The sequence below is a fragment of the Panulirus ornatus genome, chromosome 21 (genome assembly GCF_036320965.1).
Source record: "Panulirus ornatus isolate Po-2019 chromosome 21, ASM3632096v1, whole genome shotgun sequence".
NCBI lineage: Eukaryota > Metazoa > Arthropoda > Malacostraca > Decapoda > Palinuridae > Panulirus > Panulirus ornatus.
In genome coordinates this window covers 5,357,745-5,646,102 of record NC_092244.1, presented here as the reverse complement: position 1 = coordinate 5,646,102, position 288,358 = coordinate 5,357,745, and the positions used below count along the sequence as shown (strand labels likewise).

General features: G+C 41.9%; 13 protein-coding genes across 26 annotated transcripts in view; 8 read left to right on the top strand and 5 right to left on the bottom strand.

Moving 5' to 3' along the window:
* Window positions 1–38,085, top strand: part of LOC139756311 (uncharacterized) — a 58,757-nt gene extending 20,672 nt beyond the window's left edge. Inside the window, exons 1-8 of one of the 4 annotated variants that reach the window (XM_071675609.1) lie at window positions 21,581–21,771; window positions 27,815–27,972; window positions 28,714–28,882; window positions 29,892–30,089; window positions 31,076–31,320; window positions 33,212–33,418; window positions 34,388–34,583; window positions 35,633–38,085. In XM_071675609.1, the coding sequence (XP_071531710.1) occupies window positions 21,725–21,771; window positions 27,815–27,972; window positions 28,714–28,882; window positions 29,892–30,089; window positions 31,076–31,320; window positions 33,212–33,418; window positions 34,388–34,583; window positions 35,633–35,780 (1,368 nt within the window). In that variant the 5' untranslated portion in view covers window positions 21,581–21,724 and the 3' untranslated portion in view covers window positions 35,781–38,085. Of the gene's footprint in view, window positions 1–21,574; window positions 21,772–27,814; window positions 27,973–28,713; window positions 28,883–29,891; window positions 30,090–31,075; window positions 31,321–33,211; window positions 33,467–33,682; window positions 33,775–34,387; window positions 34,584–35,632 lie in introns of those variants that run through there. The other 3 variants (XM_071675610.1, XM_071675611.1, XM_071675612.1) reach the window with 3 other exon arrangements.
* A 1,892-nt stretch (window positions 38,086–39,977) lies between these two features.
* On the bottom strand, window positions 39,978–48,170 carry LOC139756313 (uncharacterized). The gene is made up of 8 exons (XM_071675613.1): window positions 47,967–48,170; window positions 45,449–45,603; window positions 44,241–44,412; window positions 43,049–43,225; window positions 42,126–42,367; window positions 41,485–41,694; window positions 40,866–41,058; window positions 39,978–40,500 (listed from the first exon to the last, which is right to left on the bottom strand). The coding sequence occupies exons 1-8, from the start codon at window positions 48,005–48,007 to the stop codon at window positions 40,353–40,355; spliced, it is 1,338 nt and encodes a 445-aa protein (XP_071531714.1). The 5' UTR covers window positions 48,008–48,170; the 3' UTR covers window positions 39,978–40,352.
* Window positions 48,171–49,635: 1,465 nt separating this feature from the next.
* fzy (cell division cycle 20 protein fzy) lies at window positions 49,636–62,751 on the top strand. Of its 2 annotated transcripts, none has more exons than XM_071675608.1 (13): window positions 49,636–49,798; window positions 52,383–52,585; window positions 53,121–53,222; window positions 53,456–53,564; window positions 54,817–54,934; window positions 55,176–55,275; window positions 55,610–55,738; window positions 57,090–57,242; window positions 58,003–58,220; window positions 58,557–58,691; window positions 59,953–60,078; window positions 60,370–60,487; window positions 60,934–62,751. In XM_071675608.1, the coding sequence occupies exons 2-13, from the start codon at window positions 52,447–52,449 to the stop codon at window positions 61,110–61,112; spliced, it is 1,626 nt and encodes a 541-aa protein (XP_071531709.1). In that variant the 5' UTR covers window positions 49,636–49,798; window positions 52,383–52,446; the 3' UTR covers window positions 61,113–62,751. The 2 variants fall into 2 exon arrangements, with proteins under 2 accessions (XP_071531709.1, XP_071531708.1); XM_071675607.1 differs by lacking the exon at window positions 49,636–49,798 and adding an exon at window positions 50,410–50,738.
* Window positions 62,752–66,559: 3,808 nt separating this feature from the next.
* Window positions 66,560–94,644, top strand: Cand1 (Cullin-associated and neddylation-dissociated 1). The gene is made up of 20 exons (XM_071675605.1): window positions 66,560–66,708; window positions 68,393–68,562; window positions 69,282–69,495; window positions 71,421–71,713; window positions 74,311–74,473; window positions 75,281–75,430; window positions 77,513–77,621; window positions 78,684–78,823; window positions 80,536–80,696; window positions 81,940–82,145; window positions 82,518–82,672; window positions 83,504–83,764; window positions 83,909–84,077; window positions 84,376–84,512; window positions 84,970–85,130; window positions 85,526–85,724; window positions 87,274–87,531; window positions 89,644–89,832; window positions 90,078–90,322; window positions 93,197–94,644. Exons 1-20 carry the CDS (start codon window positions 66,667–66,669, stop codon window positions 93,465–93,467), a joined length of 3,693 nt encoding a protein of 1,230 aa, XP_071531706.1. The 5' UTR covers window positions 66,560–66,666; the 3' UTR covers window positions 93,468–94,644.
* Window positions 94,645–96,219: 1,575 nt separating this feature from the next.
* Window positions 96,220–105,590, bottom strand: LOC139756309 (uncharacterized). The gene is made up of 6 exons (XM_071675606.1): window positions 105,273–105,590; window positions 102,942–105,037; window positions 102,023–102,124; window positions 100,216–100,332; window positions 99,060–99,173; window positions 96,220–96,560 (listed from the first exon to the last, which is right to left on the bottom strand). The coding sequence occupies exons 1-6, from the start codon at window positions 105,445–105,447 to the stop codon at window positions 96,360–96,362; spliced, it is 2,805 nt and encodes a 934-aa protein (XP_071531707.1). The 5' UTR covers window positions 105,448–105,590; the 3' UTR covers window positions 96,220–96,359.
* Window positions 105,591–107,510: 1,920 nt separating this feature from the next.
* On the top strand, window positions 107,511–123,237 carry LOC139756306 (facilitated trehalose transporter Tret1-like). 3 transcript variants are annotated; one of them, XM_071675604.1, is made up of 11 exons: window positions 107,511–107,614; window positions 114,159–114,513; window positions 116,449–116,596; window positions 117,258–117,420; window positions 118,029–118,150; window positions 118,471–118,605; window positions 119,918–120,106; window positions 120,470–120,567; window positions 121,003–121,142; window positions 121,639–121,777; window positions 122,079–123,237. In XM_071675604.1, the coding sequence occupies exons 2-11, from the start codon at window positions 114,388–114,390 to the stop codon at window positions 122,259–122,261; spliced, it is 1,443 nt and encodes a 480-aa protein (XP_071531705.1). In that variant the 5' UTR covers window positions 107,511–107,614; window positions 114,159–114,387; the 3' UTR covers window positions 122,262–123,237. The 3 variants fall into 3 exon arrangements, with proteins under 3 accessions (XP_071531705.1, XP_071531704.1, XP_071531703.1); XM_071675603.1 differs by lacking the exon at window positions 107,511–107,614 and adding an exon at window positions 110,322–110,415; XM_071675602.1 differs by lacking the exon at window positions 107,511–107,614 and adding an exon at window positions 113,267–113,419.
* Window positions 123,238–125,163: 1,926 nt separating this feature from the next.
* On the top strand, window positions 125,164–155,715 carry LOC139756302 (uncharacterized protein F54F2.9). Its single transcript, XM_071675596.1, has 10 exons — window positions 125,164–125,408; window positions 135,763–135,864; window positions 136,425–136,643; window positions 138,930–139,042; window positions 139,285–139,450; window positions 140,619–140,744; window positions 141,630–141,727; window positions 148,108–148,261; window positions 151,531–151,695; window positions 152,240–155,715. Exons 1-10 carry the CDS (start codon window positions 125,265–125,267, stop codon window positions 152,498–152,500), a joined length of 1,548 nt encoding a protein of 515 aa, XP_071531697.1. The 5' UTR covers window positions 125,164–125,264; the 3' UTR covers window positions 152,501–155,715.
* Window positions 155,716–155,860: 145 nt separating this feature from the next.
* LOC139756304 (uncharacterized) lies at window positions 155,861–164,022 on the top strand. 2 transcript variants are annotated; one of them, XM_071675598.1, is made up of 5 exons: window positions 155,861–157,537; window positions 157,796–157,969; window positions 159,838–160,045; window positions 161,792–161,890; window positions 163,229–164,022. In XM_071675598.1, the coding sequence occupies exons 3-5, from the start codon at window positions 159,838–159,840 to the stop codon at window positions 163,528–163,530; spliced, it is 609 nt and encodes a 202-aa protein (XP_071531699.1). In that variant the 5' UTR covers window positions 155,861–157,537; window positions 157,796–157,969; the 3' UTR covers window positions 163,531–164,022. The 2 variants fall into 2 exon arrangements, with proteins under 2 accessions (XP_071531699.1, XP_071531698.1); XM_071675597.1 differs by lacking the exons at window positions 155,861–157,537; window positions 157,796–157,969 and adding an exon at window positions 158,029–158,734.
* An 84-nt stretch (window positions 164,023–164,106) lies between these two features.
* On the bottom strand, window positions 164,107–187,384 carry LOC139756305 (protein CutA homolog). Of its 2 annotated transcripts, XM_071675599.1 has the most exons (7): window positions 187,237–187,277; window positions 176,998–177,079; window positions 170,569–170,723; window positions 168,571–168,630; window positions 168,300–168,345; window positions 167,248–167,340; window positions 164,107–167,105 (listed from the first exon to the last, which is right to left on the bottom strand). In XM_071675599.1, the coding sequence occupies exons 2-7, from the start codon at window positions 177,019–177,021 to the stop codon at window positions 167,046–167,048; spliced, it is 438 nt and encodes a 145-aa protein (XP_071531700.1). In that variant the 5' UTR covers window positions 177,022–177,079; window positions 187,237–187,277; the 3' UTR covers window positions 164,107–167,045. The 2 variants fall into 2 exon arrangements, with proteins under 2 accessions (XP_071531700.1, XP_071531701.1); XM_071675600.1 differs by lacking the exon at window positions 176,998–177,079 and having other exon boundaries at window positions 187,237–187,384.
* A 716-nt stretch (window positions 187,385–188,100) lies between these two features.
* On the top strand, window positions 188,101–197,032 carry LOC139756301 (uncharacterized). Of its 4 annotated transcripts, XM_071675593.1 has the most exons (8): window positions 189,032–189,107; window positions 189,743–189,850; window positions 190,183–191,291; window positions 192,904–193,040; window positions 193,289–193,391; window positions 194,182–194,352; window positions 195,534–195,684; window positions 196,131–197,032. In XM_071675593.1, exons 2-8 carry the CDS (start codon window positions 189,844–189,846, stop codon window positions 196,352–196,354), a joined length of 1,902 nt encoding a protein of 633 aa, XP_071531694.1. In that variant the 5' UTR covers window positions 189,032–189,107; window positions 189,743–189,843; the 3' UTR covers window positions 196,355–197,032. The 4 variants fall into 4 exon arrangements, with proteins under 4 accessions (XP_071531696.1, XP_071531693.1, XP_071531694.1 ...); XM_071675595.1 differs by lacking the exons at window positions 189,032–189,107; window positions 189,743–189,850 and adding an exon at window positions 188,101–188,205; XM_071675592.1 differs by lacking the exon at window positions 189,743–189,850 and having other exon boundaries at window positions 189,008–189,107.
* A 7,268-nt stretch (window positions 197,033–204,300) lies between these two features.
* LOC139756300 (uncharacterized) lies at window positions 204,301–223,148 on the bottom strand. Its single transcript, XM_071675591.1, has 3 exons — window positions 222,902–223,148; window positions 209,347–211,481; window positions 204,301–208,640 (listed from the first exon to the last, which is right to left on the bottom strand). Exons 2-3 carry the CDS (start codon window positions 209,380–209,382, stop codon window positions 206,256–206,258), a joined length of 2,421 nt encoding a protein of 806 aa, XP_071531692.1. The 5' UTR covers window positions 209,383–211,481; window positions 222,902–223,148; the 3' UTR covers window positions 204,301–206,255.
* A 2,072-nt stretch (window positions 223,149–225,220) lies between these two features.
* LOC139756299 (uncharacterized) lies at window positions 225,221–238,905 on the bottom strand. Of its 3 annotated transcripts, none has more exons than XM_071675589.1 (7): window positions 238,819–238,905; window positions 232,809–232,977; window positions 232,550–232,680; window positions 231,827–231,952; window positions 228,930–229,039; window positions 227,623–227,759; window positions 225,221–225,912 (listed from the first exon to the last, which is right to left on the bottom strand). In XM_071675589.1, the coding sequence occupies exons 2-7, from the start codon at window positions 232,950–232,952 to the stop codon at window positions 225,682–225,684; spliced, it is 879 nt and encodes a 292-aa protein (XP_071531690.1). In that variant the 5' UTR covers window positions 232,953–232,977; window positions 238,819–238,905; the 3' UTR covers window positions 225,221–225,681. The 3 variants fall into 3 exon arrangements, with proteins under 3 accessions (XP_071531690.1, XP_071531689.1, XP_071531691.1); XM_071675588.1 differs by lacking the exon at window positions 238,819–238,905 and adding an exon at window positions 234,987–235,123; XM_071675590.1 differs by lacking the exons at window positions 232,809–232,977; window positions 238,819–238,905 and adding an exon at window positions 234,987–235,036.
* LOC139756297 (uncharacterized) overlaps window positions 236,066–288,358 on the top strand; it is a 185,963-nt gene continuing 133,670 nt past the window's right edge. The window contains exon 1 of the mRNA XM_071675575.1: window positions 236,066–236,318. The gene's annotated coding sequence lies outside the window, so the exon portion shown is untranslated. The remainder of the gene's footprint in view (window positions 236,319–288,358) is intronic.

The window sequence follows — 288,358 nt, the reverse complement described above, 5'->3', positions numbered from 1 at the left end:
AATAGTCAGACTTGTTATGATCGTAATATTAATCATCGCAGTTTTATGGAGGTTTAGATTAATAAGAGGAGGGGGATTGATCTGGTCACTCAGTGTGAACCGTAAGCCTGAGGAAGATTAATGTTAGCGGGTGTGTGTGTGTGGTGCGCGCCAAAGCCTCGGAAAATTCGAAGGGCAGGCTCCTGCCACGCAAATTTGAAAGTCTTCATTTACTCTGAAGAATATTGATGCATTCAGCGTTCCATCCTGTGTGGATACGAAGTATGGGTATCTTTGTGTAAAGTGATCTGAATTGTAGATTTCATTAATCTCCTCCTTGTGTTTGGTGGTTAGAAATGACCACCATTTGGCAAGGGATTGGCGCGTTTTACCATTCAGGTTAGCAGTCAAACGGTCGATCGGTCGGTCGCTTCCTCGCTGATTTGAATATCCTCCCCAACCTGAGACGCTGGCTGTCCTTCCAGCTGAACAGCGCCATCCACCTTCATCATCCTCCACCCCTCCACGTAGCTATGCCCCACCATTCACGCCCTTTTAAAGTTAGCCCGAAATGTAGTGACAGTATGATGAGGTTTAGTTTAATGCTTTATCTATCCAGTTGTACTAAAAGCGTTTCTGTCATAAGTATTGGTGGAGGGGATATAGCAAGAGAGGTGTGTGGATGCACGCTTCCTGAGGCAGGTGGAGGAAAGCATAGAGCATATATCAGAGGGTGACAGGTGGACCTTTGATAGCATGGTGAAGGGCACACAGCAGGGGTTAGGTGGAGGCAAATATACAAAACGAATTTTGTTTTTAAAACTTTATTTGTCTAATGACGCAGCATAGAGTGGATACATTGGTTCACCAGTCCAGCCTCACACTATACGCCGCCAGTGATGCTAGGCTCCACACCGCTGCCCACACCAACCACCCCCAGGCTTTATAGGTAGATATATGACACTAAAACAGGATTATATATATATATATATATATATATATATATATATATATATATATATATATATATATATATTCATTTTCATTTCATTCAAACTGTTCGCCATTTCCCGCATTAGCGAGGTAGCGTTAAGAACAGAGGACTGGGCCTTTGAGGGAATACCCTCACCTGGCCCAATTCTCTGTTCCTTCTTTTGGAGAGATGAAACGTTTTTGTTTTGGTAGTAATGGAATGAATGAGTGAAAGAACATCCTCTGAATAAGGAATGAAGGAAATGTAAAGAAGATGCAAAGCATTTGCGGATAACACACACACACACACACACACACACACACACACACACACACACACACACACACACACACAATCAGCTTAATGATGCCACCAAAACATGGGGCTCGTCTAGGCACAGAGGAGCCTATTATCCAATTAACTCGAGTTTATGGACGATTTTTTTTGCATTGAAACTCACGCAGGAGCCATTTTGGGTAGGGTTAAATGCCCATGTTGAACACAGGAGCCGCAGGTTTGAACACAGAGTTCGAACAATGAAGCAGAGGCCTGAGGTGCGATTAGAGCCGTGAATACACAGGGAAGAGGATTCAGTAGCACGAATAAGGGAGTAGAAGACAGTGGAAAGAGGTCTAGACCCGAAATGGAAAGATGTAATCCCTTGAACGCAACACATCAGATGCTTGAACGCTTGTTCACCGTTTGAACGCAGAGGAATGAACACAGGTGTTAGAGGCTTGAACACAGGTGTTAGGAGACTTGAACACGGGTGTTTGAGGCGCTGATCACGGGTACCGAGTTTCAACAAAGGGACGGGGCGCTTTATCTTGGGTGGAGACTCTCTCTCTCTCTCTCTCTCTCTCTCTCTCTCTCTCTCTCTCTCTCTCTCTCTCTCTCTCTCTCTCTCTGGTGTGACATGTACTTACCAGCTCCACCTCCCCTCCTCCTCCTCCTCCTCCTCCCCTCCTAGCAAGGGGGAAGGGATGGAGGGGTGAGATCCGCGCTCCATTAGTCAGAGGGATCTGTCTGTCCCCCTTAGGCGAGGCTGAAGGTGACGTAAGTCATCACACGGCCCAGGGGAGGCGCGGATATTAGGGGGTGTTGGGGCGGTGGAGGGAGCCACCAGCAGGACTCGAGAGGAGAGAGAGAGAGACAGAGGGAGAGAGAGAGAGAGAGAGAGAGAGAGAGAGAGAGAGAGAGAGAGAGAGAGAGAGAGAGAGAGAGAGAAACTAGATTTGCCACGAGGCTGGAGAAGCGCGTAGCGCCCGCCACCGCAAGACGGGTAGAAATACACCACTTGGAGATGAAAAAAGAGGAGGAAAAGAAGAAAAGGAGGGAGAGAGAGAAATAGAAAGAGAGGAGATATACGATATATGACATCGTCTTTATGCCCAGTTAACAGCTAGTGGAGGTAAGGAGGAGGGTGGGTGGGTGGGGTTAATTAGATAAGACGGTGATGAAGGAAGTTGTGTTGGGCTGTTGACGGCCGCCAGGGAACGCAGGCGTCGTCGTCATGATTACCTTGTTTCCGGTTCACACTCTGGCTCACGGTAGACCTAAGTGACCTCTGACCTCCCGCTGTTTCGGGGTTTGGGGGTTGGGTGTGTGCTGATGGTTGGGTGTCGGGTTTACGTGGTCTGGTGGATGGGTGGAGGTGGGGCGAGGGGTCAGTGGCCCACTAGGGGTGGAGGCACAGGTGGTGGGAGGGAGGGAGGGGGTGATGGGTGGGGGGTGGGGGGGGGGGGGGGGGGGTAACAGCTCCATAATGCCCCACATCTCGAGGCTTTGGACGCTTTCAGAAAACGAGCCGAGCGAGTAATGGGCTCAATGGGATCTTATGAATGAGCGTCGGGAACTGACGTAATTCCTGCACGTCTATAGCGGCCAGGTGTGTGTGTGTGTGTGTGTGTGTGTGTGTGTGTGTGTGTGTGTGTGTGTGTGTGTGTTAACAGAGGGAAGGCATTCCTTATAACTTATGGCGCGACTTGGACCTGGCTTAGCTAGATGGAGGAGGAGCCTCTCTTAGCTTGGTTTAGCTAGATGGAGGGGGTTTGGGAGGGAGGAGGGGAAGCGGATGAAAGGATAACAAAGGGCAACTGAGAGAGAGAGAGAGAGAGAGAGAGAGAGAGAGAGAGAGAGAGAGAGAGAGAGAGAGAGAGAGAGAGAGAGAGACTAAGGAAAGAAAAGGAAGGGAAGCTAAGGCTGAGGGAGGTAGGGAGGGATGGAGGTTGGTAACGGGATCAGCCACGGCAGGAGAACCCGATCTACTCCCACCTCCGCCTCCCGGATGACTGACCAATTGATGGCGTCCAGGGCTTGGCTGCATAGCGTTGACCGACCTCCTGTGGTGCGCCCGAGTGCACAACACGACCTCCCTACAGTACCTCCAGTGGGCAGCCACGACCCGTGCACGACTCCCCCAGGGGAAGCCAGTGGCCGGAGTCCCACTAGCGAGGCGTTATGAGGGGCGGGTCACCTTCCGTTGACATCAGATACTTGTATATAGGCGGTTGGGTTACTTGTATTTAGGCGGTTGGGTTACCTTCCCCTTAGAGAGAGAGAGAGAGAGAGAGAGAGAGAGAGAGAGAGAGAGAGAGAGAGGTTCTCAACAGCGTCATTAGACGATGTCTTCTGTAACCATCCCGGCCTCGACCAATCATCTAGCTGCGTCTGTCACCAGATGTCAACCATCCCTGGGCCCTCTGGTGTGTATATCTGTCACTATAGGGTTTTCCTCCCGTCACTTGTTATATATTGCCCGGCTGGTTTTCGTAGACCCCTTGGCTCGCTATGGAGAGGGGTAGGCGGCAGAAACAGATAAGCAGAATGGTACACAGGATGATGAAGGAGTCAGAAATAACAGACAGACATCTGATTCATGTTACCTCTGACGGAGCTTATAAAACTAGGGTTAACGAGGCTTGGCCGCCTCTACATGAGTGCTACAAGGAGTGTAGAACTAAGGTTAATGAGGCCGGGGTATTTTACGTGGGCTGTACAGGGGTTATAGGACTTGAGTTAATGAGGCCAGGCTGCCTTTAACGCCACCCTCTGCGCATCTGTCTTACAGAACTAGTCTTTAACTTCACATTTGCATCATAGAGAGACTATACAAGGCAGCATCGGAAGATAATACACGAGGATGACTTAACAACGAGCAAATTACGTGGTAGGGTAATCAAAAGGAGGCCTTCGTCGTGAGCAGAGACATTATCCCTTATCATCATACAGTGCCTCACACGGATCAGTTAAAGAAAATATAAACATATAAATAACATCAAGAAATTATGATCTGCGTTAAGCAGCGGATGTGAGCCGAGTGTCCAGGGGCAGTGGTAAGCCGTCTCTACTTCATATACATCATTAAAAGATGTAACAATCATGTAAGAAATATGTCACTAGTTCTACTGTAACCATCGTTAATGTTGTCCGAAACATGATTCACTTTGAATTACGTCTTATTCTTTATTTTCTATCATAACTTTTTGATATTGTGTGTACATGCACTCTGGCCATGGTGGAAATTGTTTACGAAAAAAAAAAGGAATTGGAAAGAGTTATAACAAATATTGAACCCAGAATTTTTATTTTTAAGACACATGTCTCCCTTTCAAACACATCCGAACCATATGCAGTAATCCCAACTATTTGCTATTTTTTACCAATAGTTGAACAGAGCTTTGGGAACCTTTGTCCGTTTCAACTGACGTCAGTAACAGATGAACTTCTGCTTTATGATTGGCGTAAGCATTAATGACGTTGGGCCTGCAGTTCGTCAATTTGTTGGAGGGGCTGTGACGTAATAACTCTGCTATTGGCCGATGAGCCTTAGGCCCTTGTGACGTGGTTCTCTACGATTGGTTAAAGGCTGAAACACAAAGGCGGGCAGATGTTTATAGTCTCAGGAGCCTTGCCACAAAGGCTGAGAGCTGCTGCTGCTGCTTCCACCGCAGCTTATGCTACTACTACTACTACTACTGCAACTACTACTACTACTACTACTACTACTACTACTACTACTACTATTCACGACTCTCACCGTCGTGTTCACAGTTCGCGCTCAAGACGCCCATGTCAGGTGTGGTCATAGGAGCGTGTGGGAAAACTTGTACAAAGTCGACCAGCTCAGGATTTACCGCTGAAGAGTCTTGCTTCAGCTGGTGAAGGAAGTGGTCCACTGGATGACTGACTACTGTGGTGCCTGTTGACTCCAGGTCACCGTCATTATTCGACATTTACCTCCTGTCTGATTGATCCCAAGGATTCGAACAGTATGAACCCCTGATTGACTTCCTGTGACTTTTGAAACATCACGTCTCTTTTTATCTCCACACCCTGCCGACGTATCCTCCACACCTGGGCGTGTAAGGCCGTCCGGACGTCCAATTAGAAATTCAGACGACGCAAGAACACAGAGAGAGAGAGAGAGAGAGAGAGAGAGAGAGAGAGAGAGAGAGAGAGAGAGAGAGAGAGAGAGAGAGCCTAACGCCATAGTACTTCGACATATCAGCGACTCTCACAAGTAAGCCTCAGGTTGTGGGGGGTTCAAGGAAGTGGCGGATGCCCTTGGCCGCCAGGCTTTCTATGAGTTCAGTAGATGATGATGGCTCGACCTCCCTGGGAATACTGATGAAGTACACAATGCTTCACACCTCCGGCCTCTGAGGTATATCATATTCCCAACTACAGGACGCCATTGTTTATGTTTTCCTAGGGTATTTATAGTCTTGCCAACATCTGTTGCGCTGCTACGTGTTTATATATATATATATATATATATATATATATATATATATATATATATATATATACACACACACACCTGGCCCCTACTCTGTTCCTTCTTTCGGAAAATAAAAAAAAAACAAGAGGGGAGGATTTCCAGCCCCCCGCTCCCAAATATACTTGAATATACTTGAATATAAGGAATATACTTGATCACGCGCAAAATTGTGATCCTTTCAAACAATATATGTATATATATATGTATATATACACGAATATAGTGCATATGAACGCGCACTTCCATACAACACACAAACCTCCAACATCCAGGATCGAACCCGGGACCCCTGCGTGGTAGGCGGGAGTGCTACGGATAGGCTATGATCAGAGCCTAGCGGTAGCACTCCCGCCTGCCATTTCCAGGGTAAGAGAGAGGGGTGAGGTGTCAAGATCATGGTTGAGAAAGCTGAAGAGTGTGTGATGATATGGTTTGGACACATGGAGAGGATGAGTGAGGAGAGACTTGAAAAGATATTCTTGTCAAAGGTGGAGGAAACGACTGAGGAAAGGGATGGTATAGGTAGCGTAGGACTGCAGGAGGTACTTTAGAAAGGTCGTGTGTAACACCAGTACCTCAGACTGACCATGGTCATCCAACTTGGCTTCGACTGGGACCAAGAGCTGCGGAGGTGTTGTCTCGCGGCACCGAGACGCATCGAGGGCGAGGCAGATGTAGGCAGGCAGGTGTACAGCCAGACACAACAGCTGCACAAGGTCGACCAGTCGGGTTTTCTCTTCTCTCGTACAGGATACGCCGGGAAGGCCTCTCTACTGCCGTAAGCTGTAATCTCACCGTCATGTCCTTCACCTCGATGTATCTGAGTTGATGCTGGGTTTTTTTTTTTAACTTTGATTCTCTCTCTCTCTCTCTCTCTCTCTCTCTCTCTCTCTCTCTCTCTCTCTCTCTCTCTCTCTCTCTCTCTCTCTCTCTCGTAGTAGTAGTAGTAGTAGTAGTAGTAGTAGCAGTAGTAGTAGTAGCAGTAGTAGTGGTAGTAAGTCGTGGTTTGTGTCATCGTAAGTCCCCCAGGGGACACCGGTTGCCCGGCTCTTGTTGGCAGTGTTATGGTGAGGAAGGGAAGGGCGCGCGCGCGCGCGCTCTCCCGCCAAATCTTTGTTGTCGCCGCCGTGTGTACATCAAAACATAAACAAAAGCGTCCGGGGAGCCAGTGTAAACAAGCGCCCAGAGACCCGGTGTAAACAAGCATCTGGGGACTTGATCTAGACCCGTAGACAGGGGGAGGGGGATAAGTGCTGGGACGATGATAAACAGTGGCGATGGGTATGTAGACACTTGTGTAAACAGATGTGTACCGCACATGTGATAGGAAATGGGAGGATGGTGGTGTATTGCGGGTGTGGGAAGTGGGTCTCCCTACTGCTGGTTGACACACACACACACCAGGTGGTTAGATGTGTTGTCCTTGGGTACCAAACATTATGGGTCCTCTTACAGCATCTGATACACGTGTTTATGTATATGTATTCAGACATTCTCTCTCTCTCTCTCTCTCTCTCTCTCTCTCTCTCTCTCTCTCTCTCTCTCTCTCTCTCTCTCTCTCTCTCTCTCTCTCTCTCTCTCCTGCTTTACTACCCCCGTCACCATCCCTAGGGTGGTCGTGATCAAGGGTCGTGCCGTCGTGCTCAAGAATCAATCGTACCGTCGGTGCTCGAGGGTCGTAGCGTGTCGTACTGCCTCGCTCAAGGGGTCGTACCGTCACGCTAAAGGGTTGTGCCAGCGTGTTCATGAGGGCCATTCGTTCTCTCCACCCTGGAAGCATGGATGTTAGCACCACAGCTGCTCTGGACAGATGCCCGGCATGCAGCTGTTGCTGCTGGACCTCCTCCACCCCACTAACCAGCCCCAGCCAACCCTCCTTCCCCCCCTCACTCCAACCCATTCCCAACCCACCTAAGAGCAGCTGCATGGTGGGGGGGGGGGGGACGATTCCCACAACTCATGCCGTACATGGTGAAAAAAAAATCATGAATGAACCAGTGCCCTACTGGAATGAACCAGTTCGAAGCTCGTGTGCGTGTTTTTTTGTGTGTGTGTGTGTGCATCTGCCGTAGAGTGGTGGTCACTTGTGTTGGAGGGGTTTGGTTGGGTGAGAGTGTCAGAACACCTGCTCACACCAGCCATCATCCCGGGGCACATGATTGGCCACAGTTAGAGCGGGACTATATAGCTTAGTGGTTGATTGAAACTGTTCCGCGTCAGTCACACTCTCTTCTCTTCTCTTCTCTTCTCCTCTCCTCTCTTCTCCTCTCTTCTCTTGTCTTTTCTTCTCTTTTCTTCTCCTCTCTTTCTCTCGCTCGCTCGCCCACTCTCTCTCTCTCTCTCTCTCTCTCTCTCTCTCTCTCTCTCTCTCTCTCTCTCTCTCTCTCTCTCTCTCTCTCTCTCCTCATACATAGGAGTAATACATTACTAACATGAACATATGGCGCCTCACTTGCCGCTCCGAGACCTCTGTGATTACCCCCATGAACGATCGTTAACTGCTAACAACCCATTCTCGTAATACTGTAAGGGAGGACATGGTAATTAACTCGCAGTCGTCATTTGAGTCAGTGATTCCAGTAATTAACTGCATCTCTTTGTGACTTGAGCAGATGGCGAGAGGACTGCTCTCGTTGTCGTCCAGAGGAACGTGGAACATTGGACGACCTCGCCCAATACGACCTAGAACCACCTCGCCCAATACGACCTAGAACCACTTGGCTCAAAACGACCAAGAACCACTTGGCGCAATACGACCTAGAACCACCTCGCCCAATACGACCTAGAACCACTTGGCTCAAAACGACCAAGAACCACTTGGCGCAATACGACCTAGAACCACCTCGCCCAATACGACCTAGAACCACTTGGCTCAAAACGACAAAGAACCACTTGGCGCAATACGACCTAGAACCACTTGGCGCAATACGACTTAGAACCACTTGGCTTAATACAACCAAGAACCACTTGGCGCAATACGACCTAGAACCACCTCGCCCAATACGACCTAGAACCACTTGGCTCAAAACGACCAAGAACCACTTGGCGCAATACGACCTAGAACCACCTCGCCCAATACGACCTAGAACCACTTGGCTCAAAACGACAAAGAACCACTTGGCGCAATACGACCTAGAACCACTTGGCGCAATACGACTTAGAACCACTTGGCTCAATACAACCAAGAACCACTTGGCGCAATACGACCTAGAACCACTTGGCTCAAAACGACCAAGAACCACATGGCGCAATACGACCAAGAACCACATGGCGCAATACGACCTAGAACCACTTGGCGCAATACGACCTAGAACCACTTGGCGCACCACGACCTGGCGAAGGTACATAATCGCTATCGCTTCTCTTTTTTTTTTTTTTTTAACTTCCCGGTCGCTTCCGCCATGGTGACGCTCACGACGCGCCATCGCCTCCTCCTGTAGTATTACCGCTGCGTCGATTGTGTGTGTGTGTGTGTGTGTGTGTGTGTGGCGGGCGATCGAATCTGTCGCGTCCCGCCCATTGGGTCCAGCGGCTGCCGGGGCTTCCAGCAGACACGCCACCGCCGCCTGACGTCCGCTTCCCTCCCCAATTTCACTTCCGTCTTCCGGTAATTGGTTCCTCTTTCACCCTATTAAATTTTTTTCCCCCTCGTAATTTTTTTTGTGTGTGTGTCCATTTTTGTTCCTCCTGCTGTGTTCCATTTCTATTCGCTCATGATCGTTGCCTCGACACGTTTTCTCTCTCTCTTTGTTAAGTGTCTAAGCTGTGGAGATCTTTATACAGTGTTGTGTTGCGCCTTCTTGAAACACTCTGAGTTCCGGTGTTCCCGAGCGAGCTGAGCCGCTTGTGTTACTTAACACGTTGACTTACTTGTGTTACTTAACACGAAGACTAACTTGTGTAACTTAACACGTACACTAACTTGTGTTACTAACACGTACACCACTTTAAGTTATCTAACACGTAGACTAACTTGTATTACTTAACACGTACACCTTCTTAAGTTACTTAACACGTTAACCCACTTGTGTTACTTAACACGTTGACCCACTTATGTTACTTAACGCGTCGTGCCCCCTGTTTCACTTCACACTTTGAGCTCCTTTCTGTTACTTAAAAAGTGTATCATTCTGTACTGTTGCCATGTCTGTTTCATCATTCATAAATTATAGAGTATTAGATGATGTGCCACACTCTCTCTCTCTCTCTCTCTCTCTCTCTCTCTCTCTCTCTCTCTCTCTCTCTCTCTCTCTCTCTCTCTCTCTCTCTCTCTGCCCTCTAGCGCATACACACACACACACACACACACTCCTTCCGTAATCATTTTTTTACGGTAGTGGAACGGGGGTTACCCACTTTCCCGTCATGCCCTTGTGCGCGAAGCGAGGAGGGTGTGTGTGTGTGTGTGTGTGTGTGTGTGAACGGCAGCTGCTGCTGGCCTCATTCTGCCCCTTCCATGTGCCACGTGCCCGTCCCTCACTCCTGCCACGTGCCCCCCTCCCGGGAAAGCTCATACACGCTCGCGTCACCATTCCAGATGGCGAAGCAGGATTCCCACGGGCCATTGTTGTCCCTGGTCCTGACACGTGTTCCGGGGGCTGGGCTGCTCTCTCTCTCTCTCTCTCTCTCTCTCTCTCTCTCTCTCTCTCTCTCTCTCTCTCTCTCTCTCTCTCTCTCTCTCTCTCTCTCGCTTCAGCTGTGCCAACCCCCCCCCCCCCCAACCCTATATTTCCCTCCCGCCATCTTTGTTCGGAAGTTTAGCCCCAGCCACCGTGCATGCGCACTGTTGCCTTCGAGAGCTCGTCTGTTAGAGTACAATTCTCGGGTTCGTAACTCAGTTGTCAGAGGAAATTGGTCACGTGATGGGTTCCATCGTATGTCGTCTTCGATGACGTTTCCCTAAGGGAAAAAAAAACTAGGAAATTCTTTGATGGTCAAATGTTTATATATGAGGATAACTATATTAGATTGGAAAAAACTCATGTGTGTTCTTGCTTATGGTTGTGTCGTACCGTCGTGCTCAAGGGTCGCACCGTCGTGCTGAAAGGTCGTACCGTCGTGCTCAAGGGTCGCACCGTCGTGCGGAAGGGTCGTACCGTCGTGCTCAAGGGTCGTACCGTCGTATTCATCAAGGGTCGTTCCGTCGTGCTCAAGGGTCTTACCGTCGTGCTGAAGGGTCATACCGTCGTAATCAAGGGTCGCACCGTCGTGCTCAAGGGTCGTACCGTCATGCTTAAGGGTCGTACCGTCGTAATCAAGGGTCGCACCGTCGTGCTGAAGGGTCATACCGTCATGCTTAAGGGTCGTACCGTCGTAATCAAGGGTCGCACCGTCGTGCTCAAGGGTCGTACCGTCGTGCTCAAGGGTCTTACCGTCGTATTCATCAAGCGTCGTACCGTCGTGCTGAAGAGCTCAATTCATTTTGAATTAATTCTCACCTCCCATCCTTCCCCTTGAAAGGTGAGTGAGTCAGTCTCCTAAACAATTAGTCCAGTATTATTGAACGAGAAACACTGAAATGTCTCCCTAACCTTCTTTCTCTCTCCCATTAGGAAGGTCATTACAAATGTTTAATTACCTGTATGTACGGCAGATGGAAGGGGGTTCCTACACTCGTGGGGGCCCCAGCATCGTCCAGGTGTCGTCCAGGTATTAATTAGCGACACGTCCTGTACTACATATACGTGGCACGTATGGTGAGCGCAATGCTACCAGTGTGTTCGTTACTGGCGTGGAAGAACGAAGCTACGCACTGATGGATGTCCAACTGTTTGGAAAGAGGCGAGGCAAGGCTAAGCTTGGCTAGGCTAGGCTAGGCTAGGCTTGGCTAGGCTTGGCTAGGCTGGGCTAGGATAGAATAGGCAGTTATAATTCGAGGATTATTAAGTTATTTTTTTTTCTGTTGTTGTTACTTTTAGTTCGATGTTAAGGCTATTTCATCAAGTTAGACCATCTGTTTGTTTCGTTTGGTTAAGCTAAGACAAAGAATGTATATATAAATATATATATATATATATATATATATATATATATATATATATATATATATATATATATATATATATATATGTGAGCAGCGTCATCCGAGTTCTGCAACACGTAACATTCAACAAGTGTTTTCCTCACTATGTGTTCACAGTGATCATATTGTTTGATGTTGAATGTACGTTTCTGATCAATAGTTTTGATGACCATTGCTATGGCCCCCCAGCCGCTAGATGTCACCACACATCTTCCGTTCTCTCTCACCCTCCCGCCGAAAGGTGAAGTGCGGTGAGCTCTACGGGCAAGCTGTTCTTATACTCTCTCTCTCTCTCTCTCTCTCTCTCTCTCTCTCTCTCTCTCTCTCTCTCTCTCTCTCTCTCTCTCTCTCTCTCTCTCTCTCTCTCTCTCTCATCATCATCTATTTCATCACATCTTACACAAAACATTGGAAGCCATTTATAAGATCTCATTTCCTCCTCCCCCCAACTCACCATAACCCCTCACTCCTCCTCCCCAACACCCACCTCCCCACTCCCCTTAAAACCCCCTCCTCCTTCCTACCCCTCCCCCTCCCCACCCTATGTACCCAGCTGTCGTTTCTCTCCCCGCCCTCCATTCCCACGATTCCCGCTGGGGTGCCGCGCCCCCAGCACGTGCAGGGGGCGCGTGCTGAGTCCAGGTGTGCCTGTCGCCTCTCGCATCTGCTTATCACTGGGACGTGAATGAGCCACTTAAGTGCGACATCAAGACCCTTGAGCACGATGTTACGACCCTCGAGCATTAAGGTACGACCTCTCAGCAGTATGCTACGACCCTTCAGCAATATGCTACGACCCTTCAGCAATATGCTACGACCCTTCAGTAATATGCTACGACCCCTAAGCGCGACAGTACGAGCCTTGAACACGACCTGACCCTTGAAGTTCTACAGGGCCGTACCGGCGTGCTCAAGGGGTCGTACCGGCGTGCTCTAGGGGGTCGTACGGTCGTGCTCAAGGGGTCGTATAGTCGTCTTTCATGGAGTGGTGTTGCAAAGTCACGACCTGAACATCTGTCCGTCGGCTGCACAACACTGTGACACCTGTGGTCATTGTGAGAACACCTGTGAACTGGCTGATTCAGACAACTCGTATATTTTCCTTTCAATATCTTTTTTTCCCCTAATTTACTCAAGTATCTTTTAAACATCTGCCTGGCGCCATGTTTACATAGATGTTCGATATTATTCAACTCTAAATTGTAATGTCTTATTTTCTATAGCTGTGCAGCTAAGCGTTAGCTGTGGTGAATGTGAGCTGTGCAGCGAAACGTTAGCTGTGGTGAATGTTTGTTGAGGCAGCTAGACGATAGCTTTGGTGAATGTTAGCTGTGCAGCTATCCATTAGCTGTGGTGAATCTTAGTTGTGCATCTAGGCGTTAGCTGTGGTGAATGTTAGCTTTCTGGCGTCGTCCCACGCAACTTGAAAGAAATGGTGCTTCATTCTCGTCATTCATTGAAGAAATGACACTGGAAGTAATGCAAGGTATTGCAAATAAGGAGATGTCATAACAATATACATATAGCTGATTCGAATGACCTAACTTAGTAACTTACCACAACATAGGTTATATAAGTTTGATGAAGCTGACCTGCATCTATATCACTGCTATACTGGTTATATGAGATGTAGAACTGACCTGGTGTCAACTCCTCCCCTTTTCACAATAGCTTCAACAGAAGGCAAACAAGAAACATTGTACAGTGAATGATTATTATGCAGTGCAACATGTATATATATATATATATATATATATATATATATATATATATATATATATATATATATATATATATATATATATATTGTGCAGCGAGCAGAATCGGCATTGGGTACTTTAAGGAAAGAGTCATTCGAAGTTAGTGCAGTCATAGCAGACCATTGTGACTTCCAGATAGATAGATAGAGAGAGAGAGAGAGAGAGAGAGAGAGAGAGAGAGACAGAGACAGAGACAGAGGAGCATAAACTCAAAGGCGAGGTGGAAGGATACTTTTCAGGCTTTGTCCTACTCGACGTACGTGTAGGTCAGGAGGGCATTATGTAGGTCAGTGTGTGTGTGTGTGTGTGTGTGTGTCCTACGTCATTGGTGGCAAATTGCCACTCCTTCAGGAAGTCGTCATTCTCTACGTCATTCATTATTCACATACTGTCGTGAGTAATGATTTGTGTTATAGAGATCCGCCGAATTCTTCATCTTCCCATTTTTAACGATTATTTATCACTATAGAAAACTTTATTATGTTTAGTTTTTAGGGAGGACTCGTAGATTTTACTTTTGGCAAAAGTAGCTAACTTTTCTTTTTGATAAGCAAATTCAGGAGAGTAATTGATAATAATACTAAAGGGTGTTTCCTTTGTCTCCGTTTCAATTTTCGTCTATCGGTTTTACTGTGAAATCCATTTTTTTAGATGAGAGATTAGATAATTGTTATATTTCTCTCTCCATTTTTCTTTCATAAAGCCAAAAGTAAGTGCTGAGTTATATGGCCAATAGCTGTATGATGGATTGTATTATTAGTGGTAGTAGTAGTATCGTTATTTTATTAAGTGTTTATTTGTATACCGATTCGCATTTCTTTATATGTCATTCAGTATTCCATTTCGATTCCGTTCCTCCACTCCTTAAACGGTATTCGACTGTCCATGTTTCTCATTATTGTTGTATTTTGGGATCTTCCTCAGTTTCTAATCCTCTGCCTTTCCTTTGTGTTCCTCATTGGTTATGCTTGTTTACTGTCTCTTGAGTATGTCGTGTGTACATTTGTTTTCAATGATGCTTTGGCCCTACATTCTATCCATTGCAGACGGTAAAGCATATGAAAGGATGTTTGTAAGAATTCATAATTCCTTTTACACGATGCTTCATCAAAGAAAGCTATGTGCAAAAACTAGGGAAAGAAAAATTTACTCAAATCTGCTCTCTTTTTTCTTCATCGACGAGGTTTGCAAAACTCAGTCTCCACCGCCTCTCTCTCTCTCTCTCTCTCTCTCTCTCTCTCTCTCTCTCTCTCTCTCTCTCTCTCTCTCTCTCTCTCTCTCTCTCTCTCTCTCTCTCTCCGCATTTCGACATCTTTCCATCCCTATCCCCCTTTCCTATCCTCGAACCTGTTCTACGTCTGACCTGTTATTGCCAAGTTATATCCCGTTCTCTTCTCCATTCCTTTATCCTTCCCCGTCCTCCCCACAATAGCTGCTCACCCAGTGGTTCAGTACCCGGTGACAGGGCGTCAATAGTTCAATGTAGGGTGTTAGGGCGAGACTGAATAGGGTTATTGTAGTTCCCCAGAATTCCTGTCTAGCTTGAACATAGAAAATGGTCAGAATAAGAAAACGGGAACAGCCTGATACAGCGGGGACTCGTACAGTTTGTTGCTAACATATTCAGGTAGTGATGATACACACGAATTAAATGAACTGTTCGTTTAAACATACGTTGACAAAGCTTTTCCCTTTAGTGAACTGAACACAAACGGTGGGTCGTCCAGACTTCGTAAGTGATCAACTCCATAATGCTGGAATTCGGTTGTGAACCCCGGGTGCCGGGTCTGGAACGCGGTGCCCCGTGAGATTCATGGGTCGCAGTGCTAACCAGTGCACTGCTTCGAACTCGTATGTCTACTGCTTTGTTTCTGTGCGTGTGTAGAGAGGTCAATTGGAAGGCAAGAACACAGGAAACTGCAGGAGACCGAACAGTAGTGTGGGAACATCTGCCGATGGTGACGCCTTACAAATGCTGGTGAAGGGCTTTGTGCCCTCTCCAAAGGGCCGTCCAGGTCCTCGTTCAACTCAGCGGAACAAGGCACAAGGGAGAGCCAGTCGACCGTCCAATGCCCAGCCCATAAACATCCTACCTACTCCCTCACATGTTTCGTGGCCGCCTTGATGTACTGAAAATATATTTTGCAAAGGATTTTGTTTTCAGAATTGACGAACGTATACTTGTTTGGTTAGGAGGAACGGATGTATACTTGTTTGGTTAGGAGGAACGGACGTATACTTGTTTGGTTAGGAGGAACGGACGTATACTTGTTTGGTTAGGAGGAACGGACGTATACTTGGTTAGGAGGAACGAATGTATACTTGCTTGGTTAGGAGGATACGCTTTGTTGTTGTTCATCGAGCATCTCATACGTAATTACCTGGTACGTTCTTTCCTTTTTTGATACATGATCGCCGTTCCCCCGCGTTAGCGAGGTAGGGACAGGAACGAAGAAAGCGTACATCCGCTCAAATTCATTCTTTAGTTGTCATGTTGTGCAATGCACTTACACCACAGCTCCCTATCCATATATTCAGGCCCCCCAGAATATATACCTTGAACGCTTCACATGCCTTAGTTCAGTCTACTGTCAGCATGTCGACCCCAGTATACCACATCGTTCCAATTCATTCTATCCCGTGTATGCCTTTCACCTTTCTTGCATATTCAGGCCCCGATCGCTCAAAATCTTTATCGCTTCATTCTTTATCATCACTTTGGTCTTTCCGTTCTCCTTGTTCCCTCCATTTCTGACAGATATCTTTGTCAACACACCCTCTTCTGCTCTCTCAGCCACACTCTATTACCACACATCGCTTACCCTATCATTACTTACTCGATCAAACCACCTCACACCACATTTCATTTCCAACATATCCACCCTCCTCTGCACAACCCATCTATGTAGCCCATGCCTCGCGCCCATATAGAATTATGCAAGGCCAATCCCCATTTCTTCCCGTCCACCCCCCCCCCCTCCAAACACACACACATACACACACACACACACACACACACACCGGCGAAACTCTTCCCCTCCACCATCCCCCCCACCACCACCACTCCCTGCCCCTCCTTACACAAGTGCCTCTGTCCCATGTGGTTAGCCATCCGTATCCTGATTGGCCGAGGCCAAGAAGGTCCAGGTACGGCGAGAATGTCACTGAGAAGTGTGCTGTGATTGGCGGAGCAGCTGACCAGGTGTGTCGCATTGTGCCGGTGGTCAGCTATTGTGAGTCTCGGTTGCGCAAGTGATTCCCTAGTGGGGAGGAGTGGGGGGGGGGGGGGGGTTCGTCTCCTCTTTTATGCCACTGGGCATTCTCCTCCTCGGATGGTCTCTTGTGTTGTTGACTCCGGGTTCGCGACAGCTGTTTTTGGGGGGGTAAAGCGAAGGGTCGGTCGGTCGATTCTTGAGCAACGCACGGACGGTCCCACTCTCCTCACGTCTCGTAAGTTGGTGGTTAAAAACCTGTGGTCGAGAGGGACAGTCCCTGTGCTTCAACCCCATTCTCTCTCTCTCTCTCTCTCTCTCTCTCTCTCTCTCTCTCTCTCTCTCTCTCTCTCTCTCTCTCTCTCTCTCTATCTATCTATCTATCTATCTATCTATCTATCTCTATCTATTTTTTTTTCTTCGTGTTAATTTTCTTCCCGTTTTCAGTTTTTGTTGCTCCAGTTTTCTGTTTTCCATTCATTGTTTCTAGATATCCCCGCTGGATGGGATTATCTTCCCCCTTCCTTTCCCTCTTCTCCTTCACCTCCCCCTCCTCCTCATCATCATCATCTTCATCATCATCCTTCTGTTCCTCTTCCGCACCGTTACTTACCATCATCTTCACTACTGAGTTGTAGACCAAACCCCTTCTTCACTACACCCTCGATGAACTGAAGGGGGGGGGGGGGTTTCACTGTCATCACGGTGCCTTTACTGTATCACTCCACCACCCTGCTGCTGACCGTTACTTGACTACATTGGAAACCACCATTTAAAAAGTAGGTTTAGTCTACGGCGGTGAGAATGTTCCCAACTTTCCTAAATTTACCATTTTTCACATCGTGCAGTTGTGGGCCACAGACATCTCGGACTCTGAAGACTTTTCATCGACCCATGGACAATATCCTTTCATGGCAGACTATACTTTTGGTCATCCTCTTCCTACTTCCTATGCGTTTCGTCGATATTTGTTACCTCAGTAGCAACGAAGACCTCCGGAATCAACTCTACGAAGCCCAGAAATACCAGAGGGTATTGTATAGTATACCATTTCTGAACCTCTTTGTGAAGCCTCCAGCCTATCTTTACGTCCCCGTGGATTTTAGATTCCGGGATTGCATTGCACCTTTGGTGAGCTGGATCATAGATGATATACATGAACAGCAGCGTCTTGTGAGGGAATTGAACGAATTGGGACGTCTGCCAAACCAACCGCCGTTTTCCCTCACTCGCATGCTTCCATTATGGTTGCTGTATTGTCAGGTCATCGTAGCCATGTTGATGAGCTGTTTCACCTTCTTCAGTCTGCTTGGCGACATCCCCTGTGTGTTGGAACCTATCTTCAGGACGCTTCTAGAAGTCTCACTGAAACCAAGGGACTAGTAACAGAGGGGATCGCCTGACCCGACTCGAGGGACATCCGCCTCACCGCCTACAGTAGTGCGGGTCACGCCATCACGCGCGCTCCCACCAACAGCCAAGCCCAGCCCAATCTGGCAAGGGTATTTTCGTGCCCGCCAAAGGTTGCACTAGCGTCACCAGCGCCAACTTCTGAAACTGGTACGTCATGCCATAATGTCCAAGGAGCAATACCCTCATAATATATGGGAAAGGATGATGCCCAGTGCAAGGCAGGTGATGTATGGTACAGAAGACTGCGAAGAGCACTGTTGGCACAATGCCTTCGACTTCGAGCACAATTACCCTTGCGAGACAGAGAGCACTGGCACAGAGCTCGACTCTGCCTTGACAAGTGTGGATGAATCGACCTTCCATTATGATCATGATATCCTCAATCGATACCACAGGCTCGATAAAACATGTGCAACGCGAATGGATAGAGGAGGGCCTATTGTCCAACACGTGATGGCATATCCTTGCTATATGGGAGAACATGATGGACACAAAGTCGTCATCTACGCCCTGAGGAGGAAAGAGGAACGTCAGGATTTTGTCAATCAGAAGGTGATGATGTGTGCCCTGCAGGGGATACCAGGAGTTCCCCAACTTTTTGAGAGTGGACGTAGTAATTTAAACCACCCCGTCTATGACCAGTACACCGTCCAGTACTGTGAAGGTATTCCCTACGATAGAATTAAGAAGATGGGGTATCTCTGCACCTGCGCACACGCCCTTCAGAAGTTTTGTTATCTGCTGTCGGAAATGCACAAGAGGAGAATGGCCATGGGCAAAATCAAAGAGAAGAACATCATCTATGACGTCGAACACGACCGTATGTATAACATAGACTTCACCAAAGCTCTGGAAGAGACCGATTTGGATGACGAGAGAGAGTTCGACAGATACATTCGCGAAGATATCGAGGCATTATTCCTTATAATCAAATCACTGAGGAAATTCCCATGCATAAGGGATCTCAGCGCTGAGGTCAAGCAGAGTCTTGAAGAAAAGAATCACATGTCGTCCAGTGAAATATCTCGCAGGCTGGAGGAAATACTTGCAAATAAACCGCTCCCAACCCCTTCCGAGAAACTGTTAGCCGAGAATTAACCTTGCCCAAAGCGCCCCTTGGCTAAGCGGGTAAAGAGCTTCGTCCGTAAACGCCTGTTCAATACAAAACCCAAAGAATGCATGACCGTTTGCTATCTGGACTCGACCCCAAACCTCGGGCCTCGTCGGAGGGCACTCTCGTGCAAGAAGCCTTGAAACTTGAAGGTTTAGTGCACTTGAGCGTGCAGCAGGAAGGCCTGTGTCTCTGTCTGTCCGGAATAAAAGATACCTTCTAACTTTTCCCCGTAACTGTGTGTATATATATGTGGGGTATCGTCGTGGTCAAGTTGTTAAATTATTTCATTATTTCCTCAAAGCTCCAGTTTCTATTAACTTGTTCCCGTCGTTGGTCAAAATGGAAAATTGTTAGTTTAGGTTTCCTCAGATTCACATTCTATCTTGATCATTTCCAAGGCACTAGGAGTGCTCAACTAACCAGGTTGTTTCGACTCTGCTTGATTAAGTATATCATCTCTGCCTCCCAGGGTCTGCTCCTGAGACCATGGTATCTATGATATCTTAGTTATGCAGACGATAACAAGTATCTATCTACGTATTTCCCTCTGGACAGTTAGTAAGACTTTGCTTATCAAAATCTCGTGTCACATATCACAGACTCATGATCCATATTATCAGACGTGTGGGGTTTTTTTTTCGATAGGAGTAAGAAATATACGGATGTGAGGTGGATCTCTGTGGTTATTGCGGTTAGCGTTGCTGACCAGGACGCATTCACGGGCTGCCCTTCAAAGGGTCAGGTCAAGGGCCAGGCCATCATACCCAAGGATCGTACCATTGAGCTCATAGGTTGCACCAACATGCTCAGGCGTCGTAACATAGTGGTCATGGGTCGTACAACTGTGCTCATGGGTCGTACAGACGCACTTAAGGATCGTAAAATCGTGTTCAAGCGTAGAAAAGGATATGGGAGCTGGACCTTTCAAAACATCTGCGTAGCTTCACTCCGTAAGGCATTTGAGAACTTGAGTAATGCGTGACGTGTCGACTTTCTTTTTAATACGTAATAAGGCGACAGAGGATCTGACATCATCAAGACGGTATCCCCAGGGTCATTTATCTGATGTGTTCACACCGATGGGTTCTTCTCCCACCCACCCCCTCCCCCTCCCTCCCACACCCTCTCAACCAATCATGATGGTGTGTATCGTCATGACCTTCCCTCTCCACCCCCCACCCCGCAACTGTGTTTCCCAGTCTGGCACGGTTCTCAAGACTCCAACGAGATAAGGACTAGTTAGATGTAATGATGTTTACACTGTGGTTGATGTAAGGTCAGAGAAAGATTGGAGAGGAGGGATGGATCACAGATGGATAGAATGGGTTTGAGGTGATGGTGTTACGGTGGGAGATTTCAGTGCATTGTTCAGTACGTAATAGCTAAAGAGTGGATGGAAGCAAATAAGGTCATTCTTCGTCTGTTCCTGCCTCTACCTCTTTATTCGGCCCTCTTCCTGAAAGCTTTGTCTCCGAACCGATGGGAACGAAAATGTATCATGGTTACATACCCTCATTTTGGCACCTCTTTTACTGTTTCGTAGCCTGCAGCACCAACTTGACTCTCTGATGTCTCTTTGTGATAAGTATTTGGCAGATTAAGAAGGGTTTAGTAAAACTTCATCAGTCAAGATGATATTAGATTTTTTTTTTTTTTACTAAGAAAAGCTTTGATAAGTTATATATTTTGGTATACCCTACACAGTTTTCTTTGTCGTCCATCATTTTAAAGTTAAGAGAATATCCGCATCTTATTTTTGTTAAACATTATTAGCTTATACTTCATACCTGAGTTCCTAACTCCCAAGACCTGGGCTTCGAAATTTACAAATTTGCAAAAATATATGGGTCACAATCCACGGTCTGAATAAAGTATTGAATGAGTCGCCATCAGAAGCCTGTTTATAGAAACTGGATTGTCCATCTGGGAACCATACAAGACCCAAAAGCGCAAACATGTCTTACCTTATTATTAACTTTACCGCATTTTAACAAACTATTCTCCCCAGCCTCATATGGCTAAACCTAAGATGGACTCTGTTTGATTTTAACCAAATGGATTAACCGCAATTATACCCAAAAAAAAAATCACCAAAACGACTAATTGAAAAATAATTCAAATCTAACCTAAACTTACCTAGCCTAAACTATCGTAGTATTATTAGCTAGTTTGTAGCTGTGTTCGTGTATGTGAAAGCAAACATTCTGCCCTGGCCACCGGCCCAGGTGCAGTGTGGTGGTGGTGGTGGTGGTGGTGGACGCGGGCTCTCTATCAGGCGTCTCATGAAATGAATGCCTGTGGACTATCAGTCGGAAGGGTAGCCTAGTCCATCATTCACTACCAACCCGATCACACGTCACATCCCCAACTCTCCACACCCACACCCACCTCGCATCCATTGTCTTCGTATGATTTATTTAGTTCATGGTTAAGTCGTTGTAGAGGACCTCTGCAGAAAGGGAGAAAATATGTCTCTCAGAAAGACGGCGATCTCCACCATCTCCTTAAGTGTGAGGTAAGTAAGTGTATGGCTCTCTCCCGTCAACACCGCAACCTCTGTATATCCTCGTTTCAATCACGACACCAAAACAATCCAAGTTTTCATGGATTATCCCTCATTTCATAGTGTTTATCAAAGAGCTGCTCATTACATTACCTTAATGATTCTGGCGACCTCACAGACTTACTGTATTAACCCTGGACGCAACGGTGATATCCTTCAGCCTTTCTCCTTATTCCTTAAGGGTCAAGACAAATGCCAGGTCATAAAACCAAAGGTCGTACCGTGATGCTCATAGGCTAAACTCTTATTATTATTTTCTTTGTGAAATATGACGTTCTTAGTTCCATTTCATTAGCGCTCAATAGTCGTATCAACGCCGAAATGTGCAGCAATATATCATTACAGTCAATAATTCTTCTTATTCAGTGGATATTATGCCGAGAAATTTAAATCCGTGGATTTTTCGTACATTAATTTTACAAACGAATTAGTCTCATAATATGATTAGAATTCTCACTGGTTTTATCTATACACACACGTGTATCGTAATTCCAATATGTACATAATAGTGAGGATGCCGTGCTTCCTGGCAGGTATTCGAAAGGCAGTGACATAAGATGGATTAGAGGAAGGAGGGGCCTGGCCCCAGGTAATTTAGGGGGCCCCCGAAAATGAGAATATCCGACTTGATGTAAATCATCGATTTTCTGGAGCACTGCTCACATATCTAGGGTGGTTCTTCCCACATCTATTTACAAGTGAGGGTGGAATTAGAAGACCCTCGTCTCATTAACCCTCAAGGCATCACCTCCCTTCAGCCATTCCTTTGTGTACGTTGCTAATTTGCTGTTCTTTCCCTGTTTTGCATGTGTTGTTTTGGCAACTGCTTTCGTGAGCTTTCTGCATGTGTCCTTTCCACCAGGGTTTGGGCCCGAGGCACGCGTATAGCTGCTGCTTCCGACAGTTTCTGTGTGGCGACCGGCCATTCGAGGAGTGACCGTTATGATGCCTCCTTTCTTGGAACATCCTGGGCTGCGGAATCCTCAGCCTCCCTTCATCTTTCCCTCCTTCTGTAGCCTTCTCTACCTTTGAGTCGGATCTAGAAACGCTAATGAAACCCTGAGTGGTTTCTACTTTCTTTTCTCTTGTTCTTTATGCCTTTATCCCGAGGCGGCCTCGCCTAGGGGCACGTTCCGCCCCCTGCCTTGCCACTCATCATGGAGATGAAATGCACAGCATATACAAGATACATGGACGACGAATGACTGATCGAATACTAAGTAATCGAATGCCCTTCGTCTCACGGTGGTAAGCAGGGAGGTCCCCGGTTCGAGCCTGGCTGTTGGAGGTTTGTATGTTGTATGAAAGTGCGCGTTCCTGTGATTCATGCCCAAGGATGACCCGTCTTCCCCAGCGGCCGTACCGTCGTGTCCAAGGGAGGATCAGAAAGACCCACTCCAGAGTTCAACTATGTCCCATTCGCCCCCAAAGATAGAAAGAAAAAAAAAATACTATTACTCATGCTTCACACTGTGCTGTCTCCTCTATCGACGTCCTCGCCCCTGGCGCATTTTTGCCTAGTTCACCGTGACCCCTACGAGGTGGAGATAAGATAAGGGAAGCCTTATCTCCGGCCTAGACACTCATCTTACCCATCGTGCTGACCTTGCTAATGAAACGGGCATTTTAAGATCGCTGTCGCGTTAACAGGTCATGTCCCCCTTAATCCCGGGTTGGAATATAATAATTTCGTTGTGTGCCGTGCATGCACCGTTATACGAGAGAGGTCCTTACGGCTAGGTTAGGTGATTATGTATCAGTCGTTATCTTAGCATACCACCACCTCCGTGTACCAAAGTCGTTATATTTGTGGTTGAAGATATATCGACCACTACAAGGAAAATCACAACAGGGTTAGTGTGGTAGGCGTCTGCTTCTTGATTTTACGGTTGCTTTTTACTTTTCTTTATCGCCAAACTCGCCTTTAGATAAATAAATGAGGCTATCTATAGACGTAGGCTTAAGGAATTTTTTTTTTCTTTATGAATGTCAGGTATCAAAAAGAAAGTTATCAATAAACGTTAGTTTAGAATATTTATATAACTCCAAAAACTATTAACCTAGGCTTTACACACAGGTTCTTTGTAATTAGGGTACTCTTGTTAGTATGTATGTCAACCACTTGCGAACACCTGGCAGTTCCAAACCTCCCCTGGGGTGCCATATGCTCGTCCAGCTCAAGATCCGGTCACATCACAGCCCTGTGACTACCGTCAGCACACGAGACGAAATGTTTGACCTTTGAATGACGGTTGGAGTGCGCATAGCACTACGATTTAGTTTGTCTTCGCAATGACGGCAGCTAGATCTAAGCGTCGAGTCTGAATTCAAAATTCGCTAATATTTTGACAAACGTATTGAGAGAGAGAGAGAGAGAGAGAGAGAGAGAGAGAGAGAGAGAGAGAGAGAGAGAGAGAGAGTGAAGGAACCTTATTGATAGTTTACCTCAATTACTTTACGCCAGGTACCTCCTGCTTATGGATTAATCCTAAATGGGAGGATGAACAGCAGGGTTAGCTGTGGGTTGCCGAGCCAACATCTGAAGTTTGCCAACATTCAGTGTTAAATGTGGGACCTCCTGTTACCTCCATCTCTCGATAAGATAACACCTTTAAGACGCTGAGGCTTAAGTTAATCTTCAGAGTAGCCTAATTGATCCCATGGTATGATTGTCGCAGCTTAATTGATCCCATGATAATGATTGTCGCAGCCTAATTAACCCTCAATGATAACATTTCTGGTAAAAAGACCACAGGAAAGATGATATAATGAATCATGGCAACTCCCCCACATAGCAGAAGGAAACCTCAAAAGAACCTTACAATTCCTAGAAGTCGTCGGTGTAGATACGACTAAAGTCATCTAAAGTGTTGAGTAATCACTGGTTTTAGGTCCCTGATTGGCCGTCTCCGGCTTGTTACGGTTATCGGAGGGGGGAGAACCAGTCGGTGCACATTTGGTTGTTTAGTGACTCCTGTGACGTTGACAATATCTTCAGTACCTGATCAGTTTCACATTCAACTACACTGATGCCTGCTTCCACGCAGGTGAAGTCCTTGAAAAAAAAAAAAAGGAAAGGAAAAAAAAAGCCAAGGCTGAGGCGCGCCTAACAACGGGGTAAAAGCATTGGTGTGGACCAAGATTATTATTATGACTGCTCACGCCACATAAGACTTCGATCGTATAAACAAGTTGTGCGCCGGGAGGGATGGTGTACGATTCTTTTTCTTGATGGCTGGTTGATTATTTGGGCTGTTTGGCGTGTTGACTGCCAAGGTTCGTCAACATCTCAAGTTTACAACCACCAACCGAGTGATTTTTTTTTTTTTTAACGCTTTTGTGGGACGGTGTTGAAGATCATTCTGGATCGATACACGCTATCACTGTAATGAATAAACGGATTCATATTCAGCCTTTTTTTTTTTTAGGAATGATAAACAGATGAACGCGTGGTTTGTACAGCGCTGCATAGAGGTCTAATGATAGGATAAATCCTATATATATAGATCGACTGAAACCTATCTTAGAATACCCGGTTAGCTAACTGCTCGCTTTCCTGAGGAGTTATATCTTGATCTCAATATCCATAGTATTTCCTTGTTTTATTTTGTTGTTCTTCAAATATGTATGGGAGATAATTCGCTTGAGTCTCTTAATGTATGGATGTATTATTTGTTGCACACATTTCCATACACACTCAGCCTGGTTCCCTCATTAACTTCGGTCATCTAGTTGGACGCTGCTCAGAAGCAACGTGTGCATAAAGTGGTACCACATCAAACAACTTTTCGATTTGGGAAACAAAATTGTCCCTTTACATATTTATCAGTATCCCGTGCTAAGCTCTTCTCCATTTCATTTTCTCCATTTCCTCCGAGTAAATGTAAATTGAACCTATCAGCTGGACACTGTACAGTGGCCACTGGATAGTAAACAATCAGCCTATTACAGAACTAGTCCAAATTTGCTGTAAACTTGTGGCCTTGGAATAATCTTGATCTTCAGGATTTTTTTCTGATAGTGATTATCATTTGACGTCGATACCTTCATTGACCGTTGCAATGAAGAGGCTTAAAACCCAGATAACCAGCCATCAAGCAAGCATACCCTACCTCACATTCGTCTAGTGCTGTGGCGAGTTTGTCTTGCTTACGTAAGGAACATTTCCACTTCCAGGCAAATGCATGTTCCTATGGGGAAAAGCCATCTCCTATCCCCTGGGAGACCAGGGAGTATATTCCAAGCATAAACTCAGAACAACCAGGCGTTATGCTTTATAAACAAAAAATGGTGTTTTCCCAACCGGAGCGATGTGTGTGTACGGTTGCCGAGCTGATATTTTCAACAAAGCCATTGTTGGCCAAGAGTGCGCGCAACGTCCGAAGCAAAAAAGAATAACCTCTCCAAACATTGTTTTCCGCTGATTATATTTGGAGCAGGAGCCCAGCTTCAACAATATGATACATGATCTTCGCTGACACCTAAGTCATGCATTGTATGCCAAGTTCCTGACTCCATTGTGGGTCAGGGGATTCGAGGTTAGACCCGACCGTATTTTACTTACGAAAATGTCCCCCATACTCCAGGCGACCTAGTAATCTAATTTGGATGTAGGGCTCTGATTATCAGGGATGATACGCCTATCAGATTAAGTTACTGGATGTAAGATTGTAACAGTTAGGGTCCTGTATGAAGCCACAATATTCACAAGAATTCCTGGTTGCTTTGTAGTATATTCATACGTAACGCGATACAGTACACGTATCATCGGTGTAATGCTTACATCATTATCTAATAACCATACTGTATTTGATATGGAGTCATCTTAAAAGATGATATCCAGGGAGATCTCAAGACCATGTACAGACGCTGGATGGGTGAGGCTGAGCCAGCAAGACAAGTGTGACCAACCAGGAAATTTATATTGCTGTTCGCCGTTTCCAGCCATAGCAAAACAGCGTCAAGAACAGACGGGAGACAGCGACAAAGTATAATAAAGGAAAAAAAAAAAAAAAAAAAAAAAATATATATATATATATATATATATATATATATATATATATATATATATATATATATATATATATATATAAGATCATCATGAATCTATTATCAGTAAATATGTATGAAATAAAAGACAAATACTTTCATGATATGTAAAGTAGCGTTGGATGCTATCGGGTGGGTTCCTAAGTAGTTTATTTTGTTTTGCTTCGTCTCAGGTAACAGATAAGAGAGTGACAAGCCAGCTCAAGTGTTTTGATCTTGTTATTTCTCAATTCAAGTGTAACTTTAAGATGACCATATCTTATCTCACAGAGAGAAAAAGAAGCGAGTGAAACGGATGGAACTGCTATAATAAGTTGGCGAGTCATAATGTGAGTGGCAAGGCTAGCTTAGCTGAGTCTTCGTCTTCCCTTAGAAACGACGCCACATTTCAAGTGATTTTAGTCTCTCTCTCTCTCTCTCTCTCTCTCTCTCTCTCTCTCTCTCTCTCTCTCTCTCTCTCTCTCTCTCTCTCTCTCTCTCTCTCTCTTAAATCTTGACTGAACTAATGAGTAGAATGTAAGTAGTACTGTGTTATTTGTTCGTTCTGTAAGAGAGAAAAGTTGTTTCATATACCCGTAATATGCACAAGGGTGCTGCTATCTTTCGTTATCCATTTTGAAATCTGGGAAAAGTGTATGCAGATAATGGTTATCAGGATGGAGGGGGGGGGGGGTTGGTTATTGCTCAAGTAATGACTCCCAGTAATAACTCGTCATGACGTCTGTCAAGGCCATACACCACAACTGCACACCGAGGCCAAGTCTCCTTTGATGATACCACCTTCCTCGAACGACAGCGTCGGCTGTCTGTTAACAGTGATGCTCTCTCTCTCTCTCTCTCTCTCTCTCTCTCTCTCTCTCTCTCTCTCTCTCTCTCTCTCTCTCTCTCTCTCTCTCCTGGTATTATTTTTTTTATCATTTTTTTTCCTCATGTTTCACCTGGACAGTGGGAATGGTGTCGGTGAGGGCGCGTCCTCCCTGGCTCTCGATGGAGGCGGTGAAGTGAGGAAGAAGGGCCTCAGCCTGTCCATGACGTCGTTCTTCCTGGTGGCCCAGATGGCCGGCGCTGGGTTCCTGGCCCTACCCAGGGCCCTGGCTGACGCTGGTGGGTAATCACACACACACACACACACACACACACACACGTGCTTCACCACGACGGCACGACCCTTGAGTACGAAGGTACGGCCCTTGAGGATGAGGGCCTGCCCTTCGACTACCCAGTATGGCAGGGTCATGCTGTCGTGCGGAAGAATTCATACTTTGTGTTCCTCTCTCTCTCTCTCTCTCTCTCTCTCTCTCTCTCTCTCTCTCTCTCTCTCTCTCTCTCTCTCTCTCTCTCTCTCTCATCTATCTATCTATCTATCTATCTATCTCAGCTGCAGTGCTCGTGACGTCTCTAGATGTATCTCTGGGTCACGTTTGCTCGCTTTCCTCGAAATCTTTTGTTCACTTTCTTTCTTCGTCCATTCAGTCTTATCCTTCTTGTCGCTTCAAGCTTAATTTCCTTTCATCTTATATACCTTTCAGTTCCCCGTCCGTCATTATTAGTTTCTCTTGCAAGTAAAGCATGTCTTTAGCGTCCATTGTCCCATCTGTATGTTTTATTAGGGTCGTAACTTTATCATATTTACCTTTCAGTAAAGTTGCCTCCTTTCCTTCGCCAAGTTTGTCAACATCAATTGGGTTTTGTTAAAAACTGGAGGTAACACAGTTTTTCTTCACGTCTTTAAACCTTTAAGACTCCATCTCTCTGCGTAAAGCCTTTAGAAATTCGAAGGTTTGAAAATTTCGGACTTCGAAGACAGGTAGTTTACGATGTCCTCTTCGGCGCCGCCCCTGGCAGGTTGGTTGGGGATTCCGATGCTGTTGATCTTCTGCATCAGCGTGGCCTTCGCCGGTACCCGCCTGGGCAGGTGTTGGGTCATCCTGGAGGAGCGATGGCCCGAGTACAGGGAGCCAGCCAGACAGCCTTACATGGAGATCGCATACAAGTCACTAGGGAACACTGGCAGGTGAGGTGTGTGTGCGTGTGCGTGTGTGTGTGTGTGTGTGTGTGTGTGTAGCAACAAGATGGTGTAATACCTTCTCTAACTTTTGCCTGAATGTGAATATATATGCTCATTATCTTTGTTTTGTTTTTTGAGGTCAAGAATTCATTTTCTGCATTTTCTCAAGACGAATTCTTTTGGAATTAGAATCCTTTGGTTGCGAAGGCATGACCTGGTGAATCTGTGGAATCAAATTCCCTTCAGAACTAAGTTTGGACCGTCATCCGTCATGGGTCGTACCATCGTACTCAAGGATGGAACCGCCGTGCTGAAGAGCTTAGTATATACACGACTGTAATAAGGTCTTGTGCTGTAACACTGTAATGGACTGTACAAATATCCTGGACCATAAAAGTGCCTTGGACTTTAACACTGTCTTAAACTGTAGCGGTGTAATGGATTGTAACAGTGTTCTGACGTGCATCACTGTAATGGACTGTAATAATATAATGGACTCTAACATTGTATTAGAGTGTAACAGTCTCTTGTAATTTAACACTGTAATGGACTGTAACAACAGTGACCTGACCTGTAACAGCGCCCCTGAATCCTGAATGTAAACAATGACCCGAAGTGTAACAGCGTAATGGACTGTAATGATGACCAGTGTAACGATGTCGTGGAGTGACCCAGTTATTCGTGAAACATTATTTTGATGTTTGTTGACATTACTTAGTGTGAAGCATGTTATGAAAACTTCATTTTATTGTATCTTTTCTTCCTTCGCTGATCTGAAGTTTTTCCACAAGGTTGGAGGAAGACTTCGTCCCCCCCCCCTCACGTTCCCACCCACCCCGCCAGTGGCCACTTCTGATACCCACCATAGTTGCAGTCCCCCCCCTCCCCCCTGACCCCACTCACGCCCTAGCCCCCACACCCAACTGAAGTATTTTGACCCTTCACGTTTGACTCACCTCACATAGTCTCAGTCCCTCTCTTCCGGAAGTTAATGCTGTGGTGTCGTGATGGCCAGGAAGGTGACGCTGTGGTCCGTGGTGCTCAACCTCTTTGGGAGCACCACAGTGTTCATCATCCTCATCTCCGAGATGATATCGGGCGTCATCTCGAGTCTGGAGGTGGGAGACTGCACCATCACCAAGTGCCAGCTGGTGATCATCGTGGGCGTCTGCATGATCCCCATAACCTGGCTGGGCACGCCCAAGGACTTCTGGTGAGTGTGGGAGGGAAAGGGGGTCTGTCTACCTGGACTTACCGTGGATGCAGTGCGACGCAGTCGCTCGTTATCCTGGCTCATCTAATGGCTCTAGATACCCAAGGTCACTAATCTTACCTTGCCGGGTAGATCAGTATGGGGGATACTCAGAATATGTGCCTCCGAACCTCAGCAGGGCTGGCCAGGGTCGTGCGTTTGTGTGATGCGTATGGTTAAGTCATGTTGCCTATGAAGGCCCCGCCCCAAGTAAGGTTCCAACCAGAGGCCTTTGAAATCTTAATGCCAAATACTCTAGCCATTTCCTAATGGGTCGTGGCTTATCTGTACACCGTCTGGCGGTGTCCTTTAGAAACACAGAGCCTTGAGTAACCTTCAGGGAAAAGCTATCCTAACTATCATTACCATCATCATCACTACACCCAGAAGCACCGCCACCATCCATCACCAGCATCCTACAACCAACACTTCACTATCATCTCCACCAGTCGCCAGAAAACAACACTGATAATATCATCATCCCCGCCATCGTGATCTTCACCATTATGACTATTATCACCACCATTTGCACAATAGCACCATCACCACCTTATGCAACCACCATACACATCACCACCACCAGATAACCACCATGCACCCACACCATATCACCGCCACCACCCTCACCACGTAAACACCACATACAATAACATTAGTATCATCACCATATGACCACCATACACCACCACAAACACCGCATCACAACAACGTATCCCATCGCTCCACAAGCTGGTACCACCGCCTCACTATCACCACCGCATCACCCTCACCACCATATCCTCACCACCGTGTCCTCACCACCGTATCCTCACCACTGTATCCTCCTCACCACCGTGTCCTCACCACCGTATCCTCACCACTGTATCCTCCTCACCACTGTATCCTCACCATCGTGTCCTCACCACCATCAATACAGTAACGGGTGTGATGGCGAGTCTCCCTTCTAGGCAGGCGTCGGTGCTGGCCGTCGTGTCTACCCTGGTGGCCGTCGTTGTCATCATCGTAACCATCTTCGTGGAGCGAGACACGCTGCCGGAGAACCCGGTCTACCCGAACCCCACCGTTACTTCCTTCTCCCTGGGCTTCGGCGCCATCCTCTTCGCCTTCGGCGGCGCCGCCGTCTTCCCCACCATACAGAACGACATGAAGGATCGCTCCGAGTTCTGGAAGAGCGTAATCGTCGGATTCCTCGGTACGACTCGTCCTACGGTGACTCGCTGGGAGGGGAGAGTGTGGAGGGTCGGGAGGCCAGTAGTCGGAGGGAGTGTGGTAAGGGCTGCAGGTGGGAGGGAGGAAAGGAGAAACTGGGAGGTAAGTGATTGCAGGTGGGTAGGTGGGTGATGAAAGTGGGAGGGAACTGACTGTAGGAGGTTTTATGGTTGGTGGATGTAAGATGTGTGAGGGAATGTGTGGTTGGAGGTGACCTGCTTCTGGCATACGAAGTTGAAGAGGTCATGTGTTAGTAGGTCGTCTGTACGGCAGGTCATGTGTTAGCAGATCGTTTGTATGGCAGGTCATGTGTTAGCAGGTCGTCTGTACGGCAGGTTATGTGTTAGCAGATCGTTTGTATGGCAGGTCAAATGTAAGGCATATCATGCATCAACCTTTGTTTAGTACCAGTTCTACACTCGTGGGGGGGTGGTCTCATCTCACGAACTTTCTCTGCCATCAAGTGGCCTTTCATGCCCTTGTAAAGTAGCAAGTCTTCACAGTTTCCTTGTTGAATCTCTTCCAGCCATCCACCACAACAACAGTTCTTTGTGTTCTTTCTCAGCTTCCTCCCTAGTCTTGTCTAAGTCTCTGGTTCCTCCGGTATTGCATCTCGCGCACACCTTCTCACTGTCAACATCGTCCAAGTGATGCAGAAACCTGAAGGCTGTAATCATCCCCCCCCCTCTCTCTCTCTCTCTCTCTCTCTCTCTCTCTCTCTCTCTCTCTCTCTCTCTCTCTTTTCAGGGACCCTCTTACCTGCTCTTTCATGAACCCTCTCATGAGATTGGGTGAGGTGGCGAACTTGAGTCATCCAGTTTTGGTTTGTGTTGTGGACACCTTACCAGACATTTCCTTACCCGAATACTTGAATGCGATTGTGGTATTTCCCAGCAGACATGTTCGCCTCTGTCAGAGTTCTCCTGATATGCTTCTCTGGCGACAGATTTAGACACAGTGTCGACACTTGGGTGTCTTTCACACATAGATTCCTGGAGATTACATCCCTCTAGCATACAATCCCACCACGACCTTCTATCTCAGTGTCTTCTCATTACCTTACACTTGCACTGAATTTCAATAATCCTTCATTACAAAACATTTTAGAATCTGTCCAGGTCCCTCCTTCAGTTGAACGAATCGTTGCCACTTCCTTACTTCTCTTTTATGATCTTTGCATCCTCTGCAAACATGTTTAGGGATGAGTCTAGCCTCTCGGGGAAGTCATGTAGATACCTCAGAGACAGGAGTGGACCCAGGACAAAGCCCTGTGGCATGCCACTGACGATCCCAGAGCATTTCAAGATTGTTTTCCTCACCATCACCCTCTGCTCCCTTCTACTATGGTAATCTGTCCGGTGAAGGATGTGGCAAGGAAGGTCGTGTGTATGATAGGATGATTGGTCTTGTGAATGGCGTGGTCATGTTTACAATAGGTTTTCTGTATGGTAGGTCATGTGTACGATAACCCTTGGACAATAGCATGTCATGTGTCCGGTAAGTCTTGTGTATGGCTGGTCATGCTTACAGTAGGTCTTGTGTATGCCTGGTCATGTGTACGATAGCTCTTGTGTGTGTGGCCGATCATGTGCAGAGGCTGCTTATCAGAGGTTCTGGTGTGGCTAGTATGTGATAGTGATATAGATTTAGGTTTCTTAGATTCCATGTGAATATAAGAGAAACCTGCCGGAAACAGAGTGAAACCTCACTAACCCGCTGCTGCTGATGTTCATGGCATGGACGAGGCCCTGGCGATGGTTGCTTTGAGGGCAGACTCAGAGATACGTACTTTAGAGCAACGTCCTTGGTGTTTACTTTGTGGTGTCCCTCTGTCGAGGGAGAGCGTTAACTGCTGCCTTGACGCCCTCCTTCAGGAATCCTGGCGATGTACTTGCCGGTGGGAATAACGGGCTACGTCATGTACGGCAACGAGGTGGATAACAACATCCTGCAGGCGGTGGACCCCAGCATCCCTGTCATCGTGGCCATCGCCCTCGAGATCGTCAACCTCATGTGCACCTACATCATCAGCCTGAACCCCGTGGCCCAGTCTGTGGAGGAGATCCTCAGTATACCGGACAGTGAGTACCGCCACTACCCCACAGGTCTTGACCGCCACTACCCCACAGGTCTTGACCGCCACTACCCCACAGGTCTTGACCACCACTACCCCACAGGTCTTGACCACCACTACCCCACAGGTCTTGACCGCCACTACCCCACAGGTCTTGACCGCCACTACCCCACAGGTCTTGACCGCCACTACCCCACAGGTCTTGACCGCCACTACCCCACAGGTCTTGACCGCCACTACCCCACAGGTCTTGACCACCACTACCCCACAGGTCTTGACCGCCACTACCCCACAAGTTCTAACCACCACTACCCACAGGTTCTGACCACCACTTCCCACAGGTTCTGACCACCACTACCCCACAGATTCTGACTACCACTACCCACAGGTCCTGACCACCACTACCCCACAGGTCCTGACCACCACTTCCCACAGGTTCTGACCACCACTACCCCACAGGTTCTGACCACCACTTCCCACAGGTCCTGACCACTACTTCCCACAGGTCCTGACCATCACTACCCCCACCATCATCCCTACAGGTCCTGACCACCACTAGCCTCACCACCGTCCCTACAGATCCTGACCCCCCCCCCCCACCTAATCCCTACCATCATCCTTACAGATCCTAACCGCCACTACCCCTTCCATCATCCCCTCAGACCCTGACCGCCACTACCCCTTCTGTCATCCCCTCAGACCCTGACCGCCACTACCCCTTCTGTCATCCCCTCAGACCCTGACCGCCACTACCCCCCACACATTACCACTAGCACGTTGGACGGACAGTTATATAACAGAAGACATGATGATGTACGACGCTGTTACCTACTGGAGGATAGTCATAGCATCCTATGTTCATAATCTATATAGAGACATGGCATTCAGGCAGAGGCGACGCCCCAGCATCACCACGTCCGCGAGCAGACACACACACACCCCCAGTGACTCCCTCCACCATCCCGCCCCCACACAGATTTCGGCTGGAAGCGATGCCTGCTGCGAACGGCTATGGTAGTGCTGCAGATGATCATCTGTCTGGCGGTGCCGGATTTCGGGCTGATCCTCAACCTAATCGGTGGGTCGCTCATCACGCTCTGCACCTTCATCCTCCCGCCACTCATGTACATGAAGCTCATCGACCAGAAGAGTGAACCCGGCTGGCCTGTGAGGTAACATCGCTGCTGTTCAACTTTCTCGTTTCGACAGGTTGTGGGTGACGGCAGCAGGCCAAGGCTAGGCTAGAGTAACATTCAAATGGTGTGTCGTCTAGCCCTGATGAGAGCCATTTCCCTTCCTATCCTCGGGACAGGACAAGGACAGGCATGGCGTACACCGTAGATGATAGCGTCATGACCAACCCCAATGAGTTCTGTCCATATAGATCGCTTTATTTCTTCAGGCCAGAGGGCCAGTATTACCCTCCCGGTTCCTTCAGTTCTGCCCCCCCCCCAAATCGGTGTTTGCCTAACCTCATTCCACAAACATTTGAAGACAGAGGACTATATTAACGAGGCGTTTGTTGTCCCCCTATAAAGCAATCAGGATTTCATATCATAAACGTTGAAGCTCAGCTTAGTTAGGTTAGGTTGGGAGTGCGGGCAAGTAATTAAAGTCGCGCTTTTCGTGCGTCTTACAGACTGGTGTCGCGTAGAACAGTAGTCGCTGCTTAGATTATAAACTGTTCCAATATAGTCCCTGTGGCCTACTGTGTTCTAATATGGTCCTTGTAGCCTATCATGTTCCATTATGGCCCTTGTAGTCTACTGTGTTTCAATATGATCCTTTTAACCTAATATGTTCCAACATGGTCCTTGTAGCCAACAGTGTTTCACTATGTTCCTTGCAGCCTACTGATATTCCCATATGGTCCTTGTCACCTTTATTTCAGTACGATCCTTGTAGCTTAATATTCTTTATCCTAATATGTTCCGATACGATCCTTGTATCTATTAGTGTTCCAAAATGGCTCTTGTAGCTTATTAATGTTCCGAAATGGTCATTGTAGTTTCTCAATTTTCCAATATGGTCCTTGTAGCTTATCAGTGTTCCAATGTGGTCCTTGTAGCTTATCAATGTTCCAATATGGTCCTTGTAGCGTATTGATATTCCAATATGGTCTTTGTAGCCTATTAATGTTCCAATATTTTCCTTGTAGCTTATTCAAGTTCCAACATGGACCGCGTAGCCTACTAATATGTCTCTCCTGCTTCCTCTCCAGGAGTATGCCACGGTGGGAGAGGATTTACCTGGTGGAGATCATGATTGTTGGAATTATCGGTGGCATCTCCTCCACCATCTCCGCCTTCCAGGCCATCATCACCGCCTCTCTGGATCAGTCCTGTTTCATCGAATTCGGTTGTTCTTAGACGGGGTCGTACTCCGTTGTGCTACTCCCACACTTTCCCTCCGACATGCCAGGAACTCGCTCGCTCCTCATTGGTTCCAGTGTGTCGCCAACGCTACGTTAAGATCAGTGACATTCCTCACTCCGACGTGGGTCCCATATCGCTCCGATGAACCAGAGATGTTCGTCTACAACCCCAGTATCCATCCCCCTGCAGCTTCCCGCCATCATTCCGGTGCCCCAGGAGCGTTCTGCCGTCACGCCCGTGTTCCAGGAGCGTTCCACCATCACTCCAGCGTCCCAACATCATTTCAGTGTCCCAGGAACGTTCTACCATCATGCCAGTGCCCAAGAAGCGTTCCATCATCACTTCAGTGCCCTACTGGCGTTCCACCAACCAGCCCGGTGCCTCAGGAACGTTCCCCAGCCACCCCAGTGTCATCATATTAGTGTGCCGATTGTATTGGTTCGTTTCACTGTCCCGGGAGCCTTCTGTCTCTTTAGTGCCCCAGTTGCAACCCAGAATTAGCAGTGTTCCAGTAGCAATCTCAGAAGTATCAGTGCTCCAGTACCATTCCAGAATTACCAGTGTTTCAGAAGCATCCCAGAATTACCAGTGTTCCAGTACCATTCCAGAATTACCAGTGTTCCATTCCAGTGTCCCAGTACCATTCCAGGATCATCACAAGTCGGCCAGTATCACTCAGGTTGTTAGGATCGATCCTCTGTCATTTTCCAAGGGTTTCAGCCCTTCGTGGACCTCTTGGATAACCCCAACACTTAGCAAGGATATATTCAACTGTTTTATGCAGTCAGCGGCACTGACCTTTGTGACCTGGAGTGTGAAAACTGATACTAACACTCAGCTGAATAAAAGATAAGTTTTATCAGGGGATGGAGGTGCCATTGTAAGAAAAGGTAAGTTGAAAACTTAAGACATTGTTGCGGACGTGGAGGGGTCACGAAGGAAACAGAAAAGACGTAAATATGAAGAGTATAGAAAACGTAGCACCTCGAAGACTAAAGTGGTCTTTGAACTGTCTTGAAAACCTCAAGATATTTTTTTTTTCTTCAATCAGTGGTTATAACGTGATGATGTTGACGGCCTTAATGACCCACCCCAACCCTGGCCTTTGTTGTTCAAGTCCTGTACCCTAAATAACCAATCACAGCCACCTCAACGCGTCTCCCGTCCAATTGAAAGCCTGGCAATCCATTTAATGAGATGATCCAACCAGCCGAAATTTCAAGACACCTCATCAGTCACTGCTCTTCTGTACACTCTACAGTGCTACTCGTTTATAAACAGTATGATATTGTACATTGTATAGTGTTGATTGTTCAGTACACTTTTGTACTCTTGATTGTACAGTGTTAAAGCTTTTACTTAATCCTCATTTATATTTTCGGTTTTTTTTTTTAGTTCATTGCATTGCAGTGTTGTACATTTACAGTGTCATTATTTCTCTTTTCTGCAACATTGTACATTCTACACTGTCATTAGCACACTGGTAAATTGTTGTACAGTGTCGTTCGTACATTACTTTCCTTTGGTGTGCAGTGTTATTGGTTTACTATACTGTCATAGCATGCATTGTAAAGTGCCATTTATTGCACTGCTATCATATACATTATACATGGTCATTCATTATACTGTTATAGTGTATATGGTGCAGAGGCATTCAGTACAGTGTACGGGGGTCATTCATTTTACTGCTATCGTGTACAGTTTACAGAGTCATTCATTATAGTGCAGTGTTGGATGGGTTATTCATTACACTATTATAGTATACATTATAGTGTTATTCGTTATATTGCTGTAGCGTACGCTGTACAGTGTCAATCACGCTACTTCATTGTATATTGGACAATGTTATTCATCACATTGTTACTCTGTGCAGTGTATGGTATTGTTAATTTCTTACTCACAGTTGTACACTGTACGATAATATAAGCTCATTAGAGTGCTATGTTGTACATGGCATAGTCTTAGTAGCTCATTGCATTATTACATAGTACACTGTGCAGGGTTATCAGTTCATTCCATATGTACATAGTACAATGTACAGTGTTATTCGTTCATTTTATATATAAATAGTATTTTGTACTGTTCTTAGTCCATTACATTAGTACATTGCAGTGTTATTACAGTTCATTACATTAGTACACAGTAAGTTGTGCATTATTACTTCACTACATGAGTACATAGTACGTTGTATAACGTAATTAATATATTTCATTAGTATATATTACATTAGTTATTAGTTCATTACATTGTAACAAATTACCATGTACATTGTTATGTTCAGTAAATATTGTACAAAGTACATGTATAGTGTTATCAGTTCATTACGTTATTCAGTAACTCATTATACAGTGTTAGATATTTTACAAAATACATTGTATAGTATTATCAGTTCATTACGTTATCCAGTAGCACATTGTACAGTGTTATTCACTCGTACAGTACATTGTACATTCTTACTGGGTCACACTGCTCGTAAGAAGAAAGATACTAAATGTTTAGTCCTCGTTCATCGCCTTCAATCCGTGTTCATCCTTCCCTTCACTCGCTTGCAGGTATCATGTTCCGTGCCATCCATAACAGCGTTGCACGACTCGTCCCACTGAGCTATCCATCATCAAGGCCGTTTGAGAACCTGTCTCAAAAACTGTCTTGCAGTTAGAAAATTGGCGCCGATTCGAATTACGGTTCAAGGATAGGAAGTCGCGTATTCTTAGGTATTTTGAAGGCGACCGCAGTCGCTTGGTTCAGTGTGCATTCATGCACACTCTCCAGGTCTATGTCGTCCTAGGACTTTCAGTCTGGTGGGGGTTTTTTTCAGTAAAAAGCGTGTCCATAGTATTTCTCAGAGGGTAAGAGAGGAAGGCTGATGAAGACTAATCCTCACAAGACTCCAGTGAATCTATTTAAAGCATATATATATACTGGGGTCGACGTGCTCTCAATGTGAAGCATGTGAAGCGTCTGGGATAAAGCATGGAAAGTTCTGTGGGGCCTGGCTGTGGAATGGGAGCTGTGGTTTCGGTGCATTATACATGACAGCTAGAGACTGAGTGTGAACGAATGTGGCCTTTGTCGTCTTTTCCTAGCGCTACCTCGCGTGCTGGGGGAGGGGGTTATCATTTCATGTGTGGCGAGGTGGCGACGGGAATGAATAAAGGCCGCAAGTATGAAGTATGTATATGTGTATATATGCATATTTTTGTGTATGTATATGTAGGTATACGTTGAAATGTATAGGTATGTATATGTGCGTGTGTGGACGTGTATGGATATACATGTGTATGTGGGTGGGTTGGGCCATTTTTTCGTCTGCTTCCTTGCGCTACCTCGCTAATGCAGGAGACAACGACAAATTATGGTATATATATATATATATATATATATATATATATATATATATATATATATATATATATATATATATATATATATATATATATATCCGTTCATTCAGAAGTCTGATAAGACGATTATGATGTTGTCGTGGTTCACCCACCTTGATAAACATTTCTCAGAAGTATCTTATCCTGACGCGTAACACACGTGATCGGGATCGCAAAAGTTCTCCTCTGAATGATAAGAAAAAAATATGTATTCACAAAGTTTTACTACTTTTTTTTTGTTATACTAATATAGCATCTATAAATACAGTAATATATGTCCATGTTATGACTTATGAACTGACACAGTTTCCTCCGATGTGATATATTTCATGATTATCTTCGCTGCTTTCTTGACAAAGTCAAGACGTATTACGACATCTGTGCCCCTCCCTTGCAGCCAGGGACATCCTTAGCTCGGGCGTTGCTACTGATGTAACGTAACCCTGTCTCAAGACCCCAGTGAGTCACTTCCCACTCGACGTGCACCATTTTTACGACCCCCTGAGTACGACGGTACGACCCGGGTAGGATGGCCTCAGTGCCTTTCACTTGACCCTTTAAGGGCAAGGTGCTGCTATCATACACTTCGGATACACCTTTATGCTCAAGGGGCGTACCGTCATACTCATGGGCCATACTATCGTACCTAAGGGTCGTACCGTCGTACTCAAGGGTCGTACCGTCGTACTCAAGGGTCGTGCCGTTGTACTCAAGGGTTGTACCGTCGTACTCAAGAGTCATGACGTCTTACTCAAGGTTCGTGCCGTCGTACTCAAGGGTTGTACCGTCGTACTCAAGGGTTGTGCCGTTGTACTGAAGGGTCGTACCGTCGTACACAAGGGTTGTGCCGTCGTACTCAAGGGTTGTGCCGTTGTACTCAAGGGTCGTACCGTCGCACACAAGGGTTGTGCCGTCGTACTCAAGGTTTGTGCCGTTGTACTCAAGGGTCGTACCGTCGTACACGAGTTGTGCCGTCGTACTCAAGGGTTGTGCCGTCGTACTCAAGGGTCGCACCGTCGCACACAAGAGTTGTGCCGTCGTACTCAAGGGCTGTGCCGTTATACTCTAAGGTTGTGCCGTTGTACTCAAGGGTCGCACCGTCGTGGCCGAGCTGGTCCGTTTTAAAGCCGGAGGGCAGCTCCATCAGACCTCACACAGTCTAGGGTCCTTCACACACACACACTTATAAGCTGAAGTCGATGAAGCAGGATAGGCCTATGGAGTTAGGGCTGAGGATCTCCTTGAAGGCGACGACGGTGGTGGTGACACCGCCCACTACACCCACCGCGACGATCATCCACAGCAACACCCGCTCCCACACCTCGATCTCTCTGAGAGGTGCGGGGAGAGAGAAAGAGGGGAGGGAGAAAATGAAGTAATTGCTCGTTCAGGAACGGGGCACTAGAGCTATTATCTGTGATGAGACTTTACCATGGAGCAAGAAGGATGGTAAGATCGAGTGATAACTATAGGAAAAGGGAGCCTATATGTACGAAACATTATGACCGGGAGACGTTGTGAAGGATTGAAATGGCAAAATAGACAGTGGTTATCATTATACACAACTGTATGTTAGAACGTACATGGAGTTATCCTTGTCTTAGCAACGACAGCAAACTATTGACTCAAAGCGAAGGCTCTGGCATCCGCAAGACACCAGACAGACGCTCCATAACAAGAGCTGACCAATATTTACCTCTTAGGCCAGTTAGGGTTCTTCACGTCCACGAGCTTCGCGTACATAAGAGGCGGGAGGACGAAGGAGCAGATGGTGATGGTGGAGCCGCCGATCAGGTTCAGGATCTTCCCGAAGTCCGGGACAGCCAGACCGATCACCACTTCGAACACCAAGATGGCCGACCGTATCAGGCATCGCTTCCATCCGAACTCTGCCAAGAGGTTGACATTACCTTGGACCAAGCTATAGCTTAAGATAGAGAGGCTGTAGTTTCGTTCAAGAGGAGTGGTTGAAATTACGTAGTATATGGACGAGAAGGCTAGCAGCATAATTTACCATTTTATGTTCATAAAAGATACGAACGCGTTAATTGTTTACACCACGTTAACGGACATAGATGCGAGAGTTAAAAGATGATCAACAAGTTATCAAAAAAGATGATTAACAAGTTATCTTTATACATAAACCTTCTTATTTGCAAGAAATTATCATCAAGTGGTTTTTAAAGCAAGAAAGTTGATGAGGAAGAAAGAGGTAAAGCCAATATGTTCACTAGGCTCGACCTCAACACCTCGATAGCTCAGTTGGTAGAGCGGTGGACTCTGTAGAGGTTGCAAAAAACAGCTCCCCGACTCACTCATCTCAATACCGGCCATGTCCTCAAACATCTGACCGATCGGGTTGAAGCTGATGATGTATGTCCCCAGGAGGTTGATGACTTCCATGACTATGGCCGCCTTAACGATGCCCTTCGACGTGTCCACCGTCAGCAGAATGTTGTCGCCCACGTCGATCCCTTGTACCGCGTACCCTGCCGCTGTCACCGGCAGGTACAACGACAGAATCGCTGGAGAAGGAACAAAGGAAGTTGATGGACCGGGTAGGTTTGGCAAGGTACAGAAATTGTCTACAAGAGGCTTAGAGTGAGATGGTATACAGTGTAACTGTGGCACTGTCTAATTATGGTTGTTTGGTAATACAAGGAGGTACTGTTCAGAAAGTAATTGGAGATTTCACAAGGAGGCAAGAGACAAAGCAATGAGACAGGGGCTATGGGAATAACATGTGGTGCAGGAAGTTACCGTCCAATCTGACGGTTTCGGTACGTTAGTTTGTGTCTAGACAGATGGCTAGCTATAGCACAGACCGGTCGTTACGAAGTAAATGAGTGGTAAGGGAACAAACAAGTAATCATACGGCATATACAGGCAGTTCTGTCACTGTCTGTATTTCCTGGGGAAACGTATCTCATTGACCCACTTCATGGATGAACCTTACCAGCGAAACCGAAGACGACGCTCTTGCCGAACTGTGAGCGGTCTCTCATATCGTTCTGGATGGTCGGGAACGCCGAAGCGCCTCCGAAGGCGAAGAGGATGGCCCCGAAGCCGAGGGCGAAGCTGGAAACGGTGGGGTTCTGGTAGAAGGGGTTCGGGTGTTTGGGCTGCTCGATCAGGACCTCGACGAAGATGACGACGCAAGCCAGGACCGTCGACACCACCGCCAACACAGACGCCTGCCTGCAACAACAACAACGCCGAGCGGTACAGGGAGACTCGTAGCGCAGTTACGTGTCCCTCAGTTACGTGCGGGGAGGGAGGTGTACGCTCGTGGGGTCTCGTCTCTTGAACCTTATTATCATATGACTTTTTAACCTTAGATACAGTGTTGTATGCCTGTATGATACAATCATCAAAAAAAAGAATCGTTTAAGATGGAATATAGGATTTTATGAATATCATAGACTAGAAATGGGGGCTGAGAACCTTTAGCTCTGCAAAATTTGATTTTCACCAGATACGCGACGTGGATGTATCCCCATACTCCTCTCCGTCGGTGTAGGGCTTAAAGGTAATGATAACAGATAGATAGACAGGTGGCTATAAGGATAGACGTAAGAAATTACATGAACGTGTGCTACAATGCCACACTCTACAGTCATGAGACCTTACAAGGACTGGATTTGTTTTAGAGTTCGAATTGGAAAAGAAAACCGTTTGTCTTTTGTCGAGCGACAGTTTAACCCAACGTCTGCGCTCGTCAAAGACAGGGATTGTCTCGAGCCATTAGCCTGACGTGAGTGTCCTCAGCTTACCTGGTTGTGGCCTAAGTTTACACGAGTCTTTTAGCCAGTTTTACCTCAACATCCTTAGCCTAAGGGATGCCAGCCAGCACTGTCTCACGTCCTGCTGGAAGCTTACCAGAAGTCCTTCGGCGTTCCCAGCCAGGTGCAGGGCATGAGGACAGCCCCACAAACCAGGACCCACTGACAGGTGGACAGCTGGGTCACAAGAGCCGCCATGAAAGACGCCAGCAAGATGAGGAAGACTGTCGTGCCGCCCACCAGGGTGATTGCCACACAGAGCATTGTGATGCGCCTGCCAGGGGTAGGACTCCGTCAGGAGGATAGCTCGTGAGGTACACAGAATAGGAAACAATAATGATGATTGTAAAAGTGTACGTCCCAAATGAAAAAATACTGTTTGTTAATTCATTATGAGTACTGATCCGCATTAGTTATTTGCAATTACAATATAACAAGAGTTCCTCTGCTAGGCATGTAAATTTTATGTTCGAGAATCATGCTGTTGCATTTTTGGAATATCTAAGCAATTACAGTGATTTTAAGAACTTTCACTTTGAAATAGATCATTTTTTCAGCTTAATTTAGACGCTCATCAATCATTCATTGTGCATTTGTATTTAAGAATTTGAATAAAAAAAAATTATATATATATATATATATATATATATATATATATATATATATATATATATATATATATATATATATATGGATGATGTGGCAGTTAAGTGTATAAACTGGGATCGTGGTGTATCCAGTGGGACTGAAAACAGGAGCACCTAGTCGAGTTGTGTGCTGAAAAAGGACTGGTTACTGGGGGAAATCTTGGTGTAAGAAAAGGTCCATATACATAGGTGAGTACAGTGCTGTTCACTGAGCGTTATTAGAAATACGTGCTAACAGACAGGCATGTGCCGAGATAGGCAGCATAAATGGGATGTCTAATCATTTCGTGATGACAGCGAGCGTGAAAGTTTGCAACCTTCAGAAAAAGAGGAGATAACACACACTTGACAGAAGGGGTGAAAGTGAGCGAGCATGTAAACCAGGCGTGCGTGTAGATACCAAGAAAGACTGGGTGAAGAGTGGCATAAAGTGAGAGTTAATGAAACAAGGAATGAGCAAGAAAACAGGAAGGTATTTAGGGAAGCAGTGCTTACGTGTGTGGCATGCTACCCAGTGTGTGTGTGTCTGTGTCTGTGTGTCTTGTGTGTGTGTACAAACAAACCTGAATAATATATGATGATCCAAGTATAAAAAATGAAGTAAATGAAAAAAAAAAGAGAAAATCCTGGACACTTCCTGACCTGCCATGTATGCCGAGTGCCCTATAGGCTATTTCCATGTAAGGCTGACGGCAGGCGCCCTTGTACTGCTCGGGCCACCGCTCCTCCAGGATCACCCACGACCTGCCCAGCCGCGTGCCGGAGAACCCGACGCCCACGCAGAACACAACCATCATGATCAGACCGAGCCATCCTGTGGAGGAAGGAGGTCAGAGAAGACCTGTATGAGGGAGGATGGGTTGGCCCCGGGAAGTGACGGAGCCACAGGAGCCTTCTGCAGCCATACTGACCCACAGAACCCATCTGAAGCCAAGGGCCGTGTCTGTAGCCAGAAACGTGTCTCATGGAACAACGGAAACAGACTCCCTCATCTTTCTATACATCGACAACACTATTGTGGCCTTTGGTATGACCCTTACCGGTCAAGCCAAAGGTCAAAGACCCTCACACGATGCATTATACCTAGCACCAACACACTCATTCACACACACGCACACACACACACACACACACACACACCAAGATAGTATCTGGATTAAAAAAAGCTGAGTTACCGGGAAAAGTGGAAGGCTTTTAGATTGTCCACCATGGAAGAGAGAAAAGTGAGAGGTGATCTGATCATAGTCTTTAAAGTTTTTAAAGCAATGCGATGATGTACATGGTGAACAGCTCTTCAAAAGATGCGTGGAGGAATGAAATAACCTGAGTTATGAGACAGTGAATGTGAACAACATACACAAGTTCAAAAGGCTGTATAATGGTGGAGAAATTCAGAGACGGGGCCACGCGAGTGTACAACTCCCTCATACGTAACGTACACGTTTCGGGTAAATAACAAATAGGTAATTACCCACATATACTTAAGAGAGAAGACAAGACGCAGCCAGCCTGATTCATTGGAGGAAGAAGGAGTGACACACCTAGAGATGGTCGGAACACTCAGGGACGATGCCGCTGTATTACTCACACAACAATATTGACACACAAGGCACGGTGCCGCACCCCAGCGACACACACACACACACACAACACGCACAGAAACAAAAGTGATTCTGTACTTAGCGACGCAACACTAAGAATACAGTTAAATTAGCGTACATATTAGGGGCGCAACACAAGGAACACAGTTATCATGCCACAGTTAGGGTAGCCAACACTAGGAACACATGTGAGTTATCATACCACAGTTAGGGTAGCCTAGCACGAGGAACACTGGTGAGTTATCATACCACAGTTGGCGACGGCATTGGGTAGCGAGAGGAAGCCAGCACCAGCCATCTGAGCCACGAGGAAGAAAGCCGTCATGGCAAAGCCGAGACCCTTCTGCTCCCCTTCCTCGCCCTTTGCTCCTGCAGGTGCCGACGCCTCCTCCATACTCATCTTACTGCGGGAGTGGAAGGAACATTGTTGGTTATAATGGCTCTCAGGAGTTTGATGGTCGCTCATCCAGATACACAGACTGAAAACGTCGGACATAAGTGTTAGAAATTAAGGTGAGGGGACCCAGGCTTGCACCTGCCGTGGTAAGGGAGGTCAAGAGCCGCGCGCCGACACTCGTCAGGTCTTGTTCGATCAACAGTACCTGGAAAGCCGGACTGCACCTAGCGGCCCACTGGTGCAAGGAGCTCAACTCCATCCGGCCAGGAACTGCGTAAAAGAATATTTCTCAACTAATATATATATATATATATATATATATATATATATATATGATACGAATTCCGTTTAACCTCTTCAGCAAGAGATTACGAGCTGTCCAACAGGACGGTGCAATTCTAAGGTATGATAAACAATGTCAGAGGCCAGACCATTCTACGCAAGGGTCGTATCGTACTCAGGGAGTCAGTAATACGTAGTCGGTGGTTAAATCGAACACCGTGCGTGAAAACCTGCTGATATGGTCCCGCATCACAGGGCTAGACCTGTCGAAGGTCCGTAAAAGACAAAGAAAGAGACCTCAGCTCCGCCGGGATCATCCCGACCCAAGCCTGAGCAACCCTAGTGGTGCATTGATGATAGACAGGCAATTCCTCGTAGCAGGAGGCCAAACAGGTGAAGAGTCGGATATAGTTATGGGGAATCTGGCGGTTCATATTCGAGGCAGAAGAGCGAAGTCATAAGGGAAGAGAGATTTTGAGCCAGATGGCGAGGAAAGGCAAGATCTGTGAGACCAACGGCAGGTATTTTTGTACTAAGTTAATCACAAATACATTCCTCAGATCTGGAACGATGATAAAGGATTATAGTTTTTGATTTGGTGGTGCAGAGGGAACGCAACCGTGGACAATTGAGTTTCTGAAGGGGAAGAAAAACAACGAAAGACGTCAACAGACGGTGTTCTGGAGTAGGGAGGTTGAACTTGAGACTTCGAATGCTGCAGAGAGGAATAGAAAACGAGCCGGTGTGAGGAGCAGCGTTAGAAGAGACGAAGCAAACCCTGACACGGGTGATGGATGGCCAAGGTGGCCCCGAGAACCATCCAGCTCTCCTCGAACGGTGGCGCCTCTCCACTTCGGCTCCTGAGAATCATGGGACGGGTCCGCTGCTTTGGGGAGAGGAGAGAGAGAGAGAGAGAGAGAGAGAGAGAGAGAGAGAGAAACCTAGAGTAGGGATTAAGAAGCAATGTGCGTTACGTGTTGGCAGGTGTTGTGTATGAGATGGAGTGGATGTGGGTTTACGGACTGGAGCATACATTGGGTCAGGGTTGGGAACGTGACAAACAACGCAGTGTTGTTTCACTGGGTTGTTATCATTAACCTTCCTGATACTCCGACGGTAGTACATCCTCAGACGTTGGATACCCGCCATAGATAAACATGCTGACACAATACGCGAGATAGACTATCAGCCATTATTAAGAAATAAAGAAGTGAAGATTCCAAAACCCTAATGGTATATATACATATTCTGTGGCGGTGTTCAGTGTTACTTCAGCCACTCGTCCGTCCGTCCAGTGTTGCCGCAGCAGTCCAACGGTAGGAGTATCACGATGTAAAGAATGAATACCCGAAAGCTCTTGCCAAAAATGCCTATGGGGATTCCCACACCCGGGATCCCTGTTGACCTTAAAGTGTGTATTTACTCATTCTTTCTAGGTACCCTAGCCAGGGCCTATGAGGGAGGGGGCGGTGCAGGGGGTACATCGTACTCGAGCCCGAGGGTCCAAAAGGGGGCCCCGTGAATTTCCTGGGATCTCAGAAAATGTTTGCATATGGCTAATGGAGAAGGAAAGGGGACCCCGAATGAAACGTTGTACCCCCAGATAAAATTCCTCTCAGAGGCCCTGACCCTCGCACATCTAGATGGCCATGAGACATTCCTCCTCCGAGAATGAGTTCATTTATCTTTAACCTTGAGACACATTCTCCAGCCATGTTAACTCCATTATACCTGACGTAATACGAGCAAGTTACACCTTATGACTAACGGTCATGACTAGCGGTGGGCGACACGGGCAGGCTCTCAGACATCAGAAGGGTTAGCATGATCCATTCTCAACCTCCCTCGACCCATGGCTGGCTTCACCATCTTCCTGTTTCCTTCATCATTCTAAACTTGTTGGATCCCACAGATACTCCACAAGCCTTGTTTGTAAATCGGAATTATCATACTCATGCGATTCGATTTTTTTTCTTCAGTACTTTTCGTATTCGGGTTTGAACTGAACAGTGTATTTTCATATGGAGGCAGAGTAGCAAGTTAAGCAAAAGAAACCTAAATGAAAAAAAAGAACGTTAAAAAACTTACTTAATTTCAGAAACGGTTGAGACTGTTGATCCTTGAGACATGGTGGACGAACGGCTATGTAGATGACCAACCCTCAGAATATCGCATGAGTTATGTAACCCTTAAGAAAATATCAATAATATTCAGAAGTCGCCTAACATGGAGGTTAAAAGTCTTGGTCTGCTTAGGAGGACTGTGAGGGACCTACTGGCTCGAACTCTTTACATGAATCGATTTCTTATTCTTATCGACAACGCTGCCACGCTGTATGTTCAGAGGCTGATAAAACACGATTATTGTCTTTCTTTGTGGTCGTAGGTAAGGCTTCAGGTGGACGCCTCGCGAGGAAAATGACGCACAAGTGACTCACATAGGTCCTCGAGTGCATGATGCAGAGCACCCGATAACGCCATTCCATATGGATGTTCGAGGTCATCTTCGACCAGTTATTGTACAACGTCTTCTCAAAGTCTCGTTTGGATCCTCGACTTAAGCCTCGTATATTTATTATCCGTTGGATGCCATTAGGACAGCAAAATCATAAAAGAAAAACATTTTTCACTTAGTTTTCGTTCGAAATTGCTCTGCACCGAAATCTGTCAATGTTTATTCAAATGTAAAAACCTTGATCTTATTTTTGGTTAATCTTCAACACACTTGTTTTCTTTGACAAGTAAACACAGTCATGATATTTTGACTTTGTAGGTCCAGAGGGTTGGAGAGAAAACTGAGAATAATTCTATCTAGACTGTTGGCTTGAGGGATTAGGTTTAAGGAGGTGGAGTACTTAGGAAGGTTTGCTGCAGAGCTTGGAGTGGTGAAACAAGACAAGGTCACAAAAAGAGAACAAAATGTACAAGGAATAGATAAAGAGAGTGTACTATTGTTCTCCCCAAGTGTTCTTTAAACATTATTTATTTTACATCTGCATTTCCTTACACACACACACACACACACACACACACACACACACATACTATATATATATATATATATATATATATATATATATATATATATATATATATATATATATATATATGCACTTACCACTGTTACTCAATACCAATGCATTCTCGTCACAGACGCACGTACATACATCACTACACTTTAAGAGATGTGAGAAAATGTGTGACTGTGGTCAGAAGTTCAAGGTACGATGTATATAGCTGAGGCCAGCGGGTTTGAAGGAAATACATGTAATATGACAAGAAATGTGAAGAACACAGCATAACCTACACTCGTGTTTCGCGACAAATAGGGTATCTACTGACTGAATCGCTCTCAGTCTGTATTGTTTTATTAATCAAAATAGCATGAAACAGAGACCCTGCTAAGATTACCTGACGCCATGACAGGTGACTAGAGTCGGTAATAACCAGATAAGACAAAGACTTTATCTTCTGACATATCAGCTGACCACGCAACGGTCAGCTGATAGGGTAAGTGTTAACGTTCGTTAGTTGGTTGGTTATTTAGCTAAGGCTTGAGGTCTGCCGATTGCCAAGGTCATTCCTGTTGTCGCCGTCAAATAATATCAACTTAAAGAATTACGATGATTGTGTGAAAACCTATATATTGGTAAATCACTTTAATATTAAGATATGTGAAATATAGGCTAGAAATACTCATACTACTATTATCGGAATGGTAATGGTTTTTATGATAGTGGTAGTGATAGTAGAAATGATAAAACTTAGAAATGATCATAGAATCGTGTTATATAGACGAAGCATTACTAGCAAAATGAGAATCCATGATGCAACAGCGTGGAAGCTGACATCCACGGTAATGCAGGCCTTCACCGTACACTAACTGAGCGAGTAACACCCTCTTAAGATCAGGCGCCCCAGGTGAGATTACTCCGTTGTGGTAAAGTGAGAGTTGACTCTGAAGTGAGAAGATGAATGCAGTGTGAAAAGAGGACAGGAACCCCTTCTGGAAATTAATGTTTCACTTGAAATTTGACGTGGGTTGAATGATATGTATGTACAGGTGAATCTGAGTGAACAAAAGAAACAGATACTGTAATTATTATTTCTATTATTGTTATTATTATTATTATTATTGTTATTATTATTATTATTTTATTATCATTATTATTATTATTATCATTACTATCATTATTATTATTATTATTATTATTATTATTATTATTATTATTATTATTATTATTATTACTGCTTCATTTTTTAGTTTGCCTTTCTACCGAAATTAAGTTCTTTTTCATTTATTTGGGTGGATCAGTTGCATGTTGGCATGCAAGTGATATGGGAATTAACTTTGCAAAACTTGGGTCATAAACCTTGAGAACTGGTAAAGGGCGTGGAAGCCCACGTCCCTTCGAGGGGGATGGAATGGCTGAGTTTGAATAGCCCGCAATATCAAATGATGCCCTAATGCAACATCTTTTCCCTTCATAAAATAAAAAATTTTACGTTTGTATGAAGCATATTAAGACTAAAGATTTTTAATAACCTTTTTCTTAAAGTTCTGCATAAAAAAAACTATTTATACATAGGATAAATGATGTATGTTATAGGTTCTCGGTTGAATGTTTACTTCCTTTAAAATACGAAGGTAAGTCATTTAAATGTTGAGCAGCTGGGTTAAGTATGATTTGCTTGAATATTATGTCTTGTGCTTTGTACCTCTGGGTTTCATACAGTTGAATATTAGAGTTACTAGAGTGTCGTGCTGGTATAATAGTTGAGCTGCTGAGAAAAGCTTTGAGAGAGGAATTAATCGGCCAAACCCTTTGTCGACTCCACCCCCTCACGATCCTACTTCAACGTAAGTACAGCATTTCATATTTGAATGCAAACCTGAATATATCTCTTTATATATTGAAGGTACCGGGAGCTAGAATTCAAAGTATTAAGTAGGTAATTTACACCTTTATTAAGATTAATTTTGGGAACCAGTTAAAGAAGCGAGTTACAGACCACAATCCAGTGAACTGTAGACGATGAGTCTACAGTATATGGTTTTAAGATAGCTGGTGACTGTAGGTGTATTATAACTGGCCGTAAAGTATTACCCTGTTAAACAAAGTAATGGCTCTCATTAATTATTTTTGTCTCGCGGAAATGCTTTCGGCAATGGCTGCCCACATTCATTCATTTATAAATTTGGAAAATTGTTATATGGTTCATAAGTAATGATTGGATGTGGTATATTTGATGGGTGCATCTTTATGTATGGATATATTAATAAAATCACAAACTATTTGATCAGATTTTTTTGCCCAGGTTGATTATGGTAGGTTAGAAGAAAGAAATGTAGTAACCACACAAATTACCCATCCTAACCCAGTTTAACTAACTTAAAAAAGTGTTTTTTCATAAACATTTATATATATATATATATATATATATATATATATATATATATATATATATATATATATATATATATTGCACCAGAATCAGAGCCTACCATCCACAGATCAATTCCTTGTTGCTATAAGCTTTGAATATTCGGTGATTTTCTTCTGCAGTGCTGATTTAGTGTTTAGAGAATACAATAACAGTTGCAGAGCATGACCTGGAGAAATATACTGTACTCTGTTGATCAGTGTTGAATTAAGTGATGAGAATATTTTAAGGAAAAGGTTGGGTTGATTGAGTTGAAATTAGATAATACATTTTAATAGAATCAACAGGGCCTACGAAAACCTCACCTCCCCTCCATAGCAATCAAGATTTATCATACTTTTCAGTATTATAGTAAAAAAATATGTCAGTTGAACATTGCCAGCAAATGCAAGATACGATTAGCAGCCATGCAATTCTTAGTAGTTTACAAATTTTATGTTAGTATGTTTCTATTTTCATTTTAGTTATTGTTTTTTGTTTGTTCTATTTATAATTCATATGGTTATTGCCAAATTTTGTATATATCACCCCCACGTTCTCCCTGACACACATAACCCTTATTTTATTATTTGATATTGTTAAGTTAATTAAAATGCTTCAAGTCATCCTTAACATGAGATACCCTTGATTCTGTATTGTATTAGGTTAAAGACCTGCTTATATTTACGTTTGCAGTTACACTATTGGATTCTTCATCATGTAATTGTTTATGAAATGCCATACACTTATTATGCACTGATGTGATTTGCATTGTAAATGCTTGAAATACAGACTAGGACTAATCACTGTGGTACTGAGTGTACTGCTAGATATTTTATTCCTAGCAACTGGGATGAAGGAGTGTGGATCTACCAAAAGCTGTATTAGGGAAGGCTAAGGATAAGATCATTTGCAGTATCCTGTTAAGGTTGTCTGTCATCAAGTGCTTGCCTGCAAAAGGTTATGGGATTCATTTGATTGAGATGAATGTTGTGCAATATGCTTGACACTATTTGATTATTATGAATATGAAAACTACTCCATTTCAGATTAATGCTTGATATCCACTTTCATATTTCAGAAGTAAAAAGAGTTAAGACTCTCTAATACATTAATAGAAAGTAGCCCCTCTAGTCAGTGGAAGAATGTCACATCTGCAATTTGATGCAAATTTGAGAGAGGCATTAAGGATGGACGGAGAGCTAACACGAGGCCCTCTTCCACGGTGGCAACGAAAAGCTCAGGAGCAAGGCATCAACACACTCACTGTAAATAATGAAAACAGTAAGAAAAATGCTTTGACATGAGTATGGAATTATGAAAATAACATATAGGTTCAAACAAAATTTATTTCAATATACTAGGCTCTCTCAGCTTATTTGATTTGCTATAGTGTAATGTCTTAAATGTTTGAAAACAGTGGTAACTCAGTACCTTCTCACTCGGTCCCTTTCTTTCACATTGCATCAGGTAGTAGATGGTAGTCAAATTTGTCCTGTGGTGTCTGGTAATGTACTGTCATATACTTTCATCCAGTTCCGTAGAAGCATTTAGAGACAGTTGCATGAAGTTTGAAATTGAGAAAATGATTGTTAAAGTATCAATGAAGTAAATATCAAAGTATCAATGAAGTAAATGAAGTAGATTTTGATGAAATTGGTTTCATTTTGAAGGTAAGGGTTGATGAAAAACAATATCAGCTTTATATATTCTGTATACCATAAAGTCTTGATCAGTGCATCAGCTTGTACATCTATCACTTAAATATCTTTATGGGTGAAATGCAAATGACATTAAAATCCCTGTTAAAATTTTTCAGGTGTTTTAAATGTTTCTGATGCCTGTAGTCCACGGTCAGCTAAAACTCCACACAGTGGTTCCTTCATTGATGGCAAAAGCCCTGGATGGGGTAAATCTCCTGGTAAGTGATTTCATAATAACATTGTGTGATTTGTGTAGGAGGAGAACTCAATTTGCCTAGGGAGATAATAAGACAAATTTGACTAAATAAAGTCTTTTGTCAGACTTGAGTACAGAATAAGACAAATTTGACTAAATAAAGTCTTTGGTCAGACTTGAGTACAGAATATTTTTTTCTCATTCATTATATATTGATCATTTGGGTTATGGGCACTGTATAATTTTTTACTTCAGGGAGAGGTAAATCTCCTGGCCGAGCCATTCCCAAGTTGTCAGTGCGAGCACCTGGGCAAAAAACTCCAAGCCGCAAGACCCCAACAACTCCACGCAACCAACAGGATAGGTAAGTATGAGACAGTGATGTAAGTAAAGACAATGAACCTTCATTGTGATACGTTTAGCTGGGGGAAAAGATAGATTTTTTTTATTTACTCCTTTTTTTTTTCCAATAGCAGTAAAGACCTGGTGGATTTTTGGTCATGCCCCATTTTTTCTTTTTTATGATGAAGTGGAGCATTGTGGTTTATGAGAAAATTAGCATGATTCAATTGGCTAAGATTATAGAAATTTTCATTAATTCAAACAGTGGGTGATTATTTTCTTCTTAACTCAAAGAAAACAACCACACTGAGTATTTTGATTGATGGCGCTAGTCATAACTCAGGTCTAGATATGGTGATAATGATAGCTTCTCTTTTTTTAATCCCTTCATGAGGGACAGAAGAAAAACAAATGGTCTTTACAGACATCCAGTTTCTAGCTGTCATTATGTTGTACTGAAATCAGTCTACCATTCACAGCCAAGCTCCACAGATAACTCTGGTTCATTCTACTGCCTAAAATGATCAGACTGAGCCCATTGACAGCACTTAGCCCAGCACATACTAAATCAATCTAGTTTTCTCCGTCCAACAACTTCCTCTCACCCTCCTGTATGCCCAGGCCCCAGTATTGCAAAGCCTTCTTTATTCCATCATCCCAGTGCCTCCCCAGTATCCCCTATCCCCTTGCTCCCTTCACTTTTAACATGGAGTTTGGTTGTCAGCCTTTCCTCTCATATTATTTCCATGTACTTGAACCATTTCAGCACACCCAGGGCAGCCATTGCAACCAGATCATGGTCATTACCACACTTCTAATTAACAAGGGACATTTCTAAGATGATCAACCCTCCTCATCAGAAACATCAGTGGAATAAACACCAAAACCTTCAAAAGGAGACTGGATGATCAGCTAATGAAAATACTGACTCAACTAAGAATATGTGATAACAGATGTGTAACTCACTACCCTGCTGATGCGGGAAATGGTGAGCTTGTATGAAAAAAAAATGTGTAACTATAGAAGATGGCATCCTTTTCATCTAAGCTACATATGCCATGAGTGCTTCTTTCTAACTCTGCCTAAGGCCAAATCTTGTCCTAGGTGCTTTCCATCTATCATTTGCCATCTTTTCAGCTCTTGCACCTTATTCCCGATCTCCTGCCACATTCTCTTGCACTCATTCCAGTCACTGTCAATGATTCTTGTTGCTTTAGGATGAGCCTTATCAGTTTTTGGCGCAGAAGCCACGAGAGATTTAATACACTTTTCAGATTTATCCCCAACCGGAGCACAACAGACTTAGAACGCTCACATCATCTGCTGGTCACGAGCATGGAGGCATCTGGAGGAGAGAAATCTGGTGAGAATGATGACTTGTCACTCCAGCAGGTAAGCCCATGTCTAGCTTTGAGAGCTGCTGCTTTTTTTGTTATATGAACACAAGTGATTTGGCTTTGAAAATTATTATAGGTATGCAGATGGCATATAAGTATCTTTGTTCCTGTCAGATTTTAAGAATTTTTGTAAACAATTTTGGATATTATTAAGCACACCAATTACCAATTATTTCAAGTTTTTACCTTGAAATGCTATTGTTTTGAACTTTGACATCAGATTGAATACTTTGCAGAGAGAATACCAGGAAAAAATGTCTGAAAATTTGAATGATGGCCAAGTTACGCAAACTAGAATTTTATCATTCAAAAGTAAAGCTCCCCAAGCAAAGGAAGGTGGGTTTTCTTAGGTATTCTGTACCAACTCAAGCTTTCTGATTACCTATAAATATAGAAATAGTCACTGATTAGATCGGTTAATTCTTTTGGTGCTCTGTAATGCAATTGTGTTGCAATGTAGGGTGGTACTCTGCACCACAGGTAATTCCAGCCATTGTTATAAGTTTCTTTTGGACAGTGGCTTGAGTGGACATGTGGAAATGAGTCATTGCTTTCTTTGTTCTTAATGCTACCTTGCTGAAGCGGAAAAAGTAACTGAGTTAGAGGAAAAATATATAGATATATGTTATTATAAACAGTAACTATTTAAACATGTTCATTATATTTCCAGGTTATGTAAACAGCCATAAAGTGTTGTATAGTGCAGGAAAGCCAGTGCTACCCAAAGCTACATCAACAAGACACATCCCTAGTGTTCCAGAGAAAGTCTTAGATGCACCAGAACTTGCAAATGATTATTGTAAGTTGACTTCAAATACAAATTAGTTGTCTGTTATTTTTTTTTTTTTTTCTTGCCAGTGCAAGCAGGATTGGTTGAGCATGAATGTTACAGGGAAGAGTTTAGAGGAAGTGGAGGTCTTTAGGTGTATGAGAGTGGACATGGCAACAAATGGAACCATGAGAGCTGAAGTAAGTCAAAGGGTGAGTGAAGGGGCAAAGGTCCTTTGGGCACTGAGGAGTGTGTGGAAGGAGTGATGGTTGTTTGTTAGGGCAAAGATTGGTATTATTAAAGGTATAGTAGTTCCAACAGTGTTGTGTGGGTGCAAGCCTTGGGCCCTAAGCCTGAGTGCAGAAGAAGGGAAGTAGTTGGATATGTTGCAAATAAAATGCTTAAGTACAAAATATGTAGGAGGGTTTCTTATATTGAACGATGATGATGTAAGGCATAGTATAGTAGTTAGTTCAGCCTGATTGAGAGCTGACCAGGGACTTTTTTTGAAATGGCATAGACATTTGAAGAAAATGAGTTAAGAAAGACTGACAAAGAGGATCAGCCTGGCAGAAGTGAAGGGAGTAAGATAAAAGGGAAGACTGATAAGGATGTGAGAGCTTGAAGTGATAGAGGCTTTGAGTTGTCAGGACTTGAGCATTGAGGAAGGTTGAAAGGCTTGCATAGGGTAGAAAAAATTGGAGTAGGGTGGCGTACGGGGAAGCATGTTGTAATGTGCTGAACTTTTGTGTATGAAACAATCAGGGGACACTGCAAAATTCGTGTGTGTGGCATGGTGGTGAATGAAAGGTTCTGGTTTCGATGACATATAGTGCATGTGAGCTAGTATTGTTTTTCATCTGTTTTTGGTTATATCTCACGAAAGCTGAAAACTCTGAAAAATAAGAGAAACTCTATTTTCATTTTTGTATTTTCTTTTCAAACGTTTATATTTTTAAAGATTTGTGGTGAACCAGACAGAATTTTCTTTGCAACCTTTTTAAAAAAAAATTGTTAACCCTGATTTCTTTTTATCAACATCAATCGATAAATATCGACTAGCTAATCTCTCCAAGTAAGAAAATTAGGTGAGAGGTGCTTAATTGTGAAAAAAATTATCATTGAAGAAAAAAGTGTAAACTGGATATGGAGAGAGTTACTACAACACTGTCTTTGAAGTAAATGTATTGGAATAGGATTAGAGGTAGGGTGAAGGTAAAGTGGCAGGACAAAATGAAGTGCATAAATGAAAGATTTTAGATGAATATTAAGAGGGATACATATGAAAGTCCTAAGCCATGCTTGTGCAAGTAGGAAAGTATCTTTAGGGCATGAACATATAATTGTATATCAAAATGTCATATTAATTTATTTTAAACAGATCTTCATTTGCTTGACTGGAGTATGAATAACCGCTTAGCTGTGGCTCTTGGTAGTTCTGTCTATATCTGGAATGCTGGTGACGGATCCATCACTGCCTTAGCTCAGCTAGAACACCCAGATTACATTTGTTCTCTGTCATGGATTAAAGAAGGTAAGATTTCACATGTACTTTGGTTCTATAATTTGTATATATGAGGAAAACCCTATTAGGTAGATTTTTTAGTTTTTAGTTGTTGTTTTTTTTCTTAATGATTTGAAATAATTTTATTATAATAACATGCAGGATGTTAAATCTTTTTACATATCTACAGTTGATCTAGCTTCTTGATATGTGTGTTGTCATCCACTGTGTCAAAAATGAATAGAATAATATGACAAACCCATACAGAACAGAATGGTCACCTAGAAGCCACAAGCAGCTAGGACCTACGCAATAAAAGTGATTTTCCCAATACATTCCCATCCCAACATGTTTAGTACTCAAATCTTTACAGTTACACTGGACCCTTACCATCCAGACCACTCCATAACCAACCACCAAATCCCAGTTGAAATAAGATACTGGCCCCAGACTCACACTTCAGAAACTTGCACTCAGATACCCCTTCACCCAGCTAACACAAACATGAAAAGAATATGTACAGCCTGAAGGGATCCACGCTTGTGTTTCCTACTTTAGCAGGGTATCAGAGTATGCAAATGAATAATCAAAACAGCCATTTTGATTCAAGTAGAGTGCTATTTTGTATCTCAGAGATGCTGGAGCTTCTGGGGCTGTGAATCTTTCCTTCTATGTTTCAGGTTTTTTTTTTTTTATTAACACCCCATTTATTTCTGTATCTTTTCATTGTATCTCAGTATTAACCACTTAAATCTAAATTACATATAATTCCTTTCTGTCTTACGTGCAGGAAATGTTCTCGCCATGGGTATAAGCTCAGGGGTGACACAGTTATGGGATGCTGCACAACAAAAGTTGGTGCGTACCATGGCAGGTCATCAAGACCGAGTCACTACCCTGTCTTGGAATTCATACATTCTCTCATCTGGCTCACGATCTGGGCAAATTTTTCACCATGATGTGCGTGTTGCTAACCACCATGTAGCTACCCTTTCTGGCCATGTACAGGTTAGTTCAGCAAAGACTTCTTAGATAGATTTTACATTTTCTTTTTGTCATCATTGCAGTATCTCTCTTTTCTTTATCATTACAGTATTTTGAACTCCAATCCCATTTACAATCAGTGGATTTAACAAAAATACCTCATGCACTATGAGTGCATAATCTATTCAAAAATATGAAATCTTTCTCACATATACTTTACATTTTAAGTATGTAGTGTTTAATATATGAATTTTATACTGAATATATCTGTCCAAATCATATCTTATGTAAAATAATTTCTGGGTTAAAAGTCATATACCATTCATAAAACATGATATTGTCCTACCTTCTTATAAATAGGATGTGTGTGGACTGAAATGGTCTCCTGATGGTCGACTACTGGGCTCGGGTGGCAATGATAACCAAGTAAACATCTGGGAGAAAGGAAGCACTACCCCACTACATACATTTACAGAACATCAAGCTGCTGTCAAAGTAATAAAGAGAAATCAGCTCACTGTCTTTTATCATGAGATGTTTGTCAAGTTCATAAGAAGGAAATGGGTAATGTTTATGCATGCAGACCAGTTTTGAGAACACAGTGTGAAAAGCAAGAAATCTAAAAAAAAAGTTTAAGGAAGTGCTTTTATGGTATGAGTGGATGGATGAATAGAATATAATGACTGAGGATATTATTAATGAAACAGTATAGATAGATTTATGAAGTTGGAAGATAGTAGAGAATGTTCAAGAGATGAGGTCCTGTGAGTGGAAAACTCCCTCCCCATTCAATACAAATATGTGATGTTATGAAAAAAAATTCATTAAATCCTCCCCTTTTACTATCACCTAAAAGCAGGAATCAGAGCAGCTGATTGGGGATTTTTTCTTGAAGGCTTAGTTACTAATGCCAACTCACTAAGGTGAGAAAGACAAGCATGTATGAAAAGTATGGTTGTTTTATCACTAGGGACAGAGGAAGAAAAAGATTCTATCCTTATAACTCCCTTAACTGAAAAAGCAGGTAAGAATGATGGGAGTGAGTGACAGGAATTCTTCCCTCTAATATTTATTTTATTATACTTATTCGCTGCCTCCCACATTTGCGAGGTAGCGCAAGGAATGAGACAAAAGAATGGCCCAGCCCACCCACGTACACATGTATATACTTAAACTCCCACACAGGCACGTATACATACCTATACATTTCAATGTATACATACATATACATACACAGACATATACATATATACACATGTACACACTCATACTTGCTGCCCCCATCCATTCCTGTCGTCACCCGCCACACATGAAATGGCACCCCCCTACCCTTGCATCTGCGAGAGGTAGCACCAGGAAAAGACAACAAAGGCCACATTCATTCACACTCAGTCTCTAGCTGTCATATGTAATGCACTTCCCTTTATATTTCTCTATATTTTACTTGCCTGCTTTTTCTAAAGAATGAGGTAGTATAAAGATAGCTGTGCCTTTGAGTGAAAATACTTGCTTCTGTTCCCATTCTTAAAGAAATATCATTTGATCACTCTGAAACTATGAACAGAAGCCAGTTGAGTACTTTTCCTTCACAGTTCACTTTTCTAAGGAATTAGATACAGTATTGTGTTATGTTTGTTTGGACTTTCTGTGTGTACATCCAGCCACTCTTATTAACAAGAACAGAGTCTGTATCCATCAGACTATATGTCAGATTTCAAAAAATAACCTCCAGCATAATCCATTTTCTTTCATTCAGGCAGTAGCTTGGTGTCCTTGGCAAAACAATATGCTTGCCACAGGAGGTGGCACATCTGACAGAACCATCCGACTCTGGAATTGCACAACTGGAACCTGCATAAAGGATGTCACCACTAATTCCCAGGTTGGGTTACGGTCATATTTTAAAGGGTAGCTACTTTGCTCCATGGTATTAGGTTTCCCAGCTCATTGGCATGAATTTTTTTGGAACTTAATAGTACTGTACGTGGTTCCAATTTGCTGCCAAGTTATCTGAAAACAAAGAAAAATCTATACAAGGGGTGGAATTATAAAGGGATATCCAGATAGTTTATCTCAGAGGTTCCATATAAGTCAGCCACTTGTTTAAGATAAAAGAGTGTATGGAACTCAAGATTTAAAAAATTATTCATTTCAGTGTTGACTATTGTTGCAGGTTTCTTCAATTCTTTGGTCATCTCACTACAGAGAACTTATATCTGGGCATGGCTACTCAAACAACCAGCTAACTATTTGGAAGTATCCAACCATGGCCAAAGTTGCAGATCTTTCTGGTAAGTTATTGTTCCAGTAATGATGGTGATTATGATGCCATAACCCTGTGGCTGTTCTGATTTAAACCTTTGAATATAATGTTGACCTCAAGGTAACTGTTGCATTCTAACTGATAGAATGAAATGACAATCTCTTGGTGTAGGAAAGTTGAGTTTAATCATGTATCACAATAATTACAACTTCCATCCTAAATTGTAACGATGACATCATTCCCATCATAATGAAATTGAACAAGAAATGTTGAAGAAATGTGAAAATTTGCTTTTATAGTATAAGAGTTTAGGCTCATAATCAGGTTCGTAGACTTTAGACTCTGTTTCATGTTTTCATTTTAACACTCAGGAATATTTTCTAATATGATTTAATCCACATTAGTGAATTCTAGTTTTCATTTCATAGTATTTTCTCAGCTAATGTAGATATTTGGTTAATTGCTTCATTTTAGGTCATACTGGTAGAGTGCTAGAATTATGTTTATCACCTGATGGGCAAATGGTGGTGAGTGCAGCAGCTGATGAGACAATTCGTATGTGGAAATGCTGGGCAGTTGACAAAAAGGACAAGAAGCAGATAGAAGCCAGCAAAAACCATCCCATCTCAGTACTGGCCCGTACAATTCGTTGAGCTATCGTATGATTCTGTTGTTATATTCTTCATTCATCTGTCGTAACCATGCTGTCCCTACTTACAGGCATTAATGAATAAATGTGCTTCTCATTTGACATGGATGGTTTATCAAGTTTTAGAGTAACATGGTATGCATGATTCTTTAGTATTTATATTATTAGCTAAGTATCCATGTCTGTTTTTCAGTATTATATTGTTATGGCTGAGTGGTTCATTCTTCATCTAAAGAACTGAAATCTTACACTTACAATTTCTAATGTAGGTTTCTCATGGACTTCGAGAATCTGAATCACTTTTGGTCTCATGGGTTTCAGTGGTTCCAATACTGAAGCAGAACTTGTATGCAGCTGATAGATATTACTTATGCATCCTTGGTTACTGATCGCCAGAGAACTTAGTTCAAGTTTGGTAAGCATTAAGATTTTTCAACTGGTAATGATTAAACTGTTTTTGAAAACAAACTCCAAATTACCAAATGATTTATTTACAGTACACTGGTGAAAACCATTATGTAAGATCACCTGATAGTTTCATGATTTTCACATTTGAACACAAAAATGTTATTGTCATTCATGGAACAGCATCACTGAAATTTGATTGTTATGTTGTAATGACGAGATATCCTTCATTGTACAAAGATTAAAGGCATTTCTTGTTACTGGAAGTATTATTTATGATATTTTATGCACTTTATCAAAGATCATTTCTAAGATTTGACATGATAAAGGAAAGTGGAAATTCTGTGGGATGTTACTGGTGTAGTGCTTTTATAGCCATGTATCATTTCTAAGGTATGCACTGTTTTACATTAATGAAACTGTATTTAATTTATATAGCTATTTCTGATTCATCCTTAGTTTCCTCTTTACGAGAACAGTACTTGTATCCAAAATCTGTTTCTTCAGATACTAAGATCACTACTTGCTAAGTTTCCAATTGTATGATATTGTGTGTGGCTGGAAGCATTGAGTATAGATTCATGAAATATACTGTATTGTAGACTTTCATTTTTTCTCTAAATCTGAAACTTGATTAGTGAGAGAAAAATCTTTATCAAAAGTAGTCAGTCCTTGTGATATGAACAGAAATGTTTGTTATAAAGTGAATAGTTGTCTTATTGTGATTTATTGATTTTTCATGTACAATCTGTCAAATAACTAGTAATGTAGTATGAGATATTCCTGAATAACAAGAGACCTCAGTGCCTTGTTTTTCACTTTACTGGAGATGAATGCATTTATATATAATGTACATGGGGGCTTGTACAGATAATTATTTTTTAAGTTGTGTAAGGGTTCTTAGCTCTGTTTTACATTGTTATGAAATTTAGTGATCTTTAATGAAAATGACCATGAGTTTATATGTTACTTTTGATTCATGTTTGCTGTACTTTTATTGTATGCTTCATATCATCCATGTGCAGGTTGGAATGTATGCTCCCAAATGTTAGCATTGTGGAATGACATGAAATTTTTCCATAACCTATCATGTTCAATTCTGAGGTATTATGTAACTACTCTGTGGTGAAGCAGATTTTATTGAAATTTTAACAAAAGTGAATAGCACCTTTTGTTTACATATTTGGGAAAAATTTTCTGATTTTATATCATACTGCAATAAAGCACTTGAAATTTTATATGTAATAATGGTATTGAGAATATCCCTTACTGCTTGTCTGCAAGCCAAAGCATCTCTAAAAAGCAATTTTTACGTGTTTAATGACAGATCTCAAATGGGCAAATGATTTCTCATTAACAAACTTTCATTCACATATATTTGCAGTCTCATGCAATAGCAATGTAGTGCAGCTTCATCTGCTCACATCCACTCTGTAGCTGCCGTATATAATGCACCAAAACCAGGATCTGTCATCCACAGTCAAGCCCCACAAAACATTCTGTGGTTTCCACTGCCCCAGCTCATATACTGTGGTTCAGTCCGGTGGTAGCATGTTTCTCCCTGTACACTACAATGCTCCTATTCATTCTAGTCCAAGCATGTTTATCACTCATGAATGTTCAGGCTCCAAGAACTCAAAGCTCTTCCACTCCATTCTTCCATCTTCTCAGCTTCCCCCTACCCCTAGCTCCCACTACTTTTGACACATTGATCCTCTTATACAGTTTCTCTTTAATCATTCTTTACATGTGTACATACTATCATATTCTGCATGATCAATCCTGTCCTTGGGTATTTGATTATTAGCCCATTCACCCTTCATTTTTTTATATTTATGGCCAATGACACATTCATACAACATTGAGCTGGCTGCTTGTGTACCCCCAACACTAACTAGACCCCTCAATACTCAGCAAGCTGCTGCATCACATGATTATTGTGTGGCCATTGGCAGACAAGGGTGGGCCATTTTGATACCTGCTTCTTTACCTACACGTCAAAGCTTTGGATCACACTACCTTCTCATGTCTTTCCCAGTAACTATGACCTGGCACATTTCAAAAGACAGGTCTTACACTTTCTGAAAAATTCCTAAATACTTTCCCTTGTCTTTGTCCATTTCATAATTAGATTTGGACATTTGTCCATGACTGGAGCCTTCAACATAAAAAAAGATGCACTCTCTCATTTTTGCCCTAACAGATAATGACATCTTTCACACACTTCTCGGTGCATTCAGGATCTCAACTCCATGTCTCACTCTATGACTTTCATCATCTTTCATTCTCTAAAGTTTCATATGATGCCAAGTTGCCCTCCAAATATTTGAAGCATTCCACTTCCTCCAGGTCTTCCCCATTCAGACTTATTCTCACACCATCCTGTCTCATCTCCATGTTGCATTACTTCACCTTTTATTCTATCTATCTTCATCTCTGATGCCTGTTCCCTCATGGAACTCCCTCGAGGGTGTGGCTATGGCAACAGCATCTCCATAACTAGTAAACTCCTTCTATTTACATTTACTTTCAACTTTTTCCTTTCACACATTTTCAAGCTCTGTCACCAGCTTTTGGAGTTTCTTGAGCTTGCCACCACAGTCATGTCATCTGCAAACAGCAACTGATACAATCTCAGACTCCCCCTACCTTAGTATACCAAAGACCCTTGCATCCACTAATGTCATCACATCTATAATCAGATTAAATACCCCTGGCAACATCACACATCCTTGACAAAGACACACCTTGACTGAGAATCATTCGTTCTTCTCCTTTCCTATATGCACTCATGCCTCTGTCAATCAAAACTCTTTACTGCATTCAGTAACTCCATTTTCCTCATACATTCGTTGTATTTTTCACAAGTCCTCTCTCTTAATCGTATCATATGCTTTTTCCAGAATTATTGGTGACAGATACAGTTAATTTCTTATAAGGATTTTTTGCATATTTGTTGAAACAAAGACCTGGTCTACCCATCCTTTACCTCTCCTGAAGCCACAGTGTTCCTACTAACTCAGTTCTGTGCATGCCACCACCCTTGGTCACTATTCTCCAATACACCTACATATGTAGAGTGTCCTTATGCAGAGGCAAGGGGGACAAAAGTGAAAGCTTGAATTAGAAAGATATAAATCTGTTGAGTGTACCTAGTAAGGTGTACTCGTTCTGCTGGTCCCTCAGGCACCTCACCTTGGGTCATACAAACACTGATTACCCAATCAATAACAGTGTGAACCAATATCTTGAGGAACTTGGTTGCATTCCCATCCATTCATGCTTTTACTACCTATATCTTTTCAAGCCATATGGCAGGACTTGGTGACTTCATCTAAAGTGCATCACATCCCCTACCCTTTTATTCTACTTCTATTGTTCTCCTCACTCTGTTCATCTCCTTTCAAAGCATTTTATTATTCTCCCAGAAATTTATTGATAGGTTCTCAACCCATTTCTTAATTTGCTTCTTTCCCTCCTGTATTACATTCCAGAAATAGGGAGGTATATTACCAATACTACCTTCCTGGGTATTGGGAGGGTTAGTGATGGCTGTGTATGTGCCAGCTCTTCAGTGGTTGTCAAGCTGCACTCTTCTGACTCAGGTAGCTGTCTTTTCTTTCTATCTCACTCACACGTGGACTACTGGCATCAGTCCACAAAAGTACAATCTATCCTTGTCACACACAACACTTGACAAGACTAACTCACACAGCTTGTTCTTCATAAGTCTAGATTTTTCTGCGATAAGTGCCATGTGCTAAACCTGCCTTATGGCGAAATGGTAAGAACAGTATACCGGAGGAGACATTTAGGTGAACAAGTAAGTAAGAACATTACAAGAGCATTAGGTAGAAGTAGTTAGTAGGAACATTTGATTTGAGCATCTGCATATACTGCACTAGATTTGCCCTGCCAGTGGCCTTTTAAGGTGAGGCAAAAAGCTAAGAAGCAGCACTGGAGCTCACTAATTATGGAGACTACTGCCATGGCCACCTCCTTTAGGGAATCCAGAAAGGAATAGGCATCATAGATGCAGACAAAGAACGGAGGAGAGAACCAAATGAGAACCTTTTATCCACTAAGGCGCTTTCGTCTGTTCTGGATGCTACTTCACTCATGCAGGAAATAGCCAACATGGATGGACAAAAAAAAAAAAAAATCCCATCTTGTATTACTTTCCGGGAGGAAATGGAAGAGCCAAATGTGTATCTTTTCTCCTCAAAGGTTCAGTCGTCTGTTCTCGATTTTACCTCGCTCATGCAGTGAAAAGCAATTAAGTGTGAAAGAATATATATATATATATATATATATATATATATATATATATGTGTGTGTGTGTGTGAATGGTAACTAAGGTGTAACCAGGTTCCCCCTGCAAGAGGTTACACTGCAGGTAAAGTCACCATTGGCATATGAAAATGGCACCAATTTTACTCTCGTAAAGAATACTTCCCACGTATTCCCTGCGTGTCGTAGGAGGCGACTAAAAGGGAAGGGAGCGGGGGGCTGGAAATCCTCCCCTCTCATTTTTTTTTTTTTTTTTTTTTTTTTTTTTTTTCCAAAAGAAGGAACAGAGAAGGGGGCCAGGTGAGGATATTCCCTCAAAGGCCCAGTCCTCTGTTCTTAACGCTACCTCGCTATTGCGGGAAATGGCGAATGGTATGAAAGAAAGAAAGAAGTAAAGAAACAATGCATTCAAGTTTCTCATATATCAGAGATATTCCCAATATATCCGTTACCGCCAGAATAATGATTAATATCCCCATATGAGCTCTTCATTCATAATATAATCAAACGATGATTATTGGCACATGCCTTTCCCTCCGAGTGCTTGAATTTGCTCAAAAATTCAAAGGTGCCGCCATAAGCGTCGCCCAATGAGAGTTGTTTGTTTTGTGGTTGTGATGTATTAAGAAATGTACTTATAAAAATAATATTGAACTCTTAAGGAGAAGTTCACATAGTATTAAATATTAAAGAGATTAAAGTTGATCAGCAAATCGTGTCCTTAATATATCAATTAATGATTATTCATAATATGAATGTAGTAATTGCCAACTTTGCTTGGAAATGCATGTCATCGGCATCGAGGAGGAGGTTGGACTGTGATTGAAAGACTGCAGTTATATATTTCGACATAAACCACGAAAATGGCGAGTGTTTCGTACCACATCGCCAATCTTTTAGAGAAGGTGAGCCATGGCAATATATCAAGATAACCATGGGAGATATAAGTGTTTGCTGGAGTCAGATATGAGGGCTGCCATGAACCCCCTCTGTAACTGGCTCTTTCTAGTGTCTTGTTTGTTGTTACGGGAGTAATATTTTTTTGTTACTGAAGTAAAGGCATTTGATACGAAACAGTCATGTCTGATATCCAGAAAAATATAATAACGTGGAAGGATGATTCGTAAAGAGAAGCCCATGTGAGATTAGAGAAGAGTAGTGTTTGACTGACGTGTCTTATCACATAAATAAAATAGAGGGAAATATGGTTTTGAGAAGTATCATACTCTTGTGTTTTCTGAACAGACGTAAGATTGGACACTTTTATTGAGATCACATTTTACTGCATCAGTTTAGTGACCAGATAAACACTGCTACTTATTCCTTCAAAACATATCGTGTATTGTTCCGTATATCTGCATATTTTTATTGTGTATATGGCCACATGAGTGTAAGAGTATCTTGTTGATTTGAAAGAAATTCGTATCAATGAACTAATCATACTCAGTGGAAGTGAATTGGAGTAATACTTTTTATCTAACGGATTGTAAAAGTGAGTGTGGGGAGGATTATGATGAGCATGGAAAACGAAGGTTACAGGAATAAGGGAAGTGGTAGAAGTCCTATTTAGCTTTGCATGGCTGAAAACTTCATATATTGAGTGGATTCTGTAGCACCAGTATAGTGATTAGAGAATACAGCAACAGTTCCTGCGCTTGATTTTGAACTGTATGTTTTATTAAAGTGTTGAAGGAGGCGAGAGTAGTCTTGATTGAGTACACCGAGAAAAGTCTCGATTCATATAAAGGGTAAAAGTTTATAGTACAGTTGTAAAATTTTAAATAGTACCCTTGAAATTGTCACATAGCTTTTCAAGCAGTCGAAGTTTGATTGTTCATTATTCTCGTCGAAGTATACTGGTCACACTTACACCCATGAAAATACTGCTGAATGACTGCAAAGGTACCATACTACAGACAGAGTGGCTGTGATCCCCAGTTGCACATCTGCATAATGTTGGTATTTTTCCATTTTACATTTCATCTGCTAAGTGAGGTTTTCCTTGGTTTTATCGATTTTCTTCGAGTGGTAAAGTAACTTTTATGTTAAATGACCTCACATTTCTTAGATATACATAACTGTCATTACAGTTTCAGCTGCAAGTAGAATTTTGAAAAAATTAGGTCCATATATTGAGGAGAAAATTATAGAGAGTTTTATCAGATGTTCTTGAATTTATGTTTTATGTTTAACCTCAATGAGGTCATCCATGGAGAAGTCTGGTAGATGGTGGAGTCATACAGACCCTTGTGCCAACCTCGGTTCCCACCAATTGCGAGGTCACTTGGCCCCATTCCATATTTCCTCCTGTTCTGTATACATGTATCTATTTTCCCCCTCTGTAACTAATCCTCTAAAGGTGTGGTAATACATGAAAGTCCTCAGGATGCTCATGTTTCCTCTTCCTGTTAGTGTTTCTGCTTATATTTTTTACTGGCATAACTTAGATCTTATAAGCAGACATGTAAGTTATTGTTAACATATGCTCTACTGCATTAAAAACAGATGTTGCTACATGATATGATCATGTGTAACTAAGGTATAAAACCTTGAATGACCCATTCCTCTCTTATTTTCGCTAACTTTCAGATGACAAGCACAGACAAGGATTATCGTTTTATGGCAACAAATGATTTGATGACAGAACTACAAAAAGACTCAATCAAGCTGGATGATGACTCTGAACGCAAAGTTGTCCGGATGCTGCTTAGACTATTGGAAGACAAGAATGGAGAAGTACAGAATTTGGCTGTCAAGTGGTGAGTTTTGTTGGGGTGACTCTACAAACATTTAAAGTTCCATTTCAATAGATAAGATAAAAGAGAACTCTCATGCTTAAAACAGTCCATGGAGGGTTTCAGTGTTATCCAGGTGGTACGCTATCAGACTTAAGGAACAAACTGACCCCAGAGAGAAAAGTGAGTTTTAGAGAATGTAAAACTTTCTTTCTGTGGCGGTGTCCCACATGCAGTTTTCTTGGTTTATGTCTCCCACCCTACCTTCCCCTCTCTTTCAAAAGCTTTTCTCTTAACTAACATTAACATGATCAGGATAACTTTAGTATTTTCAGAATTATGGGGTTGTCATTGTGTTCCATTATGTCTACCAGTGGGACAATAATGCCATTGTTGAGTGGAGGTCAATGATTGGCAGAAAGGTATACCCAGACCGTGCTGTGAAGGCCAGTACTGCTGAATATGTGGATAGTAAGGGGTGAGAGGCATTTCTCACCAGGAGTCAGAGAGCTTGAGGTTCCTAACTCCTGGGATCCTAATTACAGATTTCTTCAAAGCTTGCACACTTCTCCACAGAAAGAAAAAGTTTACTATTCTTTAGAACTCACCATTGTAATGAAATCGCTTTCTTCCAATTTTTGGTTTTTACATTCATTATTAGGAATAATGAAATTTTTTTTAGAAGTATATTTGTTTTCTGAAGAATACATTTGAAAATATTCATTTTTTCCCATTACTTACAGTTTGGGGCCACTAGTAAACAAAGTAAAGGAGTTCCATGTGTATTCCATTGTGGAATCACTGTGCGATCACATGGTTAGTGACCGGGAGCAGCTACGTGACATGTCTTCTTTGGCTCTCAAGACAGTTATTAATGAGCTGCCAGCATCATCAACTGCACTGGTGGCAAATATCTGCAAGAGAGTGACTGATAGATTATCAGAGGCAATAGTTAGGGTTAGTTCATAGTGCTCAGTAATTTTTGTATCTCCTTGATTACTGTTTCTAAAATATTTCTTTAGTCTTCAAAATTTAAGGTATTGCACTTAGTTTGCATTATTGTTAAGTTCAACAGAAGAGAAAATGATTTGTTCCTTAGTAAGGACACTCAAAACTGCTTCATCTTACCCTTTGTCCTAAGCATGTGTTGGGGAGTTATTCCAGGACAAAACTGAAAAAAGGGAGTACCAGAGTCCCTCATACAACAGCAGCTCTTAGAGAAGTATTTCACTATAACAACATTCAAAAACTAGGGTACCGTTCTCAGAATAACGTTAAGGTCTTGTAATGGAAGTTTATTTTTTTTTCAAGTTATATTTTTTGTTATTATTCTTGAACGCTTAAAATCCCATTCCATTCTGTCCGATTACCTATATGGTGCTTGTTGTGCAAGGTTTACCAGTGGTTTCTCTTTTTTGATTCACCTTTTGTCCTCTAAGGGATTTTGTAAATCTTTAGTTGTAGCCTTCAAAACCTCACACTGAATATATCTCCTCTAAATTTGGACTTGTGCAGCATTACACAAGTGGGAAGCAATTGTTTGTTTAAATCCAGCTCTTAGCTAATGTTTCTTCTTTTGTAACTTTTTAAATGTCACTTAAATCCCTGCACAATTTCAGAACTACAGTCCTTCCAGCCAGTAACTTGAAAATGTTGGGCATAACCGTATCATCCAATCTGTTCTGGAAACCTAGTATATTCATAAAATATGCTTCCCAAAAGTGCCTTAATTGATTCTCTTGTAAGCAACTACTTTGTATTCACAGTTAATTTATTCACCCCAGTATGGAATACTGCTTGTGTGTTTAAGGTGGATCATCCTCTACCTCTTTATTAGCTAGATTGGAATCAGAAATATGCAGTTGCTTGCTGCTTCCTATGATTGTGTTGAGACTGGCCCAAACACTGACCTATATGATGCTTCCTTCTTTCCCTGAGTAGTGATGCTTTGGCATTACTGTCCATCTTTCATCTCTCCTTCTTACTTAAACCTCACCATTAATAACCAAGTCTACAAACATCTGAGGAGCTGTGATTAATTTCTTTTATAATCTTTTTCTTATACCCTAACCCTATTTTCTTTTCACCCTAGATGGCTGTGATTGGGGCACATCTTGCCCATGAGAGACAAATAGTAGTAAAGCTGATCCCTCACATAGTCAACTATTGCATTATTATTACTCTACTGCACCCCATTCCCAATGTAATGGTGTTGATTAAGTACATAAAACCTCTGAAAATCATTCACACTCATATCCACAACTTGTGCTTTGAGGTCCAATTACAATATAAAAGAAGAGATGAATCTGAGATTGAGACAGATGGTCCTGTTGCACCTCTCCTTTTCAGTAGCCCCATCATATGTTCACAAAATCTCTACTCAACCACCATGAGCAATTATTACAGCATTCTCTGAAAAGTGTTGAAAATTTTAACACTTTTTTCCATTTTTGTATTATTTTTTAATTTTCTAAATGTTGTTCTATGTATTTTTAGATTTTTCAGTTCTTTTTTAGAGTGTGTTTAGCCCAATTTTTTTTTCTTCAGTACTGCATTTCTAGTTACCCATGAAAGTCTTTAGAGAAAGGATTTCAATTACTGGAATTTTGTTGAAGGACCAACTTTTCAGGAATATATCTAATCCTTAAGTAGGAAATACTTGTATTTACTAATAATGATTTTCAAAGCACTCTCTGTTTCATGTATTTTAGCAAAGATTTACCTTATTATGATTATATAAGCTTGAGGTATTGCAGTGGTGATAAAATCTTTCTCGTCAGAATCATTTATATGACAATAGTTTATAAGTTCTGTTTAAACTTGTCATGGCTATTCTAATAACTGGTAGATAATTGTATGATTTACTCTTATATCCTTCTCAGCAAGAAGATGTGAGTGTACAGTTGGAGGCGTTAGACATCTTAGGTGATCTTCTTGCCCGGTTTGGCTCGCTCCTCGTCTCTTTCCATCCCAATATATTAGATGCACTGCTACCGCAACTGGCCTCACCACGTCTTGCTGTTCGAAAGCGCACTATTGTAGCCCTCAGCCACTTGGTAGTATCGTGTTCACCACAGATATATGCCAGGCTTATGGACTTCCTTATTGAAGAACTAGCCAAGAACTCTTCCATGTCAACCACTAGAACATACATCCAGTGCATTGCAGCAATCAGGTATGGATTATATGTGATGTATGCTTGTATTTGAAATGATTGATAAAAGGTTCTTGGTCAGGGAAATGGATAAGTACTTTTTTCTTTGCATCAGTTAAATGCAGTACCTGGGTGGATTTGAATGAAAAGTCTTATTAACTGTAGTTAAAAAACCTGCTAATTGAATTATTGTTAACAGGATTTCTCTTCCAAGTGTTGAATGTTTAGAAACCTGTAAATGTTTGCTAGGCAGACAAGTTAGTCACTAAATAAGTTGATGGTAGCCACATCATTGTTAAAACTTATTATTACTTACAGATATGTATGGGTAATGTACGATGTATTGTCTCGTATATTTCACATAAGCTTTGTTTGTCATGCTTTCATTAAAGCTTTTATATTTGTATACAACAGCAGTCTTCATTATTCTTGTACTTTTAAACTTTGAATATTGTTTATTACCTATATTGCCTATATTGTGCTACCTCGCAAACGCGGGAGACAGCGGAAGAAAAAAAAAAAAAAAACCTATATTGTCACATTCTTCCTGCACTTGGTTGTTAGCTGTGTCAGATTTTATCATAATATAACTTTGATAGCAGGGTAGCAGTTTTGTCTCAGAATTGGTTGTCTCTACTCAAGATTTTTGAGAGTCTAATTCTGTGGAATTTATGTGGAAAAACGATGCTTGTCAGTATATAGTCGTCACTCTGTGTTCATCGTAATGTTGATTATTGTCATGCTTTTTAATCTGGTAGGCATAATGTATGAGTTACTTAGATCCTTCTCAGAAGAAGATATGAGTTACGTTGGAGGCGTTGAAATTAGTGTCTTGCATGCAGGTTTGCTCGCCTGGTTAAGCATGTTAGTGCCAGATCGAAATGATTCAGTGATGTAGTTGGGCAGTGGCTGTACTCACTGGCCTCACTAATTTGTGTTGAGAGGGATTGTAGGCGCAATTGGTAGTATCGGTTCCACAAGAGTAATCAGGTATGTTGGTGAGGAGCTGGGAAGTAGCAGACTTTGTTCCTGTAAACTACAGCGCATACATCCAGTGCTTGCAGCAATCAGTATGATTAGTGTGATGTTGGTAATGTGTTGATGAGAAAAGGTTTTGGTAGGAAATGGAATAAGACTATTTATCTTTGTCAGTTAAGAGTAGTCAATGGTGGATTGGATGAAGTTTTAACTGTAGTTAAAAAACGGGCTAATTGAAGTTTTGTTATCAGGAGTGGATTCTGTCCAAGTGACAGATGGAACCGTGAAAGTGTTTGGTAGGGGAGCAATAATTATGTGAGCTTGAGGAGCACATATTGTTAACAACTATTATTCGAAAGCAAATGGGTTGTTAAGAATGTTTCCTACATAGTTGTCAATTAGCTTTGTTTGGTCATGCTTTATTAAAGTTTTATTGTATAGGCAGCAGTCTTCTTGATTTGTATTTGGAAATTTGTTGTATTGTTTGATCAGTAATATGCTATAGTTAGAGAATTCGGAAAAACGGGAGACAGCGGAGAAAAAAAAAAGAGGTTTTTGTAATTTTGCATGCATGGTGTGTTAGTGGATGAGATTTAAATGAGATAATTTGTAGCAGGTAGCAGTTTGAGTCTCAGAATGGGTTGACCAAATTTTTGGAGGTAAAGATTGGTGGAAAATTTATGTGTGAAACGCATGACTGTCAGTGAGATAGCGTCAGCCTGTGTAGAGGTAATGGTGTTGTATGCATGGATTGAGTGTTTGAGTTTTAATCCAGTTCCTGAAATAGTCTTTAGGCATATAGGTGATATTAATTGTTGTTGTTGTTTTCAATTTTCATAATGATTTTTAGTTTACATTTACAAGAATTTTCTTGGTAATGGTTTTGATTTAGTAATTCTTCATCTGAGATGTTGCAGTTTGGTATTTATACCAGTTTTAACTCATACCTCTCTTATGGTAATTCATAATTAGCTTTGGTCAGCCAGACCAGTTATACACCCATATACATAAAGGCACACGAATGTAAAGCTCCCTTTACAAATAGTACCAGTAGGTAATTAATTACACATGCATATGTGTAGTGGTTAGCATTACTGACCATGAGTCAATACGGGCCTGCATGCGTTGGAATCCAAGGCACAGCAGTCACCCTGCACTTAAGCCAGTCTTTCATCCAGGTCATCTTGAGTGCTGCAAGTGGGCTAGAAAGTAAGAAATATTTTGAAAGTATTAACAAATATTAAACCCAAGTTAGATCATACATCATCAGTTTGGTCATTTTGAATACAGAGAATTACAAATGAAAATTAGAATGGGCACTTCATCTAACAATAAAGGGTTACTAGGTTTATTTGATAAGGAAATCATTGGCTGTTTACATAATACAAGCCACATTATTCTCTTTTGTATTATAATCTGAGACATTAGCATATTTTGTCTGCCAGATGTGATATGAGGAAGTGTGGTTTAGATATGTGTTTTCATAAGTTATGTAAAATTGCTGCTGCTTAAAAAGATTTAATCATCTTTTGAATTATATTAGTAATTCCATTATTTAGTAGTTGATTGAGAACATGAGATGATTTACTGTGAAATGGTTCACAAGTTACAGTTAAAGGCACTGCTGTTATTGATTACAGCCGTCAAGCAGGTCACAGATTTGGTGAATACTTAGAACGTGTGATGCCCCTGATTGTCCAATATGTAGCTGTGGATGATGATGAACTACGAGAATACTGCATTTCTGCTTGTGAGGCCTTCACATTGCGCTGCCCTAAGGAGATCACCCACCACCTACCAACAGTATGTATGTGGCACATGCCACTATAGAGTTTTTTTTTCTTTCTTTTTTACTATGTACATTTCTCTGAATGTTTAGGGCTTTCTTTGTATCCTTATATTAGCACTTTCTGGGAATGGATTTAATACTTTAAGTTAAGAAGTACCTGTATGTATTTTGTTATATTTATTATTTTATACATTTAAACTTGATTCAGGGCAGACTCTTCACAGAAAATAGTAACTTGGTATTGGCTAAAAATAGTGTCCCCCTTTTACTATTGAAATTTATCTTTAAGTTTAACAAATTTGCTCATGCTTTATGTTTAACAGATATGCCTCTGCTACTTTTTCCAGGAATGCTAGTCTAATTTAGTGTAATTGAAGCCCATCTGTGGCTGGTCACTTATGACGGGAACTTTTTTTGTTGATTCTGTTATTGGATTAAAAGTACTCAAATGCAAGTCGTATTTGTGTCTGGTTTTTCCATTTTTCAGAGAGATTGAACCCTCTTGTGGTTCCAAGTTTACTTTATCTTTTGATTTTTTAGTCAAGTGTATATTTTCCTCCCCAAAAAGATGTAATGTTGACCATGCCTACCATAAACTATGTATTGAAGCTTCCTAAGTCAGGAAGTCTCAAAGAAACTTTGGTTTATTAACTTTAGGTTTACTGTTTCCAATCTGATATTCTGTTTATTACTACTGCAGCCAAGATTGTTCAAAATAACTGCTGTGAACAGTAGAAATTCTGAAACCAAAGTTTGCTAATCATGAGAAAAGTTGAAATCACAGAAATGTAGACTGATTGTTATTGCTTTTGCTATTTCAGATTGTAGAAATGTGCTTGAAATATATCACACATGATCCTAACTATAATTACGATGATTATGAAGATGATGAAGGGCATATGGACATGGATGAAGATGATGATGGTGAAGAAGATGATGAATATTCTGATGATGATGACATGTCCTGGAAGGTAAGGTATTTTCTTGTTATATCATTTCATATCATTTGAGCTGTCGGGGCCTGAACATGCAGGAGTATGAAAGGCATGCAAGGAATTGAGTGAATTGGAACAATGTGGCATACTGGGGTCGACTTAATGTCATTGGATTGAACCAGGGCATGTGAAGCGTCTGGGGTAAACCATGAAAAGTTTTGCGGGGCCTGGATGTGGAAAGGGAGCTGTGGTTTCGGTGCATTATACATGACAGCTAGAGACTGAGTGTGAATGAATGTGACCTTTGTTGTCTTTTCCTAGCGCTACCTCATGCACGTGCGGGGGAGGGAGTTGTCATTTCATTTGTAGAGAGGTGGCGACGGGAATGAATAAAGACAGCAAGTATGAATTATGTACATGTGTATATATGTATATGTCTGTGTATGTATATATATGTATACGTTGAAAGGTATAGGTATGTATATGTGGATGTGTATGTATATACATGTGTATGTGGGTGGGTTGGGCCATTCTTTCGTCTGTTTCCTTGCACTACCTCTTACATGGGACACAGCGACAAAGTATTATAGAAAATGATAATCAATTCAGTCCACTTCATTATATCCCATACATACCACTCAACCTCATGAATGTTCAGGCCATGATATCCCAAATCCTTCTTCCCTCCATCCTTCCATCTCTATGTTGGTCTTTACCCGGGGAATTGACAACAAAGGAAGTGTGCAAGATGTTAATTTAACAATGCAAATGAGTATTTTGCTCAAATGCAAGGAAAAATCAAATGAAGTGTTTAACCACCATGATGATAATACAGTCACAGATACTGCAAAACCAGAAAATGATATAAGTAGAGCATTTGATGAGCTAAGAGAGGATCCCATCTCTGAGACCAGATGAAATTCCAGCCATTTTCGTAAAGGAAGACAAAAAGAAAAAACTTCTGAAACTAGTTATGTTACTGATGAAACAGTCTAGACAAAAGGAAAACTGCAGACATCCTCTTACTCATCTGTCTCCATTCATCCTCTCTGTGTGTCTGAACCATTTCAGCTTATTATGTTCAGGTCTTTCTATCATCCTGTGTTTACTGTCACACCTCTCTCTTGCACAGTCATTTCTTACATGATCAACCTTCCTCACACCACTGCAAGATTTTCGTTTCTGATACATCTATTCTCTTCTTTCCTTTTGCATTTAAGTTCCATGATGTGCATCAGTACAACACTGTCAGACTTACCCATCATTTTCATATGCCTAGGACCTTATTGTTTTTCCCACCCTTTGACTTGCTTCATGAAGCCCTTATGGGGAAATCCATCGTTGCATCCACTATCAGGTACCTGAAGTACTGCATTTTCTCCAGGTACTCCCCATTCAGACTTAAATTGAAACTTTCCAGTCTTAAGCACTTGCTGTAGCTCATTGCTCTTTTGTTCATGTTTGTTGTCAACATTTTCATTTCACACACTCCCTGACTCAGTCACCATCTTGTAGATCATCTCTGTAGTTTGCTTCTTGAGCCATGCATTTATCTTTTATATTCTCTATGCATTATATACATTTTATTTTTCTTGTTTGCTGTTACTCATGTTAGCAAAGCAAAGTCAGAACAGACAAGGAATGGTCTCATTCACTCATTCAGTCTCTAGCTGTCATGCTAAAAGGAAGTGAAATATGAAACAAAGACATTAATTTTAGTATAAATTGTCTTTTTTAAAGGAACTTCCTTGAAGTCTGTTATATGTAAAGTGTTAAGCATGTGATTATTTCTTTTGGGATTTGATGAAAGAAAATGTTTGTTCATATTAGAATACACATGAAGATATTAGATGAAAATTAATCCCTATATATATATTGTGGGAGCGGGGGGCTGGAAATCCTCCCCTCACGTTTTTTTTTTTTTTTTTTTTTTTTTTTTTTTTTTTTTTTTCTTCCAAAAGAAGGAACAGAGAAGGGGGTCAGGTGAGGATATTCCCTCAAAGGCCCAGTCCTCTGTTCTTAACGCTACCTCGCTATCGCGGGAAATGGCGAATAGTATGAAAGAAAGAAATATATTGTGAAACAAACCCTGAGCTATGGAATTGCTTGTTTACCCAGGTACGACGTGCATCAGCAAAGTGTCTTGAGGCTGTAATCTCAACTAGACATGAGATGTTGATCGAGTTTTACAAAACAGTATCTCCTCAACTTATTAACAGGTTTAAAGGTAAGTCCTTTGTTTGTTTTTTGCTTAGAGATCAACCTATATGTAAAGATTTTGTACACTTGTACTTCGAATGCAGAAAGTATCTTAAGTTACTGTAATATATAACAAAGAAGCATCATTACAGCATGTGAAAGTTTCTTTTGATAGTTTTATTTCTGTGCACCTTTACTTCTCCTAGTGAATTGAGCTAGCATCAGGAACAAATGAACATGTGTTTATTTGTTCAAAACCAGGCTCCAACCACCTCACGTGCCCTGGTTCAGCCCATTGACCTCATGTCACCCCTTGTATATCACTGTGCTCTATTTCCTTTTATTTCCTCCATGTTTAGGCCCCAAGCCTTCAAAGAATCTTCCATTCCATCCTTCCACCCCTCATTGGAATCCTACTTTTTTGTTACCCTCATGTGTGACATGTATACCATCTGAATGTTTCTTTATTTCAAGGACAGGAAGTAAGTATTATTTAGGACATTTGTAGATTTAGAGACATGATGGCAAATTCTAGTAGCCTGAATGATGGAGATAGGAGTGTTGGCTGCCTTTGGTGAGCATTGAACACTGAGTCTGTTTTAGTGATATTTGTTGCTTATAGTTGGTGTTGTTTTGACCCCTTGTTGTTCTTAATTTTGCCCATCATTAAGTAATGATAAATTTTTTATTGTCAGTTGCTGCTTTTAGTGAGGTATTGTCTCTTTAGCACAAAGGTCTTTTCATGACAGTTAAGTTTCTCACCTAAAAATAGAGTGATTATTTTGTCAGTTGGTTAGTCAGCCCAAAATTAGATTCATAACGACTTGTCAGATGTATGCTTTGTTCCCATGTTTGAAAACAAAAGGAAAAAGTGAATGATCCAATCAAAGACGTATAAGTGTGTTGAGCGTCCATGATAAGGCTGTTCATAGAATTGATGATTGTTAGGGTTGTGTTGTGCACAGAACAGTGATTTAAGGAGTAATGTTGATTCAGAATGGGTAGAGGTTGTATGGAACAAGTGTTTGTTATGAACAGTTTATTTGAAAGTACACATATATGTATTCATTTTTAACTGAACATCCCACAGAGCGGGAAGAAAATGTTAAGGTTGACATTTTCCATGCTTATATGGCACTACTGAGACAGACCCGTCCCTCGCTCAGCCTCAGTATAGACCCAGATGCCATGGAGCAGGAAGAGGGCACTATTTCTATGCTAAAGCAACAGGTGAGAAGTTACCTTCATGCCATTTTGATTACCATTTCACTGTTAGCTGAATGAAGTACAACCACCTGAATACCTTACTCAGTTATCATATGAATATCAACTCCTTTTGCACAATTACAGATGAGTGGAGTACTTTCATAGTATTTTTTTAAGTCCTCATCTATGCATGTTATGAATTTGAAGAATGGAACTAGTCAAATAGTACTTTCATATCAGTATTCCACTGAGATGGTCTTTTAGCATTATATATATATTTCTTTCCTATGCCAGTTTGTCCCATGAAGAGTTGAGATTTTTGGATATTTTGAGGGGTTACAATTTAAGCATTTGGGAGCTATCCTGTATCAGTTTAGTTGTACAGGAGAGATAAGGGAGAGAGCAGTACAGGGTAGAAGAGTCATGGGATCCCTTATAAGAGTAATGAAGGGTAGTGGTGTAAGTATGGAAGTGAAGAAAGGATTGAGGAACAGCATTACCCACCTGACCCTGGCCTATGCATCCAAAACATGGACACAGATTGAGTCACAGAGGTCAAGACACAGGCTGTGGAAATGAGCTGTTTGAGACGATGTGGTATGACTGGATGGATTGAAAAAAGAAATAAGGGGTTGTGGGAGAGATTTGGTATGACAGGGAATGCAAACTTCATGAATTGTAGAGTGGGTGAAACATAATACTTTGAGGTGGTTTAGGCATGTGGAAAGAATATAAGGTGGGGAGTTTACAAGGACAGCATGATAGTATTATTGAAGGGGGAGCATGATAGTATTATTGAGGGGGGAGTATGATAGTATTATTGAGGGGGTAGCATGATAGCATTATTGAGGGGGTTAGTGTGAGAGAAAGACGACTGGTGAATGGGGGAACAGAGTGTAAGGTTCTGAAGGGAGAGAAATGGAGGAATAATGAGTTGAATGGTGTATGTGAGGGAGACATGTAAGCATAGAGATAAGTGGAGACTGTTTTGCCATTGCCACCCCTCCAGTGGGAGTTCGTGGAGGGACTTGGCATTGGAGGTATAGGTACATAGATAGATAGAACTTTCAGACTCCTTGTCTTAGCGTTGGAATAGCATAAATATACTTCATTTGTCATTATCCACCAACCACTGATGGTGGCAGCTTGCTCATTTTGGGCCCACTTTCAACCAATAAGAGTGTCCCACACCAGTGATATTACCATTCCACTTCCTCAAGAGGTTTGAGCCACCCAGCAGCTCTTGAATTCTTTATGTTGCATGTAGACTGGATAGTTTGTCTGTTTTCTTCCCTTCTTTTTCACCCTTCTGTGGTTCAGTACCTTTCTGTAGTTTTTTTTAAGGATGTTGTGTATTTTAGATGTACTGTGGTCAGAACTATAGGATATACTTATTTGTTTATGCTTATTGATATGGATATATGGTGTTACTGGACTGTGCCTGCTAGAGGTTCGACTACAAGTGAAAAGTCACCTTTGGCAAGGCTGTATCATTGGCAGTGCAGTCTCTTTAAAGGACTTCTCTCTCCAAAGGAGTCTGTGTTTTCTTGCTTTTGCAAGTAACTCAGTCTTGGGCTAAAGGAGCTTTTTTTTTTCTTTCTTTCTTTCTTTTTTTTGTGACTTACTGACGCAGATGAATGACTTTTAAGTTGCTCTTCAAGTTTAACTGGTGGTCATAAAAGTGATCATTTTTCTGTAGGAATTAAATTCTACAACTCTTTCATATCTTTTTTAAGGTACCAGCACTGGTCAAGTCCGTACATAGACAAATGAAGGAAAAAAGTATCAAAACCCGCCAAGGTTGTTTTGCACTTTTAACAGAACTAGTGCAAGTATACCCTGGGGCCCTAACACACCACATCCCAGCACTCATCCCTGGTATTCAGTTCTCTCTTGGGTGAGTATGCTGAGGAAGGAATCATGAGCAGACTGATAAGGCATTGGCATTTATATCTTTATCAATTGAAATATAACAAGGATGTTTGTAAGTGTAATTTTGTTTTGTCTTCACACTTCAGGAACCTATTCTAACACACACATTAGTGCCACAGTAAAGAAAATTAAAATTTAAAGATACTAAGAGTTAAAAAACAGTGGACGAATAGGAAAAGAGATTGGAAGAAAAAGGCAGCGAAGTAGTGGAACAATTAGAAGGAAAAAGATAAGTAGTACTAACATAGAAGTAATGGAGGTACATAGAAAAAACAAATATTTATTTGAAGAAAAAAGTTCAAAGCATAATATGTAAAGAAATGTACTATTTGTTTACATGAACGAAGTTAAGAATAAAAATGAGGTATTGGACCTTGTAAAGAAGTAAACGGTTATGTTTAGGGTTAAGGACAATTAGATCAAGGAAACAATGACATTATGAGGTATTATGGCATACAAGTAGTGATTATGGTTTAATCTTGTTTCCCATTCATGCAATCACATGTGAACTATGCCAAGATATTTTGATTCCCACAGAATATTTAACCTCGATTTGGTTGTGAATGCTCTATTTTAGTTTGAATTTTTTCCTTTTATGTCCTGTGTTACATCATATTCTGTATATCGCCTGTATTTTAGGAAGACGTTGCATATGTTGACAAGTATAGCAGGGAACTGTACTGTAATGTCACAATGCATCCAATATTATGTTAAGTCTGTTAACTTAAATATATGATAGATTATGGTACTACAAATGAAACTGAAATGTGTTTATTTGTACATTCTCTATTTAAACAAAAACCACTTCTTTTTCTTGTTTGTACACTTTTCTTTGCAACACAGGAGTTATAGAAGACCCTTTTCCATAGTGTTGGTGAGAACACTGATAGTGATAGGAGCACTAAACACATGGTGTTTATGATATATTAGCAAGCATTGGAAATATATAGGTAATGAAGTCACTAGAGTAGCTTGTATTAATGAGGTCAAAGTGATAGATGAAATCACTGGAAATGATGAAATGATAGCAGCTGGAAGGACGTAGTGTTGTTAATGTGGAAAGTAGTAAATTCCTGGTAATATTAATGACATAGAGCTTTACTAGCTTGGAAGTAGTGAAGAAATTATTGCTGTCATTATTGATATGCTGTAATATTATTGAGGTTTTAAATTTACTTGCTTGCTCTGATAGTTTTTCTTTTTTACAGTGATAAAAACAGCAGCAGTAACATGAAGATTGACACCTTGGCATTTGTGCACTGTCTTCTGGTTCATCATAGTGGAGAAGTGTTCCACCCTCACATTGGTGAACTTCTTCCTCCAGTGGTGACTTGTGTTGCTGACCCATTTTATAAGATTACAGCCGAGGCTTTACTTGTGTTGCAACAAATCGTCAAGGTCATCAGACCACTTGGTGAGACAGAGGAGTTATTTGCATAAGCAGTAATTGTTTGAGCTCTGTTTTGATATTCCTTCATATGTCAGAAAATGAGACAGAGGTAAAATTTAAGTAGGAAGAAAAGTAAATTATATATGCAGATGAATGAGATCAGGAAAAAGAGAAAGTAAATTAAATGTTTTGGTTATAGTAAGGGAAGAGTTATTACTAGATATTAGAGTTGAGTAGAGTGAATTATTAAGCATCATGACGGTGAATTTTTTTTATACATGGTGATTGCTAGTTTTATAGCACAATAGTGTTCTGGTATTCACATATGACATTTATGTTGTATATATATTTTTGAAGAAATTTTCAAGGTTAACAGATGTATGTTTCATTTGCTAGACTTGGCTTCATCTTTTGACTTCACTCCATACACTGGTGACTTGTACCACTGTACACTGGCAAGATTAAGGGCTGCAGATCTTGACCAAGAAGTTAAGGAACGAGCCATTGCCTGTATGGGACAGATTATTTCACACCTTGGTGATCATCTACAGGTAGGTATATAATGTTCATATAACATGTGAAAATTGTGCCATTGAGAATTTATCCTTCATATGTTTACACATCATGTAAATTCTTTAAAAGGTGGAGACTAGGGTGCACACTCCCCATTCTCCTGGAGATTTAAACCTAATACATCTAATCCTTCATTCCATCCTACCTTCTCCTTGGTGTCCACATCTTCCCATCCACCTTCAGCTTTTGACATGTACATTCTCTTAGTCTTTCTTATTTCATCCTATCCACATTCTTTCTTATCTCATCCTATCCACATTCCATACCAGTTCTGCAAACACTGGTCAGCTCTTTCAGTCGGGCTGTTCTTACTACGGTACTCATTTCATACATTGTCATTCCTTACATGATCAACTTGCCTCTACATTATTGTTTCCAGACATTTTATTTCCAACATACCCCCTCTTCCTTTCTGTAATGTTCTTGGTCCAAGACTTTTGAACATACCCATACAACTCTGTCATACCTTCAGATATACCCATCTTTGCACTAATAGACACCAACCTCTTGTTCACATTCCATAATGCACCCAGGATAGTCTCCTAACCTCTTTTAACTCTTTTCAGCCTCTGGGGCTCCATTTATTGCCATGTGCTCTCCAAGACACCAAAAGCACTCCTTTTCTTCTAGATCATTCCCATTTAGACTAACATATCATCCTTTCTCATGTCTGCTGAACTTCAGTACCTAATTTTTGTTCACATTTCCTCTACATTCTGTTCACACATTTCCTAAACCTTCAACAGTAGCATAGAGAGAAAGGCAGACTTTTTTTTCAGTTATTCTGATTTGCAATTTCTTGTTCTCAGGGAGAATTGGGGACTTGCCTACCCATTTTTCTGGACCGATTGCGAAATGAGATCACCCGCTTAACTACTGTTAAAGCACTCACAAAGGTGGCAGCTTCACCTCTCAGAATTGATCTTCGACCCATTCTTGGAGATGCATTGCCAGTGTTAGCTTCATTCTTGCGTAAGAACCAGAGAGCACTGAAATTAGCAACATTGACGCTCCTTGACACATTAGTTACTAACTATTCTACTGCACTCAGCCCTCAAATGCTTGATAAGGTAAGTATTTTTACTTTGTGTATGCTAAATTCATACGAAATAATTTTTAGTTGTTCACATCATTAGTTTTGGGAGAGTCCCCTTTCAGTTAATGTATCGGATGATTGACATGCAAACAGTTTCAAATATTCCTTTATTTTGCAGGTTTTGGTAGAGTTGCCTCCATTGATAAATGAATCGGATCTTCACATTGCTCAGCTGTGCCTCACTCTCCTCACATCTACTGCTAAATTACACAAATCATCCCTTGCCAATTTTCTGCAACTTATTATGCCTGATGTTATGGCTCTTGTTAGATCACCATTGTTGCAAGGTAAATATGAAGTTAAAGTATTTCAAAGTAGCATGGCTGATGCATCTTGACTAACTTTTTTTTATGGAAATATCTTACAATCTGCAACTGCCACTTCTTTTAGTTTTCTGTGATTAAATTGAAAATATATGTGTACACCTTTATGTTGGAGCAGTTGACCATTCATTCTGATGAGAGGTTGTATGTTGGACTTGTGTCTGTCTGTGTTTAAAGGGCTGGCTAAAGACTTCCTTAGATGCATACATTATATTTCTTCTCCATCCTGTTTAGTATTTAACGATTCACCGCATGTTAACAGGAGGAGCACTGAAGGCCATGCAAGATCTTTTCGAGGCAGTTGTACGTGCTGGACTACCAGGTTTAGGTTACCAGGACATCCTCAATCACCTTCTTGCTCCATTGGTCTCACCTCAGGCTGCAAACATACACAAGCAGGTAAGAAAATCTGATTATTTAGATCCATTTGATTGCTCACCATGGATCTTTTATACGTGTATAGAGTATTTTTTAAGATTCTTTTTGTTGTAGTAAATTTGCCTACAACTAGAAAATGCCATTGCTATGGGTAAATGCTGTTGCTGTTGGATTTGATACATGAGAGGGAGAATTGAGCAAGCAGTCATAGATCATCCAAGCCTACAAATGGTTAGATGTAATTTGTGATTGTAAAGTATATATATTGAGTTAAAGTAATGTTTCATGGTGTATGTTAAAAAATAATTGCTCCATAGTACACCTGTATTTGCTAATATTTGCTTACATTATGGTTATGGATGTGGGAAGAATATTATATGGCCCTCCAGTTACTATGTACTTGTGATGCAATAAGCTCATTAATGTAAGTGAAACTGATGGTTAAACTGATAGTTACTATTATCATTTATTTTGACAGGCATACCACTCCATGGCAAAATGTGTCGCAGCTCTAACCCTTACACACCCTGGCGAAGCAGTTGGTGTTGTCAATCGGTTTCTCATGGATGTTACTAATCCTCGGTCACCAACAGTTCAGTCTTTCTCCCTCCTTGCCATTGGAGAAATTGGAAAGCACATGTAAGTCTTAAATTGGGAAGATAGAAGGATAAAGGTTATGATAGAATATATTAGACCTAGGGATACTTCAAAAGATAATGCGAAAGGAATGGTTAAGTATCTCATGCAAAAGAAGCATTGCGTGTGTGGAGGACCTCTGTGGTGTAGTGGTTAGTGTTTCTAACTGTGACACACACAGAGGCCACCCAGGGTCATGCACATAGATTCAGATCCTGGCTGTGGCAGTCAGTCCATAGTCAACCCAGTTGTTCATCCGCCCATAAGGGTTGGTTGATAAGATGACCTTGATTAGAGCCTCAGTTGCCCATGCCATTTCAGTTAACGTGGAGAAAAATACGTAATTATTTTTATGCAGCTTATCAACCACAGATTCTGACATTCTTGTAATCTTCCAGTGATCTCAGCAGCATCCCACAACTAAAGGATGCAGTAGTGGCATCATTTAGTTCTCCATCAGAAGAAGTAAAATCAGCTGCTTCATATGCTCTTGGCCACCTTAGCTGTGGGAACCTACAGGAATATCTTCCTTTTGTCTTATCAGAAATAGAGGCAAATCCCAAAAGACAGTATCTTCTTCTACATTCACTAAAAGAGGTGAGCAGTCTGTGTTATTAAAATAATCTATTGATGGTTTATTTTTTATTTTGTACTATTTTATTTGGATAAGTGAATCTGTGATAAGATTAAACCCAAGGGACCCCTGTGGTTTAGTCAAAGATGATTCTTACTGTAAGTGATAAAAATTTACTGTCATCCTTTTATATCTTTTGAAGTGTGCAACAGAACACTTTCTGGCCTTCACTGTCACTATCTTTAACTGACAAGAAACCTATGGGCATTTGAGCCCCTCACTCGACTTTGCTGGTCTGTATTGGTGTAATTTAATCATGGGATGACCTCATACCATAGCAAAGTTTGACTGCTGTAATGATATCTGCATAAGTTTACAACTGGTTTGTCTCTTTATTCTAACAAGTATACTTCTAATTTTGTTGTAATTGTTGTCATGTTGACTGTGGTCTGGCCTAAATAGGTAGTATTAAATGTGACTAATTTGTAATGTTTTGAAATGTATTTGTTTTTATTATTAATCTTGTTTATTGGATGAATGGTAATTGGTTGCAGGCAAAACATTTTCAGGTATAAAGTATTCATAGCTTTTGTACTTTCATCCTGTTCATGCCTTTTCTTCCTACCTTTGGTCATTTTACAAGGGCAGTGAGATTAGAAAGGAATGATTTTAGGTAGGGATTTTCTGTGGCATTAGGATATTTAAGTTGACTCACTCCCTCCTTCAGGGTTGCTCCTTTGTACTTTTGTAAATAGTGTTTAGGTTGAAGGCCTTTTTTTGGCAGTCCATGATGTATTTATCCACATGATCACAGTTTAGCCACTAACACCAATCTGTTTTTGTTGGAGTATTATATTTAGTGCTTCAACCTGTCATTGATTAGTTTGCAGTTGTAATGATGCACTATTAATTACTCAAGAGACTTTTTAATCTTATTTTATAAGCCACTAACCTATATTCTGTTTTAATAGTCTAAAAATTACAACTAAAGTCATAATACACAATTTCCCTTCTTATCATGAAATATGACTATAATCCATAGCTGTCAAAAAATAGTTTTTACATTCCACATGATATCCCAACCCTCTCCCAGCTTGAAAATGGCACTAGGGTCCCTTAAGGTGTTGCCTTGCTGCAGAGGCCGACTTACACCTCATGCAAATGTGACCCTTCTTTGTTCGTTCCTGTTGCTACCTCACAAAAATGGGAAACCACAGTCAAGCATGAAAAAAGTGTGAAAAAAAACACACACACGTGTGCTTTCCTCTCTCTTGTACTTTTTATTTATTCAAGGGCCCTGAAATGGAGAGGGTATATATCATTAATCTCCCCAATCTTTCAATTTATATATGATTGCTGCAGAATCCCTTTCTTTAATAGAGTCTTAGAGTTACTTAAGGACTCCTTTTCCAGGAGCTCTTACTTCTTTAAAGCTGTGCTCCTTCCCACTCCAGATATATTTACTGATGCCCTTGCAAATTCGGACAGATTACATTTAAGTATGGTAGGCAGAGGCAGTTATTTTGTAGAATTTTTTCCTCAACTTGCTAAGAAATTGTTGTGTTCTTTCAGATCATCAGCCTTCAGAGTAAGAGTGCAGAGGGCGTTAAGGTCCTTCAAGGTTTTGTGAGTGACATATGGACACAGCTTTTCCGACACACAGAATGTGTAGAAGAGGGAACTCGTAATGTTGTTGCTGAATGTTTAGGCAAATTAACGCTCATTAATCCTTCTGCTCTTCTACCTAAGTTGCAAGAATCTTTGAAAACAGACTCGCCAATGATGAGAACCACCATAGTCACTGCCATCAAGTTTACCATATCAGACCAGGTAAGGGTTTTAGACTGACTTCTTTTTTTTTTTTTTTTTTTTTATCTTGTCAATACTTTGCATATTGAAGAGCATCAGAACTTTTAGTCATAGGTTGTGTATGCCTGGACATATATGCTTATGTAACTACTTGTTTTTAATCACATGTTTATTCTAAATGATGAGGGAGTTTTACACACATGGAGCCCCGATGCCTGAACAGTCTCTATCATACTTCATAAATTTTTGCATGGTACCTTCATTAACTTGCAGTTGCTGTCCTTACACCTCTCACTTTCCTTTCTCTAGTAATTTAACTTCTTCATCCCTCCACTCTTATTTACCCCCTCCTACCTTTTACATACCATATGCTTCACCTGAACATTTAAACTGCTCCCAGGCTTTTCCGCCTCACTTTGTTCCATTTACCTTCACCCTATGCCATTGTAAAGTCAATCCTTCTTGGTGATTCTGCTCAGAGCATCTTTCTTAAGCTTGCTTATTGTCTTTGCTTTTTTTACTTGTATTATTTCATGTTTTCCTAAAATTACTACAAATTTTAGTACTCACCTCCACTGGAAATGATCAGACATTCCACCTGCTACCCTTCTCAGCACATTCACATCCAACAAATTTTTTGTGTGACATTCATATGTCACATAATCCAATAATGTCTGGTGTCTCCTCACCCCTTTTGATTTTATATACCTATGTATGCACCTGTTTTAACCCTTTAACTCCTCCATGAGGATATCTGTGTGAATTGGGCTACTTCCCTTCATAAATTTATGCTTTAAGTTTCATGCATGTGAAGCGTCTGGGGTAAACCATGGAAAGCTGTGTAGGTATGTATATTTGCGTGTGTGGACGTATGTATATACATGTGTATGGGGGTGGGTTGGGCCATTTCTTTCGTCTGTTTCCTTGCGCTACCTCACAAACGCGGGAGACAGCGACAAAAAAAAAAAAGAAAAAAAAAAAGTTTCATGCCTCTGTTTCAATGCCACCTGCTGAACTTGGGTGTCTGCTGAGGAGGCATACTGCAATAATTCCTCCTTACAGTCATGCCAATGACATCACATTATCTTGAGTTTTCTAGGAAGGAAATTGAACTACTTTAAACTAGATTTTGAGGACCAGGGAGACGATGATCTTGAATTACTTAAAGTTGGTGATATGTCTTCGGATCATGTGGAGAATGATCTTATTAATACTTCCTGCATAGAAAGTTGACCAAGAGGCAAGAGAAGGTGTTGCTTGCAAAAGTGGAAGCAGCATTGCCAGTATCTACCTGACCTTAGCAACATTGCATGACTGACTTTTGTGATATGCTGTTATGAAAAGAGTTATGCATGAATAGCATTGATCGTAACAGGAAAATATTTATTATATTTAAAGGTACACTGTTATGATAATTAGTAGGTGTAGGTAGAATTAATTATGAAACGTGCAATGTCACCTCAGTTGACGTTCAGGCCTGACCCAGTTTTTAGCTCATTGTTCCTTGGTCATTTCTGGGTTTTTAATGTGGGAATGAAAAAGATTTTAATTCAAATACTCTGAAGTTTTTCAAACTGGTTTCATTCAGTGCCAAGGTGTAATGTGTGGTTGACAGTGTCAGGGGTCTGCCAAAGTCTTCACCAGGAGTCTTATTGTGAGTTTAGAGGGTGTATATTTGTAAACTAGTTGTTGTGTGGAGTGTCATATTTTTCTAAATTTCTTAAAGATGATGATAGATATTCCTATTGAGTCAGAATACAAGGTGGTGATTGTCTACCCAAATTTTTTGTTGACTTGCAATGTAATTAAGGCATGTTTCTATGCAGCCATTTTGATTTCCAGTATGATCTTAGAGACACTTCTTTCTTTATTCAACAAATGTGAACCGTTGAGACAGTTGCCATTCCACTCACCATCCAAATAATGGTACTTGTATCTCTTTACGACAGAAAGAATCTACGATTTAGAGAAGACCAGAGCTTGTTTCAGTTGTCTTTATTAGGGTTACTTATTTCTGTATCTTGGTTTGAGGGAACGAGAAAATAAGTTTGTCTTGTTAATTTTATTTTTACATTGCCAGCTTTGTCTTTCATATGTATAGAAATAAGTTTCATATATAATTTTATCTTCCAGCCAACTGCCATTGACAGCTTACTTCGACACAGTATTGGTGACTTCTTATCAACGCTACAAGATCCAGATCTTAATGTTCGTCGTGTTGCCCTTGTTGCATTCAATTCAGCCGCCCATAACAAACCGTCTCTCGTACGTGACCTTCTTGACACAATTCTTCCGCAACTTTATAATGAAACTAAAGTTAGGGTAAGTATATGATCATCATTTCCACAATGTTATAGTGATACTGATGCTAGAGTAAGCACTGGAATGTGCAAATGTACATTGACCTTTTTCTGGAGAGGTGTTTATATGTGTTTACATTTTACCAGTGTGGGACTAAGTATGCTTGGTATATATATAAAGGTAGATTATTGCTGTGTTTATAGTATTCTGCAGGAAAATATGAACAAATGCAAAATGTTAATCCTTTCATCTCTTCTAACCCACAGAAAGAACTAATTCGTGAAGTAGAAATGGGTCCATTTAAACACACTGTTGATGATGGCCTAGATATTCGTAAGGCTGCATTTGAGTGCATGTATACTCTCCTGGAAACATGCTTAGATCGTGTTGATATATATGTCTTCTTGGAACATGTGGAAGGTGGTCTTCGGGATCATTATGACATAAAGATGCTCACCTATCTGATGTTAACACGACTGGCTCACTTATGTCCCCAGGCTGTGCTACAGAGGTACGTATAATATTGAAAATCTTCAAGGGGATACTGTTGGACAAGGGTATGATATCTTTTCATCATACAGATTGGCTTGGTCTCAAGGCCAGACACTCTTAAAAGGCTGAACTGTTGCTAGGATGTACCAACCGTTTATTCACTGAATCCGTCATTGTTACACTTGTTTTTAGTTTTGAGGAGACTTCCTTGGCTTCATATATGCAGTACTACAGGAATCCTTAAAATTGTAGATAAAATCTTTGTTAAATTTTATCTGTGTTTTGTATGAAGACTATGCCCGTCTTTATGGAACTCTGCTTCTGTCTTTACTGGGTCATTCACACTTGAATTTATGATGTGTAGCAGCTGAGTAAAGTATGGTGTGAGAATTGTATTGTGGTGTGAAGAAACCATTTGAAATGTGTAGCGGTGAAACTGTAATAGGGTGGCATGATCATGCAGAATGTGTAGAAATGATAGTTTGCTCCGGATATACTGTACATTTAGACTCAGATTTATGAAGTTTCAGTCAATAAGTATTTGTAGTTACAATGAAAGAAACTTTGTCCCATGCTTTTGTTTATGAATATATATCCAAATTTAAATTTTTTCATTATTTTGTTAATTTTTTGTTGCTTTAGAAGATGACACTGGGTTTTCTGTCCTGGACCAGCTCAATTTGCAGTATAGGTAGTGCTTGTTTATTGTCATTCTATCTACCTATCTTTATCTCTGATGCCTGTTCCCTTTGGAAAGTCCCTCAAGGGGGTGACCATGGCAAAAGAATCTCCATAACCAGTGAACTCCATTGCTGCTTCATATCCTTTAGTGTCCCACCCTTAACAGGCCATGGAAAGAGGCCATCTCTGGTGCAGTGTTTCTAGAGGTTCCAACATAATGTTCCTGTTGATTCCTTTTACATAATGTTCAAACCTACTACTGTACCTGATACTCCCTCCTGCTTGATGTTTTAGGTGGTAGTTCCTAGGCTGCCACTGACCAGGGATTATATTACGGTACTACCTGCTTCGAGGGTTAGTGACAGCCATCACTTCATTGCCATCAAGTTGCTCTCCTCTGACCAAACCAGTTGTCTTTTCATTTCACCTACATGTGGACTGCTGGCATTCTTTCCACAAACATGCAGTCTCTTCTTATCACACATAACTTGATAACAGTCAACTGACACAGCTCATTTTTGTAACTAAATTTTCTTGCAGTGAGTGCTATGTGCTAGCCCTGCCTTTCAGCAAAATGGTAGGAGCAGTAGGTAGAAATAGTTGATAGGAATATTGGTCAGGAGCATTAAGTGGAAACATTTGGTAGAAATAGAATTGTCATTTATCCATATGATAAGTAAAACATCGGTAAACATAAGCCAAAATCATGGAGGCCCAGTGTTATAAGAGTGTTACGAAAGAAGGTGAAACCTGTAATATCTTGAAGTGAGCATAGAGTAACTTGCATTATTTAAAGGTAAATGTATATAAACTCTAAGGTTTTGTTTGTTTTGATTTGGTTCGATTTATCAATAATCCATTGTAACTGAGTATATGGAAAATATTTTTGTTTTGGAGGTAACGTACAGTACTTCATTAAGGACAGCTATGATATTGTAAAGACAATTATTGTGGCTTATAAGTCTACCCTCAAACAAATACTGAACAAGGTACTCCATGCCTTACTTCTACTTCAACATATAAAAGAAGAAATGTTGTTCCAGTTATTGAGTTCAAGAAAGATATGATTTCAAAGTGAAAAAATTTGAAAATTTCATACAGAGTAAGAGAGCTTATTCTGAATCAGGTGGAAATAATTCCAGGATCACCTAGTCACATCATTCACCTACTGGTCAGAAATGGGGTATGATTGAGGTGTAAGCTACTCTTCTCAGGCTTATGATCTGTCATCCATGTATACCTCTGATGGCTGTTCCCTCCTGGAACTTTCTCAAGGGGGTGGCCACGGCAATAGAGTCTCCATAACTAATGAACTCCAGTGCCACTTCTCAGCCATTAGTGCCTCACCCTTAACAAGCAATTGATAGAGGACAACATAATACTCAGTCTTTTTCAGGTTTTCAGCAATGCTTAGGTGTTTTCTAGATCACTTAGCAGATAAAACTCTGTTAGTAACCTTATCTGCAATGATATTATACAAAAGGCCCTTGTACCTTAGAAAACTGCATTTGCTTAAAAATACAGGCATTAAGTTTGCTTGTGTTGAGCAAGTGGGTGCTTATTGAAATTTCTACTTAGATTATCAGTGTAAATGCACAAATGACAGCATCATACCCTTGAATTATTGTAAAAGTGAATTTATGTGTGAAGAGAGAACATTATGATGAACATATAGAGAAAATGCACCAAAATGCTGCACAAGCTTTCATGTGTTTTCCTGCTCAGCATCTCAGACTGAGATTGGAAACTAATGGACGATTCTGTTACATTCCAAATTCAGTTTAATAGGTTCCTGACTCACTGGACTATTGCATTGTAATGGACTTTTACAAAAATGTCCATTAGATACCAAAGTTTATCCAGAAGGGTACGAAAGTCCATGAGAAGTTGAATTGCAACCCAGTAAAGTCTGATAGAATGAAGTTTACCATAACCCCAAATAAAAATTTCTGTGAAGTGTAGTTTTTGAAGTAAAATTTACATCTATAAATGGATAGAAAAAATTTACAGCAAGAATACACTAATGGGAAATGATTATTTGAGATTTTTCTTAAACTATGGAAGGAAAAAAAAAGGGAGTGTTTTTTAACAAATAACTTCAGAAAATTAAAAAAAAAAATTCTGTCAGATGGTAGCTCTCAATTGCTACTCTGTTCAAGCTTGTTGGTAGGCATATATTTCTTACTTGCTAATTATAATCTTTTGGTTTCAGACTTGAGAGATTAGTTGAACCACTGCGCACAACTGTTACAACAAAGGTCAAAGCCAATTCGGTCAAGCAGGAATATGAGAAGCAGGATGAGCTCAAACGATCAGCTATGAGAGCAGTAGCAGCCCTCTTAACCATCCCAGATGCTGACAAGAACCCCCAGCTTTCAGAATTTGTTGCTCACATCAAATCTACTCCAGAACTCCAATCTCTTTTTGAATCAATCCAGCGAGATGCATGCCCTACACATGATGCTATGATGGATTTGAGCTGAATGACGCTAAAATATGCATAAGGTGTTATTCATGGTGGATCAGACTCAGATCGAATTATGCATACAAGGCTGCTCATGCAGAATTTAAACATGCATGAGGAACTGTATGTATGTTGTAAAAATGGATCCAAGTTGAATGAAACTATGTGCATATATGCAGTATCATATTCATGGTTGAAACTGTTATGTATATTTTATTGTGTTGTTCATAGTGGATCCACGTGGAATGAAACTGTGTCGTTTTATTCACGAACATGCATGAAGTAATCATGCAGTCCACTGCAGGGTTTCTTCTAGTGATTAATTCACCAGAACCAATTCAGAAAATATTGTTTTGTTTGAACGTTGATTAAGTTGGAATGATGCAGAAGTCTCCATATGTTGTTAAGGCCATTTGGCAACTTCAGTATTTACAGTCTATTGTCTTCATTTATTTGAAAATCTCAAGTGAATTTATAATTCTGGCCTGGACAGAGGAATCTGCATGAAAAAAAGGAAGCAGTAGCAAGAAGTAGTTAAGGAGTGTACATTCTGACAGCTTCAGGATGCATGAAATCCTATATGTGAAATATTTATATATTGGACCCTTTGGAAGTGAGCTTTTCTAGATACCACCTTGGATGCAGATTTGCTGTTTCCAATTAAGCTCTTCAAAAAGCACTAAGAAGCCTGTGATGATCCCAGCTTGCTGTGTTCTAGTATGCATCTGTAGCCTTTTCATTAATATCATATTTTTTCATCCTTTGCCTTTGTTTTTAGCCTGTTTAGAGATTTTTATGTGGCAGATGGTTTTGACTTATTTAACTCTAAAAATAATTTAAGTTAATTAGTTGGACATTTATATGAATCAAATTTGGTGCCAGTGGTAGAACACTAAATACTGGGCATTACTAGAACAGTATTGGAACACAAGTGGGGCATATGATAGTGCCAACAACCTATGTCACATGCAGAGTATCAGGTATACTGATCTGACCCCAATGGCAACTTGCATATTGTAACTGTAAATGACCTTCTGGTGTCTTACCCCAGTTTTTTTCCTTCTGATTTTTTTCAGATGTTTCCTTCATCCTCGTATTAATTTGGACCTAAATTTCCCAACCATTTTCTCCGTTTGATGTTGGTAATTGGTCTGTTTATATCTACATTTATTACTTGTAATATAGTATGAACTTTCTCATTGTGTTTCATTTTTTTTTGTAATCTGTTCCCCTTCAAATGGATTATACTACTTATGACTGGATGTAAAGGGAGACCATGATACACCATTGCAATATTTCATTTTCAGAACAAGAATAATATAGGTAAGAAGATGGCACATCTAACCCAGGAAACTGGATATCCCAACCCTTACCAATTTGAAGAATGGAACTAGAAATTATAGTAAAAAAAATGTTTCCCTGAAAAGTGCATTTTCCCTTAGAAGATGATAAGCTACAACTACCTTCACAAAGTGTGCAGATTTCTTAGGATGTCTCTTTCATTCTCTGTCACATTAAACTCATTTCTCATTTACATGGAATTGGTCAAATGCACTTATGCATCTTTTTATGAATTTTGCAGAACTGGCTCCCAGCCCTAATGCCACATGTTGATAGTAGAGCTTTGATGTCCAATTCCCTTAGTAAACTTGCAAACCTGGCATAGATTGATGTAATAGGATGTATATGATTGAAGGTTTTAGGAAGAGTTGCTTAGATAGGTGATCTGAACCAGGGCATGTGAAACGTCCAGGGTAAACCAAGAAAAGGCCTGAGGGGCCTATTTGTGGATCGGGAGCTGTGACTTGTTGCACTGCACATGACAGACAGAGAATGAGTTTGAGAAGATGTGGCCTTTTTTATGTTTCCTGGCGCTACCTCACTGACACGGTGTGGCAGTGCTGTTTGTTTACTCATTTATTTATTTTCCTAAAACATGCTCACCATTTCCATTGTGAGCGAGGTAGCACCAAGAACAGATGACAGGGCCTTACAGGGAAAATTTCTCACCTGGCTACTTGTTCTGTTCCTTTTTTAGGAAAGTGATACAGGAAGAGAGGATTTCCAGGCACCCACTCCCACCCCTCTTAGTTGCCTTCTGTCGTACAGGGAATGTGTGGGCAGTATTCTTTCTTTCTTTCCTATCCCCAGGGATGATAAATATATAGAGAAAATGATCGAGTACATTTTTTTGATGACCAATATATTTTATTTCCATGCTATTTCCCAACCACATTTTCAAGACATGGTTTATCAGTAAAATATGTAGGTTATCAGAGACATTAGAAGCTCTAATTATATTTATCAAATTGTAACCATGGCCATAGCTATTCTCAGGCATTGAAACTGAAAGCAGACTGCTATCTCATCTTTGATTGGTATGATGATCCAGCAGCCAAGGTCATATAGAAAACTGAACTGCATTTTTTCCCTGAGATACCAGTATATCTAAACCAACTGCATAAAGGTTTTGTGGTTTCAGGGATCTATTGTTTAATACTCTGTTTGCTGCTCTGTATAGTTTTGTCACCACCTAGATTTAATAAACTCCTTTCTAGGTAAGGATGAGAGGTACATACATGTGTAGTTTTCTCTCCAGGCTTATTATGTTTCAGAGCCAGGCTGCTGCATATGTTCACTGAGATGCTGATGTATGAATGTACAAGTTATAAAAAGATTTCACCATCTTTTAGATAACTGACATAAAAATACAAGCCAACCAAGAATACTTTCCTAAACATCTAACTGATCTATATTTCCTTTAATTTATGGACATTATTTTATTTTTTCCCTTTTACAGTAATTCCTTGGTTTCTCCGACATTTTTAACTTTTAAGCCTAACGCAAACAGTCCAATATAACCATTTTTCCTTCTTTTGAAAGTCCTTTGTGTTTTTTCTTCTGCAAGGCTTTAGTCACAGAGGTGAGGGTAGACATGTGAGAACTTCCCATAGGGACAGGCTGAGGCCGGGGGGCCTTGCTGGTACATGGGCTTGCCTAACATGTTACCCTGAGGGCCATAGTTACACACATACACCCGAGTGGTGCCACCCATGAAGGGTAGGTAGTACACTGCCCCACAGCCCACCTCTCGCGTTGACGACCATACCATCTGCCAAACACTTCAATGTTAGCATAGACAGGCATTAGCTACTTTGCTGCGATTAAGTATAGTAATATATATATATTCATCCCTGGGGATAGGGGAGAAAGAATACTTCCCACATATTCCATGTATGTTGTAGAAGGCAACTAAAAGGGGAGGGAGTGGGGGGGCTGGAAATCCTCCCCTCTTATTTTCAATTTTCCAAAAGAAGGAACAGAGAAGGAGCTAAGTGAGGATGTTCCCTCTAAGGCTCAGTCCTCTGTTCTTAGCACTACCTTGCTAATGCGGGAAATGGCGAATATGTATGAAAAAAGTATGTATATTTATTTATTTATTTATTTATTTTGCTTTGTCGCTGTCTCCCGCGTTTGCGAGGTAGTGCAAGGAAACAGACGAAAGAACGGCCCAGTCCACCCACATACACATGTATATATATATATATTTTTATATTATTATTGTACTTAGTCGCTGTCTCCCGCGTTATTAGGTACAGTAGGGTTGAGGGTCAAGTCAATTGGGAGGTAAGTTTGAATGGAGAAAAACTGGAGGAAGTAAAGTGTTTTAGATATCTGGGAGTGGATCTGGCAGCGGATGGAACCATGGAAGTGGAAGTGAATCATAGTGTGGGGGAGGGGGCGAAAATCCTGGGAGCCTTGAAGAATGTGTGGAAGTCGAGAACATTATCTCGGGAAGCAAAAATGGGTATGTTTGAAGGAATAGTGGTTCCAACAATGTTGTATGGTTGCGAGGCGTGGGCTATGGATAGAGTTGTGCGCAGGAGGGTGGATGTGCCGGAAATGAGATGTTTGAGGACAATGTATGGTGTGGGGTGGTTTGATCGAGTAAGTAATGTAAGGGTAAGAGAGATGTGTGGAAATAAAAAGAGCGTGGTTGAGAGAGCAGAAGAGGGTGTTTTGAAATGGTTTGGGCACATGGAGAGAATGAGTGAGGAAAGATTGACCGAGAGGATATATGTGTTGGAGGTGGAGGGAACGAGGAGAAGTGGGAGACCAAATTGGAGGTGGAAAGATGGAGTGAAAAAGATTTTGTGTGATCGGGGCCTGAACATGCAGGAGAGTGAAAGGCGGGCAAGGAATAGAGTGAATTGGATCGATGTGGTATACCGGGGTTGACGTGCTGTCAGTGGATTGATTCAGGGCATGTGAAGCATCTGGGGTAAACCATGGAAAGTTGTGTGGGGCCTGGATGTGAAAAGGAGCTGTGGTTTCAGGCATTATTGCATGACAGCTAGAGACTGAGTCTGAACGAATGTGGCCTTTGTTGTCTTTTCCTAGTGCTACCTCGCACACATGAGGGGGGAGGGGGATGGTATTCCATGTGTGGCGAGGTGGCGATGGGAATGAATAAAGGCAGACAGTGTGAATTGTGTGCATGGGTATATATGTATGTGTCTGTGTGTGTATATATATATGTACATTGAGATGTATAGGTATGTATATTTGCGTATGTGGACGTGTATGTATATACATGTGTATGGGGGTGGGTTGGGCCATTTCTTTCGTCTGTTTCCTTGCGCTACCTCGCAAACGCGGGAGACAGCGACAAAGCAAAATAATAATAAAAATATATAAGAGCAAGGTTATTAAGTACAGTAGAGTTGAGGGACAAATCAATTGGGAGGTAAGTTTGAATGGAGAAAAACTGGAGGAAGTGAAGTGTTTTAGATATCTGGGAGTGGATTTGGCAGTGGATGGAACCCTGGAAGCGAAAGTGAATCATAGGCTGGGGGAGGAGGCAAAAGTTCTAGGAGTGTTGAAGAATGTGTGGAAGTCGAGAACATTATTTCAGAAAGCAAAAATGGGTATGTTTGAAGGAATAGTGGTTCCAACAATGTTATATGGTTGCGAGGCGTGGGCTATGGATAGAGTTGTGTGCAGGAGGGTGGATGTGCTGGAAATGAGATGTTTGAGGACAATATGTGGTGTGAGGTGGTTTGATTGAGTAAGTAATGATAGGGTAAGAGAGATGTGTGGTAATAAAAAGTGTGGTTGAGAGAGCAGAAGAGGGTGTGTTGAAATGGTTTGGTCACATGGAGAGAATGAGAGAGGAAAGATTGACCAAGAGGATATATGTGTCAGAGGTGGAGGGAACGAGGAGAAGTGGGAGACCAAACTGGAGGTGGAAAGATGGGGTGAAAAAGATTTTGAGTGACCGGGGCCTGAACGTGCAGGAGGGTGAAAGGCGTGCAAGGAATAGAGTGAATTGCAACAATGTGGTATACTGGGGTTAACGTGCTGTCAATGAATTGAACCAGGGCATGTGAAGCGTCTGGGGTAAACCATGGAAAGTTCTGTGGGCCCTTTTAGTTGCCTTTTACAACATGTGGGGAATACATGGGAAGTATTATTTCTCCCCTATCCCCATATTGAATTAGCCCAACAGCCTAATGAGTTGCCTATCCCTGGACTAGCTTATGCATAGAGTTTGTGTGTGTATGTATCATGATGTTATACAGTATGATAGATGAGTATGGTGAAGGCTCACCTGTCCATAATGGCCAATATCCACACCTTGATTCCTAAGACTGAACTTTTTCACAAATGATTTAGGCATGTGGGCTACTTCATCATACCAGTGCTGGATTGCTTGACTCCAGTTCTGTTGAAGAATAAGAAATAATTGTACCTAAGTTACGACAAAATCATCTGAAAATAGATTAAAAGTGGATTTATGTAGAATATAAATTATCAGATTTACAGTTATATTTGTCAGTAACACAACAAGCATCCACATGCTTAACCTGCTGAGAATGAAGCTATGACTATTTTAGCACAACACAGTAATTTTAGTATGATGGCCTTGACTAGTTCCAGTAAATTCAATGACCCTCTTTCAAACCTATGGCTAATACCACTACTCAAGTTGTCATGCTTAAAGGCCATATCAATGAACTCAAAAGTTTGATCTCTCCCAGCAGTGTGATCAGATAACAGAAGTTAGGTCTTGCTTACACTAGCAACAAAGGGTATTTTCATCACATAATACTCAGTTAGTCATCCACAGCATACATGTACATACATACAACATTTACTGGCAACACTTTACAGCTGGTAACTTGACAGAAGCCTCAAACAGTCCAATACCACACTGCAGGAGAGATTTAAGATGTAGGAATAATGGTATGAATGCTGCATTGTAATGTTACCAGGTATTTATAGTGCCCAGGGAATATATATCAAAGGTGGTGGGTTCGATGCCAATTCACCCGTTCCACCTACAAATACCTCTTCTCTTCTTTTACTACAGTTCTTTCTATTACTCACTCATTCCTCTCTATCAATTTATCTTCCAATCTTTTTATCTCTTCTCCAACCCCTCTCTTTCCCTCTCCCTTCTCCCCATAGTCCACCTCATATTTTCCTTCCAATCCTGTTCCTTTACCTTTCTCACCCCAACACTACATCCACAAATTCACTCCTTCCTTTTCTTTTCTCTCTCCTCTATCCCACCTCTCTCCCTCTCTCTATGTCAGTTTCCCTTTCCCTTGTATGTTTAACTGGCTACAGTACCATATGCCACCACCTGAATAATTTCACATCTTTCCACCCCACTGTAAGGGGACCAGTACTTACTGAAGTATAGTAATTGCCCCAATACTGAAGGGGGATAAGGACACTACATCACTGTGAGATGTACTTACAGGGGCGGGGTCATTACCCCACTGGTAGTAAAGGTTTTGCCCCACTTCGTAGTCCCGGGAGCAGATCTTTCGCTCAACTCTGCCGTCGTGGTCAAATATACATTGGTTGGCCCAGGCCTGGTGAGAAAGCGAGAGTATCAGTTAGCTTCATTGTAATTAATGTTTGATAACTGACAAGAAGACAGGTGCCTTTGAAGATTTTTACCTTCCGTTTTTCTTTTCTAGGAATGGTTCTACTCATGTCAAGCCCTGAGACACAACATTTTCGTTTGAATCCCAGCTCGGTGAAGGATGGGCAGGGATGGCTGGTGGTACAGTTAGATTATGGGCTATTGTTAACGCCTATGATAATCCTACTTGGGTAATTTGTCATAGAAAATTGATCCATAATAAGTACCCATTCCACAATATAACTTGTTCAGTAGGAGGATATTACATGGAAGAGAATCTTGGTTCAGACTTATACCCCTTGACCTACAAGATGATGACCCTTGAGCACAACGGTACGACCATTAGGGCTGGTCCATAAGCTGACCCATACTCAAGGATCATAACTTGCCCAAGGGCTATACTGTTGTGTTCAAGGGCTATACTGTTGTGTTCAAGGGCTATACTGTTGTGTTCAAGGGCTATACTGTTGTGTTCAAGGGCTATACTGTCGTGTTCAAGGGCCATACTGTTGTATTCATTGACCAAAGGCCATACTGCTGTGCTCTAAGGGGTTAAGTTACAGCGTAGGGAAAAACGAGGAAACCATATATAGTACAGCACTGTAAGATATTAATTCCATGTGGTGAGCATTTGCTGGGCAGGAAAGTATGTGATGACCAGTTGCTGTACAGGAAAGTATGTGATGGCCAGTTGCTGGGCAGGAAAGTATGTGATAATCAGCTGCTGGACAGGAAAGTATGTGATGATCAGTTGCTGGGCAGGAAAGTATGTGATCAGTTGCTGAGCAGGAAAGTATGTGATGACCAGTTGATGGGCAGGAAAGTATGATGACCAGTTGCTTGGCAGGAAAGTATGATGATCAGATGTTGGGAAGGAAAGTATGTCATGACCAGTTGCTAGGTAGGACCCAAGCAGCTGACACAGCTTGTGTGATCTAAGGAGACATGCTTCTGCCCACACAACATTTACAGAGATCCACCTCCTCTCAGACATTTCATCAAGGCTGCTTAGGTCGTCTGATTTAATATCTCGAAAGCACATCCCCCCGCCTGTCTGTCTCTCCGTCAAACTCTCCCGTCTTCTTCGATGGCTCTGTAAATTTAACCACTTCAACTAGGAAACATCTGATTGTCTTATATAGATAGATACAGCAAAGGATATTTATTAGTAATGCGGGCCTCAACAAGCGGCAAGGTGTGCATTCGGAGTTTTCCTTTGATGCAGGACGACCCGGCGCCCAACCGACAAAACGATAGCTAAATGCAATTTTCTCGGAATCAGTCATTACAGAGGACGCCATCAGACACTTAAGATCTTCCTACTTAGGTTGACAATACTACAAAGTGCCGAACAAGGTATCGATCCCGCTGTAGACAAATAGTAACCTAGTTCACCACTGCCTCAGGGTACTCGTTGTTTCACGGCAACAAACCAAGGTACCCAAGTGGTGGGCACGGTCGCATCTCTTTCCTCCATTGCGAAACAGGTAATGCATGTGATGATTTAATGCACTGGACAGTAGTATACACTCATACTTCCAAACATCTATAAGACAACGGTCTGATAGCTTTGTCAGGATGTGAACAGAGGTGTGTTCAAAGTGTGGTCGGGGGGGGGGGGGGGGGGGGGTGCTGACCTGAGCCACAATGGCAAGTTCCTCGTTCCACCTCAGGACACACATGTTGGAGGCATGAGGCTGGGGTCCCGGGTCGCCTCTGCTCTCCTCCCCGCTGGCAACCTGTGAGGGGAATGAGTGAAAGATAAGCTGTGATAAGAAAGCACAAAAGCATATGTATGTACCTCTACGGATGAGAGGTTTGCTTCAGTCATATGTCATCCTGGGCACATATGTCGGCTCCATTACTACCATCGTTTTAACCTTATTTGTTCTCGTTCTTTTTACTTACTGATTTCTGTATGTCAGTTGAACATTGTTCTTTTTTCGTTATTCATATATTTGTTTACACACTGGACATATCTCTTCACTTTTTGATCATCTTATTTTCCTGTTCACTTACCCACTCATCTGTATCATCAATCAGTCATCCATCAGTAAACCTGTCCATCCGTACGTTCACCTACCCATTCATCCAGCCTTTTGTCCATCTACCTAGCCGTCCGTGTCCATCCCTCCATCTATTCATCTACAACATCCTTTTTTTTTTTTTTCTAATTCAAGAAAGTCAGGTTGTTGGTGGGTATTTGCCCCTGGTGACTTGTTCAGGCCAGGATGTGGGTGGGTGCCCTTTTAGCACTGCGACTCGCTACCCAAACAAGACCTGGGTTTGAATCCCGGACGGGGCAGTCGGTTCACAGCTGTTCATCCTATGAGGGCAGGTCGATAGACGGGTTACCTGACGTAACAAACAGCTTTCAGACTATAAACATATACATACTCACAACTTCTTCAAGCATATAATTGCAGATCTTGGGCACGAAGGCATAACCTTTGACCTAATCCCTAAGGGTCAGGTTGAAGGCCAACCCATATCATACCCAAGGGTCGTGCCGTTAGAATCAAGGCTCACATCGATGTTGTCACGACCTAGTCTAACCTTGGCTCTCAAGATGTTGTGTGTGTTGAGGATCTCCTCTTGTTCTTCGCTGGTGATACCGGACTTGCTGATGACGCAGTCCGTGTTGGGCTCCAGGGTCATGCTGTGGAAGGGGTCGAATGTCGAGTAGTTACAACGGGGCTCGTTGGTAAATGGTTCCTTTAGGTGTGGGGAACTTGGGTCTGTTGGCTCGGGGGTAGTTGGTTCTGCTTGTTTGGGGGTTGTTGATTCTGCCAGTTTGGGGGTAGTTGATTCTGCCAGTTTAGGGGTGGTTGGTTCTGCCAGTTTTGGGGTAGTCGGTTCTGCCAGTTTGGGGGTAGTTGATTCATTTAGTTCCGGGGTATTTGGTTCTTTTGGCTGGAGGGAAGTTGGTTCTGTCGGTTCGGGGTTAGTTGGTCCTGTTGGCTTAGGGGTAGTTAGTTCTGCTGGGTGGATGGTGGGTGATTCTGTCTCCCGGCGAGCAGTTGAAAGAGATGCGGCTGAAGCCGGGTGTTGGAGGGGGTCTGGCTCTGATGGTTGAACCCCAACTGAAAGCAGATCATAGAAGCCAGGCGAGTAAGTGGTCCGGTGGGTGGTTGATTGTGGTGCGTACAAGGCATTTGTTCCTGAAGTATGAGGAGACGTAGTTGATGTATGAGGAGATGTAGTCAATAGATGAGGAGACGTAGTTAATGGATCAGATGTAGTCAATACACGAGGAGACGTAGTTAATGGATGAAGAGACGTAGTCAAAGAATGAGGAGACGTAGTCAATGGATGAGGGGACGTAGGTAATGGATGAGGATTAGACGTAGTTAATGAGTGAGATGGGTGAGATGTAGCTGATGGATGAGATATAGTTGATGGTTGAGACTTAGCTGATGAATGAGATGTACCTGATGGATGAGATGTACCTGATGGATGAGATATAGTTGATGGATGAGATGTACCTGATGGTTGAGATTTAGCTGATGAACGAGATGTACCTGATGGATGAGATATAGTTGATGGATGAGATGTACCTGATGGATGAGATGTACCTGATGAATGAGATGTACCTGATGGATGAGATGTACCTGATGGATGAGATATAGTTGATGGATGAGATGTAGCTGATGGATGAGATGTAGCTGATGAATGAGATGTACCTGATGGATGAGATGTACCTGATGGATGAGATATAGTTGATGGATGAGATGTACCTGATGGATGAGATGTAGTTAATGGATGAAATGTTAATGGATGAGATGTAGTTTCCTCAGATGGATGAGATGCGTCTGGTTGGGACTTGAATGTGTCAGGTAGCTGGCATGTGGCCACTCCTTTTAAGTCGACGCTAGTAGAGTGAGGTATGTGATTCCTCAACCAACTCGGAATGCGAAAGAATAATGGGTTCCCTGAACTGAGGGACTTCGGATCCACAGACTCGAACATAGTCTTTGGGAGATTCGGGTCGAACGCCTTCTTAGACTCGGGTGGAGAGGGCTTCGGGGGACTGAGGTTGAATGGGTTATGCGACTGCAATATAGGGGACTTTGCATGACTGGCATCCAATGGGTTTCGCGAGTGGGGGGTATGCCGTGATCTGGGCTTCACGTGCGCTTTATTTCCGTGGTGGTTGGTCCTGTGGGCGCGCTGTAGTGCTCTGAACACACGAGACTTGATTGCTTTGAGTCGCCAAGAGATGTGTGAACCTTGAGGATGGTGTGGGGTGTGGCTGGAAAACGAAGACGCTGGCTCCGTCGTTGACTCCTCAGAAGATGCACGGCAGGGAGACGAGGACGCTGGCTCCGTCGTTGACTCCTCAGATGATGCAAGGCTGGAAGACGAGGACGTTGACTCCTCAGTAGGAGCAAGGCTGGAAGGCGAGGACGCTGGCTCGGTCGTTGACACCTCAGGAGGGGTGTGGCTGTAAGGCGAGGAAGATGGCTCCGTCGTTGACTCCTCAGTAAGGATGTGGCTGGAAGGTGAGGAAGATGGCTTCGTCGTTGACTCCTCAGTAAGGGTGTGGCTGGAAGGTGAGGAAGATGGCTCCGTCGTTGACTCCTGAGTAGGGGTGTGGCTGGAAGGTGAGGACGCTGGCTCCGTCGTTGTACCTTCAGCAGGCAGCTGACTGCCTATGAGCATACAGTTTATCATCAGTAGCAGTAAAGGATAAACAAGACTAAAAGTAAGAATTACCTGGAAAAATCCAAAATTTAAAACTAGAAGTCCATGTGAAGACAAGAGGCTCATGTGAAGACTAGTACTTCGTGATGATTACTCTCCTAGAAATCATAGATTACTCATACAAAGACAAACAGTTAATGAAGAAGACAGATAGACAGAGACAGATGACCGTCATTTACTTACCTTCACAGCGGCAATTTGGCATCAAGAAGGTGTCCAGGACAGCCTTGCCTCTGGATTGTTGGCAGCTGATGAACAGGCAGTTGTCATTGAAGCTGGCCACCGTGTCGCCTATGTTCTTCACCTTACGGTTGTAGTAGCAGTGGCTAGCCCAGAGGCGGAGGTAACTGAGGCCCATATGGACATGCTGCTGACTCCCTGCCCGGCAAGGAACCTCGAAGTTGGCAGGTAAGTGGCAAGAACACTGCTCTCGGGTCTGGAGGACGATCTTGGCCCCGCTGCCACACACCAGGTCACTACACGCCTCCGGTATCTTCACCACAATCTACCAACACGAGGACAACAACACCTGATCATCTCTGACTGGTGAGCAATGTTTGTTATTGTTAATATACTGTCTAATTCTGGCGGCCTCTTTCATGGCATTCACAGGTGAATAAGGCTCATCACAGAGCATGCATGTGATTGCACCATAACTTGAAAGGCAGTGAACAAATACTGATAGTCTATAGGCCTAAAGCTAAAATGATTAACGATCAGTCTACAAAAGTAGAAGCTTATGAACGATCGGTCTACAAACAGTAAAAGACTATGATGACTGTCAGAAGCCTATCTGTGATGATGAGCACGGCGATATATGCTCAAGCGACTACCAAGAGCCTTTGGACAAATACTACAAACACTAAAATATTTCAAAGTCTAGAAAGCACATAACTGGTGTTAGTACCCCAAATGAAGGACCCTGCAAGAAAAGGAAAATCAAGAACACATCGCGAAGAAATGTAACGATTAACGTGTAACACGTAACGTGTGTATGTGTAACCTTTAAGCAAGTTACTGGGAGAGACGGGCAACCAACCTGGCCACTCTCGTAATGCCTGCCGTTGTACACACATTGCGGCTGGTGACGCACTCTGCTGCGACTTGAACCGTGCCAGAATGCCTCCACCATCATTCCTGAAAAAAATATTCCTTTAAGTGGCACCTACACCGTGTCGTATCGTATGTCCTTCTTACCTAAGTTCACAAGCGAGTCATTCCGTATCACCGTTCAAAATATGAGCAAATTTTCTTTGGCTCAAAGCTTTTCTTATTTCAAGACTACGAGCAAAGACCTCCATAACTCCCCATTCTACTGAAAGGTAATTACACCATATACGGCACTAGATTTACAAGTTCCATCGTAGGATTGTGGAGCTAGAACTAAAGAAAGGCGTAGCTCCGAGAAATAGTCGGGTGCGGGGAAATTGGTTGTGGGGGAGAAACATGAAAGGCAGGGCAGGGTTCGATGCTGCAAGTGACGTTCGTGAGGCTGTCGAATCGGTCGACCATCAAATAGGGGTATCGTGGTCACCATGTTTTCAAAACACGGAGACGCCCTTTATCCATGCATGATGCGATGATACAGGTGTTTCTTTTCCTGCCATCAGCTGTAAGGGTCATACCCTGTTCCCTCCAGTGGTGTTGTCTTAGGCGCCCTGTTATCAACGTGGTTAATGATGCGTCGCCCCAGGGTGCACCTATTCTGACCAATATAGCATACATTTTGGGCTGCACAGTTCCTACTCTCACGGGGGTTCTGGTAAAGCACATTGGCCTTAACCAAAATGTCCCTAGGGGCACTGGTGTTGTTGCGTATGATGAGGCTGGCTAATAGGGGGCTTTTGTAGTAGATAGCAACTCAGGTTTTTGTGTTTATTCGAAGGGGTACAGGTTTTTGTTTGACTGTTTTTTCATCCTGTTTGTCTGATACAGTGAGTGTTTTACGATAGTGGACGGTCAAGTTGTTCTGCTGCTCTGGTAGAAGTGGTGACATGTACCGCTACAAAAGGTTCCTCATATATGGCATGAAATTTTTATTCGAGTAGCTATTCTTGAAAAGGATATTCTCCCCTCGTCGTGCTTCCCATTCAGGCCAATCAAAACGTGGGGAATCTACAAAAGCATCTGTTATTCACATGGTATTTGACACAGTTATTAATTTATGATTTAAAAAAAAAATTGTTCCCCGCATTCAGAAGAGACCAATGTCAAATAGTTTTCCTAACACGATCTTTAACACTTAAATCTTTGTCATTAATAAATACTTTTATGAAAAAGCTTACACAATTTGTGACTTTTCAAGAAGAATTTATTCTAAAACTTTAAGGTTAGCTACGTCAATAAATATCACGCACAATCGAATGCATATTTTATGACGTCACATGTAAATATACCCTTCCATGTTTCATACGACTTTGCCAGAAGTTGCAACTGTTGATATCGTCCGTCATAGGTTCAAAAGCGAGGACAGTATGTGATACCACACCCCTCCCTACAAATTACACGCAGTGTGCATAAATCAAGTAAGTTTGGCATTAGGTATTTGCATTTCTTGTTGAAGTTCAGTGTCATATCTTGTTGGGGCATGATTAGAGTATTGAAGCAAAGTCCTGTGGTAATATGTATTAAAGCGCAGTTTTGATATTTGTACGTAAAGTGTAAGGGTGACAGGTTTGTTGTCGTCTTACAGAAGCATTTTTGTGGATCTTACGTTGATATCGTTTGAGCAAGAGCGGAACAAAAGAGGGCTTTGATGAAATTGATGAAAAGGTGTAAGGTGCACGTTATTCACTCCATGAGCAGTCTAATGAACTGTACATATTTTTTGTCGTTAAAGTTTCGGTTGGTTGATATACTGATTTGATGTCCCCATGAGTAAGATAGAAGGGGTATGCTAGGTTAGACACGGTGTATCATTCAATTCCCCCCCCCCCCCCCCCCAACTTGTCAGCAAAGTCAACTCACCGCACAACTGTAGCAGGAACAGCAATAGCTGGAGCAGCAGCAGGGCTCTGATGCTTGCCATGGTCAGCATACGAGTGCCGCTGCCTTACCTTCAGCCCGATTTATATACCCGACCAGGCCCTTGTTGCATTTTGCTTTGGGTTTTGCAACCTGCCACGTATGGTTTATTTCGTATTCTGGTTCCATAAAACGTTTAGGAACCAGTCCTTTCACGCGATACCATTCTGACAACCTAGGAACGATCGAAAACTCGGGGATCAGGGGATGTCAGGCAGATATCAGAGAACGATAATAGAATAAGTCGTTAATCAGTTGCAAAATCTTTAGAGAAATAGTTTACAACGAAGACGCAATCCCTGTCGGATGATACATTTTGGAAGTTGGTGGGCAGCGGGTTTGCTTGGTGTAATGTTTTTGGGTCACTGATCCCAGGGCCGACTCCCACGTATATACACTTTAATAAAGACATGGTACATATATACAAAGTTAAGAGACAGGGCAACAAAAATGTAAAGCACTTTTCCCGTAACAATATTGATCACACGGGTGATCAGTGTTGCGAGCCAATAACAAACCGCGACCGGAATTATTTTTCTTTCGTAAAGGAACTACAACCAACTTTGTTAAATGTTGAGAAATAGAATTACGCTTTCAGCAACTATGATTTTCTTGTCAAAATTCAAAGTGTTACTGGACGCCGGATCACACCTGTACACCACAGCTCTGAATCTGTGACTTGCAAGAAAATATCATCATGTGCCAGTTATATGAATTACATCATTGACTTATCATATGTATGAGGTAATTGTTAGGATGGGTTAAAGTTTAGTTTTCAGGTTTTTATATCTTCAATTAAATTTTAGGGATTACCTAGTGACATACCTGTCCAGAAATTAAATATGCACTGAGGTTACAAGTTGAGATCTCTGCTGTAACTAAAGCTCCTGGTCATTGCTATAGACAGGAAGTGTATGAGACATGATGAGTGAACAAAGACCCTTAGAGGAACTGGAGTAAAAACACGTACGCCGTATGAGTTAAGCCTTCATAACATCCTTCTGGGCCGTGTTGCCATTTGTGATCATGAGGCATTCTCGCCGACAGTCACATGCGCGGCGTTGGAACGTACATTCGGTCATTGTGCAAGACGTTAACTTCCTGGGAACGGATGCTACATGAATCGGGGTCGTGAGTGTAGAGAGAAGGATTCCTAGGTTTCATGAAATGTTCATCTTCAAAGTTGTGGGCATGACAAGTTCGGGTGACAGTTGTGCTCTAGTGCTGGGTGAGGAAGAAGCCTATTTCCCACTGGGCTGAACTCCGGCATTTTGAGCTGATGCTTCTTGCTGGGGTTAACTTCCGACAACTTGGCAAAGAATTTCTAGCTAGTGAACGAGGTCATAGCCACGAGATTATGAATAGGTTGGTAGTCGAAAATTATAGTTCCTTGTACAGTGAGCACGATAGGCCATGAACCCCTAGCCAGGAGAATTAGCACACACGACGAATTGAAGGTTTTTGTTTTAAGTGTAGATTACTGCCGGATGTTACGCCTTCGTTGAGTCTGTCCCTCGTTCCTAGTTACGTCCAGAAATGATATGCAGTAAATGCCTTGGGTTTCTTAACCTTCTTTTTTTCGCCTGATGATTGTTTGTTATATTGGCAAATATCGAGGTAGGAACTAATTGAGTGAGGTGCACATAGGACATTAAGGTTATCACTGCACGGGAAGCAGGTGTAGATTTACGCACTCAACGCAAGCCATTCTCCCATCATCAGCATATAGGAGATTTGGCAACACTTTTTTCATGAGAGTAAGAGAGCTGATCATTGCGGTTCCCTGACCATAATCATCCGGTATTCCCTGACACTGCTGCAGCTTCCGGATGATTTCCATCCAAACTGATCTGAAAATTTCGACACCCATGAGTGAGGTTTCTCGTGTCTGTGCACAGATGAACGCTTAATTAACACATCTCTACATCATCCCACGGAACTCTAGGATTTGCTTTTCGGTTTTGCTTTAGCCTAGGGCTTGAGGGATTCCACCCCAGACTCATCAAACGCGATGTTATTAAAGTGATAGGCGCCATTATATAAAGATATAAGGTTTGTAGAAAGGGATGCACCATATTCACTGTTGATCCAGAGAATCAAACACTTCACAGAAATATTAATGTGACTCGCTCGCTGTATACATTAAAAAAAAAAAAACCGTAAAATGCTACATTTTATATTGTCACGTCATTCCAGTTAATGTGGTCATCCTGAACTTGACTCAAACTGTACTGCAGATAACCGATCTTTGGGAACCTCTCGCGTTGATGAGACCCATTTAACAGCTGGATTTGGAAATGAGGTAAGTGGGTTTCACTATAAACACCATATTTCTATTTAGAATTTAGAATTCATCCTTGTACGAATGTCTGCGGTGCGTGTTATGTGTTCTGGCCCACTGGCCGTCTAAACACTTACTACCAAGTCATGTACTTGCTTCCTTGACTGTTAGGTGTGTGTTGCTTTATCTGAGACGAAAGTACCCGGAGGGCGAGGCTTGCATTATCATGGTGCCTGTCACGTGACGAGGTTCACACGCACACACTGCCCTCCCCGTCGTACAAGATGAATCTCTCTCTCTCTCTCTCTCTCTCTCTCTCTCTCTCTCTCTCTCTCTCTCTCTCTCTCTCTCTCTCAAACCTTACTGGGAAATAGTCGCTGTAAGCTTGAACAGCTTACTGAACTTTCGTTTGATTACAGTTTATAGTGACAGCAGCAGTTCTAGACGAGTAAAACAGTCTTATACCGAACCATGTTCTAGATAAAGGAGAGCAGTTCAGATTAAATCCATTATATGAGCAAACACCAACCCTTGTCACTACTGTACTTTATGAGATGATTCAGAAAACCAAGAGATCGTCCTCTCTCTTAATGAAGTGTAATTGGCTAGCGAGACGAACACCATTTGTGATGACTTCTGACCCGCACTTCACAGTCATGTCCGGTGGGATAAGGCTTCGAAGAATCCAAGGTTAACCACACTTAAGTCCATATATATATATATATATATATATATATATATTGCAGAGGATGGAACCATGGGAGCGGAAGTGAATCATAGGGTGGGGGAGGGGGAGAAATTTCTGGGAGCCTTGAAGAATGTGTGGAAGTCGAGAACATTATCTCGGAAAGCAAAAATGGGTATGTTTGAAGGAATAGTGGTTCCAACAATGTTGTATGGTTGCGAGGCGTGGGCTATGGATAGAGTTGTGCGCAGGAGGGTGGATGTGCTGGAAATGAGATGTTTGAGGACAATGTGTGGTGTGATGTGGTTTGATCGAGTAAGTAATGTAAGGGTAAGAGAGACGTGTGGAAATAAAAAGAGCGTGGTTGAGAGAGCAGAAGAGGGTGTTTTGAAATGGTTTGGGCACATGGAGAGAATGAGTGAGGAAAGATTGACCAAGAGGATATATGTGTCGGAGGTGGAGGGAACGAGAAGTGGGAGACCAAATTGGAGGTGGAAAGATGGAGTGAAAAAGATTTTGAGTGATCGCGGCCTGAACATGCAGGAGGGTGAAAGGCGGGCAAGGAATAGAGTGAATTGGATCGATGTGGTATACCGGGGTTGACGTGCTGTCAGTGGATTGAATCAGGGCATGTGAAGCGTCTGGGGTAAACCATGGAAAGCTGTGTAGGTATGTATATTTGCGTGTGTGGACGTGTATGTATATACATGTGTATGGGGGGGGGGGGATTTCTTTCGTCTGTTTCCTTGCGCTACCTCGCAAACGTGGGAGACAGCGGCAAAAAAAAAATTATATATATATATATATATATATATATATATATATATATATATATATATATATATATATATATATATATGAAACTGTAGGTCCAAAGTGCACTTTCCTGTGGTTCGTACCTCTTCCGGGGAGTTACATGAGACAGAAGACTTAGTATATATTGTAATGAGTGTCTAGATACCGTTACTACACAAGCATTTCTTTAGGGAAATATTGTAAGCGGTTTCCTGTCTTGTCCACATGAAAAGATTTTATGATTTGCAGACCCAAAGACAAAAATACTTGTGTACCAACGGCATCTTAGCTCCGTCTCTTATATAATTATGTATTGACTGTTTTCTCAGTTCGAAGCTGCAGAGGTTCAAGTTCCTTTGTAGATTTATACAACAGCGTAGTATCATATGCGAAGTTTGGTATTTTCTGTTGTAGCCCATTATTTTTTTCACTGATATATGAAAGAGCACCGTCCCCAACACCGATACCTATGACACGCCATTTTTGACAAGTAGCCATTCTGGTACTTGACTGGCTGCTGATAGCCATCGAAGCTACACATATCTTTTATAACACGGCTCGTTTGTTGCACACGTTCAGTACTATTATAGGGCGATAATGTTTAGAATTAATGCTTCACTCCTACGGTGGTGATACTGTGAAAGACATGTAAGGGTAATCTTCAAGTTCTGTTACCTCTTCAAGTGACATTTCTGCTGGATTGAAGTCTAGATATGTTCAAGTGAAGTCCAGGTCTTTCATGATGTAGTTCAGCTCCAAAGCAGAGGCCATGAAAAATACTTGAGAAATGCATTCATCACCGTGTAATGGAAAACCTTTCTCTAAGCCAGAGTATGCTAGCGAGCAACGAATCAGGGAGGAAATCCTTTGGATGTACTGTCACCTTGTCCCTTATATTTGCTCTGTAATTACACACACACACACACACACACACACACACACACTGATATAACCCAGTGTACACACACGTAATTTAACACACAGGATCCTAAAACATATTGATAAATAAAGGTTTGTAGTACACTCTTAAATAGTTTAGTTGGCAACTGCATACGAGTGATAAGAGGCTTTAAGTGTTGATATACTGGCTGTTTCATGATAATACCTCCATACTGTTAAACAAACGCTTATGCACAATTGCACTACAGATTTGAGCCCTGCTATCTCGACCTTTAAACTTTTATCACCTAGAATTCAAAGCATTTACCTGGAATTTAGAAGTCAGTCCCCGAGCCAAATTCGTCTTTGTTGACAGACCTACTTGAAGATAAAAAAAAAATATGTCGCCTTCAGCCTACGATGAATTAACAGTAAAGAAATATGTAGCCTTCAGCGTAGGATCGACGAATCTAGCAACATCAGGCGACTGTGAAGCGAGACTGAATCTCCGCCACTTTTTTTTCGGGGGAAAACTCAGGCGTAGAGATACGGTCGTGATGCGTTAGTCGAGACCCAGAGGTCGTGTGTGCTGCATGTGAGGAGCTCGTACACAGGCCTCGACGACCTTAAAGGGTTACAAGGATATTCGCATCACGGACATGAGAGGTAATGTGTTGAGGAATATTTATGGTTGTGTAGGAGGTCCTAATAGCGCTTCTTGCCATCGCTAAAAGCTATTGTGATTCCCCCTTTTGCTCATGTGTATCAACGCCTAGCACACATTTATTAGCTCGTTTAAACACAAACTTTGCCCGCCTGGTGACATTTATTGACAAACAGTATGGACCCATTTAGTTATCTTTGCGATGTCCCTTCGCATGAATTTAAACACTGAAACCTGAACGATTGATAAATCAGAACGTTACCTAATGGCTAATGCTATTTTATCTTACCTGTCAGTTATTTAGCCGACTAGTCGGTACAGGTAGATCAGACTATTATTATAACCCATGTATTTTCGACGTTGTATGTTTTCCATGTGTCACCTGGGAGTTACGGTGAGGTAGGATAGAGTTAGGAGGCCGACGTTTCCTAGAAGGGATTACGTAAAGTAACATGTCTTCTGTTTTGACTTATTGATAGCGACGGATCCATGCTTTGCCGCGGCCCCGACATACTGCAATCAGGTCTCTTTTCTGGTATGAATGGTAGTGTTTCCACAGACTTTTCTACCGTAGAAAAAGTCGATGAATCCAGTAATGATGTGGGAATAAAGAAAATGATAAAACTGTGTGTAGAATATTGTTTGACTCCGACGACTAATTGGAAAAATAGTCTTCGTTTTGCTGAAGATTACAAGATACTTAAACTTCTATTTTCAGATCTTTTTCTTTCATTTTCACAGGTAAATGAGGAGACGGAGGGAGACACTAGATGATGGCATGAGAGAAAGATAGGAGGAAGAAGGACAACACAAAGAGACGCAACAGAAGAGGCAATAAATCAGTGTCAGAAAGAAGAGAAATAGGGTATAGTATAAAGGAAGTCGATACTGTTATCGACTCGGATCACCTGCTGCGTAGACCTAGCTACTTTATCAGGAGCCGGGTTCACTTTGCCTCACTCCGACCGCCATGGAGAACATGAACGAGGGTGAGCACCATTTGGCTGTGAGTGAGTCCAAGTCTCCCTACGGATGCCATACCACGAAGGGCGAGGGCGAGTCACCCCGTGCCAGGCGGCGCCGACTCCTGCAACAGGTGAGCCACTGTAGGATATTAGTTGCTTATGACAGTCATACGAACAGGATTCTTTGTGCATGATAGTTCTGTTCCCGTTTGAGCACTTCGGTACGACTCTTGGGTGTGACCTTTGACCTGACCTGTTAGGGGTAGGTCACCGGCCAGGCCCTCTTACTCAAATGTCGTAACCGCCGTGCATATGAGTTGTATCATTGGTACATGTGGTATCGTCTCGAGGATGACTTGAAGAACGTACCGTTGCACAGACATTTTGCAGGACTGTGTTGTGGTTTGTGTTTGAGGCCGATGGCAATGTCAATATTTCAGTGACACCTTCCACACTTGTAGTGTTCCCAGACATTCAGTAAATCTGATTTTTCTGCTGCTGCTCAGTGAAGAGTACATTGGGTTACTGACGCGTTATGAGAGTTGATGTGAAGGTTGAAAGACTGTTCAGCATTTGTCACGGATTCAGGCTGTGGTCGAGGTATTCCTCCAGTCCTCACAGTTAGAGGGACATCAAATTATCTCTCACAGTCCCCCCCCCCCCTTATCCCCTTTTAACCGTTATTAAGATCGTGATCTGTCATGCATTTGGCATTACAGCAATGTCGACTGCCGAAGTCGCGACTGCGCTATGGAGATCATAAAGAACTTGGCCTCAAGTCATGACGTTCCTCCGTTCTTGTGATCGTGGTCCGACTCAGCTGACTGGTGAACAGCTGTTCTTAAACTGTTTTTGGACGTTCGTGCTTACTGCACCGAGCGTGGGTTGAGGATGTGTGAGGCTGTATGCGTACCTGATCCACTCCCGTCAATTAAGGACAGAATTAGACTTTAATGATAAGCATTCCTCAGTATCGTATTGTTAATAAAAGTGGCAATGATAAAGCGTGAGTGTCTGTGTATCACACGGAATAACACAGCGTCAGCATCTTGAAGACTATTTGATTTTTTGAAGGTTTACAGAAACTGGACATAAAGGAGGGCCATATATGTTTATTACCATGATTGTGATACATTCCTGCCGTGTGCTCGAACGAAACGTCAAAGCCAAGGCCTTGGAACGTTATCAGTAACGAAAGATTACTGAAAAATCATTGATGATAACCTCAATACCTGTGACGCTATTACTTTTATGGGACGATTACATAAGCTGGCCCGTTAACAGTAATAAAACATTTTGTGATTATTTTTGCGGACGACTTGATAGTTCCCGGGTATAACTCTGGACCCCCTCCTTCTCACAGGAACAATACGTTATGCAATTCTCCCATTCCCCCTCTTACAGTAGCACAGTACAGTCCTCTGCTGCCACAACACAGCACAACCTTCAACATCACAGTTACAGCTAAAGGCCCAAGGTCACCTTCCCAAAGCTGTAGTTTGCTGGCGATCTCATGAAATGATATGATCTATATACTAAGGTCAGAGGAGTGTAACTGGAGCCACTCGGAACAGAGAAAGGGGCCAGGTGAGGATATTCCCTCAAAGGCCCAGTCCTCTGTTCTCAACGCTACCTCGCTAATGCGGGAAATGGCGAATAGTATGAAAGAAAGATATATATATATATATATATATATATATATATATATATATATATATGTGTGTGTGTGTGTGTGTGTATTCTAAGGAATCACATTGGAGCGCGTGATCTAGTATATGCACATAACCATGATATATATATATATATATATATATATATATATATATATATATATATATATATATATATATATATATATATATATACTTTTCTGCAACTTAGGTTCCAGTTCAAATACCTTTTGGCATCTCTCTCGTGTCTTCCATTCTCTGTACTGGGCTATACCACCTTAGCCGGGTTATTTACTTCTGATATGGATGTGATATATATCTCTATTGTCTCTTGATGTCTCTTGAACCATCCATCCTCTGAAGGATCATGTTTTTAAAGCCTCTTTGTGTGTGTAGCTGGGGAAGGTGATGCGTGCAAGCCTTGGCATGTGTCTGATTGGTTCGCTGTACACCTTCCCGTCCGTCCTTCTGAGCGACGCCACCAGACACAACACGACCATCTACGGCAACACCATCTCCTTCGACGGACGCCAAGATATGATAAGTAAGTATCGTAACTTCCCCACGACCCTTACGACATGGCAGGTGAGTACCGTGCCTTCCTTACGACGTAGTGGGTGAGAACCATAACTTCCATGCGACATGGTAGGTGAGTACCATGCCCTCCCCTACGACCTGAGAGGTGAGTACCATAGCCCCGAGGACGTTGTAGATGAGTACCGTAAAACGCCGTCCGAAGATCCGGCAAGCTAATATCAAAGGCTCTCTAAAGATGGTGGAAAGTATCATAAAATTCCAGGACCTGTTGGATGGGCTGGTACCATTGGCCTCAATATATGTGGTATTGTGTAATACAACTGCAGATAGTATGAACTGTATTATAGTACACAACCAGGAATCCTTCATGATGTAATGTTGGGGAACAAACTTACCAACTCTTTCATATACTGTGTAGGCGTTTTATCAATTCTATATTTTTCTTTCAACCACCTGAAGGCTGGCTGCTGGTGCCACGTTCGACACCACAGTCGCCTCGTGTGTTCTGATGTTAATTTCCCTTACACAGCACATCCCTGAGAGGGCCAGTGCTGGTAGGTGGTAAATACGAAAGCAGAGGAAAGGTGTTTTGCCAATGTCAATGTCTTCCTAGGACCCGAGACACCGTCGTAAATCGAAGTAACTCGCAGACCTACCTCTCCCTACAGGTAGCTTGGTATTGCTGGGTTCTCTCCCGGGGACGTGGCTGACGGGGTTCCTGTCCATGAAGCTGGGTCGAAGGTTGTCCATGATGACCAACGGGGTCCTGGGGGTGGCTGGCTGGCTCGGCACGGCCCTCTTACCCTCAGCCACTGGGATACTCGTGGCCAGGTGGGTATACAGGGGACTTACTTGTGGCCAGGTGGGTATACAAGGGACTTACTTGTGGCCAGGTGGGTATACAGGGGACTTACTTGTGGTCAGGTGGGTATACAGGGGGTGTGCTTTTAGCCAAGTGTTTACACAGATGTACCCTTAACCAAGTGGGTATATACAGGGGTGTACTCGTAACCAAATAGGTATAATAGGGGGGTTTACTCCTTGCTAGTTGGGTATACAAGGGTTTACTCGTAGTCTGGTGGGTATAGAGAGGTATACTCCCAGCCAGGTGAGTATAAAGACTTAAAACCATTCCACGCTCCACTATACATGTGTATGTATACAAGCCAGCTTGCAGTATATCTTCCTATGACATCAACAGTCAGCAGTTCTGGGAAGGTTACAAAGACGGGACGAGCAGAGGCCACAACATGATGCAAGAGACGCGTGTTAGAAAAATGTTGTAATGCAAGAGACGCGTGTTAGAAAAATAGTTAAAAGTGCCTTTGAAGTACATAAGAGTGAATGAATCTTTGTGTTTTGTACTGATGTACTTTTCTTATCATTTTACTGTAGACGTTTACCTCATGAATTCTTCTTTTTTTGTGTGAGGGAGTCAGATGTGTGTCAGGTCTTGCGGTGGGGGGAATGTCCGTGGCCGTGAACGCGTACGTGGCGGAGCTGTCTGACCCAGAGGTGCGGGGCATGATGTCCATGGCCCTCAACCTGGCCATCATGTTTGGTATGTCCCTGGCCCCTCAACCTGGCCATTATGTTACACATACACAGTATCTGGCCATGATGAAATGATATCATAGAAAATAAAGTTTATAGTTCTTTAGTAATCCAATGATTCTTTTTGTGGACAAATAACTAGTGTCAAAAAGTGATGAAATAGATGACTGACAATGTAGGTGCTGAGAAAGTTGTGAATAACCTTACTTAATATGTAAAGAAAATGTGAATTAATGTCGTATACGAACCTGTAGCCCAGAAAATGGTGGATGGTAGGTATGAACGAACGGTCGCGACTCACTTGTTTCCCCTCCGTCATACTGGTAGGTCAGCTGCTGACGGTGAGTATTGGCTACAACGCCCGCTACTTCCTGGTGGCGCTGTTGAACACCATCATCCCGACCGCCTTCATCATCTTCCTCATCTGGATGCCGGAGAGCCCGTCAGTACTCGTCCTCAGAGGTGAGGCTGGAGACAAACCTCCTCCCTCATCATCATCATCCCCTCATGAACGTTGGTGAGGTGAGAGACCCTCCTTCCTCCTCCTCATCCCCTCATGAACGTTGGTGAGGTGAGAGAGACCCTCCTTCCTCCTCCTCATCCCCTCATGAACGTTGGTGAGGCGAGAGAGACCCTCCTTCCTCCTCCTCATCCCCTCATGAACGTTGGTGAGGTGAGAGAGACCCTCCTTCCTCCTCCTCATCCCCTCATGAACGTTGGCGAGGCGAGAGAGACCCTCCCTCCTCCTCATCCCCTCATGAACGTTGGTGAGGCGAAAGAGACACTCCCTCATCATCATCCCTTCAAGAACGTTGAGGCGAGGAGGACCCCCCCCCCCCCCCCCGCTTCATCATCCCCTCATGAACGTTCCTGCTCTTGTCATAATGCTTGTCGTGAGGTATAAGCCTCACGGGGCGCTCATAATGTACCGCAGTGTGTTAAGAGTATTATTACTGTGTGCAGTGTAGACATGTCAGTCGAACTCTAATCTTAGGCACCAATAGACGGATAGATACACTAACAAACTGACAGAGTGGTAGACAGGTAGAGGTATGAGAGCAGAGTTCATGTTCTTAGGTGATTTTGTTTGCCTGATGTATAACGCTGGGAGCCAGTTAGTCTAACCTGACTCACGCAGGGGGTCAGGTGAGGTTGAGAAGACGTGGGGCAACGGGTCATCATCACTTGCCACTTGAGACCATTACTGGACGACGTACAAGACCATCGATGGTGACTGTGCGAGAGATGAGTAGACCGCCAGCATTCCACATACTGTACAGCTTCGGTAGATGCTATTCGGTCATGCTCGTTCTACCCTAAGTGACACGTTTCACTGCTGAGTGATTGTATGAATCTTTAACTCACGACAGTACTGGCTCTGGTCTGATAAGTGACATCACGACGTTTCTTTTTTTTTTTTTGTATAAACGTGACAGGTGACGTTAAGTGACGTGCATTGGTATCATGATGACAGGCGACCTAGGGCATATTATGGTACTGATCCGATTGAGTCAGGGGTGGACATGTTTTGGGCACAAACGTGACATATGAGGCTTCCATATCCACAACCCTCGTTGGCTGGATTCCAGCGATTCTTATTCGTAAAGATCTGAACCTTAGGAATGTCACTGTCATACATATTACAAGATATTCCTTACTGAAATTTGTCGTACATCTTGAGGTGTTCATTGTTAATGAGTTTTGATAGGAGACAGTTCCAGTTCTGGTGCGGATCTGACAGAGAGGATGACATTTATTGGTAGGAACTTTCCAGGTGAGGAGGAGGCGGGGTTGGAGGTTCTGCTGGAGCTGCGAGGGAGGCACGCTGATCTGAAGGCCGAGGTCAAGAGCTACAGGGACATGAACGCTGCCTCGGAGCGGGCCTGGAGGTCGTTGCTGCACCCGCCCGTTCTCAAGTCCCTCGCCGTCATCTCCACTCTGTTCTTCTTTTCGTCCTTCTCAGGTACCGTCCGTCACTAGACTCACTGGGTCCTGTTATCCTTGACCATAACGGTGCTACCCGTTGGCCTCTGACCTGACCTGTGAGAGTCGGGTCAGAGGCCTAGGCCAACATAGCCAAGGGTCGTACCGTCGTCTTCAAGGGCCTTACCTCTCCAGGTGAGTGACTGTGACTTGTCATACATGTTTCATATAGTAATGGCCAAGTAATGTGAGTTTGTCCATCACATGTCCTTTGCTTAATCTGTTCTCCACACGACCCATAACTGAACCCCTGTCTTCTCTACACCTAACCTGTCCTTCACATGTCCTACAGCTGTACCTGTAGTGCTCCTGTAGCTATATGTGCTTCCTCCTGTACCCCCAGGGCAGTTGGTCATCACCGCCAACGCGTCCAAGATATTTGAGGAGGCGGGGACGAGCCTGGACGGCAACCTGTCTGCCATCATCGTCATGGTAGTCCAGGTGAGGGAGGGAGGGACTCTACCCTTCAGTCTGCCTCTCGCCTTACATTACCATCACCAAAGTTATATTTATGGCTGCTGAGCACACAGCTGTGTGACCCCTTGAGTTTAATAGTCTGACCTATGACCTAACCCTTGAGGGTCAAAGGTTCTCTTAAAAGAATCATCCTTACCCATATTTAAGTTTCTTGCCAGTCATACTAAATTTTGTCGTCGCAATTATTCCAGTCAGTAGTGTATGTTATGAAGGACCAGGGATTCTGGCCGCCCCCGTTCACTGGTGAGAACCACAGTAGAGTAGTCTGGTCCTGTTGCCTTTCTCAGTGGATGAGACGCCTGGATGTGTCTGAGCTGTGTCGAGGGGTAGTGGTTGAACTTCAGGGGCGTCCCTCCTGCAGACGCGGACCTAACCGAAATTTCCTCTCCCATCTTACAGATAGTGGCTGGCATCTGCGGGTTCTTCCTCTTGGACAAGCTCGGAAGAAAGAAAGTCCTGTACATAGGGTTCTTACTCATAAGTGTCTCGCTAACCGTCATGGCCACGCATATAGGCAAAACGCAGCAGGCCTCAGCCAGGTGGGTACTGGGGCGATCATCCCTCCGTCAGGTGGGTACTGGGGCCGCCAGCCTTCCGTCAGGTTGATATTGGCAGGCCAGCGGATGGAATGAAAATAGAGTGGGAGAAATGCAACATTAGCTAAGGAGGTAGGGAGATAAACAGAGAGGAAGGGAAATAAACTGAATGAAGAATGCGTGATGAAAGAATAAGATCAAGATACAGGTGATGAAGAATAAAGAATTGGTGAACGAAGTATTTAGTGAAAAGAGGGATCTGATGAGGTGATAATTGAAGATATTAAATGGGAGGAAGTTCAGTTGCACAACGAATCGAAGTGCCACTACGTTGATAGGGAGGTTATGATGTCTTGTTTAAACGGTAAGGTGGAAGCAAGAGAAACATAGAATGAAATGACATGTCGTGAAGAGGAGAGAGAAAGAATACTGTGAACTTAATGTCTTGCTTACTTATGGGTCTCATCACACTACACTCACTCCCCTTCTCGTTGGACAGCGACGATGGGGTTGAGATGGCTGGTGGATGGTTGCCCCTGGCCTGCCTGGTGGTGTCGCAGATTGGTTCCTCCTTAGGTGTCAACGGCGTCCCCTTCCTCCTCAGCCAGGAGTACTTCCCCACCGCCATACGACCCCAGGTAAGGCATATAGTACTCCAGGTGTGGCTTGTTCTGCCTTAAGTGTGGCTTAGAGCACCTGGTCCTCACATCCGATGTCATTCATTGAAGCCACATTGATCCTCCCTGTGCCACCACCCACTCAAGCACACTCCTCCATATAACTAACCAGGTACGCTAGACAGACTTACGACACGTCGGTAATTCGAACACTCGCTCGCCTCCCCTGCCCTTATCACCACCCGTGGCCTGGTCACCACGCCCTCCCGATCCCTGCCTTGGTCACCATGCCCTCACCAACGTCTCTCTGCCTCCTCTCCAGGCCAACAGCGTAACCCTGACGATGTGGACGGTGGCCACCTTCTTGGTGCTGCAACTGCACACAACCATGGTGAAGGGCCTCACCCTGGCAGGCCTCTATGGTTTCTACGCCTCCGTCAGCGCCCTCGCCATCCCCTTCATCGCCTTCTGCATCAGGGAAACTATGGGAGAGAATGTCGGATAATGACGCTTCCACCAAGATTCTTCAACTACTTTCCTAGTTCTAAGTGTGTGTGTGTATATATATATATATATATATATATATATATATATATATATATATATATATATATATATATATATATATATATATATATTTCATACTATTCGCCATTTCCCGCGTTAGCGAGGTAGCGTTAAGAATAGAGGACTGAGCGTTTGAGGGAATATCCTCACTTGGCCCCCTTCTCTGTTCCTTCTTTTGGAAAATTAAAAACGAGAGGGGAGGATTTCCAGCCCGCCGCTCCCTTCCCTTTTAGTCGCCTTCTAAGACACGCAGGGAATACGTGAGAAGTATTCTTTCTCCCCTATCACCAGGGATAATATATATATATATATATATATATATATATATATATATATATATATATATATATATTATATATATAATCTGGTGTTCCCAGATTCCACCTACTTGTGGAAAGTCGCCTTCGGCAAGGCTTTATCATCGTCAGCGGACGCAAAGGCACACAGTTTAGTCAAGGAACATCTCGCTGTAAATTTTAAAGGAGTCCATCATTTCCCTGCTTCTGATTGGAACGCAGCCTCCAAGCTACAGGAAATCCCCATAAAAAGAGTCTTTTGTTCGTACTTGCATGTAATTGAAAGTTATTTTTTACTGTATTATTATTAGTATTACTGTTGTTATCAATGACAGAGGTTTCTTGGAAGTTAGAATTTGTTGATTTAACCACGTTAGCAATAAGGTTTGGGTTTTGGACAAAAGTACCTGCGTTTCATACCTCCAGGGGGCTTTCAGCTGTATCTTTGCGGCCTTAGTGCAAATATCACTTCACATCCGTCTTAACGACTACAGGCTGAGCAGAATTTTGTATTACGCTTAATTGCTAAGTAATTGAGTGTATATACTTTTATTTTTTGATGCAGTATTCATGTAGAGATTCTTGTGAAAGCGTTTTGTAAGTAAAGACTGGATTTCATTGTGTATTTTCAGTGTCCATAAAAAAAAAACATGGTGTACTCTTTGTATGTTTCCAAGGTCTGCTGTGGGTATAAGCATATAACGCTCTCAGGGTGAAACCATCCTATATCTGGTCCGTGAGCTTAGATTTATAACGGTGTGAGCACCAGCAAACCACTTCAGTGTGCCTCAGGCTATCTTTTGGAAAGAATTTTCTTTCTTTACTCTTTCTGCCACTTAGGGAATTTGCTTTTGGGCGATGCATTTATTTCACCTGTGATTGAAGTTGGCTGGCTCTTACCTTACACCTCATCAATGCCTTGCCGTATTCAGCAGACCAAGACCCCATGGAACCAAATCATGACCCTAGACAATGCAACTGCTTCATATTCACCACCCAAAGCTACCCCTCATCTGCTTCATATGCTCCATCCTAAACTACGCCTCATCTACATAGTCATCCACTTTTTTAAAACCAATTATAAGAGAAAAGAAAGCTCTAAGAATAGTCACTTGCTGCCAAGCAACCACAAACACTTAACGTTTGAACTTGTGCATGCCACCACCAATTTGATCACCTTACTTTTACCTAGTACTCTGATTCGAGCAGTGATGGAGTAGTAGTAGTGTCGGAAGCAGTGACAGTGACAGCAATAGCAGCTGTAGCAGTTGTAGTAGTACAACTGGGAAAACATCTAGAGCAGTATTCTAGCAGATGTACTCATAAAAATTGTAATGGCACTACTCTAGAAGTAGTATAATTACATATAACTGTTAGTAGTATGAATGTAGCAGTAATAGAATAAATAGTAATTTTAACGAATTGGTTAATAACTAATGGTCTTGGCAGCAGCAGTAGTAGCTCAAGTAGACAGCAAATGATAAAACTACATTCTTTTATTTTATCAACTACTCGTCAAATAAGATATGAAGATGACCCTCCATTATTACTAGACCGACGAAAATTATTTCTTTTCCAGGTGAACATAGTAGTGTGGGTCATCAATAACCATATGGTCTGCCCACGTATCATTCTAGCTGTAGGGTATTGAAATAGGTCCCTGGAACCGGCAGAGGTTCCCAAAGTTTGCAGGTTCAGGAACCGTGTTAGCTGAGTTCCCGCGAGATCTGTCGATTTTTCTGTTTCATTCGTTATGTAGAAGAAATTAGTCTCCATTTTTCTCCAAATTGACATAATTGAAAAGCTAACTTGATCGCGTGTCGCAATATCTGGCTTGAACTCTGCACTTTCGGTTCCCCATACTGAACACGTGAATTTACTCTCAATTCCTGGAACACATCGAGAAAAAAAATTCTTTAACAGATTATTAGTAATAATTTATTGGGCAAGCATAAGGAGAATTCCATTCAAAAGCCCACATTCGAATTTTAGAAAGCTGTCAGTGCTTCTCGTAACGATTAAGACTGTCATCGTACACCCGGCACATACGTGGCAAAAAATATTTCACATACCTATACGTACATATGAACATTCATTTTCATTAATCATTACATTTGTTAAATAAACTGTATCTATAGGTTGATATGTAGCTTTCTGAATCCGCATGGATGTCTTGTTATTGCTGTATGTTTGATTATCGTGCATTCCTATCGTAGTGATTAAGGAGGCAGAGATGTAGATTGAAGTAGGGGGAAATTTATTGTAGCTAAATACTGAAGTCACCAGTTAAAATACAGAGACCAGAATAAGGTTAAAGACATCATATGGCGGTGTTTTATTATCAGATTTGATGAGAAAATGGTTTCATTACCGAATGTTCAACTGTATGATTTGTCTTAATCTTAAATTCATGTTTATTATGAATAATACTCGTGACATATTGCCTCAAACTCTTCAATTCTGGTTTATTTTCAGGAATTATTAAATCACCTTAAGTTTGTCGATACGGTAAAAAAAGACTGAAGGTACGATAGTTCAATGTTTACAACAACACAGCTGGACTGAAGCAAGGTGGATGCGTGAGGTTGAGTTTAGGTGGGGCTGTTTGAGTTTAATCGTTTTATGACCCCAGATCACGCATAAAAATGTCATTTCCAATATGGTGTTGTGTGGTGGTGGTGGTGCTTACGGCACCCACAGTAAAATGCTGGGACACAGAGGAGATGGAGCTGTTCGATGTGGTGGAAGAAGTCGATCAAAATTTTTACGAAGTTCTCGCAATATCCCAGGTGAGGTTTGTGGTAGATGACAACACATTATTATTGAGACAAGTAGTTCAAGAATAGCATATGTACATTACAAATATGAAGTGGCAAAAAAGATAGTCCTTAGGAGATTTCAAAGTAATTTGATAAGTTTAAGAGGAAAGAAAGTTAGATTTGAATTAACCTGAAAAGTAAAACATTGGTATTTCATTACATTTGATCTCAGCCGCTTTTGAAGCTGTACATAAAGCTGTTGGTAACAAAATTCAGTGCTGTAGTTCATACGGTAGCTCACACCTGGATGACACAAGGTGGAGAGAACTGATTTAATTATGACAACATATGGTTGATTTAAGCTGTGTACCAAGGATCTTGAGGACTGTTTTTTGATAAAAAACTTGACATTTGTGCAATGAAAGGAGATACAGTTTCAAGTCTTCATAAGTCTAGGTGCACAGAAATGTGAGGGAATAGCAGATACACCTGGATCCATAGTTTAGAACTGTGGTGGAAGTGGGTCAAGAAGGTAGAGTAAAAACTAGTTTACAATGTGTTCTAACATTACAGTGTAGGAGTACCTCAAAACAAATTTCAGCATATCATTGATTTTGTATCAAGATGGTGATTTAGCACATGAGGAAATCAGTAAGACTTATATGATCATACTTTAGATCATCATTCTTATTCTACATAAGTTGGTTGTTAGGATGACTTTGCAGGTCTGTGAAGATTTGGGGTTAATATTAGAATTGGCCAAACTCTTCAAGAAATCAATGGAACCTGTGTTAAGTTTTTCAAAAATTTATTGTAATTTTTGTTGTCTTACACGAAATATACCACCACCACTATTATCATCTATTGTGTTTTGCCTCATGATGAACACTTCACTAAATGGGTTTCCTTGCAGCCACATGGTAAAGAATATCATGAATGGTTGTGTGTTTTCAATGAGCAACTTGTTTCAATGAAGACTGTTCACAATGTGATGGGGCACAAGAGACATAGATGTTGGTATATTTCGACTATAACTCAAGATTAAAGATAAATATTAGCTTGTAGAGGAAGTTATTTGGAGTTTTGATTAGTGCAGATTATTTTTACATGTATTTCCCAAACTTTTACTAGAATTAACCCTACGTGTTCCTTGATTTCTTGATGTAGCATAACCCTCCTCACTGTCAACCTTCTTTTTACGATTATAGAATAAAAGATAATGATCCATATATGATGTGCCTATCTTTTTAAAGATATGGTAAATTTGTAGTTATACTCTGCATTGTAAGCTTGGGGCTTTGATGTTTCATTCTGTAATGCTGGTGTAGTGTTTAGGGAATATAGTAACATTTGTGAAGCATTATATGTAATTGATTAATGTTAAATAAGGCAATAGTTGTGAGGGTTATATATATATATTAGGGAAAATATTGAATTAATTAGTGTAAAAGTCAGTAAAACAATTGCAAAAAAAATCAACTGAACATTTGAAAACCTCACCTCACCTCACATAGTAGCTGAAATGTACTGTATTGTAGAAATATTACAGTATGAAATGGTATGCTACAGGGGACCAAATGGCTGCTCAGTCTGTCAGATGTTTATTGACTTTATGCAGAATTTGCATAGTGCTCAGTCATGAGTGTGACTAGTGTTTTTTGATGAGAATAGTGAACATCAGAATATATCCCAACTGCATTGAGGTTAGGGGAGGTTTTTTTCAGGTTCTGCTGTTTCCTGTGATGCATAGGTTATTTACATGTTTGATAGCTGTGTTTGATAATTGTTGATCGCATTTACTGGTGATGCAGTGATGAATATGTCACATGAATACAGAAGAATATAGAATATAGAAGAAAGTTAAGAGTAAATGTGAATAACAACAAGGTTATTAGGTACTTCTCCGGGTACTTCCTCACACATGTCTCCTTCCCAAGCTCACTCATCTCACCATGCTCTTCACCCGTGGACTCTTAGGCATATCTTGATCACGCGCAAAATTGTGATCCTCTTCATAGGATGGGGGAGGGGGCAAAAATTCTGGGAGCCGTGAAGAATGTTTGGAAGTCGAGAATATCTCAGAAAGCAAAAATGGGTATGTTTGAAGGAATAGTGGTTCCAACAATGCTGTATGGTTGCGAGGCGTGGGCCATGGATAGAGTTGTGCGCAGGAGGGTGGATGTGCTGGAAATGAGATGTTTGAGGACAATATGTGGTGTGAGGTGATTTGATCGAGTAAGTAATAATAGGGTAAGAGAGATGTGTGGTAACAAAAAGAGTGTGGTTGAGAGAGCAGAAGAGGGTGTTTTGAAATGGTTTGGTCACATGGAGAGAATGAGTGAGGAAAGACCAAGAGGATATATGTGTCGGAGGTGGAGGGAACGAGGAGAAGTGGGAGACCAAATTGGAGGTGGAAAGATGGAGTGAAAAAGATTTTGAGTGATCGGGGCCTGAACATGCAGGAGGGTGAAAGGCGTGCAAGGAATAGAGTGAATTGGAACGATGTGGTATACCGGGGTCGACGTGCTGTCAATGGATTGAACCAGGGCATGTGAAGCGTCTGGGGTAAACCATGGAAAGTTCTGTGGGGTCTGGATGTGGAAAGGGAGCTGTGGTTTCGGTGCATTATTACATGACAGCTAGAGACTGAGTGTGAACGAATGTGGCCTTTGTTGTCTTTCCTAGTGCTACCTCGCACACATGAGGGGGAAGGGGGATGGTATTCCATGTGTGGCGAGGTGGCGATGGGAGTGAATGGGGGCAGACAGTGTGAATTGTGTGCATGGGTATATATGTATGTGTCTGTGTATGTATATATATGTGTACATTCAGATGTATAGGTATGTATATTTGCGTGTGTGGACGTGTGTGTGTATACATTGTGTATGGGGATGGGTTAGGCCATTTCTTTCGTCTGTTTCCTTGCGCTGGCTTGCAAATGCAGGAGACAGCGACAAAGCAAAATAAAATATATATATATATATATATATATATATATATATATATATATATATATATATATATATATGTCAGTTTGTGTATATATATGTATACATTGAGATGTATAGGTATGTATATTTGCGTGTGTGGACGTGTATGTATATACATGTGTATGTGGGTGGGTTGGGCCATTCTTTCATCTGTTTCCTTGCGCTACCTCGCTAACATGGGAGACAGCGACAAAGCAAAATAGATAAATATAATATATATATATATATATATATATATATATATATATATATATATATATATATATATATATATATATAGGTATTCCTGGTAAATTATATGGGAGGGTATTGATTGATAGGGTGAAGGCATGTACAGAGCATCAGATTGGGGAAGAGCAGTGTGGTTTCAGAAGTGGTAGAGGATGTGTGGATCAGGTGTTTGCTTTGAAGAATGTATGTGAGAAATACTTAGAAAAGCAAATGGATTTGTATGTAGCATTTATGGATCTGGAGAAGGCATATGATAGAATTGATAGAGATGCTCTGTGGAAGGTATTAAGAATATATGGTGTGGGAGGAAAGTTGTTAGAAGCAGTGAAAAGTTTTTATCGAGGATGTAAGGCATGTGTACGTGTAGGAAGAGAGGAAAGTGATTGGTTCTCAGTGAATGTAGGTTTGCGGCAGGGGTGTGTGATGTCTCCATGGTTGTTTAATTTGTTTATGGATGGGGTTGTTAGGGAGGTAAATGCAAGAGTTTTGGAAAGAGGGGCAAGTATGAAGTCTGTTGGGGATGAGAGAGCTTGGGAAGTGAGTCAGTTGTTGTTCGCTGATGATACAGGGCTGGTGGCTGATTCATGTGAGAAACTGCAGAAGCTGGTGACTGAGTTTGGTAAAGTGTGTGGAAGAAGAAAGTTAAGAGTAAATGTGAATAAGAGCAAGGTTATTAGGTACAGTAGGGTTGAGGGTCAAGTCAATTGGGAGGTGAGTTTGAATGGAGAAAAACTGGAGGAAGTGAAGTGTTTTAGATATCTGGGAGTGGATCTGGCAGCGGATGGAACCATGGAAGCGGAAGTGGATCATAGGGTGGGGGAGGGGGCGAAAATTCTGGGGGCCTTGAAGAATGTGTGGAAGTCGAGAACATTATCTCGGAAAGCAAAAATGGGTATGTTTGAAGGAATAGTGGTTCCAACAATGTTGTATGGTTGCGAGGCGTGGGCTATGGATAGAGTTGTGCGCAGGAGGATGGATGTGCTGGAAATGAGATGTTTGAGGACAATGTGTGGTGTGAGGTGGTTTGATCGAGTGAGTAACATAAGGGTAAGAGAGATGTGTGGAAATAAAAAGAGTGTGGTTGAGAGAGCAGAAGAGGGTGTTTTGAAGTGGTTTGGGCACATGGAGAGAATGAGTGAGGAAAGATTGACCAAGAGGATATATGTGTCGGAGGTGGAGGGAATGAGGAGAAGAGGGAGACCAAATTGGAGGTGGAAAGATGGAGTGAAAAAGATTTTGTGTGATCGGGGCCTGAACATGCAGGAGGGTGAAAGGAGGGCAAGGAATAGAGTGAATTGGAGCGATGTGGTATACTGGGGTTGACGTGCTGTCAGTGGATTGAATCAAGGCATGTGAAGCGTCTGGGGTAAACCATGGAAAGCTGTGTAGGTATGTATATTTGCGTGTGTGGACGTATGTATATACATGTGTATGGGGGTGGGTTGGGCCATTTCTTTCGTCTGTTTCCTTGCGCTACCTCGCAAATGCGGGAGACAGCGACAAAGTATAATAAAAAAAAATATATATATATATATATATATATATATATATATATATATATATATATATATATATATATATATATATATATGCGCAGGAGGGTGGATGTGCTGGAAATGAGATGTTTGAGGACAATGTGTGGTGTGAGGTGGTTTGATCGAGTAAGTAACGTAAGGGTAAGAGAGATGTGTGGAAATAAAGAGCATGGTTGAGAGAGCAGAAGAGGGTGTTTTGAAATGGTTTGGGCACATGGAGAGAATGAGTGAGGAAAGATTGACCAAGAGGATATATGTGTCGGAGGTGGAGGGAACGAGAAGTGGGAGACCAAATTGGAGGTGGAAAGATGGAGTGAAAAAGATTTTGTGTGATCGGGGCCTGAACATGCAGGAGGGTGAAAGGAGGGCAAGGAATAGAGTGAATTGGATCGATGTGGTATACCGGGGTTGACGTGCTGTCAGTGGATTGAATCAGGGCATGTGAAGTGTCTGGGGTAAACCATGGAAAGCTGTGTAGGTATGTATATTTGCGTGTGTGGACGTGTATATATATACATGTGTATGGGGGTGGGTTGGGCCATTTCTTTCGTCTGTTTCCTTGCGCTACCTTGCAAACGCGGGAGACAGCGACAAAGCAAAAAAAAAAAAATTATATATATATGTATATATATATATATATATATATATATATATATATATATATATATATATATATATATATATATTTATATATATATATCTTTCTTTCTTTTCTTTCAAACTATCAAAATCTTTTTCACTCCATCTTTCCACCTCCAATTTGGTCTCCCACTTCTCCTCGTTCCCTCCACCTCCGACACATATATCCTCTTGGTCAATCTTTCCTCACTCATTCTCTCCATGTGCCCAAACCATTTCAAAACACCCTCTTCTGCTCTCTCAACCACGCTCTTTTTATTTCCACACATCTCTCTTACCCTTACGTTACTCGATCAAACCACCTCACACCACACATTGTCCTCAAACATCTCATTTCCAGCACATCCACCCTCCTGCGCACAACTCTATCCATAGCCCACGCCTCGCAACCATACAACATTGTTGGAACCACTATTCCTTCAAACATACTCATTTTTGCTTTCCGAGATAATGTTCTCGACTTCCACACATTCTTCAAGGCTCCCAGGATTTTCGCCCCCTCCCCCACCCTATGATCCACTTCCGCTTCCATGGTTCCATCAGCTGCCAGATCCACTCCCAGATATCTAAAACACTTTACTTCCTCCAGTTTTTCTCCATTCAAACTTACCTCCCAATTGACTTGACCCTCAACCCTACTGTACCTAATAACCTTGCTCTTATTCACATTTACTCTTAACTTTCTTCTTTCACACACTTTACCAATATATATATATATATATATATATATATATATATATATATATATATATATATATATATATATATATAATGAAAGTATTTTCCTTATTTTCAGTAATTTAAGAATATTTTTACGGTACACATGAATTGATGTATATGACTGTGTATGTATATATATGTGTATGTGTGTGTATATATATATATATATATATATATATATATATATATATATATATATATATATATATATATATATATATATATATGTACATTGAGACGTATAGGTATGTATATTTGCGTGTGTGGACGTGTATGTATATACATGTGTATGGGGTTGGGTTGGGCCATTTCTTTTGTCTGTTTCCTTGCCCTACCTCGCAAACGCGGGAGACATCGACAAAGCAAAATAGAGTATAGATAAATAATAATATGTATTATCCCTGGGGATAGGGGAGAAAGAATACTTCCCACGCATTCCTCACGTGTTGTAGAAGGCGACTAGTGGGGACGGGAGTGGGGGGCCAGAAATCCTCCCCTCCTTGTATTTTAACTTTCTAAAATGGGAAACAGAAGAAGGAGCCATGCGGGGAGTGCTCATCCTCCTTGAAGGCTCAGATTGGGGTGTTTAGATGTGTGTGGATGTAACCAAGATGTGAAAAAAGGAGAGATAGGTAGTATGTTTAAGGAAAGGAACCTGGATGCTTTGGCTCTGAGTGAAACGAAGCTCAAGGGTAAAGGGGAAGAGTGGTTTGGGAATGTCTTGGGAGTAAAGTCAGGGGTTAGTGAGAGAACAAGAGCAAGGGAAGGAGTAGCACTACTCCTGAAACAGGAGTTGTGGGAGTATGTGATAGAATGTAAGAAAGTAAACTCTAGATTGATATGGGTAAAACTGAAAGTTGATGGAGAGAGATGGGTGATTATTGGTGCATATGCACCTAGGCATGAGAAGAAAGATCATGAGAGGCAAGTGTTTTGGGAGCAGCTGAATGAGTGTGTTAGTGGTTTTGATGCACAAGACCGGGTTATAGTGATGGGTGATTTGAATGCAAAGGTGAGAAATGTGGCAGTTGAGGGAATGATTGGTATACATGGGGTGTTCAGTGTTGTAAATGGAAATGGTGAAGAGCTTGTAGATTTATGTGCTGAAAAAGGACTGGTGATTGGGAATACCTGGTTTAAAAAGCGAGATATACATAAGTATACGTATGTAAGTAGGAGAGATGGCCAGAGAGCATTATTGGATTACGTGTTAATTGACAGGCGCGCGAAAGAGAGACTTTTGGATGTTAATGTGCTGAGAGGTGCAACTGGAGGGATGTCTGATCATTATCTTGTGGAGGCGAAGGTGAAGATTTGTATGGGTTTTCAGAAAAGAAGAGAGAATGTTGGGGTGAAGAGGGTGGTGAGAGTAAGTGAGCTTGGGAAGGAGACTTGTGTGAGGAAGTACCAGGAGAGACTGAGTACAGAATGGAAAAAGGTGAGAACAAAGGAGGTAAGGGGAGTGGGGGAGGAATGGGATGTATTTAGGGAAGCAGTGATGGCTTGCACAAAAGATGCTTGTGGCATGAGAAGTGTGGGAGGTGGGTTGATTAGAAAGGGTAGTGAGTGGTGGGATGAAGAAGTAAGATTATTAGTGAAAGAGAAAAGAGAGGCATTTGGACGATTTTTGCAGAGAAATAATGCAAATGAGTGGGAGGTGTATAAACGAAAGAGGCAGGATGTCAAGAGAAAGGTGCAAGAGGTGAAAAAGAGGGCAAATGAGAGTTGGTATGAGAGAGTATCATTAAATTTTAGGGAGAATAAAAAGATGTTCTGGAAGGAGGTAAATAAAGTGCGTAAGACAAGGGAGCAAATGGGAACTTCAGTGAAGGGGGCTAATGGGGAGGTGATAACAAGTAATGATGTGAGAAGGAGATGGAGTGAGTGTTTTGAAGGTTTGTTGAATGTGTTTGATGATAGCGTGGCAGATATAGGGTGTTTTGATCGAGGTGGTGTGCAAAGTGAGAGGGTTAGGGAAAATGATTTGGTAAACAGAGAAGTAGTAAAAGCTTTGCGGAAGATGAAACCGGCAAGGCAGCAGGTTTGGATGGTATTGCAGTGGAATTTCTTAAAAAAGGGGGTGACTGTATTGTTGACTGGTTGGTAAGGTTATTTAATGTATGTATGATTCATGGTGAGGTGCCTGAGGATTTGCGGAATGCGTGCATAGTGCCATTGTACAAAGGCAAAGGGGATAAGAGTGAGTGCTCAAATTACAGAGGTATAAGTTTGTTGAGTACTCCTGGTAAATTATATGGGAGGGTATTGATTGAGAGGGTGAAGGCATGTACAGAGCATCAGATTGGGGAAGAGCAGTGTGGTTTCAGAAGTGGTAGAGGATCAGGTGTTTGCTTTGAAGAATGTATGTGAGAAATACTTAGAAAAGCAAATGGATTTGTATGTAGCATTTATGGATCTGGAGAAGGCATATGATAGAGTTGATAGAGATGCTCTGTGGAAGGTACTAAGAATATATGGTGTGGGAGGCAAGTTGTTAGAAGCAGTGAAAAGTTTTTATCGAGGATGTAAGGCATGTGTACGTGTAGGAAGAGAGGAAAGTGATTGGTTCTCGCTGAATGTAGGTTTGCGGCAGGGGTGTGTGATGTCTCCATGGTTGTTTAATTTGTTCATGGATGGGGTTGTTAGGGAGGTGAATGCAAGAGTTTTGGAAAGAGGGGCAAGTATGCAGTCTGTTGTGGATGAGAGAGCTTGGGAAATGAGTCAGTTGTTGTTCGCTGATGATACAGCACTGGTGGCTTATTTATGTGAGAATCTGCAGAAGCTGTTGACTGAGTTTGGTACAGTGTGTGAACGAAGAAAGTTAAGAGTAAATGTGAATAAGAGCAAGGTTATTAGGGACAGTAGGGTTGAGGGTCAAGTCAATTGGGAGGTAAGTTTGAATGGAGAAAAACTGGAGGAAGTAAAGTGTTTTAGATATCTGGGACTGGATCTGGCAGCGGATGGAACCATGGAAGCGGAAGTGAATGATAGGGTGGGGGAGGGGGTAAAACTTCTGGGAGCCTTGAAGAATGTGTGGAAGTTGAGAACATTATCTCGGAAAGCAAAAATGGGTATGTTTGAAGGAATAGTGGTTCCAACAATGTTGTATGGTTGCGAGGCGTGGGCTATGGATAGAGTAGTGCGCAGGAGGCTGGATGTGCTGGAAATGAGATGTTTGAGGACAATATGTGGTGTGAGGTGTTTTGATCGAGTAAGTAATGTAAGGGTAAGAGAGATGTGTGGAAATAAAAAGAGTGTGTTTGAGAGAGCAGAAGAGGGTGTTTTGAAATGATTTGGGCACATGGAGAGAATGAGTGAGGAAAGATTGACCAAGAGGATATCTGTGTCGGAGGTGGAGGGAACGAGAAGTGAGAGACCAAATTGGAGGTGGAAAGATGGAGTGAAAAAGATTTTGAGTGATCGGGGCCTGAACATGCAGGAGGGTGAAAGGCGGGCAAGGAATAGAGTGAATTGGATCGATGTGGTATACCAGGGTCGACGTGCTGTCAGTGGATGGAATCAGGGCATGTGAAGCGTCTGGGGTAAACCATGGAAAGTTCTGTGGGGCCTGGATGTGGAAAGGGAGCTGTGGTTTCGGTGCATTATTACATGAAAGCTAGAGACTGAATGTGAACGAATGGGGCCTTTGTTGTCTTTTCCTAGCGCTACCTCGCACACATGGGAGAGGGGGATGTTATTCCATGTGTGGTGAGGTGGTGATGGGAATAGATAAAGGCAGACAGTATGAATTATGTACATGTGTATATATGTATATGTCTGTATGTGTATATATATGTGTACATTGAGATGTATAGGTATGTATATTTGCGTGTGTGGACGTGTATGTATATACATGTGTATGGGGGTGGGTTGGGCCATTTCTTTCGTCTGTTTCCTTGCGCTACCTTGCAAACGCGGGAAACAGCAACAAAGCAAAATAAATAAATGAGTATGTAAATAAATGAATATATATATATAAATATATATATATATTCATACTTGCTTGCCTTCATCAATTCCTGGTGCTACCCTGCCCCACTGGAAACAGCATCGCTACCCCCTGCTTCAGCAAGGTAGTGCCAGGAAAACAGACAAAAAAGGCCACACCTGTTCACTCTCAGTCTCTAGCTGTCATGTGTGTGTGTGTGTGTGTAGGTAGTATCACTGTAGAAATGTTTCAGGTGTTTTAGCCTGGAACTAAAATTAGGTGTATTGCTAAGCTATGCCTTAACATTTGTATTTATTAAATTCTTGTTTTTGGTACCGTAGGATGCCACATTGGCAGAGATAAAAAAAGCATATCGAAGACTGTCATTGCAACTCCATCCTGACAAGAATGATGCACCCGATGCTGAGGTTAAATTTCGGCAGGTAAGATTGCCCAGTTTTAACGTATAGAACCTTTTAGATTATTGTCCAGAGGTATCTTTGTCTGCTAAGCCTGATATATTCAAGGTATTTAGGAAAATGCAGCTACCATGTACATGAAAATGGAGATATATTTAATGATGAAATTGCCATAGATGAATGGTATTTTTGGTGAATTTTTCCTGGGAAAACAAGTTAGAATGATTGATTCTTTCATGTAGTGGCAAAATTGGTTTAAAGTATGAACGGAAATTATGGGGTTGAATAGCTGAATGATTATTGGAAATGATAATTTGTTAGAAAATTATTTGATTAGTTTAGGTAAGATTTGATAGATTCCAACGTGAACTTTTAAACTCCAACTTTAGAAATGGATTTTCTAACTGCACGGCTGTATTTTCTACCATCCCCAACATACATTTGAACTTGAGACATTTCATGTTTGAGACTCTTGAGATTTAGGCTACATTCTTGACTTGCAGCACATATTTTAAGAAACAAAACTCTAAATACAAGGGGTTGAAACTGCTGTCTTTCAGTGATGGATTGATTTTTTATTTTAGCTTGTGTCTGTGTACGATATTCTGCGTGATGAGGGGAGGAGGGCACGGTACAACAGAGTGCTGGTGGAAGGATTACCTGATTGGCGTTCACCAATCTACTACTACAGAAGAGCTCGCAAGATGTCTTTATTGGAGATTTCTATCATTCTTACTGTTGTTATATCCATCACTCAGTACCTCATGGCCTGGGGATCATATATAGATAAAAAACAATGCATGGTGAGTATAATATAGACAAATTAATTTTTGTGTTTGCTGCTGAAAGTCCACTTTGCTATTAATAAGGCCTTTGATTATGATTTCTGATCTGGATGAAATGCTTGGGCTGTTGCTTTTGAAGTTTGCCTTTACAGTTCATTTGAGATGGAATGATATCCAGGTTATTAAGATGGGTCAGTAAGAGGACCTTTGAAAATTTGATATCTTACCTTTTTTGGCATACAAAGAGGGCAGATAAACCTTCAGAGTTGTACATGAACAGTACGTAAAACTAATACTAAATTTTGCCTTTCAAGTCTAAAGGTAGCATATCCATGCTTAACAGATGAGTTTCATCTGTTCATGAGTTTTCATCTTCTCAGACTCTGTACAGAGCTCTATTGGTAACCATTCAACACAATATTCCTTTTTTTCTTGGGTATTTCTACAAAATATAGTGTTATGATAAGGTGTATTATGATGAGCGACAAAGCAAAATAGATAAGATAAAAATTATTTATATATTTATATATTTTGCTTTGTCGCTGTCTCCTGCGTTAGCGAGGTAGCGTAAGGAAATAGACGAAAGAATGGCCCAACCCACCCACATACACATATATATACATACATGTCCACACATGCAAATATACATACCTATACATCTCAACATATACATATATATACACACAGACATATACTTACATATATACATGTACATAATTCATACTGTCTGCCCTTATTCATTCCTGTCACCACCCCGCCACACATGAAATAACAACCCCCTCCTCCCGCATGTGCGTGAGGTAGCGCTAGGAAAAGACAACAAAGGCCACATTCATTCACACTCAGTCTCTAGCTGTCATGTATAATGCACCGAAACCACAGCTCCCTTTCCACATCCAGGCCCCACAGAACTTTCCATGGTTTACCCCAGATGCTTCACATTCCCTGGTTCAATCCATTGACAGCACGTCGACCCCGGTATACCATTATATTCCTTGCATGCCTTTCACCCTCCTGCATGTTGAGGCCCCGCTCACTCAGAATCTTTTTCCTCCATCTTTCCACCTCCAATTTGGTCTCCTTCTTCTCCTCATTCCCTCTACCTCTGACACATATAACCTCTTTGTCAATCTTTCCTCACTCGTTCTCTATATGTTACCAAACCATTTCAAAACACCCTCTTCTGCTCTCTCAACCACACTCTTTTTATTACCATACATCTCTCTTACCCTTTCATTACTTACTCGATCAAACCACCTCACACCAAATATTGTCCTCAAACATCTCATTTCCAGCACATCCACCCTCCTCGGTACAACTCTATCTATAGCCCATGCCTTGCAACCATATAACATTGTTGGAACCACTATTCCTTCAAACATACCCATTTTTGCTTTCCAAGATAGCGTTCTTGACTTCCACACATTTTTCAACAATCCCAGAACTTTCACCCCTTCCCCCACCCTATGATTCACTTCCGCTTCCATGGTTCCATGTGCTGTCAAATCCACTCCCAGATATCTGTATTATACTTAATTGCTGTCTCCCGCGTTAGCAAGATAGCGCAAGGAAACAGACGAAAGAATGGCCCAACCCACCCACATACATATGTATATACTTAAACACCCACACACGCACATATACATGCCCATACATTTCAATGTATACATACATATACATACACAGACTTATACATATATACACATGTACATATTCGTACTTGCTGCCCTCATACATTCCCATTGCCACCCCACCACACATTAAGTAGCACTCCCAGATATCTAAAACACTTCACTTCCTCCAGTTTTTCGCCATTCAAACTTACCTCCCAATTAACTTGTCCCTCAACCCTGCTGAAGCTAATAACCTTGCTCTTATTCACATTTACTCTCAGCTTTCTTCTTGCACACACTTTACCAAACTCAGTCACCAACTTCTTCAGTTTCTCACCCAAATCAGTCACCATCACCGTATCATCAGCGAACAACAACTGACTCACTTCCCAAGCCCATATATATATGTGTATTCATATTTATTTATTTATATTTTGCTTTGTCGGTCTCCTGTGTTAGCGAGGTAGCGCAAGGAAACAAATGAAAGAATGGCCCAACCCACCCACATACACATGTGTATACATACACGTCCACACACATATACGTATATATCCATACACAGACATTTACATATATACACATATGCATAATTCATACTTGCTGCCTTCATTCATTCCTGTCGCCACCCTGCCACACATTTATTGATGTGACTGATTGAAATATGTCTTTCAAAGCACAATTTTTCTTAAAGGAAGAAAGTTTGATGAAGAAGTATAAGATTAAGGATAGAAAGAAAAAGAAAGCAGAAGACCTGGAGAACATATCACTGATGGAAGAGGAACTAGGTCAGATTCCCAAGCCAAGGTATGTTTGCCGATATTGATGTTGGTAGACCCTTGGAATAAATGAAGTCGATATTAGGCTTTTTAATTGCCAGTAGATGCCATTGGTTGAAACATAAGATATTAAAGCACTCCTGCTTCACTCTGAGTTCCCTCACCCCCATACTTTGCTTTGTAATATAATTTTTTCTGGTAATGCTTTGATATATCTATTGATATAGACTTGCACTGTATAAAGTCATTATCTTTTAACACTTTTCTCAGTTGGTGGAACATTCTACCAGTACAGCTGGTGAAACTAGTTGTTTTTTTGGTGACTGGTGGTCCTGGAATTGTTCGACAAATTTTAGCAAGCATAAAGGAGGAACGTGAGAGAAAATTGAAAGAAAAGAAGGAGCAGGAGGAAGAAGAAAGAAGAAAGCAGGAAGAGGTATGATTTATAGATACCATTTTAATTCTTTTTTTACTGTATGTGGTCCTTGTCACTTCAGTCAAATATATTGTACTGTCTCCTTCCATATGATTATTTTCATGTGTTTGCATCAATTTTACTCATGACACCACATTTCTCTTCAGAAATCTTCACTGTATGCATTCTTCTTGCCTTTCAGAATTTACATACCCCTATAGCATTTAGTATAAATACATTTCACTACTTTTTGTGGCAAACACTGTCAAACCTGGTTCACATTCTCTTTCTTGATGCTCCTGAGAGTTGCATCAGTTATCTCCCTTTTACTGTGTTCTGACATATCTCACAAGAATGTGCTGTTGTGCTGTGTAAGAGTATTGTTCAAGTTTTTAATATTAAGAAAAAATGAAGTATAGCAGACTCTGTTGTCCTCAGTTGCATTTACTGCATTAGAAATAGATAATATATACTAAGCTAACATCGAAAATAAGAAAATTGTTATAATAAATTCACAGGTACAAATAAAAGAATTCATATTACTAAATGAATTAAGATTTAAGAAATGTATGATACTTGTTAATGTATCCACACAGATGTAAATATATGTAGGTCATTGAACACCAGAGTTTTGTCACTGTCGTAGAGTTTGATACGTTTATGACCCATAAATGTGAGAGCGTGGCCAAGACAGATCAGGAGATACACAAGATTTGGTCAAAAGATTTGATATCACTTCAGTTTCTTTTTTTCTTTTTTTTAAATTTTTTATGTAACAACTCTTTCAATCAGTCCACTTTGATGTATTCTGAGAAGAACTGCAGCATTTTTTACAGTTACAGTCAAACAAACAGTTTTGATGACAATGTTTCCATTTTAGGTTACCCAGGAAATACTTTTATTCATCATAATGTATCTTGAACAGCACTCTCAGTCACTAGTAAACTTCCTTTCATAATCTTAATTGTTATATAATCATGATCCACATATTAATCATTGAATGGTGACCAAATTTCATTACCTTTAAGTGTCAGGTTGATGGACAAGATTTTGCAACAATGTCAGGGCTTGCACATTGCACTCATCACTTGTATATGTGTGTGCATGTAAACACACTTTGTATGTGTATATGAATTTACATTGATTTCTCCTAAAGTAAATGTGCCATTTTGCTTCTGTAACTATACAGGAGGAAAAGCGTAAAGAAAAAAAGGCAAGTAGAAAAGAAGGACGAAAGAGAGTGAACATACTTCCAGACCTTTCAAATGGGGAATGTGTATTAGAAGCTGTGGATGGACTAGAGTCTGATAGACAGGTGAGAAATATTTGATACCTGCAATCCTATTTTTATGCTGTTTCTTGCTTCTATGAGTTAGCATCTTCAGGAACCATATACGTTCACAGTACACCTTCATAAACTCAGAAATTATATATTTATTTATTATACTTTGTCGCTGTCTCCCGCGTTTGCGAGGTAGCACAAGGAAACAGACGAAAGAAATGGCCCAACCCCCCCCATACACATGTATATACATACGTCCACACACGCAAATATACATACCTACACAGCTTTCCATAGCATATATAGCATATATACATATTTATTTATTTTTTATTTTACTTTGTCGCTGTCCTCCCCGCTAGCGAGGTAGCGCAAGGAAACAGACGAAAGAATGGCCCAACCCACCCACACTAAGTGTATTAGTGAGATATACTTCTTATCATTATATATACTCAGTTCTTGCATCAGGAGTACCTTTTGTCTTTATGGAACTCCCACAGTGCTCAGGAAACTGGCCATATCCACTACACAGGACCATAGGTCATAAAGCAACCACATCCACTCTCTAGCTGTCATGTATTGTATGATTAACCAAAACTAGAGTCCCCAGGTGTTACTGGATTTTACCTGCTAGTGGTTACATTGAGAGCGAGGAATCATCATTGGTAAGGCTTTATCAATAAGTGGATGGAAAGAAGTATGGTCTTGTCAAAGAATTTTTCACCCCAGCTTCTAGTTGAATGGGCAGGAGCCCCATAATGTTGGCCCTGGGATTGTATCCTGCTGTACATCAGTGCCAATACAAAAATGCATGCTCTTAAGCCTTGACACTCATCTAACATAAAACTTTGTCAGATTTATAATCTTATTTTGGTAAAATGACTGATAGATAGAAATGAATGATTATGATCTTTTCAGAGTGTGAGACATGTAAAACCAGTCTCTTCTATTCCGGTCATCACTGGTGGTCCATGGACTGATGATGATTTCAGTGAACTTGCACGTCTTATGGCTAAGTATGAATGCAATCTCTATTTTGTATATACTTTTTATATCACAGCATTGCATATTTGAATTTGGCATAACAAACCTGAAGTTTGAGGCTATTGACGTGTAATATTTATGTAATGAGGAACTTCTCATTTATTATATATAAATCAGACTTAAGCATTACATTTCCCCTTTTTCCAGTTTGTGTATCAAATGGGATATTCTCAGTGACCATGATAGTATCTGTGAAGACTTGTGGGGATAGGGGAGGAAGAATACTTCCCATGTATTCCCTGCGTGTCGTAGAAGGCGACTAAAAGGGAAGGGAGCGGGGTGCTGGAAATCCTCCCCTCTCGTTTTTTTTTTTTTTTTTTTCTTAATTTTCCAAAAGAAGGAACAGAGAAGGGGGCCAGGTGAGGGTATTCTCTCAAAGGCCCAGTCCTCTGTTCTTAATGCTACCTTGCTAATGCGGGAAATGGCGAATAGTTTGAAAGAAAGAAAAGAAAAGATCTGGTAACGATAGTGTATCAGTTCCTCTGATGCTCATGTTTTCCTTGACTTGCTGATGTATGAAATTTCCTCAATACGCTCTGAGAAATTGTATTTTCATCACTATTTGTCCACATTGAGAATTTAAATTCCCCCAGTCTACCTTTTTATGATTATAAGCCCCATTATTAACATTTTACCATTTCTGAGAAGTGCATGTATTACTGCTTCATTTAGCATCCTGACTCTTCATTGTATCATTGTATAATGTTTGGAGAAAAATAGTTACAAGAGGTTGACAAAGAGGATACATGTGTCAGAAGTGAAGGAAGCAAGAGAACAGGGAGACCAAATGGGAGATGGAAGGATGGCATGACAAAGATTTTGAGTGATCAGGCCCAAACATGCTGGAGGCTGAAAGGCGTATACACGATACAGTGAATTGGACCAATGTGGTGAACAGAGGTCGAAGTGCTGTTATTGAATGGAACCAGGGCACGTGAAGCATTCAGGGTAAACTATGGAGAGGTCTGTGGGGCTGTGGTCTCAGTGCATTATGCTTGACAGCTATAGAATGGATGTGAGTGGATGCAGCCTTTCTACGTTTGTTCCTGGCACAACCTCACCAATGCATGAGTAGGCGATCAAGCATGAAGATTCTCTAAAAGATTGAGTAACTTCAAGACCAGTATGCATTTCTTCATAGTCATTCTTTTCATTATGTATTGTCTGAATTGGCAGTACTCCAATACATAATTAGTTGTTTATACTGTATGGAGAGGGAGTCACACTCATGAGCCCTCCCCCTTTTTTCCAAGCCTTTTTAGGGACTCAAATGGCAAGTTAGGAGCAATGTTGACTTTTAAGTGTATGTGAATTCCTATGTATACATTATGGGAAGAGAGTTTTACACTTGTTTAACCCCATCTCTTGTAATTTTTGTACAGTTAACAAGACTTTTAAATCTTTCTAAGTTGCTGTCATTCATCTTCTTTGCTTAGACCATTCAAACCATTCACATTCCATAAACTAAACCAATATTTCTTAACATTTTTCTTAACTATTCTCGGCTTCCACATGAAGAACTGTTGACTGTCATCATCCAATTAATATAGGGACTTATATGCTGTTATCATGTCACCCCTCTCCTATATGATGGACATCTGTGTAGCCTTCAAACTTTCACTGTAGCTAAGCTTCCTTAGTTTTGTTACCATCTTACTTGCACTTTTTTTGTGATATAACATTTTCTCAATATTGGGAGAAAGTTTTATAACTGTGGTGTTACATCTCTTAAATCCTTTTTTTTTTTTTTTTCCGCTGTCTCCCGCGTTTGCGAGGTAGTGCAAGGAAACAGACGAAAGAAATGGCCCAACCCACCCCCATACACATGTATATACATACGTCCACACACGCAAATATACATACCTACACAGCTTTCCATGGTTTACCCCAGACGCTTCACGTGCCCTGATTCAATCCACTGACAGCACGTCAACCCCGGTATACCACATCGCTCCAATTCACTCTATTCCTTGCCCTCCTTTCACCCTCCTGCATGTTCAGGCCCCGATCACACAAAATCTTTTTCACTCCATCTTTCCACCTCCAATTTGGTCTCCCTCTTCTCCTCGTTCCCTCCACCTCCGACACATATATCCTCTTGGCCAATCTTTCCTCACTCATTCTCTCCATGTGCCCAAACCATTTCAAAACACCCTCTTCTGCTCTCTCAACCACGCTCTTTTTATTTCCACACATCTCTCTTACCCTTACGTTACTTACTCAATCAAACCACCTCACACCACACATTGTCTTCAAACATCTCATTTCCAGCACATCCATCCTCCTGCGCACCACTCTATCCATAGCCCACGCCACGCAACCATACAACATTGTTGGAACCACTATTACTTCAAACATACCCATTTTTGCTTTCCAAGATAATGTTCTCGACTTCCACACATTCTTCAAGGCTCCCAGAATTTTCGCCCCCTCCCCCACCCTATGATCCACTTCCGCTTCCATGGTTGCATCTGCTGCCAGATCCACTCCCAGATATCTAAAACACTTCACTTCCTCCAGTTTTTCTCCATTCAAACTCACCTCCCAATTGACTTGACCCTCAACCCTACTGTACCTAATAACCTTGCTCTTATTCACATTTACTCTTAACTTTCTTCTTTCACACACTTTACCAAACTCAGTCACCAGCTTCTGCAGTTTCTCACATGAATCCTCTTTTATATCATACAATTTGTAAATTGCTAATGCTATCCACATTTATTGTTTCATAATATAGATTCTTGTATTAATTCACTAGAAATATATCTCCACAGCGTTTTTTTACTCTTCCCTTGCTTATTTTCTTTTTGTAACTCTTACTAATTAGTCCATCCCCATTTCAGAGAGCTGCTCAATATTGACATGGTCAAATTGACTAAGGAACATGAAAGTTGTAATCTTGTCTCTCAGTCTTTTAGCAGCTTTGCTCCTTTTTTTTCCCAGTCTCTGCCTCTTCATGTGGGATGACTATTGTAGTGATTTACACTAATTAGGGCCTTGCATATGCTGTAGAAATGTTTTGAATATCCTTAACCATCCACTAAAAGGCAGTTTTGATCATAAGTAGTATGTAGTTTCTGTAGATTTATGTACTACAGTCCAGAAAAAAAGACCTTAGACATTCCTGTGATCTTTATCAGTTGATGGGCATAACCTACTAGACTTTCCACTAAGGTTATAGAACCTTACAAGGAAAGACTTGGAGGCCTATTATTAAGAATTTTTTTTTATCAGCAGCCATGAGTATGACAGTGGAGGATAGCCAAACTGGAGCTGCATTACATGCAGTGCCAGTGCTTTACACTGTATGGTAATTTTCTCTTTAGCAACAGCAGATGACTTGTCTAGCCACGACTGCTAGAGTCTCTCAAAATGCTTTCAATTTCACAATTGAAAAATGAATTAACTGTGATAAAATAGACCGAGAAAGTATAAGAAATTTCTTCGGAAAATATTCTGCTGCTTTCAATGATGTTATGATGTGATTTTGTAGCAGTGTAAATAAACATTATTTCATCAATCTCTTAGGAGCAAGTTGATTACTTTTTGTAGATACTTTCATCATATGCTAAAGCTTTCTCTGCTGATGAGCAGAGATATAAGCATCCTATATTTGAAAATGATAAACTATGAGCTTAGTGTGCTGTACACCAGAGAGGATTTACAGTATGCAACTGAAAATCTGATGGCCATGCCAAAAGTTATGAAAGATAACCATTCACAGTGAACATTTTATGAAACTGTAGACTATAGATATTCTAACAACAACCCTGATGACACTGAACATCCCATGTATACCAATTATTCCCTCAACTGCCACATTACTCACCTTTGCATTCAAATCACCCATCACTATAACCCGGTCTTGTGCATCAAAACCACTAACACACTCATTCAGCTGCTCCCAAAACACTTGCCTCTCATGATCTTTCTTCACATGCTCAGGTGCATATGCACCAATAATCACCCATCTCTCGCCATCCTCTTTCAGTTTTACCCATATCAATCTAGAATTTACTTTCTTACACTCTATCACATACTCCCTCCATTCCTGTTTCAGGAGTAGTGCTACTCCTTCCCTTGCTCTTGTCCTCTCACTAACCCCTGACTTTACTCCCAAGGCATTCCCAAACCACTCTTCCCCTTTACCCTTGAGCTTCGTTTCACTCAGAGCCAAAACATCCAGGTTCCTTTCCTTAAACATACTACCTATCTCTCCTTTTTTCTCATCCACACATTTAGACACCCCAATCTGAGCTTTCGAGGAGGATGAGCACTCCCCGCGTGACTCCTTCCGTTTTCCCTTTTAGAAAGTTAAAATACAAGGAGGGGAGGGTTTCTAGCTCCCCGCTCCCATCCCCTTTAGTCGCCTTGTACGACACGCGAGGAATGCGTGGGAAGTATTCTTTCTCCCCTATCCCCAGGGATATGAGTTATGTATTTATGATGATAGAGTTGATAGAGATGCTGTGTGGAAGGTATTTAGAATATATGGTGTGGGAGGCAAGTTGTTAGAAGCAGTGAAAAGTTTTTATCGAGGATGTAAGCCATGTTTACATGTAGGAAGAGAGGAAAGTGATTGGTTCTCAGTGAATGTAGGTTTGCGGCAGGAGTGTGTGATGTCTCCATGGTTGTTTAATTTGTTTATGGATGGGATTGTTAGGGAGGTGAATGCAAGAGTTTTAGAAAGAGGGGCAAGTATGCAGTCTGTTGTGGATGAGAGAGCTTGGGAAGTGAGTCAGTTTTTGTTCGCTGATGATACAGTGCTGGTGGCTGATTCGTTTGAGAAACTGTAGAAGCTGGTGACTGAGTTTGGTAAAGTGTGTGAAAGAAGAAAGTTAAGAGTAAATGTGAATAAGAGCAAGGTTATTAGGTACAGTAGGGTAAAGGGTCATGTCAGTTGGGAGGTAAGTTTAAATGGAGAAAAACTGGAGGAAGTGAAGTTTTTTAGATATCTGGGAGTGGATTTGGCAGCGGATGGAACCATGGAAGTGGAAGTGAATCATAGGGTGGGGGAGAGGGCGAAAATTCTAGGAGCGTTGAAGAATGTGTGGAAGTTGAGAAAATTATCTCGGAAAGCAAAAATAGGTATGTTTGAAGGAATAGTGGTTCCGGCAATGTTATATGGTTGCAAGGTGTGGGCTATGGATAGAGTTGTGCAGAGGAGGGTGGATGTGCTGGAAATGAGATGTTTGAGGACAATATGTGGTGTGAGGTGGTTTGATGGAGTAAGTAATAATAGGGTAAGAGAGGTGTGGTAATAAAAAGAGTGTGGTTGAGAGAGCAGAAGAGGGTGTTTTGGAATGGTTTGGTCACATGGAGAGAATGAGTGAGGAAAGATTGACCAAGAGGATATATGTGTCAGAGTGGAGGGAACGAGGAGAAGTGGGAGACCAAATTGGAGGCGGAAAGATGGAGTGAAAAAGATTTTGAGTGATCGGGGCCTGAACATGCTGGAGGGTGAAAGGCATGCAAGGAATACAGTGAATTGGAACGATGTGGTATACCGGGGTTGACGTGCTGTCAATGGATTGAACCAGGGTATGTGAAGCGTCTGGGGTAAACCATGGAAAGTTCTGTGGGGCCTGGATGTGGAAAGGGAGCTGTGGTTTCAGTGCATTATTACATGACAGCTAGAGACTGAGTGTGAACATATGTGGCCTTTGTTGTCTTTTCCTAGTGCTACCTCGCACACATGATGGGGAAGGGGGTTGTTATTTCATGTGTGGCGAGGTGGCGATGGGAATGAATAAAGGCAGACAGTCTGAATTATGTACATGTGTATATATGTATATGTCTGTGTGTGTATGTATATGTATACGTTGAGACGTATAAGTATGTATATTTGCATGTGTGGACGTGTATGTATATACATGTGTATGTGGGTGGGTTGGGCCATTCTTTCATCTGTTTCCTTGTTCTACCTCACTAACACGGGAGACAGCAACAAAGCAAAATGATAATGATAATAATAAGATAATGTCTAAGGGAGGCCTTGTGTCATCTCTCTTGTTCAAATTTGTAAATACTCTACCTAGTGGGTTAGTAACTGTCCATTGATTTAGTTCTTTTAGAATTATTATTCCTTGCTGTTCAGAATCAGTATGGGCAAAATACTTGCCAGAGAGATATGTCACAAAGTTTTTGATGAGAATTTATATAGAGTTTAGTTATACAAAGGCTCCCATGGTTTTAAACTAATATCCGCAGTCACTAAGTTTGGCTTTGATTTCGTACTATTCATTTGTTTGTATTTCTATTTAATCATTCTGTTAGTTTATTAGGGTTCTGTAATATCATGAAGAGAGAGAGAGAGGAAAACTTAAACCTCTAATCCACTCATTATCCTTAGGTTTCCTGGTGGCACTGTTAACCGTTGGGAGCGTATTGCAGAGATGATGGGGCGAACTGTATATGAAGTAACAAAAATGTCAAGCAGAGTGAAAGCTCAGTTAATGCAACGCCCCTCAGAGGCTGAAAGTGAAGAAACTGCACCTGAGGTTAAGGTAAGCATTTTTACATTTAATATCCAGAGTGAAGAGTCAGAAAACATTACTGATTACTTGTATTTTCATTATGATAGAATTATAAGAATTTAGTTTTGAGTACAGATGTTTTAACATACAAAAACACAAAACACCCACCCACACACACACACACACACACACACACACACACACACACACACACACACACACACATGTTTGGTCTATGTCTGGTGGAAATGGAATTTAAGATTGAGGTGAGGAACACTAGTTTAGTGTTTGTTGAGTCATTACAGTGCAGTATGTTATCAGTGTTGTAAGTGTTAGGGGGGAGAGGGAATCTGTCAGTATAGATTACTAAGGTGTGATGTGAGGTTTGAGCTTTTTATTTCTGCCTGGGGGTTGGTGGTTTGTTATAAAGTGGTCTGGATGGGAGGGGTGTGCTGTTGTATAGAATTAGGTGTCTAGTATGTTGAGTAGGATTGCTTTAGATATGTAAAATATTTATTAGAATTAAGAATTCATGTGATTTATTGGTGGATGAACACAATTTAGTAAACGAGATGCGGGACATTTATAGGGGTGGGTTTGCAAATAGAGGTGTAGGTATGGAAATGAGGAAAGGATTAAGGGACATCATAGTCCTCCTGATCCTGACCTAAGCAGCTGAAACATGGACATGGGTGCGTCTCAATTATTTGAGAGGAGCATGTGGTATGACTAGATAGAATGAAGAAAATAATGATGGAGTATATGAGAGTTACGGTATGGCAGGGAATGAATTGTGGAATGTTAGAATGGGTGAAATGTAATCTTTTGAGTTGTATTGGGCAAGATGGATTGGACATGTGGAAAGAATGCATTGTGAGTAGTTTACAAGGAAATTCAAGATAGTATTATTAAAAGGATTGATGTAAAAGAAAGACCACTTGTCACATGGGGAAGTAGAGTGAAAAAGTACTGAGGAGGATGTATGGAATGGTGTATGTAGGGGAGGCATGTAAGAAAAGGGATAAGTGGAGACTCTTTGGCCATGGCTACCCTCTTGATGGGAGTTCCCTGAGGGAACTAGCATTAGAAATATAGACAGATACATAGATAGCTTTGTGGGTACCTAAACATTTTCATTATGCACGAATTTCCTAGAGCCAGTTTCCCATGTGCAGTAGAAAAATTTATCCCTTCTTTTCCTATGCTGATTATATTATATATTAATCAATAGAATACATAGAATTAGTATACTTTATATTGGTGTGGGAGTGTGTTGAGAATATGGGGATGGCCTCAGGTTATAATTCAAGAGAAATTGTTTGTTTTACTGCTGAGTTGTCTGTAATAATTGCTGCATGAATATGGTTTTATATTGTCATGATGCAGTTGCACTTTCTTTGACGATTTATGGTTTACTGTGAAGCTTGATATTTTTTTGCAGCTGTGACTTATGGTCACTAGTGACATTTGTGGATTAGATGCTAATCATACATCAGCTCAAAATGAGCTGGGAAATACCAGAGCCTCATTTGTAGTATGCTGCCCTACAAGGAGCATGGAAATGGCTAAGGGAAGAGTTTGAAATGAGATAGAGAGGTAGTAGAAGGTATGAGCAGTGAGCTAAAAGAGGTAGTGTAGAGAACCAGTAAGGAAAGCTAAGATTATACCAATGTATGTAGTTGTAGATGGGAGTACAGAGGTACAATTGTCACAGATTTTTTATTCATTTCTTTATTATACTTCGTCGCTGTCTCCCATGTTAGCGAGGTAGCGCAAGGAAACAGACGAAAGAATGGCCCAACCCACCCACATACATATGTATACACATACACGTCCACACACACACATACGCATACCTATGCATTTCAGTGTATACATATATATACATACACAGACTTTTTCTTTCATACTATTCGCCATTTCCCGTGTTAGCAAGGTAGCATTAAGAACAGAGGACTGGGCCTTTGAGGGAATATCCTCACCTGGCCCCCTTCTCTGTTCCTTCTTTTGGAAAATAAAAAAAAAATGAGAGGGGAGGATTCCCAGCCACCCGCTCCCTCCCCTTTTAGTTGCCTTCTACGACATGCAGGGAATACTTGGGAAGTATTCTTTCCTCCCCTATCCCCAGGGATATACACAGACATATACATATATACACATGTACATAATTCATACTTTCTGCCTTTATTCATTCCCGTTGCCACCCTGCTACACATGAAAAAAGACAACAAAGGCCACATTCATTCACACTCAGTCTCTAGCTGTCATTTATAATGCACCAAAACCACAGCTCCCTTTCCACATCCAGGCCCCACAAAACTTTCCATGGTTTACCTTAGACATTTCACATGCCCTGGTTCAATCCATTGACAGCACAGTAAGATAGTGATAGCAAGCATAGGAAAATCAGATATAATGCAGTGAAAGGTCTTCAAGGAGAATTTATGAAGGACATGGTTTTGTGGTTCATGTATCTGTGATCTTTTTAGTTACGTGAATGTTATGAAATATTTAATTCAGTAGATGCATAAAATGTTTAAAAGTATGTATCCTGCAATTATGTATCAAGAAAAGGCTTATGTCAGAGTTGATAGAAAGGGACTGTTGAATGTTTAGCATATGTAGAAGTTATTTTAGTCTATGAAAAGTTTCTTTAAAGAGAAAATATATGTGAGTAGCATCAGGGAACTAAATGAGTGACAAGCGCAAATTTGAAAAATTTTCGGTACAATTTTGGCACCTGTATTTTTTAATGTTTGTAAAATGACAGCACTGGAAAAACTTATGTTTATAAAGAAAATTAATCACATAGTATCAAAGCAGGCTAAAAAGGTTGCAAAAGAGGCTCTTAATGTACTTAGATAACACACATATGTTTGTAGAAAGTACAGAAAGTAAGAAATTCAGGAACTTGCAAGAAAAGAATTTAATGTAAAATCAGCTGAAAGTGCTTTTTTGGGAAAAGATGGAATATGATTAAGAAATATAGTTTGATAGGCACTAAGATGAAAAAATTTAAGGGGTTAAACATTTGGATTGGACATCAGTAAGGAGGATGAAATGGAAGCAGATATGTTAAAGAAGTTTTTGAAAACAGACAAGATGTAAAACTTTATAAAAATATTGAAATGATGATTATAAATCATCATGTTTAGTGAGAAGTGTTAGATGATGTCATACGGTCATAAGACTTAAGTCATTGGTATACTGATGTTTGAATAAGGACTCTGTTACCATTACAGTTAGTTATGTCTTTGTATTACACTAACATTTATTTATTTATTTAAATGTTTCAACAGGTTAAAGTCAAAACCAAAGCAGAGAAGGCTGACCTTTCTGCAGGCAGTGATGAAATGTGGAATCCCACACAACAGAAAGCTTTAGAAAAAGCATTAAAACTGTATCCAAAGGGCACTGACCAGCGCTGGGACAAGATTGCTCGAACTGTACCTGACAAAACTAAGGTAGTGAGGTGTAATGGTAACTAAGCCATCATTATGAGCCTTCCAAAAGCCAGACCTGATTAGTAAAATTGAAATAATTTTTTGTGAAAATGCTCCTTTAAATGATTAAAGGAAAGTCTGTAGGTTATCATATTATAAATGAGAAGATAGTTTATTTGCTATAATATTTGCACCCTTATCACTGATAAATCAACCCCTGATTAACTAGGAAGGTTACCAAAAAGAATGTGGGGAAACAGTGGAGGATATTTCCATTTATCTCTCCATTGCCTTTTTTCCAGTTCTTCCTCACTGTATTTCATCTTCCACAGTAAAAATGATAGAAAAGTAAAATGAAATATTTTGTTTGCAAATGCACTAAAACCTGAAGTAAACTTTGTGGATGGAGAAGATTCAGCATTTTTCATTGTGCTTTGTGTAAAGCATAGTGGAAAAGTAGACCTGACATAGTAATGCTTTAGGAAATCTATTTATACTCTTCACATTCTTTGCTGTGGAGATGTGCATATTTCATGTAAATGGGATGTTTGTGATTATTTTACAGGAAGATTGTATGTTGCGTTTCAAGTTCCTTGCTGAGAAGATCCGGAAGAAGAAGGAGGAGGAGTCTGGTAAGCTAGAGAATGAAGAACAGCAGGATGGTCCATCTCAAGAAGAAACAGACATGGCTCAAAACTGTAATGAGAGCAGACCATCTGAAAAAACTGATACGAGTGATAAAAGACAGATTTGTAATAATCAGTATAAACAAGAAATTAATTTTGCCAATGCTGTTCAGTTAAAGGAGGATAGTTTTCAAGATTAATGAAAGAGATCAAATCTCATAGGTGCTTTGTCTCAATGAGGGAGGCTTTAAATATTTTATACATACATGATTGATGATTATTTTGTAAGAAATGATGGCTGTTTTATTTATTGTGAATAATTACTAATTACATTTGGTTATTGTGCAATCATATTTGGTGTGAATTTTCTCATCAGTTTGTCTTTCTCTGTTCTCAGGAAAGAGGAATAAGGATATTAACGCACAATATTGATAAGTTGCCAAAATGTTGTCATCAGCATTGCACTTGTCTTTGCCTCGTAAAGGTATGGTGTGGATCCTTTGTCTTGGAAAAGGTTGCAACAAAGACCTTCATGCATGGTCTCTGCCATTGTAAGTTGTATTTCAGTGAAGTTTCTCCATCTTTCAGTGAACATTACTGGCAAAGGATAAAGGTTTGCTTGAAAAGGCAAGGTAAAATTCAGAATGGAGGAGGGTAAAGTTCCTCACTTCCCAGCGCTAGGAGTTTTCACCCATAACTCTTGATATTAGTTTGTTCATTCAGATTGCAAAATAGCCATGGTTTAGATGAGAATTCATATAATGACTCTGATCGTCGAAACAGCCCTCAGTGAAATACCTGTTGTCGTAAAAGAATGTAAAGGGGTCTTCCTTACTGTGTTTATATTGTTTTATAAGCTCTTAAATGCATTTTAAGTTGTTTCCAGAAGAATCTCCTAATGCCATAGATTACTTCATCCTTATATATATTTGTTCATCATGTAACTGTCTGTGCTACATTCTTTTCATCTTTATTACTGATATTAATCTTCTGATTCTTTTCATGGTGATCTTTCATCAAGATTTGTTTGTGTCATTAGATTTTGATTGATTTGTGTGATTGAAAGTAAATGTTTCAGCTTTGTACTTTCATACTGTGCATTGAATCCATATTCAGTTTTTCACAATATCTGACTGGTGCCATTCATAGCATAATTTACAACATTCAGCAGGGCTATCTTGTTTAATCATAGCAGCTGGATGCAGACACACAAAGTTTGATTACCCCAACAAAATATGTCATTCGAAATAACTGTGCCTTTGAGTGGTCAGTTATAAGCCCTAATAAAACTATAAGGTGGTCAGATCACTGTTCTCATTGGTAACATTGTTAATGATTACTAACCAGAAGACTGTTCTGGATCAGGATGGGTTATTTAATACACACTTCCTGCATCATTGGAATTAAGATAGGATTATGTGGACTGTAAAGCAATTACAGATCAGGGAGCTTCTTACTGTGTTTGCATTTATAATGGTGTAAGCATCTGTGAAGTTTGTGCATTGTATATTTGAGAAAAACTTTTTGAACCAGAGCAAATTCAACTGCATTTTGAAAACAAGAAAATTCAGATTTAATTGGTTATTGAGAAAGCCTTTCAGAAAAGCAATGTCTTACTTGACATTGATTCATGATCAGCTCTTGAACCATTTTGCCCTAACTCATGATGAGGATCAGTATGTTTCATTGAATAAAGGAGTTCATTCTGATGAGCAGGCATTACCCCTCATTAATTTTCAAAATGGGTCATCAGATCAAAGGATGAACAACTGTTGACTTGCTGAGAATAAAACAGTGCCTTAAATTATAGTCATCATTTGTTTTGATGATACTGAGCTCAGAAATAAATTCTACTTTGCATCAACAGTAAGTGCTTAGGATACTTAGGTGAATGCTTTTCTAACTGAGCATTGAGAATGAAAATCTAAGTTTCTTCCCTTAACAAAACTACTTAGTTTGCTAAGTGAATAATTAGAAATCACTTAGGTAGCGTAAGCCTTAGTTCACCATAGCACACTGGACACGAGAGTGAGTGAGAGTGCACAGAGAAGCTGTTTTCTTTCAATTCACATAATGTAAATGGGAAAGGAGATAAATTTGGTAGAGGAATAAACAAGAAAACTGCTACTTGTAATTATCTATCTACCTGTCTTGTGATATCTCTGACCTCTGTTCCTTCTGGCCACAGCAAAAGAAATCTTCATTTGTCCTTACATGTCTCCCACACATACATCATTCCATGTATTCTTCCACCATTTCTCTCCCTACAGCTCTCTTCCATTCTATTTCCCGATATTGCAGTTGATCCTCCTCTCATATGAACCCCTTTAATTGTACTATCATACATTGTCCATGTGAACTCCCCATCTTGCATTCTTTCAACATGCCCAAATCACTTTAAAGTTATTTGGCTGAATGCATGTACAAATCATTCTCAAAATGATTCACCATTTCCAAATGATCAATTATTGGGTACATGCAGTACATCTTTCACTTGTGAAATTTCTTGTCATTGATTTTTTAAACTGCAGGTTGCAAAGCTACATCTTTTGAATATATATGGTCCAGGCAGTAGAATAGTGTTTCCTTTCTTCATGTAAAAGCAGGATTTTTGTTGCATTAAAACTTTTCCCTCAGGTCTTTTTGAGTTGGCAGATTCAGATTTGTATAGAAAGACTGATTTCTATATTCAACAAAGAAATCTTTATGGATCAGATTTTTTAGTGACAACTACTTTAACATCTTTTTTCTAGTGTTTATGGAGTGATATCAATGCTCCTCCCATACCAGTTAACAGCTGTTTTACTTGTTTTGAAGACCTTGGCTTGCAAGTCATTATAAGACTATTTTGGAGTGGTGGAATGATAATTTGGGTTGCTGGTCTTGGTGTTAGGATCCAGTTCTTTTGACTGAATAGAACTGCCTAGCATTTACCTGTGAGGCCTCCATTGTTAAGAGTGTTGATATTGTTTTCTTCATGTAAAGGTATACTATTGAGTGCTTAGTTCCTCAGAACCCAAATGTCACAATGCCGAGGTTATTCTTTTCACACTTTTTTCCTCTCCTTCTGGTGCATATTATTCCTCAGCTTCCTGCCGACCTTATTTCTTACTTTTTGTTAATATATTTTACAGATTTAAAAAAGTTGTCATTACTGGCTTCCTGTTTTGTTCTCATTGATATTTGTGTTAAATCAATATTTATCAAGCCTCTCTACTGTAATAGAACTCTTGTACATTCAGACATATTTCAAAACTTAACTGTTTTCTTTCAAAAACAATAAACTAATAAATGTGCTTCAGAAGCAGTTACTAGTCATGGAAGCTAAATTTTCATCAAATATTTTTGATATGAAGTTTGTGAATTTATTATTTGTTTGTTAGAACTTTGTTAATAAAGATTCTTAAACACTGCACATGAAAATTTTCATGTGTATTACCTTCACATGAGAAGTATTGTATCATAGAGTGGATAAGGTTCATATTTCGTTTGATGAAATTTAGTGGGTTTAGCAATATGTCCAGCAGAGTGTACTGTGTGGGTTTACCACTTAGGCCAACAAACTTTAAGGTTTGAATACATTCATATACATGAAAATTTTCATGTTTATTACCTTCACATGAGAAGTATTGTATCATAGTAAGAGTGGATAAGGTTCACATTTCATGAGATGAAATTTAGTGGGTTTAGCAGTATATCCAGCAGAGTGTACTGTGTGGGTTTACCATTTAGGCCAACAGACTTTAAGGGTTAAGGGTTGAATACATACATCAAAAGACAGTTCTCTTTATTGGCATAAAGGTCTTGATTTTTTAATCACATCCCAGCTCTCCTGAATGTGTTACAGTCTGTGACACATCCAAACCTCTTCAATCTTTTCTTACACAACCTCCCATTACTTCCAGCAAACCACAACATGAAGGTCCTCATATGTTCAGACAACCCTAAAGTCACATCACAGTAGCAACAACAAATAAGCAATACTGTATTACACAGTTGGAACAATAGCTCACCCAGAACATTATGTCTGCATCTCCATATAAGTCATCAATCACTTTTGACTTGGACAAACGTGAATCTAGCACACACCTTCAAGTCACCTTGAATGGACAATCATTACTGAACACAACACTAACTGTTCTAGACTTCATATACATACATAGATATTTTTTTATACTTTGCCACTTCCCATCCTAGCGAGGTAGCATCAAGAACAGGTGAAGAAATGGCCTCACATGCTTACACCCATTCTCTAGCTGTCTTGTAAAGCATTGAAACCAGACCCTCTTATCAGGGTCATCCACCCAGATAATATCTTCATTAATCTCTATCTATATATCTATAAGCCTGTTCCAACTGGAACTCCCTGAAGCGGATGACTATGGCAATAGAGTTTCCATAACTAGTGGACTCCAATGCCACTTCTTAGCCTTTAGTGCTTCACCCTTAAAAGGCCACTGGCAAAGGGCAGTTCTAGTGCAGTGTTTGCAGAGGCTCCCACCTAATATTCCTACTTACTACTAGTACTTCATGTATCCACCTAATACTCTTGCCTGTTACTTCTACCTAATGCTCCAGCCTAAATGTTCCTGCCTACTACTGCTGTCTACTGTTCCTAACATTTTGCCAAAAGGCTGGCTAGCACAAAGTGCTCACTGCAGGAAAATCTAGTTACAAAGAATGAGCTGTTTAAGTGTGCTAAGCGTTATGTTTAAGAAGGAGAGATTGTCTGTTTAAAGACTGAAAACCAGTAGTCTATATGTGGGTGAGGCAGAAAGGAAAGACAGCTTCGCAAGTCAAAGGTCAACTTGACAATGACTGAAGTGCTGGCTCACTACGCAAGTGTCACTAAACTTCCCGATACCTAGGCAGGTAGTACTGGTAACATACCTCCCTGGTTGTTGGTTGCCTACCGACAACTACCTACCTCATTAATCTTATATGACTTTTTTGTGATTATGACATGCTACCTACATCATTAAGGTTGTCTTTAGGTTTAAATGACATATCATTGCCTCTCGCAACACAGTCACCAGGTGTTCACACAGACATTTTTTTTTTGTGTATGTAAACACAGCTCAGTAAATGTGACTTTTTTTCCTCTGAGTGACAACTTGTCAGGGATGGTTGTACTGAGAGGAAAGTCAATGTGAAGAACTGGAGATAAGCAGTCAATACAGTGCAGGCTTACCTGATGATACTGAATGATTCTGCAAGGATGACCAGCTCTCTGCTAGGTAGGTGTCCAAACTTCAAAGGCTCCAGTGTGTGTGTGCAAGGTAGTAGATATTTATGAGTAACCGTAAAAGGTCAAGACCCATTTTTGGTCATATGAAAGTAGGCTGCCTCTGTCATGCTCATCATCCATGTTTATTCATATTAAACATTTTACTTCCCAAAAACAGAACACAATTTAATCATATGCAGCAATGCAAATTAAATGTTTTCATTTGATGATTACTTACCAATTATATGTGTGTTTATTGTTGAAACAGGACTAGAGACATGAGCAGGATCCTACAGAGCTCATTGGAAAGAACAGGAAGCCAAAAGGAAGAAAGCCTACGGAAAACTTAGGGGAAGGTTTATGGGAAAGCTGTGCAGCAGAAACTCCGAAGATACATTTGAGGATTTCAAACCAGAAGAGGGAGAAAAGATCCTAGTGGGAGGTATGTAAAATAGACTACACTTTGAAAGCAGATTACAATTGAGCACAGACCACAAAAATATACTCTGATTACAGACTAGAACACATAAATAGATGAAAGCATACTACTGTATTAAGTGGAACACAGAATGTAGAATAAGACACACACTGGACTAGAACATAGCTTACAGATTGCAGTACAGATGAGTAAAGTGCACTTCAGACTGGAACAGAGACTATTATAGGAGGAGACATATCTGAACAGCTGGGCACACAATGATTTTACAGTATCAAATCTGAGAGCTCACATTATCTTGTTATCTTCATGATAACTTACGTCACATGAAAGCTGGACTGACGTGCACTTTTATCTTGATTTATGGGTGCCAGGTCCTGCTAAATGTTCAAAGGTAGTACAGTGATGGGCAGGATGTTCTGTGCAGTGACATAACAACCAATGACTGCAGGGATATCTGAAGCAATGCACTGTGATTCAGTGACTTTGATAGCCACAGTGCACACCTGTGATCACACCATGAAGTACAGAGATAACAAATACCTGCATGGTGGTGTTTAAAGTAGATATACAGTGCTGTGCGTACTTGATATGCAATAGTTGGGGCCCACTGAAGTACTGCAGTGAAAGAACTGTAATATACTGTGGGAATGTGTGGCACTAACATTTTCCATGCATGCAGCAGTCATATACAAGTGACCCAACAATAAGATATTGTAGAGACGAGTCCATGCTGTGAACAACAAAATGAATGCAGCACAGAGCAAACTAGTAAGTTGTCTGTTCATTCTCAGGGACAGTGAGTTATTTTTCTCATTTCATTGTCAGGGTTAGGAATCTTCTTAGGGTGTAGTAATTTTGGAGGCCATATTGAAAGTAGGAATGTTGGAGACTAGTAGGTGGGGAGGTGTTGGTGTAACTTAGAGACCAGTGAGTAAGGAGTACTGTTGGAAACAAGCTTAAGGGTAGGAGTAGAAATATTGGAGACCAACTGGTGAGAATGTTGGAGAGCAGTTGGTAGGAAGTAGACATGTTTGAGATAAATAGATAGGGAAGCATTGAATGTTGGAAACCAGCCAGTGGTAGGAATAAGAATGTTGGAGGACAGCAGATGTGGAGTAAAAAGTTCGAGGGCAGTAGTAGGGAAGGAGTAGAAATATTGGAAACCAGAAACTAGAAGGCCTTGACTAGGGCATTTAGTTGCCCATGCCATCTCAGCTAACATTAAAAGAAAAAGTTGGGGAGGAGTAAGAATACTGGAGACCAGCAGATGGGGAATAGAAATATAGGAAGTCAATGGATGCACAATAGAAAAGTTGGGGAAAAGCAGTTATGTTGGAGAACTGAAGGTAGGGAGGAGTGGAAACGTTGGAGACCTTCAGGTAGGGAGGAATACAAATGTTGGAGACCAGCATGTAGGGTAGATTTGGAATACTGTGTTCCATATGAACATCAGCAAAATAACATTATTAACATTCTTGATAAGTATTAAATGTTGCATAACTTTATCCAAGTCTCCCTAAATTCTTGACGACTATTAACATCCTGTACATAACTATCTTCACAATGCAGGTTGTAGAACTGTAAATGAAATAACTAATATTGCAGAAGTGTGCTCAGGAAAATTACCAGTGGGGAAAAAATTGTTACTCTTACAGTTTCAAAATTTTCAGGCATTTGAGATATTTGGGCATTATACTATGATTGATCCTCAGGAGTTTCATTTACATGGTGTGGGGTTAAGTTCTGTTCAGCTGAAAATCAACAAATATCAAAGATTGCTGAAGCAGTTGTTAAAAGGAGCATTATCAAAGTGAGTTAGTCGGCAAAACAGGCCAAGAGTGAGGAAGAAGTAACTATTGATCCCCCCATAGATGCAGTGTTCCTGGACTGGAGATGCTGATGGAGTCCAAGCAGCATTATTGGCTGGAGCACAGGTGGACCAGATCCAAGGTGGGGACCTTGGTGGTGGTCGAGCTGCCCTCCATCATGCTGCCCACGCTGGAAATCTAGATGTTGTTCAGATCCTCTTATACTGCAATGCAGATGTCAACATACAAAGCAAAATGCCTCAGGATCATGGTTAGTACATTTAGCATTGTTTTTTGCCTCATGTAATATGCCAGTATTACCAAAGGGCAGTTAGATATCGTGTTACAGCTTCCCAGCTAATCTGTGTTCTGTTATCAGTGATTCACACTTAATATATTGTGGCATTTCAGTTTTAGTAATGCTAAATCTTTAATCGTCACATAATACTGACCTTTCAGTGGACAGGTTAGAATGTAAGATTAGATTTTAGGAACGACCATCTTTATTAATCTGTAGAAAAAAGCATCATGTCTAACAATTCTCAGAAAAGGTATAAAGTAAAAGTGACATTTGGCCAGTGGAAGGAGTGTGAGTCATGTGATGAAATCTACCCCACAAATGACATCAACACAGTGTCTCAAATGTTGGAATCCTCTCTTAAGACTCCACTGCCATGAAAGGTTTCCTCGTGACCAGTAGACTGAGGCTATATGACGAATTGTGGATCACTCCTTTGGTCAAACCAAAGAAGCAGAGATCAGTCAACAATGATGACAGACATTAAGAGTGTACAAAGTGCATTCTTAATAATGTATTGAGAGGAGAATTTGTGCTCTGAATGCCGTTTTTAATTCAATGTGTGATATTGACCCAGATGTTGCAGAAGTAGCATAAGTTTGTTTCTTTTATGTATGTTCCAAATACACTGACATATACATATATATATATATATATATATATATATATATATATATATATATATATATATATATATATATATATATATTTTTTTTTTTATACTAATCGCCATTTCCCGCATTAGCGAGGTAGCGTTACGAACAGAGGATGAGGACTGGGCCTTTGAGGGAATATCCTCACCTGGCCCCTTTCTCTGTTTCTTCTTTTGGAGAAAAAAAAGAAAAAAAAAAATGAGGGGAGGATTTCCAGCCTCTCGCTCCCTTCCCTTTTAGTCGCCTTCTACGACACGCAGGGAATACGTGGGAAGTATTCTTTCTCCCCTATCCCCAGGGATAATATATATATATATATATATATATATATATATATATATATATATATATATATATATATATATATATATATATATATATTTTTTCTTTTTTCTTTCTTTTAAACTATTCGCCATTTCCCGCGTTAGCGAGGTAGCGTTAAGAACAGAGGACTGGGCCTTTTTTTGGAATATCCTCACCTGGCCCCCTCTGTTCCTTCTTTTGGAAAATTTAAAAAAAAAAAAAAAAAAAAACGATAGGGAAGGATTTCCAGCCCCCCACTCCCTCCCCTTTTAGTCGCCTTCTACGACACGCAGGGAATACGTGGGAAGTATTCTTAATCCCCTATCCCCAGGGATAAATATATATATATATATATATATATATATATATATATATATATATATATATATATATATATATATATATATATATATATATATATATATATATGTGTATACTTACTTGGTTGCCTTCATCCGTTCTTGGTGCCACCCTACCCCACAGGAAACAGCATCGCTACCCTCTGCATCAGCAAGGTAGCACCAGGAAATAAACAAAAGGCCACATCTACTAACACTTATCCTGTAGCTGTCATTTGTGATACACTGAAACCACAGCTCTCTATCCCCACAGACCTTTCCATGGCTTATCCCAGATGTTTCATATTATCATTGTTATTATTTTCATTATAAATTAATGTGTGTAGTGACAATAATGTACAACATTGATAGAGATACTCAGAGGACTTTCAAAGCCACTAATTAAAACATTTTTGTTTTGACAGGAGCAAGGCCACTACACCTGGCCACCTGGGCCATGCAGCAGGAGGTGATGAAGGAGTTGCTGGCAGCTGGGGCACACTTCCATGCTGCTGACAACTGTGGTATGACCTGATGATTCTTGCTGCTTTTCTTATCTTCTCTAAACTTACTTGTGGCATGCATGGAACTTCAAACACTTGTGATAATAATAATAGTTGTGAACATATGTATACGCAGTAACTGATAATGTACATCACTGTAAGGGTTATGATTATGATTATAGCAATTAATAACAGAAACCATTAACTTTCATGATGGCAGTAAAGGGTGCTTTGATTGTTCAAGATAGCAAGGTAATGAAATCCCACCCATTCCTTCAGTGAAATATTGTTGAAGACCAGCACTTAATGCATGTTAAGTATGATACAGCGCTGGTGGCTGATTCATGTGAGAAACTGCAGAAGCTGGTGACTGAGTTTGGTAAAGTGTGTGGAAGAAGAAAGTTAAGAGTAAATGTGAATAAGAGCAAGGTTATTAGGTACAGTAGGGTTGAGGGTCAAGTCAATTGGGAGGTGAGTTTGAATGGAGAAAAACTGGAGGAAGTGAAGTGTTTTAGATATCTGGGAGTGGATCTGGCAGCGGATGCAACCATGGAAGCGGAAGTGGATCACAGGGTGGGGGAGGGGGCGAAAATTCTGGGAGCCTTGAAGAATGTGTGGAAGTCGAGAACATTATCTCGGAAAGCAAAAATGGGTATGTTTGAAGGAATAGTGGTTCCAACAATGTTGTATGGTTGCGAGGCGTGGGCTATGGATAGAGTTGTGCGCAGGAGGATGGATGTGCTGGAAATGAGATGTTTGAGGACAATGTGTGGTGTGAGGTGGTTTGATCGAGTGAGTAACGTAAGGGTAAGAGAGATGTGTGGAAATAAAAAGAGCGTGGTTGAGAGAGCAGAAGATTTTGAAGTGGTTTGGGCAGATGGAGAGAATGAGTGAGGAAAGATTGACCAAGAGGATATATGTGTCGGAGGTGGAGGGAACGAGGAGAAGAGGGAGACCAAATTGGAGGTGGAAAGATGGAGTGAAAAAGATTTTGTGTGATCGGGGCCTGAACATGCAGGAGGGTGAAAGGAGGGCAAGGAATAGAGTGAATTGGAGCGATGTGGTATACCGGGGTTGACGTGCTGTCAGTGGATTGAATCAAGGCATGTGAAGCGTCTGGGGTAAACCATGGAAAGCTGTGTAGGTATGTATATTTGCGTGTGTGGACGTATGTATATACATGTGTATGGGGGGGGGGTTGGGCCATTTCTTTCGTCTGTTTCCTTGCGCTACCTCGCAAACGCGGGAGACAGCGACAAAGTATAATAAAAAAAAAATAAAGTATGTTTCTTTATTTCTTTTACTCCCTCCTTTTGTAAAAAAAAAAAATCATAAATATTCTTATGGATTTATCCTCAGGCCGGACACCTTTGCACTGGGCTGCTGCCAGGGGTCAACAGACACTGCTTGAGCTGTTGATTTCTTATGGATGTGATCTGCATGCCCGAGCCCATGGGAAAACTTCAGCCCTCCACTACGCTGCTGCCTATGGTGATCTTGACCTTGTCAAATGGCTTGTACAAAAGGGATTGAACATCAGCCTCAGGGACAAAACTAATTTGATGGCTAGAGAAGTTGCCCAGCAGTATGGTCACCATGATGTTCACCTTTATTTGACAGAACAAACTTTAAAGAATATTGGCATGTCAACAAGAGTGTAGTGTACAATACCATATGGTAACTTAACACTGTTTACATGTAATATTAATCATATATTGAGTAGGTAGTAGTTGGTAGACAGCCAACGGCTAGGGGGGTAGATTACCATTACTACCTACCTGGGTATTTGGATAATTAGTGATGGCTGCCTAGTGAGCCAGCACTCCAGTGTTTGTCAAGGTGTGCTTCTCTGACCCACGTTGCAGTTTTTCTTTCTACCTCACCCATATGTGGACTACTGGCATTCTGTCTACAAATATACAATCTGCCCTTATACCTAACACTTGACAACACTCAACTAACAGCTCATTTTTCATGACTAGATTTTCCTGTGGTAAGCCCTATGTGCTAGCCCTGCCTTTTGGCAAAATGGTAGGAGCAGTAGATATTAGTGGTTGGTAGGAACATTTATGCACGAGCATTACGTAGAAATAGTCGGAAGGAACATTAGGCTGGAGCATTAGGGAATAGTCAGTGGGAACATTTGGTAGGAACCTCTGCAAACATTGCACCAGAGTTGCCCTATGCCAGTGTCCTGTTAAGGGTGAGATAATAAAGGCTAAGAAGTGGCAATGGAGTTCACTAGTTAGAGACTTTATTGCCATGGACACCCCCATGAGGGAATTCCAGTTGGTAGCAGGCATCAGAAATATAGAAACATATTAATAGCTTGCACTCCTAAATAATTGAATTTTTTCCAATATAAAAAAAATTAGGTCAGGTGGTGGTTCTTGTCAATTTTGTGTGTACATCATAGGTATTCAAGTCTGCATATGTAAGTTCCAGGTAACTTTTGCACCCCAGGACTTGAGTTCTGGGTTAACAGTTTCTCTTGTATTGGCACTGAAACAAAGAGGTAGTAGTTGGTAGGCAGCCACCGACAAGGGAGGTATATTTTTGGTACTATACCTGCCTGGGTATTGGGAGGGTTAGTGATGGCTGTGTATTGAGCCAGTACCTCAGTGGTTTTCATGTTTCACTCTGTTAACCCAGGTAACTGTCTTCTCTTCCTGCCTCACCCACACATGGATTGCTGGTATTCTGCCCACAAACATACAATCTCTCCTTGTCACAAATAATACTTGACAACACTAAACTCACATAGCTCATTCTTTGCTACTCTAGATTTTCCTGTGCTAGCCCTGCAATTTGGCAAAATGGTAGGAGCAATAGATAGAAGTAGTAGGTAGGAGCATTAGCTGGGAGCATTAGTTAGAAGTACAGGTTGTACCTCTCTAATCCGGCACTATGTGGTCCAGCACGTTTTGAATCTGATGCCATTTCTTTGTGGATCTGCTACCAGGGCAGTGCTGGTAGCAGCACTGTTCCAAAATCTGTTTGCACTGCAGCTGAACAAAGTAACAGTCTTGTTAATTTCTTATATTCAGTTTTTTTCTGAAAATGATAGCCAGAAATATATTGTTTTTTGCTGAAATGATAGCCAGAAAAGTTTAAGGTTTTGGAAAACTTTGAAAGGTGCTAGGAGTACAGAAATAGACAGTGCACTTGCAAAGTGGTTTATCAAGCAGGCCAAAGTTTTTCTTAGAGAACTAAACCTAGTTACACAAGTTTAAGTGGTGAAGTATAGAAAAATGGTTTATACAAAATCTACTTTTTTCATTTTTAAAAATGCACTCTTGGAAACATATCAGTGTTTAATATGTATATTTTGATATATTTTTTGTCACCAGGAATGGATGAGGGCAAGCAAATGTGAATACATACAAGTGTATATATTCCTGTGAGTCCGCGGGGAAAATGAAACACGAAAAGTTCCCAAGTGCACTTTCGTGTAATAATCACATCATCAGGGGAGACACAAGAGAGAAATATAACAGTCAGTTGATATACATCGAAGAGACGAAGGTAAGACGCCATTTGGTAAACATGTTTACCAAATGGCGTCTTAGCTTCGTCTCTTCGATGTATATCAACTGACTGTTATATTTCTCTCTTGTGTCTCCCCTGATGATAAGATTATTACATGAAAGTGCACTTGGGAACTTTTCGTGTTTCATTTTCCCCGTGGACTCATAGGAATATCTTGATCACACGCAAAATTGTGATCCTTTCCAACAAGTGTATATATGTATATGTACGTGTATGGGTGTTTATGTATATTTGTAAGTATACGAGTGGATGGGCCATTCTTCACCTGTTTCCTGGCGCTACTTCGCTGATGCAGGAAACGGGTTTAATGAAAAATATAAAATTTTGTGTAATCTCTGGGAATAGGGGAAAAGATTGCTATCTGTGCCCATGTATACCATGAAAGCTAACTAAGGGGCAGATGTAGTGGGGCTTTTACATCCTCTCCTCAGGAACTAGCACTATCGGTTTTTAAAAGCAGCAAAAAAGGGAATTTTCTTGGTGTTACCTCACTATGGCAGGATGGACAAGCAATGAAAAAGAGTAAAATGAGAATGTTGGTATGTTATTCAAAAAGTTCAAGTTTTTGTCTTGTATCTTCATTTTAAGAACATTATGATAAGCTTTCATGAAAGTTTGAGAGAGTAGGTAACCCACAAATATATGGTTGTGCAACAAAGTTGGTCAACCAGGAAAAAAACATGAAAAAATCGTAGCTACTTGTCCTATATCAATATTGATGTACAAAGAGCTCAGCTTTCAGAAACAGTTAATGATGCAAACTGAAGAATATAATTTGAGGCATGACTATCCCATACCACATTTAAAGGAGAGAGTTGTCCTTAACAATGTTTACCAAATTCATTTTTCAACAATATCTATAATAATGTCAAGTAATATCAAATTTTCATCAAAGTGCAAAATATGTCAAATAATCTCATGTTCATTCAATATGCCCATTATGTCTGTGCTGCTTACTTATTAGATGACAATCTAAACACACAACAAAGTAAATTATCTTGGCACACAATCATAAAATTGCCAAATAAGCTCCAGATTTCTTTTGGACAGAATCTAATTTTCAAGATGTAACTTGTACAGTTGAAAAGTTCCAAATAAGTCTGTGCGTGTAAAGCAAATATGAAACCTACAGATAACACAGCTTGTCTCTTTTCAGCAACAAACTTTTTTTTTTGTGATTACATTCAATATTAGCAAAATCCAAAGGTTAAAATACATCAAAGTGAAGCTGGAATAAATGCCCTACTCTCTCAAGATCATATATGATTTTTACACATGAAGTTTGGATAAGTTAAAGGTTATTCACTAAAGGCTCGGAAGCAGCACTGGGGTTCACTAATTATGGAGGACTGTTGCTGTGCCCCCCCCCCCCCCCCATTCAAATATATATAGATAGTGTGTATAAGTCTCTTATCCATATTATGCAAATACTGTATAAATCTGCTATCAAAGTAAAAAAATCTAAATTTTTCAATATCCTATTTTTTTTTTTTATTTTGCTATAGTATGTATTATCTCTCTTTTCTATCTCAAATATGGATGCTGGGCTATTGAAAAAAAAAATCTCAAAAAAAAAAAAAAAATACAATCTCCATCCAAGAATCCTCCCCACAGTATGTAATGCAGCTCACTTCTCTGGCACAATCTCACTTATCCAGTCAAGGTATGGTGGATTTCCCTGGTCAATCTGGAGAGAGATATAAAAGCAACATTATTATAATATATATACTGTCCTAAATATTGGATATAAATAAAAACTAAAAGAAATTAAATATTCTAATATTTATATGAATTCAAATATCTCAGATCTACCCTGGGGGCTGACTCACCTTAGAAGATATAACCTCACACACTTCATATGGGTGATTTTCCCGAACAAACTTCGTTAACTCCTCCAAACGGGATGTACGTGTCTTAATCATCTGAAATGACAACAATTTTAAAACTATCATTCAATGTGTACCCAACAACATGTGCAAAAATCTTCACCAAATTTGACTTTCAACATTATTCTATAAAAAGCCCATACTCACTCTTCTATAATCTTTCTTAACCTTGTTCTTCCTTGCCAGTGTACCAGATTTTGTTTTCCTAATTTCAAACTACTTTTCACTTACTGCCCATACGAGCCATCCTTCTACTTGAGAAAAATTTGCCTGATCCAGTGGTATACATGACAAAGAAAGATTGTGTGGGTGAAGCAGAGAGAAAAGACAACTACCTCGGTCAGAGGAAAGCAACGACAACCACAGAAGTGCAAGCTTACTAAGCAGCCGTCACTAACCCTCCTGATAACCAGGCAGGTAGTACTGGTAATATACCTACCTGGTTGTTGGCTGCCTACCAACTACCAAGTATACTTCATAAAAGTAATCAATTCACGTACTTTCAAAAGTTTACAATAATAAAGTAGTAAATGCATACCAAAAAAATTTCAAACTATAATTCAGGAACTTTGCTTAAAATTTTCTAGATAACTTTTGTTCTTATAGCTCGATAATGATCATCCTCTGCCTCTTAGCACATGCACCACACTCAAATGGTCTTGCATTCTACTCCTTGATATACCTTCCCTCTCCTCTCCCTTCCTCACCACTTCCCTTTCTTTTCTTTAACATTTCCCTAAATTCACTGCAACAACTGTCATTTTACCCTGTTTTCCCTAATCATATGTAAATTTTATATATCTTAATTCAACAGTGGATGAAAAGTGATGCATCAAAAGAGTGGTTCTAAACTACTACTGAAGTGCTCCACTAAGTTTATCTGTAATTCTTAAATATCTATGACTTATCAGTCTATACACAAAGCACATCAGTTGTATCAAGTACTTTTACATCATTAAGAACAAAGTTTATATATATTTATGGAACTCACTTACCATAAGAACTTCTGGATCCTCATTGATTTCATTCTGCCATTCATACCTACCAAAGAATGAAGTATGAATTTCAAGTTAGTATACTGGAAAATATGAGGAAAATATGGAGATACCAAAAATGCATGAGACATGTATCCTCATGCTTAATAAATGTGATAAATCATACAGTAATATGCAGATACAGTTTTGGATTTCTTAAGGTTATGATATAGTGAAATTTCAGGAAAGAATATTTTACATTAACTTTAGCAATCACACTATGGATACTTACACTGACACAATGCCAGGAATGATATTGACACAAGCTGCTAATTTGTTCTTCACGAGGCCACTGTTGACATACATACACGATAAACCATCAGAGTACTGTCAAAACTTCTGATCACAACAAATTTGAAATAGTGTTCACTAGATTTAGTCAAAGGTAACATAGGTATATTTTACCAAAATATAAAAGATAAACATTTACTGTTACTACCATATTTAGGTATGCTGTGATTCTTTTAATTTGGTGGCTACCATAATGAACTACTCTTTACATACCAGTAAAAGAAAAATTGCTATCTCAGTATAACAGAATGAGCCAGATTAAGAAAAATTCTAAGAAACTCTAATCTAGGGAGAGGTGAAAATAACTTACGGTAACAAAAATCTTACGCTGGATTCATTGCAATCTGAAGAATTTTATTCCACTTGCAGCGATCACTTTAAAGGATGTTAGGTTATTTCATGCTAAGTAAGGTTAGGTTTCATGGGTAGTAGTAGCGCACTTCTTTTGTAAAAAACAAATAAATGGGAAAACAATACAAACACAAAAGCCCACCCTATCTAGTCTAGCTTTACATAACCTAACACTTTAAAAGCATTTTCAACACAACCCAAAGATATAAAATTACCAAAATCTCCATGCATACATACTAGGATGAAAAAACCTACAGGCCAAGGGTCCAAGGTCCACCTTAAGCCCCTGGTAAATTCTTAGAGGTGAAACCTATATTCATTTCCTGGTCTGATAAAAGAGCTTGCTTAAAGGAGTTGCAATGGATAAAAACAAGTGACAGTGCTGCATAAAATCATCATTCATTCAGTTCACTAAACTTGAAAAGAACCAACCATACTCCATCATTATCATTGCCCATGAGGGTACTGATGTTTATATATCTAATCAAATGACGGAGCTCAATCATTAGTCACTTGTATGCTTAGACTGCTGGTACTGCATAAAAGTTTGCTGAGAAGTGTTCAATTTATTCATGCTTGTCATTTTCCTTAATGTAAAAGAATACATCTATGGAAGGCTTTGACTGGCAACCGAATCCTCAAACATCTACATTAAACGGTAATACAAAAGGAACATAAGTATTTCAAGGGGTTGAATTTTTTCCCGTATAACAAAGCTAGTGGTGAGGCATAAAAGGTGGGTGCTTGGCATGGCCAACTTGATCACAACACATGGTATATTTGCACAAATTTTCAACATGTAGGTATTGAATGTCATGGCAGCTAAGCAGCAGTAATTGTTCTAAATGCACTAATTTGTGTGCTTGGCAGTTATAATATTTCCTTGTGAAAAAGAGTGTAAGATCAGGCAGGTGAGGCACAGTCTGAGTGGAACATTGAATTGTCTGTAGAGGATGTTAGAGAATCTTTCTCTTGTCCCAATGTTTTGCTAGTTAGGGCATCTTTGCTTTTGTGTTGCATGTTATAAGCACTGGGTGAGTATATCATGTGGGTGTCATATGTGATGCCTAGAAAGGTTGGTATTCTGCTCAGTGAAAGTGGCTGCCCATTCAAGGCAACTCCTGCCCTTGGACTTCCTTCTATCTATATGATAAAGATTCCACCTGCATATGAAAAGTAAGCTTGGTGGGGCTGTATCACTGTCAGTTGACGAGAAAAGTCTCATCAAAGAACTTCTAACCTGAAAGGAGTCCATCCCATCCTTATTACTTAGTGCTGTACAGCTTTGGAGCTGCAGGAACCCTTGGTGGAGGGGCCCCAGGGTTATAGCCCAGGAACCCTTTCAAAAAAGGGTCCTTGGGATGTAAAATTATTATGATATTGTGTACCTGTATATAATTCCCAATACCTCTGCATGAATAATGACATTCTTGCATGCTTGACTCTAGCATGAATGGGCCTGACCACTACATAACAGTAAGAAAGACATCCTCTGATACTCAAAATAGATATCAATTTAGTAACTGAAATCTTGCAAAACTGTCAAGTTTGATTTAATGTAAGTTACAGGAAGGCTATGATAAAATACCTGGCAATCTTTTTGGCAACCTCTTGCGAAGGAGCAGTCACAAAAGCCATAGAGTGAGTGCCAGCAACATAGTTCGCTGAGGATGCCATACTGCTGAACAGTCGTCTCCCAGCAGACAAAAATAAAGGCATACAAACTGCAACGAGGACTAGACCCTGATGGAAAAGAAAGAAAAACCATGATCATACTAAACCGGAATTATACAAATCTATTATGAAAGATCCTTATATCACTAAAGATTAACTAAAACAATTATCCAAAATACATGAGAACCATTTGTGACACATTCTGTAGATATTACCTAACTGTTTTAAGTTAGCTGAGATAGCATAAATAAAATAAATAAATATTTATATATTTATTTTGCTTTGCCGCTGTCTCCCGCGTTTGCAAGGTAGCGCAAGGAAACAGACGAAAGAAATGGCACAACCCACCCCCATACACAATGTACATACACACACACACACACACCCACACACACAAATATACATACCTATACATCTCAATGTACACATATATATACACACAGACACATACATATATACCCATGCACACAATTCACACTGCCTGCCCCTATTCATTCCCATCGCCACCTCGCCACACATGGAATACCATCCCCCTCCCCCCTCATGTGTGCGAGGTAGCACTAGGAAAAGACAACAAAGGCCCCATTCGTTCACACTCAGTCTCCAGCTGTCACGCAATAATGCCTGAAACCACAGCTCCCTTTCCACATCCAGGCCCCACACAACTTTCCATGGTTTACCCCAGACGCTTCACATGCCCTGATTCAATCCACTGACAGCACGTCAACCCCAGTATACCACATCGATCCAATTCACTCTATTCCTTGCCCGCCTTTCACCCTCCTGCATGTTCAGGCCCCGATCACTCAAAATCTTTTTCACTCCATCTTTCCACCTCCAATTTGGTCTCCCACTTCTCCTCGTTCCCTCCACCTCCGACACATATATCCTCTTGGTCAATCTTTCCTCACTCATTCTCTCCATGCGCCCAAACCATTTCAGAACACCCTCTTCTGCTCTCTCAACCACGCTCTTTTTATTTCCACACATCTCTCTTACCCTTACATTACTTACTCGATCAAACCACCTCACACCACACATTGTCCTCAAACATCTCATTTCCAGCACATCCACCCTCCTGCGCACAACTCTATCCATAGCCCACGCCTCGCAACCATACAACATTGTTGGAACCACTATTCCTTCAAACATACCCATTTTTGCTTTCCGATATAATGTTCTCGACTTCCACACATTCTTCAAGGCTCCCAGAATTTTCGCCCCCTCCCCCACCCTATGATCCACTTCCGCTTCCATGGTTCCATCCGCTGCCAGATCCACTCCCAGATATCTAAAACACTTCACTTCCTCCAGTTTTTCTCCATTCAAACTTACCTCCCAATTGACTTGACCCTCAACCCTACTGTACCTAATAACCTTGCTCTTATTCACATTTACTCTTAACTTTCTTCTTTCACACCCTTTACCAAACTCAGTCACCAGCTTCTGCAGTTTCTCACATGAATCAGCCACCAGCGCTGTATCATCAGCGAACAACAACTGACTCACTTCCCAAGCTCTCTCATCCCCAACAGACTTCATACTTGCCCCTCTTTCCAAAACTCTTGCATTCACCTCCCTAACAACCCCATCCATAAACAAATTAAACAACCATGGAGACATCACACACCCCTGCCGCAAACCTACATTCACTGAGAACCAATCACTTTCCTCTCTTCCTACACGTACACATGCCTTACATCCTCGATAAAATCTTTTCACTGCTTCTAACAACTTGCCTCCCACACCATATATTCTTAATACCTTCCACAGAGCATCTCTATCAACTCTATCATATGCCTTCTCCAGATCCATAAATGCTACATACAAATCCATTTGCTTTTCTAAGTATTTCTCACATACATTCTTCAAAGCAAACACCTGATCCACACATCCTCTACCACTTCTGAAATCACACTGCTCTTCCCCAATCTGATATATATATATATATATATATATATATATATATATATATATATATATATATATTTTTATATATATATATATTTTTTTTGCTTTGTCGCTGTCTCCCGCGTTTGCGAGGTAGCGCAAGGAAACAGACGAAAGAAATGGCCCAACCCACCCCCATACACATGTATATACATACGTCCACACACGCAAATATACATACCTACACAGCTTTCCATGGTTTACCCCAGACGCTTCACATGCCTTGATTCAATCCACTGACAGCACGTCAACCCCAGTATACCACATCGCTCCAATTCACTCTATTCCTTGCCCTCCTTTCACCCTCCTGCATGTTCAGGCCCCGATCACACAAAATCTTTTTCACTCCATCTTTCCACCTCCAATTTGGTCTCCCTCTTCTCCTCGTTCCCTCCACCTCCGACACATATATCCTCTTGGTCAATCTTTCCTCACTCATTCTCTCCATGTGCCCAAACCATTTCAAAACACCCTCTTCTGCTCTCTCAACCACGCTCTTTTTATTTCCACACATCTCTCTTACCCTTACATTACTTACTCGATCAAACCACCTCGCACCACACATTGTCCTCAAACATCTCATTTCCAGCACATCTATCCTCCTGCGCACAACTCTATCCATAGCCCACGCCTCGCAACCATACAACATTGTTGGAACCACTATTCCTTCAAACATACCCATTTTTGCTTTCCAAGATAATGTTCTCGACTTCCACACATTCTTCAAGGCTCCCAGAATTTTCGCCCCCTCCCCCACCCTGTGATCCACTTCCATGGTTCCATCCGCTGCCAGATCCACTCCCAGATATCTAAAACACTTCACTTCCTCCAGTTTTTCTCCATTCAAACTCACCTCCCAATTGACTTGACCCTCAACCCTACTGTACCTAATAACCTTGCTCTTATTCACATTTACTCTTAACTTTCTTCTTTCACACACTTTACCAAACTCAGTCACCAGCTTCTGCAGTTTCTCACATGAATCAGCCACCAGCGCTGTATCATCAGCGAACAGCAACTGACTCACTTCCCAAGCTCTCTCATCCCCAACAGACTTCATACTTGCCCCTCTTTCCAAAACTCTTGCATTCACCTCCCTAACAACCCCATCCATAAACAAATTAAACAACCATGGAGACATCACACACCCCTGCCGCAAACCTACATTCACTGAGAACCAATATATTTTTTTTTTTTTCAAACTTCGCCATTTCCTGCATCAGCAAGGTAGCGTTAAGAACAGAGGACTGGGTCTCTGAGGGAACATCCTCACCTGGCCCCCTTCTCTGTTCCTTCTTTTGGAAAAAAAAAAATATATATATATATATATATATATATTATCCCTGGGGATAGGGGATTAAGAATACTTCCCACGTATTCCCTGCGTGTCGTAGAAGGCGACTAAAAGGGGAGGGAGCGGGGGGCTGGAAATCCTCCCCTCTCTTTTTTTTTAAATTTTCCAAAAGAAGGAACAGAGGGGGCCAGGTGAGGATATTCCAAAAAAGGCCCAGTCCTCTGCTCCCTTCCCTTTTAGTCGCCTTCTACGACATGCAGGGAATACGTGGGAAGTATTCTTTCTCCCCTATCCCCAGGGATAATATATATATAGATATAGATATATGATAGCCATTTCCTGTGTCAGTGAGGTAGCACCAGGAAACAGATGAAGAATGGCCCATCCACTCATACACATATATACCCCTATATATGCACATGTACATATCAACATATACATACACAGGCATATACATACATACACATGTACATATTCATACTTGCTTGCCTTCATCCATTCCTGGCACCACCCCACCCTGCAGAAAACAGCATTGCTACCCACTGCTTCAGTGAGGTATCTCCAGAAAAAAAGACAAAAAAAGGCCACATTCGTTTACACAGTCTCTAGCTGTAATGCACCCAAACCACAGCTCTCTATCCACATCCAGGTCCTACAGACCTTTCCATAGCTTACCCCAGATGTTTCATATTCCCTGATGTAGTCCACTGACAGCACAATGACTGCAGACTGACTACCGTAACCAGGATTCAAACCTATGCACTTGACCCTGGGTGGGCCATGAATGTGTCATGGTCAGGAATGCTAACCGCTACACCACAGGAGTCCATACACTTTTTGCTAAAGAATAGATGAACTTTATTTGCTTGTATGACAATACTTCATGAATAAAAAGTCACTTTTAGTGAGGCTGTATCTTTGTCAGATGACAAAAAAAAAGAAAAAAAAGGTACAGTCTTAATAAGAAACAACAAACTTAAAAGAAGCCCATGCTGTCTCTGCTAATGAGTGTAGCACAACTGTAAGAGCTCCTACACAAGGATCATGGGGGTTACATCATAACCCTTTCAGAAGGGGTTCCTGGGGTAACACCAAGACTTTCAGAGGGAACCCTGGGATAACACCAAGATCCTTTTAAAAAAGGGTCCCGGGTTAATTATAGATAAGTAAAGCAACTACATGTGTGTCTATTAAGGGATAGTGCAGGACAACTGTACAGTAGACGTTCAGTGTCTTCACTGCAGTAGTTGTATCGTAGGAATGAAGGGTCTTGAGATGTGTTGAACTGGTTTCGTTGGAATGGTTGAGGTCCATAACGTAGATAGGAGTGTGATCTGTGTATTTCTTGGAAATGTGGTTTCAAGTGGGTGTGCTTGGAGGGATGGTGTTTAAGACTGAGTTTAAAGGGTGTTTGTTTTATAGTGCTCATGTCATTTTGGTGTGTATGTGTTTTGTCAATGTTATATATGCTGGAGGGGGTAAAGGATGCCGAAGTGTGAGGCAAGGGTAACATTTTCATTTCTGTTTGGGCATTAGTAGTCAGTTATGGAGTTTTGGATAAGAGGGATTGAATAATGCTGCAGAGAACTGTGTCAAACATATAAAGGTACAGATGTCGGGCATTTGTGGTCGGGGGCAGCTAGTGACTGTTCTGACTACTCTATTTCTTGTGGTTATAGCTTTGTTAAGTGTGCTTTTGAAAGGATGGACAACCAAGCAAGTGGAGTGTAGTTTAGGATGGACCAAATGAATTAATTTCTGAAGATATGAGTATTCTTCTTTCTATTTCCTGAACTTTGTTTAACACTCTACTCTTTTTCATACTTAATCACAGCACTGGTGGAACACAGTTTAGGATGGATCATATAAATTATTTATCTATCTGTATTTCAAACACCTGCTACCACCTGAAACTCCCTCAAGGGGTGGCTATGGTAATAGTGTCTCCATAACTAGTGAACTCCAGTGCCACTTCTTAGTATTTAGCACCTAAACACCTAAACCTGAGCAGACCACAGGCAGAGAGTAATTAGTGCAGCATTTGCAGAGGCTCCTTCCTAATGTTCCTATTAACTACGTCAACCTAATACTCCTGCCAACTACTTATACCTAATGTCTACCTAATGCTCCTGCCAACTACTTATACCTAATGTCTACCTAATGCTCCTGCCTAAATGTTCGTACCTATGACTTCTATGTACTGCTGCTACTATTTTGCCAAAAGGCAGGGCTGGCACAAAGTGTTTATCGCAGGAAAACCTAGTTACAAAGAATGAGCTGTGTGATTTAAGTGTTGTCATGTGTTATGTATAACAAGGAGAGATTGTTTGTGGAAAGAATGCCAGTAATCCACATGTGGGTGAAGGAAAAGAAAGGACAGCTAACTGGGTCAGAGGAGTGCAAACTTCCTAATGTTCTTATTGACTACGTCAACCTAATACTCCTGCCAACTACTTATATCTCATGTTTCTACTTAATGCCCCAGCCTAAATGTTCCTACCTACGACTTCTATGTATTGCTGCTGCTATTTTGCCAAAAGGCAGGGCAAGCACATAGTGCTTATTGCAGAAAAAACTAGAGTTACAAAGAATGAGCCATGTGATTTAAGTGCTGTCATGTGTTATGTATAACAAGGAGAGATTGTTTGTGGACAGAATGCCAGTAGTCCACATGTGGATGAAGGAAAAGAGAGGACAGCTAACTGGGTCAGAGGAGTGCAAACTGACAACGACTGAAGTGCTGGCTAAGTACCCAGCCATCACTAACCTTCCCAACACCCAGGCAGGTAGAAATGGTAATACACCTCCTGGTAATTGGCTGCCTACCAACTACTACCTACAATATTAATCATATGTGGAAGATATGGGTAACTATTGTTCCTTCCTTTTTTCTGAACGTGGTTTAACACCCAAACATTAATATTCAAATGTTAGGTATCCTTCAGCAAGTATGGCTCAAAATAATAGTGGTATAAGTATTTCTAACCACAATAAGTAAAAAAAAAATTTAATAAAAAATTGCAGGAAGTATGAAAAGCCAGTAAGACATTATATTCAATACAAATATAACGTAATGGGAGACAAAAGGCTGCATCATACCATATAAACATGACTGACTTTCATTGTGAGAATTGTAGTGGTGGAGATTCAAGCTTCTTCACAAGCACTTCAATGGTCACCTCTGTGCAACAGGAATACCAAAATATATACTGTCAGTACTCCAGAGAAGAAATGTTACCATCAAGGTACAAACATTTAAAAGTCTTTACAAAAATCCTTTAAAACATAATATCTTACTTTTTTAAATAATATAAATGAAGACAGTCACAGGCACCTCATTTTTCAAAATCTTCCAAGTGAAATATATATTTTGCCTATTTTTCCAACACAGACAATCCATTTCAATATATACTTCAACAAATTCGTCTCAGTGTACTAATTAAGTATAATTTCAATTTTTCTCTGACCATTTCTACTTATCTCTTGACTGTGACACACTGTATACCATTTTACAGTTTAAGATATACTGCAACATACATCATAGGAAACAAAATTTCCACAACAATTTTGCATTACACATCAACATAAACTCTAGCACTCCACCATGGCATAAACAAAGGTAGATAAAAGATATATATTTTAATTTTCCATATGTCTGTATGCATATCTTTAATTTTTTCATTTTTTCATTGTTGATCACCGTTTTCCACATTAACAAGGTAGTGCTAAGAGCAGACAAAGAAAGACCACACCTACTCACAACCATTCTCCTGCTATCCTTTCTAATGCAACAGTGCATATCTTTAATATTTTTTTTCCATATTTGATCACTGCTTCCCACGCCAGCAAGGCAGGGCCAGGAAACAGACGAAGAAAGACATTCACTAACATACACGTATTTTATTTTATTTATTTATTCAATTATTTATTACTTATATTCATTATACTTTGTCACTATCTTCCGTGTTAGCAATGTAGCGCAAGGAAACAGACGAAAGAATGGCCCCAACCCACCCACATACACAAGTATATACATATACATCCACACATGCACATATACATACATATACATTTCAACGTATACATATACATACATACACGGACATATACATATATACACATGTACATAACTCATACTTGCTGCCTTTATTCATTCCTGTCGCCACCCCGCCACACATGAAATGACAACCCCCCTCCCCGCATGTGCGCGAGCAAAAGACAACAAAGGCCACATTCGTCCACACTCAAAGTTTCATGCATGTTTAATGCACCAAAACCACAGCTCCCTTTCCACATCCAGGCCCACAAAACTTTCCATGGTTTACCCTTCACATGCCCTGGTTCAATCCACTGACAGCATGTCAACCCCGATATACCACATCATTACAATTCACTTTATTCCTTGCACACCTTTCACCCTCCTGTATGTTCAGGCCCCGATCGCTCAAAATCTTTTTCACTCCATCCTTCCACCTCCAATTAGGTCTTCTGCTTCTCCTTGTTCCCTCCATCTCTGACACATATATCCTCTTTGTTAATCTTTCCTCACTTATTCTCTCCATGTGACCAAACCATTTCAACACACCCTCTTCTGCTCTCTCCACCACACTCTTTTTATTACCACACATCTCTCTTATCCTTTCATTACTTACTTGATCAAACCACCTCACACCACATATTGTCCTCAAACATCTCAGTTCCAACACATCCACCCTCCTCTGCACAACCCTATCTATACCCCATGCCTCACAACCATATAACATTGTTGGAACCAATATTCCTTCAAACATACCCATTTTTGCTCTCCGAGATATCATTCTCATTTTCCACACATTCTTCAACACTCCCAGAACCTTTGCCCCCTCCCCAACCCTGTGACTCACTTCCGCTTCTATGGTTCCATCCGCTGCTAAATACAATCCCAGATATCTAAAACACCTCACTTCCTCCAGTTCTTCTCCATTCAAACTTACCTGCCAATTAACTTGTCCCTCAACCCTACTGAACCTAATAACCTTGCTCTTATTCACATTTACTCTCAGCTTTCTTCTTTCACACACTTTACCAAACTCAGTCACCAACTTCTGCAGTTTCTCATCTGAATCAGCCATCAGTGCTGTATCATCAGCGAACAACAACTGACTCACTTCCCGAGCCTTCTCATCCACAACAGACAAGCATACTTGCACCTCTCTCTAAAACTCTTGCATTCATCTCCTTAACCCCATCCATAAACAAATCAATGAACCATGGAGACATTACACACCCTTGCCACAAACCGACATTCACTGGGAACCAATCACTTTCCTCTCTTCCTACTTGTACACATGCCTTACATCCTTGGTAAAAACTTTTCACTGCTTCTAGCACCTTACCTCCCACACCATATACTCTTAATACCTTCCACATAGCATCTCTATCAACCCTATTATATGCCTTCTCCAGATCCATAAATGCTACATTCAAATCCATCTGATTTTCTAAGCATTTCTCACATACATTCTTCAAAGCAAACACCTGATCCACACATCCTCTAACACTTCTGAAACCATACTGCTCTTCCCCAATCTGATCATCTGTACAAGCCTTTACCATTTCAATTAATACCCTCCCATATAATTTCCCAGGAATACTTGACAAACTTATACCTCTATAAATTGAACATTCACCTTTATCCCCTTTGCCTTTGTATAATGGCACTATGCATGCATTCTGCCAATCCTTAGGCACTTCACCATGATCCATACATACACTGAATATCCTTACCAACAAATCAACAACACGGTCACCCCCTTTTTTCTTCATAAATTCCACTGCAATACTTTCCAAACCCCCCACCTTACCGGCTTTCATCTTTTGCAAAGCTTTCACTACCTCTTCTCTGTTTACAAAACCATTCTCTCTGACCCTCTCACTTCACACACCACCTTGACCAAAACACCCTATACCTGCAACTCTATCATCAAACACCTCGACCAAAACACCCTATACCTGCAACTCTATCATCAAACACCTCGACCAAAACACCCTATACCTGCAACTCTATCATCAAACACATTCAACAAACTTTCAAAATACTCACTCCATCTCCTTCTCACTTCACCACAACTAGTTATTACCTCCCCATTAGCCCCCTTCACCAATGTTTCCATTTGGTCTCTTCTCTTACGCACTTTACCTTCTTCCTAAACACCTTTTTATTCTCCCTTAAATAAACATATATTTATATATATATATATATATATATATATATATATATATATATATATATATATATATATATATATATATATATATATACATATATATATATATATATATATATATATATATATATATATATATATATATATATATATATATATATATATATATATCCCTGGGGATAGGGGAGAAAGAATACTTTCCATGTATTCCCTGTATGTTGTAAAAGGCAACTAAAAGGGGAGGGAGCGGGGGCTGGAAATGCTCCTCTCCAGTTTTCACTTTTTCAAAAGAAAGAGCAGAGAAGGGGCCAGTGAGGTAGCACCAGGAAACAGACAAAGAATGGCCCATCCACTCACATAAACATCTACATACACACATATACATATCAACATATACATACACATATGCAAACATATACATACACAAAAATATTCATACTTGCTTGCCTTCATCCATTTCCTGTCGCTACCCCACCACACAGGAAAACAGCATTGCTATCCCCTGCTTCAGCAAGGTAGCGCCAGGAAAACAGACAAAAAAGGCCACATTTGTTCAGTCTCTAGCTGTCATGTGTAACGCACTGAAACCACAGCTTCCTATCCACATCCAGGCCCCACATCCTTGAAGAAAAACAAAAAGCACATATTGCCATTACATAAACATACATAAACATACTACATGTACATTTATGATCATGATTCTTTTATCAAGTAAATTATCAATCTTGAATATCAGATACTGCCATAAATAGCAAGGGAAAAGGAAACACCATTGGCTTTTATTTACCTCTTTAATCCAGCCACCTTGGGACCTGGCCATTGCCGGACCACAGAAAATGCCAGAAAACGGTAATTCATCCCTTTAAAGGCCCTCGGGTGAACACCCTTGCCAGTTACCATCAGCTTGGTTTTATTTATTCCTGCAGCACTGCTGCAGCCAAGAATTGTTAGCCTATCTTTGGAATCCTTACACTTAGATAGAGACTCCTCAATATCTTGGGCAAGGGTTTTTTGTGGCATATGATGCCAATGCAAAAATGGGTATGTTTGAAGGAATAGTGGTTCCAACAATGCTCTATGGTTGCGAGGCGTGGGCTATGGATAGAGTTGTGCGGAGGAGGGTGGATGTGCTGGAAATGAGATGTTTGAGGACAATATTTGGTGTGAGGTGGTTTGATTGAGTGAGTAATAATAGGGTAAGAGAGATGTGTGGTAATAAAAAGAGTGTGGTTGAGAGAGCAGAAGAGGGTGTTTTGAAATGGTTTGGTCACATGGAGAGAATGAGTGAGGAAAGATTGACCAAGAGGATATATGTGTCAGAGGTGGAGGGAACAAGAAGTGGGAGACCCAATTGGAGGTGGAAAGATGGAGTGAAAAAGATTTTGAGTGATCGGGGCCTGAACATGCAGGAGGGTGAAAGGCATGGAAGGAATAGAGTAAATTGGAACGATGTGGTATACCGGGGTCGAAGTGCTGTCAATGGATTGAACCAGGGCATGTGAAGCGTCTGGGGTAAACCATGGAAAGTTCTGTGGGGCCTGGATGTGGAAAGGGAGCTGTGGTTTCGGTGCATTATTACATGACAGCTAGAGACTGAGTGTGAATGAATGGGGCCTTTGTAGTCTTCCTAGAGCTACCTCGTGCACATGAGGGGGGGGTGGGGGTTGTTATTTCATGTGTGGCAGGGTGGCGATGGGAATGAATAAAGGCAGACAGTATGAATTATGTACATGTGTATCTATGTATATGTCTGTGTGTGTATATATGTATACGTTGATATGTATAGGTATGTATATTTGTGTGAGTGGACGTGTATGTATATACATGTGTATGTGGGTGGGTTGGGCCATTCTTTCGTCTGTTTCCTTGCGTTACCTCGCTAACATGGGAGACAGCGACAAAGCAAAACAATAATAAATAATATATGATGCCAATACAGGGCACATTCATCAGCATCATAAACTTGTTTTTGGGCTATAAGAAATTAACAGGACTGTTAATTACCTTGGCTGCAGTGCCTTAGTGCTGCTAACAATGCTGCTCTAGTGGCAGATCCACAAACTAATGGCAGCAGATTCAAAACGTGCCAGACCATGGGAGTTGCCAGACCACAGAGTGCCAGATTAGAGAGGTACAACCTGTAATCTTATTACTCATCTTCATCTTTATGATGACTTCTTTGAATGAATGAACTATGACTCTCTACATACTTGATGATTCCATTGTACAAAAGAAATCACTTAAGACCTCATTCATGGTACTGGTTTCTTAAATACAGAGGTTGTGAGATCCTTTATGTCAAATGAGGTCACAATATTATATACAATTCTAATCTATCTCTGATGCCTGTTCCAAACTGGAACTCTAACAGGCTGGCCACAGCATTAGTTTCCATAATTAGTGAACTCTAGTGCTGCTTCTTAGCCTTTAATGCCTCACCCTTAGGCCACTAGCAGAGCCAACTCTAGTGCAGTGTTTGCATAGGCTCCTAACCATTGTTCCTACCCACTACATCAAACTACTGTTTCTACTTAATGCTCCTGTTATATGTTTCTACCTTCCACTTCTATCTATTGCTCACAGCATTTTGCCAAAAGGCAGGGACAGCAAATAGTGCTCACCACAGGAAAATGTAGGGTTAAGAAGAATTTGCTGTGTGAGTTAAGTGGTGTCAGGTGTTATGTATGACAAAGGACAGATTGTATGTTTGTGGACAGAATGCCAGTGGTCCACATGTCAGTGAGGCAGAGAGAAAAGACAGCTACCTGAGTCAGAGGAGTGCAATCTGACAACCACTGAAATGCTGGCTCACTGACACAGGCATTATATACCTTCACAATACCCAAGCAGGTGGTACTGGTAATACACCTCCCTAGTTGCTGGCTGCCTAATAACTACTTCCTATAGCTGTAATGCATAAAAAAAAAATTTATTTGTAAAATAAGGAAATGATACATACAGAATGAAGAATCAAGCCTAATCATACCATATAGTGTGTAAGGCACCAACATGTATGCAGAACTAAATCATATCTTGAAGAACTCCATAATCATCATATGCTTACAAACACAAAGGATCCGTGCTGCCATTCATGGCACACAATAAACCTTGCCACACCCTCTAACATTAATAAAAGGGAAAGCATACTACTTAACTGAGGTATTTTCTTTAAAATTATATGAAACTAATAATTTGTAAAGGAATATATATATATATATATATATATATATATATATATATATATATATATATATATATATATATATATATATATCAATTTGGGGAGCATGAGGCAATTAAATATTGATAAGGTTTATGCACTGAAAAGGTTAAAAACCTCTAACGACAAGAATTTCAATTTCTTTATTCCCCATGGAGTGGGCATGGCTTTGAAGCAAAAGAAAATAGCTGGGTTGAAATATCGACTGCACATCATTATAAAAACCTAACACAAACTAACATGGTATAGTGGTTAGCATTCCTAACTGCGACATATTCGTAGGTTCCAATCCTGGTTGCAGCAGTTAGTCCATAACCAAACCATCTGTTCAACTCCTTAGGGTTGGTTGATAAAATGGTACCTGGCTCAGGCTAGGATATATATATATATATATATATATATATATATATATATATATATATATATATATATATATATATATATATTTTATTTTATTTTCATTATTATTTTGCTTTGTCGCTGTCTCTCGCGTTTGCGAGGTAGCGCAAGGAAATAGACAAAAAAATGGCCTAACCCAGCCACATACACATGTATATACATACACGTCCACACACGTACATATACATACCTATACATCTCAACGTATACATATATACACACACACAGACATATACATATATACACATGTACATAATTCATACTGTCTGCCCTTATTCATTCCCGTCGCCAGCCTGCCACACATGAAATAACAACCCCCTCCCCCCGCATGTGCATGAGGTAGCACTAGGAAAAGACAACAAAGGCCACATTCATTCACACTCAGTCTCTAGCTGTCGTGTATAATACACTGAAACCACAGCTCCCTTTCCACATCCAGGCCCCACAGAACTTTCCAAGGTTTAACCCAGACGCTCCACGTGCCCTAGTTCAATCCACTGACAGCACGTCAACCCTGGTATACAACATCGTTCCAATTCACTCTATTTCTTGCAAATCTTTCACCCTCCTGCATGTTCAAGCCCTGATCGCTCAAAATCTGTTTCACTCCATCCTTCCACCTCCAATTTGGTCTCCCACTTCTCGTTCCCTCCACCTCTGACACATATATCATCTTTGTCAATCTTTCCTCACTCATTCTCCCCATGTGATCAAACCATTTCAACACACCCTCTTCTGCTCTCTCAACCACACTCTTTTTATTACGACATCTCTCCTACCCTTTCATTACTTACTAAATCAAACCACCTCACACCAAATATTGTCCTCAAACATCTCATTTCCAACACATCCACCCTCCTCCACACAACTCTATCTATAGCCCACGCCCCGCAACCATATAGCGTTGTTGGAACCATTATTTCGTGTATATATATATATATATATATATATATATATATATATTTTTTGCCGCTGTCTCCCACGTTTGCGAGGTAGCGCAAGGAAACAGACGAAAGAAATGGCCCAACCCACCCCCATACACATGTATATACATACGTCCACACACGCAAATATACATACCTACACAGCTTTCCATGGTTTACCCCAGACGCTTCACATGCCCTGATTCAATCCACTGACAGCACGTCAACCCCAGTATACCACATCGCTCCAATTCACTCTATTCCTTGCCCTCCTTTCACCCTCCTGCATGTTCAGGCCCCGATCACACAAAATCTTTTTCACTCCATCCTTCCACCTCCAATTTGGTCTCACTCTTCTCCTCGTTCCCTCCACCTCCGACACATATATCCTCTTGGTCAATCTTTCCTCACTCATTCTCTCCATGTGCCCAAACCATTTCAAAGCACCCTCTTCTGCTCTCTCAACCACGCTCTTTTTATTTCCACACATCTCTCTTACCCTTACGTTACTTACTCGATCAAACCACCTCACACCACACATTGTCCTCAAACATCTCATTTCCAGCACATCCATCCTCCTGCGCACAACTCTATCCATAGCCCACGCCTCGCAACCATACAACATTGTTGGAACCACTATTCCTTCAAACATACCCATTTTTGCTTTCTGAGATAATGTTCTTGACTTCCACACATTCTTCAAGGCTCCCAGAATTTTCGCCCCCTCCCCCACCCTATGATCCACTTCCGCTTCCATGGTTCCATCCGCTGCCAGATCCACTCCCAGATATCTAAAACACTTCACTTCCTCCAGTTTTTCTCCATTCAAACTCACCTCCCAATTGACTTGACCCTCAACCCTACTGTACCTAATAACCTTGCTCTTATTCACATTTACTCTTAACTTTCTTCTTTCACACACTTTACCAAACTCAGTCACCAGCTTCTGCAGTTTCTCACATGAATCAGCGAATCAGCTGTATCATCAGCGAACAACAACTGACTCACTTCCCAAGCTCTCTCATCCCCAACAGACTTCATACTTGCCCCTCTTTCCAAAACTCTTGCATTCACCTCCCTAACAACCCCATCCATAAACAAATTAAACAACCATGGAGACATCACACACCACTGCCGCAAACCTACATTCACTGAGAACCAATCACTTTCCTCTCTTCCTACACGTACACATGCCTTACATCCTCGATAAAAACTTTTCACTGCTTCTAACAACTTGCCTCCCACACCATATATTCTTAATACCTTCCACAGAGCATATATATATATATATATATATATATATATATATATACATATTATATATACACATATACATAAATATATATATATATATATATATATATATATATATATATATATATATATATATATACATATATATATATATATATATATATATATATATATATATATATATATATATACATATGTATAAATATTCACCATTTGCCGCGTCAGCGAGGCAGCGCCAAGAACAGAGGACCAAGCCTCCGAGGGAACATTCTCTATATCCTCACTTGGTCCCCCTCTCCGTTCCCTCTTTTGGAAAATAAAAAAAGAAAAGGGGAGGATTTTCTGCTCTCTGCTCCCTCCCTTTTTCCTCTTTTTTTTCATTATCATTATACTTGATTGCCATTTCCTGCATCTGCAAGATGCACAAGAAGACAGACGGAGGAAAACCCATACACTCACATATATATACATATATGCACATACACATACATTTACATATATGTATATACATATGGTATTAATGGTATGGCCCTGATTAGGGCCTCCGCTGCCCATGCCATATCAGAAAAAACAATCTGGAATGTATATGCTATAATAACACTGACATAGCCGTAACCTACCAAAATGTGCTTAAATGATATCAACAACAGCTTCAATATTTCACCAGTACTGCATATCAAAAGCTATATCTATATCTATGATGCCCATTCCCTCCGGGAACTCCCACCAAGGAGGTGGCCATGGCAAAAGGATCTCCACTTTTGTTTGTTCTTACATGCCTCACTCACATACACCATTCCATGCATTCTTCCACCATTTCTTTCCCTCCAATATTCTTCCATTATAAAGGTGGTCTTCTTCTCACACCAACCTCTTTTGTTGTACTATCAAATACTCTCCTTGTTAACTTCACGTCTTGCATCCTTTCAATATGCCCAAAGCACATCAAAGTACTACGTTTCAACCACTCTACCACTCCACAATTCATTCCCTACCATACCCCCATCCCTCATACTCTCTTCATTTCGGGGATCCAGCAAATTTTGGGATTTCTATGTCATGGAATTCGCTGGATGTTTGAAACAGTAATAATAATAAGTTGTCAAATATTCTTGTTACTTTTGTTTAAGACAAATAAGGTTTTAATAATCAACACAAGTACATGTATTTCACAAAGCAGCTTTCTGCTTTAATACCTTGTTTTCATCTTCAAAGAACAACAGCTTTTTGATTACTATAAGTTCTGCAGCAGATAGTCTAGCGATTGACCACAGGATCTGCTGTCATCTGTCCTTGCCATGTACAAACTTATATATTTTGAAATTTGACTACTTACCCGGTGACAGTCCTAAAAGCACCGACAATTGTTGTCAAGCCAGCGCATAGTCGCCAGGTACAAACACCGCCTGGCAACTAGCGCAGCAAACATTTCCAGCCAACAATAAAGATAGCGAGAACTCATCGAGCAAACAACCCAACATTTTTGAACACCGTGCACTTAACATTGCACCATTTGGTGACATGGATACTAAAAACGAGATCAAAATATTCTTTTGTAATCCAACGAAACTTGATTTCATTTAAAGTAGCCTAATCTAAACTCTAATAATTAGGGTAGAAATTATCACTCTACTTACGTCTGAATTACCACATTAGATTCCTCATCATGAATGAGTTTAAGTGAAATAGGAATTACTGAAATTGTAGTCACGTGATTTCAAAACGGCCTAGTTTCTGCACTTCTTTGCCAAAAAGACACTAAACAATATATTTCTTTCGACAATGAACAGATTCCTCGTACAATATTGATTTTGTATTCATTTAGTGTGAATCAACATCATGTGCTTATTAGAAAAGCATGAGATGATAGCCCGGAAAAGTAGTGTAGCCATTTAATATACATACTAAAAAGCGAAAATAGAATTTTGCATTCATAACCAGGAGTATTGGGTAAATTGTGTCCAACTTTCCCCGTATTATGGGCACACTACCGCCAAGAGTCTATGATTTAAACTGCATATACGATATTCAAATCAGCGAACGTAATATGAATAAAATCATTACTTGTCTCTTCACATTTCACTCATGTACCTACAGGCGCCCATACATTCGCAACCAACATTTGACAATTGGTATATCCGAAAATGAGCTGTCATCGACACAGCCCATGCCAGGCATGACATGGCGAATCTTTACGTATTACTTCTAGTTACCACATCACATATTACTACTAGATATATTTGTGTAACTATCTGAGCCAGTAGGTCCTCAAACCTCATTTTGTTGACCACACGAGCCTATGAAGGTAAATATAAGTCCAGGAAAACGTATTACTGAAAACGTGATTCGGTAAGCTTGAGAAAACGACCAATTGATCAATTGCATTTTTGAGTGAACAAGAAAGAAATTAGCGAAAGCAAGAAACTCTCGAGAAGGGCGATTAAGATTTTATGGATTCGTATTGATCTATGAAAAACGTATCCTTCTTTTCATTATCCCTTAATTGGTACTAAAAATGTTGCCTTGTTCATGACCAACCTCCAGTGTAAGAGCTTAGTTTTTGTTTACATATTTGAGTGTAACATTATAGCCCTGCATTTCTAATTGGTCATCTCATATTCTAATTCTCTAGATTAGTTTCTGAAACATGTTGCACTGATGACAGGGCATGCTAGCACAGTGACTGAATGGTTCATAAGCCGCGGATCTTTTATTTATGCTTTGCTCACAATGGTTCAAATCTTTCATGATTACATGAACTAACACTACAGATACTATTATATAAGCAGTTACCAATTTACTCACACTGTACAAATAATTCTAAGTTAAGTATACAACCATATCCATCCTAAGTTTTGTCTGAAATTTGGTTGGGGAAAATTTTTCTCGTAGTAAATAAATTTTTTGTAGTAAACAATGAGTCCGAAAGTATCAATTAGCTCTTCACCATGACGTTAAGTCTGTTCATATACATTTCACTATTATGTAGTGCCCATATTCTTCATTTTATCATCTCATCCTATATTGTAGAGTAATATACAATTTACGTTCTAAAGACATCTCATATCCTTGGTAAACTTTGTGGACTACATCTAAAGCCAGAGCCATAGAGTTGCGAATGCAGAGAAATGTATGAATGGCAGCGTGCCAGGAGCATGGTTAGACCTACATCTCTGCTTCTTTATCAATTTCGGGTTATTATAAGAGGCAAGTGTAGTCATAGTGTAAAAGATATGGATTACAGTGCCGGAGAGGGCAGGGCGCAATTAATTCTGGCCGACATTCAAATATTTTAAAGATTATTAGCACCTTTAAGGTTCTGTAGACAAAGGTATGTCAATTTAAAAGGCTGTGGGTCCCCAACTTTGAAATTTTATTTTATCGTCATATACACACTCATATATGTCTTCAGTTTTCTAGACATATTGCTCAGTTTCAGTCACCTTGTTTAGAACGTAAGCCTGTGTCTCCCTGAGCATTAGTCACCAGCATTTGGGTGTATCTCCCTTAGCATTTGTTATCAACCTCTCTGTCTCCCTGAGCATTAGTCATCTGCCTTTGTATCTGTCTCCCTCAGCGTTAGTCATCAGCCTATATGTCAGTCTCCCTCAGCATAGTCATCAGCCTATGTCTGTCTCCCTCAGCATCAGTCATCTGCCTTTGTCTCTCCCTCAGCATTAGTCATCTGCCATTTTCTTTTTCCCTAAGCATGTCATAAGCTTTTATGTCTTCCTCAGCAGTAGTCATCAGTCTTAGTGTCTGTCTCCCTCAGCTTTAGTCATCTACCTCAGAGTCTGTCTTCCTCAGTGTTTGTCATCATCCTTCATGTCTGTCACCCTCAGCATGAGTCATAAGCAGTTTGTATCTGTCTCCTTCTGCATCAATTCCAACCTAGCAGCAGCAACAGCATTAGACAACTGGATGCTACCAGACCCCATATCAGATGTTAGGTGCGTAAACATCCCCATACATACTATTTGACAATCATTGTGATGCTAGTAGCCACATTATATCGCATAAGAGGGCTTTTTCTTTCTTCCCAAAAGGTTGTTTGTTTGAGCCACAAGTCATCTGTGCACCTTTATGTTTATTTGTGGCTACCTCATGCAGCTTTCTTAAAGGGTTCAGTTTTGTCTTAATATACAGCATTATGATAGATATATACCAGTATTGTTGTTCACATTCTAAGAAGGATTTTTTATATGTTAGGTAGTTACCAGAATACCAGGTAAAGATGTTTTTAGGCTTTACAGCTTTACTTATGTACTTTTTTCTTTTTCAGCTGCACAGCTACCAACATACTGCTGTTTTGGAGTACATCCCAGCTTAAGCATTCAGTCACAGAGAAGCATACCATCTTTTATATTCAACACGAGGCTCACAGTCCAATCTAAACACCTGCCTGCAATCAATCATAGGACATTTACCTCTAACAGTTTTGAATTTTCAGAGTTGCCATATTTTATAAAGAAAATGGAAAGAGTATCTGATTGTGAAATTGAAGACCTTGAAGAAAAAGATGAAACTGTTCCAGTTAGGAAGCAGAAAAGACAGTGGAAAAGTGATTCACTTAGTGATACAAGTCCTCCTCCCAAGAAGTCTCATCAGAGTGGAAACAGTGCTCTACAACAGTCAGAAGAACCTGAATCATATTCAGTTTCATTGACTGTGGGTAATCTCCAAAAAGCCAGAATAGGTGTTGCTGGTGATGATTACAAACTTCGTAGATCAAGCCTTGCAGAGCATAATGAAGGGGAGTGGGACTCTTCAGAATTAAGCTGCAGATTAGAGGAGGGTAATACAGCTGGACCTACTCAACATATTTCTGAACCAGAATTGTCAAACGAGAAGAAATCAGATTGTTGTTCTCTTGATGGTCAAACTGAAGTTATTGATCCCAAAGAAGATGCTAGTGATTGCCAAGGGAAGGTGCATGAAAACCTTCTAAAGGGAAGTTACTCGATCTTATCACATAGCAAACATCTGTCAGGAGACAATCTTGAAGAAGTCTCTCTGACAGAAAGCTTGGGTCAAGATATTTCAGTAACAGAAAGTTTAGACCAAGCTGATTCCCTTATTGAAAGTGGGATTTTCCCTTATGGTATTAGTGAAACGGAATGTGAATCATTAAGTAGTAGTCAGATCCTTTTTGATGATAATTTTAGTAAACTTGAAGAAAATGTGTCTCATGTTGACTCAGATGAAATTATTGACAAGGCTGAAAAAGTTGTGCCCACCTTAGGAAAGGACAAAAAGAAACACTCCAAAAAGCAAAGCAAGAAAAGGAGCAAACACGATAAAAAACACATGAAAAATACAGATGATGGAGAGGTTGAAAACAAGAACTTGAGACCTAACTACTTTGTTGGCATCCAGATATCCAATCCTGATGTGAGTTTTATGATTAGGTGAGGTGGTGATGGGAATGAATAAAGGCAGACAGTGTGAATTGTGTGCATGGATATATATATATGTGTCTGTGTGTGTATATATATGTGTACATTGAGATGTATAGGTATGTATATTTGCGTGTGTGGACGTGTATGTATATACATGTGTATGGGGGTGGGTTGGGCCATTTCTTTCGTCTGTTTCCTTGCGCTACCTCGCAAATGCGGGAGACAGCGACAAAGCAAAATAAAAAAAAATAAATAAATTTGTCTTTTTGATGCTTTACATTATCTCTTGAATTTTGTACTTCTGTACACTCAGCTGCTGTAAACATTACAGTTATTAAACATCTTCATACACACTTAGTGTTGAAAACTTAGCAACAGGCTTGGAATATTCATTGAGGAATTCTGCAGCATTGGTTTAGTCATCTCTTAAGTGAAGCAAATGCTATTCCTTGATGAGGTGAACAAGAAAAAAATGTAAAGGCATATACAAAAATGATTTTAGATTTTCATTCAAGGGAAGTCCCATAGCTTTCAGTTTTAGATAAAAAATTCTTCAGTCCATCCACACCACTCAAACAGCTCAAACTGAAATGTTAGAGATGTGGCTTTTCATAAATGTATTGTGAATGATGTTCCTCTTTTGATTTTTATATCAAGACATCACCTTTGCAACATTAGATTTGCACACCAAAAAACGATTCATTACCAAAAAGACCCTTTGGCATTCTCATGTTCAACAAACCTGGACTTAGACATCATCTTGAACAGCTATAAGACCATAGACACAGGTTTTCTTTATAATGCAAATGCATTTTTCTTTCATATTTATATATAAATAAAAGAAAAACTCATACATACATATGAGAGGGATAATCCCCACTTGGCCCCCTTCTCTGTTCCTTCTTTTTGAAAAGTAAAGACTAGAGGGGAGGATTTCCAGCCCCCTGCTCCCCAGCCCTTTTAGTCGCCTTCTGCGACACGCAGGGAATATGTGGGAAGTATTCTTTCTTCCCTATCCCCAGGGATATAAAAAAGAAAAGCTCATTTGTACTAATACTACATATCGCCCAGAATATCAAAAAGTGGTAGGAAGTAAACAAACATGACATACACGCTAGTCAACCCAAGACAAGAAATACTTTACAAACCACTTCAGCACATCCTCATAAGCCCTCTCATATGTACTCCTCTTACTACTACACCCTCCTTATAGCACATATTTTCTTCATTTGGTTATGAGGAGAAATTTGCAAGATTTTGTAAGAAAAGGAAATCTAATTTGATTGCAAGTAAAAATTGTTGTTTTTGGGAAGTTTGATGAGAACTCGCATCAAAGGAGCCCATCTTGTCTCTGCTACTGAGTGCAGTGCAGCCATGGAGCTGCCATTGCCCCTGGAATGACAGTCATGGGGTAACACCAGAATCCTTTCAAATATAGGTTCTGGGGTAAATGAAAATGAATATAAGAATTGTGCATGTTTCCAAAACTTTAGTCACTGTACATTACCATAAATAGTCTTTATTCATATATTAACCATTACATTATAAACTGAAGAAGTATTAGCTTTACTGATGTTGTCACCATTGCAGTTTTCTCTTAACAGATCCACAAATCAATTGTCAAGATTCAAGAAGATTTGGTCTCATTGGATGAATTTCTGGCCAAATCTTTTGTTGATGTTGCTACTTCTCACATCACTCTTCTTGTAGCTCACATAGATACAGAGGATTCACTCACAGTGTAAGTTTGATACACATTATTTGTTCCTGTTGAGTTTAGTACTATAACTTGATGTGGATCATATGGTTGAGGTTTTTGATGTCACTTAGTTTTTAGTAGACATACAACAAAGTATGAGTCTCTCTTCATCTTGTACATTTTCTCTGCCTTTACAGTAATGTAGCATGCATTACAATTTTGGCACATTTGTGCATAGTGCTTCATTACAATACCCTGTTTCATCTGTCATAATTGCTTTTCTTTTACAGTGCTTGTGCAGCCCTGGATGAGTGCAGTAACAGGATGACAGATGATTTCAGCACCAATCCACTATTGCTAACATTCTCGGGAGTAAGCCACTTTTCACATCAGGTTGGTATTTAAGTGTTATACCAGATGGAGATTGATATTTATTACCATACCAGAGGGTCTCAAGTTAGTCAGTTATGCAACCCTAGAACCCTCTGTGCTGGAGTACACACAGTTTTAAGGCTAAGCTTCAAATAGGAGCAGAGTAAGGTGGGCCCCCTGGAGTGAGGTCTTTGACAACACTACAGTACTCCTCTCCATCTGCTGACAACGATGTGTCCTCATCAAAGGTTATTTCTTGCTCATAGTTTTACCACTTGTAGTCAAAGCCTTTGAACACCAGAGGGGGGGGTCTCAATATTCACTGATATTATAAATATGTGGCCGTGGTTCTAAGTAACAAGGAACATGTTGCCTGTTATTCCAGAATGATGAAGAAAAGGCTTTACAGTATCAGATTGGGTTTTCTTGAATTGTGAATGATACTTTTCATTTCAAGATTGATGAACATTGTGGTAGTTTTCTTCCTATGATTTACCTATATGAAAACCTAATATATAAACAATATATCAGAGCAACCTCAAGGACCCCTTTGTCTTTACACTGGAGTCTTTATTTATCTCCGATATCTTGGTATCAGAACAAGCAGCATTACTGAAAGCATATACCTAAATATTTTGCCTAATGGTGTAGTGATGCAGTTATTCTGTGTGTGAAACATGCACATGCATAACTATGGGTTACTTTGTGTTTCATCATGAGAAACAGAAACAAAAACTAGCAACATGACATAACAGTGCATGTTACTTATACAGCTTAACTCTGCCGGTAGTGTATTGCATCTGTCCCACAGGTTGTATATGCATGCTTGGTAGAAGATGAGCACTACCTTCGGCTGATGAACCTTGCAGAGACTGTGCGGCAAGTGTTTTTAGAGAAGGGTGTGTGTATGCCAGACACAAAGGTTTTGCATCCTCATCTCACAATAGCAAAGATATCTAAAGCCCCACGTATAAAAGGCAAGGTTAGTTTTCCCTGTTTTGTTTCAGTTAGTGTAGTGTCTAGTTTTTCACTTATGCTTATTGTGCTAGCCCTTATTGAATTCATACTATTTAGCCTATAAACTTATTTACTTAGATTTTAGAATAGCAGACTCATGTATAACAAGTGTCTTTATGTAATTCTTTTTTATTGGAAAAGACAAGGATATAGCATGGAAACTTGTTATAGGTTATTTGAATGAGTAACAGACGAAAGTGGAACAAATTGTCTGTGCCTGAGGATATTCTTGAATCACATTATTTGTGAAGTACACATACAGCAACCTTAGTACATTCACTTCTAAGTGATTTTTTTAGTTTTACCTGGAATTAATTCTCTGCTGGAATATTTGATTTTTATATTGGGATAATGTTTAATTTTATTCCTTCTTGAAAAGTTAAATTCTTTCTCATGTGTTCTCCTAAGTCTTGTTAAATAATGAATAGCATCTCTTTGAGCATATTCGACTTAATCCATATAGATGTGTTTATGTCCTGAAGTTTCATTTCTGACCAGCTTGCGTTGAATAAACGATTAATTAATGTCAGCCATGATGAAATTATGACTTATTCCAAATTTGGAGCTTAGAATTTTGAGAAGTACTTTTACAAATTACACAGGATAATTCAGATTTGTTGAAATCACTCCTCTAATTGACTCAACAAGCTTGGATGTGGAGCTGAATTGCTCATTTATATATTAAGTCTATGAAGCCTTGTGAATATCCAGGACCTATTGATCCCTAGTTTTGCTATGACAGTTGAATTCTTAATAAGCTTGGTCAGCTTGTTAATTTTATCAGTCTTCTTGGATTTGGAGATGGAGCAAACATTCACATACATCATGAACTTTAGTATCTAATGATTGACTGTTAGATCACACTGGATTTGACTAAGATCATCTTTCTCTGCTAAGATATCTGAAAGATAGTTACATCTTTCCTTATGCCTCTTGACATCCAGCACTATCCAGCATGCTGTTAACTCTTGTTATGAGGTTATGAGGTTACAAGTAGATATGTTCCATTGAAAGATTTTAGCTGTATAAAAGTTTTTGTTGTTACAAAGAAATCCATTTCGTTGTTGGTTTATTTTGTTACATTTATGTCTCTGTTATTGTAGGTAAGTGCATAAAATTAGCCATGAATGGACGTTTCTTTTTTAGCGAACCCCACGGAAGATTGACCCCTCATGCTACAAAAAACATCTACAAATTCATTTTGGCTGTCAGACTGTGTGTGGCTTACAGCTGTTAGCTATGAACAAACCAAAAGACGAGAAACGTTATTATTATAGTTCAAAGGAATTTCTGTTTGGTAAGTAATATTCATTTGCAAAGTATAACACCAATTACTTGTATCTATATATCTTCTTGTATTTAACTAGTTCCTTGTAGTGGTACAGACTGTAAGGTAATTGAAACAGTCACTCCAAATCCAATGGTAACCACTTGTCTGCAGAGTTGGTATTTATCTCTTTTTTCCACACTCTCTTAAAAGATTAGATTCTGGCATTGAGATTTAACCTCATAAGGGAATAGTTACAGAAAGATCCTATAGTGTACAATATAGCAATTAACTTACCTATGCATGTTATGTGCGTTTTGGACTTCGAGAAATTTTATTCTTGTTACTGCTGTGCTGTTGGAAAGAAAAGGAAGAACAAAAGGAAACAGAAAACAGCATGTTCTTCATCATACTGATGGAGCCAAATATTCCATATGCTTTCAAAGTGACCAAAGATCTCATTTATCCCCTTTCAGATGTCAAGTGTAAGGAAAACACAGATCACTCAGAGTGCTGCTTTCCTAGAAGACCTATGTTATTCACACAAATCTCAAAAAAACACCAGCGGTCACTTTCTACATCATCAGCACTACCAGAGTCACCACAGGGCTGGCTGCTACCCACAGTTGGAGTAATGACAGCACTTGCTGCTGCTGTGGTGTTAGGCTTCATTGTGGTCAAATATCGCAGTAAATTTTAATATGATTTCGCCTTGTTGTCGGATACTTGACAAGATTAGCACTTTCATCAGGTATATCAAAGAAACCTGAATATATCAGTGATTAATATCACATAAGTTAAAATCCTATAGCATGATCAGGTTTTTTGATTGAATTTTAGGAGCTTTATGTATTGTTTATAGACTGTTTATAGTTACTTGAATAAATTGTAAGTTTACAATAAATACTGAACTGTTTACTGAAAACGGTTATGATTTAGAAAATAGAATTCAAAATTGTATATTTGAATTTTTTTTAGGTGACTGATAACCCTCATCATCCTTTTTGGTGTTAATTAATGAAAATAACAGTTTTGTTGCTAAAGGAATTTTTTGAAAGTACAAAAGTATAACATAGTAGTATATTGCTCTTGTGAATGTAGTACCATTTCATTTTATTATCATATGACCAACCACTGTTTTAAAATTACCAGTCTTACCCCAAGACTTTGTACAATCTTTACCTCAATTTTCTTAAAGCATGGCATAACAGATTCCGCGTTATGAAGTGTGATGAATATGTAAAAATTACTTTGTAACAACTTAACCCATCTAGTGGCCCTAGTTATAAAAGCCATCACCATTAGTTGATGATGTGAATATTACTATCAATATTTTGCATTTTTTACAATAAACATTTACAAATTAGGCATAATAGAAGACTCTCTGAATAGCCTTTGAGACAGTAGGGAAAGCCAGTGAATAAGCATAAGTATAGATTAGAATGATGTGGTTGTTAGAATAACTTGCTGGACTGCAATTAAAAACAAAGAAGCAGTGAGCAATAGTCTGTCAAATGCGAAATATGGAGATAAAGTGGGTGCTTCGATGCATGAGGATAATGAACAGTCTTCAATCAAATCGATTAACAAGAATAAACATACAGAACTTACACTTACTACCATGTATGTCTGAGGCAGGTAATATATGCAGAATCTTCCTCAGCTTTTTGTTCCATCTATATTTTCTTACATTCAAGAGTAGGAAACCTCTTAAAACTTAACAGAATATGTACAGAGGCATTTTGACTATGGATATGGTTGATCCATCTGCACAGTAGAAAGAAATGTAAATAGTATAGATGAAAATGTCTAATTGGATTCGGAGAACAGAATTGAGTAGGAGCAACTGGTTCGGTAGCACAACTTCATGGAAATAAGGCCATACATAAGCAATCTTTTATGCAAAAGTGACAGGGTATGCTCCATCTTAGAAAGAGGGATGGGTATGCTGTGTGTTCATGTTTGTCAAAAAGCCACTGCTATTCTTGATACATTTTTTTTTTTTTTTTTTTTATACTTTGTCGCTGTCTCCCGCGTTTGCGAGGTAGCGCAAGGAAACAGACGAAAGAAATGGCCCAACCCCCCCCATACACATGTACATACACACGTCCACACACGCAAATATACATACCTACACAGCTTTCCATGGTTTACCCCAGACGCTTCACATGCCTTGATTCAATCCACTGACAGCACGTCAACCCCTGTATACCACATCGCTCCAATTCACTCTATTCCTTGCCCTCCTTTCACCCTCCTGCATGTTCAGGCCCCGATCACACAAAATCCTTTTCACTCCATCTTTCCACCTCCAATTTGGTCTCCCTCTTCTCCTCGTTCCCTCCACCTCCGACACATATATCCTCTTGGTCAATCTTTCCTCACTCATTCTCTCCATGTGCCCAAACCATTTCAAAACACCCTCTTCTGCTCTCTCAACCACGCTCTTTTTATTTCCACACATCTCTCTTACCCTTACGTTACTTACTCGATCAAACCACCTCACACCACACATTGTCCTCAAACATCTCATTTCCAGCACATCCATCCTCCTGCGCACAACTCTATCCATAGCCCACGCCTCGCAACCATACAACATTGTTGGAACTACTATTCCTTCAAACATACCCATTTTTGCTTTCCGGGATAATGTTCTCGACTTCCACACATTTTTCAAGGCTCCCAAAATTTTCGCCCCCTCCCCCACCCTATGATCCACTTCCGCTTCCATGGTTCCATCCGCTGACAGATCCACTCCCAGATATCTAAAACACTTCACTTCCTCCAGCCTCTCACCATTCAAACTCACCTCCCAATTGACTTGACCCTCAACCCTACTGTACCTAATAACCTTGCTCTTATTGACATTTACTCTTAACTTTCTTCTTCCACACACTTTACCAAACTCCGTCACCAGCTTCTGCAGTTTCTCACATGAATCCGCCACCAGCGCTGTATCATCAGCGAACAACAACTGACTCACTTCCCAAGCTCTCTCATCCCCAACAGACTTCATACTTGCCCCTCTTTCCAAAACTCTTGCATTTACCTCCCTAACAACCCCATCCATAAACAAATTAAACAACCATGGAGACATCACACACCCCTGCCGCAAACCTACATTCACTGAGAACCAATCACTTTCCTCTCTTCCTACACGTACACATGCCTTACATCCTCGATAAAAACTTTTCACTGCTTCTAACAACTTGCCTCCCACACCATATGTACATGTAAATAATATTCCTGATGTACTCAAATCATGCCAAAACATGTTCGCAAATGGTGTTAAATGTCATGAGAGAGGGGAGGAATGGCAATGATTTCATCAGCTTACAGGGAGACCTGAACAAACTCCAAAGTTTTTAGATTAATTGGATGGCGAGATTCAGTCCAAGTATAAGGTAATGAGGATGGGAGAAAGCGAAAGAAGGCCTCAGCATGATCATTAACTAGTGAGAAATTAATTCCGGGAACATGCAAGTAAGAGATCTAGGGATGACAATGCCTGATCAGTCAACAGAATTGCACATGGCATGTATGAGAATCTCATTTAAAGCATATGGTAAGGACATGATATGTATATCATTCACTACATACATAATACTAAAACTGGATTGTAATTCACAAGTCTGGTCACTATACCTAAAGAAGCATTACGACCTAATTGAAAGAAGACAGAGAAAAGTAAACGAGTTGGTACCTGAATTAAGAGGACCAAGGGCTACAAAGCTGCTCACCATCATGGAGGCAAGGAAAGAAAGGAGCCCTTATAATAGCCCTCAAGTTTCTAAATCAGCAGGACGATAATGACAATTAACAATTCTTCAAGAGGTACAGTGCTATGTAATCAAAGGCTATGACAGAAAGCTAGTCAAAAAGTTAGATAGGATGTTAAGTACTGGTTTAGTGTTACGGTGATGATGGTTGGATAAGGCTAGCCAAGGAGAGTGAACAACAGTAGTTTACAGAGGTTTAAAAGGCTACTTAATGGTACAGAAAGTTTAGGAGACAGGGACCCAATGAGTACAGTAGAACTCCCTCTTCTTACTTTACAAATAAATAATTACACAAAAGAAATAAGGCCCCATACATGTAGAACGCCTTCCATATACTGCAAAAATAGGTAATTACACACACAAAGCTACCAACTGTGCATATAAAAAGTGCTACACAATGAGGATAGTAAAACTGACTAGGGAGGGAAGAGTTAACTGAGTAAAGTACTTGGCATGTGGAAAAAAATGAGAGCAGTGTGAAATACACAGAATCAGCAACCAAGAAGTGACAACCACTGACTTAGCATAATTTGTTGAATATGCAAGTGTATCTGTGTGAGTGTGAGTTCAGGAAACATAGCTGCCGCTCAGTGTGTGCCATGTTCTTATATGACTAATTGTTATAAATTTCTCCAGTAACCCCACAAAGTGCAGTGCACTGCAATAAAACCAAACAATACCCTCAAGCTATATCTCACCACCGAACAAACCTCCATACAAACAGTTACTCATAAGTAACTCGAGTTAAAATACAAAGTGCCATGCAGCAGAGAACACTCTCACAGGCACTTCCCTCTTAATTTCTAGCCACGACCTTTTAAAAGTAAAATTGGTCAGCACAAAACCACTTTGTCCAGCCTAGCCATCTCTGTAACTCCCTAGTATTAACAATACCAATACACTTGTGCAACAATGCAAAAGTCAAACATACCAAAAAGACAGTACAGCATTAAAGATCCTATGATTTAAGGATTAGCAATGAAACATATAAACACTTAAAATGGAGTTACAAAAACATCCTCAGTACGAACTAGTCATTTAAAATGGCATCAGCTTGACAAAGCGTTGTATCAAGCCATTTGCCATCTTTTGAAAATCTGAACTTTAAGATAGCATTAAAAACCTATTAAATTATCATACTCTGTTTTTCCATGACTCCTCCCATTTTAAAAGCAACTGGTAGATTACATTTCCATCCAATCTGCCTCAAAAGATTTTCCTTAATGAAGGTCAATGCACCAGCAGATAGCACTCCTCATTACCATCCCCCGTCCCACATAGTTAATTCCATTGTCCATGCAAAAAGTTTCATGGCTGCTCCTCCAATAAGATCTCAAGAGGACACATGAATATGCATATAATTCACATACCCTCCCAACATGCAGAGCACGCATCTCCAAGCAGAACACAACTTCATTTCGTCTCTAACCCCTTTTGACCAAGAATGAAGTCTCCTGCAGCAACCCCATCTTCCAAATTAGTAGAAATGAACCCTCCCCTAGCAAGTAACTGAGACAAGTAGTCAACTAATCTGGCAAGCTCATATTCAGTATACTCAGATTTCACAGTCATCGGTGTAAAAAGATTTATCACTATCCTCGCCACCTCTACATCAACTATTATATTTCCCATCTGTAAAAGGGCCCCACGCACCTCCAAAGAGATGTACAGTCTTTTAGCAGACTTCCAGGTTTTCTCCAATACCCCAATGAGGGTACCATACATCCCAACGTTATGGAGACACCTTTACTTGCCAAAGCATAGCTTTATATCTCCCAATATTGCACTTTTCTGCTTTCTGAACATCATAAGCATACACTTTCATCTATCCATCATGTTTAGCCCTAAAAGTTATTAGTATTTGGTAATGTTCTTCCATACTCTGTTGCATACCCACACAAAATGCATTATTTTCTCTGGATTTTATGGGATAATTACACTGAAGTAAATAGCATACCTTGGAGTTCAAGAAATGGTCTCCTGGCGTATACCTTATCCTGTGATAATAAATAATAATTTGCCCATTCCCCAGGCACTCTCTCAGTACATTATAGTTACAAAGTCATATTTGTGCCATCGCTCGTCACTGCAAGTACAGTGGAATAACAGAGTAGGTTTCACCAGATGAGTAACAATAGTAGTATGACTCCTGATGCTTGTCTGGTTGGTTATTTGAACTTCAGTCTCATCGTGTTCAACATACTTTTAAGTCCATACATGCTTTTACTGCGTGTACAGCCCGTGTGGTACAGCTTGGCAATTCAGCTGGGCAGAGTATAGTTGCTGGAAGCCAAGACAGAGGAGGGCACTGTGATACGACATATTCTATTACAGTTGTGCAGGAGTCCTCCATTGTAATTCATAGTTGTTCTATCAAACATTTTTGCACTTTATGTGGATGTGTTCCGGGACACAAAGCTCCTGCTAGCCTAATCATACCGTTTACTGAAGTTAATTGTTAGGGCAGAGTCGCAGTTGGACCATAAGTCCTTACATATACTATATACTGCGGTGCACTGAAACAAAACATGGTCACATGACCTTTGAATTAATATCTGACTGCAGACCTGATCTCCAGATAAACTTATAGTAAAGGTAGCTCAAAGACATAATACAAAATGCTGAAACCGCAGATATTGCACAGATAATGACAGAAAAACTCCCTCTCCCATGATTGTGGTGTAACGCCAAGACAACCATATACAATTCGATGACACACACCCTAGACATTGAACCGTTCATTTAATTTTTCATTTACCATCAACACATACCATATGAAACTGACAACGATAGTGTTGTCTGTGGTACATGGATGTGTGTGGAAGGGTCAGGATTTGAGAAAGTGAGGCCGACGTTCATCTTTCTGTTGCTACCTTGCTAAGGTGGGAAAAGCATATGTGAACAAAATGGCAATTAAAAATATACAGTATAGAGAAGTAGGTCACTCAACACCTTAGTGTGATAACCGATAACCACAATGATCATAGTATGCTTGAAACTGATTATGGCTGAAATGCGATAAGAAATAAAACCCTGTGATTAGCTAACATTACCAATTAGTATAGAGTCCGATACAGTGTATGGGGATATGGAGTGGAAAAGGAAGTTCCACAGCATGGGGGAAGGAAGAGAGGAATGATTCAAAAGGTGTCAGCTAAAGGAGCTCCACAAGATTTGTTATCAGGACCGATCTATGTGTAAATTACCGGTGTATTCCCGGTATGAGACACTGCTCTTCACACGTCGCACGTCCTCGACATGCATCAACCGGTAATCGGCCAGCAGGGAAATGTACACCACCGTCCAGCCTGGCGGATGGGCCGTAGTCCCACGGACAGACAGGGGAAGGGAAGTCATGGCGGCCTACTCGGTTGTCAGCACGTAGCAAATCGTCCTGCCGAAGTCGTCTAAAACCTGCACTCTGGTGGCGTTAGAGTTCGCGTTCGTACGGACAAAGTGGTCAAGGTCGTTAGGGTCTGGGGGAGGCACCTCGCGGCCGAAGAACCTGATGGTACTGCGCAGTGGTAGCAACGTCTGGGACACGTTGTACATCTTGCCGTATTTCCACGTAATGGAATGACCGTGGTACTGGGAGGTGACCACCTGTCGTGCCGCTACCCTCCGGTGCTCTAAGTACCACTTCAACAGTACATCCACCTCATTCTGAAGCATGGGCTCCAGTTTTTCATAACGCCTCCACTTCGCCAGGGCTCCTGTGTAGGTCCAACCCGCCACGTCCCACAAGGCCCAGTTCCCAGGGGAACTCATCACATACTCTCCGTAATAATCGAAGTTACACTGGAAATACCATCGCTTGGGGCAGCGATAGAGGAGGATGAGTCTGGGGTACGTCTCATTGTAGAGGGCCACAACGTCTTTCGTCAGGACTACAGTGAACCAGGTGAAGTGCTTTTCTGACAAGGTCACCCTGTGTTCACTGACCCGGCTCTCCCTCAGCTTGATCCCCGTCAGCATCAGCTCCAGCTCGTTCTCGACAACACCGAATTGAATGTCAACAGAGTTCTCCTTTAGGGTCTGCAGGTGGTCGTTGTAGAGCGCTAAGCGTGCACTAGGGCCTCCAGCTTTCACGCCGAAGAAGAACGTCTTGGTGAAGTACAGAGGCATGCGGAACCGTGGGCTCTGGACGCCGTCGGCGTCCGTCCAGATGTAGGGGATTGCTGCCTCGCCGGACTCCACCAGACCCTCCTGCAGGCTCCCCTCCTCCGCGCCCAGCACGAGCCAGCACAAGAGCGACAACAAAACGATGTTCCTGAGCACCTTCAGTTTCTGCCACAAGGAGGGCGGGAAGCCCTGAAGCAAGGTGTTAAAAATAGGTGGCATTGAACTTCGCGAATGTATCTGAATAAAAATGTGCTCAAAACGTGGACAGGATGGAATTGGATATCAGCGAAAGTTTTGATGGGAGGAAGAGCTGCCAGAGATGTTGACCACGTCTGCTGAAGTGTGGGGTTAGAGGGTGGCCTAAACCAAACGGCAGACCGTTGTGAAAAGGTTAATACCTGGTACACGTAATAATGAGAACAAAAGAAGGGAAATTACGTTGCACGACTGTCCACGTTGTCTTGGTGTTGTGAGTGAGTGGTCATACATCAAAGACAACAATAATAACGGGATCTGAAGTAGATTTGCAAAATTTGCAGACTAATAAAATCTTAGGCGCAGATTATGTCCTTGATCCATCCTCAGGAAACGGCAATAACGTGTAATGTATGGGAGACAGATTATTTCCTGGCCAACAGCAACTTCATGCTTGTTTTTTTTCTTCAGCAAAAATCACGACTGATACTCCCTAGATACACACGGTGGCAGATTTGTGGTGTCAGTAAAAGGATAAAAAGTTAAGAACTTTTATTTGCAAGAAATATCCAATACTGCGTGCAAGACTTACAGAAGATAATTGCGGTGGCTCAGTCAAGGTTTGGACCTTGAACATACAGCATATAACTTCCTTTCAGATGAATAAATAGAATATATCTATTATGACACAGCATCTAATACTGAATGAATAGGGAAAACAAAAAGTTTTAAGAACCTTTATCCATACAGAACTGTAAACTGTGTTTTGGATACCACAAGGTAACTACTGCCAGCTCATCTGTCTGTCACCAATATTGGGACAGACCTTTCAGAATATTTATGTCCTTGTTAATGACTTATCTTGTATAATGGAAATGAAGAATAGACATTCAAGTAGACACTTCACCACACCTGGTCACCACTATTCACACACAGCGACAAATATGGGACCTTGAAGTAATTCTGGCCACATTAATGACACCTGTGGAGAGGATAGGTACACCTGTACTGTCCGCTCTTGCTACAAGTCCCCGTAGGGGTGTACATGTACGTGTCAGAAGACGCACACTGGTGCTAGTATATAGGTACTTAAATCCATGTATACCAAAAGTACTGTGCATCTACGATTATGTATACCTTATGGGCACATTTTCATGGAACTGGTCCTGTGCACCAGTACTACAGAACATATACAGCCAGTTATACATCATATAATCAGCCATGATGTACTGTATTACAATGGTATACATCATACAATCAGTAGACGACATCAACACCTTGTGATAACCTGGCAGGCTATTCCTTCATTATACTGACGTGAACTGTAACATCTTTAAATCACAGTTCAGTTTCACTTGTACCCCTCACTCTGGCCTCAGTTATGACAACTAAGCTTTTTTGCTTGAAATTTCGGTGATGAAAGACCTTAAGTTCATTCTCATTCATCACTTTAGTATTACTTTCCACTGTAAGTTCAGTAATGCATTTTCACTTGCATTTGGTGTTTGATCTTTATACACGATTTGCGTTGAACCTACACTTTTGAACTTAATTCTACCATGTTCACTGACTGACCTGGTAAATTCGATGCACAGCTTGTCTTTATTAATGTTGTTTTCGAGATTTTCTGCGTCACTTTGTAAGTTCAATGTTAGAGCTGTGTGCTCGTATTTCCAGAATCTAATCAAAATTCAAACGTCTTCCACATGTAATGCCCTCTGATAAGAAATGGTCTCCAAATATATCAATACATCACATGTTTTCCCACAACTCGACCTCTCTACAAAGGTCGTGGTCACAGCTTCATTTACAAAATTCATTATCACATTTCCGAGATTCACTTGTAAATACTGGGTAGTGTAATCACCTGTACATTCCATGATGTATCATCACTTGTAAATACAGTTCAGAACCGTGTCCCCCGGTGTACCATCACTTGGAAATGCAATCTGCAAAGCAGTATAAAAGTTCATCGTTAGGCTTAATTGTTGAATTAAACCCTAAACCACCAACTGTCATTTCGAAGCAGAACCAAAGGACTTGAGTTCAAACTTTCCAATCATATGGCCCTCCACTTGGAATTCGTCGTGGTCTTTAAACAATAAATTCCCTTGCACAATGTGAGGTCTGAATATTACTATTTCAGAATGTTCCTCCTACACCAGTGATGTAGGGGGATGGTAAGGAACATTCACAACTGGGAAAGTCTTCAGAAGGCCTTCTCGATCATGTTATGTTTTTAAAAACACGGGGAACTCTAAGTGGTTTTGAGAGGGTCATAGTGAAGGTATTTTCAGTACAAATATGGTCATCAATATGCTCAATGGCTATTCTCGGAAAACTGAGCAGACCACTGCAGACTAAGTCAACCTAGCATTATCAGTGATGCTCATTTTGTTAAGGCATCTGAAATACCACACGAGTCGCCTTTCCGGTACTTATCATTTTGCCTTCTCAATATGACTCGCAACAGATCCATTACCGGGAACACATGTCAGTGTCTGTTTATTGCTCATCAGCTGGCGCCGTTGCATTTTGTGCCAGGGGTCTTGGTAGCTGAGCCATATCTCTGTTCTGTTGGGATGGGGACATATGAAACAACGTTGGGAAATCCGAGTCGAAAAAACCATTGCCGGGGTAGAAGCCGTCGCCTCTTCCTGCTTCACCTTGGAACTGGGTCTTGGTGTGTCCCTCTGTGCCTTTGGCGTTGTTGTGTTGGCGAGTGTTGCCTCTACTGCCGGGCAGGCGACGGACTGAAGAATGGTCAAGGGATGGACTGTGTAGTGAGGGTGGGGATGGTGATGGGGTTCGTAGCGAAGGTCTGAGTGACGGATTATGTGGCAGAGGCCGAGACGGTGAGAGGCCGGGCACTGAGGGCGGTAGAAATGGTGGATTACGTACTGGGGCTCGAGGGTGAGATGGCCGAGGTGGCAACTGTTTATAATTTGTACCAGACAGGTGAAGTCGTGTCCCCGTTCGTGGTGGGATGCCTGGATTCGACCAGGGACCCGATGGATACTGAAAACGAGGAAGCAGGACTTCTCTTGGATTGTAGAAGTAATTTGGAAAGGTCACGCGACCATATGAGGGGAAGAGCCATTTTAGGAAACCATAGTTCAGTAAGGGGCTGGTTGGATTGTGAACTAGATTCGGATTGTATGGTGGGCTTGGAGCGAAGCCATTTTGATAGTGGTCGTCAAAGTGTGTCGGAGGTCTCTGAGGTGTCTGAGGACTGTTCCTGTAACTGTTAGGAAATGTGTCCTGAACAGGGGTCTCAAAATCGTCGTAATAATACTCGTCCATGTTGTGGTTCTTCAAGAGTTGAACATAGTTCAAGTCTTCTTCATAATCGTCACCGGAGTCGTAATCGACGCTGCCAATGTCCTCTTCCTCAAACCGTCCTTTTGGCAAGGTAGTTGGATGCTGCAAGTGTGGGCGTTGAGGCCTTGAAGTTGACGGTTCCTGGAGTGTTGGATTGTGGGACGGCCTGTCATCATCTCCAAACTCCTTTTGTTCAGGGATGCTAGTGGACATAACAGAATCATCCTTCAAGTAAATGTTTCCATCCTGGCCAACGTACAGATCATCTCTCAGTGGGTAGTCTTCTTTAAACTGATAGCCCCTATGGTCCTCTTGGTTGGGATCCACTATGATTTCATACTTCGGATCCAAATCACGAATATTTTTCACCTCAGCTTGATGAGATTCGGTTTGTTTAGATGGCTGGAAAGGCTGATTCCGAGGAGTATAATAATTTGGAGGAGGGAGTGGGTAGCGTGGCAGCTGAGGAAACTGATTATGTCCGAATAAATTAAAGGGATCTAAGAGCTGTAAGAGGCTACCAGCAGTGTCACTGAGACTTGGATGAGGAGATCTTGGAAAGGCGTTTGCTGGAGGTTGATGCTGATAACCACCTCCACTCTGGAACCTGGTTCCAGCTGGGTGCCGTGGGGGACTGCGAGATGACGGATCATTATAGCCGCTGGTCTTCAATGGTGGACGGTTGTAGCTACTGCCACCTGGTTGGTTTCGCAGATCTTTCTTGTTGAAAGACTTGTAATACCTGTCAAAACTATCGTGAAAAGAGTTGCCAAAAGGATGAATTCCTTTGTCAAACCTGGAAAAGGGTTTTGGTATCGGTGCGCCAGGGAGCTGTTGGTGGATATTAGGAGAACGCCTAGGATGACCCTTGGGCATCTGGAAGGGTGGCTGTGGTTCTCTGTACTTCACCACCTGCAACCCCATTAAGTTGGCCAGGGATGGCACCTTCTCCATAGCGACCCCTTGATTTGCCAGCTGCATGGGGTTGATCCAGGCCAAACCTTCTGGCTCTGGGAGTTCTTCCACTACATCTTCATCACCTTCTGCTGCGCTTTCATCATCAGTCGTTTCTTCCTCTGTAGCCTCTCTCTTCTTACGTAAGGAATATCTACCTTTTATCCCGCTCACTCTAACATTCTCATCATTTCGTTTTCCCCATATCTTCACAGCAGCAGTGTCCTGGACATAGACACCATCACCATCATCCTGGACTCTGCCTCCACTATTGTTTACATCCTCACCATACTGAACATCCTGGTCTGCCACATCCTGAGGGGTCACACCATCCCTGACCTGAACCTCCACATTACCAGCCCTAATGCTGACCTCACTTCTGCTCCGAACGTTCTCGCCATACGCGTCCTGGACATCCACACCTTCAACATTCACATTCCCACCAGCTTGAACATTCATACCACTACTGACCTGAACGTGTACACCACGACTATCACGAATTCTAGGAGTGTCACGAACCTGATCCTTCTGATTAACACCAGCATCAACCTCCACACCAAGATTAATGTCCTGAATTTCTTCCTGTCGGTTCTCATCTCCAGCAACTGCTGCCACCTGGAAAGAAGGAAAATGTAATGATTAATGTAGGCAGGAGTGAAACAATGTTTGACCGATATGAATGAAGTGGGTGAATCTAGTTCATTCAAATCGAAAGCAAGAATGGACTTTCGTGAACCCTGTCGAGTTATGCTTGGTGCTACTGTAGCTGGTTGGCCTTGCCCGTGAGAATATAGGACCCCAAAATGCCTAGTGTGAAAACCAAAGAAAGTTTTCCCAACATAAGAGGAATGGATGACACTAGACAACACAACAGCAGAGGTGCTGAGGACCTGTTAATAAAGAAAAGGTCAACAGTTTATCTATAAAAATTACCACTTTCATTTGATATTCCCTCACATGGCTGTAACGTATCATTTGATATGTTAACTCTTTATCACAGAGTAACGGTCTGAGAACCAGCTGACGGAACAAAAGTATACATCAGAAATGATTATCTGGAGAATCAGTTTAGAGAAGTAGAGGGCAGTATAAAAAGAAATAATGGCGAAAGAAGAAATGGAGTTCTGATGCATTTAATCCCTCTTGAAGTACATCAATAAAATGAGTTAGCTAAATAAATGTTATAATGCCTCTCTCAACTTGACTGATCATTTCAAAACGCAATTTCTTGGTCAGCAGCGACATACTACTTTAAGTACTTTCAATACTTTTTTATGTAAATAGTTTTACTGTTATCTAACTACAAAACAGACTTACGTACCAGGCAGAGCAAGAAGAGGCTTCCAACCTTCAGCATGATGACACACTTCAGTAAGCATCTAAAAAAGATGACAATTACTGAGGTTTGTTGGTTTCCAAATATCACTGGTTCATGGACTCTGGTGGTCTCTGGGAAGTCACCGATTCTTGACTATCACTGGCACTAGAGGCCACTGCTCTTAGGGGATCACTGGTACTTGTGTATCAGCAGATTTGCAAAGCTGTGGATTACTGGTATGTTATCATCACTTACTGAAGGTCTCTTGATTCTTAAGAGTTACTTGTTCTTGAAGGGCACTGCTTCTCTAAAGTCACAGGCTTCCGATCCTTTGAAGTTACGGTCTAAAATCTCTCTGGCCGTAATAGATACGTGGATCCATTCACTGGTTCTTTGAGAATGATGGGTTCGTGTAGTCGCTTCGTGACTAGTTCACTGATTACGCACACCAGCTGCTGTTTGGAGGTCGTTTTTCTTCACGACCGCTGCCTCAGAAGCTGCTATAATCTGTTTCTTCGTCTTATCAGTCACTTATCTTGTTATTCACGACTGTTGTAGCCTTTCTGCGGATATTGTTGAAGAGTGACACACTCTTAGCTATGACCACTTTAGTGCGTGAGTGTGTAGTGACGGTGAAAGCATACTGGTGACAGGTGATAAGAGTTATAAGCCAGGTGTTAAGCATCAGTAATTCAACAACTTTCACACTCTGTGCAATTACAAGTTGTGCATCATTTCTTGTCTTAGCACTGAAGTCATACAGCTGATAACCTGTACAGTTCTTTATGGGGTCATTAAAGTTCTCATCATCAACATCAATTAGAAAGAGTATATCATAGTGGCTGTACTGACATGTCTAAATAACATGATCTAAAATCTATTTTCGTCAAACAGAATATAATGGTTCACCTTCCTGACGTCACCATCACCCACAGCAATACCTATTCCAGTGTCTCAGTGGTACTTCCAGGTTTCATTTCCTTAAACTGGTGGTCAGCATGATTCCTGTGATGACAGACTTTCTGAATATTTATTTATTATTCTTGTCACCTGATATTTGCAGAAATGAATTACTCTCTGCTGGTTATTATGAAAGTTTACATTTCCAAGAAAAAATCTATAATGTTTCCTGGATTTCTCATAACAAAACAGAGCAAATATTTTTTTTTTTTTTTGGTCCACTTTTATTCTCACGTGTAGAGGCAAATTCTTCTCTCATTTCCAGCACATAAATATATACGTACATGTGAATTTCAGATGTGAATCAGTTTGAAATAAACTCATAGTCCAAAGTAATGCCATCTCAAATATATCATCATCTTTTCATCGTAGATATGAGCAATAATTCTACATAAGCATGTGATGAGTTAATTTGTGTTGTCACTGTTGGAGGAGCCTAAGGTAGTCTGCACTGTGAACCTGTATACCATCTGATGACAAAAATGTTTGCCAGTTTAGTTATAACCTCACTTATTAAGCAGCCTCATTGGTATCATTACTCAGATTGAGTTTCCTTGAGTCTTATGGTTAAGACATTAGAAACGCTTATCTAAAAAATTGCTTTGAAGATCACCATCAATGAATTCTATCACATTTTATCTGATTTACAAAGATAAATCAAACTCCTCTTTAAATGCAAAAGCTCTTTGAAAACAATAACAGAGATCTGGAAATATACCACACTTGCAGTGACTAATATAGGAATATCCAGGTTTATCTACTACCACAAGACTTGCCAACCCTCCTGTATTCCCTCACTTGTAAACCATGAAGACGCTAGACCACAGAGATTCTGTGTACAACCCGTAAGTAAGGCTACACCTTTCCATCTTACTGAATTGGTATCAAAGCCAAAGTTAGTCCTCCTTTCTTCTATGTCGGTTTGAAGTCTTCACAGGTAGGTGGGGGATGTGCTTAGTACTGTAATACTTCAGTACTACATGGCTTCAGTGGACTTCAGTACATCACACAGACTTCACTGAACAGTATGCTGGACGCCCTCATTGGACTGGTCACTTTCAGTGGACTCAGGACACCACTAGGAAGGCTTCAACTGATGATGCAGTGTGGTGGTGTTACAGTCAACTGGTGGGTACAGGTGTGTTGTTGATAGCCTGTAGCTTACTCCTCAGTGCACCCTGGGAAATTACAGGAATCATGAGTCATCTGTAACACTACTTACATCATTACTGTTGACAGTAAGTATAATGGTAATAGACAATAATGGTGAAGTTGATGATGATAAGTGTAATAACTAAAATAATGTTTCCTATCATCATAATTAAACTTTACTAGATATATTCCAAAACTGTGCTAACTATATTCCAAAATCTTTCCTAGTTGTATTCCAAAAAACTTCCTAGTCATATTCCAAAAACTTTACTAACTATACTCCAAAAACTTTATCATTAGAAAAATTTTTAGTTATCAAAATATGAATGATCATTAGTTTTTTATATTACAATTAGCTGAAAAAAAGACATATTACAGATATTCATCAGCTTAACATACACAAAAATTCATAGGTTGTGATCAAGTTACCCCTCACTCCTTTCTCCGATGGTGGGGAAATTTAAAGTCCACCCTTTTCTCGTGTGTGTGTGTGTGTGTGTGTGTGTGTGTGTGTGTGTGTGTGTGTGTGTGTGTGTGTGTGCGCGCGCGCGCCAGTCACGGCAGCTGGTGTAGCCTACCAGGCATGTACGAGGCGCACGTGGTGAGGCAGGGAGAGAGGCGTGTGCATGGCATGATTGTCAGTTCTGGAACCGTTCTGTTTTTTGACGTGTTTAGACTTGTATATATATATATATATATATATATATATATATATATATATATATATATGTATATATATATATATATATATATATATATATATATATATATATATATATATATATATATATATATATATATATATATATATATATATATATATATATATATATATATATATATATATATATATATATATATATATATATATATATATATATATATATTACACAACTGATATTCTGAACAGAATTTTACAAAACGTTACGCTACTTGCGCAATAAACGGTTCATACTGCTAATAAAACTGTAATGTGCTATAAACCCCAAACACAAGGCTGTCACAGGCTGCAACTCCCTATCACCACCTTTCATTCCAATCACGTAAGCTGGAGGCTTTCCCTGTAGCGGATCCAACTCCGTGTGTTGCGTGCCCCGCCAATGCTCCCTCACCCGCGAAGCAACGAGATCAACTGTCAATAGCTTTTGAACCGTCCCCCGCGCCACCGTCATTAGATTGTGGTGGCTGCTGTCAGCTATGCGGTGTGGAAGGTACTATAAAACCTTTTATTGATGGATTAATCGTGGAATAAATGACAGGTCGTTCTGCCGCGGTGGTGACTAGGCCCCTAGCGTTCTGCCGCGCTGTCAGGTTAAGTTAGAAACAAACCATTTCCTGAACTTACTGTGGCACTTTGTATTGAGGTAATTAGTCCGTTCTGGAGTTTATTGACAGTAACAAAAGTGTTAACGTGTTTTGTAACTGCACTGAGTAGAACGACTATGTTTTCTGTTTCACAGCATTAGTGACTTGTATGTTCTGCTGTAACGGTACTGGGCCCGGGAGTTGTGCTGTTGCTGTGCTGTGAATTAGAGAGAAGACGTTCTCTTACGGTCCACAGCCCTTCTGTGGAAAAATGGCGGTGATGTGCGCTCCTTGGCTCCTCCGCTACCTGGGGAGAAGAGCTCTTGGCACGTTCAGCTGTTTTCGTTATACCAGAAATGTCTTATCATATCAAGAAACTGATTTCAGGAGATGCCATCGCTGTAACCATACACATGAACATGGGAACGAAATACTCTAAATGATACAGTTGATAATTCTAGTTTAGCACAAAACTTTTAAAAGTTTAATTATAGAGAAAAATCTAGAGTTTAGGGTCCCATGAGTGTTGAACTCCCTCCACTAACAGCATACTAACAGATAGGTATACATATTATGATATATTGATAAAAACATGTCATGAGTACACTGCAATCATCTTTTTTTTTTCCAAATATCTACCAAAATCTATAAGCCGTTCATTAAAGAAAAACTGAGACCGGTTGTTTGGAATCAGCGATGAAGTCTATGGAAAACGACAAAGGTAACAATAAAGGAGGAAAATCCATCAACAACTGAAAAAATTACGACTATTTTGCACCATAACAGTATATCATAAGGCCATATAGGGAATCAAGTTCCCTTCCAACATCCGTGCTCAGGAAATGTCATACGCAAGACCATCCATCCAGGGTGTTCCGGCCGCCCGCACGGTGTCTCGTGAATCAAATTTACCGTAACTGGGTCGATCTTTGAGACCGCTACCGCCTTAATAGCGTCCCCACAGCAGATAGCCACGAGCATCGCGCACACTACGTACTCCAGGGTTGAGGACCCACAGGCGCACGGTGGCTGTCATCTTCACCTAGTACATCACTATCTTTCCCTCTGGGGCCATATATATACATAGCGGGAGTGTATGTAGTCTAGAATTATTTATAACATTCTGAAGAAGGTGTTAAGGAACTTCTCGGATGGTGGAACCTGACGAGCTCTGTGGATGAGATGGTTAAAGCCCGAATAACCAACCACACATCATGAGTTTGTAAACGAATCTCTCATGGAAATCATATGAAAAATAGCTAAGATCCCAACTCGACTAGAGAGAGAGAGAGAGAGAGAGAGAGAGAGAGAGAGAGAGAGAGAGAGAGAGAGAGAGAGAGAGAGAGAGAGAGAGAGAGAGAGAGAGAGAGAGAGAGGCGAGTGCCGTTGGAACAGTTATCAACAACAATATTGTGAACTCGGCAACTTCAAATCCCACGCCTTCCAGCACGTCGACTTGGCTCGTTTAATAACACCATACACTGCTGTGTTCTGCTTCCCTTTACAATTTACGGTTAGTTTTCCCTCTACACATTGTACTCCCAAGTTTATGTATCATCGCTCTAGAAAATGCAACGTGCTCCACGCTTTCTTAATGAGAGAAATCGCTGGATGTTCTATATACTATTTCGCTCCCTCATACACAACCAGCCAGCCCCCTCAGTCCGTGTCACACGAGACATCTCACAAGATATCGGGAAAAGTTCGCGACAGATGTCGAAAGTAACCTTAATTCTGGTATTACCGGCAAATGGGGTGAGGGGACACTAACCCCACGGAAAATAAAAAAAAAAATCATGTATATAGCGTCTACACAAATACATGTTTTAGGTACATGCATTCATTTTTGTTATGGACAGACTGAAGTTCTTACAAGACATAAGGTTTATATATATATATATATATATATATATATATATATATATATATATATATATATATATATATATATATATATATATATATATGATAGAGTTGATAGAGATGCTCTGTGGAAGGTATTAAGAATATATGGTGTGGGAGGCAAGTTGTTAGAAGCAGTGAAAAGTTTTTATCGAGGATGTAAGGCATGTGTACGTGTAAGAAGAGAGGAAAGTGATTGGTTCTCAGTGAATGTAGGTTTGCGGCAGGGGTGTGTGATGTCTCCATGGTTTTTAATTTGTTTATGGATGGGGTTGTTAGGGAGGTAAATGCAAGAGTCTTGGAAAGAGGGGCAAGTATGAAGTCTGTTGGGGATGAGAGAGCTTGGGAAGTGAGTCAGTTGTTGTTCGCTGATGATACAGCGCTGGTGGCGGATTCATGTGAGAAACTGCAGAAGCTGGTGACGGAGTTTGGTAAAGTGTGTGGAAGAAGAAAGTTAAGAGTAAATGTGAATAAGAGCAAGGTTATTAGGTACAGTAGGGTTGAGGGTCAAGTCAATTGGGAGGTGAGTTTAAATGGAGAAAAACTGGAGGAAGTGAAGTGTTTTAGATATCTGGGAGTGGATCTGTCAGCGGATGGAACCATGGAAGCGGAAGTGGATCATAGGGTGGGGGAGGGGGCGAAAATTTTGGGAGCCTTGAAAAATGTGTGGAAGTCGAGAACATTATCTCGGAAAGCAAAAATGGGTATGTTTGAAGGAATAGTGGTTCCAACAATGTTGTATGGTTGCGAGGCGTGGGCTATGGATAGAGTTGTGCGCAGGAGGATGGATGTGCTGGAAATGAGATGTTTGAGGACAATGTGTGGTGTGAGGTGGTTTGATCGAGTAAGTAACGTAAGGGTAAGAGAGATGTGTGGAAATAAAAAGAGCGTGGTTGAGAGAGCAGAAGAGGGTGTTTTGAAATGGTTTGGGCACATGGAGAGAATGAGTGAGGAAAGATTGACCAAGAGGATATATGTGTCGGAGGTGGAGGGAACGAGGAGAAGAGGGAGACCAAATTGGAGGTGGAAAGATGGAGTGAAAAGGATTTTGTGTGATCGGGGCCTGAACATGCAGGAGGGTGAAAGGAGGGCAAGAAATAGAGTGAATTGGAGCGATGTGGTATACAGGGGTTGACGTGCTGTCAGTGGATTGAATCAGGGCATGTGAAGCGTCCGGGGTAAACCATGGAAAGCTGTGTAGGTATGTATATTTGCGTGTGTGTGGACGTGTGTATGTACATGTGTATGGGGGGGGTTGGGCCATTTCTTTCGTCTGTTTCCTTGCGCTACCTCGCAACCGCGGGAGACAGCGACGAGGTATAAAAAAAAAAAAAAAAAAAAATATATATATATATATATATATATATATATATATATATATATATATATATATATATATATATATATATATATATATATATATATATAAATGATATGTCTCGAGCAAACCTTTAAAACTTTCAATCATTTAAATTTCAGTATGGGAAAGCTACCCACATCCCCTTGACTCTATCATCATCACTTTAAATACTCATCCCAGTGATTTGGCTTCATCCCACTTCCTCCTCCCTGGAAAACCTCCTGAGAGGGCCCGTGGCGTGGACTCGTGCGAGAATCAAGTTGGGCATATAAGTGTGACCAGATCGGTATATCCAGCTTAACAAGAACTCTCTGGTAGACTTAACGAACAACCACTTCATCAATATATCCAAGAGAACAATTTCTTTTGAAAGAGATTAATTAAAATCCATCAAAAAGGGCTTTGTTAAGTATTACGTTGAATGTATCTATTCGGTCAATGTAAATATGGCAAGCTCACGTTGATGCTTCGACAGATGCAATCCTTGTTTAAAAATTATGAAAATTTCATGTTTGAATCTCTCATATTTTAATGACAAACTTTCATTAACATGGGTAATAAGTTTCATTATTTATGCAGTCTTCCACAATTAGTGAACTAAATTGCAGGCAGAATGTGCTGGAAATATGAAAACAGAGATATTCAAGTGCATCTTTACATCTTAGGCAAAGAGAAATGATGAAACCCCTTACACAGATTTCATCTTCCTGTGTATTCTAATTTAGCACAATTAGATGACTACAGAATGCTGAAGTATCTTCATATACTACCAACCGTGACCCAATTCAAGTTGGGGAAACTAAACTCAGATGCCGCGACGGTGTAACTGTACGTGAAAAACTTTCATTACAAAACGAGACCCCGTATTGAAGGAATATAGGTCTAGCCTTTCCATGTCTGGTTGACGCGAATAATTCTTTTAAACAATTCACTTAACTGGAGCACAAAATTTCTCTTTGGTTGAGAGTGAAATTTGCATGTTTCCGCATTCGATGGAGACCAGATCTGCGTGCGACATGCACACGACGAACGTTCTGTAAATGTTCATATGACACGGAATCGTCTGGTAATTATGTTCTAGTTTTCTAAAAGAAAAAAAATCTGTTTTCCTGGTGCTGTTAACGCTATCAGAAACGCTGTGACATTCCACTTGTTAGGGCGTCAGTTTCTCGGTTTTATTTGAGTATCATTCCCTTTAGAAATCTCTCTCCCTCTGCTTCCTGTCATTCATATACATACATATATACATTAATGAGAATGAGAGGAGAGGTTGACAAAAGAGGATATATGTGTCAGAAGTGGGAGGAACAAGAAGGGAGAGACCAAACTGGAGATGGAAGAATGGAAGCGTACAAGATTTCGAGTGCCGTTGTCTGTGAACATGCTGGAGGGTGAAAGGCATGCACGGAACACCAGTGCATTGCAACAATGCGCAATACAGGTATCGACGTGCTGTGAATGGACTGAACCAGGGGATGTGAAGCGGCCGGGGGAAACCATGGAAAGGTCCGTGAGGCCTGGTTGTGGATAAGGAGCTGTGGTTTCGTTGTATTACACATGACAGCTAAAGAATGGATGAGAGAAAATGCAGCCTTTCTTCGTTTGTTCCTGTCTCTACCTTGCAAACGGTGATCAAGTGTGTGTGTGTGTGTGTGTGTGTGTGTGTGTGTATATATATATATATATATATATATATATATATATATATATATATATATATATATATATATATATTTTTTTTTTTTCTTTCTTTTAAACTATTCGCCATTTCCCGCATTAGCGAGGTAGCGTTAGGAACAGAGGACTGGGCCTTTTTTGGAATATCCTCACCTGGCCCCCTCTGTTCCTTCTTTTGGAAAATAAAAAAAAAAAAAAAGGAACAGAGAAGGGGTCCAAGTGAGGATATTCCTTCAAAGGCCCTCCTCTCTTCTTAATGCTACCTAGCTAACGCGGGAAATGGCGAACAGTATGAAAGATATATATATATATATATATATATATATATATATATATATATATATATATATATATATATATATATATATATATATATATGTAAGCATCGGAATCATTAGATACAGGAAAACCCGAGAAGGATCTGCACCAGTGTAAGGCATATGGCCTTGACGGGACCTTGTCCAACCTGCTCACACGGGGCAGCTGAGGGAAGGTGTCTGACCTAGGAGACTGGGCCTGACCTACAGCAGAAGACGGGTTAAGGACAGACAGACATGATTACATCTTTCAGACTCGTCAGTGAATTCGACAAGGATGGCAATAAGGAATACTTCGCAGCCTGATGGGAACGTTCATTTACAGGACATGAAACTAATCTGGTACGAGAAGGGAAAGTAGTTTTATGGAAAAAAAAAGAATGGACAAACAGAACAAGCTAAAAGAAGACCTTATGAAGACTGAGTGTGACCGGATGTGGCCTTTTTTCGTGTTTCCGGGCGCTACTTCGCTGACGCAGGGGGTGGCGATATATATATATATATATATATATATATATATATATATATATATATATATATATATATATATATATATAAAATGAAAAATACATGAAAGGCCCACACAAACTCACTGTATTTATAAAGTCACTCCGGATAACGGGAAAGCGAATCAGCAAGTCTGGCTAGCAAACCGTTTAAGAGGGTCGAGCAGCGAGGGGCGTCCAAACGCTTCTCACCAGTGTGTGAAGCATCGCTCGTGGTCCGTGACGGACCGCCACGCAGGCCTTAGGCATCCCACCCCTGCTGGCTGATTTGTCAGCGGATTCTGCTTCATATCTTTGCTTTCCACCGCTGTAGCTAACGTTGTATCAAGACAACCTTCGAGTTGGTTTAACATGTAGCGAAGTGAAATACACTATAGAACAAACTCAGTTGCCTAATTTGTCATCGCTTAAATCACGGCAACCCGTTTACTAGATTACGTTAGTGAAGGAAAACGAGGTGGTACACGACAAATGACTATTTTGTTCATCCTTTGAAGAAATAAAGAAAAAAAAAAACTGGGTGAAGCCCCCTGGGTGATTATCTCATTTTGGGTGCAAAGAACCTTTCCCAGCTACACGTTACATTAATGTCTCCAAGAAACTCCCTAACTTCGTGAACATATATTTACTTTCTGCTCTAGGAGTTCAGGGAGCTGGATAAGTCCACCGGTCGGGACCAGAAGTCATACAGTGTTATGATGTGTGTGCGTCTATGTGCATGTATTGTATATCAACTGTTATATTTCTTTCTTGCATCTCCCCTGATGATGATTATTACACGAAAGTGCACTTGTTTCATATGCTATCCCTTTTCTAAAGTCAAATGTTTACCTGGCCTTGCTTTTCCTGACGTCACCTAATGCAAGTTTCACCTAACCAAATTTATCAGGCTGTACTGTATATACTGTATGCCCTACATACCTTAGACTTAGTAACCTAAACCTACTTTTCAAGACATGCCCTAGTTAAATAAATCAATTCTGCCTAACTTTCCTTTTATCATTTACATTTTCCTTACTTTAAATTTTCCTAGGCATTATGAAAGTTACATACTTTCTGAATGTCATCTTTACATCCTTACGCGTAACCCAACCATACCTAAATTTAAGCACCTAATCTATGCTCCTTTCGCGATATAGCAAAAAGTCTCCACCTTGAGAAACCTGATCATAGTAAAGCGGTCCAACCACAAAAGTTTAATGGACCAGGGAAGAAAGTCAATAAAATTTCTAACGTACTAGAAAACATATTCAAATATATGAGTCAAGTGCGGAGGCAAACGTTTGGGTAGCGAGGAGCGGCATTAACCTCTAAGCTCCAGGGCGGGAGTTCCTGTCGCTTCCTACTGCGCACTACCCGCCCCAAATCTCATGCCACAGGATAGATCTATCCACATATGCTGCGCTCTGCTTAGTGCTCGTACTTTTATCAGTTACTCCTTTTCACAGCCATCCATGTAAGCAAGACGAATTAAAAGTAATTTTCAACTGAAATCTCCGTTACGCAACAAAGTAACAGAAATAAAGCAAATTCTATGCCACTGATGGTAAGTGATTTGCCAATGCTGCCGCGGACGCTCACCCCCACATCGGACAAGTATCCTGCGTGTCTCGGTATTTAACCTCCTGCACTAGCTACGAAATTCCCTCACTTCTTTAAACATAACAGATGTGCCATCTCACGTCCACCCAACAACACATAACGCAGGAGTCCTGGCGAGACGCGTCTTAATCCTGAAAATAACCAGTGACCATAGAACCGCTCTAGGCGCGGAGAAAAAATAGCCGCTCTCCGTGTCTTGTTTTGGAACCGAGGTTTGTGGTCGTGATATAAACAGAGGGTTTACTTCAAACTGACCTTCTACCCGGAAAGAAAGAGTTGTAGGTCTCTGTTATCTAGCACATAACCTACATTCGCCGACTTCTTCTAGTCAGCACTTTCATCAATGGACCAGCGAGACACTTGACCTATATCAATTATTATCAATATTATCGTATTCATAATTATAAATTCACGATACAATTTTTTGCTTTTTCACCAGTATACAAGTAGGTTACACACACACACACACACACATATATATATATATATATATATATATATATATATATATATATATATATATATATATATATATATATATAAACCCATGGACCTCCTTCACGACGATCCTACACTTTCAAGTCTGCGCTTCAGTAGGAAGCAGGGATACGATGGAGTCGTTAGGAGTGGGAAAGTTCTGGGTGAGTGCATACTCGTTATTCAAAATAATTTTGGAACATAATGGGTCGAATAAGAGAAATGCTTACAAATCAATGCATTTCATATTTACCTGACACAAACACACACACACAATATACATATATATATATATATATATATATATATATATATATATATATATATATATATATGTAGGGGATAGGGGATTAAGAATACTTCCCACGTATTCCCTGCGTGTCGTAGAAGGCGACTAAAAGGGGAGGGAGCGGGGGGGCTGGAAATCCTCCCCTCTCGTTTTTTTTTTAATTTTCCAAAAGAAGGAACAGAGGGGGCCAGGTGAGGATATTCCAAAAAAGGCCCAGTCCTCTGTTCTTAACGCTACCTCGCTAACGCGGGAAATGGCGAATAGTTTAAAGAAAGAAAGATATATATATAGTATATGAAATCTCCTTTTTTCATTATATCTTTTCTAAGTAGACGCCGGTTAAAAAATGTAGGGCCTCCAATAGTGAAGAACGTAAAGAAAATGAGTTGATGTTCTCTCTCCAGCCCCCAGGCACCTGTTGTAACGACCACCACTTGACTCATTCGTCACTGGATAATGGACCCCATCTCCAGAAAAACAACACTGTACCTCACCCCCCCTCCCCCAAGACACAGATAAGCTCCGCTGTGACCTGCTAACGGAGGCTAACTCCTGGTGAAAATAGCGGGTACCCCAGCCCCAAGAGCACCCTGAAGGTTGATCCTGCCAAGCAAAAACTGTTTGTGTTTAACGCGCGAGGCAAACGTTAGCTGCCTCTCTCTCTTTATATATATATATATATATATATATATATATATATATATACGAAAGACGATTACTTTCCACACACAGAGATGAGTAAATAATGATCCTTACGTGTCCGAAAAAACTGATGCTGGAATGTGCCGTCAGCCACCCAGAGTAATCTGTGAGGCTTATGATGAGGGTACAGTCTGCCGTAACTGTTGTCTTCACCCCAAGGGCTCCACGAAGGTGACCTCCCCACTAGACGCCACCCCTCGGCCCGATCCCACAACACATGGAATACCCTCGCCCCTCATCACCCTACACGGGGTCAACAATCCATCTCACAAGGTCAACCTCTCATATTTTTTTCTCCGGGGATCAATACGATAAATGGAAGTTTACGCGCGCCTTTATCCACCATTCCAGACATACCACTCAGCAAATCCATATGGCACTGTTTGTACGAACAAGCTTGTTTTCAGAGAGGCAGCCGCTAATATCGTCTTTGGATTTACAATCCTCAGTTTCTTGCGAAAGAGATCACTATTTTTCTCATCCTTGAAGTCTCCAATCGTAGGTCTGTTCGTCAGCGGTATGAGTAATTTCCAGTAAAAGATAACAATTACTTGTAGATAAATTAGAATTTCCAGTAACAAAAGATAAGCAGCTTTACCAATCATTGTTTCCAGAAGCATGATATGAAACGCATTATCAATCACTATTACCAGCAGCATAAGACACATGGAGCATTACCAGTAACTATTCCCAGCAGCACAAGTTCTGTGCGGCATTATTGTATAGTAACCTCACGACCTGTCACCTCTGATGATGGAACTTAAAAAAAAAAAAATTCAACAAAATCGTAAGCTGTCAAGTATCCCCCAGCAGAAAACCTCTATATGATTCTATGGTAAATCTAGTGATAAATTCGATTCGCAGAAACATAATTGATCTCGAGAAACAGACGTCAACAATACAGCAGTTTTCTCCAACTAACACATAAGGGTGTTATATGATACGATTCCCAGGTCAAACTAATGTAAGGTTTATAGTTACATACTCCTTCAGAACGAAAAAAGGATTTCTTAAATCTTGTCTACTTACCACTACGTTTTGGGCACTTGATATGATCCTAAGCGTTTCGTTATAAAGGCCACTTATATTTAGTCACCGTTTCTTTCAACAAATGTATTTCAGATTCCTACCACATCAGGGACATTTTATCACATACCATCGCGCAGTCTCCACTTCGCTAATCATTACTTTCATGGATGTAAATTAACTATATATTTCCTTTTTAGCACTATGAGCAAAGTAATACCTGTAAAAATTGTCATAGACAGGCACTCTAAATAATCTTAAAATTTGTCTGAATAATACTTACGCTTAGTGCTTCGCTCTACAGGTAAGCTCAGTAGGCCAGTTGCTGCCGTACTAGAGACCAGAGCGGTGTACATCAGTACACGCCAGTGGCCTGGAAGTGACTGACACGGTAACCTCTGGTTCTATACTTGATGGTTGCAACTACGGTCGCGTCGCGCAGATGCCATGTGCTTATTTTGTTGCGAACTGCATAATATACAGTCTTAGCTACATTCAATAGCTCAACCAGTCGGTCAAGGAACATTTATTTGGCGGTATGAGTACAATTTCTAAACATCTGCTTTATAAATTCGTTCTATACAATGTAGTCATACACGTGCGTGTGTTCACGCATGCGAAAGTGTACTTTGCGTTCTATGATGATGTGCACGCAGGTACAATAATAAGCGTGCCCAAAATGCATTTAAGGTATTGAGTGTGGTATGTTGTGATTACATAAGTGTTCCTGAATATATAAGCCGCCCCCCCCCCCCACACACATGCAATTTTTCGATGGTCTATGATAACATTTATGAAACACATCCATATATTCATCAATGGATCAAGACATACGAGGATGCTCTGTTATACTGTGTGTATATTTCTGCCATTTGGAAGAGTCACATATGTAAATATGCATTTAACTTTAGTGTGGGGAGAAAAATGTGTATAATTTGTTTGTTTCCAAGATCATTTGCACCAATAACACTCTGATACCTTGGAAATTTTTCAGAATCAATGCCTTCCAATTTCATTTCACAAAAATGTATTTGAATGAAATTCGAGGAGTTATATTCATATTATCACCTACACCAGTAGTCTAGCACTGATAAGCAATGAGCTGAACATCATTATTCCTGACACTGCTGAAAAAAAGACAAAAATCCCTCTCTATAGCTGTTATGTACATGCGAGTACATGGGAAGGTCAGATAACTTGACTGTCCATAATGAATTCATCTGTACAAAGAAATTATCTAAAAGTAGAAGTAGAAACAGCAAAGCAGAAGCAACTCCCTGCCCACCTCTCCCTCTGGCTCAACTTCTGGCAGGAAAAAAGGCGACAAAATAACAAGAATGGTGGTAAGAAATTCTATTGGGAAAGCATGGGACTGGAAAAAGTTCTCTCCAATTTGACAGCATCTGCATTGTGGCTTCGTATTGAAAATATATAATCAATGGTAATCTGGTTTTGTAACTGACATAATTAATGTGAAGTATTGAAGTATTTGTCTACCCTCTGTTTAAAGATATTTAGAGTCTTCAAACATACTTTAGATGTTAGTTTATTTCAATTTTCCACTACTCTGTGTTAAAAAGACTTTTGCCCACATCACTGTAACTTCCTTTTATCTTCCAGTCACTGATTCTCTCTCTCAAAGGTGAAGAAATTTTCTTATCAAAATTAATTATTATTCTGAACACTTTCATTGGGCCGCCTTGGATAATAATTGTAAGTCCTTGAGTCTTTCAACATAAGGCTTATTTACATGTGAAATAATTAGTTTGGCTGCCCTTCTTTAAAATTCCTCAAACGTTTCTTTCATCTTTGATCAAGTTTGATGATTAAAAGTGAATGGCACTTCCAGATGAGTGACAAGACTATCGTAATGATTATCATATCCTTAGTTTCCTAGTTTACATTTCTAGCTATGAAACCTAACATCCTATTGGTTTTATTGTAGGCAGGTAAGTGATATTTACCATACTTAAAGTTATTACCAATAACTACTCCAAGGTCCTTTTCTTCTTAACTTTTTGTAGAACTTTACCAAGCATTTTGTACTTGTGATTCATATTTTACACACCAAAATGCATTATTCAAATTTGCTTACAAAATCCATCTTTCATGTCTCTGTCCACTGTATCAACTTTTCTAAATCCCTCTGAATCTTTAGGCAGTCTTCCCTTGAGTTGGTTAAGTTTCCTAATTTGGTGCCACTGGCAAACTTTAAGATTTTACATGCAAGTCCTGTCTCCAGATCACTCATGATGATGTAACGTATGGATCCGAGGACTGAGCCTTCTGGAACCCCACTAGACATGTGAAGCCAGTCAGATGTTTCCTAATTTCTGCTGAGAAAGCTGATCTGCTATCAACACAGTCATTCTCTCATACCATGAGCTTTAATTTTCCTTAGCAATCTTTTAAGAGGTACTTTAGCAAAATCTTGCTGAAATTCCAAACGTACTTTGGAGTCCTTGTTGTCATATGTATGAACTGAAAAATTTAATTTAGATTAATCAAACAAATTTTTCTTCCAGAAACCATGTTGATGGTAGGTTAATAATCTATTCTCTTTTACAAATTTAATGATTTCATCTCTAATTGTTGTTCTTAATAATTTATCTGAAGCTGAAATGAGGCCAATGGGATGGTAATTCAAAGCACATTCCCTGTCACTGACTTTGAAAACTGGTGTTATCCTGCAATGATATGTTGAACATTTTGGTAATTGGAAGTTTGTATGAGGTTTTTATCAAGCATATCATCAATCAATATTACACAAAATTATCTACTTCCCCTTTTTCTTGATCTATACCAAAGCTTTTATCTTTCTATTATGTACACTGACTAATGAAACTATCATACTTATAAATACATTTTTATCTCTTAATGGGCATGTTGTTGGGAAGCAGTTAGCTAATATGAATCAAAGGAACACAACAATATCCTTAAACATAGTTCTTATGCAAATGGGTTCTCAATATGAATGTTCATAACTAGTACCAGTCGGAATAAAAGTGCTAATCCAATGCAACCAGGGACAATTTCCAATGTAACCACTATTTGAATATTTGATTAATGTGAATATTTCTTAGTCTTTTCAATATTTTTTCCCTTATAATTCTGGTTCTTGGCTGCTATATCTTCTTCCAAATTTACTTTTGTTTCCTCAACCTCCAAAGTAACCTGGTGTAGAAAAAGATGATGTGATGATGAGGACAATTGACGATCAAAGAATGAGATGGTACAGACATTTCCCGATTGTTCTTCCACAAGATGATACTCTGCAGCACTTCTAGATCTTCCCTGAAATACATAAAGTTCAATCTAACCATCCATACACACAAAGGGCTTATACCTTTAATAAATCCTAAGAGGTGTGGTAGTAAGATAGCAAGAGAGGGATGTATTTGTTAGAGGGGCATGGTAAGGACTTATACCATTGACACATCTAGGAAAGAAACATGTGGTAGTAATAGCAAAAGAGCAAGAGAGAGATGTGAGAGTAAGAAGAGTATACATAAGAGAGGTGAAGAGGGTGTGCTGAAATGTTTTGGACACATGGAGTGAATTATTAAGAGGGAATTGGAAGGAAAAAGGAAAAGGGGAGAGCATGGAGGAGGCGGAACAATGAACTGAAAATGATGTAAGATATTAGGACCTGAAAAAGCAAGAGGGTATGAGGCAAGCATGTGCTAAGTCACTGGAACATTGTGGTATATGGAGGCAACATACTATCACTGGCCTGAAACAGGTCATATACAGCAATCAGAGGAAACCATGGATAAGCATGTTTTGATGCCTTACACGATAGCTTGTGTTAATATGAGTAAATGAGGCCATTCTCAGTCTTTTCCTGGCACTACCTTACCATCATGGGAAACATTAAACACATATTAGAGAAAAATACATATCATCAGTAAGGTCAAACAGTCTCATACATGAAGAGTGTGTTATTTCATTTCTAAAAGAGGTCTTTCTAGAGATGAACCAGAATATAGACCTGATATTCAAATGGGTCACACGGCATATTAGTATGCGCTGTCATCGTGAATGAGTTAGGTATGAATTAGGGTTGTCCTTATGACTGATACATAAGTACCCCACTATGAGAACTGATGTTTTCCAGAGGGAGAAAATATGACTTTAAGTCAGGGGTTGACCCTTGGATCTACTTTTGTCGAGCACAGAAAGAAAGCCTAAAAAAGCAATCCTATCCAATATCAATGCAAAAAAATTAAAAAATCCTTTAATTATAAAGTACTTGGGCATATGTACATCCAGCACACAAAGAAAGCCTAAAAAAGCAATCCAATCCATTATCAAAGCAAAAAATTTAAAAATCCTATGATGTACTTGGGCATATGCACAATCATATAAAATTTCATTTGTACATCAATTCAATGCAATGCCACAATGCCTGGGTAATGTGCAGACAGATATAATGACACACAATCATTATGCCTCTTCTTCTATACAATAAATTAATAAGTACGACTTTTTTCATGAAAAATGCGTACATCCAGTTAACATGAAAATAAGGAATTATAAAGGATATGCTTACTTACCCATCCAGTTGGACAAATGACCTTGCTGAACCAATGTTCTCTCAGTTACAAACACGTAATGTTTTGTACATTTACTTGCGTAACATTAATCAGCAAATAACAAAAATTCAAAGGTAGATCACTTGTCTGGTTAGGGACACTAACAGTTTTAAACACTACCTAACAATAAAAAAAACATTCTTAAGAGAAATAAAAATATTTCAATTAAACTTTCCAATTCTCTCTATAATGAATATATCATCTCCCATACTCAACACATTGGGTTTCAAGTAAACTTCCCCAGAATATCATGGTCAAGACTCCTTCAGTACGAACACTGGTGACAGTCTAAAATGCACCATACTGTCATGGCAACTCAGAAATTCTGTATGTGGATTTTGTTACAGAGTTTTCCATATCATATGATAACATGTATAGTTATGTAAAATCATATAATAATGAAACTTACCTTATTATTTACATGCACAGTCCAAACATGGTGACAGAAATCCTTTGCAAAAGCTTCCAATTCACAATGCTTCAAAAAACTTGAACTTTGTTCTGTCCATGATACAAGAACACTACACTGACATGATACTTTAGACCCTGAAATTGGAAAGAAAATTAACTTGGGGATGGATCGAGTACAAATATCTTACCAATACACATGAACAAAGGATTTCACACAAGACTATAAGCACTTAATCTTCACCTTGCTCTTTAATCAACTTCTCAAGTGAGACTAAAGGTCCTATTCAACCTTTCGCACTTCCACATAAAGTGCCATTTTAACACAGTCAAAATTCATTCCCTCAGAATCCTTTCCTAAAACATCTGCAACTCACATAGATTTACTTATTCTTTCTGATTAACATTTATTAAGGTTACATCCTGTTGCATCATTACCTACACTATCACAGACTTTTTCACATTATCCACCATGCATATCATACTGCCAAACCATTTTAAAGCCTTTAGTCCATGTTTCTTGCTGATCATTTCTTCACACGATATATCTTTCTCACATCTTTAATCATTACTCTCTACATTCAAAGTACAACTATGTTAACCATTTCCACTGCTATTTTCTCTTTCAATTCCTAACCTTTGGAAATCTAAGGTTTCACATCCATACATCTGGGAAACAAATCTCATGGACTCTACCTACATGTTTTCTCCAATCACCAATGCACCCCTAGTTCTTCTACCATGCATGACTGTACTACATTTCTTTTTCCTGTCAAATTCCTTTCTGACCATCATACTAAATTTCTTTTTTTCCTGCCAAATGCCTTCCTGGCCATCATTCCCATTAAGTAACTCATTCAATCTATCTATATCTCTCTAATGCCTGTTCCCTCTGGAAGTCCCCTCAATGAGGTGGCCAATGCAAAAGAGTTCCATAACCGGTCAACTCTAGCAATGCCTCTTAGCCTTTAATGCCTCATCCTTAACAGGCCACTGGAAGAGGGCAATTCTAGTGCAGTGCTTTTAGAGGCTCCTTCCTAATGTCCCTAATGACTACTTCTACCTAATGTGTTTACCTCGTGTTCCAACCTAAAACTTCTATCTAACTACTACTTCTACCTAATGTTACTGTCTAATGTACCAGTCTGTTCAACAGATAGACAGATAGATAGTCTAGTTCAATATTTCCTATTTTCAGAGAAGCACACAACATGCTGACTCTTCAGCAAATATAGCACTCACCCCATGTATTTCTGCATTCATTCATACCATCACCTTTCTTATTATCAACATAATGAATGCATTAACCTGTATTATTGTCTTTGTTCATGGTCATTGCTGAGGTGCTGCAGAACTCAGCAGACTCCTGTGCCAGTGAAAGGATTCTAGCAGCATTGACCATCTGTGTTGCTGCATCTCTGAAGAAAACAAAGATAATGGATGAAAGTGCTTCACTCAAAATCAAATAAAGAATAGAATTCTGCAATCTTGTACAGATTAGCTGCATTACTTTTCCCCATCTGATTACTGTACTTTTAAGTCAAGACCCTTGATTTCAGACTTTTTTTATAGTCACATGCCCCAATCAAGACCATCTTGGGTGAAGAAAAAAAAAAATTAAGGAGGATCCCCCAGGATGAAGGTCTATCAAAAGACTAATATAGTCTATCAATTAATAGGAAATATCAGGAAGAAAAATATTGGTAAATCTAATATATTTCTTTGCAGTAAAAACATCCTCAAGTAGGTGTGCAAGCCAAGGCCATATATTCCCCACTGTATTATGGTGGAAACTAACATTCTAGGATTCTTTCCCTGTGCTACTTGTAATTGTACGAGACATGCATCTCCACATACTAATAAAGCACGCCTTCCATTTTATATGACAGTGGGAGTAGACATCCCCTACAAAAATGGATTCTTGAGTACCAATACTTTCAATCATTCTATTTCATTGTATTACATGGGTGACTCACACTAGGGCTTTTACCCATTGCTTATTATAGTTGCTTGAGACATAAGTCACTTCTACATACAGATAATGCATGCTTACTATATCAGTGAAGATGGAAACAGGCAATCTGTACAAGCATGGTGAGAGTACTTACAGCCTAAGCTGTACAAGTACAGCTAGAGCCCTAACATTGTAAACTTGTACAAGTATGGCAAGAGTACTAAAACACTAAACCAAACATGTATGGCTAGACATTTAATAAGGGCTCTGCAGCAATTAGATGTATGCCCTGGTGGCATGGATACATGAAGACACCTCAAGAGAGCAGTGGCCAAAATAATACCTGCAGAGCAGGGAAAGGGAAGCAACATCATAGCAGACAGAATGGGATGGTTGGAGCTATAAGAATCTAATTTTCCACATTTACAATGGAACCCTAGGTAGAAATTCTAAAAAGTTCATCCACAGGTTATACTCTTGCAAGCCCTGTAATGAATTATAATGAAAGCATCTGCTAGTGATCAATGGATATAAGCCTGACTATTAAAAAAGGAACAAAACTGATGAATCATAAAAATGGACATGTTTCTGAGGTAAACTGATGGCAAAACAAGTTTTATTCATGTCTGTACATAGCTTTGGGTTACAAATCACAAGAGAAGACAAATAACAATACCACAGTAAGTACTGTCATTATACACAACAGACTACTAGTGGTTATTCAGGACTGCCATGATTTAAATAGAATAATTCTAATTCTATTGGAATCAGAGGAAAACTCAATTTGAATCAAAATATTACTTTTTTCACCCAAGGATATGGTAAAATACTATTTTGTTGGCACAATCACCTCTTAGTCATCTGAATACATAAATGTCACCCTCATCCAATCTTTAAAAAATCTATTAATACTGCTGAGTGGCTCACTGTTTTAGTGTAGTATACCTGCAACATTAAGCTGCTCACTGTTCAAGTATAGTGTACCTGGAACATCAACCTGCAGTTGTTCAAGGCAATTTCGAAATCCCATAAGCATAACCCTTCAGAGAAAATAAATTTTTACGTAAGTGGTACTGTACTAGACCCCACTTATAAAGCTTTACTATATTCAGTCCATTTCCCCCAACATCTTACCTAAAGTATTGTATATTCTTAAGTAACACAGGCTAATAACAGTTAAGAGTAGGAAGTTTCCAAAAGATGCACCTGTAAAATACTTGTCCTAGACCTGTTGCTCTCAAATAGTGAACACCTTTTTTAGTTTCTGTATTTTCCTGCATTTCAGAGGGATTGCATTCATCTTCCTTTTTTATTGATACTATTTTTCAATTAGTCTTACTTAAGTATTTTGTTTCAAATAAATCATCAATTTTCTATACTCAAAAGTTTGATTAGCAGTCTGATAATTAGTTGAATCTTAGAAAGTAAGTTTTCATCCAAGCTGAAATATGAAAAGTGATTAAACAAATCCAATTTAAATGAAACATTAATTTTCTGATACAATGCAATTTTTTCTACTATGTGGTGGGCTCTCCACAAACTGAGTACAGGAAATTGATACCTAGGCCCACCACTAGTATCTTGTAACTCATAATTCACAATATTTGACAACAAAAGTCAGACTGTATTTATCAAGAATAAACAAACAGGAAAGGTAGGGAAACACTACATATCTTCAATCCGCCTGATAGAAGGCACCATTACAACACACACTCCTCAATGTGTCTTAGATGTTTGCGCCCCCCAAAACCCAATGGTTCACTTCAATTATCATAGTTCCATCTGTTAAAACATCTACACCCTCTTTAAAAATCTAAAGCACACCACTTACTCCAGGTTTCCCTCACTCAAACTCACATGCAACTACTGACATATTGGGCCAGGGTACACTGCTGTATGACTGTTTTGACGCATGGAACCTATATTAATCAATCTAACAGAAATTATCATAGTCAAAGTGGGTGAAATCGAGGTGGAATAACCTACTTAGGAGGTGAAAAGATGTCCTCACTCATCCTGTCAGCATGTGTTCTCACTGATGCTCAGAGGGCTCTGACCAAATGGGACAAAATATTTCAATCTTCATGGTAATTCCCAAACTGATAAAATATACTTGGACCTATATCATATAGGATTGTGCTCATTACCAAAAGAAGATCATCATTACTATCTAACACAATATGGAATCTATGGAAAGCCTAAGTAACTACTGACTATATAGTACGCCTAACAAAATCAACTGCATACTTACCTACAATGTGGTGTTGTGCTGTAAAACTGAAGATCATCTATGATAATGAGTGTGGGTCTATCCTTTGCAAGAATCATGTGAAGAGATGCTAGGTACCCTTGGAGATCCAATGTCTGGCTTGCATATCTGAAAATGCAATCAATAATAAATGTATAACATTAAGAAACCTAAAGACATGGCACAGATAAGAAATGAAATCTAGTAAATAAGTCATACCATGCATTTAAGCAAGTTGGACTTTCAAAAAAAAGAAGTAAAGAGAAATGATGGTCGTAAGCATCTTTCTTTTCATCTACTTTTCTCTATTGTCCAGTGATTACAATACAGTAATAAATTTTACAAGTTTAAAATTTTCCATGAGCATTTCTATAAGTCAGCAGTAGTTAGAGGGAACATGTTTAAGCAGACTTAGGGCTAAACTAGCACATCATTTACCGTAACATTTCCTAAAATTACAAACATGTTAAATATTTACTACTTTAATATAATTACTTCACAATACTTGGCAATGATGATTTGTCATATATTCACAAGATTCAGGAGACAAAATTTGTTCAGCTGAAGTACGCTTTCTTAAAACAATTTCCTCAAATCATACTTGTTCTGAAGCTCTAGCCCAAACTCCACACACCGAAATCCCAAAGCTGTCACCCTGAACCAAACATATCATTCACTCTATCAGTGAAACAAAGTCTAAAACTCCTCTATAAAAAGTATACCTACAGGAACTGTATATTATTCATTGCAGATGAAGATGGCTGAGGCATCCCATGAACACTTGGAGGAAGATGATCAAGTTTCTTTGGAGCCACAAATAACACCTGGCCCCCTGCAGCACCTTCAGTCACTGCTGCCTGTTGATTACAAACAATGTTAACAAATTATATCATTCCATTAATAAATCTTAACAAGCAAAATATGTTCATTAACCTTATCATACTATCAGTCTACAAGGAACAACATTTTCATGATGCTGTACAACCTGTATAAGTAATGCACTTTTTAGTGAGTGAACTGGGCCTATGATGAATGCTGTGGGTGTTGGAGAAAATTTTCTGGCACAGTATTCATCCATGACACTGAGGCTGGATCCCACAGGGAAGACTCGTTCCATTATCCCTGCCATTGTTCACAGACTGAAGCATAAGTGACTGTAAGAGAATTAAATGTCTGTTCAAATAACATCAGCTGCAGTTTAGGAATGAACTACGGAGGAGGATATATGGTGTCAAAGACTGGTGGTAGTTCCTAAAATGGTCATGCAGCAACTAATGAATGCAAGCAAAATGTAGTTCTATGATGAAATGGAAAAAGATTTTATGACTAAAACAGAATTCTAAAATGTAAATACAGTACTGAACTTACAAAGTTGAAGACGGATACAGAACTGAAATGGAATAATTTAATACAGTCAGTACCTTCTGTATAAAAAAAGTGAAACATCTATGACTGAATCCTCAGTACAACGACTAGGATAAACAATATATAAAAGGAATGAATAAGACTATTTCTGTTTATCCATAATAATATTAGTGCTCATAATAAAATCTACACTAAAATGTGTGCATTCTGTGAACCCTTCATCCATCAAACATAAACAAATCAGGATATAAAACAATTAATCTATATTATGCTTACAAATATGTAAGGTTCGCGTCAGATTGAGCTGTTATGCACTTACGAAACAAATAAGCTCGGCTCACTTCAGCCTTTCTTTTTAATTTCATCTAGCAAGCAAACATAACCTTAAATCATATCAATCCAGCCACTTCATCTTAAATTACAATTTCAAGGCTGTTCAATAAAATATAATAAAGTGACAAAAAAAAAATCAATGGAAAATATGTGATCTTTGGCACGTTACTACTTATGACCAAATATTGCAGCCTTGAAAGTGCAACAGCATCTAGAAAAGAGGTCCTGTAGTAACTTCAGGACACTTTTCAAGAAAGGGTTCCAGGGGCAATTATGAAAAAATATGTTAGAATTGTTCATCTTAAAGGGTATAATTGTATTAGGGAAGTCTTTATCAAATGCATTATGTAGATAATCATTATGTCATCAAATATGTTCAATTCAAAGGAATAAATTCTGACACACCCATTTAAGTAAAGAGTACTTTTCCACCTGGTTTATGTTAAATCAGGTAAGACAATATAATGAAAACAACACAAAAGAACAAATATTAACCTGTCCTAAAAAAATCCAAATGTGCATTTCAGAAATGTTCAAATTCGTGAAACAAATAATGTAATGTGGAATTTCTTTAAGAAACTGAATGAAACATGTCAATACATTCCTTACATGCGGCATAAGCGATTCAAACTGGATCATACTCTTATCCTACAATAAAAAATAGGTGTAAGTGGGGAAGCCATTAAAGATCCAGGAGAATGTACGATAAACCACTGTAAAAGTGGACGAAGCACTTGGAAAACTCAACAAAACCTATGTAAACCTCAACTAGCTTCAGACAACTGAGATGCTGATGGGGGCTTTATGGAATAACTGCCTCTGGAAAGACTGGACTGCAGTGCTACCAGCTTCCTGGCATGTCAACTGTTTGTTTACACTTTATGCCATTTGGTGCAGTACTCAACCCAAGTTGTATCCAATATATTTCAACTGCAACACAAAGTTGAGATAAATATTTGCTGCCAAAGGAAGTTAGATGAGGAATTCGTTGGTTGTTGTTTTCTATAAGTGTTTCGCCTACAGTAAAATTAACCCCCATATTTACCTTGATCTTCTTAGTTATCCCCACATCTACATATTCATTGTCAGGATATATAGAAAATGCTCAAAATTATGTAACACGTCTAAATCACTTCTACTTTAGTGCAAGGCATGTTTTGATGACGTACCACTGTTATCAAATTCAACATAAAAAAAATCGATGGGTTGTTTAACTGACACTTTATCCAAACCATCTAATTTTTGTTAATTTTAGCTACCAACAATGTAATCTCCTAACAAAACAAACCTAAGTTGACCTAACAGTGTGGACATCGGCCCTAGTTTTTAGCAAGAGACGAATAATTTCACATGTTTGTTCATTCAAAGACTTTACTACAACTCATTTTCAATCAACTGACACTAATTCATACAATAATGTAATATAATAATGAAAAGAATACAAAGAAGTTAATCAATTTCTTACTTGGAGTGAAAACACACTCATTAACAATTTTCTTTTCCCGCAGTTTGGTTTTGGATAACCTACGCAAATATATTATTAAATGGTGAACAACAATGATCATCTAAACAACTGTAGATTATTTCTCTTTAGAATATGTAATTTCTTTTATAAGTGTGTAATATTCTATTGTAGATGTTTAGATCAAATTAGGAGAGAAACATATAGGCTCCTAATTCCTAATGTTTATGAGACATCTGGTATTTATTAACTTATAAGTCGTTTACTGAAAATATGTCTGAGTGTATGATTGACCAATCAATGTCATTTTCAACAAAATCAATCAAAAAATATTTATAACTAAATGTTCTATAAATTAATATTATGAAGAAGTAGCTTCCCATTGGCTGATGATGATGTCACACGGAACTACTTCGACTGATGCGATTGGCTGAAAATGCTGCCACATACACAGAGATTCATTTGTTTATTTAAATGTATCTTGTGAGCTGTCTAGGCATTTTCAATGAATTAATTTTCTCCCCAAAAGCACAATGAGACTAGAATTGACTAATGAAATTAGTACAAGTCCATAAACATAATGAAAACCCAGGTCTTTCGCATACGTTATCTTATTTAGCTTGCGATTTCTTCAATTGCCTCTGACTTCGGAGTAATTGTTTGTGGCGTCTGATCAACAGACACTGAGAAAATACATGAATATTATAGAATTATATATGTTTGAGACTGTGGCTACATAAACTACATATCTGAGAAAATAACTGAGCTTTATAGAAGCGAATATTGAGCTCTTTCAACGACTCGGATGCAGCATCAGCTCTTCTCTACGGCAGTCCTTGATGTGTGCCAAAGCTGGTCTTCAAATCACACCTTCACGGTCATCTTAATTTCGCGGTCAAAATATATGCACACTCCTTCCTAAACTATACCATTGCTGTACAAATAAATATCAAAACAAAATTAATATTCTTTGAAAACAGATATGCCAAAGGTCAAGTGAACGCCATACGAATTTAGATTCCCATCAACATGCATCTCAACATTAGTCATATTGTATGAATCGGTGAGGTTGCATGTGAAGTTAAGCTATCTTTTCGTTGTCATCCCACTCCTACATTATGAATACCAGATATGCTTCGATAGAATAAATGTCAGCGAGTTTAACATGGCTGTGGAATGTCTCGGAAGTCAATACCGCCTGGGGGAAAGTGTGTGACTGAGAAATTTTGCGAGGAGACTCGAAGTTTTGGCGCGTGAGTCACTGCCTAAACCAGCTCTGACTCAGCCCCCCTCTGGGTATCTGAAACCCGTCTAAAGCACCCATGAAAATCATAGGTAAGTAGATATTTACACATTCATCTTTAATTGTGGTAAAGGTCAATGCATTCTTGTGTATACGGTTCATCTTTTGTGGTGCATAATCCCTTAGAAGGAAGATATCGGGTTGAGTGTTGTTGGGGGCGAGCCAAATTCAGCCAGAGATTTCCAAATCCAAACCCCGTTATAGTGATGAAGGACGGACGGCTGGAGGTTAGTAAAGGTAAGGCTGTAAATTGTAAATAAATACATATCGATATACTTTCTTGTTCTCTAGTCTAGACTTTGTCAATGAAACTATTTAACGCACGTAATTGGCTTTAGTTTACTGGGAAGTACATAGGAAGGAAATGATTATGTATTCAGCGAACAGAACATTGACATGTAATATTGGTCTCACATTACAATGAAAAATTAGAATTACTTTATTATTCTACGTCATATCCTGCCTTGAACGTCTGTGGTGCAGTCTTTTGGCGTCTACTTCCACGTTGCTCATTATTATTCCACTACCCTCTTTAGCTATATTCTCTCTCTCCCCGTAACTTTCTGGTTCTCTCCTCTTTCACGGTCGTTAAGTTTTCCATGAAGTACTTAAGCGTGTCCAGGCACTCGAGTTTCCGCGCAGAATGTTGCACCTGCCATCTTGATACTTAAGAGCACTCAGCTCTTAGCACCCCACCTTAACCATCCTCTCAGCTCTACATCACCAGTCCTCTCAGCCCAGCACCACCACTGTCTTCTCAGCACTCCATCATTAAGGTCCTCTCAGCACTCCATCATCACGGTCCTCTCAGCACCCCACCATCACGGTCCTCATAGCACTACACGACCAGTCCTCTCAGCACTCAACCATCACGATCCTCTCAGCACTCAACCATCACGGTCCTCTCAGCACTCAACCATCACGGCCCTCTGGACACCCTACCATTACGTTCCCCTCAACACCATACCATCACTGACCTCTCAGCGCCCAACCACCACGGTCCCCTCAGCATCCTATCCTCTTTGTACTATCGGCACCCTACCATCACGGTCCTCTCAGACTTCAACACTGTCCTCTCAGCACCCCAACATCACTGTCCTCTCGGCACCCCATCATGGTCTTCTCAGTACTCAACGCGGTCCCCTCAACACCCTATTTTCATGATCCTCTCAGCTCTCCGCCATCACGGTCCTCTCAGCACCCAACTATCATGGTCCTTGCTCTCCACTATCACGGTCCTCTCATCACCCCATCACAGCGGGTCTCAGCATTACCCCATCACCACGTTGAGGAAAGGTCATTACATTCAAGGGTCGTACCTTTGTGCTCAAGGGGTTAATTGTGGGTCTACGGTCGAGTGTATCATGCTGGGCACGTGTTGTTGGGCTGTGCCAAATGCGAGCAGCAACAGTTGGCTGCATCAGTCTTGAAGGCTAGTTGAAGCGAATACGTGTTGGTTGTTAAAACCTGGCCTATAAGGTCGAACGAACGAATTCAACGTATGATACACGCATTACATCTTCCCTAGTCATCTCCCATCTCACGCACACTCATGTAATGTATCAAAAAAGAAGACCTGGTTTCCTAGGTTAGGGACCTTTGTTCTAATGTTCCGGAATCCTTGTTTTCTATTTTTTTTTATTTGAACGCGTATTTTTTTATTTTATATGAAATAATCGAAAATGACAAATGGTTACTAAGAGGATAAATGTGGGGCTAAATAATCATAAATAAAAGATGTCTTGTACACACAAAAACTAAAAACACGTCATACGTTGAAATCTGGTGCAGTACACAGGATGTGTGGTCTAATACTAGCTACATTCCCTCGTTTTGGAAGACATATGCCAATATTTTCGTTGCTACTAGATGACGAGAAAACACTTGATTTGAAGCAGTAACCAGTACTTTCAAGAGTTGACATTTCCATAAATACAACTGGGTCCCTTTTAGATAAAATCTGACTCCTTTATCCACTGTAACAGAACGTCCAATAGAATTGAAATCCGTGTCGGGAGGGGAATAATTACTTATCAGTGATAAATGTCATCCAAAGATTTCATATTAAAAGTTTATGATTGATGACAATATGGCACATCTCTTCCATAATTTGATTTTGGGTGAAGTTTGGGAAGGCAGTGATTCTACAAGTTCTGATCAGTGGCGCCTATTTCACGACCTGAACATGTTATTTTCTTTCGCCTGGCACATCAATTAATTGATAATAAGAAAGCAAAGTACCTTATTCATCATTCAGTTGCCTCACCGATCACTCTCCTTTCCCACTAACCGTTCACCCTAGTCCCAGCCCACTACTCATCAAGCTTAAACCCTATCACCTACGTTATCCATCAAGCTTAGCCCCTATCACCTACCTTAATCATCAAGAACCGAAACATTTTCACACTTACCCATGTGCCTATCATCCATGCACCCCTCTGCCCATCTTGTTTTACGAACGTTTCACCGACCTGCCTTACCTATCTGTTACTCAGCATTCTCCTCACTACCTGCCATCCATTAAGAACTTACCTTATCAAAATAATCTTTCACGAACACTGGTCAAAGCAACACTTTCTGCTGGGTACCCTTAACGGACACATTCCCCTGGTCTTGTATATGGGTAGTCAATCGAAGATTTGTTTCATGAAAATAATCAACACATTTATCTAAAATTGCAAGTGAAAATTTGTGTACTGAAATTATAATATATATATTAGATAATACGAATTGAAATATATTATGATATTCTTTAAATAGATTTTTGATGGAAAGATTAAACTCTGATTTGATGTCTTTACCCGTTGTATACACCGTGGAAGCGGGAAAGGGGGCGTCAGTAGCACACGCAGTTATTTGGTGCAAGGAGAATAAGGTTTGTCTCGTTGAAGAGATTAGGGATCACTGCTGTAGGTCACCCAGATACAGTGTATGCAAGGAAATTGATTAAGAAGGCACTACATTCGATGTTAAGTGTCCAGCATGAAGTTTGTGATGGAAGACCACCGCACGCCTGGAGGTACAGCGTAAGTTATGCTTTGTCAGTGGAAATTTTTCCCAGTATTTAGTATTCACCCCTTACTTCATCTAGCCAACCGCCCTACCCACTACCCACCATACTTACTACTCACGATACCTCTAATCTACTTATCTAGCCATTACCTGCTTATCTTACCCACTGTTCACCTCGCCCATATCCTATCTCCACCCATCTGCCATACCCAACGCCCTCACCTTCGTCTACCTGGCGTATCATCCCACTCATGCCTGACCAACCAGTCGTACCCATCACCCATTTATCCACTAACCTCGTACTGTAACATATGATTGGTACATGTATGCAGAGAACAGCCGACTGAAAACCCCAAAGTGTTCAATGGATGAAAAAAAAAAAAAAAAAAAAAGCGTGCGAGACATCAGTAGACCCGAATGTGTGATCAGGTTGGAGAGTGGGGAGGTGAAGCCGGCGGTGTACATGCCTAGTGTTGATCACGTGTGGGAGGATTACACTCGTCACACGACTTCCGGAAGCCCCTCCCCATCCTTCACAGTGAGGCTTCTTCTCCCATCTTGACCCGTATTCGCCTGTCATTCTGTTCTGCAGGACTTTAATGGTGATGTCACTGAACTCACGTCCTCTGAAGCTTACGTAAACTTAAGTTAGGGATTTCTTGGTGATTTAAGCACAGAATTGAATCTGTGAATGGTAAAACTCTGCTGTTTAGTTCAGTTTTTTTTTACTTGTGTCAGTTGTGTGGCTGAGCAGCAGCAGCTGGGCCTCACGAATTACGGGGCTTCACAAAACTGTGATGCTCGGAAATTTATCTGATTGGAAATAATGCTCTTGGGTCTGTTTGTGAACCGAGCAGCCACCGTCCGCCTCGGGCAGGAAGCTACGCCCTTCGCTCTTTAAGAAGCTTTACCGAAAGATGCAAATAGTTCATTATATTCTTGTTTAGTGGTCGTAAGCTCTTGTGCAACTGATCAAGGAGAGGGGTCAGATATTTGGAGGGCAAGAGAGATGGGCAGGGATTGAAGAGGGCAGATGGTGAGGTGGGAGGCAGGAGAGGAAGAGCAGGTGTGAGTATAAGGAGAGGCTGTGGCAGGTGGGGCAGCGCCACACTGTGACAGTGTTTACTGAGGGCGTCGGGCCAGCAGTCACACCCCCACACACCATAAACAATAACACGTGGCACCTCCCTCTTCACACTACACCCACCACCTGCTTACCCAGCAGGTGAAACCAGCCTACCAGTAGGTAAGGTCAGCCTACGCAGCAGGTGAGGCCAGTTTAACCAGCAGGGAAGCCAGTCTGCCCAGCAGGTGAGGCCAGCCAGCCCAGCAGGTGAGGCTAGCTTATCCAGCTGGCGAGGCCAGCCTATCCAGCAGGTTAGGCTAGCCTGTTCAGTAAGTGAGGCCAGCCAGCTTATCCACCAGGTGAGGTAAGTCAGCCAAGCAGGTGGGGTCACCTTTACTCAGCAGGTGAGGTCGGCAGGTCTACTTTTGTCATTCACATTATGTATGGCTTAAGATGCTTTTTGGTGTTCCCTGGAGCAACGACGATTCGAGACTTGGGTATAATGTCGCGACCTTTGACCCTGATCCTTCAGATTCAGGGCCAAAGGCTAGGCCATCATGGCATAGTGTCATACTGTTATGTTCAAGGGTCACACCACCGTGTTCATTGGGCTAAGATTCTCTCTCTCTCTCTCTCTCTCTCTCTCTCTCTCTCTCTCTCTCTCTCTCTCTCTCTCTCTCTCTCTCTCTCTCTCTTCCCTATCAGGGGTGACCCGCCCGACCTTCCCCCACCCGACCCCCTCTTGGATCCACCCCTGACTCATCACTGGTCAGTACAGTTTTCGGGAAGATGAATACAGTGAGGAACCACACACTGACAGCTGACCCCAGTATGGTCGTTGTTTATACACTAGAGCAGCTCATGAACGCCCACTTGTTCTGACGTACATTGTGCCCCTCTTGGCTGGTTGCAGCTGGGAAGTAGTCTCAGTATGGCACTTCTAAAGATCGTTAATCAGTTTCTGTTTTTTCTTTTCTTTATTTTTGAGGGGGACAAGGGAGCCACCTCTGGTGCTCACAGACTGTACTGTACAGTGGTGCTCACAGACCGTGCGGTATAGTGGTGCTCACAGACTGTATGGTACAGTGGTGCTCACAGACCGTACGGTATAGTGGTGCTCACAGACTGTACGGTACAGTGGTGCTTGCAGACTGTACGGTACAGTGGTGCTTGCAGACTGTACGGTACAGTGGTGCTCACAGACCGTGCGGTACAAAAGTCCTCACATATTGTACGATACTGTGGTGGTCAGAGGCTGTACGGTACAATGGCCCTCAGATTACAGTACATTGCTGCGGTACAGTGCTGATCATAGACTTTACGGTACTATGCAGCTTACAATCTGTACGTTGCATTGCTGCTCACCGACTTTACGGTACAGTACTTTTCCCGGACAGTACGGTACAGTGGTACTTAATGTATTAGACAACGGTGCAACGCTGGTCTCAGACTGTATGATACAGTGTCCCCAGCTCTCACCTGAAGCTAGGAAGCCACCATGGTTGGTCGTCCATGTTGTACCCATACGCAGTTGCCCATAGAACAGGTGGCCGATATGCTTTCATTGTAACACGCTGGATAACCTGTGACATTTTATTGCCAGACTCACCACCGCACGACAGTCATGCGAGTTCATTTTGACAGTACGAGGGTTAACCGGAAGTGCAGTCTAACGTATTTTTAGTGCATGCCTCACATCCTGGCCAAGTTATTATTGCGCTTTTTACTCTGCATCGGAATTATTGAGGATTTGATAGTGGAAGATGGAAGGGGCTTTGACGTCGGCCATGCTGCGCTTTCGTTAACATTGGTTTATATTTCCTGGAAATGATATTAGAGATTTTGGCTTCAAAAAGACGTAAAGAAGCATCTCCCCATTTTTCTTTTTTTATTTCGGAAGAATGGGGATAACTTTTATAAATGGGACTCCATTTTGAGTGTCGGTCCAGTCTACTACAGAACCTGTGTCAGACTTCCGAAAGACGACTTAGAGTGTGGAGGATGCCATAATAAAGACACGAATAAACATACAAGAAAATAGAAAGGCTTGTGTCGCGTGCTTATAGAAGGACAGGCGGAAGCAGGAGAGAGAGAGAGAGAGAGAGAGAGAGAGAGAGAGAGAGAGAGAGAGAGAGAGAGAGAGAAGGCAGGTTGCACAGCAGGGAGTGAGGGCAGGTCTTTTAGCAGGGGAGGGAAGGATCTTCCTGAAGGAGACAAAGGAGTTGGGTAGGATCGTGTGATGGCATTGTCCAGTGTTTGTACAGCATTACCGTGGCGTCTCGGGAGGCCAGGCCCTCTGCCTCGCCTGCTGGAGGACCTCGCCTTTCTTCTCCAGCCGCTCTGAGACGCTCCCGTCTTTGTCCTGCACCACCAGCAGCAGCAGCAAGTGTTGGGCGGTGCACGGAGGTTGGGGGGGAAGGGAGCTTGGTCCTCAGCTGTTGACTCTCTTTTGACGTTGTTACTTGTATTTTAATTCGACTAGAGAGAGAGAGAGAGAGAGAGAGAGAGAGAGAGAGAGAGAGAGAGAGAGAGAGAAAGCAGGTGTGGGGAGGGTCTTTAAGCCAGTAGTTATGGTCTGGTGAGGTATCTCTGGCCTGCTGGCGTCCCTCCCAGCTTGCAGGAGGTCCATGACCCAAGTCAGTATCAAAGGCGTGAATCGTCATCATCTTCGTCAGTCCACGAGGGTGTTCGTGGGCAGGTTGCCCGCCCTGCCAGCCAGGAAGCCGTCACCTTCCTGGCACCTGTGCTGCAGAGAGAACGTCAGGTCGTCACTCTTGATCAGTGTTCACTCTCAGGTGGGTGGAAGTTATTGTGTGTGGGTTGGGAGACCATCGATGGCCTTAGAGGTCGTGTGAAGCGCACCAGAGTTTTAATTCAAGTTTGGGATCATAGGTTGTCATGTGGTCACCCGCCTTGTCGTGGTGTGATCTAATGCCAGGTCAGGCCTTCCCGGACCTGACGTCATGTCAGGTCAACCCTTCCTAGATAGGTCATGAGGTGGATGATTCCGTCCTGGAAATGACCTAACCGCATCCCTTTCCAGTCTCAGCATTTCCCTGGACAACAGAGGATGTTGTTCTTTAGAAAATGATCATTTCACGTCTTGCATCATCATCTGATGCACACACATGCGGAGAATGATGGTGTGTGGTCAGGTCAGAATGCTGAAGGGTCTTGTGTCGTCACCACACTGTAGAAGGGGAGCAGGCTTTGGTAATACTGCCGTGTGTGACTGTGTTGTGTTGGTAATGCCTTGAGCTTGGTGTGTGGACTTGGCTGTTGAGCTGGCAAGGCGATGGTGACCCGCCATTGCAGTAGGATGGTCCTGTTTCATAAACAGGAAAACTTGTATTGTCTCAGTAGAAAGTGACACCGCCAGGACGCCCACAGTGTCATCATATTAGGAAAAACTACGCAAGATATTGTGTAAGAAAAAAAGATGTACGCAGACCATAAAGAAATGGCCATAAAGAAATGTCCCTTCTTATACACTGTTACAGGAGAAACACACATGATGAAATGATTAGAATTAAAAAAGATAGATTATGTATTTTTTTATATTCTTATGTGTGTAACTTTTCTTGTGATAGTGATGGACTGAGAGGGGGATCAGGAGACACTGGTAATACCCTAATACTGTGCTATGTAAATGCAAAGGTGGTATGGCTAAGGGTGGGCTGCTGCAAGTGGTGCAAGATTAGGGTAAGGTGAAGTGAGGTGGGCAGGAGTCCCGCGGCGCTGGTGCAGGAGCGTGAGGGTCCCGTAGGAGATATGAGTCGTTGTCTGGTCTCATGGAGCTTTTGCAGGAGGGAAATGGCGCAGTCGAAGTCCCAGAGTCAGCCAAGCAGGAGCGAGGAGGGGTATTCGAGGTCTCGTAGCTGTGCTGCCGGTGCAGCAGGAGGGAAGAGGCGTTGCTGAGGTGCTTTGGTCCAGGAGGGAGGTAGGCGGTTGCTGACGTTAAGTTGCGCTGTAGGAGGAAGATGATTTGACACAGTTACTTTACTCATTGCAGAAGGTAGGCGATAGCAGGAACCCACGAGGCCCTTGTCAGTAGGAGGAGGAACCAGAGTCACCTGGGGCTGCGACTGACGATGTTAACCCCCCACAGGCTCTTGTCGCAGGAGTTGATGTTTGAGTCACATAGCCAAAACGTGTTTCAGGCGTATGGGTGGTACTGTTGTGGTGTGAGACGAGTGGTCTGCTTGACCGACTGATTCATGTGACTGTTGACTGCTTCCTGTGGCTGGTGCAAGCCCAGCTAAGAGCCGATGGGGTAACGCACGCCAGTGGGGATTAATGTCAGGCAAGACGTTACTGTGGGGCCCATGGAGGATTTTAGAAACTCGTTGATTGACGGGAGTTTGGAAGCTGGTGGACCATACGTTTCTGGAGGACGCGGTGATCTACCCACCCGGGTACCATTGCCAAGGTCGCACGAGGTGCCTTGCAGGTACGTTACTTGGGTTAAGTTAGGTCAGGAGATGAACGTTAGTTCGCCGTGAGAGAGATGATGGAGGGCATCTGTGTAGCATCAGTGGGTGATGACAACAAAGGTTCCTCCACCAGTCGTGCTTCACTTGGGAAGTGGACGAGTGATGAGGTGGATAAGATGAGTGACGAGGTGGATGAGATGAGGCAGATGTTTACTGTTGTGGACTGACCTCCACCTCGGGGCCCGTCGGCCTGACCAAGGGCACCTCTGCCCGACGCCGCCCCGCTCTCTTGGTATGCATGACGGGTGTAGTGGGCGGCCGTGGACAGGTTGTTGACGGCGGGGAGGTCATGGGTGGTAGGGAGGCCCTGGCTGGTACCTACCTGCGACAAGATTTTGCCATATAGGTATAGCAAAATCTTGTTACAATGTCATCCCTCGCCTACTCGCACTTCTCATCAAATTCTATCCGACGACCATCAGGGAGTATCCTCAGACATGCGTCTAACACCCAGTTAGATCATGAATTCTCTTTGTAATTCCTTACATATGTCCTGAAATTCCTATATACTTCCTTACATACATACTTGATCCCCATAAATAAGAATCCCCGAAATAGTTCACTCCCCCCTCACTCTGAATCCTGTACACAGTTCCACCCACCCTCTCCCCAAACCATAAATCCCCGTGTGTGTGGTGGAAATCCTCCCCCCCCCTACCCCTCCAGTATATACATGCTATAAATCCTCACTTCCCTTAGCCGTAAATCTCCCTGTTTATAGGCCCCCCCCCCCTCTCTCTCTCTCTCTCTCTCTCTCTCTCTCTCTCTCTCTCTCTCTCTCTCTCTCTCTCTCTCTCTCTCTCTCTCTCTCTCTCTCCGTCCTTACAGCGCCATAAGTCTCACGGTACAAGAAGGAAGTGTAGCGAAGCTTGTATTTATTGTATATGTCTCTTTCCCAAGGCCCTACCCCTCCCGCTAGTCCAGAGCTGCCACCCCCGTTTATCCGCACCGCCAGTAATCCGTAGTCTCAGACTCGTTACTCACACACTCATTTAATCATGTATTTTCTTTTGTTTATCCGTTTTATTTTTACACCCATTTAACCGAATGGTTCCGAGGGTTTCGTTTATCTGATCTGGTTGCCAGCCGGATCCTAGGCTCGTTCATCACGAACTCGCTTAGCCGTATAGTTTCGTTTATCCGCGTTGGTGATCTACCGTATTATGGGTTCGGGTATAGCAAACTTAGTTGTACGGTCGCAGTCGTATATAAATGATTTTCATTCCTATTTAAATGAACTTTGGAGTCCCGTTCAGATGTACTTCAGTTTTCCTGTTTAAATGAACTTGAATCTCGTTTGAATCCCGTTTAAGTAATCTTCCGTCTTTAGCACGACGTTACGACCTTAGTGTATGATGTATTGTCCTTTGACCTGATTCTTAATGAAGTTGATTTGGTTGTCATACATAAGGGTCGTCTCGTTCGTGCTCAAGGTTCGTACAGTTCGTGCTCAAGGGTCACACACCGTCGTGCTCTAGGGTAGCACCGTTCGTGCTCAGAGCTGTTGTCGGGATTTGAGTGCTGTTACTGGCAGGTACTTCATGAGAGTCCGTATGTGGAAATTAATGTGCGTGAGAGAGAGAGAGAGAGAGAGAGAGAGAGAGAGAGAGAGAGAGAGAGAGAGAGAGAGAGAGAGAGAGAGACTGTTGTTAAAATTCTCTCTCTCTCTCTCTCTCTCTCTCTCTCTCTCTCTCTCTCTCTCTCTCTCTCTCTCTCTCTCTCTCTCTCTCTCTCTCTCACACACACACACACACACAGAGCAGCAGGAGTACCATGAGAGCCGATCAGGTGGTGGAGGCGTCCGTCATGAGGGAGGGCAGGTGTGTGTGTGTGGGGGTGAAGACTGCCTTGCTTCTTACCCTCAGCTACCGCGGGCAGGTCCTCACGCCGTGTGGTCATTAGCGTCGCCACGGGGGTAATTAAGATGGACTTTTTCACGCTGGTTCCCATTGCCTGGGGAGGAGTTACAGGGGAAGGGGAAGGCGAAGAACACGAGGAACACAAGGAATGTAAATAGAACTTGATCTTTGGGAAGGGCTGTAGTCTGGTGATTTGTTCTCATTAATATTAACCTTTCATATGCAAATGAGTATTTTCTCATCTTTCATAGTAAATTAACACGTGTTTTTTTAATGATCTTCCATATATAAATGTACGTGCCTGTTTAACTATCTGTATGTAAATGTGTTTGTATATCCAATTATCATCCTTGTTTAAATGTTTGTATACTTAATGCTTTGCATGTAAATGTGTTAGTATATTTAAAGGTCTGTAAGTGAATGAGTTGGTGTATTTAATGATTCTTATTTTCTGTAACAGACATTACATATTTTCCGTATTTCAAAGACCGAATCACCGTAGGAATGTCTCCGTCATCATGCAAATTACGCTGTCATGATAGTCGCTTAGACCGTCACCAGCTGCGGCCAGGACGCGACGCTCCTGCCGCTCCTGATGATGAAGGATCAAACGGGTTCGATTCCCTCCAGAATTGAGAAGTCTAACATCAACCAGGACGCCTGCAGATGCAAGGTCACGCGTGGCAAATGGATATTATTATCGATAAATGTAGGGTTTTTACACATCGGCAGTGAAACCGAGTTTACTGGATACGTTCTGTTGAACTGCATACGGTAACACAGGATAAAGACTCGGGCGTGATACTCTATGGTGACCGAAAGCCTTATAAATAAGCATTGCACGGAAGCAGTGAAAAAAAGGGGGCGAACAAAATGATAGGATTCAGAGGTAGGGCGAACGACTTTGGGAAACTAATCCTCGCTCTTTACGATTCACTGGTGTGTTCCCACCTTGAACATTCGGCCATCCAACTTGAGAAAAGACATAGACAGAATAGAGAGTACAGCGGCGAACTTCCAAGACGATTCCCGGACTGAGAAACAGATCTTATGGGAGCCGGTTAGCTTTGTGGCGCCATATTTAGGTTTTCTGTGGCCAGGGTGGACTACAGGGTATATTGTGACAGGGGCGAGAAGACTGCAGGGTCTTTCTGACTGGTAGGTGCAGGGAAGGTGTGGAACAGGCAGTGAACAGGAATTGGGGGAGAAGATGTGATATGGAGAAAAGGGAGAAAGTGGAGACAGGACAGGGCGATAGTAGGGAAGATGAGACAGGAGAAGGGGATAAGGAAGTGGATACTGGACAGGGAGGAAGTGGAGATAGGACATAGAGACAAAGCAGGAAGTGAAGACAGGTCTGGGAGATAAGAGAGGAGGTGGCGACAGGACATGGAGATAAGAGGGGAAGGACAGACGGTTCTCCCTTGCCTGCCGCCGGTGGTAAGGCTGCCGCTGATGGCAGGGTTGCCGCTAGTGGCAGCCCTGCCGCAGGGAACAGTGAGCCTCTGTCGCGCCACCAGGAACTGCCGCCCTCCCCCCCTATCCCCGCCAGCTGATGCAATGTTGTTCTGTGGGGCGAGAGTCTGTCTCCCATCTCCCAGCTCATTCTCTCTCTCTCCCTCTCTTTCTCTTAGTACACACATACACGCACGGAGACACATAGAAGTACATGAATAAGGATATGATCCGTACACTATGAATACGGTATGATAGACCAGAACATGCTTCTCAGGCTGGGCTATCGCACCTAAAGCACAGAGTTAATGGAGAATGTCCAGAGGAGGTCAGCAAAGATGGTACCGGAATTGAAAGAAAAAAACTTATTTACATGGAAAGTTTAGAGGCCGTCAATTTGTTTACAGTGGATAAGAGAAGAGTAATTGTCTTCAAGTTTTTGTACTAGCCAAATGATGATGACTGAATAGTTCTTTGCAACATGCAAAGAGACAGTGACTATAGGCCAGATCATGTACGAGAAACTTGTAGAAAAGCTGTAAAGAATCAAAGGGATTAGATTTTTAATGTCAGAATAGTGGACAAGTTCATCAAGGTTAAGTTACGAGATTACGAATATAGACAGCATACACAAGTTTGAAAAATGTTATATTAGTCAGAGGAAGTTCAAGATTTAAGAGATTGGACACCACTAGTGTAGAACTCTACACACCGTACGATATGAATAAGTAATTACATAGTCACCATCATATTTTTTCATCCAAATTTATTGAGACAATTAATAGTCTCTTTGCCAGTTGGACCCACTCGCATGTTATTCTTGAGAATAATTCATTACATTTACCCCTCCTTGATTTACATCAGTCTGTTCTTTTCCTCTGAGTCAGAATCTCTGCTTCGCTCGAGTCTGTCACCGTTAATTTGAGAATCATAGTACTGAAATCGTCTTCAATACAGCCGTTAATCTTGGCGTTTAGTGTGTGTATCGATCGACTCGGGCGAATATCGCTCTTGTTTGGGTTGATCCTTCCGTCCGTCGTCTCATACGAGTGGCTTTGGTCAAGTGGGTGAGAACGCCACCTGTATCGCCAGCACCAGGGAGCACAACTGAACCCTGGCATCGCTCACAACATGATGAGCCTCAGTACCAATATATATATATATATATATATATATATATATATATATATATATATATATAATAAAAAGTATAATAAAAAAAAATATATTATATATTGAATGGAGAAAAACTGGAGGAAGTGAAGTGTTTTAGATATCTGGGAGTGGATCTGTCAGCGGATGGAACCATGGAAGCGGAAGTGGATCATAGGGTGGGGGAGGGGGCGAAAATTTTGGGAGCCTTGAAAAATGTGTGGAAGTCGAGAACATTATCTCGGAAAGCAAAAATGGGTATGTTTGAAGGAATAGTGGTTCCAACAATGTTGTATGGTTGCGAGGCGTGGGCTATGGATAGAGATGTGCGCAGGAGGATGGATGTGCTGGAAATGAGATGTTTGAGGACAATGTGTGGTGTGAGGTGGTTTGATCGAGTGAGTAACGTAAGGGTAAGAGAGATGTGTGGAAATAAAAAGAGCGTGGTTGAGAGAGCAGAAGAGGGTGTTTTGAAATGGTTTGGGCACATGGAGAGAATGAGTGAGGAAAGATTGACCAAGAGGATATATGTGTCGGAGGTGGAGGGAACGAGGAGAAGAGGGAGACCAAATTGGAGGTGGAAAGATGGAGTGAAAAAGATTTTGTGTGATCGGGGCCTGAACATGCAGGATATATATATATATATATATATATATATATATATATATATATATATATATATATATATATATATATATATATATATTGTCGCTGTCTCCCGAGTTAGCGAGGTAGCGCATGGAAACAGACGAAAGAATGGCCCAACCCACCCACATACACATGTATATGTATAAACGTCCACCCACGCAAATATACATACCTATACATCTCAACGTGTATATATATATATATATATATATATATATATATATATATATATATATATATATATATATGTACATAATTCATACTGTCTGCCTTTATTCATTCCCATCGCCACCCCGCCACACATGAAATAAAAACCCCCTCTCCCCCTCATGTGTGCGAGGTATACACACAGAAAAAATCAGTGCCATGACAGTGGTCAAATATGATGCAAGAATTAAACATCAGCATTTTTTTGCGAGTGTGTAATGTTGAAGCCTAACACTTACGAAGCCCTTCAAGTTATGCCAAGTTGGTAACCTTGTATGTTTTCCCGTCGCGTGAGGATGTACTCAGCTAAGCCATCTTCACTTGCAGTGTATTGTATTGCATATATATATATATATATATATATATATATATATATATATATATATATATATATATATATATATACATAAAATGTTGTCTCATTGGTAGACGAGCTTCTACGATGGACTGTGTGGCTGCTTTCATTTCTTGATGTAGTCGTCTAGATGTCGGTTAATCTGCGTCTAGGCTACGCTCCCCCCTCCCACGCTCTTAACCCCACCCACCGAAAGATACTGTGCTCCATCATGGGATCCGGATCTGGACGTCCACTCTAGAAATCGTGGAGGAAATTTTTATTAAGCCTTGTGCACATTTTTTTCCCTTGTACAAAATGTGTTGCATCCGTTTTCCTACGTGCTTGACGTTACGACCCTTGAGAAGGATGGTATTAACCCTACGTTGGACGGTACGACCCTTGAGCAAGATTGCACTACCCCCTACGTTGGACGGTACGACCCATGAGCTGCACTTTGTACTCTCCTTAGGTATGATGACGTGACCTTTGACCTTAACTATATGGATATGCTGAAAGGTCACGTCTTCGTACACCTTAAGATCATACCATCCTGCTGAAGAGGTTAAGTAACAGAACTCTTTTTAGTGCAACTAGCGAGTGTCATGATGCCTTAAGAAGGGCGAAAGCTTACTTGTGTAAGTTATGAAAATGTAGTGAAAATGACTTTTGTATATTTATTTTTTCCATAGAATAACGAACATGTGTCTGAAAGTTAGTAAAAGGCAGAAGCTCATTAATGATTCGTTAATGAAACGTCTGAATGAAAATATTTTGTCAAACCATACTTTATATATATATATATATATATATATATATATATATATATATATATATATATATATATATATATATATATATATATATATATATATATTGTGTGTGTGTGTGTGTGTGTCAATCCTCAAATTGGTTGCAGCATTATACCAATTATATCCTAACGTCTGTTTTGACCAAATAATTATAAGGAATGAGCAACAGAAGACATATGGTCACCAGATTCTCGTTTTCTAAGCGAAGGAAACGGCTAAGCGTGACACAAACATGTCCGGCGTCGATGTGGTTTTCACTCTGCCTCAGCTCACGCACTCCAAGCAGCTTGCCCCGACCTTCCTCGCGTCCTCCCTCGTGGTTGCTGCTCTCGTCAGGGTAGAGATTGATCCGTGAGGGTAATGATGAGGGCCGGGTGGTCATCTGATACCCGGGCCACCCACCTCCTGCTGGTAATGTGAACGAACCCTCTTCATAATTCCGCTGTTGTTTCTCAGAAATTTCTTGGTAGTATATCATTCGTCTTTTTAACGATTCCTACTTTAAACAGAAATTCTACTTTAGTGTTTCATAATGTTTATTTGGATAATTCAGATAATCTTCAAGCTTTTTTTTTTTCATTATTATTAAAGTAGGATGAATTGGAGCCTCTCTGAAATAAATGATTTACACAGTAGCTCGACTGTGGAGTGGATCTGTGATGGAAGAGAGTGAAGCTTCGTTATCCACACGTGTCTGGACGACAGTGACACCAGACACACGTGTCTGGATGGCAGTAGAAATATCCACATGTGTCTGAATGGCAATGTGACTATCCACACGTGTCAGGATGGCAATGTGACTATCCACACGTGTCAGGATGGCAATGTAACTATCCACACGTGTCAGGATGGCAACGGGCCTATCCACTCGGGTTGTTCCGTAGTGTTCTAGATTAGCTTAGGTAAACACGTCACACATACGTATCAAGACTAGTACACGGGCCGTAAATACGGCGCACGGGTTGTTAATACAAGCATACGGGCTATGAATACGGCATACAAATCGTTAAGACCAACACAAGGGCCATAAATATGGCACACAAGTTGGTAAGATCAGCACACGGGCCAATGGTCGTTTGTCCTCAGCTTTCAAGGAAATGTGTCATAGTCGTGCGTTCCGTGTTGTTGGTATTGCTGGTGCGCATATTTTAAGACACATCGCTGTAGTAGTGTTTTTAATAACAGCCAGAGAATCCTTGTCGTGGAAAAATTACTTAAATATGTTTTCTAAATTTGATTTCTTGATTTGTTAGCTTCAAATGCTTATTTGCAAAGGTATTTTTTTTAAGGGAAAATGGTAGAGATTTTGAGGTTAAATTTACGTATGGTAATTTTTTTTTTTTTTTTTTTTTTTAGAGAGAGAGAGAGAGAGAGAGAGAGAGAGAGAGAGAGAGAGAGAGAGAGAGAGAGAGAGAGAGAGAGAGAGAGAATATATGAATATGTTATGATACAATTCGTGTTTTTCGTAATGTAGAGCAGCACCCTGGAGGAATGAATCTTTTGACATTATATACTTTTATAAACCTATGACATTTAAAAACCTATGACATGTACTTTTATGTGTATATGTGCTTTTTATATACTTACGACGTACTTTTGAGTACTTATGACGTGCTTTCTGCACAGTCATGACTTGTACTTTTATATATTTGACATATTCTTTTATATGACGTACTTTTATATACTTATGAGATTTTATGAATGTGTGGTAGGTCAATGCCATTTTCCAAGCCCTTCAGGATGAGGTAAAATTTACCATATATTATAATCTGTTGTTGTGATGAGGCTCTTGTGAGGGTGGTAACGGAAGGCAGTGATGGACTGGATCCCTGTGAGGGGGTTGTGACCAGCATTAATTGAAGGTCTGGTTGACGTCACCCAGCGTGAGGCAGGTTTGGCAACACTCTGGCTGATCTTTCCATCCTTCTTTCGTTTGTTGACGTTACACTTGGGAGGGGGGTGTCACCGTTATGTGAACGCCTTCATCACCAAGCTTAACCTGAGTGTTGTATCCGCCTCAAAAGGTTTGAGCGGTTAGTTTCTGTATTTGTGTGCGGGATGGTGTATGTTATGTACGCTTGTATGTATTGTGTTTGTCTGTGTTTACTGGTGTGGGTGTGTGTATTATTTATTCATGATAACTACAGGATTCCTTTTGAAGAAAGGGCCCTGGTGTTACTCAGCACTCCTTTCCAGGATTTCCTGGACTTCTAGGGCTGCGCTACTTCCAGTAGCAGGGAAATGATGGAGTGTTTGTATTGTACGTGTGTATATATGTGTGCGTGCGGGCATGTGTGTATGTACTGAGGTGGTTCATGTCATTGTGGTTGGAGCCAGGGATGGGGCGCGTGTGGTGGTGTGGTCCAGCGACTTGGTTGGACACTGGCCCGTCATCATGGAAGTGGCTGCGGCACCCGCTGTGTGTGTGTGTGTGTGTGTGTATGGGTGGGAGGGAGCCCGCCCTCCCTCCCGACCAGCTGTGGGGCACCAGCTGCACTGGATGGAAAAGATGATGATTTAGTTGACGGGTGGTAGGGTAGGGGGTGGGGGGATGATGGAAGGGCCGGGAGAGTGGGAAGACGGCGGTGCTCCCTCCTGTCAACTGGAGGTTGGGATTGAGTTGAGGGATCAGGGATGTGAGGAGGGCCAGTGAGGGCCAGCCAGGCTTCCCTGAACGTGACCACAGGTTGATGGGTGAGTGGTAGACGGGAGAGTTGACGGGTGACAGATGTCTGCATGATTCGTACTGTCTGTCAGTTCCTGCGCGTAAGGATGTGAAATATTTACTGGTATTCGATGATTTATCATAAAAAATGTAAATTAGTGATGTGAAGGAAATTAACAGATAATGTATAATGAAAGTATTATTTAAATAAACGGGTATAATGTTAAAAGTTGGTATTATTATTATTATTATTATTATTATTATTATTATTATTATTATTATTATTGATATTATTATTATTATTGTTAGTATTATTATTATTATCATTATCATCATAATTATTATTATAAGTAGGGTATGGGTGAGGTAGCGGAGTGTTGCCGTAAAGTGATCCCTCACTATCCCTGGTGAGTGGCGGGTGGCGCATCCCCATCGTCACTTGAGCCGCCGCTCAGGTTTCCCGCCACCTCGGCCGCCCGGGCCCGCCGTGGCGCGCTCCTCGCGCCGTATATATTTTGATAATTAGCCCCGTTTACCGAATGTCGAAGGAATACGTTATATCTATGATTCTGGTGATGACGCAGGTAAGTGGCCATTATGCAGGATTTAAAACCCAGAGTCTTTATTCAGTTTAATGAGTAGTAGGCGTTCGCATGAGAATATATTGCGTATTTCTCACGAATACCATCAATTTTTTTTTAATTTTTTGCTTCCATCCAGACAGGAGAAAAAAAATGACTCGTTTTGTTTAACCTGGAGCACGACAGTACGACCTTTGACCTGTTAGAGGTCACATCATCATCCCTTAAAGTCGTATAGTCGTGCTCAAGGTCGTACCGTCGTACTCAAGTGTCGTACTCAAGCTGTCGTAAGGGAGCTACCCTTTTTTTTTCCCACGCGATGAAATAATCGCGGTAGTGACCGTAGACTTTAATCGTAATGATGTAGTTTGAATTTACCACCTTTTTAAATCACCGAGAATTAAAAGGAAATCTGGAAAAAGATATTAAAATGTATAAGATTACATGACTGTATTTAGATAGTATTGTTCACATCTTGCCAAGTTAGGAACCAGTCTAACTTGAGGAAGAGAGGGAGCCCACAGGTGGATGTCTTGAAAGAAAATGAAATGAAAATAAGAAGGAAATTTGAAAGAAATAGTTTTGAGCGTATGAGGGGACAAGGAATTTCTGGTATTAATGTCACTTGGAATTACGTGGATTACTTCACATGGAGGAGATAACCGGGAATTTATTGTAATTTATTGTATGTTGGTGATTGTGGTTTATGTTTCTTATAGTAGAGAGGCTATCAGAAGAATGGCAAAAGATGGAAGAGAATTCCACGGTTTAGCTGTTCGAGGAAAGAGTCGTCATAACGGTCCATGCTCGAGTGGCCGGTTTCCACACAAACTGTGGGAAACAGCCACTACACGCTTGCCTCGGGTCCAAGCCTTAGTTAAGGCAGGGGAAGATGCCGACAGCCGAGGAAAACAGTAGCCAAACTGATAACTGATGAATAGAATGAGCAGCTGCATGGTGGCGGACAGAAGAGAGGTGATGCCTGGGGTAATCAGTGAGACGGGAGGTATTCGATTCCACCCTTGTTAATATGGACGGAGCAGGAAGACCCACCCTAGATATGTGAACTGTACGCCACGATTGTACGAATACAATCCCTATAGATGTGAGTTAGTTATTCACATCTGTTTCGTTAAATACATGGGCCTGGAGTACGTTGGTGTAGTGGATAGTCTTTACGTTCGTCTGTCTTTGTGTTTCGCTCACGTCAACACATCCTTCAAAATTCTATGGTGATCTGAATTGCTTCAGAACCTTAATTCCTCACTGTCTTGATTATAGTCTCTTGATGTGGGCTGGACTAGATGGGGCATAACAGTGAGGGACGAGGGGAGGTGTTGTTCCATACTGTGAGGGACGAGGGAGGGCGTTGTTTCATACCGTGAGGGACGAGGGGAGGACATGGCATATCGTTAGGGACGAGGGGAAACATGACATCACTGTGAGCGATGGGGGATTGGGGGGGGAGACATGGCGCACGCGCGGGAAAATGTCACATCAGGAAAATGTATTTAACTATAATTAAGTTTACTTCATAATTTGATTGTTTCATCAGCGTTTGGTCCAAATGAAATTATATCACCAAATAAGGTGTGTGTGTGTGTGTGTGTGTGTGTGTGTGTGTGTGTGTGCGTATGTGTGTATGTAAAAAGTTATTCTGTGGGGTAGGTAGAGGGTGGGGGTTCGGCGTCCTCAGCGTGGGTCACGTGCCTGCGAGGGTAGGCAGTCAGACGGCAGGTGACGGGCGCCACTATATGGCTCGTCCGGGTCCCGTGTGGGCGTCCTGCCCCGGCAACCACGCCCACGCCCACCACACACATATACACCAGGTGGATTTAGATGTGAGCTAATGTTATCCTGTGTGTGTGTGTGCGTGTGTGTGTGGTGAATATACTGCGATTTTTTTGTGAGCAATATTTATGAGTATACGCGCACGTTTGCGTGTTTTTTTTTTTTTTTTTTTGTAAATTTGTGTGTGTGAATGGATTTACATTGCTGTATATAAAGTAGATATCCCAGCACTGTTTCCCTTCATTGTCTTCATAAAAGAATATTTTGCATCAGTATGACGTGAAACATAGAGTGTCAACATGTCCTGATGCCTTGGAAACGTGTTGGGTATCGCTTTTGTTGCCAGACTCAAGATTCAAACGAATCTTATTTCTATTTCACTGTGGCCAGACACTCACACTGGGGCTGCAGTTGGTATTAGTTATTTATGTGAGGCTTGTGTGGTAGCACTGCACACATTCCTTCTGCCTACAATACCTCAGTGTCTCACTATGTTCAGTGATTGGGATGAAATACATTATGATTATTTATAGTCTGTTTAGAAGCGTAACCGCTCACTTAGCCACCCCGCCACCCCCCAGAATGGTGTCAGCCCTAATGCATTTACCCTTGGGGGTAGACACACTCCACCAGTTTGATTTTCCCCAGGGGAAGCGTGGGCCGCTACTGGCTGGGCCACATCTACCCTCTTGGTTTATTCTCATGGGTAGCCAGGTGCCAGGGGTTAGTCTGGGGGAGGTTAGGACAGGAGGGGGTTAGCTCCAGTGGGAGAGATTCTCCCTTGGGTTCACCCCATGGGTTGCCATGCGCCAGGGGGTTGGTCTGAGGGAGGCTGGGGTCATAAGTGGTAGCTCCGGTGGGAGAGATGCCAAAGGCAAAAGACTCCCGGGGTATTTTTTGTACCCAAAGTGCCAGCAGCTATTTGTGCTGGGGAGGTCTCCAGTACCCAGTGTTGAGGAGGCCCCCCCAGTACCCTTTGCCCAGTGCTGGGTAAGTCTCCAGTACTTTATGCCGAGTACTGAGGAAACTCTCCAGCACTGGGCAGCCACCCAGTATATCACGGCTTAGCTCACCCCTACCACCAGCAACTACCGCTTATTCAGAAAAACCCTGAGCCATGGGAGCAGGGGGTTGTGGCCCACGATAGGGTGAAGATGTGACCCACAGTGGCTGTACAGAGGGTGATTATAGCCCCCCCCCCCCCTCTTGGCTAGGGGCTACTCTCTATCCCCCACCTGACACTACCCACTAGCCGTCCTTTGCCTATCCATGCTTCCATCTAACCCCATGACCCCCAGGTGACCTTCAAGGGTAGAGCAGAGGCTGCGGCCGCAGGAGCAATTCGTAATATTCCTTCAGAAGGATTCCTCGAGGGTTTAAAACATATCCTAAAGGAATTCCACTTGGGATTCTTAAACTTCCTTTGAGACTTTCTCCTCGAAAGTTTTTTTTTTATCTTATAAATCTTCAAGTTCTCGAAAGAGTTTGTGAAATTGCTCTTTAAGATCGCCTGGAGAATTTTCCATGCGGTTTCTTTCAGTTTTAACATAACCAAATCAATATCCTTAACTTCCTTAAGGTTTTAAGGCCACCCCAAAGAATTTACTAAGCGGTACCATTAGGTTTTAAGACCACCTCAAAGAATTTGCCCCAACGAGTTCTTTTAGGTTACTTTAAGAGGTGTTGTTATAACTCACCACTTGTGGGCCAGGAGGACACCAGAAGCCCTTCAGTTTGGCATTGTATGGTTGGCTGAGACTTGTAGTGTGTGTAAAGCTTCAAGTTCCATGTAGATATAAGTTCCCATAAGGTATTCCAGTACCATCTTGAACTTCAAATCTAAGTCCCGTATTCGCTCGGTTCCTCCCTTCCCTAACCTTTTAAAAGAAATGCATCCAGAATACAGTAGACGGAATACATTAAGCAACATTGGAAAACAATTAGAGGTATATTGGATGGAAGTCTTTTAGGCTGAGTGTGGCGGAGGTGATTCAGTGAAAGACCATTTGGTACGCTATTTGAGTGTCACTGTTGTTAGTGGTGGTGGTGGTGGAGGCGCCGGCTGGCACGCAGCCTCACCACATTAATTTTATAGACGGCAATTTACAGCCACAAGCATATTTATACCCCCCCAGGCTCCCTGTGTCTTCATCCCTCAGGAATGCCAACTAAACACACTCACACACACCGATATATATATATATATATATATATATATATATATATATATATATATATATATATATATATATATATATATATATATATATATATATATGCAAACTCCCTTTACGCTACAGTCAGGTGATTACAGACACACTGGAGACAGTATACAGAAGTTTAAACCGTTATGGTAGAAATGGTTCAAGAGATGGGGGGCCCCCTCGAGTGTAGACCTCGATCCTTGTATAATGCAAGTAGGTACATTCTTGTGTGGGGGGAATTATCTTAGGTTTTATGTTATCTTGCGTAGTGCTCTCTCTCTCTCTCTCTCTCTCTCTCTCTCTCTCTCTCTCTCTCTCTCTCTCTCTCTCTCTCTCTCTTGTTTGTTATGAAATCTCCGGAGGGAGTTCGGGATAATGGAGGGACCACGATAGTTCCCAGCTGGGCACCGTAATAAGTGGTAAGGTGGATCACCGAGTAATTTGATATCTCCCTTTGCCCTCCATATGAGGTGGCTCACCGTCTGATGTGTTGTCTCCCTCTGCCCTCCATGTCAGGTGGATCACCGTCTGCTGTATTGTTTTCTCCTGACCTCTAAGTGAAATGGGTCACCTTCTGCTCTGTTGTCTTTCTCTGTCCACAATGTTAGGTGGGTCAAGGTCAGCTGTGTTGTCTCCCGCTGCCCACCATGTTAGGTGGATCAGTGTGTGCTGTGGTCTACCGCTGCCCACCACTTAGGCGGATCAGTGTGTGATGTGTTGTCTCCCGTTGACAACCATGTTAGATGGATCAATGTGTGCTGTGCTGTTTACCGCTGCTCGCCATGTTAACACCGACCTGTGTTTTTGTTCTTGGCTCACTTTTTTTTTTTGTGTGTGTGTGTGGTTGTGTTTTGGTGTTTGGTATCTCGTTTGTGTGTATGGGTTTGTAATGGTGTGTATGATGTCATGTGGAGCTTTTACAGTTGTTATGTCGTGTCTGAGTTTTTTTTATCGTTTCTATTTATGACCAAGTGTATGGGACTGGTGTGACCTGGTGTGTGGGGCCGGGATGGGTGTGACCTGGTGTATGGGGCCGGGATGGGTGTAATCTGGTGTATGGATGGGGTCCGGGCGGGTGTGACTTGGTGTATGGGGTCAGGGTGTTTGTTACCTGGTGTTTTGGGCTGGCTTGGGTGTGATCTGGTGTATAGGGGGGGGGGGGGGGCAGGGTGGGTGTGACCTGGTGTATGGGGCCAGGATGGATGTGACCTGGTGTATAGGGCTAGGGTGGGTGTGACCTGGTGTATAGGGCTAGGGTGGGTGTGACCTGGTGTATGGGGCCAGGAGTGGTGCGGTGTTGCCAACAGGTGGGCGGTGTATTTATAATCACTTCCGTGGGGCGTGCAGATGTTGCAGCAGATAATGGCTATTAGTGGCTCTGTTACCACATGTGAATGACGAAGCTGTGGTGTATTGTGTTCATTCATATCTATATCACTATTATTGCCCTGAGAGACAACATTACATATGTAAGTATGTAAAAATTGCTATTAGTTCACTGCCACTATTGTAAGAATGTCTTCTCTTAGTTTCCAGTGAGGCTATGCTATCATTGTCTCGTATATCTGTATTACTGCTGATTTGCAGCGAGGCTTTACTACATTATTTGTACCTCTATATTACCCTTAGTTTACTATATGTATACGTAGAAAGGCTGTCAACGGCTGAGCTGGGTGGTTGTGACCGGAAGTTGTTATATAACAACTGAACATGCAAGAAAATGTATTTTTTTTTTTTAGTTTCCTGTGAAGCTGTGTTATGATTTCACTTTTTTTTTTCAATATGATTCGTTATTTACAGTGAATTTATTTTATGTAATGGGCATTTTTATTTATATCTATGGAGAAGGTCAAAGGAACAGTTGATGGATTATATGATGGAGTTTAACGTGAAGAACTAGAAAATAAGTACATTTAAAGTTGACATCATCATTGTGTCGGTATGATGGCCTGGTGTTCGACTTGACCTTTAAGGTTTTTGGTTAAAGGTCACGCAATCATACCTAGAGGTCGCACCTACGTGCACAAGGATTGTGTTGTCGTACTTAAGGGTCGTAAAGTCTTGTAAGGGGTCGTATCCTCGTGCTCAAGATGTTTAACAGTACGATCCTTTGTATCATATTATTTCACTTTGTAGCATAATACTTCACTCTGGTCACTGGTATGTCCGGACGTCTGTTGGTTGCATTATACGACAAAGGTTTAGCTTCTGACTAAAGTAATGCAGAATTTCCACTCGGGTTTTTTTAAAAGCTTTTAAGTACTCGCGTAAATTTGCACAACTACTACTTATTCATTCCGTCAGCGGGCACTAATTTATTTCGCCTTTTCTCGATTCCACATTCTCTGCGATCTCTTTTTTTTTTTTCTTTTGCACATTTTTGTGGTTATGTTTAGAAGTTGTTAGTAGTCTGTGTGGGGAAAAAAAGTGGAAAACCTTTTCTTGAAAGTTTGTTTTTAATCATTTGTTTACTATAAGACACCATTATAACGTTATATTTACTAATGTGGTCGGTGGTATGTTGGAGTTAACACGTCGAGATTATGTTGATTTTCATTTCTTTTTATCATTATTATTATCATTAAGTCTGCCTTTTGAACTTGATGAAAGAAGTATATAAATGATGATGATGATAAGAACGAGGTACGTCCATGAAGGCACTGAGAGTGAAGAAAGGAAGTTCCGTGGGTCCGCTCCTGCTAAAGAAAATGTAATGTTTTTACTAGATTTTATCCGAGCTTGAGAGGCGCCGAACATACACTGCTTTATATTAATTTCTTCACAGATTTTTGCAGGACCTTGCTAGTAGTGCTGTATAACCCCTATATTATATTTTTAGGTATTATTCATGATATGATAATTAGTCCGTTTCTGTATCAGTCTTATGTTAGTCTGGTAAAACCTAGTTCATACTTGTAATTCGTAAATAGGACCAAATTTCTATGTAAGTGGTCCTTTATTATCAAGGTTTTTAAACCTTTTCTTAAGTCCTTTGTAAGTGAATAATGTGGTCTTTATGCAGCCTTTAACTGTATATTGGGAGTTAGTTTTTGTTAACCATTATTTACCTTTACGATACAATTTGTTTAAAAAGATAGAATTAGCTGTGAATAAGTGGAAATGCATTTTTTGTGTGTGTGTGTGTTTGTGGGTAAAACGAAGTAAATAGATTACTATGGATGAAAGGAGATATATTCATTTCTGTGATATGTAATGTACAACATGTATTCTCTGTGGTTTCTACTAGCACGCAAACTCCCATTAACTTGGGGAGCACGACGGGACGACCAGTGGTTACGATGACCTCATCTTCAGAGACCAGGCTATCATACCCTGGGGCGGCACCGCCGTGCTCAAGGATCGCACCGTCGAACTCAACGGATGTAACTTCGTGCTCAAGGGTCGCGCTGAAGGAAGGTACTGTCGTGCTAAAGGATCGTCCCGTCATACTTAACGGGCATACCATCGTGCTCAAATGATCCTACCATATTTCTCAATGATCGTACCATCGTGCTCAAATGATCGTACCATCGTGCTCAAATGATCTTACCATATTTCTCAATGATCGTACCATCGTGCTCAAATGATCCTACCATCTTGCTTAATGATCGTACCATCGTGCTCATAGGTCGTCCCGTCGTGCTCAAGGGGGATGATTCGTCTGAAGATTAATGGCCTCGTTTCTGTCGATCATTAACGAAGTTTAATCGGTAAAATGATTTTTTTTTTATCATAAATCTCACATTAAGGTTTATTTACGACACACGTCATGGAATACAAAGGACCTTTCAGGTTATGACGTTTAAGATATAACTTCCTGATTCTTTAATCAACATGGGATATCTTCATTACTCATTGATTAATAATTCCTACTCACACTGTACCTCATATACATGTACCCTTTACACCTTATCTATATATACATTCTCAAATTATATACATTTTGGTGATGTGTATAGTTTATTTACATCGTGTGTCATGGTTGGCGCCATGGTGTGGTTGCTGCATACAGTGTACACTGTCAGCTGTATCTGCTGCAGTCTGGTCTCCTGGTGTGTTGTTCGTATTTATACGGGTCACGGACATGGCTGGCTCACCTCACAACGCTGTCAACCTCTCTCGCGTCATCATACTTTTAACCATACTGCCATATTTCTCGCTCACTGTTCCTCTGTTATTCAACTTCAGATGTTATACATTTGGCGTCTGTCATACATTCTCCTTGCTAGACACGTTACCTCTGTCTAAACTTTTGCGGTTATACACTTTACATGTTATACATTCTGGGTGTTACCCTGTACATCTTTTTTACGCTATATATAATGCAATCTCCAAGTGTATTTTAGTTTACTCGGTTTACACTCCTTATATGCTATTCCTCCAACATAACCTTACCATCTAAAAAAAAAAAAAAGTCTTGTTTTTCTCGTGAAATCGTCTTCCCTCAAAACTGCACAGGTGTTCAGCCTTTACCACTCAAATCCCCCAGTACAGTTCTGATCACGACTGGTCACTTGCGTTGCCTTCACATCTGCCGTGCCTTAAAGCCAGACGCCTTCACTCGACACCCTCCTTGAGGCCGTGTCAGCAGGTGATTCGTCAATCTTCTTTTTCTCCGCCTCGGCTTTCATGCAGTGCTCTGCTTCACACCTCCTCTTTTCAACCCCCTCCCCGACCTGCAGTGGTTCCAGCCAGCTTACGGACGGCGGTATGGCCTGGAGGAGGAGGAGGAAGAAGACCTGCTGAGGGTGATGTGTTGTGAAGCAGGAGTCTGAGGAACCTCCTCTCAACCTCTCGCTGGCTGGCTTCTCACCGCCGCCGCCTCCGTCGTCCTTCGCCACATACCACCGCCACAACTCAAAACGTTACCCGTTTCCTTTTCTGACTCTCTCTCTCTCTCTCTCTCTCTCTCTCTCTCTCTCTCTCTCTCTCTCTCTCTCTCTCTCTCTCTCTCTCTCTCTCGTGCTATCACCTGGAGCAGCCGACCAGCCAGCAAGCCAGCCAGCCAGCCCGCCGTGCTACACCGTAGTACGCTACGCACAGCCACGAGCCCCTAGTTCACCCCGCCTGGATTTAACCTACAAGGCATTTCTGAATCCGTAAACGTCCTTTACACTCGTTTAACGGAAGCAGTTGTCTCGTTTTACGAACTTGCTTTCCGAGTCCTTCCCGAGTGACAGCATCTAGTCTCCTCTTCTTCCTCCTCCTCCTCCTCCTCCTCCTCCTCCTCCTCCTCCTCCTCCTCGCCTAAATTCAACGTCTTCCTCAACTGCAGGAAGTTCCTTTATAGTGATGGTCACAGACAGAGTGCCAGATTATCAAGTGTTAGTATTTCTTTAGCGTTAACTCTACAAACACAGACGTGATTTCAGAAGGACTTAGCAATAAACTGTGGAACAAGGAAGATTGTGTATAAAGCTGAAGATGAACTTACAACCGACAGACATAACTAATAAACTCAATAAGATAATTAATGCAAGTGACGAATACAATTACATAACAAATGTAACTAATATGCACTTTCACCTACCTCTGAAACTGATTTATTTAGGTTCCTCATAAGCACCCGTCACAGCTTTAAGTAAATACGAGAATACATCAGATGTGGTACGACGGTCTTAGGAAACTACAGAGAGATATGAGAGTGGTAAAAATGTGGCCATACGAGCCAAGTGCCTGAGGCGGGGCAGGCAGGTCCTTAGCTAGCTGACGACCCCCACCAAGACCTGGCCTCAGCCACCACCAGGACTTAGCCTCAGCCAGTACCAGGCCTGGCCTCATCCACCACCAGGACCTGGCCTCAGCCACCACCAGGACCTGGACTCAGCCACTGCCAGGTCCTGGTTTCAGCTACAGCCAGGTCCTTGCTTAATCCACCAGGAGGTCTTCGCCTCAGCCACCACCAGGACCTGGCTTTAGCCACTACCAGGACCTGGTCTCAGCCACTACCAGGACCTGGCCTCAGCCACCACCAGGTCCTAGCCTCAGCCACTACCAGGACCTGTATTCAGCCGCTACCAGGATCTGGCCTTAGTCACCACCAGGTCCTAACCTCAGCCACTACCAGGATCTGGCCTCAGCCACCACCAGGATGTGTAAAGGGTTAAATCGTCGTGCTCAAGAGGTTAAGATTTTGTACTCATGAGTCAGGTCCTTCTGTTCACCGTTGGGATACAGCAGAACCCAGGTTGGTTACAACAGAGCCCAGGTGCGGTACAACAGAGCCCAGGTGGGGTACAACACAGCTCAAGTGGGGTACAACAGAGCCCGGGTGGGGTAACAACACAGCCCAGGTGGGGTACAACACAGCCCAGGTGGTGTATAACAGAGCCCAGGTGGTTTACAACAGAGCCCGGGTGGGGTACAACACGTGGGTTTACCCCGAGTACTGTTTTAGTCACCTGGTGGTGTGTTGGATACCCCCACCTCCTCCCCCAGGTAACCCAGGCCGGGAAGAGCTCAGACTGAAGGTCGTGCCACCCTGGGCACCGGTTCTGTCAGCACTGGTCCACCACTGCCATCCCAGTGGACCAGGTGTGCATATCAAGGATGGCTGGACCAGGTGTGCATAGCAGGGATGGCTGGACCAGGGGTGCATAGCAGGGATGGCTGGACCAGGGGTGCATAGCAAGGATGGCTGGACCAGGGGTGCATAGCAGGGATGGCTGGACCAGGGGTGCATAGCAGGGACGGCTGGACCAGGGGTGCATAGCAGGGATGGCTGGACCAGGGGTGCATAGCAGGGATGGCTGGACCAGGGGTGCATAGCAGGGATGGCTGGACCAGGGGTGCATAGCAAGGATGGCTGGACCAGGGGTGCATAGCAGGGATGGCTGGACCAGGGGTGCATTGCAGGGATGGCTGGACCAGGGGTGCATAGCAGGGATGGCTGGACCAGGGGTGCATTGCAGGGATGGCTGGACAGGGGTGCATTGCAGGGATGGCTGGACCAGGGGTGCATAGCAGGGATGGCTGGACCAGGGGTGCATTGCAGGGATGGCTGGACCAGGGGTGCATTGCAGGGATGGCTGGACAGGGGTGCATAGCAGGGATGGCTGGACAGGGGTGCATAGCAGGGATGGCTGGACCAGGGGTGCATAGCAGGGATGCTGGACCAGGGGTGCATAGCAGGGATGGCTGGACAGGGGTGCATAGCAGGGATGCTGGACCAGGGGTGCATAGCAGGGATGGCTGGACCAGGGGTGCATAGCAGGGATGGCTGGACAGGGGTGCATAGCAGGGATGGCTGGACAGGGGTGCATAGCAGGGATGGCTGGACAGGGGTGCATAGCAGGGATGGCTGGACCAGGGGTGCATAGCAGGGATGGCTGGACCAGGGGTGCATAGCAGGGATGGCTGGACCAGGGGTGCATAGCAGGGATGGCTGGACAGGGGTGCATAGCAGGGATGGCTGGACAGGGGTGCATAGCAGGGATGGCTGGACCAGGGGTGCATTGCAGGGATGGCTGGACCAGGGGTGCATAGCAGGGATGCTGGACCAGGGGTGCATTGCAGGGATGGCTGGACCAGGGGTGCATTGCAGGGATGGCTGGACCAGGGGTTGCATAGCAGGGATGGCTGGACCAGGGGTGCATTGCAGGGATGGCTGGACCAGGGGTGCATTGCAGGGATGGCTGGACAGGGGTGCATAGCAGGGATGGCTGGACCAGGGGTGCATTGCAGGGATGGCTGGACAGGGGTGCATAGCAGGGATGGCTGGACCAGGGGTGCATTGCAGGGATGGCTGGACCAGGGGTTGCATAGCAGGGATGGCTGGACAGGGGTGCATAGCAGGGATGGCTGGACAGGGGTGCATAGCAGGGATGGCTGGACAGGGGTGCATAGCAGGGATGGCTGGACAGGGGTGCATAGCAGGGATGGCTGGACCAGGGGTGCATAGCAGGGATGGCTGGACCAGGGGTGCATTGCAGGGATGGCTGGACCAGGGGTGCATTGCAGGGATGGCTGGACCAGGGGTTGCATAGCAGGGATGGCTGGACCAGGGGTGCATAGCAGGGATGGCTGACCAGGGGTGCATAGCAGGGATGGCTGGACCAGGGGTGCATAGCAGGGATGGCTGGACCAGGGGTGCATTGCAGGGATGGCTGGACAGGGGTGCATAGCAGGGATGGCTGGACCAGGGGTGCATAGCAGGGATGGCTGGACCAGGGGTGCATAGCAGGGATGGCTGGACAGGGGTGCATAGCAGGGATGGCTGGACCAGGGGTGCATTGCAGGGATGGCTGGACCAGGGGTGCATAGCAGGGATGGCTGGACAGGGGTGCATAGCAGGGATGGCTGGACCAGGGGTGCATTGCAGGGATGGCTGGACCAGGGGTGCATTGCAGGGATGGCTGGACCAGGGGTTGCATAGCAGGGATGGCTGGACCAGGGGTTGCATAGCAGGGATGGCTGGACCAGGGGTGCATTGCAGGGATGGCTGGACCAGGGGTGCATTGCAGGGATGGCTGGACCAGGGGTGCATTGCAGGGATGGCTGGACCAGGGGTGCATAGCAGGGATGGCTGGACCAGGGGTGCATTGCAGGGATGGCTGGACCAGGGGTGCATTGCAGGGATGGCTGGACCAGGGGTGCATTGCAGGGATGGCTGGACCAGGGGTGCATTGCAGGGATGGCTGGACCAGGGGTGCATTGCAGGGATGGCTGGACCAGGGGTGCATTGCAGGGATGGCTGGACCAGGGGTGCATTGCAGGGATGGCTGGACCAGGGGTGCATAGCAGGGATGGCTGGACAGGGGTGCATAGCAGGGATGGCTGGACCAGGGGTGCATTGCAGGGATGGCTGGACAGGGGTGCATAGCAGGGATGGCTGGACCAGGGGTGCATTGCAGGGATGGCTGGACAGGGGTGCATAGCAAGGATGGCTGGACCAGGGGTGCATTGCAGGGATGGCTGGACCAGGGGTGCATAGCAAGGATGGCTGGACCAGGGGTGCATTGCAGGGATGGCTGGACCAGGGGTGCATTGCAGGGATGGCTGGACCAGGGGTGCATAGCAGGGATGCTGGACCAGGGGTGCATTGCAGGGATGGCTGGACCAGGGGTGCATTGCAGGGATGGCTGGACCAGGGGTGCATAGCAGGGATGGCTGGACCAGGGGTGCATTGCAGGGATGGCTGGACCAGGGGTGCATAGCAAGGATGGCTGGACCAGGGGTGCATTGCAGGGATGGCTGGACCAGGGGTGCATTGCAGGGATGGCTGGACCAGGGGTGCATTGCAGGGATGGCTGGACCAGGGGTGCATAGCAGGGATGGCTGGACCAGGGGTGCATTGCAGGGATGGCTGGACCAGGGGTGCATTGCAGGGATGGCTGGACCAGGGGTGCATTGCAGGGATGGCTGGACCAGGGGTGCATAGCAGGGATGGCTGGACCAGGGGTGCATAGCAGGGATGGCTGGACCAGGGGTGCATTGCAGGGATGGCTGGACCAGGGGTGCATTGCAGGGATGGCTGGACCAGGGGTGCATTGCAGGGATGGCTGGACAGGGGTGCATAGCAGGGATGGCTGGACAGGGGTGCATAGCAGGGATGGCTGGACCAGGGGTGCATTGCAGGGATGGCTGGACCAGGGGTGCATTGCAGGGATGGCTGGACCAGGTGTGCATATCAAGGATGCTGGACCAGGGGTGCATTGCAGGGATGGCTGGACCAGGGGTGCATAGCAGGGATGGCTGGACCAGGGGTGCATAGCAGGGATGGCTGGACCAGGGGTGCATAGCAGGGATGGCTGGACCAGGGGTGCATTGCAGGGATGGCTGGACAGGGGTGCATAGCAGGGATGGCTGGACCAGGGGTGCATAGCAGGGATGGCTGGACCAGGGGTGCATAGCAGGGATGGCTGGACAGGGGTGCATAGCAGGGATGGCTGGACCAGGGGTGCATTGCAGGGATGGCTGGACAGGGGTGCATAGCAGGGATGGCTGGACCAGGGGTGCATAGCAGGGATGGCTGGACAGGGGTGCATAGCAGGGATGGCTGGACAGGGGTGCATAGCAGGGATGGCTGGACCAGGGGTGCATTGCAGGGATGGCTGGACCAGGGGTGCATTGCAGGGATGGCTGGACCAGGGGTGCATTGCAGGGATGGCTGGACCAGGGGTGCATTGCAGGGATGGCTGGACAGGGGTGCATAGCAAGGATGGCTGGACCAGGGGTGCATTGCAGGGATGGCTGGACCAGGGGTGCATTGCAGGGATGGCTGGACAGGGGTGCATAGCAAGGATGGTGGACCAGGGGTGCATTGCAGGGATGGCTGGACCAGGGGTGCATTGCAGGGATGGCTGGACAGGGGTGCATAGCAGGGATGGCTGGACCAGGGGTGCATAGCAAGGATGGCTGGACCAGGGGTGCATTGCAGGGATGGCTGGACAGGGGTGCATAGCAGGGATGGCTGGACCAGGGGTGCATTGCAGGGATGGCTGGACCAGGGGTGCATTGCAGGGATGGCTGGACCAGGGGTGCATAGCAGGGATGGCTGGACCAGGGGTGCATTGCAGGGATGGCTGGACCAGGGGTGCATTGCAGGGATGGCTGGACAGGGGTGCATAGCAGGGATGGCTGGACCAGGGGTGCATTGCAGGGATGGCTGGACCAGGGGTGCATAGCAGGGATGGCTGGACAGGGGTGCATAGCAAGGATGGCTGGACCAGGGGTGCATTGCAGGGATGGCTGGACAGGGGTGCATAGCAGGGATGGCTGGACAGGGGTGCATAGCAGGGATGGCTGGACCAGGGGTGCATTGCAGGGATGGCTGGACCAGGGGTGCATTGCAGGGATGGCTGGACCAGGGGTGCATTGCAGGGATGGCTGGACCAGGGGTGCATAGCAGGGATGGCTGGACCAGGGGTGCATTGCAGGGATGGCTGGACCAGGGGTGCATTGCAGGGATGGCTGGACCAGGGGTGCATAGCAAGGATGGCTGGACCAGGGGTGCATAGCAAGGATGGCTGGACCAGGGGTGCATAGCAGGGATGGCTGGACCAGGGGTGCATTGCAGGGATGGCTGGACCAGGGGTGCATTGCAGGGATGGCTGGACCAGGGGTGCATTGCAGGGATGGCTGGACCAGGGGTGCATTGCAGGGATGGCTGGACCAGGGGTGCATAGCAGGGATGGCTGGACCAGGGGTGCATAGCAGGGATGGCTGGACCAGGGGTGCATTGCAGGGATGGCTGGACCAGGGGTGCATTGCAGGGATGGCTGGACCAGGGGTGCATTGCAGGGATGGCTGGACAGGGGTGCATAGCAGGGATGGCTGGACCAGGGGTGCATAGCAAGGATGGCTGGACCAGGGGTGCATTGCAGGGATGGCTGGACAGGGGTGCATAGCAGGGATGGCTGGACAGGGGTGCATAGCAGGGATGGCTGGACAGGGGTGCATAGCAGGGATGGCTGGACCAGGGGTGCATAGCAGGGATGGCTGGACCAGGGGTGCATTGCAGGGATGGCTGGACCAGGGGTGCATTGCAGGGATGGCTGGACCAGGGGTTGCATAGCAGGGATGGCTGGACAGGGGTGCATAGCAAGGATGGCTGGACCAGGGGTGCATTGCAGGGATGGCTGGACCAGGGGTGCATAGCAGGGATGGCTGGACCAGGGGTGCATTGCAGGGATGGCTGGACCAGGGGTGCATAGCAAGGATGGCTGGACCAGGGGTGCATAGCAAGGATGGCTGGACCAGGGGTGCATAGCAAGGATGGTGGACCAGGGGTGCATAGCAGGGATGGCTGGACCAGGGGTGCATTGCAGGGATGGCTGGACCAGGGGTGCATAGCAGGGATGGCTGGACCAGGGGTGCATAGCAGGGATGGCTGGACCAGGGGTGCATAGCAGGGATGGCTGGACCAGGGGTGCATTGCAGGGATGGCTGGACCAGGGGTGCATTGCAGGGATGGCTGGACCAGGGGTGCATTGCAGGGATGGCTGGACCAGGGGTTGCATAGCAGGGATGGCTGGACCAGGGGTGCATTGCAGGGATGGCTGGACCAGGGGTGCATAGCAGGGATGGCTGGACCAGGGGTGCATTGCAGGGATGGCTGGACAGGGGTGCATAGCAGGGATGGCTGGACAGGGGTGCATAGCAGGGATGCTGGACCAGGGGTGCATTGCAGGGATGGCTGGACCAGGGGTGCATTGCAGGGATGGCTGGACCAGGGGTTGCATAGCAGGGATGGCTGGACCAGGGGTGCATAGCAGGGATGCTGGACCAGGGGTGCATTGCAGGGATGGCTGGACAGGGGTGCATAGCAGGGATGGCTGGACAGGGGTGCATAGCAGGGATGGCTGGACCAGGGGTGCATAGCAGGGATGGCTGGACAGGGGTGCATAGCAGGGATGGCTGGACCAGGGGTGCATTGCAGGGATGGCTGGACCAGGGGTGCATAGCAGGGATGGCTGGACAGGGGTGCATAGCAAGGATGGCTGGACCAGGGGTTGCATAGCAGGGATGGCTGGACCAGGGGTGCATTGCAGGGATGGCTGGACCAGGGGTGCATTGCAGGGATGGCTGGACCAGGGGTGCATGCTTCTCACTGATTCTTTCGGGAATTAGTGTGACGGGTAGTTGAGCCATGGCCCCTGTTATCTCCCACCCGCCCAGCACACCAGTTAATTTGTACGCTACAAAAATTCAACGCTGAGTATTTTTATCCATTGCCTGCTAGATCGATCGTCTTTTGTTTCTTGATGACTTGACTACTCCGGATATAGTATTTCGTAAATGGCATCCAGGAACACAACAAAGTTATATGCTATATACTTTCATAACAAAGGCTATTTTTGTTTGTTCGTCGCACATTTCGATCATGTGGATCTTATGTTTTCTGCTGTAGTGTTAATCGTGTTTTTTGTCGACAGAGACGGAACTTTTTGGACACGGAGGTGAAAGACCTTCGAAATTTTCTCCTCGTGATGCGGACAACTTCGCCATTATTTCTGGGAAGTTGTCCAACTAGAGGTAAACCAACCAAGAATTGCTTGTCGGTTTTAATTACGGTAGTGTACATATGACTAATACCATAGAGCAATGGTTTGGGTCATGCGTTGCGTTTTTTAACGAAAAGACTGACCTTACCTTGACAGTTTCATCTAGATTTTAGATTTGATACATCCAGCAAGATAGTTCCCGAGAAAGAAATAACTCATTTATTTAGAATAGTTCTTTAGGTAAGAGTTAATTTATTTGTTAAAGTTTGTTTTCGTTCATTCGTCTAGGAAGTAGGCGAGGTGCCCGTGACGGAGCATGATGTAGCCTCCCTCATCCGAGCCTGACACACTTGTACCTCATTTATGATTTGTCAGTTTTCAGGAACTAATCATTACGAATCACCGAAGTTTTACTTAGTTATTTGGGAAGTATGATTACAATAATGAAACAAAGGACTGGATATCATGTTGCACCGCGATGATTAACAAGGAAATGTAACTTGTGTTGAAGTCACACAAGACTTTTCAGATTACATTTTTATCTCTGCTAATAAAAGCTGAGCATAAAAGGATAAATACAAACTGCGTCAGCGGCCAGTTTATCCTGTATATCTCTTTTGTTAGTCTTGCTTCGTAAATCTTCGCCCAGTGAGTCGTGACTACAGTTTATCTTCGAGTCGAAATAGCATGAGATATGCCAAGTTACTAACCACTGTATGTATTAATAGATAAACTTTAGCTGACTAGACGGAGTTAACTACTACATGGAATTTGAGACCTTTGCTAGGTGTGCAGGGAGAGTTAGGGAGTGACTGAGAACAGAGAAAACCCCAGGACTTAGTAGTCTGTGCACATTTTATATAGCTGCGAGTTGACATTTTAAACCTTGTCTTGCCTTATGTATCTTGGCCTCACCCCATCAGACTGAGCGTCGATTCCTCGGATGAAGTGTTTGGTTACAGAAGAAAGAGACAGGTTCTAATACATACAATAGTAGAAAACGTAAGATAATCTGTCCATTCTTAAGATAGGCGTGTCGTTGATTCCACTCGTGCGTTATGTGTTTTCATAGTTTTCAGTGAACAACAAAGATTGATTAAAGCATTACGTAAACATTATACATGTGCTATGAATATATATTTTAATATTGATGATAAACATTTCGTTGGTTTAACACTGAACCTAGGCAGAAACCGTAGATGCGGGATCACAGGATAGCCTAGTTATATACAAACACGTTGATTGTTGTGCGCTAACATTATATTAGCTTTCAGCGTATCATTTATATAATCGCCAAATATGTAAATATGTTCTTATAAGACAAAAGATATTCATGAGCCTTAGAAAGAGATTTTGACGTCTGTAAAGGTAAAAGAAACATTGAAGAGCTGGCACTGATGGTCTTATTTTGTGGCTCAGTTTTCAACGGGAGTGTTTGTATATATCATAACGCTCACTGAGGCTTGGTGGGTCAACTCGAATTCATCACATCCGTGCCAGGGTAACTTGCATGGAAAGAAATACTTTCCAAATGTAGACCTCACCTTGATATGATTTACTTTAAAGTCTGCGGACCATATGTCTGTCAGGCTGTGGAAGCCCCCATAGGCAGAAAGATACATTATATATGCAGAACATCACAGCGAACACGTGACTTTTTAAATGCAGAAGCACCTTTAAGAAAAGGAAACACGAGAATCCTGAGCGCTTTCGTGTATTACCACACCTTCAGGGGATTCATTGAATGTATTCTGATGATGAGATGATTCACGAAAACGTGCAGGTTTCTTGTTTCCTAATCCTGGTGATGTTCATAATAATGTTTTGTGATGACCCTCTTCCTGGCAGGGTTAGGTGTAGCGAGATCCTACACGATTATATCCTTCTATTACAAACCATTACACTGGAGGTGTTTGCTTGACGCTGCGAAATGATAAATTTGAATATAAAAACCAGCCATGAAACGTAAATGAATAAATATGTCGAGATTTATTTCTTAAATGACACGTGGAAAGATATTAGTAAACACATGTTGACTGGCTGAACACGAGTGTTGTAATCTGGGTTAGTGGTTTGTGTTTCTGTATTCCCCACTGGGTAAATCCATAAGTAACGTCCGCTTCTCTTCTAACGTCCAAGACTGTTGGTTCATTCCGAGTTCCTCTGTCCATAAATACACCCCCCCCCCCACCCCATAATTTCTAAACAGACTACCTCATATTACTGCAGTTTTAATGTAACCTGTAACGAGGATGTCCACCGATATGTGCGTCGCGGGGTTTATTTTATTTGAAGTTCAAGAAATAGAAACACCTGTGATTGTTATCTTGTCATCAGTGATTCACGTAGATGACACGCAGGTAAACCCCAGTGACACCTGCTGCCTCAACCGGGCCACGATACCTGAGGTTGGACGCCAGTACACACGAACTATTATTAGCTACAGTAGCTTCCCCATGCCTTTGTAGGAGGTAGAAACCTCACTGTAAAACCTAACCAGACCTCTCTCTGTCAGAAATGTAGCCAGTAGTAACCAGAGACCTCTTGAGTTGGCTTCGTCATGGCTGTAAGTTGTGTTCTGTGTGTGTGTGTGTGTGTGTGTGTGTGTGTGTGTGTGTGTGTGTGTGTGTGTGTGCGTGTGTGTGTGTGTGTGTGTTTATGTGTGTGTCCCGCTGAAGATACAATAGTAGGGTTCGAAGCCTGGGTGTGGGCCCTGTCTTGGGTGTAGGCCCTGTCCTGGGTGTAGTTAACGCCAGGCAGAAAATTATGGTTCTCTTGTTTACAAATAGTAATAATTTTTATTTTAATATTATTATTATTATTATTATTATTATTATTAGTAGTAGTAGTAGTAGTAGTAGTAGCAGCAGCAGTAGTAGTATAGTACTGATAATAATAGTAGTACACTCATATTTAGGAAACCGCGTCACTTGTTTCAAGGCACACAGTAAGCTAGGTATAGAGTTCAGGAATGGCAATAACTGCACGGCAAGACTGGTGTGTATGACTGACATCTTTTCAGAGAGACCCTCTGCGGGCCGGACGTCGTCACCTGAGGGAGGGTGATGTAATGCAACGCGACTTTCTGAGTGAGTGACATCACCACACAGGTGATGTCACATGCCGTCATAGGGACATGACGAACGTGGGAAATTCAGGTTTTTCTCCCCCTCTCCCCCTCCCCCTCCCCCCCCACTTCATGGTGGAGGGAGAGGCTGGGGTAGTATGGTTCTTTTTCGACCCCTGTCAGTAAGGTCGGTATTACCATACGCCGTAGGGACGCGGTATACCCCAAGCTTGTTCCACTAGCCTGTTGAAGAAGGGAAACCCCAAGTGTAATAGTATACTCCGGTTCTTATGTGTCTCTCAGGTATACTACTACAGGTACACTCTTAGGTATACACTGTACTTCAGAGTTACGATGGGTAAATCACCTGTGAAGTATATTGGAGGCAGACTGGGCTAAGGAGCAAAGCTAGATCTAAGGGGACAGAGTGAGGGATGCAAGCCAAAATAGGGGAACGTGTCCACAAAGAGCCGTGCCATCATGCTCAAGGACCTTATCATCGTCGTCATGGGACGTACTGTCGTGCTTAAAAGATCGTGCCATCGTGCTCAGAGGCCGTACCGTGATGCTCAAGAACCGTGCCGTCATGTTGAAAGGCCCGTGCCATCGTGCTCAAGAGTCGTATCCGTCGTTGAGGAGCTGCGCAACGAAGAGTACAAGGCAGGTGTCACCAGTGTACCTCGTACAGGCAGTGACTCTGTGTACACCTGGTGGGGTGGGTGAGGGAGACACAGACACAAGGCCAGACACTTGAATTACATAGCCACGGTGTACCGTTTCCTCTGTGACTCATGTATACACTGTCATGTATACACTGTCATTGTAAGTCTTGGCGGTGAAATAGTGTCACATTTTCTTTTCATTCATGTAATTGCACAATTACTCTACCTCCATCATTGTAATTACACATTTGTAATTATTTGTCATATTACTACACATTGGTTGTTATTTCCAGTCATTTGATTACACATTTATTCTTCTGTCCAGTCTTTCAGTTGCACAACTACTGTCATTTCCAGTCATGTAATTACACAATTGCTCTTATTTCCAGCCATGTCATTACACAGTTACTATCATTTCCAGTCATATATATGCACAGTTATTGTAATATCTAATCATATAATTACACAATTATTATCATTTCCAGCCACTTAATAGCACCATTAATATCATTTCCCTTCATATAGTTTATTGTAAGACATCTTAAGACACGAAAATAACAAACTATGAAGACATTTGAACGTACACCATTCAGGGTCAGCTGAGCGTGGGAGGTTAAGTTCTTTTACACAAAAGTTCAAACTAAAGATAATAAGCCTGCCTTTGACCTGGGTTCAGGGAGGTGTTAAACTTGATCCTGTGCTGAGGTCAGCCTCCCGGCCGTGACCTAACTTGATCTGTGGCCTCACACTTCCGCTTCCGGTAGTCGTATTCCTGTTTATTTCCGGTGCACACACACACACACACACACACACACACACACACACATGGTTACTGGGAATGACTAGAGGCTCACCGGAGAAGAGAGAAGATTGATGGGTGACCGGATCACAACCTCTTAAATTTTTGAACTAACTTGACGTAGAAATTGAACAGGTTGGGATAGAGCAACCAAATGGCTTTACATGAAATATATATCCTTAGAACTCCTTCTCTAGGGTTCTGCAGCGTGAGGACTGCGCAGCAATCAGTAGCAGGGGAAAAGGGGTCTCCTTTGTGGTGTGAAACCACAAGCAGACGGAATACGGTAGAGCAGAACATGGTGAAAAAAAGACGTAAAAGAAAAAGATATATATATCTGGTAAAGAATGCCCTTTCCTGTAAGCATGGAAACCGGAAAAAAAAAGATGATAAAAGTGGACAAAAAGGATGATATAAATAGACAGCAGCCAATTAATGTGAGCTGAATGTTAAGATCGGGAGAACCCTCCTTCAGGAGTGACACAGTCCTGAAGAGTCACAGGTCCCCTGCAGGAGTTACAGTTCTCCCGAAGGAATATTACCTTCTTCCTGCAGGAGTCACAGTCCTCCTTCAGGTGTGTTACATTCCTCCTCCTGGATTTACAGTCACTCGAAGAGTGTTAAAGTCCTCCTGAAGAAGTCTTACAACCTTCCTACTGGTGTTATAATCCTGCAGAAGCTATAGTCTTACTGAGGGAATGTTACAGCCCTCTTGCTGGAGTGTGTCTCTCCTCCCCCTCCCTCCCTCCCTCACCAGCACCCAGGACCTGAGCTAGCTGTGACTACACGGCTCCATGACATCCATAAAAGGTCCTCCCTCCCTGCCATCAGGGACAGTGGCGTAAGGACTCCCTCTCCCTGATCCTTATCGCGCAGGATCATGCGGAGGTCCCGTGCCGCCCAACTGGCTCTCACCAGTACATGGTAATGAGCGATGGTGTGTGGTAGCATTCACCAGCACATGGTAGTGAGTGGTAGTGTATGGTAGCATTTATCAGCACATGGTAGTGAGTGGTAGTGTATGGCAGCATTCACAAAGCACACGTTAGTGCACGGTAGCATTCAGTAGCACATAGAAAGGAGTGGTAGTGGATGATGCTGGGTGGTAGCTTGTGTTTGTGGTTGTTAGTGAGTCTTTGACGGTTTACCTGGTACATTTAAGTGTTTAGCTTCATTTGTAATGGTAAAAAATGAGGGATGGTTGCGGAAGCACGAGTATCAAAACAGGTAAGTATATTGATGATGAACTGATAAACTTATATGCAGGAATATGGTAAGATGGAGAGGTAAGGTGAGATGAAGTTGATGGGGTTCCTGTGGTACTGTTATAGTTGTTGTAAGTGCTGCAGAAGTTCTGTGGAAGAGTTGCCTAGAGCCGGATCTCGTGGACCTTCTGTAGAAGAGAGTAGAAATTTGTCGTTTGCACTCCGTGATGTTGGAGGGCGTGGCCATAGATCTCATAGTTTAAACTACCTCTTGAGATAGGCGGTGTCGATGTCTCTGAGACGTTGAGTCTTGCTGAAGGGGGTAGGACCCAACTTGGGTGCTGCTGCCGAAGTAGGCCACGCGGGATGAGACACCACAGACCAACTGCCAAAGGGTGTTGAGTAAGGAGTCACCTGGTGGATGTTTCTCGACAGACACAGGTGTTCCTTGGTGTCCAAGAACCGACATGCTGCAGGACTTCCACAGTTGGCTATCGCAACGTTATTTATGTTTGGCTCGGCCATGCGTGGTAATTGCAGAGCAAAGGCAGTCCAAGTAGATTACAATAGCCCCTTGGGGATTATACAGGATCATTCAGTGGTGGGAGACCAGATGCGGCTGACCTTCTGTCGTGAGGGTTAAAACTGTCCACGTAAGCTGAGGTCGCGTGATACTACACGATTTTGTTCTGGGTTGTAGTTTGGACGAAGTCTACTTCAGTAGAATAATGACATTTCTCCTGACGAAGGCATTGTCGAAGTCCGTGATGGGGAATAGATGCTTTAGCTCTTGCCTTCAGTCTACCTTGATATCCTTGACCCAGTATTGATTAAGATGTTCTTTTCAGAGCGATAACTATTACAGTTTAATGAGCAAATATTTGCAGACGATGCTCTGTGGGGATATTCTGGGTAGCGAAGCCCTGGAGCATGGACAGCAGAAGGGAAGTTGAAAATGCTTTTGCCATGAACCAGCATCAGCTAGTGAAGGAAGTACCAGGAAACAGGATCAGCCAGAGAAGGAAGTGCTAGGAGGAAACAGCCAGTGAAGGAAGTATCAGAAACGAACAAAAGCCAGTGAAGGGGGTGTCAAGAACCAAGATCATCCAGTGAAGGAAGTGTCAATAATAGCCAAGAACCAGGAAGCAGAGGTGGTACCAGATGAATGCGAACCTCTTGCGCTAGTGCAGCACATGTGAAAGAGAGAGAAATATTGACATGGCCATAACAGAGACAAGGGAAATGGATGATGAAATACAGGAAGAAAGAGAGGGAAACAAATATTGTGATCTCACCAGCAGGAAGCAAACAAGAACTGTGTTAGGACGATATTAGCTTTGTATATATGTATGTGTATGTGTGTGTGTGTGTGTGTGTGTGTGTGTATATGTATGTATGTATGTATAGTGGTGGATGGTAGCGAGTGTTAGTGCCTGATTGTAAGTGGTACTTGGATGGTTTTGGGACTGACTTTGGCCAATGTGGATAGTTATTGATGATAGTGTAGGGTAAGGGATAGGTGACAGTTAAGTGGATATGTGGAAGAAGTGGCTAGAAGATAGTTCATGGTTGGGTGTTACAGTCGCAGGTTACAAACACAACAAACGTTACAACGTGTTACAGCTCAACTCGCAATAACAACAGCATATGTTACTCCCGGAGCACTGTAACAGCACACCTCACAACCACCTCCACAACAGTGGTCGTCATCGTTACAATGAACCCTCCACGTCACAGCGCGTCACGGGCGTAACACCCTATCGGTGTTACCATAGTGGCCACATCATCTCCCGCACCTCGTAACACAACTGCCGGCACTCAGGGGTGGCGGAGCCCCAGGCAGGGGGGAGGAAGGGAAACCCTCGTCGTCCTTATGGCCGGGTGACATAAAGTCTATTTTACTAAAGTCTACAGAGGTCTGTTAAGGTCCATCATGTCACCACCAGACAGTCTAGGCTCCGAGACTGACGACTCCCGTTGAGCACGACGGTACGACCGCTAAGCACAGTGGCACGATCCATTACACACAAAGGCACGACGGAACGACCCACTCAGTGTAAAGCTACGACCTTTGAGCACAGCGGGACGACCCATGAGCAGCGATAGTACGATCCCTAGGTATAGCTGCCAAACCGTCAAAGCCAAGGGTCGTGCCTTCGTGCTAAGGGGTCGTACCGTCTTGCTTAAGGACCCCGCCATTGTGTTCAAGGATCGTATTATTGTGCTACTAAATGACGTACCGTTTTGCTCAAAGATCGTACCGTTGTCTTCAAGGATTGCGCTGTTGTCCTCGAGGATCGTACCGTTGTGCTCGAGGATCGTAACGATGTGTTCAAGGACTACACCAATATGGTCAAGGATCTTATTACTGTTGTGTTCAAGTGTTGTTCCTTTGTGCTCAAAGTTTGTGTACAGGCCTTTTAGATTGTTATATTATGCTCAAGGATTGTACCGTTGTGCTCAAGGATTGTACCTATATGCACAGGTAGTGTACCGTTTTGTTCAAGGGTTGTGCCGTTGTACTTTTTCGGATTGATGTAGCTCACTTATTTAAGTGTTAGTTGAATACAAAGCATATTGTGTCTCTGTTTACAACCCTGGTAGTGAGAATATTTATCAACACGTGCATGATAGCACTGTCTTAAAGGCCAGTGTGGAGGAGGGAATCATAAGCACGAGAGTTCTACCTTGAGGAGTGTGCGCGGCAGCCGCCTTGCCTAACGTACGGGAGGGATTCCTCCAGTCCGCCGGCCCCGGTGACTCACCCCGCCTCCCGCTCCCTGCACCCGGCTTTGGCTACATACTTCCGCCTACGCTCTCAATATATCTCGTGTTTAAATCCTCCACTTGCACGCCAAACTATTATTTTAGAGTATTAAATTCTCTTGTTTGTTTTACTTTTTTCCTGTTTTTAGAAGGTGTGTGTGTTAGATTTAGCGACGCAGTGGGAGAGGTCACTCGAGTACTTTCCAAACCGTAGCCGAGTACGAGGGTCGGGAACAATCAATATGTCGCTGAGGTCGCTACGCTGTTCTGAACCGCGCTTTTTTTTTATCATTATTATTTCTTTTTCCGCGGGAAAGTTGACTCCCACGGCTTCATATTCCCAACCTGCTTGAGGAAGTGAGTTTAACCATGAGGCAGAATGTACGCCAAACTTTGCAGTTCTCTTCACCTTTAGGCGTAGTTCAAGAGAGGGGAAGTAAGGTTTAGTGTCTGAAGTGGTGGTAGCGGCCCAGCTGGAGCCGCGGGTGAGGGCGCCAGTGAACGGAGTGTGGTGGATCGTCATAATTTCTCGTGTGTGTATGTGTGTGTGTGTGTATACGTGTGCGGGTGTTCGTGCGTGCGTGCGTGCGAGCCTATGAGTCACTGCCGTGTGATCGATGGCATCAACCGGGGCGACGACGGACCATTCTCAGGCTATTTAAAGATGGTCGACAACCCAGAAACAGACGAATGTTGGAAATAGACGGAGATGTTGGTTTATACGTATGTATTTATATCTAAATACATACGCCAGGCTCGGAGCAGAGACGAGACGAGACGAGACGGCCAGAAGTACCTGGAATAGAAAGTAGATAGACGTGGCTAGTCGGGATCAGGAAGGGAGAGAAAAAACAGCTGGCCAGATGCCAGCCTGTGAATGGAGAGACGAGGCCACAGGAACAAAGTGACTGACCACATAAACATTGCATGACTCCACCACAGTGAACGGGACGCAGTTGCACAGGGAGAGGATTGGATGACAATGGAAGGAGATAACATTGGAAATTGATGACTTTAGAAAGAAAGAAGAAAAGGAATTGAAAACCGTCATAGTGCAGAGGAAGAACAGTGGACGGAGAATAATGATAACGGCCAGATAGATACGAGGATAGATGGCGCCCCAAGCAGGCAGACATGGAGGGCTGGAAACATATGGAGTTCACGCTTGACATATGATAGAGAGGAAAATAGAGATGATAAGATAGTGGTGGTAGCAGCTCCTGAATTAGGAGGGAGAGAGAGAGAGAGAGAGAAACATAAATATATGGAAGAAAATAGAGGTGAATAAGCTTCTGTGTAAGAGGATAGATGGAGAAACGCATGGCCGACAACGTAATGGAAAACCCAGAGAATAGAAAGATAAGAGAGATTCAAGGATAAACAGGTGGAACAGGTGAAGGAGGAAGGTGGCATAGATAATAAAATATGATAAGGAACAGCAAGGCAAACAAGAGATATCGGTAGAAGTGTCTAGATTGTGTAGAAATGGATAGACAAAGAGGGATAACAGTAGGCTAAGCTGGTAGGCTGCAGATACCAGCTGCCCTGGGAAGTACTACCCCCTAGATTTAAGAGTGTTGAGGATCCTTAAGTAGACTTGATATCAGCTCTTGTCATACATCAAGCACTGGTCTTCCTCATTTATGTTTGTAGTTTCGCATTATTTACTAACATCCTATTACTCCGAATATATATATATATATATATATATATATATATATATATATATATATATATATATATATATATATATATATATATGTTACTTTATTGACTCTGCTATGATAAACAGTCTTTAAAAGACCCATCGGTCTATTCTTGTTTGCATTCCTTTGTAAATTCTTGCGCATCTCTGGACTGGACATGCATAAGTAGGACGGTGGTAAGACATTCTGTGGGTCCAGACACTCATACGTTAGCGGACTTGGTCGCCTGACACCGCAAATGTCGAGTGGTCGTCAGAACCCTCCAACTGAACAAGTCCACCGAACGCTCTCAGCGTAAGACATCTCAAGCGTAGATACGACATTAGAAATGACATATTTGAATGTCTTGACCGTGTGGTTCATGATGGGGGATTGCATCTCGAGGCTGAAGAGAACAGTGTGGGTGGAGAGGATCTCCGCAGGAAGCAGTCTGTAACTTGAGAAGACCTAAGGAGTTGAAGCCTACGGTTGGTGTCTTCGACGAGGGAGGATGATGACATAGGAAGTTTTGATGGAGATGTATAATGTGTCTCCTGCCTCACTCCCGACACCACAACTGACCTAACTCTACCCCACCAACGCAGGATGGTACACCACCAGCTGAATCAATCAAGAAGGTACGCCATATGTTACACCATTGGCACAGGTTGGTACACTTCAGGCCACACCATCATCACAGTCAGGATGGTACACTCTGACACTACTTAACATGTGGTTCATGGAGAAGATGGTCAGGTCATGGGGCATATATTTTGGACAGTACATTTCTGTGAGTTGGTGGAGGATCAGATTCCCCTTGTGGCACTCCGGACTGCCAGCCAAGCCAACCAGGGCAGACCGACGCTCAGAAAAGGTTATAGAAAAAAAAATAAAAAAGATTTGGCATTTTAGAGGCAGGGAAGGATGTGGCACTAGGAAGAACTGTGGAAAAAAATAATGATTTAAACGTTTATAGAGTGTATAGAAAATATTGGTGGGACATCAGGGACGGAGAATTGATGGGATAGAGAGGGATAGAGTGAAGTGGAAAAGGAGATAAAGACTGGTTCAGTGGAAGATGGTGTAAGGTGGTGGGGGGGGGGGGGTCAGTGTGGGAGAGAATGCGTAAATGGTGCGTGGAAGGATTTATGGCTGAGGAAAGTCAAGGGAGGAAATATTATGTGGTGTAGGAAGGTAGTCATAGGAGGGAGGCAGGGATGTGGGTTATGTAATAAGAACAATATCATGTTCTGGGTTGGGAACCATTGATCTTAGAAGTAAAAAGTTGATGAGCCTGTAATTATAGGACCAAATGAGTGAGTTTGCCGTGTGTGTGTGTGTGTTTGGTAGAGAAGTATAGAGTGACGACCTGCAAGAGATGTTGTGATGTGACGACCTTGGAGCTGTGTTGTATTGTGGCGACCTTAAGAGACGTGCTATACTGTGACGACCTTGGAAAGGTGCTGCTGCAGTGTGGTGACCTTGGAGAGGTTCTCTACTGCAGGAATGAACGAGACGTGGAGGACAAGAGGAAACAGCGATGGGGTTTGAGGAAAGTTGCTGACGTTGGTCAAGTGTGGCACAGATGATGCACTGCGAAGCCCCGGATGTCCAAGAAGGTTAGACAACATCCAGACGTATAGTATCCCTTTGTGAGATAGGGTTAGGTCAAAGGTCACGTCAGCGTACCCGGGGGGTCTTTACCCCCTCTGTGCTCAAGGGCTGTTCCGACGTCGTGCTCGTGGGTCGTTTCTTTGTAGTGAGGAGTCGTTGCGTCGTATTCGTGGGGGTTGAGATATGTTACATACATCTCATTTCGTTTTCTTTTCGACCGTCAGACTTTGTACTGTGATAAAGTAACAATAAGCTTACATATCCTCCAGGAGAGAGAGATCAGCTTTAGAGGCAGTGAACAATCTCTCTCTCTCTCTCTCTCTCTCTCTCTCTCTCTCTCTCTCTCTCTCTCTCTCTCTCTCTCTCTCTCTCTCTCATATTCTGATTCATTCAACTTAACTTTCCTCCACCATAGCGGACAGTCCCCTGTTCGGGGCTGGTTGTTATTCCTGTGTTTAACTTGGACGACGTCGCCTCCTGCATGAGCTGGTCCAGGGTGTTCCAGCACTCAGGTTGCGCTACACTCCCACACGGGTCTGGCTGTAGGTGTTTAGAGTCGGGTAGATAAGAGCAAGTATTACCTATGAATATTATCTGACGATTTTAAACCGTGTACGTCGGAGAGAGAGAGAGAGAGAGAGAGAGAGAGAGAGAGAGAGAGAGAGAGAGAGAGAGAGAGAGAGAGAGAGAGAGAGAGAGAGGATAATCATTGTATAGATGTGTGATGTTGTTACGTCGTGGCTAAGTATAGTATACTGAGGCACTCGAGCTAATGGGTTTGAAAAGGCGCCTCTCTTCCCCTCGTCGCAGTATGGCGCAAGCCCTCGCTAGTTGCTTACGATTTATTAGATAGTCTTAGACCTTGGCATGATGCTGTGTGTGTGTGTGTGTGTGTGTGTGTTGAGCAGAGGTATGTGCAAAAGACTGCTTAAAAGAAATGGTTTTCAAGTCCCCATAACATCAGTCGTGACCCGTTTTAAAGTACTCCGTGCCTAAGGGTCGGATCGTGGCGCTCAAAGGTTTTTAAATGCATGAGGATGCAACCCTGAAAATCTGACGCGATTCCATCCCTAATCTCAGGGTTATATAGTCTTACCCTGAATACCACCATGTTGCACGGGAATGCCTTATTAAGGAATGTATACGCCAGATGTTAAAATTATACCCATATTGACATTTTCGTGTTAGGGTTTGTGTGCTGGCATGAGTTGCGTGGACCGGCGGTATCCGGCAATCGACCATGAATCACCGGAGAAGTTGCCGCCCTCACTGTCCACTCTGATGCAAGCATAAGATATACATACATTTCCTAGCTCTCATGCCCGTGTGAAATTGTTATTTAAATATAGGTGTGTCGTCACCTCAAGCGGTTACATCTCTAGGAAGAATAATAAACGGAAGAAAATACTTTCATGTGCGTGTTTGAAGCCGCACAGGGACATAAGGACATTTAAAACCGTTACTCCTCTTTTCAGTAGCGTCCATCACCTCTTTAGATATTCTAGAATCTAGACCTTCCTTCTGACACTAGTTGAGAATGAGACATCCGGGGTAAGGAAGCAAGACGTCTCCCACATTACTCATGACAGACTGAATGGTGTTAAAGAGAAATAGACTCTCTCAATATTGCTGTCGCCTGGATACTTTTTTATTGTTTCTCTTTTTCTCTCTCTATCGTCTTCGCTGGCAAAGGTGTTGGTAAAGGTTACTAAGTTAAGCTGGTCTAGGCCCATGATAACAAAATACTGATGTTATAATCAGGAAGGATTTACGAACCGTTTAATTAAAACAGTTTACGCCATCTCTCAACCTGTCTTGTTAAATATTCATATCATATAACTCTGCGTTTGTAAAAGTGGATAGAAAAAAAAAAAAGGTCGCTAAACCAGTGAATAAAAAGAATGAGCCTAGCTGAACAGGCTCGGTTTAAACAAAGCCCGGGAGCCGGAAAGAACCAGTTAGCTGATTTAGAACACATACATTATCTTCTTTAACTATTATGTATCATTGTATACAATTTTTAAGTTATTTTTAGAATTCCTACGTAACTGTAAAAAGAAAAGAGAAGTAAATAGAAGTCGAAATGACGGAGAACCCAGCCAGGCGTTGCAAATCAACCAATGGCCAGAGAGCAAGGAGGCATAGGTAAGTATGGCGATGACTCAGTTGAGTGTGACGTAACCCTTACGGGGCCACGGTATCCTTGTATTTACCTTTACTGATATCGGGAAACTTTATTGTGTAACTGTTTATTGTAGAGGACCAGAGGGTTGTAAGGCTATATTTCTGCGGCTTATGACGAAGCGGACGCGCTGACGTTGAAGACGAATACGTGTGGTGTGGTGTGGTGTGGAACTCTCTTTTGTTATGGGCTGGCTGTGTGCGGATGCCTTCTTGTGCCGTATGTATGTTTCCCCACCGTATCTTCCTCGCCACCTAATGGAACCACCCCTGTCGCCCCTACCGGACACACCCACTTGGTTGCAACCAGATGTAAACACGCGTGTGAGCTGTTCCACCCACGACGTTCCTGTGTATGTTGCTTGCCTTTCAGTGTTGTAAGTCGGTCCGGGGGAGGGAGGAACTAGGTATATCCCCCAACCGAGCGTTCCTGACCCGTTATCACCCACACGGGGTAGGAGTCAAACGCTTGCGCACTGCACATTGAACTGCGTTCCTCCGGTGGTATTTGATATGAAGTAGGTTGCCGCCAGCTTGGTTATTAAGGTTGACTTACGTTTAATTGAATTTATTCTAGATTTATTCGTAGATGAACCATTATCCTGTATTCATTTACGTCCGTGGTCAGGTTAGTGTGGTGGGATGTGGGCAGCGTGACGAAGCCCTTACTGGGACGGACGTAACTTAATTTTTGTTAGGGGAAAAAACCAGTGCTGTGTTTTCCCAGTAAGAGCTCGTGTTGAGCCTTTCCTGTTTGTTCTTGTCATGCTCATGTCCCTTGTGGTGTGTTGTCAGCTGGTCATGTCCTGAGGGTCCCGCCCCAGCCTGGCCCTCATGTAAGACCCCCTGAAGGCTGAGCCTGGGTGGACTCTTTGATGTGGGGGGAGGGGGGAGTGGCCTCCAGCTGGCCACGCCCTACGGACACGTCCATTGGCCACGGCTGCACGTGCACAGCCCGGGGGGCACCACCTGTGCCGCAGGTTGTGGTGGTCATGCGCGACACTCTGACCTCCTACAGCAATGGCTGGTGTATCGGGCGTTGGTGCTGGTGTGAGGAAGACTGGGTAGAGATGTGTGACGTGCTGGCCTGCCCCAGCCTACGCCATCACACTCCCAGCCCACGTTTCGTATACGATGTGTCAGTTATCATGGTAAGTGTGGCGTTGCTTCACCCGGCTGGCTGTGTCCAGTCGCCTCCGAAGTTCGTAGATTAGACTGGCCATCAGGGGGTGTAGTAGTGTGGTGTAGCGTGTGTCAGCCTCGCTACCGAGGGGGGGGGGGGGGTGTCCCACCGATACTTTCACAAGGCAGCCAGTGACGGGACCGGCCCGATATGGCGCGGTAGCTACGCTTCAAGATAATGGCTGAACAAATACACGGCCTTATATGGCAGGTGATGGTCTCTTGATGGAACCAATGAATCATTTAATGGGAGGAGGTGTGGGGGGGGGGGGGCTAGAGGGGAGCAGAGTATTGCAAGGACACCAGCGACACCATTCTTTACTCCGAGGAGGACATCCTTCACTGTGGGAAGTCATCCTTCACTCTGAGTAAGTCATCCTTCGCTCCTTCATTGGAATTGTGGCGCAGGATGGGTGAGAGACTGCCCGGGTCTCATAGTGTTGAACACACGGGTGTTGTGAGACGAGGTCTACTGCTGCAGGTGTTGGCAAGGGCTGGGTCGCGGGGCATTCCGGGGAGAGGCCAGTAACACTAGTCACATACACACACTGCCCTGATCAAGAGACTCCGGACTGTGAGCCAATACAGCTGGTTCTCGGTACAAGAACTTGGGTACAGGTCCTGGTGTATTGGTAATTAGGAGGACATCTACCGCCATGGACGTGTCGAGACTTACAGTGTACCGCAGCATCATCAGAGGTGGGGCGGCCGAGTGCTAACACAGCTGGTGAAGCGCATCTCTACTGCTTGCAGAAAGCACCGTCTCATGAGACACTGGATGTTCCCTCTACACCACAAGAGTGTACGTGTGTTCCTCTCCTCGCTGTCATGGTGTGAGGGGTGGTTCCCTCATTCCTCTCCCTGCAGTTGATGGTAGCTGGGCCAGGATGGTTGGGTTGGGGCCACACTCGATGGCAGCATGGCTAGGATTCGTCGTCAGCTGCACTTATCATCCTTGTTCGTCTGCGTTGGTGATGTATCTTTTCATGCGAGTCTTTGTACGCGATAGGAAACATCGTAGAGATGAACAGCAGGTGGCCAGTGTCAAGGGGATGTAATTAGGTTGCCAGGGGATGTATTAGGTTGCCAGTGTCAGGGGGTTTGCTATGTGACATTGATCACTGTGTCAAGTATCTGCCCGCCACAGGGTCAACTGGTTGTTGAGGGGTTTTTACGAGGCCCGTCTGGTGGCATCCCTGGGAACAGCTGTTGGCGGCGCACATTCCTCGACGTGTATGCTGTTGGAAAGGATCGTTGAGTGTGGGTATCGTGCGGTGAACATAGGTCTTGGCGTTGATGTTATCCAGTAAGGTAGGTGTGTGGTCGTCATGCGGAGCGACCCTGGCGTTGAAGTCTCCCAGCATACGAGGGTTGTGTCGTCCTTGAGAGGCGTGGTGGGGCGTACAGCATGCTGGTGTCAACAAGGACTTCTGTGCTACATTACTCATGTGTTAACTTCGTATATTCCACTATACAACTTTCCATCTCGGATGCTGATGAGCTGTTGCTGCTGGTCCTTCCACATCAGAACGTCCGTCCAGATATATAAGTCTGTAGGACGTCCGGAAGCGACTACAGGTGACACAGCAGGGGACCAGGTTAGGGGGTTGTCATGTCTGTGTCATAGTGCCAGCCTCCATGACACACTCCTCCTCCACCCTCCCTTGCTTACCTGCCAGACTTTCTAC

Coding starts and splice junctions, on each gene's coding strand:
- LOC139756309 (XM_071675606.1), bottom strand. CDS start 105,447: ATGGGCCTCAGTTACCTCCGCCTCTGGGCTAGCCACTGCTACTACAAC. Junction 105,038..105,272: donor GCCAAATTGCCGCTGTGAAG/GTAAGTAAATGA, acceptor GTATGCTCATAG/GCAGTCAGCTGCCTGCTGAA. Junction 100,333..102,022: donor AACTTGCCATTGTGGCTCAG/GTCAGCACCCCC, acceptor CTTTCTCACCAG/GCCTGGGCCAACCAATGTAT.
- LOC139756305 (XM_071675599.1), bottom strand. CDS start 177,021: ATGAAAGTCAGTCATGTTTATATG. Junction 168,346..168,570: donor ATTCCTGGCATTGTGTCAGT/GTAAGTATCCAT, acceptor ATTCTTTGGTAG/GTATGAATGGCAGAATGAAA. Junction 167,106..167,247: donor GTGAGGTTATATCTTCTAAG/GTGAGTCAGCCC, acceptor ATCTCTCTCCAG/ATTGACCAGGGAAATCCACC.
- LOC139756304 (XM_071675597.1), top strand. CDS start 158,711: ATGAATGCAGCACAGAGCAAACTA. Junction 160,046..161,791: donor CAAAATGCCTCAGGATCATG/GTTAGTACATTT, acceptor TTGTTTTGACAG/GAGCAAGGCCACTACACCTG. Junction 161,891..163,228: donor CCATGCTGCTGACAACTGTG/GTATGACCTGAT, acceptor ATTTATCCTCAG/GCCGGACACCTTTGCACTGG.
- fzy (XM_071675608.1), top strand. CDS start 52,447: ATGTCACATCTGCAATTTGATGCAAATTTGAGAGAGGCATTAAGGATG. Junction 52,586..53,120: donor CACTGTAAATAATGAAAACA/GTAAGAAAAATG, acceptor AAAATTTTTCAG/GTGTTTTAAATGTTTCTGAT. Junction 55,276..55,609: donor AGCTCCCCAAGCAAAGGAAG/GTGGGTTTTCTT, acceptor TTATATTTCCAG/GTTATGTAAACAGCCATAAA.
- LOC139756301 (XM_071675592.1), top strand. CDS start 189,029: ATGTATGAATGGCAGCGTGCCAGGAGCATGGTTAGACCTACATCTCTG. Junction 193,041..193,288: donor ACAGAGGATTCACTCACAGT/GTAAGTTTGATA, acceptor TTTCTTTTACAG/TGCTTGTGCAGCCCTGGATG. Junction 194,353..195,533: donor CCCCACGTATAAAAGGCAAG/GTTAGTTTTCCC, acceptor TTTCTTTTTTAG/CGAACCCCACGGAAGATTGA.
- LOC139756299 (XM_071675589.1), bottom strand. CDS start 232,952: ATGGCAGGGATAATGGAACGAGTCTTCCCTGTGGGATCCAGCCTCAGT. Junction 231,953..232,549: donor ATGAATAATATACAGTTCCT/GTAGGTATACTT, acceptor TTGCATTTTCAG/ATATGCAAGCCAGACATTGG. Junction 227,760..228,929: donor GAACAAAGACAATAATACAG/GTTAATGCATTC, acceptor TTCCAATTTCAG/GGTCTAAAGTATCATGTCAG.
- Cand1 (XM_071675605.1), top strand. CDS start 66,667: ATGGCGAGTGTTTCGTACCACATCGCCAATCTTTTAGAGAAG. Junction 69,496..71,420: donor TATCAGAGGCAATAGTTAGG/GTTAGTTCATAG, acceptor TATCCTTCTCAG/CAAGAAGATGTGAGTGTACA. Junction 75,431..77,512: donor ATGATGACATGTCCTGGAAG/GTAAGGTATTTT, acceptor TTGTTTACCCAG/GTACGACGTGCATCAGCAAA.
- LOC139756302 (XM_071675596.1), top strand. CDS start 125,265: ATGTCATTTCCAATATGGTGTTGTGTGGTGGTGGTGGTGCTTACGGCA. Junction 140,745..141,629: donor GACTAGAGTCTGATAGACAG/GTGAGAAATATT, acceptor TGATCTTTTCAG/AGTGTGAGACATGTAAAACC. Junction 151,696..152,239: donor CTGTACCTGACAAAACTAAG/GTAGTGAGGTGT, acceptor ATTATTTTACAG/GAAGATTGTATGTTGCGTTT.
- LOC139756300 (XM_071675591.1), bottom strand. CDS start 209,382: ATGCTGAAGGTTGGAAGCCTCTTCTTGCTCTGCCTG. Junction 208,641..209,346: donor GCCTCTTCTTGCTCTGCCTG/GTACGTAAGTCT, acceptor CCTTCTTTCCAG/GTGGCAGCAGTTGCTGGAGA.
- LOC139756313 (XM_071675613.1), bottom strand. CDS start 48,007: ATGTCTCAAGGATCAACAGTCTCAACCGTTTCTGAAATTAA. Junction 44,413..45,448: donor CAATGCCGTCGCCAACTGTG/GTATGATAACTC, acceptor CTTCCTCCACAG/GATGGCTCGGTCTGATCATG. Junction 41,695..42,125: donor CGTCGTCTTCGGTTTCGCTG/GTAAGGTTCATC, acceptor TTCCTTCTCCAG/CGATTCTGTCGTTGTACCTG.
- LOC139756306 (XM_071675604.1), top strand. CDS start 114,388: ATGGAGAACATGAACGAGGGTGAGCACCATTTGGCTGTGAGTGAGTCC. Junction 114,514..116,448: donor GGCGCCGACTCCTGCAACAG/GTGAGCCACTGT, acceptor TTGTGTGTGTAG/CTGGGGAAGGTGATGCGTGC. Junction 118,606..119,917: donor GTCAGTACTCGTCCTCAGAG/GTGAGGCTGGAG, acceptor GGAACTTTCCAG/GTGAGGAGGAGGCGGGGTTG.